The 288,358-nt window shown below is 29.1% G+C and overlaps 4 protein-coding genes and 2 long non-coding RNA genes across 9 annotated transcripts in view; 2 read left to right on the top strand and 4 right to left on the bottom strand.

The window, feature by feature from the left end:
• LOC139427136 (uncharacterized) overlaps positions 1–15,376 on the bottom strand; it is a 46,575-nt gene extending 31,199 nt beyond the window's left edge. The window contains exons 1-2 of the long non-coding RNA XR_011638293.2: positions 14,891–15,376; positions 6,400–6,551 (exon numbers count right to left, since the gene is read on the bottom strand). This is a non-coding gene — a long non-coding RNA (uncharacterized LOC139427136). The remainder of the gene's footprint in view (positions 1–6,399; positions 6,552–14,890) is intronic.
• A 3,282-nt stretch (positions 15,377–18,658) lies between these two features.
• On the bottom strand, positions 18,659–85,291 carry LOC147801259 (cyclic nucleotide-gated cation channel subunit A-like). The gene is made up of 5 exons (XM_087155445.1): positions 85,076–85,291; positions 56,204–56,390; positions 40,482–40,609; positions 26,613–26,815; positions 18,659–20,328 (listed from the first exon to the last, which is right to left on the bottom strand). Exons 2-5 carry the CDS (start codon positions 56,351–56,353, stop codon positions 18,875–18,877), a joined length of 1,935 nt encoding a protein of 644 aa, XP_087011571.1. The 5' UTR covers positions 56,354–56,390; positions 85,076–85,291; the 3' UTR covers positions 18,659–18,874.
• A 30,637-nt stretch (positions 85,292–115,928) lies between these two features.
• On the bottom strand, positions 115,929–255,368 carry LOC107451016 (histone lysine acetyltransferase CREBBP). Of its 4 annotated transcripts, none has more exons than XM_016066972.5 (27): positions 254,764–255,368; positions 216,300–217,120; positions 214,924–215,341; positions 203,173–203,328; positions 199,508–199,838; positions 193,981–194,098; positions 190,867–191,017; positions 184,246–184,673; positions 181,910–181,996; positions 181,039–181,792; positions 179,215–179,333; positions 176,783–176,830; positions 169,406–169,576; positions 167,651–167,808; positions 157,646–157,726; positions 157,066–157,122; positions 148,514–148,591; positions 147,940–148,007; positions 144,648–144,795; positions 139,246–139,392; positions 137,482–137,595; positions 133,193–133,358; positions 132,232–132,453; positions 128,513–128,662; positions 124,909–125,190; positions 122,214–122,540; positions 115,929–118,873 (listed from the first exon to the last, which is right to left on the bottom strand). In XM_016066972.5, exons 1-27 carry the CDS (start codon positions 254,837–254,839, stop codon positions 117,275–117,277), a joined length of 7,275 nt encoding a protein of 2,424 aa, XP_015922458.1. In that variant the 5' UTR covers positions 254,840–255,368; the 3' UTR covers positions 115,929–117,274. The 4 variants fall into 4 exon arrangements, with proteins under 4 accessions (XP_015922458.1, XP_015922459.1, XP_015922460.1 ...); XM_016066973.5 differs by having other exon boundaries at positions 128,513–128,653; XM_016066974.5 differs by lacking the exon at positions 176,783–176,830.
• LOC147801258 (uncharacterized) lies at positions 146,263–147,252 on the top strand. The gene has a single exon (XM_087155093.1). It carries the CDS (start codon positions 146,314–146,316, stop codon positions 147,250–147,252), a length of 939 nt encoding a protein of 312 aa, XP_087011219.1. The 5' UTR covers positions 146,263–146,313.
• Positions 255,369–255,537: 169 nt separating the features above from the next.
• LOC107451017 (uncharacterized) lies at positions 255,538–259,662 on the top strand. The gene is made up of 3 exons (XR_015430566.1): positions 255,538–255,676; positions 257,612–257,735; positions 259,523–259,662. It is a non-coding gene; the product is annotated as an uncharacterized LOC107451017 (long non-coding RNA).
• Positions 259,663–260,341: 679 nt separating this feature from the next.
• LOC107451035 (hyaluronidase-like enzyme CsHyal) lies at positions 260,342–286,794 on the bottom strand. Its single transcript, XM_071187501.2, has 5 exons — positions 286,395–286,794; positions 269,608–269,852; positions 269,365–269,514; positions 262,712–262,910; positions 260,342–261,666 (listed from the first exon to the last, which is right to left on the bottom strand). Exons 1-5 carry the CDS (start codon positions 286,665–286,667, stop codon positions 261,310–261,312), a joined length of 1,224 nt encoding a protein of 407 aa, XP_071043602.1. The 5' UTR covers positions 286,668–286,794; the 3' UTR covers positions 260,342–261,309.
• Between the last annotated feature and the right edge of the window lie 1,564 nt (positions 286,795–288,358).

The raw sequence follows: 288,358 nt of genomic DNA, 5'->3' as shown, positions 1-288,358 counted from the left end.
AAGAAAAGCCAATTCAGCCAACCTCACGATATCTCATGTTAATATTTAAATAATTTGGCCACTGGTTTAACACCAAAAAGCCGTGAGAAATTAATATAACCTTGTAATTGAAGCATTTTTGTGGTTAGAAAAATAAAGCATCTTAAGAAATAAAGAGTTAAAAATAGATTTTGATGTTCGATTTAGTCGAGAAAATGAATCAATGAGTTTTACGTTTGTGTTGAATTTAAAAGTTAACCGTTACATTGATTGTTAAGAAAAGGATGAAATGCATTATACTCTCGTTATCTCGAACTTCGATATCTCGAAAATCTTGTTATGTCAAAAATATATTTCTCCCCATGGAATCATATATCCACCTAATGTTCATTTGAATTCCTATGTCGAAATTTTTCTTCTCAACATCTTATGATGAATTTTTTTCGAAAAAGAAAATGAAAATTTTCGGAAAAAATCCTAATGGAAGTTTATTGTAAGCCAATTCTTTTCTATTTAATACATAATCACTTTTTATCTCACTTTTAAAAATAAAATTATGATTGTTTTATTTAGACTTATTGGCAACTTTCATTACATACATAATTATTAGTAGTAGTTATTCTTATGCTTCATAACACTACTTTTTTGAGTACTAATTTAGAATATATTTTTCTACTTCTTAGAACATATTTAGTTCTGAACTTGCTATCTCGAAGACTCGCTATCTCGAATTTCTTTTAGCATCCCTTCAACTTTGAGATATCGAGAGTATACTGTATTTATATTTGGTTCTTATAAATGTAATAAAAGTTAAATAATTGGGGTTTTATTTTATTTTAACCGTTGTTGAACAGCCCACCCAATTTTTTGGGTTTGCGACTAATATTCAACTCCGTAGCCTTGTAATTTATAACACAATCCAGAAGACAAGGGAACTCCTGGATCAAGTATTGGGAGAAATTCGCCTTCGTGGAGGACTTTTTGATTGAACTAATCCGCATTTGCGTTTCATGGAGAGGAAGACCATGGGAACCTCCCGTGAATAGCCTGACGGCAAGGGGACTCTAACCCATGATCCGTCTACCACAGAGGATATTTCACGTCAGCACTGTGGACAGTGCAAACCGGAAGCGGAATTCGTATCGACTGGGATTCAAACCCGGTTCTCATTGGAAGGCGAACGCTCTATCCCCTGAGGCATCGCGGCTCAAATAATTGGTTTAATTTAATTAAAATTAGATCAAGAATGATTAAACAAAGTAAATTTATGAAACTGAAGAAGTTTTTAAATCTAGAAAATATTTAATGCCTATTATGGCATCACTGTTATGAAGGTGTAATCACTCCAAGTTTCGTGACCAACGGCACGATTGTGGTAATGTGAGCAGCAATCCACATGCTGCTTTACTTACCACTATTTTTATTGTGTCCTATTACGTTTTCATGTCTGTTTATTGAATTAATCAATATTGATGGGATCTAGGTGGTTTTGATTTTATCGTCGAATTTCATCGACTTTCTATTACTTTTATAAAATTTAATTTAGGATTCTAATTCTTTTTATATAAATTTAAGATAAGCACAGACAGTGCTTAAAATCATACTTTTTTGTGAAGCAATGTAAGAAAATTTTTATTTTCTTTGGGGCTAATACTTGGAAAAAAAATATACTATTATGTATTGCACATACGATAGAAAGCATGTTTATGACTTGGAGTAATTTATAATAGACAGTTATGCTACTGATATAATCATACCCGCTCAAATAAATTAAAAGATAAGAAATATTTCTCCAAATTTAAAAAAAATTAAATTTTTTGGATTTTTATGAAGAAAAAAATTATATTGTCCCAAAAACAATAAATTTTGTACCACACTTGAATGAATTTAAACATGTTGTACTCAAACTAATCACCAAGTTTTAACTCTCCTACAGGTTTAATTAGAATTTAAGGAATAATTTTGAATTAAGAAAAATATATTTAAAGAGAAACCGAATAAATGATTTTTAAGAAAATACCCGAATTTTCAGACGATTCCAATTGGGAAAATGGATATTATTTTCTGTTTTCATCGAGTGGGTTTTTATTGTAATTTTAAAAGTTTTTGAGAATTATGTTACACTTGGCGTCAAATTGCTCAGAATAAAACAGATCATAACGTATGTTTTTATTCAAAGCAACTAAATTTTCGTTAGGAAAACTCTCCAGATTAATTAAAATCTTAGGCAATAGTATTGCAAAATCTATCACTCTTGAACGAGCAACTTCAGCACGAATGATGAAGAATATGATGAACTGCAAGGATTTCAGAAACTGTTATTGTTTTTATGAAATTTTCAAATTTACTATAAATACAAATATTATTTTTCCGATAATAAATTATTGTTATCCGGGACGCAAAGAATCGTGTTCAATATTCATAAACTATTTAGGACTTCTTTTAAATTGTGAATTTTCGTGAATTGTGAAAAATTTTATAGTTTGTATAGATGTTTAAAAGTTTATAGTTAGATAAACAAGATAAAAAATTATCCTTTTTTTGTTATTTCGGAACTAATATTAATAACAAAGAACAGTTCATTTAGGAAAAAAGTTAAATAAAACAAAACAATAAGAAAAATTTCGAAAAGGAGATGATTTTTATCGGGAGTAGTTCTTCAAATGATTCCAATATAGCTGTGGGTCTTATTAAACTCTCTACTGTGGTGATAGTTTTTCCGGTGAATAGGGTTTTTAAGCAGAAAACAGTTCTAAAGGAGCCGTTATATATATATGAGTAAAAACATATTTTTAAACAAACAACCGATGTAAATTTTAACGTACTTTAATAGTGATGAATGTCATGTTGGTGTTGACAAAAATCGATACTATGAAACATGTATTGTATATTGTAACAATTTTGATTTGGTACTTTCTAAAACGATTTCTACGATTATTGCATAATAACAACACAACTCAGTCCGAGAAAAGTTGGAGTAATTCAACTGGATACAATGTAAGGATAGTAAATACTTAAGTTGGAAAGATTCCGTGTACAGAGTGCAAAAATAGAATGAACAAAACACTCTTAATGACTTTTGACCCAATGATCGCATTTTCACATACTAGAACTCAATCTTAATGGTTTGAGGGGGTATATAAATCAAATATGTAAATTAGTTAATGAAGATGATATTTTAAGTTACGAAATCAGACACAAAAAAAATTTATCTCAGTAAACACACCTTCGTCGGATTATGATTTAGAAGTAATGTGGGTAGCCGCTATCTGGGAAATATGGTCCCAATAGTTTGGTCCAGAGTGCTGTCCAAAGTTTGGACATCTAATTGTTAATTTTATTTTTTGCGTATTTCGCCTTATCTCGAGAACTTCTTAAGCAAATGAAAAAATTTTTGCATGAAATTATAAAATTCGCATATTCAAGAATTATTCCAGGCAATTAATAATAATTAATTATTACTTGTTTTTCATTGGTGGTCGAAATTTCGAATTGTAAGGTTTAAAAATTTTTACATTTTAAATATTGAAATTTTGGATACCACTTCTGGAGAACGCACTAGGTCTGCCCATCGGGAAGACTGATTGTGCAGCTCATAGGAAATAAAAAAAAATATTGAAATTTTACATGGCTAAATACAAAATTTGAACGAAATTGATCAAATTGTTCCCGAGTAATCAAAATTAAATATTTACTGAAATTTTTTTAAATTTCGAAAAAAAATTTGATATTTAATTTCGATTTCTCGAAAACTATTCGATCAAATTCGTTCAAATTTTGTACTTTGTACATGAAATTACATTATTTTAAATTATGTCAAATTTTTTATATATTACAATCATTTTTGACCATTAATAAATAAAATAATAAATAATTATTAGTAATTATTAATTGCTTAGAATAATCTTTGGATAAATGAATTTTACAATTATGCTAAAAAAAATTTCTTTTCGCTTGAATAGTTCTCTATATAGGGCGACATACGCAAAAAGTAAAATTAACATTAAGGGGCCCAAAGTATTGGGACCATATATCTCAGATTGCGGCTACCTCCTATATTTTCAGCGTCAAAAATAATAATCCGTCGAAAAAAAGGCTTGTTAATTCGGAGAAAGTGCGCTTTTTTGTCTGATCTTGAGATTTAAAATATCATCTGCATTGAGGTCACCATCTCAAATCTTTGAGTGCCCAGTACGTGAAAATCTGATCAATCGATCAAAAAGGTTAAGATCAAAGGTTTTTCGTTTATTTTATGTTAGTTATTTATTTTTTTCGCTCTGATATTTCTTTTTTTAAAAAAAAAGAATTAGTGTTTCCGAATCAAGATAAAATATTCAAAAAATTTTAATTGAAGAATAAACGTTAACTAATTGAAACGTTAAAATATTTAAAAATTTCGATAAATTATTATAAATATTCGAATAATTCATTTTAAAGTTACAAATGAATCACTCAGAGTAAAAAATAAGAAAAAAAATTTAATCTTACATCTTTTCTGTTAGCATGATATGTATGTTTTGATGTTAAACAGCTAAAAAAAGATAGGATTTTTTTAAAACTTTCTACAATATTTTTTGACATATGTGACTATGACTCTCAGATTTCAACTATTTTCAAATGAATGACGCAGTGCAACTAATTATGAATGTCCTGGTCCGAGGGTTCTGAAATAATTAAAGGTTCTAAGTAATTAATAATTCTGGTCTGAAATAATTAAAGAAAATTAAAGAATTCTTTTAATTTTCTTTAATTATTTCCACACATATATGGATGTTTTTGAAAAATATAAGGTTTATATCTTAAAATGAAACCAGTTTAAAATGAATGTCACGTTGCCAAAAATTTATAAGTTTTCTTTTATATATTAGTGCAAATATACGCTAGAACTAGAAAATTTTTGACAAAATTAGACTTTTTGTTTCGTTTTTTCAAAAAACATTATGGATGCATCCGAAAAATATTGACAGCTGTAGATTAATATTAAGCCAGATTCAAATAAGTAGTGTCACAGTTAAAAAAATATTTAAAAAAAAAATCGCAAAATGTTCATTTTAATGTCAGCTATATGTGCTGTAAAGGTGATGTGTTTTGAAAATAAAATTTTTAAATGATTTTTTTTTACACCTATGATTGTTTTCGGAAAACATTACTCCTATAATTTAATAGTAAATCAGTTTAAAACAATAAATAGCGCAGCGTAAAACATTACAAAAAAATTCGCAAAATTTCCACTCTTATGTTAGGACATGTACAGTGCGCCAAAAAGACGGGCCACCCTTAATAATTTTTTATCTAATGATCGGATCTTCACGTTCTCAATCTTAATGGTTGGAGAGGCTGACCTTAAATATTAGAGCAGATGATATTTAAAGTTACGAATTGTACTTTAAAAATGTACTTTCTCTGAATAAAACATATCTTTTATTCTTCGGATTTGGATTTCTGACCTCCAAAACATTGCAATCTGGGAAATATGGTTCCTATGGTTTGGTCAGGACAGTGGTCCAAAGTTTTGACCCCTTTTTTGTAAATTATTCTTTTTGCGTATTTCATCATATCTCAAAAACTTTGTAATCTAGTTGAAAAAATTTTGCACACAATTAAAAAATTCATTTAGCCCAAGATAATTCCATGAAAAAATTATTTTTTAGTAAACATTTATTATTTTTTTATCATTTTATTCAATAATAGTCGAAAAAAGTTTTAATAGTAAGGTATAAAATTTTCTACATAATTTTAAAAAATATAATTTTACTTGACAAAATACAAAATTTGAGCAATATCGGTCGAATAGTTCCTGAGAAATTGAGTGTCCACACTTATATAAACCAGATATATGTGACCTGATTTCATCGTTCTTTTACCAAAACAAATTTTTTTCTTGGTTTTTGGTCTAATTAACTCTTGACATATATGATAATTTAAGGAATATATGAAGCCCGTGAATTAATTCGAAAGTAGTTTCAAATAAATGACGTCATACATTAAATTATAATATTTTTGCAAACTGCCCACACTTATGTTAGCCAGATATATAAGATTTTGAAATAAAAATCTTATGTAAGATTTGTTGTAAATTATTCTTATTTTGAATCTTATATAAAGTTGCAAAAAAAGATGCTTCAAAATTTACTTTTTATCTTTTTAAGACATGCGGAGGGTTTTCCAGGAAACAATTGAATTGGTGGTCTAGCATAATTTACAAAAGAATGACTCTTCCATGCAGGATTAAAAATTAACAACTAATCTGAATAACATAAAATATACACATGTGCTACGTGTAGGATTACTCAAGTAGCAACAATAAACAATAAAACTGACTACTCACACTTTTAGTCCAAAAACTCTGGAACAGGTCAATTGAGTCGACGAGCAGGATCACTCACGTAGCAACAATAAGCAATAAAACTGACTACTCACACTTCTAGTCCAAAAACTCTGGAACAGGTCAATTGAGTCGACGAGCAGGATCACTCACGTAGCAACAATAAGCAATAAAACTGACTACTCACACTTCTAGTCCAAAAGCTCCGGAACTGGTCAATTGCGAAGAATAATAGAAACAATCCACGCTGTAAATGAATACAAATGGTTTTGTCCGTAACGTAACAAAACCATTTGTATTCATTTACAGCGTGGATTGTTTCTATTATTCTTCGCAATTGACCAGTTCCGGAGCTTTTGGACTAGAAGTGTGAGTAGTCAGTTTTATTGCTTATTGTTGCTACGTGAGTGATCCTGCTCGTCAATCAAACTTTAGATGAAAAAGTAAATTTTTTAGAACCGAAATAATGAATTAGAGTTATTTACAGTAGGGAATCTGAATTTAGAGAAAACTTGTAAATTGTTTACAATATCGCAACATAAAATTAGAAAATTTGGAGAAAAAAATAAACGGATTTCCTTATAAATCACCTATTTAATAATAATAAAAATCGATTAAGTCACATTTTTAGATTAAAGTATCCGACTGGCTGAGACAAATTTTTTTTTCAAAATAGCCTTAATTAATATTTTTGGTAAGCAGAGAAACTAAAAGTGCAAATATAATGTAAACTTTAAAATTTATGAAATATGTTTTTCAAAATAAAAGCAAATTTGTGCATGAAAACTACAAATTTTTCATGCAATGCATAAATATCAAAATATTTGTTTTCTAGATCAATAATATGCTTACCTGCTTTTTGAACTGAAATCTTTAAAAAATTTCAAGTATACAATGAGATAGAACTAAATATATTGTTCAATATTACCGCTTTAAAGAACAATTCTAATCATTCTTTGTTAAGGTACGATAAAATAATAGCTTTTATTTCAAAAAATAGCTAGCTCTTAGTTCAATTTTAATCTAATCTTAGCTTTTATTTTAAAACATAAATAAAATTAAGCAAATTCCACGTACGATGTTTCAAAGAATTCTACAATAAACTCTTTTTTGTAAAGTGAGTTAGGCCGAAGAAATTTTCTTAAAAGCAACGTTTTTCTGAAAATGCATTTAAAGCATTTAATTGCCATGCTCTTTCGTCTGTCAGAGTATGAAGAAACAACCCCAACTTTGATTCCAAACTTCAGAAAACAAAAATTTGAAGAGATAATAATATTTAAGATGTAAATAATAAAAAAAATGCGCATTTTTTGTCGAAATTACTGATTTCCAATCAGTCAGATACCTTAAGAAAGTAATGTATTTTACAGATGTTAATTCGAATTTAAAAATTAATTTCTTGAGTATTTTATATCTCAAATAAACCAAACGTAGATCATATAGATCTTCAACATCAATTATTGTATTTAAGAATTTAACAAAATAATTTCACTATTTGCTTATTATATAGGCTAAACTTCATGACTAAAATTCATACCACATAATTACACAAATACAAAATCTTCTGATTCATTGCCCGGAATATCAAATATTTATTTTAAGAAAGAAACAGAAAAAAACAGTTACCCAATGTGAAAAATCATCTAATAATTACCCAATAATAAAAAAATAGCAATTTATTCAATCCAAAACGGATTGAACAAACCCGAACATGTGTTGTAATGTTCATCATATCTAAATCAAGTAGTTCATCCTCAACCGAGAGCAGTAGAAATTCGCAGTGAAATAGATATTAGGAAGCGCTAAATTTAATTTGAGAATTTAAGAAATTGAATTTTTTTTTTACAAAATGTTTAAAAAATCGATTAAAAAAATTGAAACATGTCTATTTTTATGTATTATCTGTTATGGGTTTCAAGATATCTCAATTTTAGTTTTTTTGGTGCGGCCATCTGTGAAGCAAAATGGATAAACCTGCGGATCAAATGCAGCTACTTTTCCTGGAGAATCCAAATCTGCAATAAAAAAATAGGGGTTCATATGCAACATATTTAGGATTCCAAAATTGCTCCAGCCCCACCCCTGAAGACGGGAGTGGAAGATAGAGTTTGGTATAGTTGGATAACTTTTCCAATTATGTTTGGTATTATTAGATTTTTATCTTTCTTTTTCTGATATATATTTCTCGAGGTATATGAAAGTTTCCAATTTTTTTACACCCTCTATGTTAGTGTTAATGCACGCTAGACTTAATGCGTGTTTAAAAAAATACGATCTTTTCAACAAAAAAAATTCTATAAATAATTTTAAACATGTAAGGGAGAGGGGGGCACTTGTGAACAGGGGACACATGTGAACATGGTATGTTTTACCAATATGATTTGAAATAAAAAATCTTGCAAAATTGTCAATAGATGACAGTTCAAATCCTACCTCTCTGACAAACTTTCAGAACAATGAGCCATTTTGTTGTTCTATTCTGGCAATTTCTTTGTATCAGCTGGTGTTGTATATACTTTTATCACTCGCTTCTTCAAGTGAAAACATAGTATAAATCAACTAATAAGATAAAATTAACTATTGCAGACCATTATATGAACATTCAGGTAAGTTTATGACAAGTATTATTATTTTTTTACTTGATTAAAAATTCTTTATTTTTGAAGTTAGGTTTAAGAAAGATGATGGGGCACTTGTGAACAAAACATCTGGGGCAGATGTGAACAGTTCACATGTGCCCCTACACACTATTAAGATTATTATCCTCATGATATTATAAGTTTAAAAAATATGTAGGCATTTGAAATTACTATTATTTAATTTTCCAGAAATAATTAATTAATTGTTAATTGTTTCCTTTAAAAATTTATGATTACTAATAGTCATTAGTAAATTAAAAATTTACTAATGGTCAGGCGGAAAATGTTGACAATGATCCTAACAGTAGTGCCATCAGTTCTTGTCCTACACCAGAATCAATCTGACCCTTTCCAAGAGCCCAAGTAAGTAACTTAAAGAAATGAAAACGCGAAAAGGAAAAATCACGCATATTAACTGATACACATGAGAAAGATAGAATTGCTAAAGCTAAAAATGAAAAGATAGAAAAAATGAAAAAAAAAGTATGAAAGAGTATCAGAAAAGAAAGAAAAAGGCCCATTACATATCCTGAGGAACATGAAGTTGCGAAAAACCCAATTGACGAAATTAACCCAATAAATTCACATAAACAAATAAACCCAATAAATTCACATAGTAAGCTACAACCCCTTTAGTATAATGTGTTTCTATATCTGTTATATTAAATATTTTTTTCTTTTAAGTATAATGATTGCTTTGTGTTTTTAATCTTGTTCATATATGCCCCAGGCATGTTCACATGTGCCCCCCTATAGGGGCACATATGAACAATTGAAGTCATTTTTCTAAAATATCATAAAGTAAAGAAATATTTCATTAAAAAATCTCAAAAAATTCCATTAGACAAGGAAAAGACTATTTAAACACATGGACTTCTTTACTGTGAGAAATTGATGATATTTTTTGAAAAATGAAGAAATAAAAAAAATTGTTCACATGTGCCCCTCTCTCCCCTATGTGTTTAAAATTATGTTTTAAATTTTTTTTGTTAAATATGACTTCTAGATTTTCAGATAAATTTAGCTTCAAATGAATAATGCAGTTTATTCAAAAATAATAATAATACTTTATGCCTTTTTAATGTTAACTATCTACTTTGGTCTCAGCGTACTTAAGACAAAATAACATTTTCTCTAAAATTTTAAACAATAGTTCGTGACATGATTGACATTTTAAGAAAATTTGAAATTTTATAAAAATCTTATAGAAATTGAGAATTATCGAAAATAATAAAAAAATCGCTAAAGTGAATTGCCCTTATGTTAACGATATTTATGATAATTATTATATTATTAGGTCTCAGTTTATTTTGATCAAAATAAGATCTCCTTTTACAAAATTTCTTTATTTCTGAGCATGCATGCTTTCGAAAAATTATCGAAAATAATTGCGCTTTTTCATAATGTGCTAGACTAATAACATTTTTTGAAACTTGTAACGTTATAATGGCTAACAATTTCTCTAATTTAAAATTATTTTAAAATACGTAAAAGAGCGAAAGAAAAAAATTTTAAACCTTACGCTTCTACTACAGAATAAATATATATATATTTACAACGTGTTTTTTCGCAGTATGCTAACTAATAACATTTTTTTTTAAATTTCAGTTCGATATTGGATAAAAAATTGAAAAGAAAAACTTCACACAATTTTGTGTATTTACCAAAGTGTAAATTTATAGTTCCGCTCTTTTCGTAATACGTTAGTCTAATAAAAATTTTACTTTTATAACGGTTAACAATTTCTGCAATTTAAAAGTAGTGAAGTATACATAAAAGAGCAAAAGAAATAAATTGAATTACCTTATTTACCACAGAGTAAAAACATATTTGCGCTTATTTTTCGTAATATACTAGTATAATAAAAACAATTTAGTTTGATAATTGTTTAAAAAAATGATGGAAAATAATGCATAATTTAGCTTATTTATCACTATATAAATATATAGAGAGAGTTATTTTTTTACACTAAGCTAATCTAACAATATTTTTCTTTTGAGGTTTTAGTTTGATAATTGTTAATTATTTTTTTTATTTAAAAATATTAAAGAATACCTAAAAACAAAAGAGATAAAGTACCTAACCTTGCCTATTTATCATAGTATAATTATTTATTTGCGCTTCGTTTTTCGTAATATACCAGTAAAATAATATTTTTTAAAGACTTAAATTTGATGAAGGTTAATGATTTCTAATTTCAAAACTATTTAAGAATACCACCAAAAGAAAAATAATTAAAATAAAATGAATAACACTACTTATTTATCACGATTTAATCTAATCGTAAAAACAAAGTAAAAAAGGTTACAAGAACAAGACGACAAATATCAAGGAAGTGCAGAAAAAAAAAATAAAGAAGAGCTTAAAAGAAATAAACCATCATGTCCAAGGAGTTAACGCGTCTGTTGCCACAAAACTGGGTACAGTAGCTGATAAAAGACCATTAGCAATATGTCATTGCCATTTTTTTCCTGCAACACATGCTCAATCAATAAGCAACAAAGTCAAAAGTTTATCTGCTATGCGTTTACTTATTCTACGTCCGAATTATTGCAGTATTTTTGAAGAAATTATTATTAAAGTAATGCATTGAATTGCGATTAATTAAAATATTATTAGACGATTAATTAAATTATGATGAATGCCTAGCTAATTTTTAGAGCATATAGCCTGTATTTTGTTTTCTTACATTTTTTTTTACATTACATTTACATCAGTAGAATACTAAATGGTGATTCAAGAGTAGAATACTAATAGTAGAATAATCAGTAGAATACTACTATAATTTTAGACTGTAACGTAATAGCCACCCTTGATGTAGATTCTTAGAATACTTTTTCTTGTAGTGAAAAAGTATACATAGATTAAGGATCGCAAATTAATATTACGAGTAACAAAAATGTTATCGACATTTAACGCAACACTACTAGAAAATGCGAGACTGAGCGCATTAAAGTTGACAAAGACTAGTAGTGATTAAAAACACAGTTTCATTAGGCAATTAAACTGTTTTTTTTTTCATCCTGCTTCCGCATTAGTCATTCAATAGATTTTTGACAGCGTTTTTGTTTTTCTCCTCTCAAATAATACTTCACGACCCCTAAAAACCTTATTGCTTTATTTTTGACAAGTATGCAAAAAATATATCTTAAGAGCATTGGTAATGAAACATCCTTTATTTTAATATTTTTTGCATGGTACATTCGAGTTAGCAAAGATTAATCTGAAATATGAGATTATTTACTTGAAACATGAATTAATTGTAGAAAACTTGAGTTCCTCAATTACATGTTTGACTTATATAATTCTTATAATATTCTTAATACAAAAGCTATGATATAATTCTTAATACAAAAACTTTCATAGATATTAAAGTTGATTAAGTGTTTAAAAGTTAAAATTTTATGTTTTTAAATATTTCGAATGTTTAGTTGACACTAGCGTCCCTTTAACGGAACTATTTTAAAATTGTGTCGAATGCTTACAGATTTTTGTACATAAATATATGACTTAATTTATTTTTTACTATTCATTTCTTATAAATTTAATTTATTAAATCGCAATACATATAATCCTTTGATAAATAAGAAGCCTTTTTAATTTCCATTATCGATTCGAAAGTAGTTTGTTCCAATATCAAGAAAGTTGCTTTGTTTATTTGTTTATTAATTAATTAAAATGAATTCACAAAATATTTCAGTAAATACAAGTGTAAGAACATTTTTATTTCAAAAAATCTTAATTAGTTCGAAATTTTGAGAGTTTATTAGGTTGATTCCATGATTTTGTCTCGCGCTTGACACATAGAATGGTAAAAACTGTACAAGTAATATTTTGTAAATCTGTATTTATGTTTGAAATATCTTAGTATCAAATTGTGCATATAAAATAATTTAACTTACTATCTCAAAAACCTGTGTAAAATTATTATTTCTTGTTATTCACTAACATTTTTCATAGACTTCCTTAAATTTATGAAATTTTCAAATAAACAAAATATTTCCATTCACGATATTAATGAACTTTAATATTTATTAGAGAAAGAAAAGAAAACAATATCTGTCATATAACTGGTGAAGAAATTGGGATGAAAAAACATCAAAACCAGTTTAATTGCCTGATAAAACTTGGAGGTGTTTCTAATAATCACCTCTCAGTTCCAGGATTCTAAAATGTAAATTAAGAGTGATCATTACTCAAACTCTATATAATTAAAACAAATTTAGTAATTTTTCTAAAAATGCTACAGTATATATATATATATATATATATATATATATATATATATATATATATATATATATATATATATATATATATATATATATATATATATATATATATATATATATATATATATATACAGGTGGTTATCAAAATAATGGAAACACTCTAGATTTTGAAGGAATCCTTTATTAATAAGGCCGTAAATGTTCTCTTTATGAAGGTATCTCCTAACTGTAATTGTTGACACTGGAGAATCCAGATGCTGATTGAGCTCTGCGGTCACTTTGGCTGCAGTTGTTTTCTTTTTAGACATTACAATCCGCTTCAATACCCGTCGGTCTCTTTCACTCAGCTTCTCCTTCCGTCCACTATTTTGCTTTGCTGAGCTTGTCTTTCCGCGCTGTGTGTATGCTGTCATGACTTTAGACACCGTACCTCCAGAAACGCCTAAAAGCTGGGATGTTTCGATCACTGTTGCTCCAACTAGTCGGGCTCCTACAATTTGGCCTCTCTGAAAATCTGTGAGGTCTGACATTTTACGCTTCTGACAAAAAGTCAAAACGTAGACAACTCTGCTAAAGCTCTCTCATACCACTTAATATATGTACTTTTTATATTAAAGAAAACTAGTAGCTGAGATTATATTTTACTGCTTATGAAGCGAATTCTTAAGTGTCCCTTTTACTCACAAGTGTTTCCATTATTTTGATAATCACCTGTATATATATATATATATATATATATATATATATATATATATATATATATATATATATATATATATATATATATATATATAATAAATAAACTCTAGATTCGTTCATATTTTCTTTGAAGAATGTCTTTGCTAAACATTGGTCTCAAACTATATTGATACCTTTGATATCTCATACATTTTCCAAAATTATGCCGTTTACATTTAAAAATTGATTATTCCTCTGTGTATTATTTTAACAATTTTATAAGTAAAAAATTTTTGAAACCTTTTCTTTTGTAAAATAAGAAGTAAGAATCTTTTTAAATAAAATAAGAAAAATCCGAATGCTTTTCGAAGAAGAAATCGAACTTTCAAATTTTGTACAAATTTAAGCGAAGTATAAAGGCAACTTTAAATCTTCTTCTCACGGAAAAAAGTATACACACCCAAATTTCTTTTATTTCAACAACTTTCGTCAAGACAACTTTAGTTTTCCCATACAGAAAGCAAGCATTTAACGGATCAGAGTCCGTTATAATCCGTGCATTATACGCGGGGAACTAATCCGTGGATTTAAACTTCCGTAGTTTTTCATTACTCATGTACTTTTATAGTTTAGGTCATTCACAAACTTTCTTAACGTGTTTTATCTTTGATAAAAGAAGCAGTTAAATTAATAGTTGTGTTCATTGCAAGTTGCTCAGAAATTGAAGAAAAAAAAACTCGTAAAAACCCATAGATTTGCTTCCAGAAGCAATCTCCATTTCTGTCAAGATTTAACAGACTTTAGAATGAAAAGTACGAATTTGTTTATTGTCTTTATGAAATTTTATATAATAGTAATTATTATTTTCAATTTATTACTAACTAAAAGAATAAAATGACTTAGGGGTGTTAAGTTCAATTTTAATGCACACCAATCGAAGACCTCAGTAGGAAATAACATTTTTGAAGGTAACAAAATTTAGTAGAGAAAGATGCTACTTTTAGTGTTTTTAACTTCACAAAATCAATTTATATTACCGTCTTTAAATTTCGCAGATCTCAGCAGATGAAGAAATTATGGCATATTTAGTGTTTCTTAAGAGTGTGTTTCGATTGAAAGTAGGTTCCAAGTTCAATTTGGCAACTATCAGTCAACGAGTAACCTTAGGAAACTTGTCTCTTGGCATAAAATTAAAACGCCAAAGCAGCCAACGTTGGAGAAAAATATACCAACATTTTTGAGCACCGGCCTTTTTTTCCAGACTATGACTGGATATTATAATTTTGGAGGTGATTAGGCCATGCTATTTTTCATAATTGTCAATAAAGTTTAAAGCTTTCAAGGTTTGAGGAGCCGGCAATAAATTACGAATGAAAAACTGTGTTTTTGATCACCCTATGATAGAAAATGCAGCAATAAACTTATAACTTGCGTCGATCGCTTGGGTTATTATCTGCAGTAATTTCATAAATTTAGTAAGCGTAGCTTAAATATTTTTGGAGATATGGGCATTTTTATAAAAACTCTTCCTTCTTTTTTTTCTTTTTTTTTTGGTCTTCGGTTTTTTTTTGCTATATCTTTAAAAGTATTTAATAAAATAAAACAAAATTTTAGAGCAATTTTTAATCAATAATATAATTATTTTAAAATTTCAAACAAACTCGCTGAAAATTGCGCAACACATGAGCATTTAAAGTAATTCGTTCAAACTGTGCTTGTGTGAAAAGCATTTAAACAATTTTTTTTCTTCATAATTTTGAAGAGAATCGTATTTGGTAACTATTGAAAAAGTGCAATTTTCTAAGTAGTTTTTGCAAATTTTATAAGAAAGCTCTGAATGCTAGAAGGTTCCCACAAATTTTACTTTGTACTATTTAACAAGGTTTATTAAAAATGACACCGGTACTAAAGAGGATCTTTCTCTATTAAAATATGTTTTATTTCACATGTTTTCTCTCCTTATACCATCACATTTTTTGTCCGGTCAACCACTGTAGGGTATTATCATTTGTTATAATAATTTAACATAATGACATAAATTTTGTTTCTTGATTCAAAAGGAAATTTTTGAAAACCTCTTATCATTTAGAGCTTCCTTTCAAAATTAACAAAAACTACTTAGATATTTGCTAGAAACCTTATAAATATTTAAGATATTCAAATCGGATTTTAATGCTTGCGCAATTTTAAGCGATTTTTACTTTCAAATTTTAAATTGATAAATTATAAGACAAAATTTTTTTTATATAAAAATGTCCATATCTGCAAAACATTTAAGCTAGACTTGCGAAATTTTATGCAATTTTTACATATATTAACCAAAGTAATTTATACAAGTCTTATCTACATCTTATTGCTGTATTTTCTGACATACGCTGTTCAAAAACACTTCTTTATTGTTTGAAATTTATTGTTGGTCCCTCAAACCTCTGAAAGCTTTAAATTTTATTGATAAGTACGAGAAATCATATGGTCTAAATACTTGTAAAGTTATAAAATAATCTTCAAGTATTTCATGACAAATTTTTTAAAAAAAATATAAAAACTGAAAGTGCCTTTTCAATTATTGTTGAGTAATGTACTACACTGTTAGTAATGCTGTACCAGTTAAATGAGTATAGAGGTTTCTAAGGTTAGAAGCAAGCGGACATCATTATTTTCCGTTGTTAACAAATGTACTTTAATTTCTATAGCACGTCCATTTGCTCAGCTCTTCAATAGTACAGCCTATATGAAGCCTCTTTCTCATGATGCTGCAAGAAAATGATAAATGGAAGTAAAAGTTTTTATTTCATAGTCTCCATGATTTTCTAATATTTTATTTATTACAAAAGAGCATGTCAAATATGTCAGCCGCAAAATTTATCAATCTTTCGGAACCATCAATTTAAAATTGCATTCTATTTTTCAACGAACATAGTTTCTCATTTCGTGAATTAAATTTTAAACCATATTACCATATGAAATCATATGATTTAAATACTTATAAGGTTATAAAATAACTTTCAAGTATTTCCTAAGAAATTTTTTTTTAAAAAATGTCAAAAACTGAAAGTGTCTCCTCAATTATTGTAGGGTGGTGAATTCTGTTTGTAATGCTGTGCCAGTTAAATGAGTATAAAGATTTCAAAAATTGGAAACTATAGCGGACATCATTATTTCCCATTGTTGCCAAATAGATTTTAATTTTTATAGAACATTCATACACTCAGCTCTTCAATTATACAGCCTATATCTTCAATTAGCGCCTCTTTCTTACGATGCTGTAAGAAATGGAAGTAAACGTTTTTATTTCATAGTCTCTGTGATTTTCAAATAATTTTATTGGACAAAAAAGCATGTCAAGTATGTCAGTTGCAAAAATTATCTATCTTTGAGAATTTAAAATTGCATTCTATTTTTTTTTTCAACGAACTTTATTTTTCATTCCATAGATTAAATTTTAAATCTCCCTCAATTGCATATGACACTAAATCCCCATTATTGTTTAACTGGGGGAAAAGTTCTATCAATTTGTTTTTGTTGCTTTCAGGTCCTTACATTGTTCATCGTCACCCATTTTCAGTTGTTCAATAAGCGTTTTTCAGACATACAAATTCAAATTAGAAAGCCCAGTATATATACAGAAAAATTGTAATATATCATTGGAAAAGACTTAGTAAGCCAATCTAATTCCCTTGGCTTTTTTTAAAAAAAAGATTTAAAAAAAGATAAGTGACAGTTAACGCTTAGCAAAAAATATACTCAGTAAATAAATATTGATCATTAATCATTTCAGCTCATATTAGAAATTAATCTAAGCCTTAAATGATCACAAAACGTTTTGTGCTTTCATTTGTTAATTAGTTGATAAAAATTAAAAAAAAAATATATGTTTAGTTAAAGCAAAATATGTATAGTACGCGTTCAGTATGCATATAGTATGCGTATGTTCTACATATGTATGCATGCGTATTGAAATATTTCAGAGAAAATCACAAATTTATGAAAAACCACGCTTGACAATCAATCCTACATAATTAGCTACAAAATCATTCTTGATTTTTTTCCGAAATCGAAAATTTCAAACTGTTTTTAAAAATATCAGAATGGAGAAGTCTGAAAATAAAAAATTTGCTTTTACGAAATGTATTTACCTTTTATGTTTACACTTTCCACCAAGTTCTTTTAAAAAAAAAGAAGAAAAAGACTTTAAACGCTTTATTCATTAAAAAATACACTCCATTAGTTATTTAAACTTCGATTAGCATGCTTTACTACACTTCATTGATTTAGGCGATCATAATAATCGCCAATAGCCCATTTACCCTCGATGTGGAATAATTTAATCATGATATTGAATTTCATTGAAAGAATACAACTTGACGCAAATTATGGCGATAAAATCAAATCATACTGAAAGGGTAACAATTGTTTCATAAAATCTATCCAACAATGAAGAATTATTTCGATTTCTCTGGAAATGTGCCTGTATTGTTATGAATAAAACTGAATTGTATACATTTTTTTTGCTAAATGCTTTCACATTTAAAAACTTAACGAGATATCTTAATCTAACTTAAAGTGCTATAACAATTTAAAGCACACAAAAGTATTATTAATTTTTCAAAATAAGAAGTCGAAAAATTTATTTCTAACATAGATTTTAAATTATTGCTGATTTCATGCGAAGATCCGTAATGCGAAATGTTATGACGAGATAGTGGGAAAGTTCATCAACCAATGAAAAATAGTGAACCGTTTGTCACTACATTGAGTATACAAGCCCTTTACTCTTTGCGATGTGCTTACATGTTTAAATTGAAGAGACTTTAAATAATATCTCTTTATTACATTTTAACATTTTTGGTCAAACAATTTTAATATAAAATATTTTAAGAACACATATGAACATAAGTATATATATAGATATATATATATTTATTTATTTATGTATATATAAGTATGAATGAATGTTATAATATTTATAGGCAATATAGATCTTGTGTATCAAAATTTAAACTATTTAATAAGATTGCTAGCTAGCTTTCAGGAAAATTCGGATTTTCTTTTTGATTAGAAGAAGGCAAAGAAAAAGCATTAAAACCTTGTGCTGATTGTTGTTCAATGTATGGTTTATTCGACATTTCTTCTAAACGATGTAATCTTTGTTTTAACTGTCTTTGTGTTCTAGAATACTCACTAAAAAACCTAGCAAATTTGGTTTGTAGGTTATCAAGAGAAGTATGCAATTTATTATACTTAACGTGAATATTTGTTTCTTCTAATTCACATGATCTAGCGTCCTTTTCGTCTAACAAACCATCTCTCATTAGAATAGCTTTTCCTCTCTCTATTAATAACTTTTGAGCTTCAGGATATTCCGCTAGCACAGTCCATAAATCTTCTTTGGAAAGAACAAATAAATCTGAGAACCCTACACTGCGAACATTTGCTGTTCTCCTATTTCCTGTTTTTACACCTGATATATTCAATATGCTAAGTTCTCCAAATACACTACCTTCACTTAAAGTTGCTAAGATTTTTTTCCCATCATCACCGACAACCTGAAGTTGTCCTCTTTTAACTATGTACATTTCTTTACCGACATCGCCTTTCCGACAAATATAGTCCCCTGGACTAAACACTTGCAACTTCAATTTCAGCACCAGCTGCACCAACAGTCCAGGTTCACAATCTTGAAAAACTTTAACTCTTTTTAAAGTGTCCATGTGAACATGAATCGCAATCTCAGCTTTCAGTTTGTCAGGTAATACCGATGTCACATCATCTTCATCTAAAGATTGTCTGTTAATCCATAAATAATCAAACCATTTGATCACTCTATTTTCCAGTTCCTTGCTGACCTTGCGAAATTCCAAATACTGTTTCACTCCGTCCATTCTTCTCTGAAATTCCGAACGAGTCACGTTCATATTACTTATCATACTACCAACGTTGCCAACAATTGTTGCAAAAATCAAGACACCAATCAAAAAATCTATCACAACAAAAATATATTCTTCGTCTCGAACAGGCGGTGGCATTTCTCCTATTGTAGTTAAAGTAAGTGTAGACCAATAGAAACAGTAAATATATTGATGCATTAAAGACGAAAACTTGGGTGTAGTCATATTGTAGACCCATGTATCACTCCCAAAACCTATAGAGTAACTTACAGCAAAATAGAGACATGCATTCCAATGAATAATGACTAATATATAAAACACGAGTTTGGCTATTCTAAATGCATAAGGAAAATTAGTTCTAGTTTCTGTTCGATCAAAAAATTCTAATAAACGATGGAAGCGAAGCAATCTGTTTAGACGGAAAATAACAATACACGGCACATGCAAATCACAAGTAGTGTCCATTATCAAATACGATAAATCAGTTGGCACTAAACTGAGGAGATCTAGTTTTACTTGATAGGAATGCAAATAATTTTTCAGAAGTTGTTTGGAGTCTCTAACTAGAAGACCTTGCTCCAAATATCCTGAAAAAAATGGAAAAAAATAAATTAGATAGAAATTATTTTTAAATGAGTCACTCATAAGATATTGCTATCATCTTGGTGAGCAGTGTTAAACCAGAATTGGCTTTTAACCGGAAGAAAATAGTTAATGGAATTAAATAAATAATCCCAAGAAACTGAATCGGTAAGATAATACTAGATTAAAAAACTTCATTCGCTTCAAAAATATTAACGGAGTGGAAATAACAATCGACATGTTTCAAGCACTCAAAAATAGGCGCCTATTTTCAAGACTTGCCAGAAGTGAATGAGAAGAAGCAAAAGTGATTTGAAATATAAAACGTAAACTTGCTAACAAAAAATGGAAAATAAAGGTGAGATCTGGAAAACTAGAAAAAACCTTAGTAGCCGAGAGTTTTTATTCTCTGCCGGCACCTAATTACACTTTTTGGAGGAAACTAAAAAAATAAGAATTGTAATTCTCGTCCGGCTATTGAGGTTTTTTCTCGTTTGGTTTCTAGTCTTTATTTTCCATTTTCGTAGGCAACTTTATATTTCATATCTCAAATCACTTTTGTTTTTCTCTTATTCATGTCTGGCAAGTTTTAAAAATGGGTGCTTATTTTTGTGCGCTTAAAACATGTCGACTGTTATTTCCAATCTATATATCTTTGAAGCGAATGAACTTTTGTAATCAAGTAACAATTAATAGAACGATTTTTCCCTTTGACGTAATTAGGTTTTGAGAGGTGGAGTAATTTCAGAATAGTATCCATTCTCTTCAGAGCTTGCGCAGAAAATATGGAGTGAAAAAAAATATATGGGAAAGTGTATGTGATAGTATGTGTATTGGTGTATGCAAAAGTGCGAAACCTCTCTATAATTATAGCAGTGTCAAAAATTAGTTATCAAAATAAAGGATTAATTTTGTACTGTATCTGAAGTTAGTGATATTATTTGAGCTTTTTTATTTTGTTTTAATTTTATTTAAAAACTAGTTATGACTGAAAATAAGTGGCAAGTAATAGAGAAACACTCGAGTCAATTTCATTTTTAATTGTTTGTTCTTATCTTTAACATTTTGATAAATATATTAACTTCTTTATTGTTATGTAAAACATTTTTTCGATTAATTAAGCAATGGAAATTTGTTATATAATAAATACTTGCGTTACTTATGAATTAATTGTTCGACGAAGGATTTAGAAATTTTAAACTATGGATTACGGTGACGGGATAGCCTGGTCGGTAGGGCACTGGGCCCATGTCCAAGAGTTCGTGGGTTCGATCGTAGCCGGCCGAAAACTCACCGTGTAGTAAATGGTGACTGGTGCACGTTAAATCTGTCGAGTCGCAAAGTCCTCCGCGTTCCCATAGCAAATCAATACCTCTGGGGGTTCTGATGCAGGAGTTTCCTCGTCTTCTGGATTGGTTCAAAATTACAAGGTTACGGAGACATTAGTAGTCGTAAACCCAAAATTGGGTCGGTTTTCTACGACAGATATGAAATTATATAAAATATAAAGTAAAACTATAGATTATAATGCGAAGATTGCATTATGCATTAACACTTTAAAGTATTAACAAGCAATTAGATCAATTATTTTTTTACGTTTGAGGTTAAAGAAATAAATCCTTTAATTAAAATCCACTTTTTCCAATGGCATAATCAGCAAAATTGATTTTAAGGCGACACTATACTGCGGGAGAAATCTTTCATGGCAAATTCTATTTCAACTATATTTACAATTTAAAATTTGAAGTATAGAAAAATTGAGTTCAGAAAGAGTAAATTTTGTAGCTTCAAATGCTGATTTTTTTTCAAAATATCAAATTTCAAACAAATTATGACAGAATTACTTCCCTTTCGATAATAACAGCTAATCCTGCAATAATTTGTTTGCAATAGGTAATTTTATAAGTTATTTGAAACTTCTTAGTTTACTCTTGTTTTATCTCAACTCTCTTTCTTCTGTATTCTAATGTTTAAATTATTAATGTAATTGAAAGAGAATTTGCGACAAAAGGTTTTTCCCGCTGTATAGCGTCCTCTTAAGTTCATGTTCTGGTCAATCTAGCTGGAAAAAAATAATTGGAATTTAATTCTTTTATGGTTTAATTAACATCACTTAATTTCTTCCAATTGCACCATTGGAGTATAAAGATCACGTTACAAAATTGAATTAGTACCTTATATAACCATGTAATATAGTAATGCGTTATAACAGCTATTAAAAATTTTAAATAGCTATTGTCTTATACGTTGAGCCTTACGCATGTACAATGTGCAAATTAAAGTTCAAATAAACTAACTTACAATTATATAAGAACAATGTTTAAGTTTGATAAATTGGACACTAGATACTCTGTGAAAATCAAATAACAGAGCCAGCTATAGGACAAATTTGAAAACAGCATTTCTATCTCGTAGAAAGTATGTGATCTTGGGACGACGACGGATTTACAAGCCATTAAACTGATGCACGGAATGCTGTAAAATAAGCAGTCTAAAGCATCCTAAAAATCCGATGCTTCAACTTCGCTACAACTTTCGAACCAGCCAACATAATAATATAATTCTTTTTCAAATTAAAGTATTTCAATCAATGCTAAATAGGTAAAATAATAAAAAATTTTAACGCGATCTAAAAGGATAAAAATGAAAAGAATTTAAGTCACTATTACACGCAATCAATATTTTTCGATGATCTTTTTTTTAAATCAAATTTATTGTTCCCCTAATTCTGATTACATTAATAATTCTTTTTTCTTGCTCTTTCGGTTGTTTAAGACGTGAAATGACTATGAAAAGTGTCATACGCCAACCCTCCCTACTCATTAGTTGACGAAGTTTTTCTTCACGACTTACTCTCGTCTTCCGGTTTGTCAAAGTGTAAACATTCTACGATGTCAATGTGTGAACAATGTAAAAATATGTCTTATTTTAATAAACTTATTCTACATACTTAAATATAAAATACCCTAACTGAATTATTGAAATATGAACTCGACTAGAGGCTCGCCCTGATTTTCACTTGCTTTCTATCAATTCTTTCAAAGAAAGTATTTCATTACTGTTATTTTTCTTTATCAAATCAAATGATCGATTGTCTTTCAATCTTGAAGCCATTGATATATATTTAATTTTAGCAACGCCAAAATTTTTTCAACTCTAGACAATTTAGCCTTTTATATTCTTATTAACGCCAAATTTTCTGGTACCTGATCTCAGTTCAGCTCCAAACCTACATTACGCCTGGAAATGTATTCTGCTTTGATTTGCATTCTTCGGCAACCACCACTCTTTTTATTACAATGGTTTTGCTTGCTCTCCTTTTTATTTTCAAATAAGGTTCATAAAACTTGCTGTTCAATATTCAACTTAGTTATTTTTAATTTAAGGGAACACCATTATGAATTTTTCCAATTTTTTTTATCCAATAAAAGTTAAATATATGTAAGGTTTCGAAATAATTTTTCGAATTTCGAATTGATTGGTGGAGTTAGAGAGACCAAAACAGGGTCGCATAAATTAGTTTCGCATATAGGACATATGTATGTATCTTAAATTCTGGCTCCATCGAAATCTCAATAAAGCTTAATCTTTTTTCTGTTTTCTTTTCTAATATAATGAATTATCGAATTCTGCACAATATAGAATAGGATGATTTTTTTAACTAACTTTCAAAAGTTCGAAATCTATTTTTTTAAAAGATGAATCGAAATTAGTAAATATAAAACATATTTTCTTTCTTAAAACTTCCTTTGAAAAAAATTTTCGATTCTTGTTTCGATGAAAAGGGAAAAAATGTTTGGAACTAAATATTGTAATTTTGTTAATTAAAAATTTTTTTTTAACTATTCTCTTGATGGCCAATAGATGGCGATTTTTTTTCAACAATTGTATATGGATGCTTAATTCTTTTTTTTTTCTTCAATATTGTTTTCAAATTTCCCCAAAAAAACCTCTAAGTATATTTGTAAGAAAAAAAACTGGAAGCATGCATCCAAGTAAATAGTTCAGATGGCATTATCTAAGTGATTAGTTTTAAACGTTAGTCTCAGATCAATTCAATCTACTGAAATTAATGCAGAATAATTTGTCTGACTCCTCATTCTTAGAAGATAAAAAAAAGAGAGAAAGAGAATAAATTACTACGTGCTAAGACTAGAAAGCGTAAGTAAATTGATCAAAGTTAATTAAAAGCAATTTGATGAAAGGTTAAACGTAAATAAAAAAAAGAAACACTGTACTTGTTAATTATATGTTAGCTATAGTTTCTTTTTCCTTAATTTTTTGCAGTACACTACACGCTGAATTATTTCTTCAATGCATTCATTTTAGAAGCAAATTAGGTTTACATTTTCTTACTTTAATAAAATTATTTTTTTCCTGTCACTATGCATCATTTGTGTCTTTCAGTTTCAACACCGGCCATCACCTTGACAATCAAATCAAATTTTGGAAATGTCTTTTTTTAAGTTTTTTAAGCTATAAATTAACTTTTCCATGAACTGTATACTAGAAACTATGGCATATTCTACTAAATCTAAATTGTACATGCATTAAAATATCATACTTTTCTGCAAAACTAGCCAAATCCTGCCAATAAAGAGAGACCAAACCGGCCAAATGTGTTTTTTGATCAAGATTTTAACACTAGATTGCCCAAGGAAGTCATTTTGACTGCTTTTTAATTTCAATTAGAAAAACAATGAAGTACATAATGACACAATTTCTTAGAATTTTGTGTCTTTTTGTACAACATATAATTTTTTATTGTTAATACTTACTAATAACTTGTTATATAACTGTAAAAAATATTAAAAATTAATTTTAAACAAATTTTGTTCCACATTAGTTATTCTTACACAATCCAGTCACTTTGACTGCCTTTGGGCAATATAGATATATACTAACTTTCAGTCTTTCAATAGTGTTAATTATTACTTGTTGTTAAGTGTTGAGTCTTCGCTTATGACTATATACACACTAAGTTTCTATATAGTTGAGTCTCACGTTTTGTTTTTTTTTTTTATTTGTACTCAGTTTTGCAATGAAGAAAAATGTGAGGTAAATAATAAGTCAAGAAAGAAGAAAAGTAATCTTACCTCATAGAAAACAAAAAAGCCCTTACTATGTAATTTGCTTACTATGTTTACTTTTGGTCTCGTGAAATCAAAATTTAATGCAATTACTGTCAAATATTATTTGATGATTTCATAATATTTACTCGTCACCATTTTTTAATAACATATTATCGTATTATGCTATATCAAATAACAAATTCAATCACCAATTATTTTAGCTCTAAATTTTTTTATCATCATTCAATATTAAAAGTTTCTGATTCTCAAGGCAGTTTTAAAGTGCATCGAGATTTCCAGAGATGTTTAGTCCCAGTCATATAACATAAAAGTAATTTCAAATATAGTTCACTTAAAAAACTTTTTTTAATATTTGTTTCATGTAATTTGATCCGGCCAAACATTTTTGTCTGTTTGCAATCTTAAAAACCAGTGTTTACATTAATTGCAAAAAAAAATTTTGAGTTTCCGTTTGTAGCAAAACCAGCCAAAGTGAATTACAATACCGATTGAATCTAAAATATAAAATTAAATAACTGTTCGGTCCTTTTACGTGCCTCTTTTTACTGCTTTTTTAAACACACTGTCTTAATGCTTCTTAAACCGAAGAATTTTCGGTTCCTACCTTATTTTGGCTCAGTGTAGCCCAAACTCAGATTTTCTAAAGAATTTGATGTTTTGGAGATGCCCGGTTTTGCAACTAAATGACACATTTAATGTTTTGTGCAATTGTTAAAATATAATTGTCTTAATATTTTTTTATTTTATTGTTTATTTTATTATTATAACAGTCGTTGAATAGCTGACTCGATTTTGAGTTTCTTTACGACTACCAATGTTCAACTCCGTAGCTTTGTAATTTTGAACCCAATCCAGAAGACAAGGGAGCTTCTGGATCAAGTATTGGGAGAAATTTGCCTTCGTGGAGGACTTTTTGACGGAACTAACGTATATTTACGTTAAGTGGAGAGGAAAACCACTTATATTTTCATTGGTCTATGCACGCGAAGTCGAGCACTTTACGGTAGAACAGTCTAACGAGGACCGATACCACACACCCTCTTTCCCAACTCAGGTTGATCAAAGTTGCCACACTCCCGCTTACTGACAGGAGTCAGTGATGCTTGACATCGGTATTCTACTGGGAGTGTCTTTACGATCAGCCCACTGCGTTAGAACATTATTTAGCAATTAAATTTTTAGTAGACAAAATATACCTGTTCTCGCATGGATAACCATATCGATAAAATAAATTCCATCACATAGATAATCAAGGAAATACCAAGTGACAGGAGACAACTTTTGTAGCTCCCAGAAAACACTGCGTCCAACTATCATGACTACATTATAAACCAACGCCATAGAAATCACAGATAACCATCTATAGTGAAAGTTCTCTGATGGATCCACTACAAAGGTCCTAGAGAAGAGACAAAATTTTCACAAATTTTATTCAATTTAAAACAAAAATTGACGAAGTTAGGGAAAACAAATTAGGTCATCAAATGAACAAAATTTTTACAAACTAACTAATTTATTCTTTGACTGGGTAACATGAAATTCTAGCAATAACTTACTTCATAATAACGTTCTACTTTTCAAATTTTTAAACATTTTTTCTGTCTGTTACATCATTCTGATGCAACTTATCGATGAGATGTCTTATCGCTTGATCAGAGGAAATGTCTGGCAGTTTTTTAAACGACTCATAATTTAACGACTATATTTTTTTAAACGACTTTGACAACTGAATAATTATTAACCAAAACAATGAAAGTAATTTGTCTAAAGCAACTCAGTAAACTTAAATTATGAAATAAAAATGGAAACCACAAAAACTTCCCACGGTTAGTCTCCAGCAAGGAGACTGTAACTTATGATCCATCTACCACTAAGGATATTTTATGACAGCCCTGTGGTCAGTGCGATCCGGGGGCGGAATTGGTATCGACCAGCTATCACTGGGATTCGAACCCGGTAAACCTCATTGGCAGGCGAGCACTCTATCCTCTGAGACGCCACCACTCAAAAGGCTTTCTTCAAAGGAAAATTAAAACTAGTTTAATTGTTAAACAAAAAGTAACGAAGTTTCAGATTCTTATTTTCCTCTGAATTTTCAAAGGCAATCACACTGAATTTGTTGTTTTTAACCAAGCCTTTCTTGTTAGTGATTCGATTAATATTTATTTCCTTGCGGAATACTAGTTATTTGAGTGCTTTTGTTACTTCATTTATGATAAAGATTCTAAAAACATACATTAATGAGAATAAAATAAAACACCATATTTAGTTATGTTTCACACTTTATTGCAAATTTTAAAATGAATGATATTAATGAAAATAAATAAATATAGACTATCGGCCATATTTTTAAATTCATTCAATACAGCACATTTTTATAGTGTATAAAAATAATATAATCTTATAAAATAAAATAAAAATTGAAATTGAGCTTAACAGAAGCATGCAAAATACGTAAAAATAGCAATATATTAAAAAATATATGTTTTCGTGAGGCTGAGAAATGAGTAACGTTTTATTGATATTTTGATCCTTCCCATCTATTGTCAGTTAAGAATTTAATCCTTTTATCAAAAGAATACCATTATATGCATGGGAGAAAAAGTAGAAGAGCAAATCTTTATGCACATATTAATTACTAGTTATGGCTAGTAGTTTAAAAGGTGATTTAGCATATGAATACCATATGGTTGTGATTAAAATAAGATTTAAGATTAATTTATTGCTTTCTTCGGCATAAAAGGAATAACTGATTTTTCGTCTCTTCTAGATAAAGAGCCGCTCAACTTGAGAAAATTTTATTATTATCAATATCAGTCATACGAAGATTTAGAATTTTCAATTTCAAATTTTTTATATAATCCGTTAGCAGCATTTTTTTATCGGCACTATTTTCTATATGATTAAAGTCCATATTTTTCGGGATGCGGTTACCCTTCATAATTTTGAAGTTCAAAAAAAATAGTTGCTAGGGTAGCAGTAAAATAGTTGCTAGGGTAGCAGAGGAAAGAAGGGACATCTTTTGCCGGAGGCAGCCTTAGAGAGGCGCTAAATTCATGAAAAATAGTTACAAATAAATTCCAAAACAAAATGTTTCCCTCTTTTAAATATTCCCAGTTTTCCTTACCAGTTACGAACCGCACATTGTCTCCCAATTTTTGTCCCATTTAAACTAAAACATAAATATGACAGATATTTTGTAACTAGAATTGCTTGTAGCTCTTTTTAAATTAATTCGTAACAAATTAGCAACATATTCAATGAAAAATGCTTTAGAGTAAACGCTTATCATAATCATTCAATCTATCAAAAACAATAAATGCGATCAAAAACATTTCTAAGTGTAACACACATTTGAATTTTAAACCAACTCGAATGAAAATGTATGACTTTATCGAGTTACGTTGTTTTGAGAATCATCAAAATCGAAAATTATTATTCAATTAAATTTAACAATCGAATGCGAAGTGTGATGGATTTTAGTTTTAAAATAATCTATAACTTAAAATGCTCCTTAAAAACTCGTTATATCTGACATATTGCAAAGGGGCAAAAAAACTAAGTTTGTGCCTGGGTGCTATGAACCCTGGCTACACCTCTGGTGGTGGAGAGAGCGCAAAATAAAAAATATATCACCCTGAATAACTTTTGATCTAATGATCAAAAATTAGATGCAAAAACATACTTTCGCTGCATAAACATGTCTTATTTTATTCGACGGATTCGGATTTCTTACACCTAAAATATAGGGAGCTGTGGTGGCTCGGGGGATGGAGCATTGCAGGAATCCCAGCTATGGCTGGTCAACACAAATCACACCCGGCTCAAACTGACCTCAGTGCTGACGTAAAATATCATCAATGGTACACGAATCTTAACTTAGAGTCCCACTGCAGTCAGGCTAACCGTGGGAGATTTTAGTGGTTTTCCTCTCCATGTACGGTAAATGCGGGCTAGTACTATAAAAAGGTCCTTCACGAAGGCGAATTTCTCTTAATACTTGATCCAGGAGTCCTCTTGTCTTCTGGATTGGGTTAAATATTACAAGGTTGCGGAGTTGAATACGGAGTTACGGTAGCCGTGAACTCAGAATTGGGTTGACTGTTCAAAAACGGTTATAAAATAATTTTTAAAAAGAATGCAGGGGGTAGCCGTAATCTGGGAAATATGATCCCAATATTCTGTTCAGGAGAGTGGTCCAAAGTTTGACCCACTTAGTGTTAATTTCATTTTTGGCGTATTTCGCCATATCTCGAGAAACTTTTAAGCGAATTGAAAACATTTTGCACACAATTATAATATTCATTTATCCAAAAATAATTCTATTCAAAAAATTACTTCTAATAAATATTTATTATTTTATTAAAAAAAATTGAAAAAATTTGAATTGTAAGGTATACTATTCTTTACATCATTTTAAAAATCATGATTTTGAATTGCAAAATACGAAATTGGAGTGAAATTTGTTAAACAGTTCCTGAGAAATCAAATTTTTTAAATACGACTTGTTTGAAATTTGATTTCTTTGGAACTATCCGAATAATTTCTCTCAAATTTTGTATTTTACTATGTAAAATTAAATAACCTTAAAATTCAAGCATTTTTCGACTAAAATTAAATAATAAGAAATAATAAATATTTACTAAAATTTATTATTTGCATGGAATTATCTTTGAATGAACGAATTTTATAATTTTGTGAAAGTTTTCAATCCGCTTAAAAATATCTCGAGATAGGGCAGAATACACAAAAAGTAAAATTAATATTAGAAAGTTCAAACTTTGGAGCGCTCTCCTGTCCAAACTATTGGGACCATATTTCCCAGATTGCGGCTATCCCCTATATTTTAGGGGTCAGAAATCCAAATTCGTCGAAAAAAAAGGTATGTTTATTCAGAGAAAGTATGTTTCTGTGTCTGATTTCGCAACTTAAAATGTCGTCTGAACTAGTTAATTAGCATATTTGAGGTTACCTCTTCGAATCATTAAGAATGAGTTCTAGAACGTGAAGATCCGGTCATTACCTCAAAAGTTATTAGGGGAGTCCGTTTTTATTTTGCGCATTGTACTCAAGTTAATTCTCACAATTATGCAATAATTTTCCATTATTCTACTTAAAAAAAAAGCTTGAAGGTATACGAAGTACCTCAGAAATCACCGTCTCAGTTAAAGTAATCTAAAAATTGAAAAACTTGCAAAAAAAATAGCCATTTATTATTAATAATCATATTTTATCCAGCATGTATAAAGATTACGACATTACGACATGCCTTTTTCAAAATCCGTGACATTATGGTACCTGAGTATTAAATAGCTTTATTACAAGAACCATCAATTTCTCGTGACGTACTGACCCAATACTTCAAAACTTTACAATAAAGTAACATTTTTCCTGCCACAAAATTCTTCGAGGAATTGCTATAAGTATTTAATTGGCAACCTTCCTTATAAATTCTAAATTCAAAGATTATAAATTTATTAATATTATATGCAAACTTCTGTAACTCAATAAATGTCCCTTCATTTAAAAGGTATAAATTAAATTAAAAAATCTATATTTTAAAATTGTTAAGATATTTTTAGGAAAAAATATTTTCTAGGACGGAATTGAACATTGTTTATAAAACGAGAGGGAGAGTAAAAAATTTTGGGAATATAGGATATAGATAGAGTTGTCTTCGTTGGATTTCACTGTCACAAATATTTGTTGAAACTTTACTTCAATTATTTCGAATTCTCATTTACAAAATATATTTTATGAATTAGATTTTAAAAATCGAAATTGAAAAGATTTAATATTTAATTTGAGATACTTGAAATCAATATTTTAAATATTTCAAAAAGCTGGTATGATTTCAGCACAAACTGAGTTATTGGACAGACTTAAATAATGCTTCTGAAACATGGCTCTTTCGGGTTTAAATGCATAAAAACTTAGGTTCTAATTTTATTTCAGAATTTTTTTCATTAGACGATATCAGTACGTGATAATTAAATTAAAAAATCTATATTTTAAAAACGGAAAGATATTTTTCAGAAAAAAATTTTGTCTAGGACGGAATTGAACGTTTTTTATAAAACGAGAGGGAATGCAAAAAAAATTTTGGAATATTAAATATAGATAGATTTGTCTTCATTGGATTTCGCTGTCACAAATATTTGACTCTTTGCTTCAATTATTTCTAATTCTCATTTGCAAAATATATTTTATGAATTAGATTTTAAAAATAAAAACTATAAATATTTAATATTCAGTTTGAGATATTTAAAATCAAGATTTTAATCATCTCAAAAAGTGGGTATGATTTGAGCTCAAATTAAGTAATTAGATATACTTACATAATATTTCAGAAATATAGCTCCTTTGGGTCTAAATGCAATAAAACTTAAGTTCTAATTTGACTTCAGAATTCTATTAACTAGACAATATCAGTACGTGATCTTTATTACACGCTCTTTATTTAGTTACGTGATTTAAATATTTTAAGGGTCAATTGAGGCAAATAGCAATAAAAGATTTTATCCCTTCAATAAATAAAATAGGGAAAAGTAAATTGGTCCATAAAGGGGAGTGAAAATAGATAGAAAGAAAGCATAACTATTAAGGCCCCAAAATTATTGCTCATTTTTTTCTTATTTTAGTTTAGGAAAATGTGTAAATATTTTTAAAAAAAGGCGCCAAATTACTCAATTTTTATCTTTACTTGCTTTAGAAAGTACTAGATTAAATATAGATAATATTTATAAATTTAATATCATATTCGTTTCTCCAAAAAAAGAGCTAAATGATCGCTACATTTCTAATTAAATAAGTGCAAATTTTTAAAATAAGATAGCACAAAATGGATATATTTCATTTCCTTAAACATTTTTCACGTGTAGAATATATAATATATTAAACTAATTTCGACAGATATTCTAACTTCATTTAATTATTTAAGAACTCAATTCGTTTAAGTAGAAAAATTTACTTATCTATAGCCTCATAAACTTCACAGAATGATTTTAACGTAACAAACCTAGAAGTTATTTGAAGAATGAATACTATTTTAGTTATATTTTTCTAAATTTATTTGAAAAATAAAATTTGGTAATTGAGTTTGAATTTTTGTTTGAAGTTTTTTTTTCTTATCTTGATATCTAAAATGTATATTATTATTCATTTTGGCTTTTTTGTAGATATATACAGGTTATTTTTATTTAAGAGTTGTACTTTGGACCATAAACTTTTATCGTATCAATAATATACATGTTGTTCCGTATCGAAACTGCTTGGTTGCCAGGCAAAACAGTGTAATAGTTGAGAGATGATAATTATAAATATCTTCATTTTTCATTAGGCAGTTAAACTGGTTTCGATTATTCGTATACTCTCCTTCTTCACTAATGACTTCACAGATTTCGGCAGTTAGTTACAGATTTCGGCACAGTCTGTTTCATCTTCATTTAAATAACCTTAACGAGTATACTTTTTATCTTCATTTTGAACAAGGATTCTAACTATATAAAACGGAATAACCCTTTACGCATATTAATTTTTAAAAAAATAATATAGAACATTAATGTGTAAATATTATATAAATATTATACTGAAATTAATATTTATGTATTATAATTTTAAAAAAAGTGCCCCAGAAGTTCATAACGATAAAATATTTCAAGAGAAGCACATAGAATCATTTTTGATGATGTTGTACTTATTTCGTCTTGCCGACTTCAGTGTCATCTGCAACTCAAAAATAAAAAATACTAGCGCAAATTTGTATAAATTTCCTCAGATACCCGAATGCGAAAAAAATTATACTAATAAAGGTTACTGTTTAAGATTTCGAAGTTCTTACTCATCCCTAGGAATGTGGTTGAGAATGGGTTCGACTGTAGTATAAATTGATAACTTTTTCTTAAAATATTAAACACAATTTTTTTCGAATGAAATGTGCATTATAAATGAGCAAAAATATATATCGACTTAAAATAGCTGGAAAATAATACTTAATTCGGATTTAAATATTTTTTGTTTATTAACTATTTTAAATATATATTTTTGATCAACAAACAATTATGATGACAATTATTACTAACATATGTATACTTAATTAACGAAAGGCATTATTTCATTCCGTTCTTTATCCAGTGTTTTACACACCATCAACTATATAAATGAATGAATTACATTTGCAAAACAGACTGTGTTGCGTGTTGTGCACCTCAACAAGAAGTACCGTTTTTATCTTGGAATTAATTTTTACTTTCAGATAATATTATAAATTTAGCATCAATCGCTAGGAAGTAGTTCTCAAAAGGTATAAGAGCATGTCACAGATCGGAATTTTAAACTCTTATAATAGCTAAGTTTAAATTTAATTCGGAGTAAAAATTTCAAAGTAAATATATTCTGGTTTTCGGAAAGCAATTTTGCTTTTTTTCCCAACATAGAAATTGAATATATTTTTCACAGCCAACTTCACATTAGCACTGGCAGTTCGCCAGTGCCAAAGTAGGTTTACAAAATTTCAATTCGGCAATGTAAGATGCACGAACATGCACCAAGCCAATTTAAGATGATAAAGACACATTAAAGACATTAATTTATGCAAACCGGTGAATACTAGCTCGTGAGATCACTGAGAGATTAAATTTATCGAATTCAGCCGTTTATAATCATTTGAAAAACCTAAACGTTTATTCGTAAAGCTCCACGTATGGTTTTATCATGTTCTAATTGAAATAAATTTGTGCCGCCGAGCTGACGTCTGCAATTTGCTTCTTAAACGTCAAGAAAATTATCTATTTATGGAGAGCATCATCACTGGGGACAAGAAATAGGCTCTCTACAACATTGTTTTGGTCTTCACAAACTTTTTCAGAAAACAAAACCTTTACTTTAAATAAGGTAGGCAAAAATCACCTGGATCAGTTTTCGCCAGCAAAGAGCAAAAGTTTTATCCACGTAGAATCATGCTACTTCTAGAAAGATGGCAAAACGTATTGGGTCAGAATGGATTATATATGGTTTAATAAAATATTTATTCACTATAACAAAATTGCTTTTCATTTTCATAATAAAAATGAAATTACTTCCGAACAACCAAACAATAACAATTCTCGTTAGTTACAGGAATTAGCGAAATAAGTTAATATATTGTTAATTTTTTTTTAAATAGAAAAGTACATTGCAAAGGGAGTGAATGTTAATAATTCAGAATAAGCTAATATTTATGATATTGTTCCCACCTTTGGAAAAATCCCATAAAAGAAAAGGCACTGTTTAAAATTAAAAGTCGAAAAAGTTTATATTTAAAACAGGATAACTTTAAATTTTTATTATATATTTTAAATCAATATGCCTATTTTCAGGCAACCACATTTGTGTTTTATAATTTGTAAAACATTTTACTATTAATAACATCAAATGTTATCTGTTCCGAAAGTACGCCACATTCAAAATTACTACCTTAAACTCATTAACTTCCACTTCAAGTGCTAGAAGACTTGTTATGCCCTGCGGTAAAAGTCAGCCATGATGAGGACTACAATTTTTGAAATATTTTTGCTCATCTTTTATTTAATTTTCACCTCAATAAACAAACTCATAATATTTACTTTACTCGTCTCTATCTTTCGAATCAGATGGCGTCATCTCTTAACGAAAATAGAGGCTATTTCGAACTGTATTTTAGAGTTAACTTTTATTTGACTTTTCTCAAAAGTTGAAGCATAATAGAATCGTTATTTCATTAGGACGTCAACTATTTTGTAGTATATTTTAGTAGATATATTGATAGTATTATATAGATATATAGATAGTATTTAGTATATTTTGTTGTATATTGTAGTAGAAGTATTTGGTACTGGATTTACTTCAGATTTACTTCAGATTTTCGAAAGACTAAGACCATGGAGGTAACATCGTTTCGAAATCTATTTTTATAAATGAACTTTAAAAATCTGAGTTTTTGATTTTTGAAGTATGTACAGGGTATAAAAAAATTTTTGAAATCGGTCAAATATCGCAAGAAATAAACATTGGATCGAAAAAGTGAAAATAGTGACATTCGACATTTTTAAAGCTATCCAACAATATCAAACTCGATTTTTTAACCAAATCTCCTGGGATGGGACAGGAAGAAACTGAAGTCCTAAATATGAGTATATCCTTTTTTTATTGCAGATTTGGATTCTCTAGGAAAAAATAACCCTATTTGAGATTATGCAATTTGCTTCACAAATGTCACTGTAACAGAGAAAAATTAAATTAAATAGGGCTGTTTAAACTTATGGCATCTCGAGACCACTCAGATTGAGGAATAAGATAAATAAAACTAAAAATGTTCCAGGGGCTGGTATAGCCTGGTAGGTAGGGGGCATCATCTGCCTGGACTCTCTAGATTTCACTAAGCAGGAACAACAGCACCAAAAATGTTTCGGTATTTTTTTTCTTTTTTTTTGCAAAAAAAATGAAAAATGAGCATTTTAAACGAGTCTACTTTTATTTTCTGTGCAACCCCATTTAATAGGGTTGCTTAAATTGGTGGTATCTCAAGCCTAATGAGATTTTAAAAAAGGATAAATAAAGCTAAAAATTTTATTTTTTTCGAAAAAAAGGGAGAGAAAAAATTATAATTTTTTTAAACGTGTTTTTTTTAACGTGCTGCGAAGCAAAATGCATAAAACTACGACTCAAATAGGGTTCATTTTTTCTGGAGAATCCAAATCTGTAATAATAATTAGGGATTCATATTTAGGATTTCAAAGCATTAAGTTTCTGGTTGGCTTTTATCCGTGAAATGGATGTTCCTGTTGCATTATTAGACAGTTATGTCACTGTCAAGGTCCTATTCCTTTTGACTAGAAATCTCAAATAATGGTCTTGGTCTTGAGCCGATGCTGTAGCATTTTAGCGGCCTTGACCAAACCAGCGGATCACTGTTCCTGTCTCTGTGATCTGTTCCTTCAGATCATTTCTCGAAACCCCGATGTCCCTACAACAGGTAATCTGCAAATAGTCAACCTCGAGTCTTCCAACTATCCGCCATCTTTTGGCATTGTCTAGTCTACACAAACGCGATCACAATGCCATTGTCTTACGACGTGACAGACCACTGCGCAGCAAAGGTGTCAGCGAAGAGCTAGGCTATCATCTGATACCTTATTTGCGTATAGGCGTTACTTATTTTGTTCTTTAAAATATTTATCAGTGTAGTAGAGATTTGGCCAAAAGCGTAAAATATCAAAATACTATTAAGAGTACCTTTGGCACCCTCTCTTGACTAAATCATTGGTGCAAGAGTCTCCACATTTTAGCCTAAACCAAGTCTGTGGTAACAACATAATAGTTTAGCAGTCGTATTTATTACAATATTATCTGGCTATAATTGGCAAATAAATTCTTTTTTTTAAAATTTAACGTATAATAATTATAAGTATTTAAAAACTTCATTACCAGTGCTTTTTTCAATTTCCTGGCTAGTCGGTTCAAATCTGCTAAAAAAATTTTAAAAATTGCAATAAAAATCACAGAAGCGTTTTGATTTGAGAAATTTCGAATCAAATTTCAAAATACATATCTACACATAAAAAACACTCCAATAAGTTTAAATTATTCATTGAAGAAAAATAAAAGAATGGTATATGTTAGAAGAGTATTTGCTCACGGCTATTTTTCACTTCACGCCCCAACCAAATTATATACATCTTCATTATTTGATGAGTTTTATTGTTAAAAATAAAGCCGACTATACAATTTTTTATCGTTTATCGATTTTTATCCTTTTCAATCGCTATTTACTTTGTCGCTATTCTTTTACTCATTAATTTTAGGTGTCAAAAAAGGCACTCCTTAGTAATAAAGTACTTCAATACTTTCTTACAACTAGGGATATTTTCTTTTGTTAAAAATAGCAATTTGTGTGACAAGTGAGAAAAAGTTATTAGTATTCAGCATTATTAATTAGTTGACGTTCTCCTAAGAGATTAATGCCAATAAACTAATCAAACAAAGTCTTACCTATAGGTATACAGATAAAACCATATATTTTCTTGCAACATTTCCCCATTTTTTTATTGTTACAAGATAAAATGCCACATTTATTTTACTTCTTTAATAATGCAAACAGATGCAATGGGTTTTTACTCATGAACTTTTATAGAAGCAATTACAAGTGATCATTTTCCTTGTCTTTACGTGACCTATTACGTCAAGTGGAGAGTAAGGTGTTTAACCCTGTGACGCACAATTTTTGTTAAACTTATTTTTAATACATTTTTCATTATTTTGTATTCATTTAGGTCAAAAAAAGTGAAAAATATTGCGTTTAGCATTTTTATATTTAAGAGTATGATCTACAGCATGAAACACCGGTGTCTTTGTTACATTAAAGGTAAAATCTTCCAAACATGGCACACTTCCAAGCAAAAAACTTTCAAATTTGCACTTATATGCAGTTGTTTATACCTAAGAGAAGCAGTTATACATCATTGAAATTTCTTAAATTTGCAAAATCAATTATTAATAAATGCTTCAATATGAATGAAAAAAAATCGCACTACTTTTTCAGACTTTAAATTTTATTACAAAAATAATTTCGAAAATCTAACAGATTTTTTTAGTAACTATTAGACTGCCTTTTACAGTTAAAAATAGCAAAATATATTTTTGCTTGTGATTAAAGAGTCAGAAAAATATAAAAAAAAATATCTCTCCTACCAGTGCAAAACTAACAAAATGTTTTATAAACATTATTTCACAATCAAAAAATTTATCTGTGAGAAAGTTTTTAAAAAAAATAATAATAATAATTCAGCTTGATTCATGAACGACCTTTCAGGTCTTTGTTAGAATTTATTAAAATAATATTATCTAAATTAATAATACCTACAAAGTAATCAAACAAGGTCTTACCTGTAAATATATAGTATAGACTATATATTTTCTTGTCATGTGCAAAATTTGTTTGTTACTAGACTAAAATGCATATATAATTCCTTTCTTGTTGTTTTCTCTAATGACGCTTAGATAAGTCAAGCTTTCCAGCCCTAACCTTGCAAATTAAGTCAGGAAAGTATTCCTTTCGCTTGACAAGAGAGTACAACTAGGGTGAAAGTACGTCTTAGCTCAGAACCCCTCAGACAGATGGCAGCACCATTCATTTTTCCAGATTTTTCAGGAAATTTTCTCCAGATCTCTATACCCATGGCACTTCTCAGTGACCGACCACCGGAATTTCAATTCCACGGAATTTACGAGTTCATATACCTCATGCGCTGGGTGGGTCTTTGCAAGGTCAAGATTCGAACCCCGGCCTTTCTGAACTGGGGCTGATTTTCAAACCACAACTCGTATTTCATTTCTTTGAAAATACGGATCTTGTAGATCCGTATTTTCAAATATACATCCAGTAAAGTTTTACCTTGTATCACACTCTCTGAAAAAATCAGTTAGCGTTGAACCATAAAATAATTACCTTGAACCAATGTACAATAAAACTTTGCTGCAACTTTTATAAGGTGTAAAATTGAATCGACAACCAAGAATTGAACTAAGATAAACCATGGTATCGTAACATTTGGAATTAATTTGCGCAGTTACACTCTTTCATGGTAGCAAGAAATTTGAACGATATTATTGCTTCAACATTGTAATTATTTTTAAAAGAAAATCAATCAAACATTCTATCTTGAATAAATGTTTAAGATAACTTTAAGTTTAGTTTTAAAAAAGGATTTTCTTTAATTAAAAATGGTAAAAAAAATTCAGATATCTAAATAATAATAGTTTGAACTAATAAATTTCAAAATTATTATTATTTTAATTAATTATAGACTTATAAAGACTTGCAAAAATTAAAACTTATAAAGATTAAAAAGACTTTTGATCCAAACTAAGCAATGACATCTGGTTAGATAATATCAAAGTTCAAAATGCGAATTGCGAAAGAGTTTTGAGTGATCTGCTAAAGATTTCAAAAACTGAAGCTTATATTTCTTAATTTTAGTATACCAGTGGAATTTCTGATTTTTTCTGTTTAACTTTAAAAAAATAATAGTAATACTTCGACATATAACGAACTCAAATGGTGACGCTAAAAATTTCATGATATCGAAAATTTAGTAATTTGAGTAATGGTATCAAAATTGAGTACAAATTTTTTTTAGAAAATTTAATGTTTTTAAAAATTTAATAAAATAATAACTATTATGGCATTTTAAAAGTTACATAACATTTACTTACTTAAAAAACAGTTACTTTTAATAGCGCTTCTTTTTACATTTAATTTTTGTTTAGCTGAAATTTTTGTTTCATCTTCCTCATCTAATATATCTCCAAAAGTTATAACCTCTTTAAATATTTCTAATTCTTCGCAATTACCACATCCGGCAATATTATTATCTTCAGTAACTGCATCGTCGTAAGTATCAATTTCTTTCAGATATATTAAATTATCAAGTTCTTTCGAATCTTATGAGCGGTTATTTACATCTGTGCCCTCATCTTCTTTATGGTTGAATTAGTCAGGCAAATTCTTTTTAATCTGTCAGGCAATTCAATCTCTTATTTATTATTGCTTTAAGCAATTATTCATAAGTTACTCAAAAGTATTGGAATATTAATATTTTGTATTAAAATATTAAAAGTATTAATATTTTGGTAATAAAAAATGTTTCGTGGAATTAAGAATTGCTGAGAAACATATTCGTTTAAAGGGAGCGTTTTTTTTAATTATCAATTTTAATTATCGATATTTCACGATATCGAAAAATTCATGTTATTGAGGTTCGCGATATCGAGGATCGACAGCTTAATCATGATTGTTTTTTAAAAAAATTAATTTGGCATAATAATAAAGTGTATATTACTAGTTATATTGACAATGTAATCCTGTTTTCGTATGTTAGCTCCTTTTTTTTTATCAAACACTTAATAAACTTTTCTAACTATCTGCTAGGTCTATCAATAATCTGTTGCTTTGTAGAATTACTATGTCCTCGTATGACATTAAAGAAAATTAGTCAACCTATAAATTTTTATAAAACATTGATATTGTATAGAAATTGAATCATACTTACTTTCCCCAACAGTGAGTTGTGTCAATCTCATCTGGGGGATTGGGCTTAGGTCCATTAGAAAACTTTTCCAAAAAAGAGTCAATCCTCTCCAAACTTTTTCTTTGGTGTTTCCTTAAGAATTTTATGTTCTGAAAATAGATAATTTGAGCCAGTACAACATTTGTGTATTTTTTTTAAAAAGTATATTAAATTGAATAGGAGAAAGAATACCATACTAAATACCTCAAAAATAACCGACGGATTGAAGAGTCAAAGTAAACGGTAGGAAATAGAACTATGCAGTTTGCAGTGTTCTCTTAGGATACAAGAATAGAATATAGAAAGAATACCATACTCTTACTTTCACTTTTTGCATATTTCAGCGTATCTTAAGGATTCTTTACGTAAATCGAAAAATTTTTGCAAACACTTATAATATTCGCTTATCCAACGATAATTCCATATATTTATTTTTATTATTTTATTCAATAATAGTCGAAAAAAATTGAACAGTAAGGTATACAAATTTTCACATTTTAAAAAATATAATTTTATCTGATAAAATATTAAATTTAAATGAAATCGGTCGAATAGTTCCAGAAAAATCGAATTTTAAAGAAGTTGTATATTTAAGGGACTTAAGGATTTTGGCCCATTCCGACTGAAGATCCTGAAAGAGTTTTGCTCTTTGAAGAATGCTTCCCTGCTTCCGTCAACTTTCCTTCCGACAAATTCCCAAAGAGGTTCTATTTGTTTCAGGTGATTGACTAAGCTGGTTTCAAAGTCTTAGCCTTCTCAACAGTAAACCAATTTGTCACACTTTTGGAAGTATTCTCACACGCACAGTCACTGTGAATAAGCATAAGACGTCGTCTGTATGCAGCTGAATTATATTCACGGGTTCCTGCGCAAAAGCCCCTCCTCTGAACAAATAATAGGATGATCTGATTGAAATTTGCAAAAAAACACGAACCATGGACAACTAAAGATCGGAAGAAGATTTTTTGATAGATATATAGATATCAATGAAGTAGTTTCTTTATAGAGTAGCTTTTTTACTTTTCTAATCACATTAAAATATTTATTTCAATAAAATTCCCCACTCTGCGAACATTATTAATTAATCAAGTAATTAATGTCAAAAATTCCATAACTGAAGTAGTAGCATTTCAAATAAAGATATATTTGAAAGAAAAAATATCAGAAATCAGTTTTTTCAATTATTATTATTATTCAATATTACGCAACTTTGATTTTTTTTTAGAACATATTTCTTTGAAATAAAGCAAACATCCTTTACTAATTGCAACGTAATATGAAAAAATAACAATCAGATAAGTATACTAGAATAATCAATTGGAAATTCGATTTCTGATTGATCAACAGATAAATCAGTTTTCAACTAATTAATTGGGAAATAGGTCTTTGACCCCCTTCCCCGAGCTTGCAACAAAATTGCCAATATCTCATCCCGATTTGGTTTTAAAGTAATTTTCAGGCCTGCTAACAAAATTAAATTTAAGTCGCTTAAAGATCCTTTTAGCATTGAAAATCGCTTGAGACATTTACCACATACCTCGCCAGTGCGACTTTGGCTGCATCGGACAAACCAAACACGCCTTAAAATTCAGACTTAAGGAACACGATAGATAAATTCAGCATCAAGAATGCGATAAATTTTCTATTGCTGCCCATTGTTGAAATATTGAGCATAAATTCAATTTTGATAAAGCCCAAATTATTTCCAGACCTAACTAGCTCATCTTGGTGCCCTGGAATCTTGTTTTATTCGTATGAATGCCGTTTCTCTCGCTAACAACACTATTTCCTCACCACCTCATCATAGAGCGAGGAAATCCATTTTGCCCTGATTTGCCTCTCTCAGCCACTGCAGATTTCCTAGTTTTGTTTTTTCACCTTTGTTTTTTTTTTTTTTTTTTTTTTTTTTTTTTTTTGTTATTGGCAGGTTAGCATTTTCTGTTTCGAATCTCTTTTGTTTTCCTCATTCACGTTTGGCAAATCTTGAGAATGAGCATTCATTTTTGAGCACTCGAAATACTTGACTTTCATAAGCATATTCGTATTTTTAAAAGCAAGTGAAGTTTTCATAATATCAAATCCTTGACTAATGAACAAGAAAATTGATCTTTGATTAATTGACTAGAACTATTTTTGATCTTATAAGAATATATTTAGTTGAAATAAAAAAGCCACTTTTATTTCTTTCAAATTGATAGAAAAAAAAAGATCAAGAGAGAAGGAAAGCTATGTTTTTACGAACATTGCTGTTTGACAGGGAAATCGATAAGATGTTCTAAAGAATAAATTGTCTGCTTTTCCTCCTCTTAACTTTTTAAACAAACTAGTCGAAAGAACATTCGACTATTTCCAAGAAAAGTGTCTAACAAAACTCAACTTTGACTAAGATTAGCTCGAACGGAGCAAAATTAAAATATCAAAATATTTCGAAGCATGTTAATAAAAATACAATAAACAATTCAAAAATATAACTCATACCTGTTTTTTTATGTGTCGAGTATTTTCTGTTATTTATTGAATATCAAATTGAATATTATTTGATATAATTATTTAAATGATTCAATACCGAAACGTTGTGCTAAAATAGTAAAAAAAAGATAAGCATTTTAATTTCAACTAACTCCATACTTTTTTTTTGCCTATTTTCCCAGTCTAAAATATCACCCAGTTTAAAAGTTCTCCCGGTAACCAAATTATTTATTAAAAAATGTAATCTAATTAATTAATTTTTAATTAATATAATTATCAAGTAAAGATGACAGGGAAATCTATAAGATGTTCTAAAGAATAAATCGTCTGCTCTACCTGCTCTTAGTTTCATAAAAAAACTAGTCAAAGAAACACTCGACTATTTCCAATGAGAGTGTCAAACAAAACTTAACTTTAATTGTGATTACGTGTTAATTGGGATTGGTATTACGCTCGAACGTGTCAGAAATAAAATTCCAAAAATATCGAAAGATGTTTATAAAATTGAAATTAACAACTCAAACACAAATTTGAAGACTTTTCTTATATCTGACTTTTCTGTATCTTATATCTTTTCAAGTATCTTTTTGTCAAGTATCTTTCTGACAAGTATCTTTCTGTCCAGTATCTTTCTGCCAAGTATCCTATATATTGAGTATCAAAATGAATATTATTATATTTAATCATTTAATTAATCATTCAATACAGGAACATTGTGTTAACGCAGTAAGAAAGGATTTTAATTTCACCCATCTCGACATTTTATTTTCTGCAAATTTTCTTAATCTAAACTATAACTGCATAAAAATGTTTCCCCAGTAACTAAATTACTAATTGATGTAATCTAATTAAATAACATAATTATCCAATTAAGAAATCAAGTATTACTATAGCATTTCATTTAATATAACTTTTAATCAAATTCGCTTAGAATATCATAAGTAACAATTCTATGAAACACTTTATTGATTCATAGCTAACGCTTTTTATAGGCAAATGAAAACAAAATTAACAGAATAATCTGCATTTCTTTTACTATTACATGGAAAAAAATGTGAAAACTTTAAATTTTTAAACCAAAGTTTTGCATTTCTTAATTATTAAGAATTTTGATTTCCAAAATTCTACCTAACGGTATTTTTATTTAATATGCTTGCAATCTAGCATATTAAATAAAAAATACTTTATTTAATGATATATCTTTTCCTTTAAAAAAGCACAGATTAACTTATATTTGCTTTTAAATTTACTCAGCAATATATTTATGCAAGATAGTAATCCAAACAGAAGGGGAGATACGGTGCACGACAAAGTTACTTTAAATTTTTCCCACAAAATATTATGTTTTTACCATTTGCGATAAAAAAAAATTTGCTACTTCTTTAAAAAATAATGCAAAATGTATGTGTTTAGTTAATTTTAAAGAAATGCTCGCTATTTCTGAAAATTTAGTTGTAAGTAGTCGAATTAAGTTGGAATTGGTAGACGAATCAGGGGTTAGAATCCCTTGCTGTCGGGCTGACCATGAGAGGTTCTCGTGGCTTTCCTCTCCATGCAACGCAAATGCGGGTTAGTTCCTTAAAAAAAATCTTCCATAAAGGCCAGTTTGTCACAATGCTTGATCCAGAAGTTTCCTTGTCTTCTGGGTTGGGTTCAAAATTACAAGGCTATGGAGTAGAACATTGATAGTCGTAACCTCGGAATTGTGTCTGTTGATCAACGTCGGTTATAAAACAAAATAAAAAAAAACTAATTCGAAATTCATTCATTTACTGTAGATGTTGAATTGAAAACTTTTTGAAGAATAAAAAAAGTAAGAGAACTAAATAAAAAATTTAAACTGAAATCAAACTATGCGAGGGTAGAGTACAATAAAAAAATTATCAAATCGGATGAAAATATGAATCTCGAAAGTATTTTTATGATGGCTATATTTTACAGTACAATAACGTATGAAATCTGAGAACTTTGATGTTTTTAGCATTTCTTTTTATTCAAAACTGAGTTAAAATGGAAAGCATGTGACACCAGGAATTGATTAATTGAAGGAGATGATGAAAAACAGGATAAAAATTTTATTATTATTTTAGATTCAAAATGAATTATTTCAGATGCGAAATGATGCGTCGCTCGAGAAGCAAAATGAAAAGAATATTGTTGTCCAAATGACATTTCAAGTAAAATCTTAAATTTTGCATCATATGAATAAATACAGGTGCCACAGGTACCATGAGAGATCCCCTACGATCTGATTTATCAAAAGCCAAATTAAAAGTGGTATTTAATTAACGATTTGTAGTATAGGAGAGATGCATTATAGGCGTATTATCGAAAAAGAACATTGCCGAAAGATAAGCCAATTCAGGCAACGTCAATACTTAATACTTAATCTTAATACTTAAATAATTTGGCTGCAGATTTGAGGCCAAAAAGTTCACTGGAAATTAACGTAAATCTAATAACGAATATGTTAATGATTAATGTGGTTGAAGAAAGAAATGCTGCAAATTGATTTTGATGCTCAGTTGTCGTGACATTGGAATAATAATTAATTATATACTTGCATTTAAATAAAAAATTAGCCATTACGTTTATTAAAAATAGAAATATTTGCACTCGCTATTTATAAAATTAAATTAAAATTAATGAACTGATTAAGGAATGATAACATGTATTAAATAACAGAAATTTAAAAGCAAGCAAATATATAATGCCTATAGTGGCATCGCATGAGTGTTCTGAAGTGACAACCTGAAAAGGTAGATATTTAGTTAACTGCTTATTTTTCGGAATTATATTTCCTCCCAACAAATTTCATTCATTTATTAATCAATTTGTTCAAAATTAAGAAGGAGTAGTAGTTAATTCTGACGATTTAATTGTTCAAAGAAAGACTTATAAGGACTGTATATCACGACTAATTAAATTGTTAAATAAATTAAGCAAATAACAATTACATGTTAACTGAAGAAAGAGCAGAATATTTAGGTCTGTGATTAGTTCTAAAATTTTGAGCAAAATCAACAGATAAAATTAAAACAATTCAAGTCGCCCCTGGACCTAAAAATTTTGACGATTTAAGAAATTTTCAGGATTGGTCACGCATTATTCTGAATTTTTCCGATTTACTGCATCCTTTAAGTAAATTGCTTAGGAAAGATATTCCCGCTAAATGGACTGTAAATTGTGAAGATGCATGGATAAAAATCAAAACATAAATAACTAATGATAAAATTCGTAATCTTGATTTTCCTGTAACTTAAGATACAGAACCTTTTGGGTTATGTTGAATTATTTCTCATTTTATGCCGGAAGGAACAGAAAGGCCGATCATATTTGCTTCAATATCACACACAGTTGCAGAATGATATTATAGTAAACTAGACAAGGAAGCAACTTCGGTTTATTGGTCTTGCAAAAGATTTTGTGACACAATTTTGGAAGGAAATCTGCACTAATAATCGATAATAAACTAATGAAGACCATATTACATCTTTAAAATAAACAACTTGTGCTTTCAGCATTTAAAATGTTGCGCTATGCGCATTTTCTTTCAAATTTTGATTATACAATTATTTATCGAAAAGCAACGGATCATTCAAACGTTGATTACTTATCCAAAAATCCGCCAACATTGAATAAAGATGAAACAGGAATAGTTGATGATCTTGTTAAAGAAATTTGAATTCAACCTATTTCTGATGAAACAAATACAGCAAGTCACATAAGCAAGGTAAGAATGTTTGATTCAGAATTTCTCAACTTAAAGAAGATGTTTTAAATGGGAAAATTCAATAACCTAAAATAAGTCAGCAAGATGGAATTATTCTTCGAGAACAGCGTGTAATTGTTCCTAGGAAACTTCAGCCGGTCATTCTTCAAAAACTTCATTCTACACATGTTGAAATAGTGAAACTGAAAGCTTAAGCAAGAAATTATTGCTAGTAGAAGAACATTGATTCTGATATTGAAACACTATAACTAGTAAAAATTTGCAAAGAATGCTGTGATGTCAAGAAAAATCATCAAAAAGCACCGATACCTATTTAGAACACTCCAACCAGTCATCGTTAATGTGGATACGCTGGACCATTCATGTAGCACAATATTCTTATACTAGTCGATGCAAAGTCTAAATGGTCAGAAGTATACCCAATGAAAAACAGTCCTGATATTATATCAAGTGGTAGTGTATACCTAAAATGTTTGTAAATTTATAAGAGAGGCTTTTAGTCACTTTTGGTTACCATAAATACTGGTCGTAACGCTTCAATCTTCGAATCAAAAGAATTCACTGAATTTTGCAAAGGAGATTATATTCAACCGAGGTTAATTCATACCTATCAACTTTAAATCATTTCGAGGATGATTTACCCCAGTTGTAGTAAAATGGAATTTAAATTACAATTTTAGACAGAAACATACGCTGTATTTTGAAAATGCTTATGAGGACTACCACGACAGTATATATATATATATATATATATATATATATATATATATATATATATATATATATATATATATATATATATATATATATTCTTATTTTTTTTAAAAAGGAGTGGTGGTCAAAAAGATTATAAATTAAGCTTATAAATTCAAGGAATATATAGAAAGCATGCACTTTACTACCACTTTAAATATAGAAATAAAATTTTACGCCAAATGTGTAAAAGCTGACATGTATGTTAATTACATTTGGACACGCTGTAAAAAATGTACCAACAGAGATTTGCCAATTACTTTTTTGATATTGAACCACTCCATCTGCTAATGAAAAAACACCTGCAAAACAAATATTTAAGAGAAACCATCGAACGAAACTGGATCTTATCAAACCTATACCAGAAAATAACTTCAAAAATACATCCGTTTCCAAGTTCGACGAAATCTTTAAAGAAGGAGACCGAGTTCAATCACGAAACAACATAAGCTCTAAAATATGGAAATATGGCATTGTTGTTGAACGTTATGGAAGAGTGTATTATCTGATTGAACTTGACAATGTATATGTAATGAAACAACACTTCAACCAGTTATAAAAATGTGAATTAGAAAAACAAACAATTACTCCTCAAATTGATAATAAACTTCGCAAAAGACTGTCAGTAACTTTCAAAGATAAAGTGTTGGATAATGATGCATCAAAGTATTCAAAGCAGGGCTCGAAAAAACTCAGAAATTTTACCAGTCCCCGAGGACGGCTTGTCCAACAATGCACCCGTCCTCCGTTGAAACTAACCCGTCGCTTTTAAATAAATAAAAATATAATTTTCTCCTATTTATTACAAACATTTATATAAATTTAACAATGAATTAGTCGTTACTAGGATTACATTATACAGTAATAAAAGAAATACTAGGTTACTAATAGTAACCTAGTATTTCTTTTATGAAATAATTTAAACGACAAGGGTCAAGTTATCTGGAATGTCAAGTTATCCGAGGTTACTGAGTTTTTTAAATGAATAAATATGACGTTTGCCAGTTCCACAATCAAGCCAATGATTTACAGAGGTTTCTGAACAGAAATCTGAAAGGGGTTTTCCATTTAGGTAGATGTTCATAATTGCTTTTAAAGTTTCTTGTTTAAGACCAGTAGGTATTGTGTTTTTTTTTTTGTAAGTTTATTGCTGCAAAGCCCCTTTCAACAGTATTCCCAGACAGAGAAAACATCAATATATGCGCAGTATGTTGCTGTATTGTGGGTCATTTTGCTGCCTTGTAACTTTCAAGACTCTTGTAAGATAACAAAAATTTAAAATGTATTACGAACATTAACGGGAAAATGGCCGTCCGCGAGGACGTCGGATTCGAGAAATTCGTTGTCCGCGGAGAATTTTTGACCGTCGAGGACAGGCGGACGGGCTGTTTTTCGAGCCCTGATTCAAAGAATGATGCATCCAGTCACACCTCCTGTTGCAGCAGCAACCTCAAGTCCATCATCTATAAGCCTTTCCACTCTATTCAAAAATCAGAGAAAAACTCATTCAAGCTCAACAGTCATTAAACAATGAACTTTTTCTCAACAACCTGGAACTAATATACAATTACGCCACTCAGCTAGAGTTAAAAAGCCAATTTCTTTAAAAGATTTTTAAAAGAAAACTCTAGTATTCTAATTATTTTTTTCCATTTCTAAATTCATAAATTTGCTTGTATATTCCGGATTCATCGAATTAGTACTTTGTTCTTGTTATGTATTTTTATTAAGAACATAAGTACAACTTTCTATTTAAGCGTCCAAGAATTGTAGTGTCTTTTAAAATATTCTTGTAATAATTTTTTATAACACCAAATGGCACGCTGTTTAAACTGCAGAGAGAGCAATCTTAATTGTGTCACGGTTTGTCGAATATAGCTCACCGATAAAAGAACATAAATTTCGAAGTGAAACAATTAAAAAGTAGATAGGTTAATAAATATTATAAGTAAAATAAGCAAAAACATGTACATAAAATCATTTAATCAATTATAAGATCTTATTTGATAAGCTAGTTTTATAATTATTTTATTTCAGTGTTATTTCTTTTCTATGATTAAATTCAACAAAAAAAAAACTACGAGAAAAAAGTTTTACTGTTATAATCGACAATTTAATTTTTTGCATGTTTTTTCTGATAAAAATCATTTCAAGTCCAAGAGATAAATTAAATTTTGAGAAATTCTCAACTCTACATTCCATTATTCCTTTCATTCTTAGAACTACTCAATGGAAAATAAAATTCAGCAAATCTAATTGCCAAAAGATATGCTCACCGCAAACGGTGATGGAATTATGAACGGTATTTGAAAATTCAAGGCATGTCAACATAAACCCACAACTATGAGCACAATGCTTCTGGGGTAAACAATGTTCCCGAATTCCGCAGTTAATAATGGTAGATAGATCGGAATGCATGAAGCTTGATTATCTTGGTCCTTTATTATTTCCATAATACGGGAGATGATATTTCGACTCCAAACCAACCATATCAAATCACTTATCCATTGGATCATATATCCTTTAATCATTTAAAGGCAGAGTTGTTCCTTAATCTATTTTTGTGATTGATTGGGGACGTGTTTTTGGACAAAACATTTCTAATGCGAATTCCTGAATTGGAATTGCCATCTGCGTTAATTAAATCGCTAACTTGTAGCTCTTCGCTGTAATAACATTCCAGATTCTTTACTTAAATATTTTATAACGTTATATTTAAAATTATTGTAGAAAAATAGAACAATCTCTTTAAATTGTTTAATATTTTGAATGAAATTTTAAGAATCATCAAATTTTTACATTAATCGAATAGCCAATTTCTGAGAGCTTTTCGAAAATAATTTTATTATTATTTTTTTAAATAAACTTCTAGTTATGGATACATTTTAAATAGATGAACTGGTCTTCAAATGCATCGTATCGTACAAAAAATGCAGAACTTTACAGATGCAGAAATCGACTTACAAATTTGGCAAACTGGCAAAGCAAGGCGTTTAGAAAGATAAAAATAAAAAATCATAATTATTAGATCACAATATACTCAATTAAAAAACCAACACAAAAACAAAAGCTTAAAAACGATCCGTATAAACGTTTTAATATTTTTATTTATTTATTAGGAAGGATTTGGAGACTTGGCCCCAAATTTGTTCAATTTTCATTCAATTTACTTAATTTGATAATTTTTGTATAACGAGCGTAATTTTTGTTCTATTTTTAGAAGCAAAAAAATTTTACTTCATACCCTATAAGACCATAAGGAATTAGCCTGGGAAGCGAAAAAAGAAGTTATTACCCGATATTATTTTCATTTTCAGAGATTTTTGTCGTACCTGTAAAACTACTAGTGCGAATAGAAAACTTTTTCATACAATTATAAAACTAATTTACTTAAGAGAATTTTATAAGTAAAATAACCTATATATAACAGGGAATTTATGAAGTAGAAAAATTTTACACAGTGTTAAATTGTACAATATTTTTTAGTCTTCACATGAGAAAATTTAATGTTTGAAATAAAAATTTTGTAAAATAGTTTTAGAAAACGAAAATTAAAAAAGCTTACTATATATAATAAAAAATATTTTATATTTTTAATCTTACTTTCTTTTCAAAACCTGCTTAACCAATTTATATCAAATTTGGGGTTCTTTTTTCTCATAAAAATGCATAGTTCAGCATGGTCCAATAATTTTTACATCAAATGAAATAAAAAAAACTTCGATCAATAATAAATTAAGTAACAATAGATTAATTAAAATAATTAAAGAATAATACAGTAATAATAATTATTTTTAAAATTTCTTAACTCACACACTTAGATCTGTGGTGGTTGGTTGTGTCCAGGAGATGAATAGACGGAGCTTACATTTTAATTAGTAGTTAATTTAATATTTAATTATAAAGTACAAAAGGAGAAATATAAAATAAGAGCAGTGCGTCTACAATGGCGGTTAAGCTTTTTCTTGGTGCCGAATGACAGAGACAGTTACTGATCGTAACTGTCGCGGTTACGATTAAGTTAAGTTCAGTCGCCGCACACTCCCCCGCCAGTATCAGGGTACTGATACGTAACGATCGGGGAAGGTAACTCTACGGCCTGATCTAGTCCGTTGTGCAGGTTTGTCCGGAGGATCTTTTGGTAGATTCGGTTCTTTTGAGGGAAAAGTTTGGATCGTGTTTGGTTCGGATTGAAATAGTCCAAATGCTGGTTGGAGACGGTCAATAGAAATTGTCTGTTCTTTTTCACGTATCATGATGGTGAAATGTTTTTCACTTTTTCGTATGATTTTAAATGGTCCGTCATACGGAGGTTGTAGAGGTTTTCGAACAGAGTCCCTACGTACGAATACGTGTGAACAATTTCTAAGTTCGGGATGTATGAAAATTCGACGATTTTCATGGTGTGACGTCGGTCGAGGTCTTAAGTCTTGAAATAGACGTCTTAATTTACAGACAAATTCTTATGGAGGATCATCCTTTGTAGTGGGAATCAAGAAATCACTTGGTAAGCGTAATGTCTCACCATAAACTAGTTCAGCTGGGGTTGCTTGGATGCTTTCCTTAACTGTGGATCGCAAACCGAGGAGAACCACTGGTAGAACATCTGTCCAATCTGTTGTTGCATGGCACTTCAAAGCGGCTTTGAGTGGCCGATGAAAATTTTCTATCAGGCCATTGCTTTGCGGGTGAAAACTTGTTGTTCGGCAACGCTCAATTCCATACAATCAATAACATATCAGCAGATATGTTATCTGCGCCCTTAATATAACGTATGTCGGTGCTGAACTGACTGATGAAATCAAGGTGACGGTGTTGACGTGGCGAATATTTGTCCCATTTCTGTCGGAAGGCATACGTTAAAGGTTTATGATCAGTGTATATTGTGAATAAACGTGCTTCAAGCATATGTCTAAAATGTTTAATTGACAAATATACCGCGAGCAATTCCCGATCATAAGCGCTGTAACGCGTTTCCCTAGGAGTAAGTTTTTTGGAGAAAAATCCGAGAGGTTGCAAATCGTTACCTATCAGTTGGTGTAATGCCCCACCAACGGCGAAATCTGAAGCATCGACGTGCAAGACGAGGTTAGCATCTGGGGAAGGGTGGGCAAGAAGCATTGAATTTCGAAGTAACGCCTTACAGTTATCGAAAGCTTCGGTAGCGGTTGAGGTCCAATCGATGATTTTGTTTCGAGCTGGGCTACCTTTTAACAGATCATGTAAAGGTTTTTGAATTGCTGCCGCGTTAGGTAGATGCCTACGATAAAAATTTAATAAGCCTAAAAATCGCTTAAGCTCTTTGATCGTATTTGGCTTTAGAAACCGGTCGATTACTTCGATGCGTTCAGTAAGAGGAGTGATACCTTTATCGTTTACTGAATGCCCTAGAAAAGAAATTTCAGGTACCCCAAGTATGCATTTTGATACATTTAATGTCAGACCGTAATTTCGGAGTCTTTTAAAAACTTCAGTAAGATGTTGAATATGCTCTTGTTCTGAATTGCTAAAGACTAAAATATCATCTAAGTACCAATAGCAGAAAGGTAGATCTCAAAATATTTCATCCATAAAACGTTGAAATGTTTGGGCAGCATTACAGAGTCCGAAATTTAGAAAAGGAAACTCGAATAAGCCGAAAGGGGTGGCTATCGCGGTTTTGGGAATATCAGCCTCATTAACTGGGATATGATAGTATGCTCTGACGATATCTAATTTAGAAAATATTGATTTTCCATGGAGAGCATGTGCGAAATCATGTAAATATGGAATGCCATATCTATCCGGGACGGTTTTTGAATTTAAGAGTCGATAATCTCCTACTGGTCTTATATTCGAATTTTTAATAACAACGTGTAACGGAGAAGACCAGGGACTTCTTGAAGGACGACAAATACCTTTTTCACACATTGTTGAAAATTCTCGCTTAACTGCTTCGAAAACTTGCGGATGTAAGCGACGTGGCTTACAATGTACAGGCGAACCTGTTGTTTCAATGTGATGAACGGTAGAATGTTTAATAGATTTTCTTTCTTGCGAGGAGTTAGTAATATCCGAGAATTCTTGTAATAAATTTTGAAAAGGCATATTATTAGATATAGTTTTAACTGAGCACTGAGAAGAATTAGCAAAATAGCCGCTCGACTTTAAAGAAGTGTTTGAATCAATGAGACGTTTATTCTTCAGATCAACAAGTAATGCATAATGCGTTAAAAAATCAGCGCCAATTATTGGCGAGGTGACGTCCGCGAGAATGAAATCCCAGCCGGAGGAACGACGGAGGTTAAATGATAATTTTAAATGTTTTGTTCCGTAAGTTTTAATGGGTGAATTATTCGCGGCATATAGCATTATGCTGCTTGGCGTATATTTATTTTTACTGTTAGAAATAGGCAGAACGCAACATGCGCTTCCCGAATCAATAAGAAAATTTAAATTTGTATTTTTATCATAAATGAATAATCTGTTGCCTAATTTATTAGCCACGGAATCTGCAGGCAAAATAGATGACGTGGCACTTATTCGTTTCCCGAATTAAAAGAACAAGGTTGTTTACATTTTAACGCATCTTTTCCAAAACGAAAATGATAAAAACAAAGAGAACGTTCCTCTGATTTATTTCTTGTTTTTGAGTTTGAACGGTCACGAGAATTTGATCAGCGCCGGTATTGCTGCATAGACATTTTCGCTACTTGTAAGCTGAGCTCTGATATTTGATTTTGAAGAGCAACAAATGAATTACTTTTTAGATCGGTTTCAGTTTCATTTTGTTTAATGGAATTTATTTGCTGGGTGGGGGAAGTTTCAAGTATTTTATCAGCTAGTAGAGCCAATTTGACCAACGTTTGATCAGTTAAAATTGATAAAATAGATTGCACATTGGGGGGTAAACGTTGTAGCCATATTGTTTTAAGAAAATCCTCAGTTACTGAATCGGTAGCAACTTCTCGCATTTGTCGTAGGAGAAGAGAGGGTTTTTGGTCATCTAATTGAAGTTCTGAAAGTAGTTTTCGAATGCGTTTATTTTCAGAATCCGAAAATTCGGTGATGAGACGTTCTTTTAAAGTATCATATTTATTAGTAGCAGGGGGTGAAAATAACAAGTCTGATACATGAGATAGCGTTTCTGCATCGATATGTGCAATAAGACTTGCGTATTTAGTTTCATCTTTGGTTATGTTAGATAAAGTAAATGCACTTTCAACTTGTAAAAACCAAAGTTTAATATTTGTACGCCAAAAGTTAATTAAGTAATTTAAGTGCAATCTTATCTACGTGAGTATTTTCAGCGTTATTTTTTTGCATATTAAAATGTAATAATATATATATGTAATGAAATTAAATTAATATACAGTATGCATTCCGACAGAAATTAAGAAACAAAAATTGAAAAGCCACAGTACCGTTTTTGTGAAACTTCCGATATCCAAAGCGAAATTAGTTATTCCATTTGAAACATAATCTCCTTAATATATGAACGTCCGGCTGTCACCACTGTGGTGGTTGGTTGTGTCCAGGAGATGAATAGACGGAGCTTACATTTTAATTAATAGTTAATTTAATATTTAATTATAAAGTACAAAAGGAGAAATATAAAATAAGAGCAGTGCGTCTACAATGGCGGTTAAGCTTTTTCTTGGTGCCGAATGACAGAGACAGTTACTGATCGTAACTGTCGCGGTTACGATTAAGTTAAGTTCAGTCGCCGCAGATCTATGACTTGGAAAAAAGTGCAAAAATTAAAAATAGAAATTATGACGCTCAAATTCTTATACAGTTTTAAAATAAGGAAAAAGGAAGCCGCAAAATTTAAAGACTATCCCCCCAATATTTTATAATCAATCGAAAATTTATTGTTCGATTGATTATAGAATATTGGGACTATAGTCTTCAAATCGAAAATTTTTTGAAAATTTATTTATTGTTTTTTTATTATTTTATAACGATCGAAAATTTATTGTTCTTTTAAAAATAGATAAAAAATTATAATTTTTTTTGACTGCTAAAACCGTTTATTACAACAAAACTAAAAATACTTGAATGTACATAGGAATATTTTTTCTCTTCTATGATATTCTTAACGGATCTAAAATATTTTCATATTGCTGATTTAAAATCTACAATTGGTTTCTCCCTCAAAGCAGCAGTTTTAATGAGATTTTAATCTATTTTTGTCGAAGTTTCCGAGTTTAAAAACGTTATGTACAACAGGGGGTCACGTAAATGCTGTGACAAACTTTCAGAAGAGTTAGGGCACATAATCTGGATTAAAATTGAATGGGAACCCCATGCCCGGAAATGTCATACGCAGACGATTTCGAACTGTTTCTTCGTCTGCTTCTGAATAGGTCATAAACGGGAAGTGCCTATAACTGCGTCTTTCTGGGCATGAGTTCCTATTCAATTTTAATTCTATTGATGTACCCTAACTTTTCAAGAAGTTTGTCATAACTCCCCTTTATTTGTGACGTTATCAAGTTTATCGACAAAAAAATAAGCTCAAAATTTCATTTTAAAAAACTCAGTAGCTTTGGGAGCAAAACTAATAATTTCAAATTTGCAATCCTCACATCCGAATTAGACATGATCAAGTATTTGTATAAATGCAACAAAAATTTGTCCCCTAGTGTACGTTTCAGAGCATATGCTAATATATTTCTTGAATTATAAATAATCGTAACCTTTATTTTTATTTTAAAACAGCAAACATATGGACATATTATAAACAGTATATCGATAATAAACTTACTCGGCAACTTCGAATAAATCTATAGAAAATTGATTCTTCGCTTTCTGTACTCGCATCTTCTATCATCTGTTCTATGGCGATTTGTGAAGAAAAAGTTGTTCGATTTCGAGCCATCGGAAGTCCATTTTCTAAGACTTCCAGCTCTTCCATTTCTTTTGAGGATGAGATATTTCAATTGGGTTATAATCTACATCAAAAAGAAATATTATATTCAATTGTTGAGAAAATAAATACGTTTAAATATTAAAAAAATAAGCATATTATACTGAGAGCGGAGAAAAACAAATCACAAAATACTACACTGTTAGAAATTTTTAACCATGTTGAACCATAAGATCAATCAAAATTGTTGCAACCATAAATTGTGCCAAGTTGCAGAGCAAATTAATTTTTGAATTTGACTACACGTCGCTGTTCTTCAACTTGAAGGGAAACATGACAAAATTGAACCCCTTATTATGGTTGCAGCAAACGTAATTGATATTATGGGTTCAATGTAACGAAATCATGGTTTCCACCATTCTCTTGTTAGATTTTGGGCAATCGGAAGATTTCCAGATCTCCCATTTCTTTTGAGTTATGAGATATTTCAATAGGATAGTAATCTACACCAAAATGAGATATAATATTGAGTTTTTGAGGAAGTTTAAACATAAAATATAAGAATATTATATTGAAAACGGAGAAGAACAAACCATAAAATATTACACTGTTAGAAATTTTTAATCATGTTGAAACATAAGATCAATTAAAATTGTTGCAACCTTAAATAGTGCCATGTTGTACCATACTATGCTGCTAATTAATCTCCCCTAAATTTGACTACACGATGCTATAGTTCAACTTGAAAGAAATCATGACAAAATTGAACCCCTTGTTATGGTTGCAGCAAACTTGATTGACATTATGGTTCAAGGTAACAAATTCATGGTTTCATCCATTCCATTGTTCGATTTCGGGCAATCGGAAGTTCTAAGACTTCCAGCTCTTTATGACGAATCGTAAGAGATAGGTAAAATGGGAAAATAAAACTGAAATTAAATATAATAAACTAAAGTATATTGACTAAGAATTTCTTTTAGAGCATTGAAATGTTAACATAATATAATTACATATGTTATTTTACTTAGTTTGTCATTAAATACAAAATTCGTAGCAGAATTATTTAGCTTGTTATTTTTAAACAAATATATTAGCATAACGAAAAAAAATCAATCAATAACAATACAAAAGCATTATTATTTGTAAACTCGGTACATTTTAGATTAAGAAATGTTAATTGGTGTAAATTACCAAACACAAAAGAGTTCAAAGTCTTTATTTCTCAAATTGGGTCACATTCGTTTATTTTCTTCATTGCAGCCTTCAACATATTGAATTCGGGGTGACTATGCAATAATTAGTTTACTGTTTGATTAAATCAAAATCCTTTGCTTCTTATTCTAAACTGGGTATAAGTCTAGTAATAACATGAATTTTATAAGATAAGAAATAACAATAATAAAAAAATTAGCCTAAAATGCTAGTTAACTTCTTTAGCATGTAAAAAAGACATGATCTGGACAAAAATTAGAATAAAAAAAAGTTCTTGAGTTCCTGATCAAATGGCGCTCCATTCGAATGATGACGTCATGAGGGTTGAAGAGAAGATTGATTCCGGAATTTCCTGTTCTTTTATCTCTTTCTTGATCTTCATTTGTTTTCTGACGAATCTTTTGTGATGGCTGACTGGAAATTATATGTGGCTGAAGAAACAATAAAATTCTGGTCTGGTCATTTTTAATGCAGGAATGCTATTTGCTATCTTTTTATATGTACCTTTCGGAATCGATCTTTTTTGTTTCGATTCAAAGCATAAGCGAAATGTATAACGGAATAACGTTACTCTTACAAACTTATAAGGTGTTTTTGAGTATTTTTTTTTTTTTTTTTTGAAGTGTTAAGGTTGATTTGAGATTTATTTGAAGTTGACTTCAAAAAGAATCTTAACCAATACCTCCCAATGTTTATCAAGGTTTATGAAATTGCTTTATTCAAACTTGCAGCTGTTTTAGGTTGATATAAACCTACCTTAAAGCAATCAGCTTAGTCAAGCTGTTTTTAAGATGTACAGGTTATTTTTTTATATTCTTCAAACAAATAAGTATAGGCCAGGATAGCCTGGTTGGTAGGACGTTGGGCACATGTTCGTGAGAGCATGAGTTCGTATCCCGCCGGCCAAAAAATCCCCGTGTATTAAATGCTAACTAGCAATAGTTAAATCTGTCAGTGTCACAAAGTCCCCCCACGTTTCCATAGAAAAATAATACATCTGGGAGATTTGTGATGACTCAGGGGAGAGAGCTTTCACCTTTCAATGAGGGGAAACGGGTACGAATCCAAGCGATCGCTGGTCGATACGAATTTCGCATCCTTCTAGCACCAACCACAGTGCTGGCTTAAAATGTCCTCAGTGGTAGACGGATCATGGGTTAGAGTCCCCTTGCCACCAGGCTAACCGTGGGAGGTGTCCGTGATTGTCCTTTCCATGAAACGCAAATGCAGGTTAGTTCCAGCAAAAAGTCCTCACACAGTCAACAACAACAAATAAGTATATTTGGGGTAAGAATCATTTAATCTGATTTCAACTAAAAGTATTGAGATGTTTAATGAGGAGGGGAAAAAAATTTCTTATTTATACTTGAACTTGTTTTGAGGTTGGTAGAAATCCAACCAGAGGCGTTTCAACTCACTCTTAAAATGGTTGTTTTTAAGGTGTAAAAATGCAGGCAATGATGCTTGCCTATAACCTCCAACCAAGGCCAGATTTTATTGCAAATATTTAGCATAAGACATTAGCTAACTCATTTTTAATAAAGGATCTGGACCAAGATTAGAATAAAAGAAAGTTCTCTAATTCCTGATCAAATGGCGCTCTTATCTTGATTATACTGATAGTACCAATCTGATAGGCATGTGACCTCAAAGTTCCATGGCTTATGGTCACTAAACAGTTGTATAAGGTGTCAAAAAATAAAACGGACCACCCTAAATAACTTTTAATCTAATGATCGGATCTTCCCTAGTTCGAGGGGTTGACCTCAAATATGCAATTAATTAGTGATGAAAATATTTTAAGTTAAGAAATAAGACTTAAAAACGTACTTTCTCTGAATAAACATACCTTTTTTTCGACAGATTTGGATTTCTGTCCACCAAAATATAGGGGGTAGCCGCAATCTGGGAAATATAGTCCCCAAAGTTTGGTCAGGAAAGCGATCCAAATTTTGGACCCTTTAATGTTAATTTTACATTTTGCGTATTAGCCGTATCCCGAGACTTTTAAACGAATTGAAAATTTTTTGAACACAATTATTAAACTTGGTTAGCTAAAGATAATTCCATGCGAAAAATGAATTTTAGTTAATATTTATTATTTTTTGAATACTATTTTACTCAGTAATAGTCGAAAAAATTTGAATAGTAAGGTCTACTACATTTTACATCATTTTAAAGTATGTAATTTTACAGGGAAAAATACAAAATTTGAGAGAAATCGGTTGAATAGTTCCTGAGATATCGAATTTTTAATGTACGACTTCCTTAAAATTTGATTTCTCAGGAACTATTCAATCAATTTCACTCAAATTTTGCATTTTGCCGTGTAAATTTGTATACTTTAAAATTATGTCGATTGCATACCTTACAATTCAAACATTTTTTGACTATGAGTGAATTAAATAATGAAAAGTAATAAAAATTTGCTAAAAGTTATTTTTTGCATGGAATTATCTTTGGATAAACAAGTTTTATAATTGTGTGCAAAAATTTTACAACTCGCTTAAAAGGCTTTTGAGAAATGGCTAAATACGCAAAAAGTAAAATTAACATTAAGGGGTCCAAGCTATGCTCTCCTGACCAAACTATTGAGACCATAATTCCTGGATAGCGGCTACTCCCTATAATGTGAGGGTTATAAATTCGAATCCATCGAGAAAATGATTTATTTATTCAAAGAAAGTACGTTTTTTAGTCTGATTTCGTAACTTAAAATTTCGTGTACACTAATTAATTAGCATGTTTGAAGTTACCCCATCGAACCATTAGGAGTGAGTCCTAGAACGTGAAAAACCGATCATTAGATCAAAATTTATTCAAGGTGGTCCATTTTTTCTTCTTTTTTTTCACACTGTACATAAAATAATAATAGACAATAAACTTATGATTAACTTTGATTGTCTGTAAATAATGCCTCGTCCCGTATAAGATCTTATTTTGTCTTGAATCTTGTAGTCATTATTCGCAATCTACAATTTCAAATTTTGCTTCTTTATACAACACATTTGAATTTTCAGATTCAAACCTGACCGGCTTCTGCACGAGAACTTTAACCCCATCATCGATTCTCTCAATGCGATGAGTTACTTAAGGGCCTTTAAAGGCAATCATGTCAGCACTTGTCTATCCACGGTATATGATAATTAGGTTCTAACTTCATAGAACTGAGATCCTAAAATTTCATTAAACGTTTATGGAAACTTAACGGTTTTGTATTATAATGCTACAGTGGACTCTGATTCATTTGAGATGGTAAGAAATAAATGAATATTGTTCCAAATAAATGAATATCTATCTCGGATAAGCGAATTGATGAAAAAGATGATGGATAATTGAAAAAAAGGAAAGAAAATGTAAGATTATTATTTATCGGAACTTATTTATATTCCACCAGTACTTTTTTTAAGGAGATGTTCCAAATATTTTCGTATCATAGCCACAGAAACAAACTTATTTTAAACATATTTTTTACTCACAGCTGTTTAAAGATAAAGATTTTTTCTGTTTTTAATTATTCCCCACACGCTGCAAAAAATCCCAGCTTTTTTACAGACTTTCTCAGTTTTGTAAAAAAACGGTTTTTGATATATTGATAGTTTAATTTATTTTAAAATATTTGAAGGTTTTTCACAAAACTGCTGTTTTTCAAGTAAACAGAAAAACATAGCATAGTTTGTTCGTTTAAATAAGAGTACTTATCTGCTTAAAAAACAGGCGTCCTTTTTCAATTATTAATATTTTTCTGATAAATTAAAGGTTTTATACGTGGCACACTAGTTTTTTTCTGTAAATTTAGCAGATTTTTTTTATATAGTAAAAGTGCATACATTTTTATATTTCCTAAAATTAAATTTAAATTACTTTTTTGTGCCTATTTGTCTTCCATAAGGAACTGAGTTCATTGTTTCGAACTTTTCGATTTTCTATTACTAACATAAATTATTTTTTTTTGACATCCGGTCTTGGCATTTTGATGCAGAAATATTTTTGAACAATAAATATTTAAAACCAAGTATTGTAAAGAACAATTTCTAAATGTCATAGAATGTTCAAACCGACATTTTATGTTGATAAATAAATTCAATTTACTTATATATATTGAAAATAAAAAGAGATGAAAGAGATAGAAATACAGTTCTATTTTATTTAAATTAAGATGTCTACGTATTTGTAGTAAGGAGAATAAAATTTATATGTTCCTAGTGTCTTTGTCTGTGCTATTATTCGGATTAATAGCGTTTTTGTATGCATATGTATACTTCTTTCCAATAAATTCATTGAATATTTATTAAAATCGCTCCTGAATCTAAGTTTATTCATATATTTATTTGAAACCTCTAACCAAGTCATTTTTAAACTATATTATTTTCCTTAATCCACGTATGAAGAGAAAAAAATGAATACAAAGGAAGATGTCACAAACAAATGCAAACGCACCATACAGAATTCCCGGTTAAAAATCGACAAAAAAGACATTTTGATAAACAAACTGGAAGAAAAAAATGCTAGGGATTTATATTTTTTATTTTTCTATTTTTTTATTTTTGACACATTTTATTTTAATTTCAAACGAAACTTAGAAAAATGTGTCAATTATAAATAAATTCAAAGCACATAAAAATACATATTTTCAAAAGTGTTATTTAATTGTATTTCTTATTTTTTGTTTTACTCCATTTATTATTTTTTAATCTCTTCCTTTACAAAAAATTATATTAATGAAAATATATTAGAATCAAATTTTAATTTTTATAAGTATTTTATCCTAAATTTAACAATTAACAGAATTTTAATTAGTTGTAAACCAACGTTTGTATTGTTAATCAAATACCAAATACAAGCTTTCTACAGCAAATATTATCCTTAAGGGTTGTTGACCGTTCTCATAGCAACTAAAATATTTCAGAGTTTAACTAATTGACTAAGTAATGTTGCTTGAAATGGTTATGTATAATTATAATAATCTAAAAATGCAGATAATGCTTTTAAGTTAAATCATTAAATTATTCCTTTTTTCGAAAAATAAAAGAAAATATACTTCAGTTTGATGTAAATAACTTAAAAATGTAAATTTGATGACAGATTTATATGCAAAGAATTTTAAATTTAACGTATTTTAGATACAAATATTCCTATTAAATTAACAAATTTGTTTTAATAGTATTAAATCTTTACATCGATGTATAATAAAACTTTTTTGATATTAATATCAGTTGATTACTTTTACTAGTCTCTTTCATTTCATGTTACGAAACTAATTTAACTATATGCGTAGCTTTTATTTCATGTTTTAGTATTTACATTTTCGATCGAATAAGTAAAATTACTCTACAGGAATAGTTTACCCCAGAATAACGTCATCATCATCGCCCAGCTACGATCAAGCATCCAGCCTCATTTTAGGGCTCTATCTTTTAACGACCATGATAGGAATACCTCGTAATTTTTAACCTGATCAGATGACGTGGACAGCACCTGAACTATTACCTCTCTCTCCAAGCTTCCACACCACAATCTAAGAGAGGACTTTCACTCACAACAGATTTAACATACACCTTGATGCGTATACACCCCAGTTACTTTGTCAGATATCAGGATCGAACTCACTACCCCCAGCTCCATGTGAGAGGTGTGAGGGGCGCCTTAACCAAATGCACCATCGACGTGCCTCCAGCATGTCATCATTTAAAGGTTTAAGAGACTGACGAAAATGACCGAAACCTAACCTAACTAATACACTTAACTAAAAACAGTATTTTCGAGCATGAAAAAAAGCGCACCAAGCAGAATCACGTTCAACTTTACTGAACGCGCTCTAACGACAACGAGAAGGAAAAAAGACTGCAGTGCCGCATCTTGCTCTCTGTCTAGTATTACAATTATTCGTGTTAAAATACCGTTACGACATCAAAAAATGCTGTTTCGAGAAAAACCGTTTTAAAGATTTTTGAGCACTCACAGTAGACGGTGAAGTGTTGTTTATTCAAAATATAAGTACTTAGATATTTTTCATGTTCCTAAACCTCTAGTTATGTCATTTAATACTAGATTACGGTATACCTAGGAAAACTAAAAGGGTCAGTTTGACTCTCTTCAGAATGCTTGTGCGTAGATCAGTTAAGTATCCACAATCTTAAAACATAATCCTAATTAATTTAATAAAAACGTATTATAGATTTGATCATCTAAATTCTATGGTATTTCATGTGATTTAGTCATCCAAAATATTTTATTAAACGGAACACTGGCTTTTTATCTACAGGTATTCATTAGTTTCTTTGATAATTGAGTTCGTTTTCTCTATAAATAATAAAAGATCGGTCAAAATTCTCTTTTAAAAAAAAATGAAACTGAGGTATCCCATACCAAAGGTACATACCGAGGGTACCTTATACCCATAACTACCTGGGGATATGGGATGCTAATCAAAATAAATAATTCTCAATCAATAACGCTAATCAAAATAATAAACTCTCGGAATAAACTTCTACATATACGTTTCTATAAGGCTGAAACATGAATGATTAAATAACCCCTTAATTTGGATCAAATTATGAAAAGTCAGAAATACTCAACACTTTCAGTTCGTTATTTTTTCAAATTATAGAGTAACAAAAAACAAGTGGGGCCACATTGGCCCCGTCTGTCTTTCTAGTGTTAAAGGAGTTAGACTTAGCACCTTTAAATTATAAAAATATTAACCTTTTTTTTCATTCCAGAATCAAACTTTCTATGAACTAATGATAACATTATCATTAAAATATCGGTGATTAACAGAAAGCATTAGACAACATTGGTTTTATCTAAATTTTTTTCAGTAATTTCAGTATTTTATTTAGTATTTATGAACGTGTACTTTAAATTATATAAAAAGTTTACGTTTGGCAGTCAACAGTAAACGCATTGCACTTTTTCTAAAAAGATATTTGTCTTAATGGACACTGGAATTTCAAAAATAAATTCCCAAAAGCCCGCAATTCCAAAATTTTTAATAAGTAAATAAAATGGTCCAGTTCCAACAACAAACAAATCTGTGACAAATTAACAGGATTTTGTGTTTCTCTAAAACCGCAGGGGGAAATGTTTCTAAATAAAGCGTGAAATTCGCACATCTCTTTCCTTTTGACTTTTAATGAGTTCCTATACATTACTGTCAAGCAGTTTCAGTGGCCCCAACGGACCCGAGAAGGTCGTTAAGTGGTCCGGATCCCTTCGGACCACCTGGTCTTTAAAGAATTTTAAACAAAAAGAGAAAAAAATATATTTTTCTCAAATCCTTAAGTGGCATAACCCCTTAAGAGCTTTAACAAATATGAAACTATGCCTGATACTTTTAAATAAGTAACAAAACTATTTCTTTGCAAAACCTCATATCATTCCATTTTTAAAAAATAATTGTAGATAGCTAATCACTATAAAATTATAGGATTTTGTCTGCCATTTATTTTCGTTATAAATTCTAAATTGAGGTGTCAAGTTGTGTTGACAAGAGAAGGAGTCACCAAAGCTTTTAGGAAACTCTTTCGGGAGTAATAATTTCAGTTGTTACTATGGAAACGGTATTTTCATTCTACTCACCTTCAAAATATCTCACGTTACCATAATTGCACTTCTTACCAATTTTATTTGAGATAATTTTAGGATCTTTAATGAGAAATGCTCCCACCGATTAAAATGAACTCTCATAATTTCATCTACATAATTCTGAAATGATAATGCAATTATTTAAATGTTGGAATGAAATTTAAACACTTTAAATATTTCAGAAAAGTTTTAGAATTTCAATTGAACCAGTACATTGTCTGAAATTTTGGAAACCACGATATCGTTCCATTTCTCAACAACTTTAGTATGGTGGAAACTTGGACTTGAATTTCATGACACCATGGTTTAACTTAAATGGAAATATAGTTCAATTCAAAACCGTATTAAAGTTTCAAACATTTGCTCGATTTTAAACATTTTAAAATTTTTCTGAAAGTGTACAGCTTTCGTAGAGTATTCATAAGTTTTTCTAGGAATGTAAATATTTTAAAGTATGGATATTAGGAAGTGTTTCTTACAGAAAAAAGATTTTAAAGTATACTCTGTTAGAATTTTCATTCCAAAATTACGGTAAAATAAGCAGCAGCAGTCAGTCCATCCAATTAGCCGTAAAATTTACGGTAAAGAAGATTCTTTACCTTTAGGGGCTTGAAAATGTTTACAACTAATTAGGTTAAAAATCATAAATACAAAACTGTACGGTTCTTCAACCTTTTACAAATAGCATCCCCGTAAAAAAAGAAATTTAACTGGACATTGGAGCTAGACTTTCCGCTAGGTTATGGGCATTGCAATTGAATTAACGTTGACTTTTTGTGTTCAACAGCTTTATGGTGCTGCATTCTATGCGTGAGTGTGAGTATCGTATTCTAACAGTCGATGGTCACAAATTGGAGAGTGCAAGACACTAGAAACTCCTCATGTGTTAAAAAGAATGGAGGAAATATTATGGTGTCAACGCTGAAACTCGAACCCCTGTTCTGTCGGACGTAAGATTCACAGATTAGCCCTATAGACTATAATATGTACCCAGCTGCTATGAACTAAATGTCTTCTAAAGGTGGGTGCAAAATTCTAGTTGATGGTGCAAAATTCTGGTTGTTTAACCATATGAGGTGAAAGCATTTAATAAACGGTTTTTCTCACAGTTAACAGTTTGAAAACTATCTGGTTATTTGACTGTTTTGTTTGAATATGGTAAAATAACAGTTACATAAATTGTTATTTAACCATTGTTTCCGAGAAATTTCTAACAGTGTTTAAAGATTTTAGAGTTTGATAATGATAAGTTTTTCTCAGAGTATAAAGATTTTAGAGACAGGATATTACTAATTTTTCTCAAAATGTTAAAAGTTTAGAGTAATGATATTCGAAGTTCTTATTCGAGTGTAAAATTTTTTTAAGTATGGAGAAGTTTATTTGATAATGAGTTACAGTGTGGTTGATATTAAATTTATATCGATTTAGGAAAAGCACTAGTGTGAATATCAGAAAACTTTATTCTTCTGAGTAAACGTATTGTTTGTACAATAAATTAAGAAATTTTTTACTTTATTAATTCTACGTGTATCCACATACTTTGAATTGTATACTTAAAAAAATTTTAAATAAATTCGGTGAAGCAAAAAATATTCTAGGGCTATGGCATGAGCTTTCTGCACGGAAGACTCAATACTAATTTGATTTTCATCGATTCACTTAATTTAATAAATGAAAGTATTTTTCTTAGATTGCAAAAATCCTCCAGAAAGTATTATCTTTATAATAATATTGATACATGGAGCAACAAAATCTTTCCAAAAGGCATATGAAGCAGGCAAAAATGATAATTTATAAACACAATAAAAACAATTCTACCAGCAACAAAAACTGGATGGTATTAACGGTTTACTCTCTGAAGACTTTATTTAACTAAAGTAGTGTGATTTACTTGATGTCCCATTAGATGTGATATCAAGTGTTAAATTTTTTCTATTAAACAGAACAAAAATCAATCGTGGTTTAGTTATGGATTCCATGAATCAACCATCAAATCCGGGAATCAACTGACAAGACCGTGAACATCAGGAATAAAAATGCCTTTAAAAGTTTGAAAATACCTTTTAAAGTTTGCTAAGAACTATTCTATCTATTTCCATATGAATGCATTTAGCCCTGTTATTTCTAATTTATTCGTAAACTTTTTGTTTGAATGAGCAAGCAATTCGATTAAGTAAAAATAATAATTGCTCTTTTTTTTAACACACTAAGGGTTTCCCTCTAAAGGATATATTATGATATGAATATTAAACTAGAGATAATGGGAAAGAAAAATTTTGTGACTTTTAATGAATAAAAAATAATTTTACTCAAATATCTTTTACGCTTTGTTAATACGCACGTTTTAAATGCCATTTCATAATATTTTAAGTTTTATTTTTTTTAAATTGAAATTAAAAAATATGAATCAAAAGGAATTTAAAAAATTAAAAAATTAAAAATTAAAAAAACAGTTCAATTTTTTTAATTATTTAAAAAAAAACATTTTAAGTAAAATTAAGAAAACAAATTTTTAAAAAGTTATATTGGCAATTTAAAAAAATTATAGAAACGAAAACTATTCCCAAAAACTGATTAGAACGCATACCATCACATTACACTTATTATACAGCATCAAATAAACCACATGATTCTACACAATCTAGTTATCAGATTTTCACTTACTAATATACAATATGGAAAACATGGCGCCAGTAGTTTATTGAGAGTAGTCAAAAGCTTGGACCTCTTAATGTTAATTAAAAAGAATTAAAAGGAATAAAAATAAATCAAAAAAGAATTTAAAAATTAAAAAATTTAAAATAAATAATTGAAAAAGCAGTTTTAAAAAAATACAAAAAGCTTTTAAAAAGCTATACTGGCAATCTGCAATCAATAACTGGTAATCTAAGAAACGAAGACTATTCCCAAAACTGAATCAAACACATATCATCACATTGTACTTATTATACAGCATCAAATAAACCACATTCATACTACATTATCTAGTTATCAGATTTTTACATACAATATGCAATATTGAAAATATGGCACCAGAAATTTATTGAGAGTGGTCAAAAGCTTGGACCTCTTAATGTTAATTACACTTTTAACGTGTTTCGCGATATCCCCGTATCTCTTTATGCAAGTAAAAACAATTTTGTTCACAAGTCAGCAAAAATCAATCATGAATCAATCAATCAATGTTCATTTATTCAGTGAAAATTTCATGTAAAATATATTTTTTAAGATTATTTACTAAGTTCTTTCATTTAATTCAATAATGATCAATAAAAAAAATTTTTTAATTGCATGGTTAAGAAAAACATCGAGTAAAATAATGTATAATATTTTTTACATCATTATAATTCATACTTTAAATTATTTTACATCATTATTATTTTATTTACATAATACGTATTTCGAAATACAAAATATAAAATCCCAATACTCTCTGAGTAATAAAATTTCAAATTACAAAATTAAAAAAATAATTATAAAAATTTATTTTTTACACGCAATTATCTTTCCCTTATTTCACTATTTTTGATTCTCATCAAGCGTTTCAGAGATATTACAATAATTTTAAAAAGGTGAACATAATATCAAGGATTTCAAACATTTGCCTACTCTTCTGACTAAACTAGTGGAAATATGCTTTCCAGATTTCGGCTATCCCCACCACCTGTATTTTAGGGACAAGAATCTTGAATCCGATGAAATAAATTTGTTCTAAATACTTATTTTTGTGCCTAATTTTGTGATTGAAAGTATCGTTTGCACAAATTAATAAACATATTGATGGTCAACTCTTTAATTAAGGTCAACACAACATTATACAAGATGTTCACCAATCACCAACCTTAATATATTTCTAGAATCCTTGTCAAAAATATGCATGTAAAATTCGCAAGGAAAAAGTAAAAACACTAACGAAATCTAACGAATCACTACTGTGGAAGGCAAGACTGGAAATATCAAAGCCTAACTACTGATTGCCAGAAGAACCAGATGCGATTAGTTCAAGCTCATCCAAGTTTCATCAGGAATCAATCTGGTTTTGATTGTTTTTGTTCTGTCTTACTCATAAGTGATTCGCCGGATTTCGATAGTTTATAATAAGAATTCACCACCCTTAATGCGACATTTTTGGCAAGTAGTCTAAAAAATATATAAAGTGGCACTACAAAACACCTTATATGCCTTCCTTCAAAAAAAATTTTGTTCTTCCATAAATTATTGGTTTAATTTATAAATTTTGAAAGTGACTTAATCTATTTAAAACCATCAAGAATGTATTATTTTTAAGCAATTCTTATTGTGCGATTTGATCTGGTAACTTATACAAACTTAAAAACTCAAAAGAAGTCATATAACCATAATACCAATTGCTGACATTTTAAATTAAAGGTAACGCAAACCCTTATAAAATTCAATCTTAAAATAGGTAGATATATAGATATAATCCAATTTCAAATTGAACGGTTCGTATAAAAGAAGTTTTTCTTTTCATTCTTTTTCAATTCTCTTCAGTTATTTTTCGAATCTTAAGATTAAATTTGAATGTGAGTCACTAAAAGACTTAAGGTTATAAACGGCTTTAAAAAATGTGAAAATACGAAGAGAAATGTTTTCAACTATCTCTTTTAGCCAGATCGACTATAAGGAGATTAAAACGATATTATGGGCAACTTCTTATCATTTTTGGCTTTTGAGACCAAATATGAGAAGAATAAATGGTGAAATTGTGTTTAAAAAGTAGCAATAAGCCTAGAATATATGTAAGAAGATTAGGTGTGGTTACGAAATACAAAAAATGTAATATGTTTTGTTATTTGAATAATAAGAGGTTGTTTTTAAATTATTAACCTTGCGTTTTTAAAACTTTACTTTGTATCAATGCTTTAAGTAGTATTCTTAACACTAGAAAGACTGAAACTTACCTATATTGCCCAAAAGTAGTCAAATGACTGAATGGTGAAAGAATAACTAATGTGTAAAGAAATTTGCTTAAAATTAATTTTAATATTTTTTATATTATTTACAGTTATATAACACGTTATTAGTAAATATTAACAATAAAAAAAATTATATGTTGTACAAGAAGTCACATAATTCTAAGAAATTGCGTCATTATATACATCATTGTCTTTCTAATTGAAATTACAAAGCAGTCAAAGTGACTTTCTTGGGCAATCTAGTGTTTACATAGCCCATGTGTTTCAAAAAAATTCTAAAATATTCTCAAAACGCATTTATATCAAAATAACTTTTTTTTTCATTATTTTCTAATGAATTTTGAAACTTATTCGGCTGTTACGCATAAAAATTTTAGCATAATTTTGTGTCATAGGATTTTTCTTTAAAATTCGAAACTGTTTTGTTAAGTAATAATGCACAATGAGCCTTAATGCCACAATGGTTAATAGTGTTTTTCGAAATTTTTCTTCGAAAGAAAATAGATAAAGCTTCAATTGAAACAAAACTATTATTTTAAACTATAAATACCATCTTACCGTCGAGAGTTATCTGATCTTTAGAACAAACAAAAAACTTAAATATTATATATGTAATAACACTTTTTTAAAATCATCAATTTTTCCCTTCGATAAAAAATAAAAAATCAATTAATAATTTTAAATTTTCGCAACTTTTTATGATAGAGATCTTTTCATACATAAAAAAAAATTAGACCACAAACATTTTTTTATACAACTCTAGATTCTCTTCAAATTGAGATTTATGCCATTTTCAGAATTACTATACACGGCACTAGCTCAGGATATGCCAAACTTGAACTAACAGTCATAAATAACTGTTGCAAATTCACCAGCAGTTATAAAAATAGCATATTATTCTCGAAAAAAAATTTTTTTAATGTGAAGACAGAGTCTTCGAAAAACAGCCTTAAAGCGTTAAACTGACGTAGCGTTTGAGCAAAGTTCTATATCCGATGGTGGTCTGAAGCCCATATCAAGATTTCAAATCGATGGGTACCAGCTTGTTTGGGTAGATAGAGGGCTTGCAATGCAGACCACGCTGATACCCTCCATCATCCAAAATTGCGATTCTTCCACTACATGACCCATGGCTATTGCTGGATAGCTCTGCTTTTCAGTGCACAAAAGAAATTTTTGAATTTTCTTTTTTATTTTAACGAAGAAGATTTTACTACAACACTCGATAGCTGTTTTATTGATTTAAAAATATTACTGGCTTCAGAAAGTTAGTACCATTTTGACTACCTAACACAAAGTTTGCAAACACGATCCCTTTAGCAGCAAGACATTTTTTGTTTAAAATTTAACTCTCAAAAATTTATTGCTTTGGCCCTAAATTGTTTCCTTTCCAACTAAAACAAAACTTTTGCATTAAAAAAAATTATTATTATTTCTTCATATTGACGTTTTGTGCGGTTTTTAGAATTAGAATAGAGGACACTATCTCAAGATAGACTTAATTTGAACTAACAGTCATAAATAATCATTGCAAGTTCGAAGAGGTAATGAAAATAACATCTAATTTGCGAAAAGGAATTATTTCATATGAAGGCAGAGCCTTCGAGAAACAACCTTATGGTGCTAAACTGACATGGCGTTGGAGCAAGATTCTATACCCGATGGTGGTCTGAAGCCTATCGAGATTTCATATCGATAAGTACTAGCTTGTCTGGGTAGCTGGTACGCGATGCGTACCACACTGGTATTGTCCATATTGCCATTGGTCAAGAATTGTCCACCTCATGAACCCTGACTGTTGCCGGATTACTCATTTTTACAGTGCACAACAGAACGAATTTTCATTTTTTTTATTTTAACGAAAGTGGTTTTACTACAATACTCAATACTATTTAAATAATTTCGCAAAGTAAGTACCATTTTTGTCATCTAACACTGACCTTGCAGGCACGATCCCATTAGAAGAAAGAAAAAGTGTATACTTATTTAAAAAGATACATTTAATCCAGAGTTAATTTTTTTTTTTAAATTAACTCACGAAAATTTATTACTCTGGCCCTAAATTGTTTCCTTTCCAACCAAAGCAAACTTTTTATAAAAATGTTTGGTCTCAAGAGTGCTTTTCAGAACTTTTCCAACGGGGAAAATAACAGGGGGGGGGGCGGAATATAGTTTGAGCTCCTCAAACTTGAAGAAAAACTTTAATTTTTAACTATATATGCTATATAGCTAAAAAGAATTGCGTGACCTTAAAAACGAACTAATAAGTTAATATTTAAGAAATAATTCACCTTATTTTTTAAAAAAAAGAAAAAAACGCCAGTTTTGCAAAATTTCTCAACCTGAATGAAGAACACTGAAATCAATGCATAATTCTCAATTTTAGAATATTATTGTGAGCCCAAACAATATAGCGTGGGAACAACTTCCCACAGATTTAGAAACCTTGATCACGAGCGTTTTTATTGTCAAGAAGTTGTGACCTTTCCTCAGACTGATATTTTTCCTCATATTCATAATTACCATGGAGAACGCTGGCAAGAGAAGGACAAATACTTAATCAACAGTCATGAAATTTTACTAATTATAAAAAGATATATTATTCACAAAAATTATCATATTTTCTGTATTGAGCAATGAATCAAAAAACATTTTTGAGTTAAAACGAAAATCATATTTTGTTTGTTGATATTAAAATTGTTTTCAAAGCATAGATTGTTTGGGCTGTGTGTACACTGAGAAAAATAATATGGACAAAACTACCAGAATATGATAAATTTAACGTGTTTTTGACTCTAAAGGAGAACTAAAAAGCTCGGTAATTTTCAATTAACTATAAAATATTGTTTTATAATATGCGATGAAATTTGATTGGTAATTTTATCATGATACCTTAGAACATGGCATAAAAACCATTTATTTGGTTAAATTTACTCTTCAGTTTTGCATTTTTTACTAAACGCATGGTAATAAAAACAATAATTTTAAAAGCCAGAATTTCCGATAAATCGCTACTATATAAATGAAAAAGTTACCAAATGAATGATTTTAACACCGTATATTTTGGTTTTATTAAACATATTTATGGCTTTTTACCAAAACTATCATTACCATTCAGTAGGGTAATTTTACCAGAATTTTCTTCCCCGTGTATAAAGAAAGCAGCGTTTTCCAAACTATTAAAATCAATTCTAGGTTTTCGTTAGATATACTTTTTGAAAATAAAAATATATCCTGTACTATAATTTAAAAGATCTTCTTATGTAATTTACAAGATCTATAAATCAAAAAATACTTCTAATTTAATGTAGTAACACACTTAACTGATTTAAAAATTTAAGCTATAAAGTTATATCATATTCTATTAGATCTTCCCAGATTTAGCAATAAAAGCAAACCTGAAGTCATGATTTCGCTTTTCCTAAAGTGATCTGAATATCTAATGCTAAAAAAATATTTAAATATAAACTCTTAAGCTCTTCATTTATTGCATAAATCTTTGGTAAGAAATTCAGTACTCAAATAAAATGTTTCCTGTTATGTTCGTAAGACCAAGTTTCGAATGATATATTTAAAGTAAAACTCGTAAACGAAGCCCATTTACAATAAATTGCATTATAAAACCTTATCTCAAGAACTGTATAGTTTTATGGCATATTAAAGGACTTCTTCCTTCTAAGTAAAATAACATAAAATACTCCTTGCAGACCCGTGAAACAAAATAATTTGATGCTTTCAACTCTTAACAGATCTACATTATAGGGAAACTTGTAATTTCCTTATAACCATACAATTTGGAACGAGTTTATTACGAGTATTTTTCTACTATTTTTCAAGTATTTAATTTAATTTTAAATGGAAGGACCAAAAGCAATATATGTCACAAACAATTTATACTGTGAAAAATTCACAGCAATATTGCAATGAACTTGAAAGAAACAAATCAGAATTTCTTTATATTCTTCTTTTTCATATAATAAAGAGTAAAGCATAGAGGTTCACTTTTAAACTTTTTTTAAAAATTAATCAACTTGCAAAATTGTATTATGAATGCATTTCAATTATTTAGACCCGCTTATGAATTTTTTTCATAGCATAAATTCTAACAGTTTTTTTAAATAAACATAAATTGCACTACAGGCCTAACTAATAGTGGGACAGTACCTGCAACGATAGAAGAAAATGGAATCACATTCAATTAAATAATTTTAGTAATTCTAAAAAAAAAATCTTTGAGTTTTAATTTTTAATGGTTATGTATATTAAGTACGGTAATATTTCTGTTTGTTCGTAAAATAAATAAATAGATAATGAAAGGAAAATAAAAATAGAAATGAAAATTTAATTGGTTTGAGGTATAAAATCGATCTAAACCAAAGGAGATCTTGGAAAATCACAGTTTAGAATAAAACGTTTCTAATGCTTTTATAAATGTGATAGAAAAAACATCTGATTCTGGACAAAATATTGCAAAAGAAATCAGATAGATGGGAAAATGTCTTACTCTAGACTAAATATTACATAAAGATCTACTTGCAAAGACATTTTTAACCGTATACTGCATTGGAATCTAACTATATAAAATTCAAAATGCCCTTTTTTTTTTACTTTTTGATCTATTATACAAGCGAATTCTTTCTTTTTTATTGAATATTTCGAAAAAAATATTTTTTCACGAAATAGATATAAATGCTCAAAACAATTTCACCTTGAGGTTTAACAATCTTATTGTTTCAGAGAAATTTTTCTTTTTTAACATCAATCGACATCTTGGATTTTAGGTATAAGATTTTATTTGCATTTTTTTTTTTTTGCACTTAATGAGATTTTGATGATAAATTGTCATTCGGCAGCATTATAACTATACAAAAAATTGAAAATAAAAGAATCGCTATATTAGACTACGAGAAATTTTAAGAACTTCCACACATTATTTTTCAATACTATAAAGCAAAAAAAAAATTTGTTTTGAGTACATTATTTGAAAATACATACTTTTTTGCTATCAGACTTTTTAAAATTTAACTTTGCGTTAATAAAAACCGATATTTCAGTTCCGATTTTTCAGACTTCTCAGTTCCCTCAGATTGGATGGCACTGGATGCAGCTGTCTGATGCCCCGCTCAATCTCATCCCACAAATTCTCAATTGGATTGAGATCTGGTGATTGTGTGGGCCAACGAAGCATGATAAAGTTATCGTCATGTTCTCGAACCATCTGACGGCAATATGTACTGAATAACAAGGAGCATTGCTCGCTGAAAGTATCCATCCCGAGCATGGTGCACCATTAACATAGCAGGATGTACTTGATCTACGATAACACTTAAAAACCCTAGGGCACTCAGACATTGTTCCGCAGGAATCAAAGGACCCATACAATGCCCAGCAAATGCCCCCCCAAACCATAACATTGCCTCCACTAGCTTGATTTGATAGATTTTTTAAATGCATTTATAAGAATTACAGCCAATTAGAGCAGCAGTTAGTTGCTGTATAGTTTAAATCTGTGATACCCAATGCAATGTGCTATACACATTCTTTCAATTATCTTTAATTTAAAATTTCAATAACAACTTTGTTCGTAAATTAAATAACTAATAATTCTTTAATAAAAAATAATTAGTGTGAATAAAAAATTGCTTTATATTTTTAAAAAAAATAATAATACTTACACTACCACTTGTTAATTCCAATACACCTTTCTTTTTTCTATATCTTTTATTGAAATAATGCAAATACGGTACTTAATTTAATTTGTGACGTTGCTTTTAAAACTGTTTAAATTTATATTTTGCTTCAAATTTTGATCGTAAAAGGGGATAAAACTATCTTTTCGCCACTTCCAAAAACAAAAATTGGGAAGCAAAGTTTTAAAGACTACATCACATTATGCAGAATACACATGATTTCATGTGATTATTTGAAAAAGAGCAAAAAATATATAAATATTACAAGTCAAATTTATTCAGTTCCATTCAATGTAACTGGAATAACATAGGATCCGAAATTTTGAACAACCTAACCATAAAATGAGCCAAAGATGTGGGCTGTAAGCGTTACTTTGATTAAGGAAAAAATTTTAAGACAAAATACTGTTTTGCATGATAATTTGTGTAATGAAAAATTTCTCTTTGCTTGAATAAATGATTATATTTATGTGATATATAAATGATATGATAACAACTTAGAAAGCTGAAAATGCAATAGGTGGAATTGATAAGTGGTAGTGCAAATTGCCAGTCACTTATTTAAAAATATCTATACTATGTATTATATGGATTATTGCATTTAGATATGATTATGCAAATCAATATAATGATTAACATCAGGATCAGAGCTTAGTTAAACGAAATAATGTAACAAATAGAAAAATGAAACACTCTAATTTGAAAAATAACACTAAAGTAGTGCATTTTGAATGTTTGACCAATGTGATTATTATAAAAGGGGCTAGTTTTTCTTGGTTAAATAATCGCATTATAAATGGAAACATATTTGTATATTATTTTGCAAGTATTGTACTATATTTAAACTGGGAAATAATGTATGTGTAAGACTCGTACCTGGCCAATATAACATAAGACTATATTACATTCAAATCATTTGTTTACATCTGATTCTATAAGTTCTTCTCATTTTCTACGATATTCTAAAAAATTTGAAAACATGAAAACATTCACTTGGTGGAAATGCAATCAAAAGCACCGGAAAAGCACTTTAGAGTAAAAATCAGTAAAAGTTTGATTTAACGAGTAGGGCATACTATGAAAAGTCCTTCATTAAGTCAAGTTTTCAAGTTAATTCTATAAAAAGCCCTCCATTACGCCAAGTTTTCAATTCACTGTCAAAATGTTAATATGAAAGATATAAAAATTTTATGAGCAAAAAATAATTTATCTTCCTCTTCACATTTTTCTACTGTTTAAGCGACCCTTATTTTAAAAAAAGGCAAAATGGTAACCATTTTTATTCATATTTGATGTACCACTTGCTGTAACTAATTTGCTTGAAAAATATCTAACTAGTTGATTAACTAAAAATGAGAAAAAGTAAATATGCCTCTTTCCCCTTTTAGATTTTTTTATTGCCCATCCTCAGTACTATCTTCTACTGTAAATTATCGTTATATAGCGAACTTTTGGGAATTCACTATTACAAAATTATGGGAGAATTTTGGAAAATTCAATTTTATACTATTTTTCTTATTCCAACTAATCATTATTGCCCAATTTTGGTATAGAATCATGGTCATTAAATTGAAGACACTTGTTGATTTGGTATAAAAAGTTATATTTAATAAGGAGTTAAAGTTTATAAATAGTCCTAAAATTATTTTCAACAGAATTTTCTAGAATATATAAATTATTAGGATATATTTTTTACCCAGTTTCACAAAATTTATCTTTAAACCAATGAAAACTCGTTTGCGATTTTCGTAATTTTTTTATGAAATATTATCTCAAATATTTTAAGTTCTTTTATAGTAGTAGAGGTAGTAATATTTAAAATTCTTTTCATAATAGAGATACTATTGCATACTATTGCGTTAAAACTTAATTTGACCAGAAAAACTAGAGCATAGCTTCGAGCAACGATGAAAACAATATTATTTTCTTGAAAAATGAATCATTATTTGTCTAAAACTTAAAACGAATTCAACTAAGTTTCTATTGAAGAGACGGATAATACTTAACAGAGATCATTAGTGAAAAATTTCAACTAATGAGAGAAAGTCAGAGTAAATAAAAAAGCAGTACAACCAGTTTCTAATACTTTGAAGTTGAAAATGAAAAAAAAAAGAAAATAGGAATAACAAACTGCTTGAGCATGCAGGCTGCTCGTAAACAATTAAAATGCGATTTCTGGGAGTTAAACGTATAAAAACTGCTGAAGCTCTCATAATTTGGTGTTCTGAGTGTCCAGGAAAATTATCAATTCAGTTAAGGTGTCATAAATTTGGAAAGGAGAAAAAATAATTATTTCATTTGCGTAGTTTTTACGTAAATACTGTCTTCATTGATATCTTTTTAAGAAGTTTTTTTTTTCTTCCTTTTCAAACTACTTTCTCTTTCTTAACTACTTTCCTTTTTTTAACTCTACTTTTCATGAAATATTACAATTGTTTTGAACATTTACGTGATTACGATAAGATTATTAATCTGTATTAAGATTATTAATCCGTATTGAGATAATCTGTGTTAAGATTTTTTTTTCCGAAGAGTCTCTGATTTTCGATGAAATAGCTTTGTTATTCACTCTTCCAAAGCAAAAAATAAATAATATAATTATATTTCTAAAAAAAAAGCATTGTTTTAAATGTTAACAGGAACATCTGGAGACTATTGTCATAGAAATTACATAAAAAGACCTCCACACTTTGTTTGCAATTTTTATTAAAAAATTTTGACTTGTTATTTATTTTAAATGATATTTGGCTTCTGAATTTTGTTAAATCTATATAAATTAACTTTCATAAAGAGACTAACAAATCACTGCGAAGAGAAGTATGGTCAAACCTACCAAAATATGATAAAATGTGCCGTATTTCTGGCTCTATTGGAGCACCAAAAGCCTTGGTAATTTTTACCGAGCACTTTGGTAATGATTTTAGTAAAATTAACCATAAAATATAGTTTTATAATATGTGATAAAGTTTGGAAAAATGTGTTATAATACCTTGGAACATGGCATAAAAACCATTTATTCGGTTTAATTTACTTTTCAATTTTGTATTTTTTACTAAATGTGTGGTAATAAGAACTACAATTTTGAAAACCAGAATTTCCGGTAGACCATCACCATATGAACGGAAAGATGACCAAATGGATAGTTTAAATACCGTATAAATTTTTTTTGGTTATATTTTGGTTACCGTATATTTTGGTAACCAAAAATAGGCCGTATATTTTGGAAACATGTGTTTTGTTTACCAGAAATGCCATTACCATACAGTACGGTAATTTTACGGACCTTTATTCAGTGATGAAACATTGTTTTGAAATCCAATTATTCAATTTGTATCAGTATGAATCATTAATTTATTTTTATTGTTATATCAAACTCTGCGGAAACTTTAATAAGCAATATAGTTTAGAGAAATTATTATTACTATAATTATTTTTATTTTCTTTTAATTTAAAAATAACTTTTCTGAACTATATTATATTTTGTTTCAAATCTAAATAAGTGAAAATGTAGTTCACTGGTAACTTACTTACTCAGAAGTTCATTTGAAAAATACAATTAACGAATTTCAAAATGACATTAATTGTATTTTCAGGAATGCATTGTCAATGTAGTGGTATTCCTGTTTTATAATCGATATGTTAACAAAAATTTCTTAAAAATCATGAGGTATTTAATTAATCAAAAACTGTAAACAAAATCGCAGAAAGTGAAAAAGAAAGAAAAATCTTATGTGCAATGGAAATATATCAATAATACACATGCTGTAAATTTTTTTATTGTATCAATTGAAAATTAAAAATGCAATAAAGCAATAAGAATCAATATTTTGAGAAAAATATCTCACAAAAGATTGAATAAAAAGATTGTTTTTTCTCCACGGGAATAACGGAGTGATGGAATATTTTAGATGGAAATAGATGGAACTTTTTTTTTTCTAATCTAAAAACCGTGAAATGCTACGATTGACACGAAAATTGTTTGAAATGCGATTTTTTTTCTTCATTTTATAACTTTTATTTTAACGCCAACTAGTGCTTTTCTAAAGAGTCACAATTTATACCGTATAATTGATATAAAATTTAAGAGAATAAATCAATAGTAAAATAATATGTTTAAGAGGATCCCAATGTTTAAAGACAGACGGTTCAGTGAATTTAATGCTTGCAAAGCAACAGTCAATAAATTAGTTACACGTTGATGGATTGAAATTGATTTAGTTTTGGGAATCTAAAGCAGACAAGAAATCAAACTGATCAAAGTGGCTATTCGTATAAATACCTACAAATAGCGTGGATGCTGAGAGATTGTTTTGAAATATAAAAATTTATTAAGAAATAAGAAACGAAATATCAAAATGAATAATTTAACAATTTAAGTACAATATTTTAGCACCAAAACTCTGTTCATTTAAAGAAAAAATAGTAATACTGCACAAAATTTAAAGAAATAGTTTCTTCTGCTCTTTTATGTTTTCATTTTACTATTTAGTTCATATCTATGTCTTTCGGTGTAAGAAAAATCATTTAAATTTAAGGAAAAAAACTGTTAGTTGATGTACCAGTACAAAACTGTTTATTTCGCAGAAAAATATTGTTATTTAAAAATGGACATCTGTCTTTTAAGCAGATAAGCATTGTTATTTTAAGAAACAAATTCCGTTATTTTAATAAAAAGAACTAAATAAAATAATTGTCTGTATATAGGCAAGTGAGAAGCACGAGCAGAATTTGTAAGACCACTCAACGTTGGGATTCGAAAATGGGATTCGAGGAGAATGTTCTGTTCTCTGATTTACCGAAGGTCTAATTGCCTTTATGTTAAAAGTCTTATTGAAATCCTATTTAAGTGTAAAAGCATTTAAAATTATTGTGACGTATAAAATTGTATGGCAACTTAATTTACCAAAAAGTTATGTCTGAAAAAGCGTAATAATCCGGTAGAGTATCATTTTAACAATTCGCAGTTGTTGTTGTTTTATACAATGTTCCAAACCATAAAATAATTGTTGAAAATTAAGAACAATTACAGAAAATAATCGTAAACTGATTTGAAAAAAGATTATGTTGTCGTACAGTAAGCAAAACTGAATGACAAAAACTCGAATTTAAATTGTCCTTATTCCGTTAAGGATAAGGGTGAAAAACAGAGAAAATCCGTTGTCAACAAAACAGCTTTAAACCGTCATATATGCAGAAAAAGTCCACACAAAAAAACGGGAATTTTTCTTTTTGTGGGAAACGGTTAAAAACAGAAAAATATGTACTTTTCTTTTAACAGTTTTTTTCTGTGGAGAAAAATGCTTTTTTATGCAGAATTTACAGTTAATTCTTACAGTTTATATTTTATATTTCCATTTCCTTTCTTTCCTTTTTTTTTGTGTGTGTTCCCTCAAAATTTTAAAAAATCATATGCGAATGTCGATCATTTTTTTTCCTCAGCACATTTTCAACCCTGCATATAACTTATAAAGCTTTCTTTATATTCATTGATTATTTCTGCCCTCTTCAAACTTTCGATAAAGATTTGTTTCTTTATCTACTTTGAATGTCGGCTGGATGCATTTTTGTATCATGCAGTTTTATTCCTAAACGTATCTATCATCATCATAACTAATGAATCATAATACATAATGTAAACTGAATTATAAACAATTAAATAAATAAACAACAATAATTATAATAACAGCAATAAAAATATGAGCGACGATAATTATATTAACAACAATAACTATTAAAATAACAATAATTAAAATAATAAGAACTAATTGTATTAACAACGCTTGGCTATTTTAACAACAATTAATTACATCAACAGCTATTAATTATATTAACAATAATTAATTGCTATATTGACATTTAAAATATTGAATAATCTTACAAGAATGTGGTATATCACATTCCATAACATTTTGTATTTTTGATTTAAAAATAACTACCTAAATTTTATTGCTCTTGCTGTATTCCATTCAATATACACTGTGAATGGAATAATTTTATTACAGTTTAAGTTATTCAAATCACCTTATTTGTTACAAAAATTATGGATATAAATAATAATGATGTGTTAATGTTACTGCATTGTAACAATTGTTATTTGCATACTTCCATCAATTTCTTAGAAATATATATATATATATATATATATATATATATATATATATATATATATATATATATATATATATATATATATATATATATATATATATTTCTTGCTTTATGATTCATATTTACATTACATACGTCTTAAATTCCAGTTTCAAAGAAAACGCCCTGGAAACACGTCTTTTTATGTCATTGTAGACGTATTCACATTTTCACATTACTAAGTTCAGAATTAAATAGAATTACTAAATTCAGAATCACAAAGTCATGAAGTCACAAAAAAACCACCCATCCGCTCTGTAGTTTGACTATTCTAGTTATTATACTAGTTATTGTTCTTGAACTTAGTAAACAAACGATTTCTTTTTGACTTACAAATTATTCATAAAAACAGATTGCCAGTAGAGAAAAATTTGATAGTTTATTTTAAGATATTTCTTATAAAAGATATAAGTAAATAATATACTTATGCTGCTTTAAGATTAGAATTCAACAATGATAATCTTTTTATGATTATGGAATTGCTATTAAATTATATGAAAATTTAATAATAATCTTCAATAAATAATTGATTTGTTTGTCAATTTCATGATTGTCAAAAAAAAACTTACATTTACTTAAGGTGTAGCAGAATTTCAAAATAAAAATATGCAGTAGAGATCTTATTAAAATATAAGAACAATTGTTATTTTATGAATGGTTTATGAAATTTTACATTTATTAACCAACAGAGTACTACAAAGTAAACTAGATAATTCACACGAAATATTGCAATAAACCATTATCAAAATATTAGGTAGATAAAAATCATTCTAAACTCTCGTCAACTAATCAAATGAAATCACTTCTGCATTCCCCGAAAAGTCAAAATCACTATCTTTACTATAGCATGAATCACTATCTTTAAATATAGCATGAAGCATTTGGTATAAAAAAAATTAAAACTTATAGGATTCTATTTTTAATTCGGTATTTAAAAATTCAGGAAGTATTTTTAAATTATTAATCCCTAAGTACAATTTACTGAAATAGGCATTTATCAACCAATAAAGTTAAACTAATAAATTACTCTTGAATGTGAAAAAAAAAATCGTTATAAATTATTAGACAACATAAAATCGTTATAAATATAATATTAGGTAATTAAAACTTGTGTTACACTCGTACATAGTCAACTGAAATCACTTCTATGCTCCCAAAACAAAAGTTAAAATCTCTAATGCAATTCACTGATATATGCATTTATCAACCAAAAACGTCAAATGAATAAATTACAATAAATGTGAAAAAAATCGTTATAAATTATTAGACAACATAAAATCGCTATAAGTATAATATTAGGCAATTGAAAGTTGTATTACACTCGTGCATAGTCAACTGAAATCACTTCTGTGCTCCCAAAACAAAAGTTAAAATCTCTAATGTAATTCACTGATATATGCATTTATCAACCAAAAACGTCAAACGAATAAATTACAATAAATGTGAAAAAAATCGTTATAAATTATTAGACAACATAAAATCGCTATAAGTATAATATTAGGTAATTAAAAGTTGTATTACACTCGTGCATAGTCAACTGAAATCACTTCTGTGCTCCCAAAACAAAAGTTAAAATCTCTAATGTAATTCACTGATATATGCATTTATCAACCAAAAACGTCAAACGAATAAATTACAATAAATGTGAAAAAAAATCGTTATAAATTATTAGACAACATAAAATCGCTATAAGTATAATATTAGGCAATTGAAAGTTGTATTACACTCGTGCATAGTCAACTGAAATCACTTCTGTGCTCCCAAAACAAAAGTTAAAATCTCTAATGTAATTCACTGATATATGCATTTATCAACCAAAAACGTCAAACGAATAAATTACAATAAATGTGAAAAAAATCGTTATAAATTATTAGACAACATAAAATCGCTATAAGTATAATATTAGGCAATTGAAAGTTGTATTACACTCGTGCATAGTCAACTGAAATCACTTCTGTGCTCCCAAAACAAAAGTTAAAATCATTAACGTAGTTCACAGAAATATACATTTATCAACCAACAAAGTCAAACGAATAAATTACACTAAATGTGAAAAAAATCCTTATAAAGTATTAGACAACATAAAATCGTTACAAATATAGTTTTAGGTAATTAAAAGTTTTACTAAACTTGTGCATAGTCAACTGAAATCACTTGTGCGTTCCCAAAACAAAAGTTAAAATCATTGATTCTTATCACTAATGATTAATTAGAGAATAGCATGATGTACTCATTATAAAGAATAATAAAAGTTTTTAGTATTCGAATTCTGATTAAAAATTATTAAAAATTCTCAGTTTAGTTATAGTAATTGTTTTTTATTAATTAAAAAAGAAACATCGTATTTCTTCAAAAACGTATTCTTTATTCGAATATCAAAGTCATTCCTAAATGTAATTAAAGAATTTGATTCTAAATACTTTCAATTATATTAGTTTATTATGCAAATTATTTATTAAGCATCAGCTGGTCAAAGTTTTGGCCAAAATAACTGCGAACTTTTCCGAAAGTGCACAAAAATAAATAATTTAAAGCATGAACAAATCATGTAATAAATTTTTAAGATTTAACTAGTGTAAAACAATATTTTAAATTCTTATTAAGTCCAAATAAACAGCCTAAAAAAGAAAATTCAGTATCGAAGAAAATTTGCCAGCAACTTAATTGTTGTAAAGGTTTGCGATGAATGCAGGACACATAAAAAAGTATACATACGTTGTTATTAGACTGTACATTACAGAGAATTATATAAATCACATCAACATATCACAGACAAAATAGTTATAATCTTTCTTGAAAGGGCTCTAAAAGAATTAATTTAAATTCTACACACATCAGGTATTTAATTTTTATATCAAACCAGAATGAAAGAAAATTGCTTATTCCGTCTATCAAATCCAAGTAAACAATCTTATGAAGTAAATTTTAAATAGAAAAATAGATTGCCCACAACTTTACTGTTGTAAATGTATGCGATAGCTGATGACACACAAAAAAACTTCGCTTCAATGAAACATCTAAATCTTTCTACACTATTGTTTGATGTTTAATATTTTATAGTTTATTGACTTAGTAACTCTAACCGAGATACCACAATTAATTTTATTGCGCAATATAAAAATTACTGCTAAGTGATAAGAGTAAACATTAATAAACTGTGAAATATTGAAGATTTATAAAAATAACATTATACTTACATTAAACGGGACTTGTTGTGACATCCGGCGCTTAGAGATTATACTAAATCCTGGAAAACTACGGGATATGACAATCCTTTGGTTCCTTAAAGATGCTTAGGATGAAATCACGCTGGAGAAGAATGATTTTCTGTTTTTAGACTATCCTGATCCTAAATGACGTAGAGGACAGGAGAAATTTCACCCTTGGATACCATTTTCCCAGAAAAGCGCCATCTGTCGAATTGTTTTGATAAAAGGATAATAAGAAGTTAAGAAGGAGAAGTGACAGTTTTTGTTAACAAAATTATAAATCTTTACTTAAGTTTATTTTTTTATTCACCATTAAAAAACAATGTACCTATAAAAATTGGCCTATAATACAATTTTGAACTAAGTTCAGAAATATTTCTCAAACAATCACTCAATCTTTGTAACATTTCATTGGAATATTTTTTGAGTATTTTTTTAAAGTTTGAATACTTTAAATCTTACAGAGGTTACTACCAATCATCGGAAAAAAAGAAATTTTATTTTTTCCCATGCAATAGTTCAGTGTAAAAAATTCCGGATCAAAATACGGTAAAATTACTGGCACTCAGGATGCCGGTACTTTTTACCGTAAATCCATTTTCACTTAAATATGCTACGAAACAAAAAATCTGATGTACCATAATTAATGCAGTGATAATTACTATAAAATCTTTGCCTCACTCTAACTAAATAAATATTATTGTAAAAATTACGGTACAATTATTTTAAGGTAAAAATGGATTTTATGATGAATTGGATTTTACGGATGATGCACCCAAAGTGCTCATACAGTGTACCTTAAGACATGGGATTGCATAAGGCGGATCGTACCTCCGTATTAAGTTGCGAAGAACAATATGAAAACTATTTCCTTTCTTATTAAGTAACTAGTTAATACTCTAGAATATTTTATATTTAATTTTATTCGCTAAAATGTGTTACATTGAGACTAGGTAAGTTTGAAATTCCAAACTTAAAAGTATTTTTAGAAAAAGGTCAACTCTTAAACTTCGGTTATAAAATAAAATATATGCTTTGCTCTGCAGATTATTTCTTCAATAAACGAATAAAATATTCTTTATGTCTATTTATTTTTGTCTTTGATCCTTTAACACTACATCGATATTACATTTCAGCAAAAATGAAAATAGATTAGATAAAGCTAATCCGACAGCAATATCGTCCGTCCGAGAGAATAAATATTCTTTATGCCCATTTAATATTATGTTTGGTCCTTAACACTATAGCACTATTACATTTCAGCAAAAATAAAAATTGAATAGATAAATATAAACCAAAAGCAATATCGTCCGTCCGAGAGACATTGTCACAAAAAAACAGTAATTTCAGTTCTTTTTCTCTATTCGTTATTTATAATCTGCAGGCAAAAATAAAATAATTGGATCTTGAAATCATGTGTTAAAAGAATATTTCATAGTCCATTTAAATATGCGGCAGTTCAATTAAGAATAATATGTAATAAATATTTAAATTAAGTCAGACTAGACAAAATCAAAATCGGGAGAAAATTGGTTACAGTACCTCAACTGTAAAAGATGGGCACGGGGAGCCTGTTGCAATAATGAAAAGCATTATCAACTAACTTAATTTACTAAAAGTTCCTAGGTCACTATATTCAAAAGTACTTATCTTCCTTGATTTTGAAATCACTAAACATTTCTCAAGGCAGAAAGGCTATTGCGTTGTTTTAATGCTTTAAATAAATGTTTCAGCAGGTAAAAACATTGTTTTTTTTTCTATTTTATTCAATCAAGTTCGGTAAGTCGGGTACTGGTATACATTTTTTAAGTACTAGCATACCTCAAAAAATATTTATTTTACCCTATAAAATACATTTTTTTTTGCATTAAACAATAATTTTGGAGCTAAAAGACTAGTTTATCATTCAAATTAAACTTAAGCAATTTTATTCATTTAACTTCTGGGGAAAAAAGAAAAAACTCCAGGATCCAGTTTTGTACAACTTTTCTCTATCATTCACAATACTCAACACTAGACCAAGAAAACAATGCTAATCACATAGTTTAAGTCTACAGGTATATGAAATATAAGGTATGAAATTTACTAAGTATATTGAAATTAACTAGGTATATGAAATATAAAAATTATTAAGATGTTAATTTCATGAAGTTTCATCATGTAATGTATTCCTAAACTTTAAGGCACCCCAACTCGAAGAGTGTCTCTTATGAAATTTACAGAAATATAAACAAATTAATACAAATTTATGTAGTTTGCTTTTTATTTGAACAATACATTCTTTTAAATATCTACAAATAATCAAAGGGCAAAATATAAATTTATAAACGTTTTAAAACTTAAATTTAAGGCCGGGATACCATAATTGGTAGGGCGTCGGGCTCATATCCATAAGGTCGTGGGTTCCATCCTCACCGGCCGAAGATCCGTGTTGCAAGTGGGGACTGGTGCGCGTTAAATCTGTCGGGTCACAAAGTTCTCCATGTTTCCATAAAAAATTATACCTCTGGGGGTACAGAATTAGAGATTGATCGTTCTCTGGTTCAGGTCAAAATTACGATCTGTGGATGAATGAATGGGTGTATTAATGGGTCCGCCCTATCAACGGGTTGTGAGGTGTGTGTGGCTAAAGTCGTATTCTTGGCCATAGATGACACCACTGAAATACAAGAAACGCACCCTCTGCCTTAAAATTCTCTTGGTCTCACCAAGCAGGCTTACTGATATTAGAAACAACAAACTTAAATATATCTTTCTAAAAAATTATGTTTCTCATATTCAAATTCTCTTCATACTTAGTATTTAAGCTTTAACAATTAATTCAAATTATGACAATCAAATTAAGACAATAAATTATGCGAATCAAATTATTACAATCAAATACGAGAACTTGTCTGAAATTAAGAAATGGATACAATTTAGAAAGGAATCATGTTTACAACATCACTAAAATGTATGACGAATATTTTAGAAACTCACTAAAATCCGCAAAGTAGCTTAGAGACTTTCGAGTCTCATCCCCAAGAAACAAAATATTTCACAGTTTAGGCAACGCTAAATATATGTACAGTGAGCTAAAACAAAATTCATAGCTTAAAATAATGTAAAAATTTGTAGATCTTACAATCCAAGATTGTTCGGCTATTAATAAATAAAATAATAAGAAAAGTAGCTTAAAAATTTTTTTTAATGAATTTTCTTTGAATGGACTAGTTTTATAATACAGTGCTAACAGGTTTCCTATTAACTTAAGTTCCAGAAATATAACGATGAACAAGAAACATGAAACTAACATAATGGGGCCCAAAACTTAACAGTTTTTCTTGAGTAGACTATTGAGACCATGCTTTCCAGATTGTGATTGCGCCCCACACTTTGCGAGACAAAAGTCAAAATCTGTGGGGGGAAAAGGAATGTCTTTCTCAGATACACTAAGACTTCGTAACCAAATTAATAGTTTACGTTAATCAATTGGTTTATTCGAAATTAACTCACCGAACAATTAAGATAGGATTTTAGTACAAATTTTTTTTTCCGGGGGTGGTGGTCTCACATACTCAGAATACGAATCAGCGTCAAAGCATGCGAATTATGAGGGATCTAAAAACTGGAGAAAAAAAATTAAAACAGGAAGATCGCAAAGTCTAGAACCTCATTAGAAAAGAGCAAAACTTCATCAAATCTCAGATTACAGTACAAAAAAAATTAAGGCCAACGGACATAAAACGATACCTGGATTACAATAATATCCTGTTAAATCCAGATCTTTTTGTGTGACACAACAATAGCAAGATGTTTTGGTGCAGATGAAACTGAGTTCACAGATTTAGATGAGTTTTTTTTTTTTTTTTTTTTTGAAATGTATATTAAGAAAGCCTTTTATTTATTTTTTAAAACCCTTCTCAAAAACTGAAGAAAAGAAATAAGCATATTAGGGGTTTCAAATTAGTATTTAAACGAAGAAGATGCAAAAAATGTCATCGAAACCTGTCATATCATTTTTAAAGAAGAAGTTCTGAAAACAACAGTTTAACAGCCAGCTGAAACTTGAAAATGATTCAAATTCTCGTCTTAAAAAATCATTTCCATTTCCAGAAAACTGGTTTTAATGTTTTCATTTCCACCATTCTGAATAATGATTCGTTAGATTCTGATAGCATTTTTTTTATCACTTGAATATTAATTCATGACCCCTAAGGAATATGTTTCGTTTACATAATTTTTAAAACAGGATATAAAAATATGTACTAAAGGTGGCCATTATGAAACACTCTATTATACACACTGCTAGTTCAATCGAAAAATTTCTACAATTCAAAATATTTTAATCTCAGATTGACCAGCCAAATTCGATCGAAAAATTTCGATTTTAAATACTAAGGGTGTTGGAACTATTTTGGGTTCAAGAGCAGTATATAAAAAAAATATTAATCATGAATATAGCCTAATACAACTAAACTTTAGTTGCAAATATTTAAGATCGTTTTTAGAAAGTTTTTAAAATTAAAGAGTCAAAATGCGTTTAATGTAGCATTTTAAAACGCAATTTGAATTTGTATATAAATATTTCAACATAGCTGTGATTCCGTTTCGAAATTACTTTAAAGTTTTTAAACTTCTCAATATAATAAAAAAGCACAGTTTTTACAAAAAAGTTAATTACCTGCATTTAGAATACTTAGTTGATATTTTAGTCTCTTTAGTTTTGACAAATGACCCGCTTTGAGCTCTTTAGAACTGCGTTAAATTTTTAATACTAAGGGGATAAAGAATTACACGAAATTCGGATAACAGTGGGAAACAAATTTCTTATTTCATTTACACAAATACTTGATCTTGCTTAATTCGGGTTAGGGGATTTCAAATCTAAAAGTAGTTTTGTTATTAATTCTGCAGTTTTTTTTAAATGACATTTTTAGCCTATTTATTGTCGAAATGTACAATTTTAAAAACATTATATAAAACAGGGGTCGCGTAAATGTTGCGACAAACTTCTGGGCTAGTAAGGGCACATCATTAGGATTAAAATTGCACAGGAATCTATGTCTGGATATGCCGTCGTACGTGTTCAGGGGAGCTTTCCTATTATGGCCTATTGAGAAGCACACGAAGAAACAGTTTATAATAGGGGAAGCGCCCTTAGCGGCGTATGATGATATTTCCTGTTAGGGGTTCTTATGCAATTTTAATCCTGATGATGTACCTTGAAGTTTGTCGCAACGTTTACACAATTCCCCTGTTATGTATAAAATTTTAAAACTTGTAGATTTCGACAATAAATAGGCTAAAAATGTCATTTAAAAAAACTGTAGCTAGGAGAGAGAAATGGATTGCAGATTTGAAATCAGCGGCATAAAAATATCTAAAGCAAAAAACTCTTTCAACAGAAAACAAAAGAAGAATGTGATGCCTAGTGGAGTCGAAATTTTAGAAAGGTTTACGAAAAAAGACATTTTGTTAAATTTGAAATTAATTCAAAATTTGTGAAACATTAACAAAATCAAACCAACTCATTAGAACTAATCAAATCAGAAACAGAATATTTAGGTGTGAGAGTTATGTTTTATTTTATTTTATTTCACTTATTGTTAAAACAATCAAGCGTAATTCTACGCCATTTAACACCCACCCATATAATTTCCCAAGATTAATAATTAATTTTTAAATTTATTTTTGCGAGAACATTTTTACACTACAAAACCAATAGAACTAAACAATGATATCAATTATAACAATCTTGCTTATTCATAAGTAATAATTGAGTGTAGACGTTATAGAAAGCAAATAGTCAAATAAATATTTAATTAAAGCATAAAATTATAAAAAAAATAAAATTTCAAGATCAAAACAATTTTTTTTAAATATTAAAAAACTTATATGAAAATAATGAAGAATTATGCTATACTTGATAACTGATAATACAATGAAATGATAATATAGTAAATTAGATAAAAAGCTTTCTAATCGTTTAAGGATTGCTAAGAAATATTAATTAAGAATATCTAAGAATTATTAATTAATGATATTAAATAAAGATTTTTAATTTATGATTTGACATAATGTCTAAAATATCTAGTAAAACACACATTAAGAGCTACTGCGTTTCAAAGTGGATTTATAGAAAAGAATTCTTATTAAACTAATTTTAAATAATATTTTGCGAAGAGTAAGGCTCAAAATTATTCTCAACTTAATAGTACAGAAAATATTTGTATCTCGACTCTATATTTCAGTTTATTTATAACTTACTAAATTTTCCGCTGCATTACTCCTCTTTCCGTTGAAATGAATATTAATTAGTTGGCTTCGCATTTAATGATGTAGTCTCTTAATGTTCAAGTAAATGAAAACTCGGAGTTCGTACTTTCTACTCTCTATAAGAAATATTTAAAAATTCGTTTTCGAATTTTGCACGGTTTCGGTAAGGAATATGTTAAAATTAACTTTCAAATTTTACTTAACTTGCAATCTATTGCAGCATAGAATACTTTATAATGAAAAAACTACTATCTTAAGATTAAAAAAAACTATTCTAAACTAATTTTTAACTAGAAAACGATTTTTTCGAAATCTTTTTCTAGTAATAAATGTTAAGGGTTTGTTTTGGAATAAAAATATGTGTATATTGGGTGAGTAAATCGCATTTCTTAAAAAAAAATTATCAGCTTTATTCTAAGAGAGAAGAGTAAAATATTCCCTCTTTCTCTCCATTTTTTTCTTTTCTTTTTAATAAACAAACGATTTCAGATTTTAAAAAAAAAGTGTTTTGAAAACAAATTTTTAATTGTAATACAAAATAATTTCTGACGCTGCGCTATTCCAATTGCATTTTTTTTTATGCAATTTTTTCCTCCGAATAAAAATTCACATTAAATATTCTTTGAGACGGGACTGAGAGAGAGAAAGTGATTGGTGGAATTCTGGCAGAGTGGTCGAATCAGATCCAGTAGGAATTTTCTTTAAGTTTCTGAAAATCATGCATTAAATATTATTAGTGTTTAAAGTTTTAATCTTTTCTGTTGTGCCCTGTATTTCTGACATAATTATTTAAAATATTAATGGAAAAAAGATTACTAAATCAAAAAAATTATGACGTCAAGTAGATATTATGACGATTCGAAATGACAGGATTGTTTGAAAAGATGGCAGTCAAACGATTGCTTATATTGTAACTGTTGGAAGAATTTGGAACATTAGCTCAGTGTCAGCACTCCCATTAGCAAATTTTCTGAGCAGCAAATTATTCTGCTTTAATGGAAAGATCGTGTAATATCTTCTGAATAAGAATGCTAATTTCTACTATTTTTTAACATTAGAGCCAAAATAGTTGTTGTTGTAGTTCATTTACGCCGCACTAAAGCTGCACAATGGGCTATTGGCGACGGTCTGGGAAAGATCCCTGAAGATGAGCCGAAGACATGCCATCACAATTTTGATCCTCTGCGGAGGGGATGGCACCCCCGGTTCGGTAGCCCGACAACCTGCATACAAAGTCGAGCACTTCATGGTAGAACAGTTTGACAAGGACCGATACCATATATTCTCGATCCTTTCGCAGGTTGATCAAAGTGGTAGCCTACCTGCTCACTGACAGTTACTAGTGATGATTGACTTCGGTGATTTACTGGGAATCTTGTCCTACAATCAGTCCACCATGGGACATAGTTCTACTGAAATATTACAAATTAATTTTCAAAAATCTAAAAAGTATTTTGGGTTGAGCTGGTATTAATACGAAAACCAATTTGTTGATTTTAACATGAATGAAAACAAACGATGTGGTTGAACTCAAGCGCTTGAAATAATGAAGTGATTTTTAAAAAAGGTGATACTTTTATATCAAACTATTTCTTCGTATAGTTTTTAGATAGGTACTATACAAATTTCCAGATTTGCCTCTAGATAACAGTGCATTATGCAGAAGCATCTTATTGCTTTCTTGGAATGTTTAGATGTTCTTAAACAACACTCTTTTGAACAATATGAGCTTTAAATAAAATATTCAAGCTAATTCCTATGTGATGACTCTGAAGCAATTTCCTTTACAAAGAGAGAAAAAAATGATAAATAAAGTTTATATATGGGTGGAGGATTCAAATTGTCTTGTTCTTTCACTCAATACTCCAGAGCGTAAAAGTAACGAATTGAAATTACGTCACGAACCTGAAGAAATAAAAAATAGTCCGGTACGGTACTTTTATTTATGTTGCATTAGAGCTGCACAACGGGCTTTTGGTGACGGTCTGGGAAGCATCCCTGAGGATGACTCGGAGGCTAAAAAAACATACGTCACATCCCGTTTCACAGGGAGGACAAATTCACACACCATCCATTCAACCGCAAATCGCAATTTTGATTTTAACCAGAACACGATCAATCTCCGATCCAGTAACCCCAGAAGTATTGATATGCTACGGAAACTTCAAAGACTTTGTGACCTGACGTATTTAGCATGCACCAGTCACCATTTTGTACATGTGGAGACCATCGGAGATCTAACTCAAAACCTCTTGGACATGGGCCCAACGCCCTACCTATCTCAACCCCTTTAAAAATAAATGCAGATTCGTAGAGAACGAGAATCCCTTTTGTTGCTACAGCGTATTCAAAGCTTAACCGTACGTTGAATCTGCATCCCAGTCCGTAGAAAGGTTAAAAATTCATGAATCTTATAATCGCCAATGTTAAGAATGTAACCTCATGAACCATGGTTTTTGGGTGTCATAAGCTTTTTGCTAAACCATGGATCATGGTTCAAAGTATTGCGATTTCGCCTCTGAACCCTGCAGCTGCATTATCTTATTTAGTTCTTCATCTGTTTTTTTTTCTTTTTCTGTTTTAATGAATTAGTTTTCAGATTTATTCTACTATAACACTTTAAATTGATTCATTGCACCATTTTTTGAAAATTTTGGTACACAGGTTCCAAGATTTACCAAACTAAGCTCTATAAATAAAGCTAAACAACGTGAATAAAGCAGAAATAATGATACGAAAATGGACGTGCTTGAGTTTTAACTCAATGAATAATAACAATGAAAATTCTGAAAATTCATTGGATCAGCTCTGTAAAGTTTCAGCCAAAGAAACTTAATGTTGCACAAGCAAGATGAATGGGCTACCAGTGTACCTAATCAAATCGAGATAACAAAAAGTTAATCATGACTTTAGATAAGCATAATATGTAACTTTATTAAAAATTAAGACATTGCCCAATACCTCCTAGCAGAGAGAAAGCCTCAAAAGAGTCAAAACAAAGCCTCAAAACAAACAAAAAAGAAATTTGATTCTTTATTGGTTCAAACGTAATGACATCTTTCGGTCCTCCACTGCGCAGTTTATGTTCGTTATATCGGACTACTATATTGATCCGCGCTTAGGCTTTGTCTCTTTTAAGAGGTACTGCGTTGTCTCAAGAATTTATATTAACCTTATATGTAGGCGGGGCTAATTTTCGCTAGCAAACGTAGCCGTCCGAGTGAACTTCCTGGATGGTTTGTTTGTTTATTTTGAAGAAGAATTGAATGCGTTACTAACAACAATATTGTCATCATTAACAAATTACACCTAAGAGCGAGCCACTGTGACATTTTTACAACTTTTTTTTCTTTTTGCCCAACTCGCTGTTGTTGTTGTTGTAGTTCATTTTCGTCGCACTAGAGCTGCACAATAGGCTATTGGCGACGGTCTGGGAAACATCCCTCAGGATGATCCTGATCCGAAGACATGCCATCACAATTTTGATCCTGTGCAGAGGGGATGGCCCCCGCTTCGGTAGCCCGACGACCTGCGCGCGAAATCGAGCACTTTACGGCAGAACAGTTTAACGAGGACCAATACCGCACACCCTCGGTCCCTACGCAGACTGATCCAAGTGGTCACCCACCCGCACACTGACCGCAGCCAGTGATGCTTGACTTCGGGGATCTACTGGGAACGATCAGTCCACTGCGGGACTTGCCCAACGTGCAACAGAGCCCTCTAGCTGTACTATATAAGGAAACGGTTAATTCATGCTGTGGCTTTGAAAAATTGACACTTTACAATTATAATTTAGTGTCTTTGTCACATTTTTGTTCATTTATGTTTGTTTCCTTCAATTATGCTCCATAATACGGTCTACTATAAACAGAAAAAAAAATCTGTATTCGTAATTTATTGAAAAAAAATTTAGGAAAAGCATTGTGTATTTTTATACATATTGCATTATTATACGAAATAACACTTGTTCATGTTTATTTTTTAATTTATTTAAGATGATTAATGTTACATGAACCTCATTTAAATATGCATTATATTCAACCTGGAAATGAATTTAAGAAAAAGTTAAATAAAGTTAAAAATTTAAATCAAATCGTAATTTACTTTAGGTACTAAGAAAAAATTTACGTACTTTGTCGCTATTAATTTTCGACTTCCTTTTATGAAAATCCAATCCTTTTCTCTTTTTTTCCTTTTTGTTTTGTTTTTAAAATAAAAACAAATAATTAAACGATTAAAAAGAATGTTTGTTGCTTAATATTTAAACTTCATACTTCTTGTTTGTCTCAATCAATTTTTTTTACAATTTTAAAGTCCGGCAAGTCTTAATTTACCAAAAAGTATTTCTTCACTTCCTTAAAAAAAATTTATTGAATCTTAATTGTAAATAATTAATATTTGTAGTTTTGAAGAATAAAATCGGCCAGAGGGTAGAAATGGTATCAAAAAGAAGGGGGGAACATACTACCAATGCAGTTGTAATCGATATTAAAATTGCGATAAAAACATTTCAATTTTTTAACTGAAGTAAAAACTTCAATTTGCAATTTGTGGTTAAAAAACGGTAAGAGAAACTTTAAATCTCAATGTTACAAAAAAGTTTATCATTAAATATTACATATTGCAAACTGCTAATAACAGTTTCCCTGATCAAATTCTTGCTAAAAATAATATTTTTAATTAATAGTTCATTCTAGGCATAAGAATTTCGTATTGAATATTTTAAAACAATAATGAAATATTGTTAAGGTTTTTTACACACGTATTATTTTACATTATCATTAAAATCTGTAGCACTAACTACAAATTCGAAATACAAGTTATAATAATATAAATGACGTCAACATTCAAATTATGACTTAGATTAACGTATTAGTCAGTAAAAAGAAATGTATTTGATTTGCTCTAACATAAGAAAATAACGAAATCTTCCCGCTCGGCTGAAATCCATCCGACTTAATCTTTTTTCCTACTATCTCTTATCTCAAGTTAAATGACCAATGTCCAGCCTTTTGATAACAATCGTTAAAATGTCAAACTAACTAATGGAGCTGAAGACGTAAGGTAATAAAAACTTAGACAAATCTGGTCTCTAACATTTCTTTTTTTCACTCTATTTACCCTAAGAAAAATCTAAATAACTTGAGTGAAATTTCAATTGCGAAATATTTAAAAAATGGGAAGTGCTAATTGTGTTAGCATTTAGCTCTTGATATTAATAAAAGCTATTAGTTATTGAATCAAAAATTTCTAAACTCTTAAAACTTTTTGATTCATTAGTGTTACTCGGATAACTGTAATATGATGAAACGCAACTTAAGTTTCAATCTCAAAACCCATTTTTGAACATAGAACAAAATATAATATAAAGTTTTTGTTACTAACATACAGTCGGTAAAAAAAGTATTGGCACATCAATATAGTTTCAAATATTTACGCAACGAAAAGTTCTAACTTTACCAATTAAACTATATTACACTCAATTTTCAAATGAAAACTAAATCACAAAATATAAAATTCCTGTCATTGTTAACAAAATATTTACATAGAAAAAACGCATTTTATTTTACAAAAAAAATATTGGCACACTCGAATTGCATTACTACCACTACAGATAAGAAGAATAAAACCTTATATTCACTTACTAAAACCGATTCATAATTTGTACTAAGACTAGATTATTAAGTTACGTTCAGTGTTATTTTGAATTTCTCTATTCATTAAGTATGAGTCCGAAGAAGTGTGAAATTCCAGGCTCCACTCGAGAAAAGATAATATGTCTCCGTGAATTAGGAAAAAGTTATCGGGATATTGGAAAAAAGTTAAAATTGAGCTTTTCAACAGTTCGTTCCATTATTAAAAAAGTGGAAGAAACAGGATCCACGAAAAATAAACCCCGATCTGGTCGCCCAGTCAAAGTAAATGACAGGGAAAGGAGGCATGTTGTTAAAATGGCCCTAAGAAATCCAACTCAAAGTGCTCGAAATTTAGCCAACGACTTTGCGTCAACTTCTGGCAAGTCAGTGACGCCACAAACTATTAGAAATGTTCTCCATATGAGTGGTCTTCGGGGTAGGAGGCCAAGGAAGAAACCTTTTATTAGCGAGGTTAATAGGAAAAAGAGACTTGAGTTTGCTCTGACCTATCGAAGTAAGCCAATGGAGTTTTGGAAGCAAGTTATTTTTTCTGATGAGAGTAAGTTTGAAATATTTCGGCCAAAAAGCATTTTAACTGTTTGGAGGAAAAAAGGTACTGCTCTTGATCAGAAAAATATCTTGTCAACAATTAAGCATGGTGGGGGAAATGTGATGGTTTGGGGCTGTATGGCGCATAATGGGGTTGGAAATTTGGAAGTTATTAATGGTAGGATGACAGCTTTATCGTATATAGAGGTTTTGCGCCCTAACTTGAAAAGCAGTGCTAGAAAATTAGGCCTCCAAGACACCTATATATTCCAGCAAGATAATGATCCTAAACATTCCGCGAATGTAACAAGGGAATGGTTGCTTTATAATGCACCAAGAAGGCTACGCACTCCCCCCCCCCAATCACCTGATCTAAACCCGATCGAACATCTTTGGCACCATCTAGATCAAGAAGTAAGGAATAACCACATTACGGGAAGAGATTCTTTAGAATCTACATTGATTCATTCCTGGAATAATATTTCCTCAGATATTACCAAAAAGTTAGTAGAATCTATGCCACGAAGATTAGAAGCAGTCATTAAGGTCAATGGATTGCATACAAGATATTAAAAAGCAAATCACCGATAATGAAAAATGTTTTTATTCATTTCACTAAGTGTGCTAATACTTTTTTTGCAAAAATATAATAATGTTTTTTTGTTTTAAATTCTGTTAAAGCAAGTGTGCTTTTTATTTTCACTTACTTTTGTTTTTACTATAATAAAGGTAAAGAAAATCCTAGTTTGGATTAGTTTGGTTATTTTATCTTGCAAGAATTTTAAATTAGCTTAGTGTGCTAATACTTTTTTTGTCAACTGTACCTAGCATAAATAAATAAAAAAAATCACTGTTGGTGAAGCATTTAATATGGAATCAATCCACAGAGACTTCAAAATTACTACTCGTTTGGTAACACTACCTATTTCACACGTACTAAGTTAAGAGCTCTTGATGCTCTAAGTGAAATAATGTTTTTGATATTAATAAAAACTATTAGTTTATGAATCAAAAATTTCTAAAAAACTATTAAAACTTTTTCATTCATTAGTGTTACTCGGATAACTGTAATTATGATGAAACGCAACTTAAGTTCCAATCTCAAAACCCATTTTTGAACATAGAACAAAATATAGTGTATAGTTTTTGCCACTCACACACTGTATATGTAAAAAAAGTATCGTTGATGGTGAAGCTTTAACGTGGAATCAATCTACAGACGCTTCAACATTCCTACTCATTTGGCAACACTTCCTACTTCACGCATACTAAGTGAAGTGCTCTAGATGCTGTAAATGAGATAATGCTCTTGATATTAATAAAAACCTTTAGCTATTGAATTAACTTTTGTTCTATTGATCAGATTTTCACTGATTATGTGCCCAGAAATATTAACAGTTCAAAAAGGTAACGTAAAATATGCTAATTAAAATTAATTATTAATTTCCTATTAATTAATATGAATTATTAATAATTATTTTTTATTATTAAAAATTAATTTTCATTATTAAAAATTAATTCTCATTATTAAAAATTAATTGCCATTATTAATAATTAATATTAATTATTAGATAATGAGTAATCATTAAAATTTGCACTAATTAATTAGTGCTAACAATAAATTAAGTTACGAAACCAAACACAAAAACGCACACTTAGTAAAGATACCTGTTTTTGCAACGGATTTGGGTTTTTGACTATCAGATTATGGGGGTAGTTAACACTTAATGATTATGAGGTTAATCTGAAAAATATGATCCTGTAAATTTTGGCAGGAGAGAGGCTCCTTAATGTTAATTTCGCCTTTTGTGTTTTTTGTTATATCTCAAAAACTTTTTAAGTGAATTGTAAAATTTTGGCTCACAATTATAAAATTTAATTAGCCAAAGATAATTCCATGTTGTTCTTTATTATTTATTTATTAGTGGTTGAGAAAATGTTTAATTGTAAGGCAGGCAAATTTTTACTTAATTTTAAATTTGGTAATTTTGAATGACAAAATATAAAATTTAAACATTATTGGTCTAATAATTTTTTATAAATGACTGTTTGAAAATCTGGCTTTAAAAAGAGGGGGGGAAAGTACTTTACATGAAATGATTTTTCCGATAGATTTTGATTCTTGGCCCTTAAAATATGGAGAAACAGTTACAATCTAAAAAGTAAGGAATCAATAATTTAATCAGGTTTGGATCATTTAACATTATTTTATTTTTTATTTTTTGAGTATTTTGCTATAAGGGAAAACGGAGTACAATGAAACGAACTATCTAAAAACCATCAAATTTATCGATATTTTATGTGCTAAACAACTATATATTTTATGTGTTACATAACTACATGTTTTATCTGTTACAAAACTATATGTTAAAAAGTATGTTGCACAATTATGTGTTCAGGTGAGAATTGAATACATTCGCAATTCTTCAATACTGACAAATAAAGATATTCAGATTTTAACCCTTAAAAGTAAATTTCATTTCTAAATTCTTTGTGTTGTCTCCATACCTCCAAACCCAAATTAAAGAAGAAGAAAAAATAATTAGAAGTTTGAAAATAATTTTTATGTAGTAACTTCAATGCGGAGAGTAGCATGATCATGTTTATTGTGCCTCTGATAGCATATTTATAAAACAGACAGCATTTAAACTGTAATCTAATGCAGCGCGTATTTTCACGTTGAATTTGACAGCTCTATTATTTTGAAAAGTTGTCGCACAAATCAAAGAATTAAAACTGGTGAGAGATGATATTTTTTTTTTCATTTCGTTTGTAAGCTTTTAATTCCAGACATAAAAGCATAACTCAAAATGAGTGTTTAAGAAAAATAGATACGAATTTTATAAAATGAACAAAAACCCCAAGTGCGTGTTTAAGAAAACTGACACGGCTCAAAAAGTGCATTTGAGAAAATTGACCTAGCTGAAAATGCGTATTTAAGAAAATGGACCTAGCTGAAAATGCTGATTTAAGAAAGGGGTAAAGCCTAAAATGCGTATTTAAGAAATTGAGCATGTCTGGGAATGCGCATTTAAAAAAATGAATGTAGAATTTTATTCCCTTTTTCAAATTTCTCTTATGAGTATTAAAGAATTAACTAGCGAATTCAAATAAATTCGTAATGTGATGTCGTCCATTTGCATAAATGTTTTAGCACATTTTTTTTTCTTAACTTACTTCGTCTTTTATTTAAAAAAAATACTTTTAAGGTCAACATTTCTTTTTACAGGGCTGCCACGGATCTAATAAAATTTTAATAATTAAAAAAATTATAACATTATCAGCACTATAAGAAATATGTTGAAAAAATAACAAACTGCCAGTCAGCAATACTAGATACTTAATAATCGATACTTTTAATTGTATACTTTTATAGTGTGAATTATTATATTTTCATGAATAGCTTATTTAAGGTAGTAGTAAACAAATTTGATTTAAAAAGTGGAAACAAGTATGGCTAATATTTTTTTTCAATGAAAATCAAACTGCGTTTGAAACTTATGGTCTTATAATTAAGTTCAATTGATATAAAAATATAGGATTGGAAAAAGTTTAATAGTTATTTTTAAACTACTAAAAATTTGTAAAAGTGACTATACGATTTAAAACTTTTAATATACCATAAAAAAGAAGAAAGCAAATTAATCAAGTCGACAATAAATCTCTAAAAGTAGTTTATTTATTTTTTGATTGTTATCATCAGTTAAATCAAAACTGTACTAAAATTATTAAGTTAATTTTCAAATTGATAAACGATCTCAGTATTTTTCGCAGGAACTGCTTAAGCTTTTTTTTTTTTTTTTTTTTTTTTTTTCATTATTTTGCAGATTGAAATTGCCTTTATAGAAACTCTGAAATTAATATAAATACGTCATAAAAATAACATTAGTATGCATGAGAAGCGTATTTTTTTAATGAAAAATGGTTTTAAAAAAATCGGTTTCACAGACAATTATTCTCTGGGCATAATCCATACCTTCTGTATGCAAATATTTGCATGTGCTATATAATACACTTGTGTTGACTTATTATATAGCAAAGGGTTTAGACAACATAATCAATTATATTTAGTATTCAGTAAGTTTGTTGGTTCCTTATAAGCATTACTGGGAAAGTAAATTAAGTTTGAAACTTATCGCAAGTACTAAGTAAACTAAATTTAAAAATTCCCACTTACAGAAGAGATAGTACAGTAAAACCTTTTTGTGTACTATAATAAGAAACATTAATTGTATGAAAAAAGTATGAAACACAAAATATAGTAATCAAAAGGAATTATAGTCTTAATAAAATATACAGCAGATAAAAGTTGCTATTTATCGTTAACATAATCAAAAATTATTTCGGAGAAACTAAACCTACTTATAAAATTAAATGCACGTAAATCGGTAACAAAAAAAAATCAAATTCTAATTATTTCGTACTTAATTTTACTAAGTACAAATCAGAAGGAACAAAAGGCAAATGAATTAAAATTACAAAAAATTAATTTAAAAGAAAAGGATTGTACATCCTGGTAATAAGTTTTTTTTTTTTTTTCAAAATAATATTTGTTTCTACAGTTTTTCTGTTTGTTTGCAGTAGCTAGAATTATTTGGTGATTTTTAGCTTGAATTTCTCTCTTCAACATTTTACCCACGAACAACAAAGAGACTTCATTTGTAACTGAAACCAGTACAATCAACAAAATTTAGCTAGCTTATTCCGTGTGTTATGAGTTTTATTTCACTTCAAGTATGAAAATTTTTATTTTGAGTCGCTCTGTGTTACATTATTAATTAAACATGAAATCTGTGTAAACTCTTGGTTTTGTGTAAAATATTCATACTGTTAAATATTTCACATTCCAAATCCATCGGGTTAATTTATATTTATTAATTTATAACCTAAATTAATAGGGTACACGTCAGAGAAGTCGTAAGTTCGACCCCCAACGGGAAAAGACTCTCCGTGTACAAAATGGTGACTGGTGCACGCTAAATCTGTCAAGGTCACAAAGTCCTTCAAGTTGCCATAACAAATCAATACTTCTGGGGGTACTGTATCAGAGATTGATTGAGCTCTGGTTCAGATCAAAATTACGATCTGCGGATGGACGGATAGTGTGTGAATGTGTCCACCCTGTAACACGGGATGGGACGTATGTATGTTGTCTCCGGATCATCCTCAGGGGAGTTTGCCAAACTGTCTCCAATAGCCCATAATGCATCTCCAGTGCGACTTAAATAAAAGTATCGTACCTATCCTACTATGTCAAACAATATGTAAATTCTCTTTTTTAAGCAAAAAGACAAAAGGAATGGCGAAATATATAGATCAACTTAAAAAAGCAAACGGAAGACATGCATACTTTAAAAAATAAAAAAAATTTCTTTCTAAATCACAATTCCTTCTTGATGTCTCACATCAAGACGAATTCTTTGAGAGAAACTTGAAACGCGAGATCGGCCATACAGAAAGAACTGTCTAGCATCGTGCCTAATCATAGTCATAATCATAATATTTCTCAAGGCATTTAGGCCCCGAAGGGGTTTTACTTTTTCACCTTGATGTGCGAAATCGTGCAGTAATTTTCTCCATGGGTTTTGAAAACCAGAAAGAAAAAGAAAATAAGGGTAATACAATCATGATATAGAAAAAAGTAAAAATAAGTTTGAACTATTTGCTGCAATTGTAGTGGGATAGGCGGAATCGCAGCACCGATAAGAAATCTGAATTATGAACAGTAGGTGGAACGACTGCAGCGCCAATTGCTTGCAGTTGCTTATAATTGAAATTTATAAATTAAATTTCTAAGTACCAATAAAAGATTAAAAATAGTGAAGGATTAATTGAATTTATCTGATAAAATCGCATCGCTAGTGAAAAAAGTGAGCTGGGGTTCTGATTTTGGAACCTTCAATTAGCATTTTTGCTTTAAAAATATTGTTGTAGTTTGTTGCAATGCATTTTTATAACATTGTGTGTCATGTGACATTAAAGTTTCAGTGAAGGTCTCTAATTTAAAATCTCTAATTATGTCTTTGTTTCTAATAAAATATGGGACTCCAAACATTTTTTTTCTTATTAATTTATTTTGGAAGACATTAAGTTTTTTAGCATTTACTTTACTGTAATTGCACCAGACAGGGGATGCATAAGTAATTATGGGTTTGATATATGTAAGATAAATGTATCGTTTGCTTTCAAGTGGCATTTTGGAGTAGGGACCTAGTAGACATTTTAATTTATTGTATATTCCAGTGGCTTTAGCTACTATTTTCTTAACATGATCATTCCAGTTTAGATTTTTATTTATTGTAATGCCCAGATAAGTGACCTCGCATCAACAATAGGAATATCATTTCCAAGGAAAGTTAATGTATTGTTAATAGTAAGTCGTCTAGGTCTTTTTACTAATAAGTAGGTTTGATTTTTGGTCATTAATTTTGACCTTCCAGATAGAACACCAGGTTTCAAAATCATATACTTTAGTTTATAGTTTATTAATAGCGTTTGTAACAGATCTAGACTAGACTGTATCATCTGCAAAATAAGCTGTAAGACTGTAATTGTCATCTCTATGGACAGGAACATTATATGTGTGAATTATTTGTAATATTGGGCCGAGAATACTTCCTTGGGGTACCCCGGCTCTTATTATTGTATTGAATGAGAGAATATCGTTTATTTTAATTGTAAATTATCCTTTTTTATTTTTAAGTAGTTGTTTATGAGAAAAATTTTGTCAGTTGGAACATTTAAGTTCATTAATTTATTTTTGAGACCATCATGCCAGACTCAGTCAAAGGCTTTAGTAACGTATTACATTAGGAGGGCCGAAATTTGTTTATTTGCAAGCCCCTGCCGAACGAATTTAATCCTCGTAAGTCATTTTGTTGTGTCGAGCTCCCCTCCGAAATCATTTTGTTCATTTGGGAGCATGTGCAGGCGGGATTTAAGTCTATTATGTATGACGCGTTCCAATTTTTTACTAAGTGTTGGTAATAAGCTAATAGGTCTGTGATTATGGACATAACTGGATCTTTAAGAGGTTTGAGAAAGAGTATAATGGTAGCTTCTTTCCATTGTTTGTCCCGTAGTGGACTGATCTTAAGGACACGGTTTCCAGTAAAACGCCGAAGTCAAGCATGACTGGCTGCGGTCAGTAAACTGTGGACTTCGCGCGCAGGTCGTTGGGCTACCAAAGCAAGGGAGTCATACCCTCTGCAGAGGATGAAAATTGCGATGGCATATATTCGAATCATCCTCGGGGATGTTTCACAGACCGTTGCCCATAGCTCATTGTGCAGCTCTAGTGCGACGTAAATGAAGTACCTACATCATTCCATTGTTTAGGAAAATCGCAATTTTTAAGACATGAATTTATTATTACTGTAATGTGATTAATATAATTATCAGGAAGCGCTCAGATCATTTTGTTGGTAATTTTATTTCCATCCGGTGCTTTCTTAAGTTTAAATTTTTAGTCATCATTTAAAGTCATCATTTACAGAGAATTGCTCTTCCATTGTGTCTGCAAAAGCTTCAGTCTTGTCTTTTGCAAGCACCTAGCCTTGGAGTGCCCAAAGCTTAAATACTTTCCTTGCAATCCATCATGGAGTTCATTGGAAAATGCGAGAAGATCACCAAAAATTAAGAAAATAATTAAAACAAATATATCTCATTAGGTTCTTAGACTTTTTTAGATTGCATATAATGATTATTAGCTGATTTGATTCATTTTGTTCATGAGACTCTTCTAAGGAAACTATTTACTGTTTCTGCTCTGTGATGAAATTTTTTTTTCTCTCCTTCTTCTATGTTTTTTATATAAATTTGTTAGTTAACTTTGAATTGCTTGTGTACATTTCCATATGCTTTGTCACTGTGTTTTGTGTGTTTTCATTTTGTCACTGAACGTTATGACTGAATTGTTGTTAAAACCTGATCAAAGCCGTGAAGTTAAACCAAGCTGTATTGTAGAAACGAAATGTAAAGAAAAATCCAGTTCTTAAGATCAAGGAATCATGCCCTGGAATCATGTTTTATTCATATGAATGCTGATTCCCTTGTTAACGGCATTAGTTCCTTACCACCTCTCCATAGCACGCGTAATTGCATTTTACCCAGATATGTCTTTCTTGGCCATTGTGTTTTTTCTCTCGTTCTGTTTTTCATCTTTTTTCTCTCTCGGCAACTGTGGTTTTTCCAGTTTTGTTCCTCACTTATATTTTCCAATTTTCGTAGGCAATTTTACGTATTATGTTTTTAATCACTTGTTTTTTCTCATTCATATCTGGCAAATCTTGAAAATTGTCCCTATTTTTGAGTGCTTGAAAAGTGTCGACTGTTATTTACAATTTGTATATTTTTGAAGCGAAGGAAGCTTTTAATCAAGTAATATCTTACCGCTTCAGTTTCTTGGGAGAGATCATTATTTAAAATCTTCTTTATACTTTGGCACAGCAGAAATTCAAAAATATCAAGTGATATAGTTGAAAAAAATTTTTTTATGGGACTGTGCAAACATTTGTTCTACAAAAAGAAACGACTGTATGACGTAGCAAAAGCTTTGGATTTGATTGGACCACTAAAATGACGTGTCTTCTGCTGACATGCTCTTAACAAATCAAATGCGAGATAAAGAATTTTTACGCTTGTTTCGCTGTAATATAAAATCGCCTGCAAGAACAATATTTATTATTCTTTCACGAATTTCTTTAAATGCGAACAGAAAGACGTTTAATTTTTACGATTTTTAGATATCATTTTAATTAAATCGTATTAGTTGTTAATTGATTATTGTATTTAATAAGAAAGCAAGCAAAAAGGAGACGTACAACGTCGTTTCAAGAGTTAGCGATGTTAATATACGTTCGCGATGGGAGTTTGGCATCCATTTAGCGTGCACTAAGATGCAAACAGGCTCTCCCCATAGGGATAATGTTTTTTTTTTTTTTTTTTTTTTTTTTCCTAAACTTGCATCAAAGTATAATTTTTCTTTCGGTTTAAAACATTTGCTATTCTCTCATACAGTTAGAATTTTTTTTTAAATCCAATTTAAGTTAAATTATAATTAGAGTGGCAAGTTTGTCACTGCGCAAATTTCCGTGTATTTTTTGCTTTTTTTTTTTAATTAACCAATTTTTAAAAAGTTCCAACTTGCGCAAAATTTTTTTAATATGAGAGATTTTTTTTCTATTTGTTTTAAGTTTATATTTACATTTAACTGCAATTACCACTTTTTTAGAACTTCAAAATTGATAGTGTATAACTAAGGAAACATTTAGGAGAATAGATCAATAGCAAAATGACAAGAAAATAGTTAAGAAATAGTCAGGATTCTATCAAGATAGCTCTTTCTACCCCTTGGATTATAAATTATGTAAAAAGGATACCATATCCCTTTAAATCCTTGAAGTGTAATAAGAAATAAAAAAGGACAAAAAAGTTCCTTTATTATTAACCTTCTCCTTAATCAAAACATTTACTGAAATAAAAGGATAATGAAATTTCGAAATCCTGTTGAAATGCTAGGCAAACGAATATTTGATGAATGAATAACTCTAATCCATTCATGGAATAACTTGACAACGTAAAATATGTTATAAAGAAATTCTATTCGTTTAAACAAGAAAAAAATCTTGCACGAAATTAAAGGAAATAATTTTTCAACTCTTTTATTATTTGTTGTTGTTGTTAATTTACGTCGCACTGAAGCTGCACAAAGGGCTATTGGCGACGGTCTGGGAACCATCCCGGAGGATGATCCGAAGACATGCCATCACAGTTTTGATCCTCTGCAGAGGGGACGGTACCCCCGCTTCGGTAGCCCGACGACCTGCGCGCGAAGTCGAGCACTTTACGGTAGCACACCCTCGGTCCCTACGCAGACTGATCCAAGTGGTCACCCACCCGCACATTGACCGCAGCCAGTGATGCTTGACTTCGGTAATCTGCTGGGAACCGTGTCTTAACAATCAGTCCACTGCGGGACCTTTTATTATCTGTACTACGTACAGAGGGCAAATTAAAAAAAAAAGAAAGGACCACCCTGAATTACTTTTGAGGGTATCTTCGCGCTCTAGGACTCAATCTTAAAGGTTTGAAGGGGGGACATCAAATATGCTAATTAATTAGTGCAGACGATATTTTAAATTACGAAATCAGACATAAAAACGTACTTTCTCTGAATAAACATACTTTTTTTCCCCCGACAGATTTAGATTTCTGACCACCAAAATATACAAGATAGCCACAATTTCATAAATATGGTCCCTAACGTTTGGTCAGGAAAGCGGTCCTAAGTTTGGACCCTTTAAAGGTAATTTTACTTTTTACATATTCCACAATATGTTGTTGTTGTTGTTAATTTACGTCGCACTAGAGCTGCACAATGGGCTATTGGCGACGGTCTGGGAAACATCCCGGAGGATGATCCGAAGACATGCCATCACAATTTTGATCCTCTGCGGAAGGGATGGCACCCCCGCTTCGGTAGCCCGACGACCTGCGCGCGAAGTCGAGCACTTTACGGTAGCACACCCTCGGTCCCTACGCAGACTGATCCAAGTGGTCACCCACCCGCACATTGACCGCAGCCAGTGATGCTTGACTTCGGTAATCTGCTGGGAACCGTGTCTTAACAATCAGTCCACTGCGGGACCTTTTATTATCTGTACTACGTACAGAGGGCAAATTAAAAAAAAAAGAAAGGACCACCCTGAATTACTTTTGAGGGTATCTTCGCGCTCTAGGACTCAATCTTAAAGGTTTGAAGGGGGGACATCAAATATGCTAATTAATTAGTGCAGACGATATTTTAAATTACGAAATCAGACATAAAAACGTACTTTCTCTGAATAAACATACTTTTTTTCCCCCGACAGATTTAGATTTCTGACCACCAAAATATACAAGATAGCCACAATTTCATAAATATGGTCCCTAACGTTTGGTCAGGAAAGCGGTCCTAAGTTTGGACCCTTTAAAGGTAATTTTACTTTTTACATATTCCACAATATCTCGAGAGCTTTTTAAGCAAATTGAAAAATTTGTTCACCTAAGATAATTCCATGCAAAATATAACTTTTAGTAAATATTTACTATTTTTTATTAATCGTCACTCGTCTACAAAATTTTGAATTGTAAAAATAATAAATATTTATTAAAAGTTTTTTTTTGATTAAACGAGTTTTATAATTGCGCGATATGATGAAATAGGAAGAAAGTAAAATTAACATTAACTGGGCCACACTTTTGATCTCCTAACCAAACAATGAGGACCCCCTATATTTTGAGGGTTCGACCATAATCCGTCGAAAAAAAGGTATGTTTATTTAGAGAAAGTTCGTTTTTGTGTCCAATTTCGCAACTTAAAATATCATCTGCACTAATTAATTAGCATATTTGAGTTGACCACCTTGAACCATTGAATCCAAGAACGTGAAGATCCTATCATTAAGATCAAAAGTTATTTAAGGTGGTCCGTTTATTTATTTATTTTGTTGTGCACTGAATTTTTTCAGTATTGTAAATTTTTTCGTATTTGTAGTCAAGCGAAATTTTTTAAAATGACGAGCTAATTTCGGTATTTATACCCACTGAAAAATTTCGACCCTAAATATGTTCTAATTACTCACGCTTAAAATGTTTTTTAATAATTTGCCTAAGAGATAGTTGATATTGTTCTGCAAGTAAGGTGTTAAAAACCATCCAAAAATTGAGATTACAGTAATTATTAAAAATTTAAAGAATGATTTGGCTTTATTATTAAAAAGAAAGCAAAACAACATAAGAGTATAATATAGTTTATTACAATTATTAACTTGTGAGTAGAGCTCAAGTGTCACTTGCATCAGGATATATACTCTGAGTACTGAATAATACCCAACTATTTACAAAACTTTATCCTGGCAGTGATAATTTCAGACGTGGAAATATAAGACAGCTATTAAATATAGCTCTCACTTTGTATGCAAATGCTCATCTGAACATAATTTAATCTGTTCCCTAAACTTTTATGTACAAGAATTTATTTCTTTGTAAAAACGAATATGATTTATATATACAATGTTAATGTAATTGTTTTATTAAACAAACAAAATACATAGTAAAAAGATCTTTTGTTTAAAACATTCCTAAGCATCATTCGAAACGTAGACAATATATACAAAACAATTTCGCGTAGTTAGCATAACAAACAACTATGTACAAATAAGACACAAATGAGAACATATAACAAATGGCTATATTCATTCCTCATCAGGACACTTTATAATGCAAGAACAATCCAACCACAATCGAATTAACAAAGTTTCAATTTACAATGAATAAACAAACGAAGGTGGGTTCCACGTATACTAAATCTGTACAAATCTTTGGGAAAACTCTATCATTCATAACACAGATTTGTACATCTAATTTCAAATGAGTATAGCAAATTCATTTCTGGTAACACAATTAATAAAATACAGTGATTTTATTTTTATTTACACGAAAAAATATGTCAATAAATAATTATGATTCTGATACACAGATATTGAGCAATGCAAGATTGAAAAAAAAAAACAAGATTGAATATACATATATATTCTTCTTTTAAAAAAAAGAAAAAAAAGAAGGAAGAAATCTTTTTTATGTTATTTTTAAGCTAGATTTAAACAAAAAAAATTAAACTAGTCCTTAAATAAATTAAATAATTTTGAATGCAAAAACATTTTCTTCTATTATACCTACATAGACAATAAGAGATAATTAGAGCTGACATTAAATAAAAAATATATATTGCAAATTGGTTTCGGGCTTAATAATATGCCCTGATTTATTTTATAAGCTCTTTAGTGGGAATCCTATCTCAGTTGCTCAGCCATTCTAAAAAGAATGACACATACCAATAGGTAAACTTAATTTTAATTTGAGAAGAAAATGTGTCGTTGGGCTTTAAAACAAAGCAAAATATATTAATCAATAGGAAAACTATCTAACTATTATTTGCCTGGTTAATAACCAAAATCAAGCAAGTATTCATATTTACAATTATTTAATAGATAAATTCTTAATAATAACATAATAATTGTAAGTATTATTAGTTATATTTATTGTAAGTATTATTATATAACACACGTCAGCTTAGGCATTTTTCAAAAACATTGCTTCAAATATTATTACATATTTTATCAGGAAATATAAAAAGAACAAATAAAATTTATAGACAAAAACTTTTTAAGCTATTCATAAATTCTAAAACAACTATTTTATTCCAGATTTAAGATTTGCATAGGATTATATATTATTTGCATTGGATTATTTGTAAATGAAAGAGTCACTTCCAATTAGAAATTATAAGAACTCTGACTAATATCACTTGAAATGATAATAATTGTAAATATTATTAGTTATATTTATTGCAAGTATTATTAGTTACTTTTATTGTAAGTATTATTATATAACACACATCAGCTAAAGCATTTTTCAAAAACATTTCTTCAAATATTATTACATATTTTATTAAGAATTATATAAAAAGAACAAATAAAATTTAAAGGAAAACTTTTTAAGCTATTCATAAATTTTAAGACACTTATTTTATTCCAATCTTAAGATTTGCATATGATTATATATTATTTGCATTGGATTATTTGTAAATGAAAGATTCACTTCCAATTATAAATTATAAGGACTCTGACTAATATCACTTGAAATGAATTATAGGTACAACCATGTGTTACAGACCGATACTATTCGATTTCAATTCACAGACAAAATGACATTGCAGCTAGATAGAACATTTGATACAGCAAAATCATAATATTTTGATTCCAAAGTTAATTGATTAAACAAATACATTAAAATTATAATTCAAATAAAAATGGATGCATGATTAAGAACAGTAAAAAATATTGAGATAAAAAAAATTACTTTAACGCTTACAAAACCACAATAGTCAGTAATACGGGCTCCTGAAATAAGTAAATTTGAGAAAATATTTTACAAAAAAAACAAAATGTAATTTTATTGCGAAAGTCTTAACAAAAAACTTACTGATTCACAGACAATTTTTCTCAGAGCATAATCTATGCTTGTTGCATGCAATAATTTTTATGTGCTACATAATGGACTCATGTTCACTTATTTCATTGCAAGAGTTTAGACAGTCAATTATATTTGGTATCACTTACTTTATTAATTCATTATAAGCATTTGTAGCTAAATAAATTAAGTCTGATAAACTTATTGCAGGTACTAAGTTTACTAAATAGGAAGAATCCCACCCTCAAAAGAGATGGTACAGTAAATCATTTTTATAAACTATAAAAGAAAGATTACTTGTATAAGAAATACTAAATATAAAATGTAGTAATTAAGTAGAATTATAGTCTTAATTAAATTTACAACAGATAAAAGTTGTCATATATCGTTAAAACGACTTAAAATTTGAAACAAACTAAACATATTTATAAAGTTAAATATGAGTATATTGGTAACCAAAAGAAAGTCAAATTTTAATTATTTTGTACTTGGTTTTATTAAAAATAAGAAGGGACAAAAAGCAAATATATTAAAATTAATTAAAATTTGGTTAACCAGAGAAAAAAAATGAAATGAAATATCAAAAGCAAATGCTGATTTGTCACATAAAAATCTTTCAAGTATAAAAACATTATTAATTAATTAATAGATTATTAAATATTAAAAATTACTTAAATTATTAAAAATTTCTCTTTTAAAACTATCTTCAACCATCACAAACTGAATAAACATAACAATTATTATTTTTTTTATAGATTAAATATTGTGGAAATGGTTATTTAAACTCCAGTTAATTATTTGTACAAATTATTGAGAAGTTTTTTTTATATACCTTTCGTACATCATTTCAAGTCCTTTTTCATATTGCATAGAAATAAAAAAACAAATATTGATTAATATAAATTTTGACTGACATTGAATAGGAACTACTCAAACATCAATTAAGTCATACAAGGTAATAAGCTTATGCAGTTTCAATTAAAAAACCTAGTTGAATGCCAACACATATGTTTGTTGCAGGCATGTTTTGCTTAAGAACACATTTAAATTATTTCAGAGATACATTTTGCTATATGTATCTAATACTGATTAACTTGCATTGCGTTTACTTATAAAAAAAAAAAAAATTTATGGGTTTTTCAAATTAACACATCATTTGCAGGATACAGCAAAACACAGTTTAAAAAGTGCTATATCTATATAATTTTGTGATCGTAGGAAAATTTAAATAACAAATGCAACAATATTTTGTTTTCCCTTTATTTTTGCATGAAATAACTCATTTATTATTACCACTAATATAAATAAATCAGAAAAAATGGACTCAATATTAACAATTATTTTGGAATAAAATTTTCAAATTATGTATATAGGGAAATATTACTTATTTAAAATGTAATAAATTAAGTACAACAAAATTTTTTTAAACCATGAAATTTTAAAATTGCTTTGTAATCATGAACATAAATGTGATTTTTATATAGAGCAGCTTTTATAGTATTAACAGTTAATACTTAAGTAATTTATCAGCATATAACACAAGAAAGACAAAAGGTATTAAAATTTTCCTTCTATAAATTTTTAAACTTTTGCAAGAGCCCAAATCGAGTAATGTTAAGGATACCACAATATTTAAATTCAGCACATTATTGCTGACAACCTTGCTTTTCACTTTTATTTGCAAATTTTACTTCGATTTAAAACCTATTTCTATAGACTTGTCAACAAGTTTCAAAAATCAACTTGACAGAAAATTTACTGAAATATAACTTGCAAAAAGAAAAGGGGGAGGGGGTAAGAACAGTAAAAATACGGTATTATCAATGTTTCATAATTAAATTAAAGCAATTATTTAAACTACCAAATATGACATGCAAAGTAAGCAATATGACGTGTATACAAAAAGTTATTTCCTTAAACTTAAAATAAAGGTATACCATATTTGGACACTTATTGATATTAAACATATTCCAAATAAATAACAAACTTTTAGTTAACAGAGACAAAAAAAAAATGTATTGAATGTAATGTAAATAATGTACGGTCTTGTAATATATGTAATGTTAATAAATATAATGTATTGTAATAAATGTATTGAAGTATAACTTGGAACAAATTTAAGAAAAATTAATTTTGATTTTTTTTAATATTAAATATCAATTATTTAAAAATAAACCAAATAAACACATAACATTTATAACAGTTTCTAAATAAATTTAACTCGTAGTTTAAATTATGGGTTTTGGCACAGCATAATAAAAAGTCTATTTTTCATAAATATTTTATATTTACATCATTCATTTCATAATTTTTAGATTTCACCAATCAATATAATAGCTGTGTAAACGCCTAATATTTCATTATTAATCTGACATTCCTAGCAAATACTGTTGGTGATGCTTGATAATGCAGGATAAGAATATATAGAGTTATTAAAAGCTATTTATAAATTATTCTAAAATCATAAGAGACATAGAAAACAATTGCGTGCGTCAAAAATTAATTGAATAGTTATTTTTAAGTCACAACTGAATAAACTTTTGATACATCAAAAAAAGTGTATATTGCAGATTGCAAATCTAGAAAATGGATATTAAAAATAATTGGGTATCAATCTTTTTATCAATGACTATCAAATATTTTGGTGTTAGGTACATTACATTCAAATATTAAATATTATTTGTATAATATCTTATCTTATACATGGTATGACTTAAAATATGCTTCATGTTAAATTAATTTCTAATCAAATTTAAAATTAATAATTTTGCAAAGATAGTAAATAATATGTTGCAAAATATGAGAATTCAGTAAAAGTAAACATTATTACCAATTAAAAATTTCTTTACCTTAAATTTTTAGCTTTCAGTTTTTGTCATAATTAGAAGATATATTTTAAGATACAAGTTATTTCAAAAATATTTTTTGTATATTTAAGACACTTAATATTATTACTACTTAATATTATTATAACAGAAGAAAGTTATAATCACTATCACTGATTGTCACTTTTTCTTATTCTAATATCCTTAAACTGCATAGCCACGTAGAAAAGAAAGGCATCTTTATGTTTGTGTATAACACTTTCTCAAGTATTTTGCAAGTTAAAAAGTATGAAATATTTTCCAGTTCTAAAGATATAAATATTTAATACAACCCTCAACTTATATTAATAGCTATGTCATAAAATGTAGCTTTTGTATCTGAAAAAGCTACATTTACAGTTCATGTTAAGAAACAGAATTCGTTCATGCTAAGTGAACTTTGGTAATATTTGGACTTCAGAAACTCAATGAGGTGGGTAGGAAGGAAAAAAAAAGTCAATTTTTAAAAACACACATCTTATTTAAATAATAATTTCCGATTCTGATTAAAATTCAAATTTTAAAGAAAATATGAATAAATGAGCCCAAAAGCACTTATTTACAAATAAATTAATTATGTAAATAAAAATTTATCATGCACCTCATTTTTATATAGCACTCTCTCAGTCATATCCATATTCACATATATTTATATGTATGTATATATATATATATTTATATTATGTACAATAATTGATAGTAATATATTTTCTTTCTTTTTTTTTACATAATTCATAAAAACAAATATACTTCTTAACTAGAAGATTATAAATTTTTATCTCAATATAAAAATAAATAACATAAATAAAATTTCCACATAAATTAAGAGCTACAATAATGTGCAAACACTTTAAACTTTTACAAAAGGATTAACTTCTGATCACGTTAGCTGCAAATAAATAAACTAAGTATTTAAAGGAGTATTTCTGAAATCACTTAATCATAGTATATATAAACAGCATTGATAGCTGCAAATGAATAAATGAGTATTTAAATCATAGAATTTAACAAGTATTTCAATCATAAAATTAAATGAGTATATAAATCTTATAGCAAAAGCATCTTATAGCATCTTAATTTTAGGAGTATGAATTATTACATTTTACAGAAAAAATCATGATAAAATCATTGCTTATAAAAAAATTCATACGCTACTAATAGTCAATAAATCAATGATGAGCTATGAGTTTATTATTTATTTTCATATCATTTATATTGCTGAGTGCCATTTAAAAAAAAGCAATTATGCTTAGACACAAGGGATTTCTTTCTTTATTGGTATTCAATAGCAATCTTAGTGCATAAACTCCATTTCGACTATATACCATGGCCTATGACACTGTTTTCATATTTAACTTGGCGCTCAACGTATAAATAAATTTCAGCTCTATGCTGAATATTAAAAACTGGAATCAATTTAAAAACAGATATTATTCATTATGAATTCTTGAAGAAAGAAATGATTTTTGTAATGTTATAATTTTAACTTTGCAAAGAATAAACATTCGAAGCATATAAAAATTACACAAAACATAGAAAGAATATATATTTTGCTGTATACATAGAAACAATAAATTTCAAGCATACTTCATAATCATATTGCAAAATTCTGGTACATACAATAACCCAATATAAATACCATTGCTAAAACATGCCTGAGTTCCCACAGGTAAAATTATAATCAAGATTCGGAAAATAATTTTGAAAAAATATTATTTTGTTAAAATTAAGGCTTTAATTTAAAAAGAACTAAAAAAATTTAAAATTAAAATATTTATTACATATTTAAAAAATAAAATGTCAATGATTTTTTAAAGAAAGCAGAGAATGTAGTAAACATTCACTAAAATAATTATAACGCATATTCATGAATCAGTAAGTGAATTAATTAATATCATTATTTTAAAGTTCTAATATCATTAAAAAATAGCTCATTAGTAAAAAGAAATGGTATAACTTAATCCAAATAAAAATATATTAAATTATAGACAAAAATATCAAATAAAAACATTTCATAAAACACAACTTTTTTTTTCAGAATTTTTAACTGAAAATAACAAGTGTAATAATGCTTATAGTATAATTGCTATAATGATTTCATGATCTGGCCAATTACTTACATATTGCTTTAGAAATATCCTTTTTAAAAAACATCAATCAGAGAATTATGCTGTAAGTGGAAACTCAGCTTATTTTGTTTAAATATCATTATATATCAAAAGTTGTTTAAAATAAGTCTAAAGTCTTTCCAATATTAATTCCATAAAAAGTATAATAAACAATGAAAATAAACTTGATTTTCTCTGGAATGTGCACAATAAAAATTAACATTTTTTCGTATGATAATTAATTCATTGCTAAATAATTTTAAACTATTTAAATATCACAATTCAGAAAGAAATAAAACTTATGATATATAATGAAATACTTATGGTACAGTATAAACAAAGATGCAATATTGGTAGAAATGATATGATATATATGTTCAGAACCAATTTTAAAACAAATGACTGTACAAATGCAATAAATATTTGAATAATTTATAAGAATCTTACGAGATCAGAGTAAGACAACAAATAAAACATTTGGCAAAACAAAAACAATTATCAAATACTTTCTTTCATTGCAACAGATGTTTCACTGACCACATTTACATTTATGCAAAATTAACACAATTGGTACAAAATTCACTAAAAACATTTGATAACGATTTATAGTAAAAAAACTATATTGCTATACAGAGTATTACTAACAATAATTCTCAGGAGTTTATTATAAAAGATTTGTATTCAAAGATTTGGGGCCAAAATGGTTTCATCTTTTAAATTGAGAAACAAAAGTGATGAAACCATAAATGTAAAAGGTTATAAATTTTCAACATATTTGTCGAGCTGTTCTTCCCTGGTCAGATGAGTTAAGTCCATGTTTTCCTGATTAACTGGGCTCTGAAGCTGTGTAGCTATACTAGGATGAGAAGACACTGGGTTTGTCAGATGTGTTAGCATCATATCATTATTAGTAGTCATTTGATCAGGACCTGACAGTCCTGATGTACCAACAGTTAGACTAGGATGTGGTGATTGAGTCTGAGAAGGGTAATGAGGAGATGGTACTAATTGCTGCCTAGGTGAAGGAATAGGCTGAGAGGTATTTGCTTGAGTTCGAGGTGATGCACTGGGCTGGGGGGACCGAACTGTTTGAGATAAATGTACAGAAGTTGGAGGAGGTGAGCGAACTTGTTGCATGAGCTGCTGTTGAGATGGAGATGGCACAGGACCTTGAGGGTGACCAAGAATACCTTGTTGTGGACTCATTGGTGGGTGTGTGGGAGAAGTCATTTGTTTTATTTGAGATTGCATTAAAATTTGTGGTGGCTGTTGCTGAAACTGAAATTGAGAATTGTCATTTTGATATCCTTGTTGATGACCAAAATTCATAGGGATGGGCATTCTTGAACGTTGAGCATACATCAGGGGTTGTTGTGGATGGGGAAACTGATTTGGCTGAGGCTGTCTTTGCATAGTTAATAAATGAGGCTGTGGTTTGTACCAGACATTAGGTTGTTGATGAGGGGGAGCTATCATACTTCCATCATTTAGTATCATTTGTTGCTGTTGCTGCTGCTGTTGTTGCTGCTGCTGTTGTTGCTGAGCTGTCCTCTGTTTGATAAATGCAGCCATTAATTGAGGGTTTGATTTTAAAATTGTTAACACCTGTTGCTGCTGTTGAGGAGAATTGGGAGATTTTAATGTTTGAAGTAATTGTTGTAAGGCTTGAGTAGGCCTCTGCATGGATACAGAAGGTCCTGGATTATTTAATACCTGAGGAGGTGGACCCATTGAAGCAACAGTATTTCCCATAGAACCAGGCATAGATCCTGGTCCCATTAACTGGTTTTGTGGTCTCATACCTATTTGTTGAGGAGGCTGGGGACTTGGGTGAGGCGACTGAGAATAAGATGGATTATCCCAGCATGCAACATTTCCCATGGCAAGCATACGATTCGGTACATTAGGTAGCATTTGATTCATAGGTTTTTGCATTTGAGTTTGAATTGGTTGTGCAGCTATAACTGGGTTTGGAGTAGGAGGATTAACAACAGGATTACCTTTACCAAAGCTAACTGAAGTTGTTACCATATGAGGAGCAGTTTGCCTGGCAGCTGCTGCCTGAACTTGTTGCACAGCTTGTAGAGCACCAACAGGAGGACCAGTTGATGGTTTCATGCCTATTCCAGGCTGAGGAGGATGTGGAGAGGTGTGGGAAGGTTGACCAGGAGAAGACTGACTTGCTGAATTTGAACTTCCAGGACTTGTTTGCGGCACAGCACCAGAAACTCCACGATTGGTCATAGTAGCAATACGCCTTTTCAAAATCTGGGCTTGTTGCAATCGCTGCTGTAACTGTTGCTGCCTTAGTTTGTGTTTTATATTCAAACAAAACGGAACTGGACATTTGGCTTCCTAAATAAAAAATATATTTTAAAATACCAAAATATAAAGATGAATGCAAAAATAAACAACCGTTTTCTATTCAAAAATACAAAATTTATTTAACACTGTGTCTTTTAGAGACCCATTTGAACATGCATTCAATGTAATTGATTTTGTATTGATGTACCAAACTAGTAATTTGCACCCCTTATTCATTTGTGCCCACCTAATCTTGGGATAGAAGAAAATGGGTAGTTTTGAATTACAAAAGGCATTGCATTTAACTTCTTCAATTCTTGAATGAGTTTTGATCAGTGACTTTCAAGTGAATTCTTCAAAGAACTTTTTTTTCTTCTAATTCTTGAAATCTTTTATTTCTTTTTATAACTTTTAAAATAACTTTTGATGAAATATAAAGGCAATATCAGCTGCAGTTCAAAATATATCAGGGAAAAAAGTAAACCTTTTTCTGTGCTGAAAAGAATATGTTAAAATACAATAATTTCCATGCACTCTGTGTGCGTGTGTTTATATGTGAGCAATTTTCCATATACAGTACAGAACCCGTTATCCGGAAATCAGAAAACCGGAAAACCAAAAAACCGGAATGAAATTCGATAAATTTTCCCGCCATTTTCAAAAAAAAATTTTTTTTTTCCTCATAAGATTTTAGGATTTTTTTTTCTATTTTGAAAGATGTTTACCTTACCATCATTTTGGAAATAATCATTAGTGTATTACTTCATCGTTTTTTCTTCTTTTTCAGATTATTTCCAAATTATTATTTTTTTTAGTTGAGTTTAACAATAAAAAAATACGGCTTTTTGTAGCGATTCAGAAAACCGGAAAAATCAGTTATCCGGAATAGCGATGGTCCCAATCGTTCCGGATAATCGGTTCCCTACTGTATATATATATATATATATATATATATATATATATATATATATATATATATATATATATATATACATTGTAACGTCCTATATCCGGACGCCCCTTTTCCGGAAGGGTCGATTTCCCGGGCACTTTTTAGCAATCAAAATAAACACACGTCTCTTCATCTTCCCCTCTTTTAAAAAAAAGAGAGATCTTTTGACACGTTTTTTTCCTTTTCCAGCTTCTAATGATTTATGCATTAAACCCATAAACCACCAGAAAGAGGAAGAGAAGATCTACCAAGACCGTCGAATGACCATTAGTGACGCTCTTCCTCTGGAATGCAGTAAAGGAGGGAGCCCTCCCCCTTCTTTTCTATGCACCTGGCTAGTAAAAGAGGAATTTCCTGAAACCTTTTTAGGAATGTGAGTGATTAGGAGTGTTAGGGAAAGCAGAAATACTGTGAAAAAGGGTAAACGCAGCAAACGTTAACGTGGAGGGGTAGTCACTTTCAGTCACACAAGAAAAAATAAAGAGAACCTAATCAGCATGCTGTGCCTTTATGCTTGATTGATAGCCAATGATCAGAGAGAAAATAAGAATTTGTCACTTCCCCACCCTCAACTTGAATAACAAATAAGGAGGAAATGAATTATTCTCCTCCACTTACCCACCTTAATGAATGACGGGAATTTCCCCTTCTTGTTTGAATCATTCTAGGCGAAGAGAGCAATTAATATTTTCATAACTGTCAAAGTTTTTTCGTTATCTATATTTTAAGCAATAATTCTTTTTTTCTAATATTTTGTTTTTGATTGATCAGATATAATTCTAATACTAAAACATTATTGCCAGAAAAATAATGTATATTTATTATTTGCTTCTTAGATTCAGATCGTTTATTAGATTGTTTTAAGCTTTGTTTACCTTGGGGGTCGATTATATGGAAAAATCTAACATTCGGACTTCCGGAAGTCTCACCAATTCCGGATACGCACCTTTCCACTGTGTATATATATATGGAAAATTGCTCACACTATTATTGAGTATCAAGCCTCAGTGGTTAAGGCACTGAATTGTCATTATGAAATACCTGAGTTCAATACCCAGAGGCATCTCCACCTACCCACCTTATTGAATGACGGGAATTTCCCCTTCTTGCTTGAATCGTTCTAGTTCAAAATGGTGGAGAGAGCAATTACTATTTTCATAACTGGGAATTTTTTCCGTTTTCTATATTTATTTTTAGAATAGCAATAATTATTTTTTTTCTAATATTTTGTTTATGATTGATTAGATATCATTCTAATACTAAAACATTATTCCCCGAAAAATAATGTTATTTATTTTCTGCTTCTTAGATTCAGATCATTTTAAGCTTTGTTTACCTTGGAGGTCAATTATATGGAAAAATAAAATATACGGACTTCGGAAAGTCCCGCCGATTCCGGATACGCGACTTTCCATTGTAATAGTATGCCCTATATATAAACTTAATAGAAATTATGGAAAAAGAATTACATTAAAAAAAATTTGTTCTTCTGGTGTTTTGTGGATTTTACATGTCTGACTATATCAGTTTTACCACCATGCGCGATGCTAGTCATTTTTACATACCTTGCAACGTACATCATGTATTCCAAGATTCGATCCAGAAATAAATGGTAATTCAAGAAAATAAGACTCCTTAAAGGCTTGTTTGTATTGTTTTCGTTCAGACATAATAAATTAACAAGATTAATCTAATGTGCAAATAAATATCACCAGAAACCAATTGCTGTTTTGCTTTTACACAAGCCATTTTCTTTTAATGTTTGCTTTCGTGCTGGCAAACAGGAAGTCACGTGATAACGGGAAGCGCTCCCGCAACTGAAGTTGAATTCCTTCTCTCATTGGTAAAAGAGAGGAGAAATTCATTACATCACACTGAACGATGTGACGTAAATGGAAGGAAAGGGAGGATTACCACAAGCTGGCTTCCTACGGCCATTACTATAGGAGCATCGACGTCTGTCTTTTAAAAAAAATACTAGCTATAGGGCGGACGGGTAAATTGCGGAAGATCTTATCTTCTGCGCATAAAACAACTGACATAAACTGCGCATAAAACAACTGACATAAAAAATAGCTTAAATAAGTAATAATGCAGGAAACTTCTGCAAAATGAGGAAGGGTTGGCAGCTATGATAATGCAACAAAAATTACAAACTAAAATGTTGTAAGAGAAATATAAAATTATATGTTGTTATTTTAATTTATTTTCACTGAATTAGTAAAGTTAATTACAAAGCATCAGTTTCCTCTCAGGAAAATACCTTTAATGAGTTTAATCTTTATAAGTAAATAAAGAACTAGAAGTCTTAAATATATTAGATATATATAATAAAAAAGGGTAAATTTTCAAAAAGAACACTGGAAATACTTCATTAAAAAAAACATTGTATAAAAGCTTAATATTTAAAAGAGTGTAACCTGGATCTTCTTAACTTACTTGACAGTGTTTGGCATGATAACAACAAAGAGCAATGAGTTGTTTACAAATAGGACAGCCTCCATTGGGCTTACGTTTACAGCTTTTAGCATGCTGTACAATTTTCTTCATTTTCTGGCAGCTAGGCAAACGACAGTTAGCATCTCTGCATTGACAAGCATGAACAAGGCACTGAATACAGCGTTGAATGGATAATATTCTGGATTCTTGAGGATTTGTTTGTTTCTGATCACAAGTTCCTGAATCATCATCCAAACCAAATCCAAGTTTCTCCATTTTATGATTGTGTCCATCTTTGTCAAAGCAATTTACACACAAATCAAAGTCCTAAAAACAAAGTTAAAATTTTTAATTAAATGGCTTATTGTACAGTGCACAAAAAAAAAAAAACTTTTGATCTGATGATCAGATTTTCACTGGGAGTCTATCTTAATTATTTTATAGGGTGACCTCAAATATGCTAATTAGTTAGTGCAGATGCTATTTTAAGTTAGTACACCACAGTATATACATAAGCTAGTAGTATTAAGTTAGTACAATTTAGGATGCGTTTATTAGATTTTAAAATTTATTTTCCTTTTTAGATATCATTGTTTCACATAAATTCTTTTTTTTTTCCTTATATTTAAAAACTTTATTATCCTTTGCAAAATAATGAAAAACCTCAAATTTAAATAATGTTATTTTTCACATCAATATCTATTATGAAGCATAATTTTTTATTAGAGCAAATAGGGTTAATGAAGAGTGTTAAAGGAATACATGAAGTTCTTAATATTTTAAGATTTAGTAATACATTAAAGTATTACTAAATACATTAAAGTTTTACCCAACAACAAAGTCTCCCAAAAGAAAGTTTTTCTCTTATAACAAAATTTTTCATTGGAATGTTAAATCACATTAAAAGTATTCTCCAAATATTTTAGACAACTCAGATGTAAAATTTTGAAGAAAATTTGCAACTTCTGGGTAACCAATTTTCTTTCATGTGCCTATTTCTGTCTTCTTAGGTAAACACTTGAATTGTTCATTATAGGAACAAATTATTACAAAAGAATTATTACAAATGAAGGGGAAAAAAATTCATTTCATCACTTTTTTATATGATGTATTAATTTATTTTTATTTAAGTCATAATCAGGACTCACGCTAAGAATCCGCCACCTCGCCAAATGTGATAAATCATAAATTTGGAGCATAAAATTGTGTTTAGGTGAATTATTTCTTCCACTGGAAAGGAAATATATATAAAATATTGTTAAGATTTGCGTTCGGCAAATAGTTTTGATATTTCGCTAATTTACTATCTAATAATTTGAAATTCTTAGCATGGGCCCTGCATATTTATACTTTTAAAATTTTTACATTGACCAAAAACTTAATATTTACATACAGATTTACTTGAATGCTTGCATGAATCTATAACTTTCATAGAAAAAAAAACATTTTTATAGTAAATTTTTCAACTGAAATCAAATTATTTCACAAGAGAGTGAATCTACTGCATTTAGATGCATTATAATATTTTTTAAAAACTTAGCTTTTTAAAAATTCAAATACATTTGCAAACATAATTGCACCTGTTTAAGAAAAAATATTTTCTAACTTTTCCTACGCATGAGGCCCTTTTTTTCATAAGTAGCACATTGCTCTTATAGTAGCAACATCCAGCTACCATCATACAAATGCAAAACAAATTCAAAGCAAAATTATTTTATTTTTGATGGAATGTTTAATTTGTTGGTAGAAAAGCTCAAAAAAAGTTAATTTTTAGAAAAAACTTATTTAGATCAGATATATCATTGAACAAAAATGGTTGATTAAGGGTATTGTGAGTGCTTTCTCTCTATCCTTAGTCTCTGCAGTTTTGGAAATGACAACACCTATAGCATAAACCGATTTCACCTCTCAATATTCATGTGTGGCAATCCCTTTTATTGATCTGTTTTAGTTACATCTGTCATGCACTGTTATGAACTGTTTAAAAAATGGGTCAGGCAGAATTCTTCGATTTTTAAGTATTAATATCTGGCTATCTATGTATTATGTACAGAGAGGATTTTGTACTGCACTATTAAAAGTAATTTGTCAAATTATGCAACTGAAAATTATTTTTTTACCCAGACTGAATGATTTCACAAAAAAGTTTTAATTTTGATTGTTTCAAAGCAAGCTTGACTGCAATCTCATTCTTTCCCACCTGCCTTTTACTTATATCATACCAAGATATGCATGCTAGAGTTTGACCTATGGTGTGTTTCATTCTTTTCAAAACTTACAAGTAAAACTTAGTTGAAATATTCTTGCATTGTAGAGACCATGCAGAGTGACAAAATTAGGGATATTTTTTTCAATTTAAATAATATACTAGCGACAAGGCCTTCAACAACTAACTGTTTGCAACATGTAGCTGTTTCTAGTGGTAAGGAACTAAAACAGAAAATGATAAAACAAGAATAATTTTAAATTTGGCTAGCACTTAAGGACATTGGTGATTGATTACATTGGTTTTTAAATTATGAAAGGTCTAAGTTCTTTTAAAATTTAATTTATTAAAACAAGAATAAAATATTAAAGAACAACTTTTGCTACCACAAGGAAAAATCTTCCTTAGAATATTTGAAAAATCTGTAGCAGTTAGAAGGTGTGCATGGCTATTTAAATTGAAAAGTAATAGTGATAATAAGATGCTTACATCACAAACAGTACAATGGTATCTAGTTTCAACATGTTTTTTACAGTTGTTACATGTGTAAACGAATCGATCCTGTCCTTGATTATGCAACTCATATAACATAGCTATTGTTGAAAATTTTGTTCTTCGTAAAGATGAAAATTCATAATGCTTTTCTCTTGCAAGCGTTAAGAAAGCATCTCGACCATCCATCATATCACATGCAATAAATGGATCAGGATCAACTATAGATGGTAAACTGGCAGCAGCTTGGACAGAGTGTAGTCTAATTACAAAGAACACCTATAATGAAAACAACATCAATTATGTTTATTTGTTTATTGTTTTTTTTAAATCAAATAATGAATGCATTCCCTTAAACCAGTAGAAAATGAATTTATTTAATTTTATAAAGGATCTGTAAGGATTGCAAATTATAAATGTAAACATGTGTTGAAAAATAATACAAATATAATGACATAGAATAACTTTTATTTATTGTCATTGCATATCACTTATAATTTGCAACCCTAAGAGCAAAATGGGAATTTTTGTCTTTTTTAAAGATAGTTTTGCTCCTTCAAATTGGTCATGAGTTGTTAAAGCACCCTGTATAAAAGTATGTGAATAATTTTAAGTATATTGACTGTGAATATTTCAGAAAAAATGCACAAAAGTTCCAAATGTCTTATTGCTATAAAGCGGTCAATACATATTCCTATTCTATTTTTTATTGGGTCATTTTTGTGCTCCAGGCCATTATCCACTTTGAAAAATCACATTAAGCATTAGTATTTTCGTAAGATTTAAAAATTGACATAATGAATATTATAGAACATAATTGAGTGCTCCTCCCAAAAAATAACGGTCCCATCCTGAATAACTTTTGATCTATGCTAATTAATTGGTGTAGACGATATGTTAAATTATGAAAGCAGGCACAAAATCGTAATTCCTCAGAATAAAAATACTTTTCTACCCATAAAATATAGAGGGTAGCTGCACCCTGGGAAATATGGCACTCATAGTTTGGTCAGGGGAATGATTCAAAGTTTGAAAATCTTAATATTAATTTTACTTTTTGCGCATTTCGCCATATCTCGAGAATTTAAGAGAAATTTTTAAAAAATTCACACAATTATAAAATTTGTTTATCCAAAAATAATTTCCATTCATAAAATAAACTTTAGTAAATATTTATTGTTTTATTTAATAACAGTTGAAAAAATTTTACATTGTAAGGTATTACATAATTTTAATAAATTTATTTTACATGGCTAAATACAAAATTTGAGCAAAATCAGTCAACTAGTTTTTGAGAAATTGAATCTCGAAAAAGCAGTATATATAAAATTCAATCGTTTAAGAACTATTCAACCAATTTTTCTCAAATTTTGGATATTGCCAAGTAAAATTAAATACTTTAAAATGATGTAAAAAATTCTAAGCCTTACAATTCAAATTTTTTTCGACTAATATATAAATAAAATAATAAAAGATAATAAATATCTACTAAAATTTATTTTTTGCATGAAATTATAGTTTGATAAATGAATTTTTATAATTGTGTAAAAAATATTTCAATTTGCTTAAAAAGTTCTCAAGATATGGCGAAATACTCAAAATTAACATTAAGGAGTTCAAATTTTGGATTGCTCTCCTAACCAAGCTATGGGGACCATATTTTTCAGATTGCAGTTGCTCCCTATATCTTGGAGATTAGAAATTCATTAAAAAAAGGTGTTTATTTAGAGAAAGTATGTTTTTATGTCTGATTTCTTAACTTAAAATATCACTTGCACTAATTAATTAGCATATTTGACATCACCCCCTTGAACCTTTAAGATTGAGTCCTAAAATGTGAAGATCCGATTATTAGAAAAACCAATTATTGAAAAAAAAATCAATGATTTGATCGATTGAATTCAGAACAAAAATTTAAGATAACAGCGATTGTGCAGCAATCGCAACGTAACAGTAGGTCTACTAAAAATAATTGACAAGAATACTAAAACCCAGACAGAAAAAAAATGGTATGAAATAATGCAGAACGAAATGATCGCTGCAAAAGTCTCACTGAAAATAATTTACAAGAAACCCGACAATTATTTCTGAAGAAATAAAATGCGTGACGATCACAAAATGACTTAAGTCCCATTGAAAATAATCTTCAAAAAACGCAAAATCCCAAAGACAAAAATGGACATAAAGAATTTATGCATTGCATTCTATATTACAACGCTGATCCTCGCCCGAAACTGGGAGTTCTGATTCAATTCGCTCTTCATCATTCAACATCACAAAACTAACATTATCTTAATAGCAAAATCTCTGCAGCTAGACGAAATCAAAATCGTCTTCGTTAGGATGGTAACAGCGTTAGCCTAGTCAAGGATCTTTGCATATTAAATCGTTAAACCGCGATTGCAATCTAATTCCGGCAGCTTAAATCAGATTTCTGATGCATCGCCTAAAACGAAAGTCACTACATCGGCCTACTGATATATGCGTTAAATCAATATTTCGCAATACATTGATTTATCGCCCAGTCCTAACTATGCTCCAATTTAAAAAACATTTTTTACAAATATAAAAGGTATACATATTAGAAAATAGGTACCTATATAAAAGTCGAATTACAATAAAATATGAATGTTAATAGAAGGAAAAAAGAATTAAAAATAACAAAACTGCCCCTCAGAGAGAACATATAACAAGTACTTTATTAAATCCAATGGAAATTTAAATTTTTGGCTCTTTGGACATAAATGATTGTATAAAGGCTTGCTTTCTTTTATTAACGTTCTGAAAAGTAATGTTCATTTTTGAGAAACAACTTCGCCAAGAGTAAAAAAAAGTCTCCTAATAGTCCCCTATTCCTGAAAATAGTTGCTTTTTTAGCCTTTTCAGGCAAAAAAAGTTGCCATAGTCGCCCATGGCCAAAAATAGTAGCAAATAGTTGCATTTTAGTAGTCTGTGACAACCCTGTACACATTATTCTGAGAGCTGATATTATTCAGAGTTCAAGCAGTGGCAATATATGATATATACTGCTACAATTGTATCATGTATAAGAAAAATGCTGTCTAAAGATAGCTATAGAACTACCCTTATAATCTTGATATCTTTTGATACTCATAGGTTTGATTACATATATTACATTATTTCATGATTCTCCCCAGAATCAGATTTTAAATCAATAAAAAAAAAGATAGCAAAAATTACAATTAGGAGTAAAATATTAACATATAGTAAAATTCATAAGTGGATATTAGAAATTTAAAGGTAGTTTAAAATATCCAATATTTATAATTATAAATTAAAAAGATTTCACTGTAAAGTAATTTTTTCAAAATGGATAAAGTTTAACATAATGACTAAGTATACTTACTAATAATAAGCACTTTTTCGAAATGTTCAAAAAGTCATTTAATACAGATATTGCGAATAGAGATTTTAAGACTTGTGTGAAGTGTAATAAAATCCACAGTCAAATTACATTTTATAATTCATCTCTCTAATGTATAAAAAAAAAGTTTAGATAATGCAAAAGCTATCATTTATTAATTATCAAATTATTATTTATTAATTATCAAATTAATAAATAATGAACAGCCAATGTTACCTCTTTATGCTTTTCCATTGTAGAATATATTTTTGCTGACAAATCATTTCCAGTATATGGAACAGTAGACTTCTTGTTATTTTTCCTTTGATTGTTTTTACTTTTATTGGATTTTTTGTTGCGATTACTCTTCTGTCCTTTCTGGTTACCCTAGGAAGGGATTTCGTTTTATAAACAATATAAAATGCAAAATTTTTATGAAATGAAATTTTTATTAAATAAAAGAAAAAATGAGAAATATATATATAAATTGGTAAGGACCTAAAAAGATTTATAAAACAAAATATTTCCTGGCAATCAGTAGGCTACAAACCACACCAAAGTTAAAGCTGTATTTTTATTTAATTGAATACTGATAGTGATCAATAGATCTGAAAACTCCACAAATTTAGCCTAAGACCCTGTGCTAAAAAGCTGAAGTAAGATTCACCTCTGAAATACTGCGCGATATTCTGTTTCCAGTAATTAAAGATGTGATACTACTTTTAACAATGCTTTTCATGTTGTGAAACGCCACTATGATTGTAACCCTACCAAGTTCAAGCCTTCTAAAGATTTTTTGGAAACTATTAATTTATTTATTGAGTTGTTTTGCTACCACGATTTCATCATTGCTTACATTTGTGCCGCTTGAAGGAGGGGGAAAACAACATGCGTTTTAAAATAAGCAAACAACAAACATATCAAAAGTAAAAAGAAACATAGCTGAGACACTGAAGTACCCATGTCTAATTTTCTAGGCAATTCCGTTTTTCTTTAATTGATAAAGAAGCATTTTTTTCTTTTTTCAACTGATGTGAAAACATTGTAGGTAAAATAAAAGCAAATCCAGAAAGATAACTTAATAAAACTTAATACAATTAGCAATAATTCAATAAAACTTAATAAAAATAACTCAATTTAAGCTTAATAGCATGTGTGTGGTTAAGACCATAATTAAAAAAAATAATAACTTACCAAAAACTAAATAAGTAAATTAAAAAACAAGCAGTTGAAACTCACAATTTCTTAAATCATACAGCAAGATTAGTAAAAACGAACATATAGGACGTGCGGAATTGCTTTAAGTACAAAATATTTGGCGAGAAGTATTAGTTCTGGAGTATTTTCCAAGTTCAATTACAGTTCCTATTAATGTATTAATAGGTATACTGCATGTTTTAGCGAAAGATAGAAATAAAAAGAGATGAATTTCAGAGATATGTAGTTTAATTCTTGGTTGGGGTTAATGGAACTTAAATTAGTAAAGTATATATTTATTTAGAAGAGGGTTCCTAAAGTCATTTTCATGCCAATGGTTAAAGAAAAAACAATTACTTTATTCTCTACCCCTTAAATATTACATAGTATGGGGAAGAATGAAATTTTTTAAGGAAATGCATGTTTTTAAACATAGTCAGATTTTCCATTTGGAGTCCCCCTTTATTGTAACTGGTGTCATGTTTACCCTTCCTTCTTCCTTTTCAACCGTAGTTCCTCTTTCCCTAGCAATCTAATAAAGAGGTAAAAAAATGCTCCTTTTTTTTTTAACCAGTTGCTATACTTGTTTGGACATTACGAGAGCAGGGGACGATTTAGTTGCAGTCTTTTAAACAAATCTCCCTCTCTTTCTGCATTTCAGAGCAGCAGCACACTACGAATGGTCTTGGTATTTCTCTTCCTCCCCTTCTGGCGATTTATGGGCTCAATGCGTAAATCACCAAAAGGTAGAAGTAGAGAACAAGAGTCAAATGACACCTGGTTCTCTTAAGCCTCCAGGTACAAAAAAGGGGGAAATAAAGAGATTTGTTTATTTTCAATATTAAAAAAATGCCAGAGAATGATCCTTTCCGGAAAGGGGCGTCCAGATAAGGGATTTTATACAGTTTTAAGTGAAAAATGTTTTAACTATCAGGTATCAATTTTTCATCATATGATAACTATAATGCAATTTGCGTGCAGTAAGATTTACCTTGGTACATTATACAATCTCTAACATTTCAATATTCGGTAAGAAATTTTTTAGTATAACAAATGTTGAGTTTTTCTGTCCTTAATGTAACGATTACAAGTGGTTTTGTTGTATCATATTTTGCAATTCTGTTTTATTCCCTATGTAATGCTGATAATCCAAAGCAAAAAATAAAGGGAAAATTTGCTTTAATCTTAAAATTTTTCTGACGCAGTAATGTATACTTATATTATACAGAGGGGAAAAATACAATACCCTCCTATGGGTTAGGCTGATGGTACAAGAACTTTAATTAGACTGGTAGGAAATTAAATACATGCTTTTTAGTAAAATTTAAAGTTATCATGCATACTTCTTTTTAATATAAAGAAAAATCAAATTAGACTGAAAATGTAATGTTTTTGAATTGTTTTTTTATCTTTCTTTTTCTAGTTATGTAAGAATAATAAGGTTCTTCTTTTTTTTTGAATAAAAACTACTTTAAAAATAAAACTTTTTTTTTTCAATTTTTGTTTTAAAAAATTGGCTAAGTTGTGCTTTTATTTGCTAGGAAATTACTCTTCATTGATGTCTAAATCAGTTAAAGCATTTGAATAACAAATTAGTCATTCATACGCAAACTCTAATGTTTTGTTTGCAACTAACTTGAGTAATACTTTGATGAAATGCTAAGCCTAAAAACCCAAATAATAAAAACAGACCATTGTATTTACTCATTTGCTAAAAGCAAGCTTAGTATGAGAGTAATAAACATATATCATATTTTTCTGCGGTTATCTTTGACTTTTATTCCTAACGATTTTATTAACTTCAAATAATTATCAATGTAATTTCTTATTTCAAATTTTGCATTTATTCAACTATCATATTTAGTTAAAATTGTTTTCGGCCCGCTTCCAAAGCAGACACTTCTCTTTAACAAAGACACCTCTCTTTATCTAAAAAGTATCCGATTTACCAAGCTGTTCCTAAGGTATTCACTTTACCAAGATTTTACTGAATTAAAATTTCGTATAAGAGTAAAATATGTCATGCCTAAACTAGTTATTTCAGCTTGCTTTATTATAAAGAAACTGATGGAATACATAGATTTCCAAATATACAACTATTAATAAGAACAATTTTAAGGTTACTATAAGGCAGAATACGGTTGTGTCAAACATAAATGAGTGTTACCTAGCACTGTATATCCCACCACGATTGGCCGGGTACCCAGTTTTTTACTGGGTGCCAGTAATAACCAGGTTATGAAAATCTGACCAGCAAAGTCGGGTACTGGGTAATTGGCCGGTACTCAGTACCCCCACACTCCTAATTCTTATTAGTTTTCTTGTAAAGTTTTAATGAATATATTTCTATAATAACTAAATATTTAAAATTTATTTTTCGCAATTCCATTTGTTCATTGATTGCATAGATTGTGATCGAGCCAATATTTTCCAAATAAAGAAATGACAAATGCAGCAAGTAAAAATTAAAAATAAAATATATTACAGAAATCTATTTTGCAATCATTAAGATTTTTGACTTACACTGTATCAAACATGTTATGTAATTGTGTCTAAATTTGAGAGGCGTAATCGGTTTCACAACCAGTGTCATTTAACCCCTCAAAAATGCATATTTTTGTCAAAAATTTGGTGGAGCCCTTAATCAGTATTTTAAAGTAAGAATTTAATGTATTTCTTTTCTAAATTCTAACTCTTAACTATATTTTAATTCTTGTCTGTGAATAAAAGACAGCTTAAAAACACAAAAAGATACCCACGTCCATGCTATCCTCGGCTTCACCATTTGCATCAGAAGCTGCAGCTCTTGCAGCTGCTTCAGCTGCAGCAGCTGCAGAGGCTTCTGCTTTTCTCTTCTCTTCTTCTTCCTGGTCGAGTTCTTTAATACTTTCTTCAAGAATATTTGGCCAAAAGTCTCCTTCAAAATATGGCAATTCAGCAGCACTTTTCATGTTGTCTTCAGTAGCTTGTTTCAGTATGTCCTATTGAAATCAAAAACATTAATATTAATCAGTATATATATACATAAACTAAACACAAAATCCTCTAACTGCATTACAAAATCATAATTAATTTTTAAACTTATTAAATCAAATAAACAAAAGAGAGACAAAAATTTAGAAGTGGTGAAGATCTGTAATTGTTTAATGTTCTGGATCAACATGAAAATAGTTAATTGGTGAACGAGACCCAAATTAAATTCAATGAGCGTGGGTGGTACTGATCTAGAAACAGAATAGTGCACGAACATCATGGGCTTTTTTGTGACATAAATCATGCCAAATTTCATTTTGCTATAAGCGAAAATATTTGGGAAATGCCTAGTCAATCCCTGAAATCAGTAAAACTTCAAGAGATTTCCTGTTTGATTTCAGAGGTCAGGAGTTAAAGCCTGAAATTGGACGTCTCTTGTGAAACCCGCTAATTGTTCATCAAATATTAAAACAATTAATGCTTTAACGAAACAAATAGTGTTTGAACGACAATGTTGTGAAAACCAGACTTTTTGTGTAATTCATGGCAACAATCAAAGAAAAAAATCGTTTTTTGGAAAAAAGAAAAATAGGTGCATTTTACAAACTCAACAAAAAATTAGCATTTTTAAGGACTTTTAAAAAATGAAAATGAAAAATAAGCACCTTTACCCACTTTTTAAAAACTCTACACACATTGACAGTTTTACTAATGTAAGATGAAATAATTGAAATTCGGAGAGAATACCTTGTAATCCATGACAATTCTATCCAGAATACCCTTATCAAGCATTTTTTTATACCATTCTTGTAACCGTTTAGGTTTTGGTATTTTTTGTTCAACTGGATGGCAATGGAAGATGTAATCATCCCCTTCACTAGGTGGACATGCCCATATGTGAGCCATTGTGTATCTAAAAGAAAGAAGAGACATACTTCACGATTTAAAAAGGTTATGCATGTAAACAAAAATAAAAAGCAACACCATCAAAAGACATTACTTCAATTTTGCCTAAGTAACTGAATTTAATAAAGCAGAAAGTTTTAATGAGACATCTGTTATGCTTCCTGAATACAGTAGAAAAAACACAATATTTATTGGAAGGTGTCAGATATCAAGTTTCTATAGTCTTTTAGATCACAAAAGAATGGTAAATATTAATCAAATGGCTAATATAATGCTGATGTTTATGCTAGATAATGTCTTTCTGAATGACAAGAAAAGGAAAATAAAAAATATTTCCCGAGGCAAATTTTACCAAAAATAATAAATTAAAATTCTAAGATGATCAAGACGAGTCAAATTACTGTCTCCAAATGTAAATGGATAAGTACTAAAGCAGAGTAAGATTGTATCTTTTCATGATTTTTGTAGAGCTAAATATCACTTAACTTTGACATATGATTGAATAACAAAATATGAGTCGTTTTAGCAACCATACACCAAGTGTTGATCTATCGAACAGTGTTTTCAGTTCTGCTAAAACTTGTACATGATTTTTTTGGGGTGTAAAAACTATACATCATTTGGATTTTACAACACTGTTTAATTATAAGTATATAATCAAAAAGTAAATCAATTTAAAAGTCACTCGGTAAAAAATTAGTAGTTTTTAGGATAAACCAATAGCAAAAATTTCAGAATGTTAAAACATTTTTAATCACTGAAATCTCTTTTCTCTAAAATAAGTAAATAGATTATCTCCTCCCAAATTTAGGCTGAAAATAGTTTTGATTTTCGGGATATGAGGTTCCGTACCCTACAAGAACTTCGAAAAAGAATTTTCATTTTCTGAACAATTATGTTACTATTTATACAGTATTATAAGCAATAGTTAATATTTACAAACATTGCTTTTAATATCTGTTTTCCATGATGCTTTTAATCTGTATAAGGGAGAGAGGGCTATGGAATTAATGTGAACTGCTGGAATATTTCAATATTTGAGAACTCAAAAAATCTCGGTTAACTTCGGGTGATTAGCAAAACTGCATTACATAACGTGCAGTTGCATAACGATGCATTTGATTGTTGAGTATCAATTTTCTAAAAAATGATATTTCTGGTGAAAAAATTAATTCTTAATTTGATTTTTAACTATCTCTTTAAACAAAATTTAATTTTCATAATTTTTAATGACAGGAATGATAAGAACAGATATGATTACAGATGTGCCAACCTAGCAAAATTTATATAATAACAAAGGGATAAAATTTTGCATCTGACTTGTTGCTACCACCATCAGTTGATACTGAAAATGGACATTTTTTATTATTTCTATAACAGATTCTTTTTCATATGAAGCCATTTTGTTTATAATGGCTGTTGTTTTTGTTCTACACGCAGCATATTTTTTTGAGATACTATCATTCAGAAACATTTGTCGGAACAATGGTAGAGCACGGTCAGCACAATTAATAGGCTGGCTGTGCTCTATCAAAAATGCAGTGAAGCATGCTTAAGCCCTTATAACAAAATCATTATCAATGCAGAAAGAAATTTTCTTGTTTCACTGCTTCTTTATCCTTTTGTCCATTTATATGCAACAAAATAACATTCTTGCTTCCGTGAGTGATTAATATATCACTTGCACAATCGGAACAAAAAACATACATACTTCCTTTTCTCGCAGCAATAATTGAAGGAAATTCATTGGTATATGATTGGTTAAAATTGGTTGCATATTTCCGTTTCGACTTCAACATCTTTAAAATATATTTTGAAAAATTATTAAAGAAAGAAAAAACAAATAATGGAAATCACGTTGTTTCAGTAAACAAACTAGTTTACAATAGTTTGTTGCCAACAGCTGAAAAAAAGAATGATCCATTAGCTGCCAACGGTTTAAAAAATATGCACTAAAAAATTATAAAAGCAGAAGGATACAGTAAGTATAGATTTCAACAATAGACAGTCAGAGTTTTCCGCCTCTGTCTTGACGCCACTTGGTATCGTCCTGTGATGTCATCTCATTCAATTGCCCATACAGAAAGAAAGGGAGATTCTTACGAGTCCTGTGTGTAAGGGGGTGGGTCAAATAGAAATGTGAAAAAAGAAGGGAAACTTTGAAGAAGGAAAAATAAATGAAGCATGTGCAGCTGCGCTTGAACCAGGTGGTAGTTCGATAAGAGGGAATGAAAAAATACAAGGTGTAATGGAACTCACGCTGAAAGAAAACCAAAACTTTCACACTCATGGAAAAAATCAGGTAATTTTAAGTTTGGCCATTGATTGAGGTAAAATTCGGGAGATTTTCGGATCAATTCCAGAGGGCAGGAGAAGAACACAAAATGCAGGAGACTCCCGCAAAAGGTGAGAGAGTTGGCACATCTGCGGTTATTAACTGTTTAAAATACCCCTTTTTTTATTAACCATTAATGAACTTCAATTATTGAGCAAAAAAGGTAAGCTGTGAAAAACTTTTGATTCAATTATCGGATCAGCACACTCTAGAAATCAATCTTAATTATTTGAGGTTCCAGTCATATTTTTAAAATTCGATTTCTCACGTAGTATATGATCGATTTCAGTCAAATTTTGTAATTTCCCTTGTAAAATTTCCTTCTTTAAAAATAGCACAAAAAAATAAGTCATACATTTAAAAAAATTCTGACCATTGTTAAATAAAATAATAAAAAAATAGCAGATATTTACTAAAAGCTATTTTTTGCATCGCTGAATAAACAAATTTATAACTTTTTGCAAACATTTTTTTTAATTTGATTAAAAGTTTGTGAGATATGGATCCAATGGCAATGACATGATGGTCTAATCATTCAATACAGACTTGACGATTCAATTATTTGATTATAAGTTACTCAGGATGATCTTTTGTCTAGCACACTGTATACACAGTTGTAAGGATACTATGGTCAAGACAATATTAAGCTTTCTGTGAGAATAATGTTAGTTAATTACTAATATGTCACTTATTAGGATACTTATTTGCTAAATTAGGTCAATTTTGTTAAGAACTTAATTTATGTACAATTTTTTCCACCTTTAATTTGGTAAATTCTTAGATAGTAGAAAATTTAAGAAAAACTAATGCATTTACAAATTCATAATTCTTAAAAATTCAAAATGGGATTATTATTATTTTTATCGCAGTTTTTAGAAAACATGCACTTCCAAAACTGCACAAAATAACTAAGCCATTCAGCGATTATTGAATTTTGATTTATCATATAATTTAATAAAATAAAAATCAAATTTGTCTTTGTGATAAAATTATTTTTCTACTCAACTAGTAGTAGTAGCCAGCACCAATTTTATAAAAAAAAAATTCTTTACTTTATTAGAACTTTACCTTTAGTTAAAATAAATATTGTAAAGATTATTTGCTTAATTTAGAACAAAATTAGTTCCATTTTTATCTTACTTGATTTTTATAAGTTGTCAATATAGACTTTGTGGCTTTTTCACATTAGTCTGTATGGACAAAACCAACTTTTTATTTAAAAAAATAGATTATTAAAAAAGTATACAGCCAACTTAGCTTATGTATCTGATAAAAATGAGGAAAAGTGCTCAAATTTAAATATAAAAATACTGGATACAATCATAATGATGAATAGTAAACCTCTTTAAATAAAGTTATAAAACTTGCCTACATTAGGTCCTGTCTCTTGTATAGAGAACAAAATTTAAAAAAAAGCAATAACCTAAAAAACTTGAAGATGGAGTTTTTATTAACAAATATATAAGGTCCAAAGCCAGTCATTAGTGCTAACTATTAATTTACGAAATCAGATACAAAACATACTTTACCTAAAAAATCATACTTTTTTTTATTTGTATTTGAATTCGATTTCTACGAATTTGATATTTATATGTATTCGAGTTACAAGTTTTTAATATAAAACTTTAAAAAATATATATATATATTTTGAATTTGAATTTTTGATTAAAGATATTTCTCACAAAAAATTATTCCCCATCTTCTAGGAAACTCAAATTATACATAGATATTTCATGCTTAAAAAAGTGAAAAATAAATTAATTTCAAACTAAAACAATGAAATAGTACCACTTACCCAAGCTGTTTCGCATAATCAAGGTAACCAAGAAGGATTTCATGATAAACAGCTGTTCGAAACTGTTTTGGACGAAAGAAATGAACACTATCGAGGTAAGCAATATATACACGCCTAAATTAAAAGAAAAAGATCACATCAATGTAAAGAAAGTTTGATACTTCCTAACTATGTTTTTGAAATTAACTAGGTGCCATAGCATTAAAAATGCTCATTTCGGTATATCACGCGAAACTTTTTAGTATTTAAAACAACTTAACAGTATGATTATTTTCTATTATTAAAATATAATAAACAAATATTAATTTTTTTTGCAATTTACAACGCATACATAACGTTCTTGAGATTTACGAATAACAGATCAAATTCATGTTGACTCATTACAACAATCAACATAGTGATTCAATTCGCAGATTTTCAAGTTGCATTCTTTCTCAATTTCATTATTATTTATTAAATGTCTTTTAGTTGATAAACTAAAGAAAATTTCAAGGTAAAGAACTTAGCATATATTGCAATTACTGAATTAAAGATCACACAAAATAATTTATGAAAAACAACTATTTTGACTAGGCATTTATACAATATATCAGTAATGGGCAACACATGGCACACATGCCATAGTTTCACACAGAGAAGTTATAACAATAAAATTTTAAGAGAAAGTATTTTGTGAAACTACCGTTTTTCCTAAAGTTGAATTTGTGAAGGTACCGCTAAACGGTAGTAAATTTGGCCTGGACAGACCCCTGTATGTATATATATATATATATATATATATATATATATATATATATATATATATATATATATATATATATATATATGAGTGTGTAACATAAAAAGCTTCAATTAATCTTTTCATGTTATTCTTTTTCTGTAAATCCTTTTCTTAATTTATTATTCAAAATGAAACGCTCTTTCTCACACTTTAAAATTCACATCCTGCCTTTTTATCTATTTTTAGTTCAAGTATGCATTAATTACCATTTTGACGATTATTCCTTTCACTAATTCGTGAGAAACTTTTTTCCTAGACCTATTTAACAGACCAATTATAATTACTAAGTTTTCCCTTAACATTAAACAAAACATTTTACAGATTTACTTTGCAAAATTTTCCCTAACTTTTATTGAGGAGCACAACGATTTTGTGTCACTTTGATAACTGTTCTCTGTCTAATAATTATTAAATAAATTTTGTGCCCACTTTCCCTGCCTAAGATCTGTTTTTATCTTTCCACTCGGCAATGACTGTATATATATGTGTATGCTTCGGCCAAAAAAAATAAAAAAATTTCTTCCAAAAATAGCACTCTTCCTCAAAAAGTTAGACATCCTTGCTTCATAAAATTAAATGAACAGTTATTAACTAACTAATATTATAAGAAAAATTAGATACAAGTACAGGAGTGCAGTTAATATGAAAGCCCATAGCTAAAGATGAAAATAATAACTTGGATATGAAATGACTTTAAAATAAGCAATCTATACTTTTTGACAAATTGAGATACATTTCACATACATTTATAATTAAATCTCATTCAAGTATGTTTGGTGTTCATAAGTTTTTGTAAGTTTAAATAATAAAGACTCATTTTTAAAATGACTGACTCAGTTATAAACTTAGTTTGCATACACATAAATATATCAACCCGTTTAAAAAATTGATATTACAATCCTAAACAAAATTATAAATATAAAATTTAAATATGTGACAAAATAAAAGGTAATAATCATCTAAAAATATTATGTTTATCCCACCTTGTGTTCGGAGGAGAACATTCAGAACCATATTCTTGTACATGCATGCCAAAAAAGCAGGTGTCCACACCATCAATTTCCTCAAACGCAAATAAAGCTTTTGCGCGATATGGAAATGTATCCGGCCATTCACCGCTATCAACATACCTATAAAAAATTAAAACAAAAACATTATTTCATGCCAATACTTATAAATTAAATTTAAAGAAAAAAAACATTTTATAAAAAAAAATCATACATATGACTATTAAGAGTTTAATACAAGACGTAACTCTTCACAGAAAATTGCCTTACATCTTGAACAAAAACTCATTTTAGCAATTTTCATGACAAGTTAATGAGTTAACTAACTTTTTTAACCATATTTATTTCTATATACTATTCCTATTTAATTTCTAAACAAACGACATGTTTCAATGACATGCTTGTACTGAACTCGCACCAAAAAAACTAAAAGTACAATGAAGAAAACTCAAGTGATATTGACTACAGTCCCAGTTTCGAAGGAATTGCAACGTGTGTCATCTATGATTAATCACATTGGCGAGAGTACCACGTGTCACTTACAAGGGAAGGGGAGGGCACCACGTACATCAGAGACAGCAGCCAAAATTTTCAGAAAATAGGAGGATTTAAAAAAATTGGAAAAAATAGGAGCACAAATAAAAATTCGCTTTAGAGTAGCTTAATACATTTTCATGAAAATAAAACTTAAATTGTAAAAAATATCTACGTCCCTACAAAACTAATATAAATTTTTGAAACAGTGATTAAAAATAAATTGCTGAAAAGATCAAAAATTCTCTAAAAGTGTAAAAGTAAGACAGATATTTTACTTTTTACTCTTTTCATTGAGCCTTTAACAATATAATTATGATGCAGAAGTAATAAATATAATATACAATTTGTATAAACAATATATTTATATAAAATTGGGCTAAAAGTATTTATTAAAAAACTGTTTTTGCCAAATTTTGCATTTTATAAATAAAATATTATCATATTAAAAACTATTGTTTTATAACATTTAAAAACACATTAATTTCAAATATAATTTTTTTTACGAAAAGAAGTTCTTTTGGAAAGGAAAATTTTTTTATGTTAAAAAAATTAAGATTTTATTCAATGTTCAATCAGTATTGAATTTTACAATTATTATTAATTTACAATACAACTACTTACAATTATTATTAACCCATTTGCAAAATTTTTTCTTTCTGGCTTTCTGTCAGATACTTTTAATAACCGATATACAAGTTACTAATTTAAAGTAATAAAAATATTGCTAACAAAAAAAAAAAACTTATTTGGATAAAATAAAATTGTACATAATATTTTTAATTGAATATATATATCTTTTATTCTAATGTTATGGGTGATATTTTCACAATTTGCAGGGGGAGGGGGACGCATGAATTATTTCCTTTTTTGTATTTTGTAAATAATCACGTAAGATAAAAAAAAAATTTTAAAAATTTGAAATCCATAGTAGTAACAACAGAGAAAAAGATTAAAGGCGAAGTTAGAAGAATCGGAATCTTCAAAAAGAAATTACTAAATGTTTTGAGATTCAAGTGTTGTAATAAATAATATCATATTAAAAATATCGGATTTTAAAAATTGTGCAGAAATCAATAGCAATAACTGCAAAAAAAATGTTAAAAATATGAGGATAAAATTTGAATATTCAAATGCACGATTCGAATTTCCCATATTGTCTAAAATATATTGGGATATTTAAAAACCTAGTGATAATCAATGTCAATTATTGCCGCAAACACAATTAAAACAGGATTTATGATGCTATCAGCATAACTTCAATACCTTAAAAAGTGATTATTTAAAGTGATTCAAATTTCAAGTGTAGAAATAATATAATCTGATTAATAACCTATTAGATCATATTATTTAGAAAAAGAAGAAAAAAACGATGAAATTGTCACACTAAAAATAAATAAGTGAGTTTTTGAGATTGTGATATATATAAGTGATTCGAGTTTTTTTTAAATTGTATAAAAAAAACATCAAGATTTGTTGTTTTTTTTAAAAGGAAAATTCCTATACAGCTGTGAATTCCTTACTGTTGAAAGAACAATATAAACATGCACAGATTAACGAGGATATCGGTGCAAACCAAGCATGTCAGAGAGAGATTTTAACCAAGCATGTCATAATATTAATATCTTTTTTAAAAAAACACAAGTATTAATTTTAAAAAAAAATTAGATTTAGAAAGAAAAAAAACAAATTAAGAGTGATTAAGATTAAGTGAAGACTGAAATGTGATTGAAAACGTTCATGTGCGTAATATATAAAAATATTGGAGAGTTTATTTCAACCAAATTTTCTTTTTTAAAAAAAAAAAAAGAAAAAAAGTACGTAAAAATGTAACCCATGGACTAATTATTTTGCTACGAATCTGAATTGGTAATAAAATCCCTTCCCTTCTCACATTTAAATTTTATTAAAATGTACAATATGGAGATCGTTATAAAAATAAAAAAAAAGAAAGAACATGATTTCTAGAGCAAACTATATTTTAAACTTTAGCAATTTAAGATTTTTTTTTTTATTCAATATTATCCAAAAACAGAAAGATCAGAAGCATTTTTTCCCCTTTGATGGGCGAGAAAAGCATCTTATGAAACTAGTTCTGCAGAGCAAAACGTATCTTTCGAAGAAAACAAAAACTTTTCTCTTCATTATTTTTTATTATTATTAACAAATGAAAATAGAAAAATCGTGAGCTTTTTTTCACTCTTTTGCGCGTGAAAGACGTTGTTTGAATACAATTTCAGGTGGAAAAACAAATCTTTCGAAAATTTCAGGAGGAAAGAAAAACGAAATTTTTTACTTCATTATTCTCAAATGTGAAGAGAAAATTCACAAAAATTTCTTTCAGATTGCAAATAAGGCATCTTATGAATATAATTATAAGGAGAAAAAAATCTTTCTAAAATTTCTGTAAAAACGAATTTTAAACTTTTTTACTTCAAAGGAAAAATCTTTCTGCTAAAACTCTGTAACGTTCTATGACAATTTCACCGTGAGTCTGGTACAGGATTATTAATACTATCTGGAGTTTAACTTGGGTTTTAACATTTTGCTAAAACATTAATCGAAATCAGAAGGAAAAGACATGCATCACAATCTTATTCCCCTCTATGCTGTGGGATTTTATTTCTCCTCCACTCCAGTTAAGCATGAATTGGGCAAGTAGACACAGAAGCTGAGGTACTTAAAAGAATTCATGTTCTACCATGTTCTGCCTCCTTCTCACACCCCATTCAAAATGAATGAATTGAGAAGCAGGTGCAGTTGCAAAATTTGACCATGAGTCGTTATTCCGTTTCCTTGGCGTCACTATATTCAAAGGGGCAGAAATATAGCAGAAAATGACAGATGATTTTTAAAAAAAAATAAGAAAAAGTAGGAAATAAAAGGAAATAACAGGAAGGAAAGGAGGGGTGCCAAAATAATAGAAGTAAGAAAAATAGAAGGATGGTGGTCCCTTCCGTATACAAGGACAGGTAAGGGTGGTATCCCTGCTCTGCTTTCTGAACCAGAAAAGAATATTTTCCCTCCCCTTCTCTTCCCTAAAACATTTTCTACAATAACTGAAAACAACCCAACCACTTTTCAAATAATTGCATTGAAACTAGATTTTGTCATTTTTGAAAGGTTAGAAACTTTGAATTAAAGAAGTTGGACTTAAATAACCAAGATTTTGTAGCATTAAGTGAATACACAAGTTTCAAGGGACTGACAAAAAACTTCAAATTATCTATGAAATCAAATTAAAGAAGTTTAAATTATCCAAAATCGACTGTACATAGAAATTGCAGTCATTTTAATTTTATTGATTTCAAATTTTTGTTACATAAGGTAATCAAATTTATTATTTTCTTAAATTTATTTCTTGCTTGTCCTTCTAAATGCACTAGGGTTTTCACTGCTGATTACCACTGTGCCAAATCAGAAGAAAATGCCTCATTTGGAAAAATAAAATTCGATCACATCTGCCGAAATGCAACAAGATACATGTCGAGAAGGGGAAAATATTTCAGCTCTCGCATTTGAACCAGAAAAAAAATCAGTTTTTAACTTGGCCCCAAAACTGCTCGACTTTACTTCATTTGTCTCAAAAATTGTTGGAATGGAAACTGTTCAAAGATTGATGAGTTTCTGGTGCAGAGATTTGAATTTGGATGAAACTTTAAATTTTCTCAAAAAGAATGGTTTGCATCAACTGCATTCCATAGGTGCATTTTACTGTGGTTATACCACTGCATTCGGTTGACTCTGAGAGGAGGGTTTAGCGTTATCAACACTACAAAAACAAAACTGAAAACATGTAAAAAATTTCAACAATGTAGTGTGTAACAAGCACACTAAGAATTTTTACAATTTTGAAAAGGCATATTTAATTTGTGCTTCAAAGATGAGCCAAAGAATACTTGAAAAATAAAATACTTTTCAATGATGCTTATAGGTATTTGTAATTTGATTTTTTTTTTTTTTTTTTTTTTTTTTTGAAGAACACATTTTGTCATTTGCATAACTGATAATTGAATACAGATCAGAAACTTAAGATAGGGGAGAGAATTAATTGTGTTAACATTCGTCTTTTACTTTTGTTTTTTTCTGGCAAATCAGCCAAATTGCTAGGGGTTAGTTAAAAGACACCGAGAACAATGAAAAGCACAAAGGATTTATCATTGAAAAGCATGAGAAATGCATATTCAAAACTTTCTAAGTTTTCTCCTTTTTACAGAAGTTTAAGTTATTGAATTAATTTTTTTATCACTGTGTTTGGTCTTAACTTTTGATTAGTGATATATTTTAATTAATGCTCAGACACCTCCTCTTTTTTTACTCACTGCTGAATTTTGTGAGAAATCCACATTTAAACTATTGGTCACAATTATCTATTATACTCATAGTCACTTATTAATGTGTTACTAACAAACAATATCTTTCTTTTATGAAATCTGCTTTTTCCTTCCCATTTACACACACATATGTTACATTAGATACATCCATACATTATTAATTCTACTCTTTAACAGAAAGAAAATTTTATATTCAAGAATTGTGCATTCAGGGACTGACTTTAACATCAAATGCTATTAAAAGCTTAGCAACATAACAATTTTCTTACTTGTAGGCTTTTTACTTTTATTTTTAATTTTTGCAAGTAACTTTGATTAAGTACATATTTCTGTAAAGTTGATTTTAAAAAATTTAATTGATACTTTATACAATTTAATTGAAATTCATAACAAGATGCATTGCAATATAACTGTAGAGCATTCAAGCATAATAAATTTTTAAAAATATTATCACAAAGGAAAATTTTAAGAATTCACTTAGCCTAGAGAATGGGGTATTGATTAACCAACCTTGCTCGCATACCAGGCTTCACATCAACATACTTCTCAGCACTGGCTACAACTCTTATAGTTACTTCACCTGCACCACAATCTTTTTTCTTTAAAAAACTATTTACACGATTTTCAATATATTGCCCCAATTTTGACTGCTGAAGTCCTAAAAGAAAATAAAAATATGAGCAATTATGTTAAAATAATTAGTTAACATGTTTGGATACACAATAGTTAAAACAAGTTATGTACATAAAGGATCAAATAAAACTCTAAGCGAGAATTTATAAACCACATTTTACATACTAAGAACAGCTGTATCGTAACAGCTGTTTCGCTGTTTCGACAGCTGTTACGAAACAGCTGTCTGCTTTTAATAATATTTTTGTGCTCTTTAACGTTGTCTACCTTAGTTCGTATTTTAGCACAAAGGTCGCCCACTTGTGTATTTATGATTGACTTCAACGGGTCTTACTGGGTAAGTCTTATTATTATTATTGTTTCCATTCTATTCTATGTCTTTCATATTTGTTATTGCTGTTTCCTATCAGTATTTTATACTTCATTGATCATTCAATTCAACAGATTTCATAGTCTAAGGACTAAGAAGTTTAGGTATCTTAATCACTTGCATTTTTTACTTGATTGTAAACGCCTAAATATTATTCCTCATTTCATTAAATTTAAGACTAACCTTCCTTATTCCAAGAAAGTTAATTGCATTCTTCACAAGACTAAGTTTGCTCTCCTTAGAGCCGTCATTAATGAAACTAGGAATAAACTATCCAAAATTGAACGCGAATTGTAGCATTTACACATCAGTGTGCCTAATCTAAATTCAAATTTTGACGCAATGGAAAAATCGTCTTGGAATAGGGCAACCAAAATCTCTTCAAAACATAGTTTAAACCTGAATAATAAGTTGAGTAAACTCATCAAAGTTAATGATAAAAAACCTGACGTTAGTTTGCCTGTTGTTAATCAAAATTCTGTAGTTAATCTCTCAAATACCACTCTTACTGATGTTCAAATTGATGCTTTAAAACTTAACAATAATTTTGCTATTTCAACTCGACCTTCATTACCTAAACTCATTGCTCCTATCGAAAGATCTTTTAAATTCAGTAAAATTAATGGTGCTCAAAAAGATTCAATCAGACACCTTATTGCCAATACCGTAGACTTCAACTCAAAAATATCTAATTCAAACCTTAGCCTTTCCTCTAAAGTAATTCTTAAAGATATAAAGTCCAATCCCAACTTAATCGTTACCAAAGCTGACAAAGGTGGTCAAATTGTTCTTCTAAACAAAACAGACTATTTGGAGAAATCTAAACAACTTATTCTTGAAGGTCCTTATAAAGAAATTCCCAAAGATCCGAGCACTAAAGAATTAAATGTTATAAAATCAACTATTAAATCCTCTATGTTAATTCCCAATAGACTTAAGGTTGTTTTGACTCCCTCTGTTTCTCATTGCGCTAGATTTTATACTTTACCTAAGGTACATAAAGTTGGCACTCCTTTTAGACCAATTGTCTCCAACATTGGTACCTCGTCTTACAAACTCGCAAAATTTTTAGTTTCTGTCTTCTCCCCTCTCCTTGGTAATAATTCTTTTACTACCAAAAATTTCCTTGAGTTTGTTAAAGAAGTTAAAAATCTAAAACCTAATGGTTATTTGATGGCCTCATTTGATGTAAAATCACTGTTCACTAATGTTCCTGTTGAGGGGGCTTTGGAATGCCTAGAACTTAGACTTTCAGAATATCATTTTTCCCAATATGAGGTCAATGAATATGTTAACCTTACCCGTGTTTGTTTACAACAAAATACTTTCGCGTTTGACAACAAATTTTACCGTATGACCAATGGTCTTGCCATGGGAAATCCTTTGAGCCCTATACTTAGTGACATCTATATGCATTATTTTGAGAGTAAACTATTCAAAATCTTAACTTTCCCCTTTTATAAAAGATACGTTGATGACAGTTTTGCTTTGTTAGAGGAAAATAATTGTAATTTAGACCAAATCCTTAATGTTATGAACAGCATTGATTCTTGCATTCAGTTCACCTTTGAATTAGAGTCTGATCAAAAACTTCCTTTCTTAGATGTGCTTGTGACTCGGAATGATAATTCATTCCATACTACTGTCTTTCGTAAACCTTTTGCTGTTTCTCTTCCCCCTCATTACAGATCCGCCCACCCTCCCAACCAAAAACTTGCCTCTTTTCGGTCTTTTGTCCACTGTGCTGTTAATATTTGTTCCAATATTGATCTTGATGCAGAATTAAACTACATCAAAGCCATTGCTCATGACAGAGGTTATTCCCCTAGCATTATTGATAATATTTATAAAAACGTAACTAAGCAATCGCCTACCGATAAACCTTCCAAAGAATTTTCTAACAATTTGGTAATTTTACCCTATTTTCCTAAAATAAGTCGGCAAGTTGCTAACATCCTAATGAAGTTTGATTTCAATATTATTTTCAGTCCCATTAATAAGATAAAATTTTCTAATCTCAAACAGCCCATTGACAGTCAAAATAACTGGGGTATATACCAAATTAATTGCCAATGCGGCCTTTCATATATTTTATTTTATTTTATTTTATGACCGCCGTTGAACAGTCGACCCAATTTTTGGGTTTACGACTACAAATGTTCAACGCCGTAGCCTTGTAATTTTGAACCAATCCAGAAGACAAGGAAACTTCTGTATCGGTACCCCCAGAGGTATTGATTTGTTCCTTTCATATATTGGCCAAACTAAGCGTGCCTTCGAGTGCCGTGTCAAGGAACATGAAGCTTATGTCAAAAAACAAGAATTTAAACGCTCATCTATTGCCCAACATTGTTGGGACTCTAATCATAATTTTAATTTTTCCTCTTCTAAAGTCATTCAAAATTGTTCCTCAATATATGATTCAGATTTTTATGAGTCTTATCATATTTTCAAAAATTCCAAACTGTTGGTCAATGACCTATCAAGTGTTCCTTATATTTCTCCTGTTTGGAAATCTATGATAAAACCTAACTAACCTCCCCCTTTTTGTTCCTTGCTTCCTATTCGCCGTCTTCCATTCACCCTTCCCTCCTATTGGCCGTTGGTCTAAACCCTCTTGTGACGTCATCTTTCTATATATATTTACTCTGTTCTCTTATTGTTTTCTGTTGCACTGATGAAGGTTGCCCTTTGAGCATCCGAAACAGCTGTCTGCTTTTAATAATATTTTTGTGCTCTTTAACGTTGTCTACCTTAGTTCGTAAAGAAAGTAGATATGCAACTATAGATGTAACTTACTTTTAGAAGTAAACTTATTTTCTTTTCTCTTTTTACCTTTACTCTTCAGGCAGTTATCACAGGTAAAGCTGAAAAGAGAATTATTACATAAAATTAAAAATTAAAGGTGTAAGAAAGTAACAATAACTAGGTAAGGTACCAAATTTAGTGTGAATATCTTTCTAACCTAATTATTGTCATTAATATGTCACACTTTTTAAATTCATTGGTAAAAACCTTAAGGATATTTAATATGTATGAAAGGTGGCACACATTAATCTAATTAATGAGTTTCTAAAACAATTTTAACTTATCTACCTAAAAAACACTTGAACATATTTTAAATATTAAAAATCACTCACATAAATTTTCTAATAGCAATAATTTTTTAAGAAAAACTCTAATTTAAGACCTAACAATCATACACATGGTTTTTATAATACATGGGTCTACTGTGCCTTACTTTCCCATAACTAATATCAGATTGAAATTTTAAAAAAACATGACATTATAAGAACATTAGATCTAAGATGAAATTAAATTAAAATTTAATTAGAGAATGTCTAATATGAAAAAGAACATTTATGAACCTTACCCTTCTGGCCAAATCACATCAAAATGTAGAACACAGATTTGATGCAATTTTCTTCCACAGTCATTACACTCAACAAACCTGTAAGTTGAAAAAAATTGTAGGAATATATTCAGAAGTATGAAAAAAAGGTTTAAAATATTATATGCATGTATTCAGAATGCACCGTAAATGCCTTTTGTAAAGTTAAAGTAGGCTGATAATGCACGATATTGCATAATATTATTTTTCATCTCTAGTTTTAATTTTTTCTTTCTATTTCTTTGGCATGTAATAAACAGGCTATATCTGTCAAAAATAAAGACTTCTCATAAATTCAAGAAGGTAAAAAAATTCAAAATGTGCCATTGTAGACTTTTCTTAATCAATCGATACGGTAAGTTATTTGTGTATTTAAACAACGTTGTTGCTTAGAAAAAATTTAGTTGCTAAATTATTACTTATGATCCTAATTGAACTACTAATTCAAGTAAAGTTTATACAGGGTTGTTGCACAAATAGATGAAGAAAATTCCCACTTTTCCAGGCTTTCCAGAAATATTTTTAAAACATCAGTTTAACATCGCAGTATGTACTGACAGTGCTGTGGTCAAAATATACAATGAACCACAAAAAATTTATATTATACATTATATTGTATATTTTATTTCAATTAAAAAATATAACCCCATAATTCAGTGAAAAAATGGTAGTAAAGACAAAAGAAATATATCATATAACAGACAGAAAAAAAAATTTTAAACAATATTTTGTCTCAACCAACACAAAAAATAATTTTTGTTTTAATTCTGCTATTTGGGAGTCAACAGCAGACACTTCTGATGAAAAATTCTTGATTAATTTTTGTTTAATTTTATATCCCTTGTCACATTTACACTTTGTGTAATGTAAAAATTTTTTCTTTTATTTATATTCAATCTTTTATTTATATCTAATCTTTTAATTTTCTTAAACCTTTATTTCCTTTTTTTATATATAGCAGTTTAAATTTATTTAAACTTTCTGTTTGACCTTCCTTGATGGTCAATGCAGTCATTGCACTTCCTGTGGGGAGAGATACCCCTCAATTCCTACCTTTCTTTTTTCTTTCTTTATTTTAAGGGGGCTAACTTAACCAAACTTCTTCCTTTGACTTTCAAACTCTCCTCCTCTATAAATTTAATTGGTTATCAATTTTCTGGTTCCATACCAGTTAACGAATTTTTTAAAGAAACTTTTACATTGCCTCTCTTGATGACACCTCTACTCCTTCTCCGAGATGCAGAATTCCGTCTGTATCGAGGGAATTAATTCTTCCTCCCACATCCTACTTTTTTTACTCAAAATATTAATGTAAAATCTTCAAAATCTTTATTAACTTCAGTAATTCAATGTTCTTTATATCAACCCTTTCGTATCTTTAAATTTTCTTTGAAAATCATTAATTTCTATAATTTAAATGATTTTTTTTTGTATTTATCCTATAACTCTTTAAATTTACCTTTGATTGCGAACCCTTATAAGATTTCGAATTTACTCTTTTGTCACCCATTTCTCTGCCAAAACCTTAGTATTTGCTAAAAATTATTTCCCTAGCTTCTTATTCAATTATCTGTTTTTGGTTGTGGGCGTGAGAGTTAGAAAATTAGTAAAAGATTCTGTTGTTCTTCTATGACTCCTTATTTAGTGCTTTTTTTCATCAAACTTTCCTGTATATGGTGAGTACTTCTTTTATTTGTAATGGGTATTTGTTTTATTTCTCTTTGGAAACATCACTAAATTCAGTTATGTGATATATTTTATTTTGGATATAGCATTTCATTATCTTATTTATCTTTAATCTTTGATTTTGATTAATTTTTAGTTTTCACCCTTATTCCAAATTTGGCAATATCAATTTATCCAATTTGTTCAAACCTCACACTTTGTGACCTTTTGAACCTATTTGGTTATTGTTATCCCACGATAACATTGTACTACCACTTTCCTTAACGATCACATTCCCCTTAATTTAAATACTTTTTATACTATTTTCGGCCTTAAATTGTTATTACAAAATTCAATTATTGCCTTCTTTTTATCATGACTATATCAAAATATATGCACACTTACATATTTCAACTCATCTATTTTATTGTAAAATAAATTTACTTTAATTCGCACCATAATATAATATATTGTTTAAAATGGCATCCCGGTTTAATTTAAATCTATAATCCCTACCTGCATGATGCCAAAGATTCAAAAATTAAAAAAGGATGAAATTTTAAAAGAAAAAAAAGGATGTATCTTGAGTCATGTAAATTGAAATAAAATGCTATTTTTCTGCATATATTTAAAAACACTGAAGAGATGAAATGATAATAAATAATCATACTATAAATAAATCAAATTATTTAAGATTAATTTGCTACTAATATTATGTGATGCAAATTAAATAAAATAAAAACTTAATTTATCTGAGCTTCTTCCAGATTTGATTTACAAAAATGCTTAAGTTCAATTATTAATAAATTTATTAGCATTTCTGCAATACACAGATATTCTGCATCACAGAAACTAGTTCATAAAAAAAATCTTTTTAAAAATACTAAATCATCTCACAAAAGAAACTAATAAATATATAAGCATTATGTGAATTCATAGTATTTAGAATCTTACTCATCCTCAACTAAATAAAATAATATTGCCAAAAATAAAATACGCAGAATATGACAACTGGATAGGATTGTTATCTTAGTGATAATATTTTTTTCCTTTTCTTTGGTTAAAAGCAAATGTTTTAAAAATGGAAGCAAATTATGAAAATGATGAAGCCTTATGAAAGCAAATAAAAGAATATCTTACCCTTTATTATGAATAAAAAATCAAAACACAAACCTTAAAAATTTATTAGAAATTTATGTCTTTACTAAATAAGAGCTTACAGTAAAAGTATTTCAAAACTTTTAATTAAAATTAATGTTAAAATTAATAGAAATTTAACTAAATCGAAAGTAAAATTCACCAAAAAGTAAGTTTTATAGTTTTCAATCTTGCAGACATGGTATATGTTAAAGAGTAAATTAAAAAACAACAGAAAACTAGAACAGTAAGTAGCCTAGCCTAGCCAGCCTAAAAAAAAGTAGGCTGGCCTGAGAAATTTGGTTGTATTTTTGCATTAAGTTTTAGTTTTATTGTTCAAATCCAGTACGATATATTACTTAATCACAACTTCAATCAAAATTGAATTTCAATATTTGCTGAATAGATGTTTTTTTGTTATGAAATTACTCAAAGAAAAAACTAACAGTTGAAAACAAATTTCAGAACAAAATCTAAAACATTTCTCATTACATTAAAAAAGATATAAACATTTTCAAAAGCAAAAGCTATAACAGAAGCAAAGAATTTTTGTAAGGGAAAGTAACTTTCAGTCAAGGTTTGTGATTTTTTTTGAAAAAATCAAAAGAATCAGATTTTTTTGATTTAAATCGGATTTTTTTGATTTAAATCGGATTTTTTTTATTTAAATCGGATTTTTTTGACTTAAATCAGATTTTTTTGATTTTTATTTAAATTCACTGTAAGAACTTTAATTTATGATTAAAAAAAATTATAAATGTTTAATCAAATTAACTTAATATTAAAACTATATTGTAACAATATTTTAGAAGCTCTAACTAAAATAATTTTTCATTATAATACATGGCTTTGAATGCATAGCAACCATTTTGAAACAAATGCATGATTAAAATTTAAAGACTAGATGAAATAGAGAATTTAAAGAATACTTCAGGGGTCTGTCTGGGTTTTTCTGAGAGGTACCTATTTTGTGAAAATTAAAAATTATATTATAGAATCAACACAAATATAGTAAAAATATGGATTTATCGTTTTTTACGAGACAAAAAAATAAAATTTTAAGAAAAAGTATTGTGTGATTATTCTATCATTTTTCCTAAAGTTGAATTCGTAAAGGTACCAGTAAACGGTATTAAATTTGGCTTAGACAGACCCCTGTACTTTAACTATTAAAACAAAGTTTCAGTTAGCAAACCATAACTTTAATTTAAAATAGTGATTTCTTTTTTTTTTCTCTTGATTTTTAAAATGGCAAAATAAATGAAGCAGATTGTGTTCATAAATGTAATCATTCATCAAAAAATAAATAAATATTTAATCTATATATTTTTACATTAAAATATTCATTTTTAATTCTATATCAAAATAGATAAGTTAAGCTTAAAAAAAAAGAAAGAAAATCTATGTACTCATTGGAATTTTTTTTCACAAAATTTCTTTATAGAAAAATCAGATAATGTCAAAGATACTGTAAACATATTATGAGAAAAAAATACCAGTTAATAATCCTACTGCATCAAATAGACTTTGAAAGGGAAGAATGACACTATATTAGGAAAAAAACATCTGAATTCATCAGCCTTTTTTTTTTTTTTTTTCTGTTTTTGGCGTATTAGGGTAATTTCTTTTTAATATAACCTCAAGCTTCAGAAATATACATTTTCCACCAATAAAATATGATGTAAATTTTAATTCACGCTTTTTCATTCAAAAGGTAGAATTTTATTAACATTATTTGGACTATTTTTTGAAAAAAATTCATGTTTATTAATTACTTTCTACAGCTATGCAAGTCTATATTAAGACAGCATTAAATGTTTACTTTAATCTGTACTTTTAATCTCAAGAATCAAAAGATTTTTAAAAATGTAATTTCAAATGTGTTGGAATTTAATACACACCAAGGAAGAGAAACATATATATGTACAGTCGGCAAAAAAAAAAAGATATCACCCTGAATAATTTTCGTTCTAATGATCGGATTTTCACGAACTAAGTGTTAATCTTAATGGTTCCTGGGGGTGACCTCAAATATGCTAATTAATTAATGCTAACTATTAATTAAGTTACGAAATCAGACACAAAAACGTACTTTCTCTGAATAAACATATATTTTTTCTTACATATTTGGATTCTTAACCTTCAAAATATAGGGGGTAGCCGCAATCTGGGAAATGTGGTCCCCATAGTTTGGTCAGGAGAGCGATTCAAAGTTCGTACCCCTTAATGTTAATTTCACTTTTTACGTTTTTAGTCATATTTTAAAAACTAATAAAGCAATTCGAAGAAAATTTCACCCAGTCATAAAACTCATTTACCCAAAGATAATTTCACGAAAAAAATAATTTTTAATAATTGTTAATTATTTTTTATTATTTAATTAAATTAAGGATGAAAAATTTTTGAATTACAAGGTATGAATTTTTTTATACCATATTAATCTACATATTTTTCAATTGAAAAATCTAAAGTTTCAACTGTTTTTATTTATTAGAAGCTGAGAAAAATTAAAATTAATTATTTTTAAAAAAATAATTTGGCGACAATGAAGAAATGATTAAATGGAGCGATTAATATTAAAATGTGATAAACTTGCGAGGAACTTGACTTCGCGCGCTTAGCATAAAATTTCATTCATATTTTTTTCGCTAATAATCGTTTGCTTATCTTTTCATTTTTATTTTTTTAAGCTATAAAATACGATGTTTCTTCTTTAGTCGTCTAAAATTCTATTTGCAATTTAGTAAAGAAATTTGAATAAAACATTTTATTGAATAAAATACATTTTATTCAGAGAATGTGGAGTTTTATAAAAGCATGCTTCTGATAGAATATGATTATACAACAGATTGTGCTTCTTTAATGTGATTTTTTTTTATTTTTATTTTCTCAATAACTGATAAAATTTCAATAATATACATACGAATGAATAAATTTGGAATAAAATATTCATCAATTTCTTGAATATATATTTTATAAATATTAATAAAAATATGCAGTCAACATTTTTAAGCATCTCTCACAACATCGCAAATTTCTCAAAATCTTATAGGGTAAACTAACCAGTGATGGAATACTTAAGCTTAGCTTGTCTTTAAAAAAAATCATAAAAATTTCAAAATTTGTAATTTTAGCTAAATGACGTATTTGTTATTAAATGCATGTCGACATATTTGTTATTAAATGCAAATTATGTAAAAAAAATTTAGATAACTTACATAATATTGTTTTAAGCTTTTGGTGGTTTAAATAATAAGTAGTAAGATAACCAACTGAAGGAACAGTTCTTAAATTGAATAAACACTAAATTTTCCAGTGAATGAACACTTAATTTTGAGAATGTTTGATGCTCGTTAGGAATCCTTAGGCCACACAGATATCTGTCGCCCTGTAGATGCCTGAATTGACTGATGTTAACACAGGCGGGCATTAGGAAAAAAAAAATCTTTTAAGTTTTCGTGCCCCCATTTCAGTATCTTAAGGGCCTTACGAGCTCTGTTTAAAAAGAGAGTATCATATCAGATATATATATATATATATATATATATATATATATATATATATATATATATATATATATATATATATATATATATATATATATATATATATATATATATATGTGTGTGTAACATAAAAAGCTTCAATTAATCTTTTTATGTTAGTTTCTTTGCTATAAAACTTCATCCTAATTAATTATTCTAAACGAAATACTTTCTCACACTTTTAAAAACCACATCCTGTTCTTAAATCTATTTTTGGCTCAAGTATGCATTTAATTAAGAGCAGGACATTTTTCCCTTTGCTCTTGTGTGGGAAACGTTCGATCTATTTCATAAACCAATAGCAACTACTAAGAGTTCCCTCTTTCCCTAAATTAAGACATATTACGGATTTTACTTTGCAAGATTTTCTCTAACATATAACCAAGGAGCGCAACTTTTCATGTGCACTTTCACTCATTCTCATGACTGCTCTTGTCTAATAATTAATAAATAAATTTTGTACCCTCCTTCCCGACCTATGACCTGTTTTAATCCTTCCACTCGGCAACGACGTTATATATATATATATATATATATATATATATATATATATATATATATATATATATATATATATATATATATATATATATCTGATATATATATAACAAAAATAATCATAGTAGCAGTATTTGGTGGTAAATGTAGCTTATCGTAATTGAAGAATATGCTGTGCGACATTTTATGGTGAATTTGCGAACGTAAGTTTCAGAATGTATCGAAACATGTGGATGCTATTTGCTAATCATCTTTATCCAAAGAAAACCATGTAACGTAAATATCTAGCAAAATGAAGCAATTTTTTAAACAATGAATCATACAATATGCAACATATTATTTCTATATCTTATTCTTAAACATAACATATTTCAATGTTTTTAAAATGCCACTAAACATTCAGCAATTCATTGAGTTATAGAAAAAAGAAATCGTAAATTACAGAAAACCTTGTGAATGTGCATTAGAATTACTATACAATCTACATTTTATTTTTCATGCACTTTTTTTTCCTTCAAACTTTCATGCCTAGAAGACTCGATTAAAGCTGTAAAAATCATTATCCCTAAAATTTTGTATATAGCTATTATAAGTTATGTTAATTTGATTTTAGTATGAAATCCTCGAATAAACATAGCAAAAATAGCATAATCTAAATAATATCAGACAAAAAGTTCATGTATTTAAATTCTGAAAACTTATAAATCGATTCAAATTTTCTTTTCAAAAGAGATTAAAATAATTTTTTTTTTATTTATTTATTTTTTTTTTTTTTGCTTTTTGGACATAAATGAACTTAAAAATTGTCTATTGCCTAGAAACTTCGAGGTGTTTTCTATTAACTATTAATTAAACCTCTCAGAGCAATCACAAAACATTATTTCAATTTTTTTACAGTCAGAAATTGGTTGCCTAGCAACCTAGTAAAATTAAGCGTTTCTCTTTTGAATCAGTCAAGGGTTATCTTAAAATATTTATTTGCGCAGGCGACTTTTTTTGGCGGTTTTCTGGACTATCGCCAAATATATAAACCTTTATTGCAACCCAATTTACGATCCAATTGTTTTAAAATTTTGTCTACCCTATGTAAAAAAAAATATATGTTTATTCAGAGAAAGTACGTTTTTGTGTCTGATTTCGTAACTTAATTAATAGTTAGCACTAATTAATTAGCATATTTGAGGTCACCCCCAGGAACCATTAAGATTGACACTTAGTTCGTGAAAATCGGATCATTAGAACGAAAGTTATTCAGGATGATATATATTTTTTTTTTTTGCGGACTGTACATATTAAGTGTAATTTTGTTAACTAAAATTAATTAATGCAGCAATTTATTTAAATTAAATTTTAATACTAAGAAAAAAGAAAATAATAAAAGTATCAAAAATTTAAAACACTGTTTTTTAACTTTTAAAATCAATATATATATCGATAAAAAAAATTAGTTGATTTAAATCAATGATTTTTTTAAAAAAATCATTTGATTTAAATCATGATTTAAATCGTGATTTAAATCAAGCTGATTTAAATCAAGCTGATTTAAATCAACGAACCCTGCTTTCAGTAGAAAACAAATTTCAGAACAAAATCTAAAACATTTCTCATTACATTAAAAAAGATATAAACATTTTCAAAAGCAAAAGCTATAACAGAAGCAAAGAATTTTTGTAAGGGAAAGTAACTTACGGTTCCTGTTCTAGATGGTCATTTTTCATTTCAATAAATTGATCTTTCTTTATGACCCTTGAAAGAGACAATTAAAAGATAAGAAAAATGAGCAACAACTTTGAAATACAACATAAAAATTAAATAAATGAAAGACTTTAAGAAATTGACTATTGCATGCCAGCATAATTACAGTACATATCTTTTATGTATGCACAAATTGCAATGGTATGTTTTTCAGCTCTGTAAAAATATGTTTGCCAATAATTGGCTTTTTAACCTACTTTTACTATTTTTTTAAAAAATCATTCTTGGCAAGTATGTAACAAACTTCCTTTTTTTCCTAAAAATATGTTAACTTCCTTAGGTTAACGTATTTCCTTAAGTTAACATATTTCCTGGGAAAAAATTAAGTTTAACATAATAGCTTTTTTATGTTAAGTAAGATAAACAATCAACTTTAAATTAAAGCATGTCATCCTTGGTTACACACAGTAAAGAATCTGACCAACATAAATTTAGATCATAAATTTATGAGAGAAGGAGTACTAAACACATACTGAAAAAAACAGATAAAAGATTATATTATCATAAAACTTACGTAGGTGGCTGAGTCGGGTCATCCCCTAACGTCACTGTATCACCGGGTATTTCAGAAAAACACTTTTGGCAGTAAGTATACCTTAGGTGAACAAAACATGATATATTAATATATAATAAATTATGATAAAATAAGAAGTCTCTATTATATTTTTAAAAAAATAACTAATGTTTGGTAACAAATTTTGTAAAATAATAATTACTATAGGTCAATCTAATATTCAAGAAAATCAATGACAGGATTGTCTGCAATATTTAAAAGTATAACTCACAATTTTTCAATATTTAATAATAATCAAATTTCACATTCTCACAGCATGAATTTGGATCTGACAGATCAACAAGCATGAATACTGATTAGTTTATGTTAATAATAATTTTGTTATCAAGATTTATAACACCAGATTGCGCTGACCGCAAACAATTTATTAATTTTTTTTCTACACTTCCTTTCTTCAGTTTACATCACTACTTACCACTGAACATGATGAAATAAAATTATCTTAATCATTATAATTTGTGTAATTATTTTTGAATACTGTTGGTGCATCAACGACCGAAAAATAGGCCATCTGCATGAAAGCAAGTAAGTTAACATTTGTTTTGTTTTGGTCTCCGTAAAGTCGGTAATATTTGATATTTGCATTTATTATTACAGTAACGTGTGAGCTAATTATTTTTATAATGGATGATTTAGAGAAATTAAAATCGAAACGAGGTGTAATCAGACAGTTGATTATGAATTTGATAAATAAGATTGACAAATTGTTATTAGAAACACTTCCTGATTATGATTCTTTGTATGATTCACTAAATCAGTTAGTTGAAAAAAAACGAAACTTTAAAGGCTATTGATTTGAAAATTGAAAAATATTTTGAAAAGAGCGATGAATTTGAGAGTGAAATTATACAAAGTCAAGAGTATCCAGATCGAGTAGTGGCTTATAAAGGCAAAATCAAAAGATATTTACTGAAATGCCAGACTACAGGACAGGAAGTGGTAACAATAATTTATAAGAAAATATAAGTTATGGAAATATCTCACACGTTGTTAACATTAAATTACCTAAATTGGAGATAAACAAATTTTTTGGTGATGCCTGTCAGTGGCACAGTTTCTGGAATAGCTATAACATAGCTATACATAGTAGTGAGAGTCTTAAAAAATTTATAAATTTAATTATCTTAAGATGTATTAAGGGGGAGTTGCTTTGAGTGCAATTTCTGGGTTTATGGGACCTAATTATGATTCTTCTATTAAGTTGCCAACCGAAAGATTTGGTAGGCAAGATTTAATTATTAGTAGTCACATGAATAAACTTTTATCAATTAATTCTGTAAGAAATTCATATGATATTAAAGCTCTACGTAAGTTCTATGACGAATGTGAAATCCGCATTCGCAGTTTGCAATCAATGAATGTAACAAAAGGTAGTTATAGTAATTTACTCTGTCCTGCTATTTTACAAAACCTACCAGAGGACTTAAATTTAGATTATAATAAAAATAGAAAATCGAGTGTGGATTTTGAAATTGATGAACTAATTTCATTCATTAGAAAAGAGGTAGAATGTAGAGAAGCCTCACATGTGTTATCTAATACTTCTAAAAAACTAAGTGTTCCTTTTCGAAACACAGCAACAGTTGGAGAGCTATAGTAAACATAATTATAATTGAGAAAGTTCTCATCTTCCTCGGCATTAGTTTCGGCATCTAACAACTTATTTTGTTTGCTTTGTAATTCCAAAAATCACAAATCGAAGGATTGGTCTCTGACCATCAAAGAAAAAAAAACAAATGCTAAAAGATCAATTTCACTGTTTCCGGTGCTTAAAGAAATACCACACATCCAAAAAATGTTGGAATAAATGTATTTGCACATTATGTAAGAAACCGCATAGCGAATTAATTTGTGATAAATCAGCAACAAATAATGAGTCGAAAGAGAAAAACGATACTTTGGCATCCGTTACCGCTTCACGTGTTTCGAAACGAAAACAAAATGAAATTATCTATTTACAGACTTCTTTAGCGTATTTGATTTATGGTAATGTAAAGAAGTTGGTTAGAATTTTATATGACTTTGGTAGCCATCGCAGTTTTTTGAAACGTGATATTTGTAATGAGTTGAACCTCAGGACCATTAAAACTAAACGGTTGTATGTTTTCGGTTTTGGAGAAAAAATTTCCAAGGGGTGTTCTTACAATTTAGTGAAAGTGGATCTTCAGAACAAAAACGATAAAAAATTAAATGTTTGCATCGAAGCATTTGTAGTAGAAAAAATAACGTGTGGGAAAATAGCCGCACGCCATGAGAGAATTAAACAATTAACAAGGAAAAATAATACTTTTCTTTCGGATACCGGAGAAATAGATGATATAGACAATTTGATCGACTTCGATTTTCTACACGACGTAATCTTTGATACGTCTTTGAGGTTGGGAAAAGGACACGTTGCAACCGATAGTTTATTTGGTTTTGTGGTTCAAGGGAAATTCATGAATAATTGCCAATTAAATAGGATTGTAAATAATTCTATTATATCTGATGTTGATTATTCTTTGTTTTGGAACCTTGAAGGACTAGGCATAAATACTATGAACGAAGAAAATTTTGATAATAAAAGTGAAATGTTAAAAGGTTTTAATTCTGATTTGCATTTTGAAAATAATAGGTTAGTGAACGACTTCTCTGGAGACCTAACACAAAACATTTGTTAAATGATAACTTTGATCTGGCGTCAGAGAGGTTTGACAAATTAAAAAAGAGATTTAAAAATGATAAATCCTTGTTTGAAAAGTATAAAAAAGTTATAAAAACTTACGAAAATGAAGGGATAATTGAGAAAGTTAAAAACACTGATCCCCGAACTTATAAACAATGTTATTTACCTCATAGGGCGGTTATAAGAAACGATAAACTAACTAGTAAATCAAGGATAGTATTTGACGGTTCCGCGCCAGGGTGGCCACTCAAATCAGATTTCAAATTTCCCTGATTTTTCCAGGTTTTCCAGATAAAAATCTTAAAATTTCCAGGTTTTAGTTTCTTTATTCTAATAAAGTGTAGGCAAGAAAAGTGTCTATATTGTAAAATATTTTATTCAAAATTTTATTTTTTTAACATATTTTGAAAAGAATAATTTATTTTTACAATTTGGCAAGATTTTTTATTCTTTTATTAATGTTTTGGTACAAAATTTTGAATCAAAAATCATATATTGACCAACAAGAGAGTAAAATTAAATATTAGTATATAGTTAGTTCTTAAAAAAAAAACTTTTTTTTAAATTAAAATATGTTATAAAAGGTTAAAATGAAATAGAAAAAATTAGCATTAATGCAACAATTGTAACAATTTGTCGATAAACATTGCTGTTAGAGATTGTAAAAAAAAATGCGTGATTGGTTGGTTTGCTGAGAAAAAATAATTCACAGATTTCTTTTAATGGGAATACAAAAGCTTTCAGAAAAAGAGTGCAATGTAAAATCTATTATTATTATTAAATTATAACCAACTAATTTCTGGAGAATTTTATGAAGTTAAAAATACAAAAACATTTTGTCAAAATGGAAAAAAATTACCACGAAATCATTGGAACAAACTTAAGCCATAAATGGATTCAGCCCAAGGACGGAATTTAAAAACAGAAGCTTATATCCTAATCCCTTCTTACACCTCCACCACAATCTTTCCTAAATTGCACAGTCCATAGCGGTCAAAGGTTTCCACATTCGTTTAGCAACAGTGGGAGAATTTTATGTGGCATTCTAGTTTAACAGAGCTGTAATGGAGCAAATTTTGATGCAAGCAAAGTATTACTAAGTTGATGATATTTAAACTGCTTGAAGATACATTTCCGTCTAAAAAAAGTGGGTATAATGGATGAAATAATTTAAATTAAGAAGATTAGTAAATAATTTAAATTAGTGAAATTAAAAAAAATTCCAGCTTTTCTTTAAAATTCGCTGATTTTCTCAGGTTTTTCCAAGTATAAAAAAAATTCCCTGATAGTTCCAAGTTTTCAAGGTTTTCCAGGTGGGTGGCCACCCTGCGTGCATAAAAAAAAATTTATTGTCCCTTAACGACTGTTTGTACATTGGGCCAAATTTATACCCTGATATATATGAACTTATGCTAGCATTTCGGGAAAGCAAAATTGCTTTTATAGGGGACGTTCAGCAAGCTTTCTTACAAATAGGAATTAATGCAGAAAATTGAGATGTCACTAGATTTCTTTGGTCAGATGACCCCGATAATGATTCGTCTACAGTAATTTATAGATTTTGCCGTGTACTATTTGGTATCAACTGTAGCCCTTTTCTCTTAGCGGCAACAATTAGAGAGCATATTAAAAAGTTTGCAAAATCAAAGCCTCTTGCCTATGAATTACTTAATGAAAGGGTATATGTTGATGACGTAATAGGGGGGAGTGACAGTACAGATACAGCATTTCAAATGAGTTTGGATTGTGTTGAAATATTTCGGGATGCAGGCAAGGTATTGAGAAAGTTTCAAACAAATGATAAAAAATTATGTGAATTATGGAAGAATGCAGGTATAGATGTTCTGAATGAAAAGGAATCGTTAGGTCAATCAGGCTTTCCATTTAAAGTTTTGGGAGTTTGTTGGGATCTTAAAAGAGATGTATTTTACTTTGAGTCCAAATATGTGTTAAAATTGATAGACACAGGGTGCAATGCTTCTAAAATCTCTAGTTCAAAGCATTTGGAAAAGCGGATTGGAGTGGGATCAAGAGCTACCCTTAGATATGGATAATCAGTGGCGCGAAATATGTAAACAATTCGGTGAACTTAATGATTTGAAAATACCGCATTATTATTTTTTCGAAGCAGGTAACAAAGAAATTAAGTTCACAGTTACATATCTTCTCTGACGCCAGATTAAAGGGTTATGATACAGTTGCATATATCACATCAGAAACTAGTGATGGGCATATTTCTACATGTTTTGTTTCAGCTAAAAGTAGAATTGCGCCCCTCAAAAATGATTACATTATCAAGACTTGAGCTTCTAGGTGCCCTCCTCTCTGCTAGATTATTTTGAACTATTACTAGAGCCATAAAAATTCCGTGTGACAGTTTCTTTTGGTGCGATTCCTCTATTGTGTGTTGTTGCACAAAAACTCCTGCCATTCGTTTCAAGCAATTTGTGTGAAATCAATTGGAAGAAATTCAAGAGATTACTCAACCTAAGGACTGGTTCCACTGCCCCGGAATTGACAATCCTGCCGATCTTATAAGTAGAGGTGCTTCCATGAGAATATTGAAGAATTCCGACATTTGGTGGAAGGGGCCATCTTGGTTGTCCCTTCCGGCCGAAATGTGGCCAGAATTGAAACTCTTCAAAGAAAATGATGAACAAATTGAGTATCGTAAAAAAGAAGTCACTGTTATGAAATGTGTAGATTGTGAAGAACTTGAGTTAATAAATATCGCTAACTTTAGCAACCTCGAAAAAGTTGTTAGAATCATGGCATGGGTAAAGCGATATTTGAACTGTTTAAAGAAAGTTAAGCCGAATATGGACACTTTGACTGCAGAAGAGCTCCGAAATGCTGAAGATATACTAGTAGAGCTTACTCGAGCAAAATTCCTTGAAGGTGAGATACGAACTCTCCAATCTAATTTGCCTATTCCAGCTTCTACTACTATTTTCAATATAGCTCCTTATCTTGATGAAAAAGGTATCCTGAGAATCACAGGAAGATTGGACAAAGGACATTATTCTTTTGATGAGAAAAAGCCTATAATCATACCAAGACAGTCTAAATTTGCAGAGTTGCTTGTCAAGCGAGAACACGAAAATGTATTTCATTCTGGAGTAGAGAGCACTCTAGTACAAATTCGGAGAAGATTTTGGGTGCCTAAAGGAAGACAATTGGTAAAAAAGGTTGCCTCGAAATGTTTGATTTATCGCAGATACACAGTCAAACCTTCTACCCAAATGACTGGACAGCTTTCAAAAGATCGAATTAGTGAAACTCCTGCTTTTACTGTATGCGGAATTGATTTTGCCGGACTAATCTACGTCAAGGGTGAAAATGGAATAAAGAAATCATATATAGCCTTGTTCACATGTGCAGTCACGAGAGCAATGCATCTTGAATTAGTCACAGACATGTCTACTTCGACTTTTCTGCTCGCATTCAGAAGATTTCTCTCTAGAAGTGGAAACCATCGTTAATCTTCGACCCTTGTCCTACGTCACTAACAAAATCAGAGAACCGGAAATTCTTACCCCATCATAGTTTTTAACCCCTAGTAAAGAAAAGACAGAATATCCAGCCCATTTCATAGAAACCATTCATAGAGAATCCACCAAAAAGATTCTTATAAAAAGAAATGAATGCCAAGCTACATTATTGGCTAATTTATGGAAGCATTGGAAGGAGCGCTATTTGTTTAATTTGAGATCTGCACACAACTTAACTTCTCCTAACTTAACAAAATGTTTGAAAGTGGGAGATGTGGTTATGATGGAGGGCACCACAAAATCAAAACTATTATGGGACATAGGTATTATAACAAAAGTATTTCAAGGAAGTGATGGATTTGTAAGATCTTGCCTTATTCGCAAATCCAACGGCGAATATAAACGCCCAGTACAATTTATTTATCCTTAAGAACTCAATGACTGAAATGAACAATGATAGACTTTAATAGTTTATGTTTTTGTTTTTTTACTTTTTTTCAAGTGAATATTTGCATTGCATTTCAAAACTATTCGCATTTAAATGTTATTTTTTTAATTGTGTTATTTTTATGTTTAAAACGTTAGTGAACTCAGAGAAGTTCAAGTGGAGAGTGTTAATAATAATTTTGTTATCAAGATTTATAACACCAGATGGCGATAAGCACAAACAATTTATTATTTTTTTTTCTACACTTCCTTTCTTCAGTTTACATCACTACTTACCACTGAACACGATGGAATAAAATTACCCTAATCATTTTGTGTAATTATTGTTGAATTTGAGTTAGTTTAGAAGCAAAGGACTAAAAAAATCATAATACATACAAAAAAATAAGATTTTAAATTTTAAAGCTTTATTTTAACAAAAGCTTTAAAATGTTAATTACCCTGTTTTTCTAAAGCTAGCTATAGCAAGAAAGGTGCAGTAAAACAGTCATAGATCAAAACAACAATGACAATTTTCTAAAAATCATAGGAAATCACATCTGATTTTTATTTTAGCTTTAAATAGTTATTAGCAAAATTTGGCATACACAAGATAATCACAACATTTTAGTAAGAAACAAAACAATTTTTTCATTTATTACTGCAGCAGCTTCTTAATGCATTGCCCCATTAAACTTTAAACCAATATTTTATTTAATCTTTTTTTCCTCAGAACAATAATCATAGAAATTTCATGCATTTATTGTCAATTTTATTTTTGAATAAAAAGATTGATTATAAACAATAGAATAGACAATGAAAGACAATAGAAAGACAATGATTATAAACAATAGAATCATGGTCAGTTTAACTTCAATCTACTTATCCAGATTGATTTATTTGGCATATTTTCTTTTTTTTCCGTAGTACACACTTTTCTAATAACAACAATATTAAAAGTATTATAATTATTTCAAATATTTTGCTTATTTATTTATTAAATTGAAATAAGATGTAAAATATATGAAGATTTTTTTTTTTTAAAAAAAAGTAAAATATTAAAATGCACAAAAAATAAACCAAAAATGTAAGGTAAGATAACAAAAGAAGTAAAAAAAAATATAAAGCGGTTAGCATAATATTTCCCTATATCATTATTAATTTTTTCTCTAATTTAGTAAATACAGTAGAGAACCAATTATCCGGGATGCTCGGGACCATCGCTATCCCGGATGTCTGAATTTCCCGGTTTTCTGGATCGACCAAAAAGTGTCGTTAATCCATGTTTTATGGAACCCGAATTACAAGGAAAAAGTGTAATGCATAAAGTAAGAGTAAAAAGAAAGGTACTCCTAACTTTAAAAAGAATAAAAAAATGGTAGAAAAATAACATTTAAAAGAATTAAAAAATTTGCAAGTTTAGACAAGAAAAACAAGTTTAAAAAATACAAAATTCTCATATTTATTTTTTAAATATAATTACAATTCCTAAATTAACTAATCTAAACAAAACCAATGGTTAAATAACGCAATATATTTCATACCTAATTATACGGGAGAAACGATAAAATAAAAGGAAAACTTATTAATCGAAATAAAAACACTTGAAAATTATCGAACCGAAACGATAGTTAAGAAAGGTACTAGCATAAATATTAAAACCCGAAACAAGGCAAGATCAACGGAATTTTAAAAAAAAACCTCATGATAAAATGTATGAATAAAAAGAATTAATTTATTGAGTGCGAAATTTATCGTGAAAAGAAAAAAAATCAAACGTTGTGGAATCAGAAAAACAAAACTGCAATCTGCTTCATAAAATAATCCTATATTTAAATTAATAAACAATTCTCCTTTTATTTTATTTTTTGCTGATAAAAACACGATATTTAATTACAGCAGATGTGATTCCACATCAATAAAAGCTTGCAAATGATACCGCACTTCCAAAGAATGACAATTTATTCAGAAGAAAAAGATTTTATTTTTATTAATCGATGCCGAATAGATAAATATATTTTTCTCTTTCATCTTCTGTTCACTGATATGCATGCAATGCATTTTCCCCACCCCCCTCATAAATCAAACAGAAAACGAAATCAGCTTGCCACACCCTTGAGCTTGATTGACGGCCTTTAGAAGGAGAAAATAAAACATTCCTCCCTTCCCTGCCTTCAAGGTCACGGAGGAAATGACGTTTCTCTGGGTAAACGGGGGAAAAATTCTCCCCTTCCTTACATTTTCCTCTACTCAACTTCAAGGATGAGTTCAATTTCCGCTTTTTTTCATTATCGTTCTAGTTTAAAATGGCGGGAAAACTGATCAAAATTTTTCCCGGTTTTCTGGTTTCCCGGTTATCTGGATACCGGATAAATGGTTCTCTACTGTACAATTTTCTACATTCATTGGTGACTCATTTTTAGAAACTCATTTTACAACAGTTACAATAAAAAAATATCTCTTCTTTAAGCCTGATCTTAGTAAAAAATAGATTTTTATTTACATTATTTTTTTAGAGCTCTATTTTCAAAAGAATTTAAAATTTTGTGGTCATAGGATATATTTCTTAACTTGTATCAAAATGAGAAGCTCACTATAAAGAAAAAAGTATTTCAGATTTTAGTGTAGATAAGTGGCAAATTTACAATTATCTTCATTCTTAAATCGAAATCCAAACATTACAATAAAAATTTTGATTTCTTAAACGAAATAAAAAAAAATAAAAAAATGAATGAATAAAACAGTTAATTCTTGCAAAAATTAGCAGATCACAAAAATTCCTTCTAAAAAGTTTATTGTATAAAATTTGCACTCAGTGTTGCGTCACGCTGCAAACTGTCCTCTTCCTGCTGTTTCCCAAATTTTCAAGGTTACAGTAAGCATAAAAAAATTCTATAAATGTACTCTTAAATTGAAATTAAATGCCTGAACTCAGCGAAATAGGTCAAGTCTGTTGACAAAAACTGGAGTACCTATAAATTCTTCGAAATGGCATTAAAATATCAGACGAGTCTCCAGAGATGCAGCAAAGGGAGTTTGTTCCAGAATCTTGAAACAGTAGAAATTGTTTTATTTAGAGAATCGATAATGTTCAATAAATCGGTTATAATTTTAGTTGGTTATAACTTGAAGGGGAAAAAAGGAAAAGTGGATATATTCTTTCCTCTTTTTTTTTTAAATTTTAAAAATTTAAGAATTATAATATCTGTTATACTAGTCATAATAATGCAGTGTTGTATATTATTATAATCAATTTTATTTACCATTTGTATAAGTAAAAATAATCAGAAGAGAGTCATACAGAAAAATATTTTGTATTATAGAAAGAGAAACATAAAAGTACATATAAAAAGAGAAACATACCTATTCTGATAGCTCCAGTATTTGGCATCTCTAGGAATAGTACATAATTGTTTGCCATAACAGCATAAAACTTGAGGTTGAAAAACATACTTTCTGCCACAACAATAGCCTAATGATTGCATCACAGGATCAATTTCTAACTCAAATACTTCAGCAAGCTGAAATAAAAAGCAAAAGGAATTAATACAAGAATTCATTGAAAAATTATACAGAACTATTTATGTATTCTCACAAAAAGAAGTACATACAGCGGTCTCTTGTTAATGTGGCTCCACATATAAATTGTATCTCCAATTAATAGGGTAAACTTTCCCTCAGCCATTCCTTAAACTAATTTGTGGATTATCTAAATTTGCTTTAAACTATCCAATGAAATATATTTTTTGGAAACCAAATCATTTTGTTTTTATACAGCCAGCTTAATATGACACATGATAAACAAGTCTTTGAAACTGTGTTCCAAATTGAAAAGTACAAGCATGAATCTATCTAAGCAAAAATCAAATATAACACTGGCATGGAACACCTTCAAGGTAATAATGTTCCATTGACTCACTGATGTTAGTAGTTAAACTATACTTTTGTTTACGTTGGCACCTTTTGTTTATACCTTTTCTGGTATTCCTACAGTAGTTGGACAAGGGGCAGCTGCCATGAAGCATACCTGAAGTAAGAATTTAAATTTGTTCCCTTTCAATAAGTTTTAATAGTTTTTTTTATTAATTTATTTATTTCAAACTGCAAAATGTGTTGCTAGATAAATACTGCTGAGATTTTAGTTCTTATTCTCTCTCCTGATGATTCAATGAGAGAAGATCAGAAATTTGACATTTCTGCTCGAATCTTGTGGGCAAGGCTAAGAATAAAAAGAGGCAAGGACTACCATGTTGAACTGAGGCTCGCTCATGTATTTTAAACAATGGTGCCCTGCCGAAGTTAATTCAAATGACTACTTAAAGTCGAGTATTCAGCTCCTACTACCTGACAGAGTTTTGGCCTGTGTAAAGAATTATATAGAAAATCTTTTAAATAGTTAATGTTGTATAAACAATATTTTATTTTCAAAAAAGAGAACAAATATAGGGAAACAATTAATGATTAAAACATTTTATGTTGCTTTCCAACTGCAGGGTTGCCACTCAACTCTGGAAAAAAAAATTCTCTGTACATATTAGGCACAATATATTAAGAGAAAACAACAATTACTGGGCTCTTGTGTGAGCTATTGTTGGGCTAACTATATTTAATAGTTTTAATTACTGGAAAAACAGCTGAACATACTTAAATAATGCTATCGTAATTGAAATAGTTTAGTATAACTGAAATATAATGGTTAAATATCCCATAGATAACGCTTTGAGTGGTCAGCATTTTTCAAAAGAGAAAAATAAGAAACAAAATTCCCTGTATTTTCCCAGTTTGCAAAAAAAAAAATCAAAATTCCCTGCATTTTCCCTGTTATTTTAGGTAATTTTCAATTCTCTGTATTTTCCAGGTTTTCCCTGTGGAGAGGCAAGCGCTGAATTGGCTTACTTGATGAATTACCGAAGATAGTTATAAATAAAAGTTAAGAGAACTTAGGATTTAATTTATTTTTAAATTCAGTAGTTTCAATGATAATGCATTTCATTTTTTAAAATAACTCATAAGACAGTAGATTATGTCTAAACATAAATAACATAAATATTAAAAAACATATTAGATGTTTATGTGATACGAAAGTTAATGAAATAAACATTTTTGTCATAAACTCACTTTTGAGCAATGTCTGTAAACTTTGGAAGTCTTACGGTTGTACAACCAAGCATTATCAAACATAAGCCAAACATCTTCAACATACTGCCAAGGATCTTGATATTGTCCAGTGTCTAATTTTCTTTTTATGGTAGATAAATCCATTGGCCTTTTAATAATGTCAAAATAATCCTGCAAATACCATGATAATAATGAAGTCAATGGAAGAGTGAAACTTAAGTTTCGTATAGTAATACAATAATAAAAATTGCATTGGTAATGACACTTAATGGAAAATTCTGTGTGTACGGATGTGCATATATATAGCAAAATAAAATCAGTTCTATTGCAACTTTTGATTTTCACGATCTCTTTAATAGCAATCCTCTTTCTAAACTAAAAAATATTCTTTTGAGTAATTACTATGATTATAAAAATATCCTGAATTGCTTTTTAGATTATTGGGACATTTTGATTAGTTTTTGTTTTTTTAATCTTTACAATAACATATTTTTTGTTCAAACTGATGGAATACTGCAAAGATCTAATTATTCATCATTCATAGCTAACTTATTTTTACACTATTATGAAAAAAAATATACTCCTAATTTTAAATTTGTTTTTAGATTTATTGATGATTTAATTATCTTTAATTTTCAAAATTATGCAATTTTGTTAAATAATATTTAACTTGAGGAATTAACCTAGCCTTGTAATCATAACAATAATATTAATTTTAATTTTTGGATTTAAGTATTAAAAAAGAAAATATCTGTATTGTTGAAAATATCAATCAAATGAATATAATTTAAAAGAATTTGTAGTATTGTTTGCTTATAGAAAAAAATAGACAAACTCATCCATAAATTTAATAAAAAAGCAAGGGATATTAAATTAATGTTATTAAATTCTATATAAAATTGTTGACTTAATTGTATGTTTTGCATAATTGTATAACTAAATTTATATTTTTACAAGTGCAAATCCAATTCGGGCAAATCCATGGAGAACATTTAATAAAGAATTTTTTTTAATTTTTTTAAATAAGCATTTTTTTTTCATTTAATGTTAACATTTCATCTAAATTCAACCTTATTAATATTAAAATTCAACCTTATCAATTATAAACTTTGAATTATCCAGTATATTATTACCTTACGCACATCCAGATTCAGGCCAATCCAAGGTAACTAACAAATCAAATGCGCTTCTGTACTTCAGTAAAAACGCGCCATTAGTTGATTCCCTTCATCCTCTATTTACCCTTCTACTTTCATATTTTGTAATCTGGCAAACTTGTTACGAATACATTTTAAATCATTTTTGAGAAATGCCTGTAAGTGTAAGTACATTTGAATTCGCTACTCGCTTTATATATTACATTTCGCGTTTTATTCTTTATTTTCTTGAGTTTTTATTATCTATTTTTGCTTGATAGTTTTGTTTTTATTGTTTCTTTTTTCTATTTTGCATTTTTTGTTAATGGATCCTATTTTCATTCAAATTTTTTTTTTCTGGTGCTCTTCACACTATTGTATTGATATGTTTTGCTTTGACTATAAAAGTACAATATTAGAAAGCACTATTTATTTGGCTATAATCATGTGAGCTGATGACTAGATTATATTTTTTCCTAAATTCATTTTATTTTCAATTTTTTTTTAAATTTTAAAATTTTTTAAATTTTTGAATATTCAAAAAAAAACTTTTTAAATAATTTTTTTCTTTTCCTTTGGGAAATCTTTACATCTTTCTCTTTGTTTTCTCTTATACTTTTAACTTTATATATATATACACAGTGAAACCTCTTGGAAGCGACCACTCTCCATTCCACAGTAAAATGGTCCTTGATGGAGGTTGCTTGTTCTCAGAGGTTACCTCCATTGACTTCAACATTGCTATCGAAAATACATGATTTTTCACAAACAATTTAAATTTTAGTCAGTGTCATTTTCCTGGTGCGGAAATGCCAGTCCTAATGGCGTCATGAAAAGAAGGTACTATGAATACCAATTATGGATGATAAAGCTATTTTAAATAAATAAACAATTATATTTTTTGCTAAAGTCTGCATTTAATTTTATATCAGAAAACTTAGTTAACTTTAAAAGATGAGAAGAGGTGTATTTGTTTGAGATGCTTGGTTTTTCTAAATTAACTATTTTTTTTCTCTAATTTAACTTTCAATTCTATGACTAAAACATTGGTAGCATTGTCCTTAGTGCATTCTGACTCCAACATGAAGGTGTAACACGAAGTTGGATGTATCATTAAAAAAAGCTCTCTAAGAGCCTCATACAAATATTATGAATGCATTATAATATACTTATTTGTTTTGTTTTGATACTTTTTTGCTTCCTTATTTAACCTTTCCCGCATTTAGTGCAGATATTTGCGCAGTCACTGGGAGAGGTTTAAATTGTCTCTCCTAAAGGTTGTCTTCAAAACAAAGACTATGGAAAAAATTACATTTCTCCCAAAAGTAGTCATAAATAGAGATGCTCCTTTCTAGAGGCTTCACTGTATATGTGTGTATGTATATGTATGTATACACACAAAAATATAAATATATAGATGTTAGATATAACCACCCTTAAGGTCCAAATGAAAAGGGATGTTATAACAAAAGGTCGCTATGTCCTGACTACATTAAAATTGGTGCAAATATTTATTTATATTTCATCATAAAGACTAGACTAAATAAGTAAAAAAAATTATACACTTTAAACAGAATTATAAAACTGACTATTATGCAGTATCTTTTAATATTCCACATAAACTTTAACCAGTTATTCAGTGCTTTTTCTAGATTTTGAAACTTTGATTTACAAGAACGGTGTCATAAAATTAGAACTCTCAGTTCTTCTGCTTAGAATCACATTACGAATTTTAATTATTGTAAGCATGTTTTTGGGATCTTGAATAATTTAGCAATTTGGATTTTGCCATTATTTTTTTATCTACTTGCTTTAAAATTTTTTATTTCTGCTCCAAGCATATAGCGTTAAATTGGTTTAAAGCAGCCACTTTCACTAAATAACATACATCCAGAAATCCACATGATTTAACATAAAAATAAGCCACTTCTTAAAGAAGTGTGAATACAATTTTCAAACAGTATGATGGATGAACATATTGAACTTCATTTTTTAAAACAATTTTAAAAGGTAATGTTTATGCAGGAATCTGATTTCTCAATGACTGTGCAATGCTTTTTACTCTCAATAATGGTACCTAATCGATATCTTATAATTCTTTTGACCATTGATTACTCCCAAGAACTTCCTGGGTAAAGAAAATGTGGTCCTGTTACTCTTTCTTCATTCAAAGAGAATTTAAGATGTTACATGATTATTGAGTAGTAACATCAAAAGAAATAGTGGTTTAATAGTTTTCATTCAACTTTTGTTATCGATTGACTCATTGTCAATGAAAAAATGTTAGTTCTGAAAGCACAAAAATGAACACCTGTTTTTGGAATGATTTTCTTATAACTAAAAAAATAAAGAAAACTGTGGTAGCTATGTCGGAATGTAGGTAAATTTGGTTCAGTTCAGTTTGTCAAATGGTTTATATATATATATATATATATATATATATATACTAAAAAATATTTACCAGAATTAATTTTTTTAGTTAGCATCACTAATTTTCAAATTAATTTTTATAAATTTAAATAAAAAATGTAAAAACTAGAAAGAAATTAATTTTAATAATATTATGACTGTAAAACATAAAAAATTTATGTAACGTATGATAAACACATGAGATGATATACACATATTCAATAAAGATTGCAACCGACCACGCAAAAAAATTCTTGAAAACATGTAATTGTTTAAATCCAAACAAATAGTATGAAAGACAATTTATCAACTTATATATTAAATATTGTAAACGTGTTTTTTGAGATCTTGAATAATTTAGCAATTCGGATTTTGACGTTATTTTTTTTATCCACTTCCTTTAAAAAATTTCATTTCTGCTCTAAGTATATAGTGTTAAATTGGTTTAAAGCAGCCATTTTCACTAAATAACATACATCTAAGAGAACGGTATTTTATAAGTGAATTTAAAAAAAGGAAAGAACCACTAAGGAAAATTCCAAATTGGAAAGAGTTTTAAAGCAGAATCTCTTCTGTAACACTTTTAACTAAGGTTTTTATTTTTACAAAATGGAATTTTTTAAAAGACCTATATGAGTGATTTAAAAGATTTTGGAGAAAATAGCAACTTTAAAAGGTAATTAAAAGGACTATATAAAATGCCTTTTAAAATTTTTTTTATTTGAATGCAATTTTAAAGTTTTATGCAACTTTATACTTTAATTTTCATTTATTTACCTATCATCATTTTAACTTTTATTTCGGTACAGAGCAACAAAGAATATCTTCTTATAAACACCATATTAATTATTATTCTCTATTCTTTTTGTAAATAATATAATACCAAAATTGATTTTAAAAACAAATTATTGCATCATAAAAACAATCTTAAGTATTTTACTAAAGGTCACTTTTTCCTGATTTGCAGAAGTCAACTACATTGTGGTGACCCATAACTATTTTCCCTTTTCTTTATGCGTCAATCACAATTTTCACGAAGTGAAACTTTTAATTTGAAACTGAAACCCAAAATTGGGAACTGAAACTAAAATCTGTCTATCAAAATTTTAATCCAATAATATAATTTCTCAAATTAAATCTAGCCAATCATTGCACATTAAAGGTGTGGCTAATTCATTTCTCTGGTGAGATCCGAATCGAACATAGCATCTTTCTCTGCTAAAACTCATTGCAAAAGGACGTGTAGTCCTATCTCTCTATAATCTTATTATTTTGCCGTAGAGTATATGTTTGTGATGTGGTTAATAAAATCTTAATGTTTAACCTGTAAACCTTCTGATACTTTAAGTATACCTACACACCACAATCCCATAACATATAATAACTAGTACCATGTTACTTTAAAGTACTGTGGTTAACTACAGAATTGTTTATCTTTTTCCCCTTCAGTTTCAAAATTCAAACAGTGCTCATACATGAATTAAGTTATGCCAAGGCAAAAATTAATAAATAAGAATATTTTTTAAAGATAATAAAATTGGGTGCAGAATGAAAAACATATTTTAACTTCTACTTCCCTCTTACATTAAGAGAAGATTTTAATTCAGAAAAACCAGTTATAACCCTCACATTTTACTAAGATTAACTCCTTGAAGAGTGGTGTAGGTCATCATATACCCAATAAACAAAATATTCTGAATAAAGGATCTTTTAAAAAGAATTGAAAAAAATTCATTTATTCAAAGCAATATAAAACAAAACGGAAATGCAGCTTTTCCTTGATTAAGTTCTCTTTTTTAAGGGTTTATGACAAATAATGCGAAGGATAAAAAAATACTTACATTAATTATAAAAAGAGCTACAGAAATATGTAGGATTTTTTAAACATATAAATTTCTAAAGGAACACCTTTTTTTAATTTAATATTCCCCCAAATATATCTCAGAATACCAGTCAGAAGACTGCGTATTTAATATGCAATAACTCTACAAACGTTTGTAAAGAATGTAGTTCTAAATATACTTTTTAAGTTTGGTGAAGATTGGTATGTGTTATGAGTTCAACTAACTTAGAAATTGAACTTAGGGAAAAATGCTTATTTAAAATTTTCACAGGACATACAGTGGATTGAAAAAGGTTGTGCAAAAATTAATAATTCAAGTACATTATTATTCAATATACTTTCTTTACTTATGACACCTTGGTTATATCATTTTAAGGTATTAAGGCATAATTTAAACAAAAAACATATATTTTAAATCCAAGGCTGGTCTAACTCCTTACTTTAATAAATTAAACAAACTAAGAACAGCGTCTATTATTTTACTTAGGTCTGAGTAACCTAATAAATGTTAAACTATTTACACTTAAGATGAAATATGATAAGAAATGCACTAAAATAATTTTCATAAGGTAAGTAAATATTCGAATCAAGAAAAAAATATCTATTAACATTGGAAATAATTACTTGTGGTTTGAAAACCAAGGAAATATTTATTCTTAAAAACAAATTCAGTTTCTCTGAAAATGGACTAGCATTGAACAAGTTGCATTGAGCAAGCCATATTATGATTTTATTGAATAAAAAGGATGCATTGTTGTTGTATTGCATGTTTTTCAATGCACAAAATAAATGCTAAAAATTTTCAGAAAATATTACAAATGAAAAAATGGGATATTCTTAATTTTTCTTAAGAAATTCTTCGTCCTTAACATGTTTTTTCAATTTTTTTTTCAATTATCATTCTGATTTTTTTAATGAAAATTCAAATTAAAAATGCTATTTTAGATTTATATACCTTAATTCCTTGAACTTCTAAAGCTAGTCTAATTATCAACACACCTATCATAGAATTAAATAACTATAAAATAAACTAATAAGTTATTTATCCATTTTCATGGATGGAATTTTATCTAAAAAATGCATTAGAATAATATTTATAAGGCTTTAAACAAATTATTTTAAATTTTAAAAAGAAATATTCCAAAAATGCTTCTAGAATTGACAGATTTTAAACTTATTAACAAAAAACTCAGAGTCATATGCTTATTTACTCAAACAACAAAATATGTTAAAAAATGAAATTACAATTTTTTCATTGAATAAATTAGCACAAATTAAATTTTAATAATATATAACAAATATACATAAGCTGTAATAATTATTATAATAAATTACTGAAAGTTTCATGCAGATATTTAAAAAAGGAGTTTTCAATAGATTCAATTGATAAATAAGAGAAAATAAAAGGTTACAGTAAGATACAACAGAAAACTGAAGAACTTGACAACAACACATAATGTACTGTCAATCAAGTTAGAGAAATAACAAACATGCCACAATCAGATTCAATACATTTAAAAGCCATTCGGAATAAATAGAAGTTATGAACATCAAATAGAAGAAGATTGGAATAATTTCTTTTAAAATAAATCAGCTTAAGTAACGAGTAATAAGAAACATTTAAAATATTAAATAGAATATTTTGTACTTTAAGTCAGCCATGCAAAAAAATAAATAAATAAATAAAAATTAAGAACATAAACGTAGGAGAGATCACTTAAAAAAAAGTTACAATGGAAGTTAAACAAAATATTTTTGGAAACTGTAGAAATTAAGAATGATGGAAAAGTAAACAACACTATAAAATATAATGGAAATAGAAAAACATAAAATTTAACCTTTAACTTACACAGTAAATAAATCTGGTTCAAACTAAAGAAGGTGTATAAGAAGTACAAATACATTTTAGGGGGGAAAGACATAATTAAACCTTGTAATTAAATAAAACTAATACTCCCATGAAATGATGAATAAAGGCTGTTTCCGTACCATTGAATCCTGTCTTTTGACATATGAAGGACAGTCTTTTCCTTTTGTCTATTGGAGGAGGAAAGACTATAATTTGGATATAGATTTATAAAACATGGATGTTTTATGTTTTTAGCAATGCAAATTTATTGCAAATATAGCTATACCTTCCTTTCAAAGCTTTATCCATGTTTACTATATCTTATCCAACAAGAAAGAAAGTCACAATTACAATTTGCTTTCTAATGTCAAAATTCAAAAACTTTAAATATTAGTACAAATTAACAAAGTGAATAATAAAATACAATTCACCATAAATAATTTTTGACAGACCAGAAAAATATAAAACATAAAATAAAACTGTCAAAAAACTAATAATCCAATTAAATCATATCTAGATAAGAATTTTTTTGACCCAAGACTTGCAATATTATGGATCAAGCATCAAAAAATAATGAATTAAGGATGGTAGACAGTGAATGGAAGGATATTGCTACTATGCATTCATTAAAAACCAATAGTGATAGTCATTTCAAACATTAAGCTATATGCAAGTAATAAGGGCTGTAAAGGGAAAATAAAGTCAGTTTGGATAGCTTATATAGATTATAATAACACAAGCATCTGATAAATTGAGCATATTTATGAGAAAAAGTCTTTAAAAATGAAAAATGTAAAAATTATTCATTTATTATAAGTCCTAAAATATATTAAAATACACCAAGACCTCATAATTGCACGCTATTTTAAAGATACTTTTAAACTTTAGTTGCTTTCATTTATTCAATTTATCATATATTGCTTATTGCTGCGTCTAAAGTAAGTTGCACTACAAATTAGCAAGAATATAAAATAAAATGTTGATAAATGTTTCTTTAACTTATTATTTTACCCTACGGAAACTTTTTGACAGAAAACATAACTATTAAAAAAAAACATTTCACTGTCAGTAGTCAAATTTTACTATGTGATTAGTAACTAAAAAAGATTTAACTGATTTCAGCACTGCACCCTCTTTAATAGAATGAACTATAATTATTCTCTCTTTTTACACATATGGCGGTTCTTTGTATATTAAACCTAAATTAGGGACTGTCAATAAGAAAACCACAAGGAGGTGCAGACACTTACACCCATTCCAAAGAGATGAAAAAATGTCTGTAACAAACACTAAGGGTTCAAAAAAGGGTGACTGGACCAAGTTTACTTGCAACACTATCAGTCCATTATAAGGATAAATAGACCTCCAGTCATGGTGATTTCATGCTAAAATATATTATGGAAAATTCTCTGTTTTTAACACTCTTTTAGTTAATAATTTATCAGATCGCTCTTATGTTTCTAATTTCAAAACTCATAAATATACACATAACATATTAAATATGTTCATTAGGATTCAAAGCTCGTCATTCAATTTTAAAATTATGAGATCTATTATATAAAAACAAATTATAAATTACCTGCACAAAAACAAAATAATTTTAATAAAAAGTTTTACAAAAGTATAATATATATTCATTCAAATTAATAAAAAAATTACTTAGAGTAGAACAGTACCAAATACTAAGCATATCCAAGTACAAAACTTAGTTAAATAAAAAGAGATGTAACTTAAATCTGTACATCTTGGTCAGTAAAACAAAGTAAATAATTTTTATTAAATTCAAAAAGAAAAAATCCATCTTAACTAGTTTTCTTTCCTTCATTGTGATAGCTAAAAGAAAATGCATGAATTCAGAAGTTATGTATACTAACACTATCTGCACTTTAAAGATGCTTTTCATTATTGTTATTTATAAATTTTATTTTCACTTAACTTATACTTCGTACCTAAATTAAACAAAAATCTAATTTCAAAATCCACTTCAAAAAATTCAAAAGTTAAAATTACACTTTTCAACAGAAAACATTTTTTCAAAAATTAATCAACAGCCAAATCTTATACTTGGGTATGACTAGCATTGCAGTACTGTCATATTTCTATTAAGTATAAGCTTTCCAAACATTGAAATCAATTTTTAAAGAAATACATGTTAGCAAAGTAAAAAAATATCCTAAGTGAAAAATAATCATGCGCATCAAAATTCAGCAGAGAAAATTTTTAAAAAAATTTATTAAATTAGACATTTTTTTTCAATTTGTTATTAAGAAAATAAAAAGAAATTTGAAAAGTATAAACTGAAGGTTCATTTAAATATAATTATAAACCAAAAATATGATAAGAAAATCATAACAAAAATTGTATCAATCTGAATGTAAGCCAAATAAAGGAAGTTCTAATATTAACTAAGAGGCATGACTAAAAGAAATGTTTGTGTTTAACTAGTGCATGATAAAATAAAATAAAAAATACTGATTGTGACATGTTTTTTCTTCTTTTTTTTACTATTATTTTTCAAAGCCAGGGAATGGAATGTTAATTTTGAAAAATATAAAACAAAAAACATAGTTACTGGAATCTGCAGCAGTTGAGGGTCAACTGGTTGACGAAAAGGCAAAGACTCAGGATCTTGCTTGTACAGTTTTTCTAAAGTAGGCATTAGCGCTTGACGTAATTCATCTGGCTTAAAAACTAAGAAAAATTATTTTATTTTAATGTGATCTGCATGTTCAAAGTTTACGTTTACAAAATATATAGTGTTCAACATTACTTAAGACTTCAAAGTGCACAGGTAATATATTAAATAAATCATACTCCCATACAGTTTATTTCAAATTAATTAAGCTATCATACTAATTGATTTAAATTAATAAAGTAATCACACAGTTTATTTTAAATTTCAAGATTCCTAAATTACTTATATTTGCAGAAAAAATTCAAGGATACCACTTTTTACTCATTTAAATTTGCTGCTTATGCATATGTTGGTTGCTTTGTAAAAATATACTACCACAAAACATTGATTGTTAAAAGATTTAGCAATAGCTAAAACTTGTTTCACCTAATAATTTTATTCAGTCTAATTCGCAGCTCTTAACTGAGACGACCTGAAAAAATAAGATAAGCGTCATTTTCGCTCTTCGTATTTGATTATATGTTTTGTTTTTTCCTTGTTTCCAGTGTCCTACCAGTGCTCTTTTATTTTCCATTTATTTTAACTTTTTACATTATACATTAATAAAAAAATTTTTACTTAAATATACTAATTTTAAAAAAATATTATATCAATTAATATTTATACAGTATACCCTCGATATATCAAAGTTGATATTCCTTTCAACTAAAAATATTTCGAGGTAGCGAGTTTTCGAGATAAGACATTCAGAGCAAAATTTTCTCTAAAGAGTAGAAAAATATATTCTAAAATAATTCTCGTAAAAGTTAAGAGTCATGAAACATAAGAATAACTACTAATAAATATGTATGTAATGATAGTTGACTCTAAGTTGAAATACAGCAATGATAATTTTATTTTTAAAAGCAAGACAAAAAAAAATTATGCATTAAACAAGAAAGAATTGATTAAGCAATAAACTTACAATGTGATTTTTCTGAAAAAATTTATATTCTGTTTCGAAAAAATATTCAACATGAAACGTTTTGAGAAGAAAATCTTCAACATAGGAATTAAAATTAATATTAGCTGGAAATTTTATGCCAAGAGGAAAAACATTTTTTTTCGACATAGCAAGGTTTTCAAGATATAGAAGTTCGAGATATCGAGAGTATACTGTAGTTTATTTTACTATGTTATTACATTCTAAAAAAAGGGTCAATTTTTTTTTGCATATATTTCATGAACAATAAAAACAATGTTCACTGAATATTTTGAAAGTTCATCATTTCTGTGCAAAAGTTATATGTTTGCAGAATGCATCAACTTCATTTTGTGATAAAAAAAACACCTTACTACAAAATTTGTCATTTATTTCTAAAACTTCCACACAAAAAATCACATTTGCACTTCTATATGTAAAGTTGTAAATAAGTAAATGATAGATACAAATTTCTTTCTTAACTACATAAAATGGAGAGTTAATTCCGTAAATTTCAATTATTTGAATCCCTTTTTTCTGAATGCAATGGCTAACCAAACTGGGTCCTGAAGTGTCCTTTCTTCTGAATACAATGGTTAACTTTTTTTTTTACAGCCAGCACTTATTTTTTCATTTTTTATATTAAATCTCGCACCAAAAGTTTGGATACTTTTCCCCCAAATTAATTGTGTATGTATTGTAAATTCTTTTGATCATATGAAATGGGCTGGGTCCCAATTACTTTTAATAATTGAGGTTCTACTATTATTTACATTTTTTAACTTATAGTGATAACTTACTTTTTTTATTTGTTTTTACTTTAGGAGTAAGTTGAGAAGAATCAGACGATGAATCAGGTTTTAAATCTATACCATTTTCACTCACAGTTGGTGCAGGGGTAGGGCTTTGCACTTCTTCTTTAACAACAGCTTTCATTTCTTTACCTGAAGAACTATTAGAAAAAGAAGGTTCTTCTTCCTTAATTTCACATTTTATATCAAGTTTACCAGAAGGTTTAGTATCCATGTTGACATTTGATTCACTGCATGCACTTTTGACATCACTATCCATTTCCATTTTTTCACTATTTTCGGTAGATTTTTGGGAGGCAAAAGCAAAGACTTTGCCTCCAGTTTGCCCAGAGTCTTGATCTGACGTAGTAGAAACAGGAGTAGTTGAGCTTTGAGTATCTAATTGACTAACTGATAAAACATTTTCTTGAGATACAGGTACTATAGGTTTAACATCTTCACTACTATCATCTACTGTGACAACAGATGTCTGAGAAAGTTGAGATGTATGTGTTTGTGGAGAGGGTGTTGGTGGTTGAGTATTAGGAACTGAAGGAGCTCTAACTGGTTGAGATAGAGGAGGTTGAACAGACTGTGGCTGAGGGGTAGCTGTCTGAGGAATTTGATTACCAGGTGCCTGAGATGGCATTGGAGAGGAAAGTTCAGTTTGAGGTTTCTGTATTGCTACATTAAGTTGTATCTGGGTTGGTTGTTTTTGGGAAGATTGTGTGTGGTTTTGAGACTGCTGATTCAATAAATGAACCTAAAATGATACATTTTAACATTGAATAGAACATTTAAAAACTAATCACACATATGAAGATCAAAAGAACTTAAAATGATTCGCTGAAGAGTGACATCACTAAATTTAAGCAAATACCTGTGAATTTAAGTTAGGTGCCATGACAAGTTGTCCTTGAGTATTATGGCCAATCAATCTAGGATTCGGTGGTTGAGATTGAGGTAACTATAGTCAAAAGAAAATTAATTTAAATTATATTGAAAAATTAACGAAAGTTGATAAAAATATGTAACTGAAGCACTTATTAGAATGCTAGAACAACTATATATTTCACAGAGTAGGAAATATTAATATAGAATGTTAAATAAAACCAGCATTTTGTTTTGTAACATACTAAATGCTTATAGTTGGAAAATGTTTATAAAGATAAAAATTTTTTTTAACAAAAGCTAGACTTGAACGAAACTGAAATATAAAACAGGATGAACAAAAGAGGCTATTCAAACTTAATATATTAATTTAAAAACATATCTTTTATAGAAATTATGATCTTTAAAAATTATGCAGATAAAACACACATTTTCAAAAACTTAAAATATTACAAGTTAAATTCTCGTTAATAACATGGTTTCGGATTAACCGGCTTGCATACTATCAAGCCTTGTAAAAAATTTAGGAGTAAAAGAACCGCTATTTGTACAACTCCTTGTGGTAGGTGGAAAAGGCAAATGAGGAATGCTAAAGTAGTCGTCTGTAAATATTGCCTTTTCTCAGAAAATAGATTTTCACATTTTTAGTTTATTAATAAATGTCAAGTACTTTTGCACTAGGCAATTGTCTTAATGTTTAACATATAACTGATAAAAACTATTAAAAAGTGGAACAGATTTTTTTTAAAAAAAAAAAAGAACAAAATAAGTGATGCCTATACACAAATAAGGTATAATAATAGCTAAAAGCTCTTCGTGGACACATCTTACATGATGTGTCCATGACTATGATGTTGTAAGGCAGAGGTGCAGTGATCGCGTTTGTTGAAGGTTGTAGCATAAGGTTTTGAAACATCCTAGGTTAGTCCAATCCTTTGGTATGCTGCCCTGGTCAAAGCCACAAAAGGGCAATAATGCCACCTCAAAACCATTATTTGAGACTTCTAGTCAAAAGGGATAGGTTAGCGACAGCGAAACAACTGTCTAGCAACCTGTATTAATGAAACAGGAACATTCATTTCACGGATAACAGTCGCCCAGAGATTCAACACTGTGGAATCGTATTTTAATGGGCTATTTTGTTATAGGGCTTACCTTTTTGTCACGTTCGACTACACAGTCGGTAGCCTTATGTCTATTACTAACATAAAAACTTCAGCATTAAGTATAAACAACTACTAAATTACATAATAAACTTGCTATCTAGAGCTCTGCAACAAATTTTCCAGATAAAACCTCTGTCTTAAAAGCATTTGCTATAAAAAGCATATCATTAATTTGTTGATCAGGGAATTTCTAAACACCAATTAATAAATTGATAAGTCTTAAAAAATGTCTTCCTCAAATTTGAAATGAAAATAAAGAAATAATTTTCTTCACTTTTCTCTTTCACTTTTAGCTATTGAGATTTAACCAACTGTTAATAATCCTAAGAATTACAACAGCAAAAAAAAAAGAAAGAAAGAAAAATTTAAGTTATCTCTGCAATAAGTGCCATATTTTACTATTACCTTAGTTTATAAACTTAAGTCCTAAAAACTTGTTTTAGGAATTATCAACGGTGGTCATTCAATAACCACTATGAAATCTAGGAAACTCAGATATCTGACATTGTAAAAGTCCTAAAGAATAATTGATACCAGAGATCACAATAAGGTATGCAAAGGAATTAGTGAATAAATTAGATACAAAAAGAGAAGGTGAGTGATCAAATTGTGCCTTTCTTTGTTACAGAAGATTGTAGGCACTGAGTAGGGTTAGTATTAAAGTTGAGTGGCTGGCCTAATTTTGAAGCTTTAATCCTTTTTCCAAACAAGCTGGGCTTTTGACTATCAGCCAGTAAGAGAATAGCGTAGTGACACACAGCTAAATGATTTTAGATCAAGACCATTTTAACAACAAGAAACACTTTTTTTCCTTCTCACATAACAAATTAATGAAAACAATATATATATACTCGGTTAATTTGTTACTTTTATAAAATTTAGACTTCTTTAAAACATTATAAACAGTTAAAAGTTATTAAATAAACAATATTTTTTTCAAATATAGGACAGTAATAATTAAACGATGTTTAAAACCTTATTGCTAATGTTTTAAGACTGAAATTTTCAAAGCCTTGAAAAACATTTTTGTGGCACATATAATTGTAGATTTTTTATGCCTTATAGTATGGGTGTATCTGGGAATGAATTTGGAGTCACACACTCACTCATTCAAACATGCACAATACAACACTCATTATGAATGAAAAATCATACTAACATTAATTTGTCTTGTCTTGAAAATATCAGATATCGGAGAATGATTTTGCTGTACATTAGAACTAAATTGTGAAATAGATATACTACTAAGAGTAGATATTGAAGAGGGTTCAGATGTAGAAGTAGCTATTGTAGTGGTAGGTTGATTTAAGCTATTGAAATGAGTCTGTAATGGTTGCTGTAAGTTAGAAACCGGTAAAGGATTTTGACGAGTTTGAGATTGGTTAAATTGACCCTGATTTAATGTCATATTGATATGGGTGTTTAAAGAGTTAGACATTTGAGTGTTAGATGGAGAAAATGGTTCAGAGCTTTTTGCAACTGTATTAGTAGGAACAGTTATATTTGGTGGTGGCATTCTCTGTTGACTACTAGGTAATGTACTGCTTGAAAGATGTGGCTTTGATAGCGCACCTGCAGCTGGAAGTTCTGGAAGAAAATATAAACAAAATGAGAACTATTAAAAACATATTACATTATAATGTAAGAAATCTGTATAGAAATTGACTTTTCAGAATGAAATCAAATGAATTTAAAAAATAATCTAACAAAGAAATAGAAATTCTTTATGCCATTAATAACTTAACAGTTTATCCTTGACATTAATAAATTAACCTCAATTAGTAGTTAATTAATAAAAAACAATCATTAGTTTTAAAATTAATTTAAAGATGAGTAGCTTTCTAAAAAAGAAGCTTTAGAACATATATTCTCAAATTTTTAACACAGGGCTACTCCTTTTTATAGTAATTTATTGCTTTAAAGTAAATAAACATGCGTTGAAAAATAATAATAAAAATAATAATAAACATAATGATGATAAAAATATAAAACTTATATATTTGGTTAAAAAAGATTTTTATATAGGCAGGGTTGCCACAGTAAAAAATGAACAAAAATAGTTGCTTTTAGTTGCCTTAAGCATGAAAATAGTTGCCTAAAACTATGAAAATAGTTGCCTGAACAGGAACAAAAATTTATCAAAAATAGTAGCCAAATAACTAAAATTATAGCTTAATTGTCAAATACTATTATTAGGACTGGGTGATGTCAGAAATTTTAAATCGTGATACATCGTCAGTTAGACATCCCGATATAGTGATGTATCGCAATTTAGCATTTGTTCAAAAATTACCTATGGGAAATATTTAAATTAATCAAAAGGAATAAATATAGTACAAAAGAAAATATTAATTCTAAACATATTTTACTACGACATCAATATCATTGCTTAATTTTTTCAATTAAATTAATAAAGAAGTCAAAGTAAATGCAAACCCAAATTTCATTTTTCTTAAATTAAAAATGATTTAAGATTCATTGGTTTAAAAATAATAATACTGTAACAATAAAAAGTTGAAATAATAAAAAGTAGTATTAACTAATGGTCAAATTGTGTACTTAATAAATGCAAATATATTTTTACTTATTTATTATTATTTTCATTTTTGAAAATAAAATCAACTAAAGATTTATTTGTTTAAAAATGATACTGACTATCAAGCAAATTATAAAACAAACAAGTATTGAAAGAATTTTAATAAAAATTTTAAAAAAATACTTCAAGTACTAATGTTAAATTATTAAAAACTTCAAAACATTACTAAACTTTTTATTTAATTAAAAAAAAATTGTTTTAACTAATAGCCAAGTTTTTTTAAAACTTTGCTTTCATTTTCTCAAAAATAAATACAATTTAAATAAAGGTAAGCTTTGTTTTAATTTTTTTATAATTAAAAACGACTGAGCATTTATTGGTTCAAAAACAATCAAATTATTATACTTAACTACATTTAATAAATTTAAAAAAACAAACTTTTTACAACAAAGTTAAATACAAAATACCCCTATGAAATTGTATCGCTTAAAATAATAAACAATTAAAAAAATCAAAGATTTGATGTATTGAGTTCAGAACGAAAATTTAAGATAACAGCGATTGTGCAGCAATCGCAAAGTAACAGTAGGTCTAATAAAAATAATTGACAAGAATTGTTAAATCCAGACAAAAAAAAAATTGGATGAAATAATGCAGAACGAAACGATCGTTGCAAAAGTCTCACTGAAAATAATTTACAAGAAACCCGACAATTATTTCCGACGAAATAAAATGCACAACGATCGCAAAATTACTCAAGTCCCATTGAATAGAATAATCCTCAAAAAACGCAAAATCCCAAAGATAAAAATGGACATAAAGAAACTATACATTGCGTTCCAAATTACAACGCTGATCCTCGCACGAAACCGGGAGTTCTGATTCAATTCGATCTTCGTCATTCAACATCACAAAACTAACATCATCTTAATAGCAAAACACTATCTACATCCCTGCAGCTAGACAAAATCAAAATCGTCTTCGTTAGTGCGGTAGCAGGGGTAGCCTAGTCAAGCATCTTTGCATATTAAATCACTAAACCGCGATTGTAATCTAATTCCGGCGGCTTAAACCAGATTTCTGATGTATCGACTAAAACGAAAGTCACTACATCGGCCTACTGATATATGCGTTAAATCAATATTTCGCAATACATCGATTTATCGCCCAGTTCTAACTATGCTCCAATTAAAAAAAAGTTTTGTACAAATATAAAAGGTATACATATTAGAAAATAGGTACCTAAATAAAAGTCTAATTACAATAAAATATGAATGTTAATAGAAGGAAAAAACAATTAAAAATAACAAAACTGCCCCTCAGAGAGAGCATATAACAAGTACTTTATTAAATCCAATGGAAATTTAAATTTATGGCTCTTTGGAAATAAATGATTGTATAAAAGTTTGCTTTCTTCAGGGTTGCCACAGCAAAAAAGGAGCAAAAATAGTTGCTTTTAGTAGCCTCAAGCAGGAAAATAGTTGCCTAAAACTATGAAAATAGTTGCCTGAACAGGAACAAAAATTTTTCAAAAATAGTAGCCAAATAACTAAAATTATAGCTTGATTGTCAAATACTATGATTAGGAATGGGTGATGTCAGAAATTTGAAATCGTGATAAATCGTCCGTTAGACATTGCGATATAGCATATGTTCAAAAATTACCTATGGCAAATCCTTAAATCAATCAAAAATAAATAAAAAAGAATAAATCTATTACAAAAGAAAATATTAATTCTAAACATATTCCACTATGACATCAATATCATTGATTAATTTTTTCAATTAAAATAATAAAGAAGTCAAAGAAAAGCAAACTCAAGTTTTATTTCATTTTCCTTAAATTAAAAATGATTTAAGATTTATTGGTTTAAAAATAATAATAATACTGCAACAAAATATTTTACATACATGCATTAAAAATTAGAAGAAAACGAAAGTAGAAAACAAACAAAAAAAAACTTTCACTTTCAAAAAAAAAAAAAATTTTTAATTATTTGTTGAAAAAAAAATCATGCTTTTGAAAGATCATTAGACACTCTTTTATTTAAAATAATAAAAAGTAGCATTAAGTAATGATTAAATTCTGCACTTAATAAATGTAAAAATATTTTTACTTATTTATTATTATTTTCTTTTCTGAAAATAAAATCGACTAAAGATTTATTTGTTTAAAAATGATATTGACTATCTAACAAATTATGAAATAAACAAGTATTGAAAGAATATTAATAAAAATTTTTAAAAAAAAATATTTTAAGTACTAATGTTAAATTCTTAAAAAGCGTCAAAACATTACTAAACTCTTTATTTAACGAAAAAAAAATATTTTTTTAACCAATAGCCAAATTTTTTTAAAACTTTGTTTTCAGTTTCTCAAAAGTAAAAGCAAATTAAATGAAGTTAAGCTTTGTTTTAGTTTTTTTATAATTAAAAACGACTGAAAACTTATTGGTTTAAAAATAATCAAATTATTATACTTACCTAGATTAAATAAATTTAAAAAAAATAACTTTTATACAACAAAGTAAAATACAAAATACCCCTATTAAATTGTATCACTTAAAATGAAAAACAATAATTGGAAAAAAAAAACAATGAAGAATCTTTTTTTTATTTAGTTATAATTTTTTTTCATTGATCAATTGAGTTTAGAACGAAAATTTAAGATAACCGGGATTGTGCAGCAATCGCAAAGTAACAGTAGGTCTACTAAAAATAATTGACAAGAATCGTTAAATCCAGATAGAAAAAAAAAAAAAAAAACTGGCATGAAATAATGCAGAACGAAACGATCACTAAGTAGCAAAAGTCTCACTGAAAATAATTTACAAGAAACCTGACAATTATTCCCGACGAAATAAAATTCACAACAATCGTAAAATGACTAAAGTCCCATTGAAAATAATCTTCAAAAAACGCAAAATCCCAAAGACAAAAATGGACATAAAGAAACTATGCATTGCTTTCTATATTACAACGTTGATCCTCGCACAAAACCGGGAGTTCTGATTCAATTCAACATCACAAAACTAATGACGTCTTTATAGCTAAACGCTTTCTACATCTCTGCAGCTAGACTAAATCAAAATTGTCTTCGTCAGTGCTGTAACAGCATTAGCGTAGTCAAGGATCCGTGCATATTAAATCGTTAAAACCATGATTGCAGTCTTATACCAGTGGCTTAAATCAGATTTCTGACGCATCGCCTAAAACGAAAGTTACTATATTGGCCTACCGATATACGCGTTAAATCGATACTTCGCGATACATCGATTTATCGCCCAGTCCTAACTATGCTGCAATTAAAAAAAAGTTTCATACAAATATAAAAAGGTTAAAGGTTAGAAAATAGGTAACTAAATAAAAGTCGAATTACAATAAAATATTAATGTTAATAGAAGGAAAAAACAATTAATTAGAACTAAACAGCCCCTCAGAGAGTAAAAATAACAAGTACTTTACTAAATCTAATGGAAATTTAAATTTTTGGCTTTTTGGACATAAATGATTGTATAAAGGCTTGCTTTCTTTTATTAACGTTCTGAAAAGTAATGTTCATTTTTGAGAAAAAACTTCGCCAAGAGTAAAAAAAAGTCTCCTAATAGTCCCCTATTCCTGAAAATAGTTGCTTTTTTAGCCTTTTCAGGCAAAAAAAGTTGCCATAGTCGCCCATGGCCAAAAATAGTAGCAAATAGTTGCATTTTAGTAGTCTGTGACAACCCTGTACACATTATTCTGAGAGCTGATATTATTCAGAGTTCAAGCAGTGGCAATATATGATATATACTGCTTATTTTTTATATTACTATATTACTTTTATATTACTTTTTTATATTACTATAGTTTATTTTTTGTTCATTTGTTTCATGCTCTTTTTCTCTTTGTCGTAATTGCAGACTACCTTCAATCATGCCTTGTGCAAGTCTAATTCCTTGCATATCTTTAGCCTAAGGGCTTCTTTAAGTCTTTCATTCGCTTCTTCTGACAACCTGTCAGCGGTTTCTTTCAGTGGAGGTGAAATAACAAGGGAGAGGTTAGCGTGATGACGCCACTGAGTACTACGCACATGCTAGGCGGCACTACGTACGTGTTAGAAAGGGGTCTGAAAAGTAACATTCATTTTTGCAAAAAAACTTCGCTAAGATTAAAAAAGTCTCCCAAAAGTCTCCCAATTTTAGTAGTCTGTGGCAACCCTGTTTCTTTTATTAACGTTTTGAAAAGTAACGTTCATTTTTGCAAGAAAAAAAACTTCGCCAAGAGTAAAAAAAAAAGTCTTCTAATAGTCGCCTATTCCTGAAAATAGTTGCTTTTTTAACCTTTCCAGGCAAAAAAATTCGCCATAGTCACCTAAGGCGGAAAATAGTAATAAATAGTTGCATTTTAGTAGCCTGTGGCAACCCTGTATAGGTATACCTAAACTTGGATGTCTTTATTTTTTCTGCTTAATAGAGCACTGTATCCTAGCCAATAAAGCATTTATTTGCTGATATACAAATGTCCTCATTGTTAAAAAGATAACAAGATAAATGTGCATAACCTGAATACTAGCGTACAATTATTATTTAGAGGAATGGAAACAATAAGATAATTAAAATTCTCTTTCATTTTGAGCTAAGTTTATTAGTATTCAAAATCCCACGTTTTGAGTGCATGATACAAAATAAAATATAAAAATTAAAAGTACAATTCTTTTCAAAAAAAATATTAATTTCTTCGCCAAAAATCCCTAAATCTTATAACACTTTTATATATTTTTTAACATTGAGTTTTGTCTTTGTACATATATGTTCACTTATAGTGTTATCCCTAAAAGACAGGGTAAACGCAATTTGAAAGTTGCACACATTGGAAAATATTCATAGAAAACAAAATATAGTATACTTCTATTTTAACAGCAAACCAGTATTTATAGTTTGACGAGAATAGATATAATGCTAATGTCCAGTATAGAAATATCAATTTAGCAGTGAACAAGAACATATAAATTTTATTGACTACAAAAACTTTAAAATAAATTTTCATCTCATAGAAAATTGGAGATGGAAATATTGTAGCTCAAAGGATGTTAATTAGGATATTGAGTATACGTTGTGTATTTAATAACAATGATAGGAAATTTAAAAAAAAACTCATCATATAAAGAAGGCATTGCATTCTAATATCTATAACTAAAAAAAGATTCATTAACATGGCCATCTAAAACAATAAAATGTTATGTAACATTGTAATTAGTTTACGCACTTGGACTTGGTGTCCCTGAGTTATTCAGTATAGGTCCAATACTGGATCCCACTTGCTGCTGCATTTGTGCCTCCTTTCTTTTCTGACGTATTTCGTCAAGCTCTTTTTGTATTTTATATATCTTTTCTGCAAGCAACTGGTAATATTCTTCCTGTTATAAAAAAGTACTTTTTTATAAAATAAAAATAATTACACAGTAATACTTTTTTATCACACAGAGTGAACAGACGCATTATAAGAGTAAAATAATTAACAACAGATTATTGCTTTCAAATACCTATCATGAAATTAAAAACAATTATAATGTAAAAGTTTTAAAAAAAATTAGAAAAATTTTAAAATTTCAAAAGTAATTCAATTCACAATGCAGGGATGAGAGTAGTCAGAAAGTAAAAAAGAGGAAATCCAAGAATGAATGAATATATATATATATATATATATATATAGATAGATAGATAGATAGATAAAAATTGTATGAATATGAATCACATCTATTATTTTAAAATCACATGAGTAAGTATTGCAAAATTTGATTTAAATTTGAGAGGATATGAATCCCGATATGTGGTTTTTAAATCACGTGAATATGAAACTCTATATAGAATTTTAAAAATGCGAAAAAACAAATCATGATGCGTAATTTTTAAATCGCGTAAATATGAATCATGATGCATAATTTTTAAATCGCGCGAATACGAATCCCAACGTCTAATTCTTAAATTACGTATAAATACGAAAATAGATGTTTGATATTACAACCGCATAAACCAGTGTTTCCCAAACTTATGAGTTTTGTGTACCCTTTCTAAATTTTTCGTAACGCTGTGTACCACTAATAAAAAAATTTATGCATTTCTTACTATAAAAAAATTGAACTAAAGTTAAAAATCACAAATGGCTGTTGATACTAGTAATTATTTACTGTTAATTCTGCAAAAAATAGCCAGAAAATAAAAATAGAAAAATATGTAATCGTTAATTTTCATGGCCAACTTTATTTTCATGGCCAACTTTATTTTTAAATAAAAAATTTTGAAATTTTCGTTTGTTGCAAGATATTTCGCATCAGAACGCGTACCCCCGCTAAACTGTTCCCGTACCCTTGGGGGTACGCGTACCACACTTTGGGAAACACTGGCATAAATGAATCCCGACAATGGATTTTAAACTCGCATGAATACAAATACCTACATAGGGTTTTAAAAACGGTTTAATACAAATCGCGATATTGGATTTTTAAATCTAGTAAATAAGAATCGTAATGTACGATATTTAAATCGCATGAATAAGAATCGCAACAAGCAAGTTTTAAATCAGGTAAATACGAAAATCGATGCTTGATAATAAAATCGCGATTTTAAAAAACCTTAAATACAATCGCATATTTAAATCTTGTAAATAAGAATAGCAATATACAATTTTTAAATCACGTAAATAAGAAATGGAATGCACAACTTTGAAATCAGATAAATACCAAAATCGATTTTTTTATACTAAAATTGCGTGAATAAGAATCAAGATATTAGCAGATTCTGGGCTTGGGAATTCTAAAAGGCTTGTTTGTATTGTTTTTGTTTAGCCATAATAAATAAAAATTTACAGGATTAATTGAATGAGCAAATAAATATTTTCACCGCAAATCCACCGCTATTTTATTTTATTATTTCATTTGCTTTCGCGCCAGCAAACAGGAAGCAGCGAGACATCTGAATTACGACAATAGGAGCTATCTGGCAGATGGGTAAAAATACAGAAAATCTTATATTTTGTGAGTAAAAAAAGTTAAAATAGCTAAAATAAGAAAAAATTCGGAAGGGTTAACAGCTACGGTGTAGTGTGAATTTTATGTTTATCTTTGAAAATCGCAAATAAATATAATTATTTTATTTCAACAACAGCATTTTCAGAAAAACCGGAATATTTATAAAAATAATAAAAGTTTTAAAGAATCGGAGTGTTTGATAAAAAGGCTGAAATTTGAGAGACAAAAGTGAAAATACGCTAAAAAGCGGAAAAATCTCATCCCTGACAATGTAAAGCACTGATAAATGTAATGCTCATGATTGACCTCACACCCAGTAACTAAATTTCCTAAAGTTAAAGAATTCAAAAATGTTGCGAGACAGATTAAATATATCAGATAGCTGGACAAAAAAAAAAATTTAAATCCAACAATAGAACAGAATGATAAAAATATTTTATCTTACAGGATTTTATAGGATTAAATGGACAGATTTCATAATTCACCACAAAACAAATTATTACATCCATAAATGCTACAACTTTATACGAGAGTATAAAATTATTAGGAGACATGAACAATTTCATGTGATACTTAGATTTGGAGATTAAACAACTTTCTAGGAGCAAATATTCTGCATCAATTTCATTATTACTTACATAAAAAAAACATTGTTTAAAGAAATATTCTGCATCAATTTCATTATTACTTACATAAAAAAAACATTGTTTAAAGAAAATTCTTTTATAATCTAAATTTTACATTGTTTACATTTAAAAAAAAGTTTCTGCTTTAAAATCAGATCATTAAACAAGAGTAATAAGTGAAGATTCAAATCATTCCAATGCCAAACATGAACATGACATGAACAAATTTCAAACAAGGAAAGATTTTTTTTAAAAAAACTAATTAATTTCTCAAAATAATTTACTATTACCCTTTAAATGTTGAGCCCCTGGACAAATTTGTATATAAATTTTCCAGCTACACATAACTTACTTGTGGAATAACATGGGAAAACTGTCTATTCAATAACATTGTCACAGAAAAAGGCCGGGAAAGTTAATACTAAAATTTTAACTCGAACACTGTAACACAATTTCTCATGTAATTACTAAGCAAATAAAGTCATTTAGGATTCATATAACAATCACACTAATTTTTTTAAAAATAAACTCAGAACTAAGGCACAGTGAGAATTCATCAATGAAGAGTAGTGCAAGTCAGAAAGAGTTGAAAACTTGAAAAATATAAATCAGATTTTAAACTAAAAGAGTCAATATAATTTTATTACTAAAAGCCAGAGAGTATAAAATAGAGACTATTTTAGAAATGAAGAAAAAAATTAGCGAGACAAAATCAGAAATACATACTCTACTATTAGCAGCTTCATACATGTCTCCTTCAACTTTTCTGGCATATGCTATAAGATTAATCATTCTCTTGTCTTGTAATGCAGATATATCAGTTGTGGGAAAAATGTCTTGTACTCTGCAATAAACCATGAAACAATTAGATAGCATCATACACTTTAACAATTTAACCAAAAAGATTATTAAAAATTATTTACACAGTTTGATCAAAACATATATAAATAACTCACTAAGTAGTAGAGATGGATCTGTATCAGTGTATATGATATTTTGTAATTAGCTAAATAGCAGCACAATTTTGTACCTGAACCACTTAGTAGACAAAGTAGACAAAAGAGGAAATGAATCAAAATAGCAGTTCCACTCATATCAGTTAGAATGTACCAACTCTAGGAAAAAATAATTACTTCAAACTTAGTTCCTGCCTGCTAGATTCATATCAATCAGTCATCTCTTATAATTCTCAAGTTTTAAGTGTGAGAGGTTAATTTTCAAACTGATGCATGGGAGTTGATGCCTGAAGATTGACACAGATTTCCTTTTGTTTCTTCACAGAGAATCATGAGTTTCTTCGATAAAACAATTTTTTTTTTTTCAAATTGTATTTTAATATTTTTTTCAACTTGCAAATAAAAGGATTTCAACAAATGTAAAACTAGTTACAGTACAGAACGCGTTATCCGGAAATCAGAAAACCGGAAAACCAAAAAACCGGAATGAAATTCGATACATTTTCCAGCCATTTTTAAAAAAAAAAAAATTTTTTTTCCTCATAAGATTTTAGGATTTTTCTTTCTTTCTTGAAAGATATTTACCTTACCATCATTTTGGAAATAACCATTAGTGTCGTAATATATAACTTCATCGTTTTTTCTTCTTTTTAAGATTATTTCCAAAAAAAAATTTTTTTAGTTGGGTTTAACAATAAAAAAACGGCTTTTGTAGCGATTCAGAAAACCGGAAAAATCAGTTATCCGGAATATCGATGGTCCCGATCGTTCCGGATAATCGGTTCCCTACTGTATTATGTTTCATAACTAGCATCATATTGTTCATCATACGAGAAGGCTTGGACACTTAAAGACAACCCAATCCAGCAAAAATTGGCATTTAAGAAACTCTTAAGTGTCAGAAAAAGACGACAGCTACCAGTTATGTGTCTTGATAATGTTAAAAAAAGACTTTAACATGCTGAGTGTTAAAAAATTGAAATCTGTGGCAAAGGAAAAGCTATAAATTAAAAACTCTCCCTCAATAAAGTATGATTCAGATCAATGTGTATCTGATAATAAAAGTATCAGTTACTTACAGTAACCGATTCTCAGCTTCATTAATATCAATTTGTAACGGATACAAAAAAAAATTGGTATTTACTCATTTCTACTCAGTCGGTCATGTGTGATATTTATATAAACTAGGTATTGAAACATTATTAGGAATTTTTTTAAAAAAATTGCTAGTCATACATTTTTGCTAAATTTATAAATGCACTTAACTTCTTTTCTCATATATAACTTAAAGTCAGAATCTTCTATTATTTTTTTTATACCTTTTCTGCTTATTTTTCTTTCTTTTTTTACAAATAAAATGAGGTTTTATTGGATAGAATCTGGTATTTGACAAAAAATTATAAATAAATAGTCAAACAAGTTTTTAAGAGAAGACTTCAATCTTGAAAAAAGGCTAAGCATATCTAAGATATGTTTCAAAAAAGAAAATATATGACCACTGTAGAAAGACAAGAGAAACAATTAAATAACATAATAAAATTAAGATGAATGTAGTTTATGGTACAAGAGACAGAAGCAGCAATAATGCACTGAACTACAAGTTAATGAAACTATGATACAAAAAGGAAAAATAAAAATAGGAAATTCACCAGGATGTCAGATTTACTTGGGAAAGAAAATGCATGATGGAAACAAATTTAAGAGTAAGTGCAAAAATGGAAATTAAATAAATTTAAGCACTTAAAAATTTTATGGGAGGCAGAAGAATAAGTAAATCTTTGAAGAGTATAGTATACAAAAAAGCTGATAATATTTAGGATATGAAAATCTTGTGTATGTGCCAGTAGCCACAGAAAATTTTACTTTGCTGTACTACTACAATGCACCAACAGCCTTTTTATTGTATCTTCAAAACAAAAATCTAAAATTGGTTTACTAATTTTTATTCCACAATAAAAGAAATTTAAATTTTGGCTACTAATTCACAGTAAACAAATTAATGAGTTGCATATGCAGAAACTTAATACTCTGAGGAATTTTGGAAATTTAAAATAATGTAGATGTGAGTCTGGATTTTGCATTTAAAGTCTTCAATTTTTTTATCTTCTTCATGATTACATTTTCCATAAAAGCAATATATTGTTAGAAAGCAATAGTTTTTCAATTTTAATCATTTGAATTTTTAAAAAAATTTTAAAAAGTTAAATATTATTTTATAATCATAAAAATCATAAATATAAAAATATTTTTACATCAATAAATAACATTTTAGAAATTAATGATGAATAAAAGAAGAAAAGATAATATTTTATTTATTCTATTCTATAAAAGAAGACATGACTGAATTAATGTTTTTAAAATTAACTCTTCCTGTTTAATAGTTTCATTATATTCGAACTCTCTAAGAGAGAGTCCAATAAAAGTAAAAATAAATTTTCCTAATGCTTTAATTGTTGATGGTTGAATCCATATCTGTTAAAGACACACAATCAGTTAAGTAAATATCTATAAAAAAAAAGTTTCACAAAAGGGTCCTCCCTCAATTTAGTAGCAATAGTTGGAAATCAAAACAGATATTGTATAGCATTAACACATTGTTCTATATATTATTATTTCATATTTTTTACATTCTTCTCCTCATCCTTTTTATCGTGTTTTTGGGGAATTATTTTCACTATTACAATATACATAATCACAATGAAAATTATAACTTACTTTCAGAATTATGAAATTTATGTTCAAAACCATAAAATCCATATGATTTACTTTTTTAATGCCATAATTTTGGGCAGATAAGTCATATTTTTGATTTGAAACATTAAGTTTTGGTATATGCAACATATCTGATAACATGGCCTAGCTGGTGTTTTTTAGTTCCATTTTGTTGAATTGATTCTCCAAAATTTCATTATCACTCTTCCCTTTATCTTATGCAGTAATCAATTTTTATAATTTAGGATCAATAATAATTTAAAGAATTAACAGTGTAGGTGAAAAACAGTTTGCAAGAATGTAGCAATAGCACAACAGATACTCTCCCCTTCAACCAAAGAAGCCATTGGCTAATTCCCATCCCACAACCACCCCGGGAATAACACAGATCTCAGCTGATACTGTAACAGGTGTGATGAAAAAAATATGCAAGTCATTTTCAAAAATGAATTAATGGGATGAAATGATTGAAAGATCTATCTTGAAGGTCAAGTTTACCCCCACTTTTTACTGAGGGTCAACTTTTTGATTTTTACTCTGGGAAATGTATGATTTAGGAATTTAGAGATTATCAAGTAAAAAGATGCAGCATGATAAGCTACTGGATAAAAGAAGAAAGCTGGTTTTAGATTTTAGGAAGTTAGATTCTTTCCTGTTTTTATTTATACAGTACAGAACCCGTTATCCGGAAATCAGTAAACCGGAAAACCAAAAAACCGGATCGAAATTCAACAAATTTTCCCGCCTTTTTTTTATAAAAAAATTTTTTTTCATCATAAGATTTTAGGATTTTTCTTTCTTTTTTGAAAGATGTTTACCTTACCATCATTTTGAAAATAATCATTAGTATATTACTTCGTCTTTTCAAGATTATTTCCAAATAATATTTTTTTAGTTGGGTTTAACAATAAAAAAAACGGCTTTTTGTAGCGATTCAGAAAACCGGAAAAATCAGTTATCCGGAATAGGGATGGTCCCGATCGTTCCAGATAATCGGTTCCCTACGGTACTTTTCTTTGCCGATTTAAAAAGAGATCGATTTTATTTATTCTTTACTTGACATTTATTTTAACAATTTTTAGACGTTTAATCATTTGCTTTTATTACCGGAATATTATAAAATTTATGTTTGCACAAAATGAGATTTGTTTATTTTATATACAGTACAGAACCTGTTATCCGGAAATCAGAAAACCGGAAAACCAAAAAACCGGAACGAAATTTGAAAAAAAAAAAGAAATAATAATTTTTTTTCCTCATAAGATATTAGGATTTTTCGTTCTTTTTTGAAAGCTGTTTACCTTACCATCATTTTGGAAATAATCATTAGTGTATTACTTCATCGTTTTTTCTTCTTCTTAAGATTATTTCAAATTTTTTTATTTTTTAGTTGGGTTTAACTACAAAAAAAACGGCTTGTCGTAGAGATTCAGAAAACCGGAATAATCAGTTATCCGGAATATTGATGGTCGCGATCGTTCCGGATAATCGGTTCCCTACTGTATTTATTTCTTAAAAATTATTTTAAAAAGCTTTTGGCTGTTTATCATTTAATAGGTTAAAATTTTAGAAATTTAAAATTAGTAATAATAATCAGGGTGCGTTTGTGATTGTTCTGTGAAGTATATTTATGCACAAAATAAGATTTATTTTATTTTATTTATTGTTACAAATACATTTTGAATTATTGTAAGGATTTTTAGCAGTTTAATTATTTGATTTAATAATATTTAAGTATTTCAAATCAAATGCCATTATGCAACCTGATGAGATCATAATTGTTTTATATGGTACAATTTTGCACTTCCCTCAATTTAAAATATTTTAATAACTTATTTTAATTATTTTTAGGTTCTCATTCACTTGGTTTACATAAAATTGGAGTATTTTAAACTGGTATCTAGTAACTTAATGCATTTGTAATCATTTGAATTTAGCACAATTATTAACAGTACAATTATGCACATATTTGAAAAATTATGATGAAAATTATCGTAATGCATAATTTCTGATTTAAAGTAAGATCGCATATATTAATTTATTGTGTAGTTAATAATTATTTTAATGAACTTTAAACATTTAATCATTTATTTTGTATATAATTTGTTATTGGTAACAGACATGTTAACTCTGCGATCGCTCATGCAGTAAAATCTGATGGAACGGCCTTTTTAATACATTTTATCCTAATGAAAAACTATTTGAAAAATTGACTTTTGCTAAATAATTATCATAGTCTTAAGGAGATTAAAATAAACTCAATTATTAAAACATAATACATTTCAAATATACATAAAACTACAGATGTTTATTAAAACTGAAGGTATCAATATCTCATCAATATCTCATACCCCATATATTTCTAAGTTATTGTATTTGTTTATCCTACCAAATTTGACTTCATGTGCTATCGTTCTTAATATTTAAATATAAGTATTATCTTACTAATTCTTTCAATTAAAATAAAACTAGCTTACAGGATAAGCATCAACATATACAAGCTAACAGAAACTGACAAATTTTCGGCAGTTTGTTCACAATTTTGTATTAAAAAAAGATCTATAAGCATTTATCATAGTACTTACATTTTCTGAACTAAATGAAGCCTTAAATCTTGCGTAACAGACTGATGCCAATCCTTAACTGTAGATGGATTATCTGGTATAACTGATGGAACCACCGTAGATCCTTGGTTTGAAGAATTTATTATTGCAACTCCTGCTGTCTTAGCTTTAGACTGCAGACTATCAGTGACAAGAAAATTTTGTGCAGAAGGACTGGTTATAGTACTAGAACCACTACTTTGTAAAAGAGGTCTCAATTGCACTTGAGATTGCTGTTGTGCTTGTTGTGTTGATTGTGGAGCTTGCATGCGATTCAAGGTTTGAGGAGAGCACTGCTGAGATTGATCAGCCACTAAAAATTTCAAGTATTTTTTAGCAAATAAATTTACAAAAAGATTTAATTCCCTTAATGAATATAGCGTAGACCCATAGTAATTAATTTTAAAAAAACCTATCTGAAGCAATATGAGAAAAACCAAATTGTCAAGAAGGTTTCACACATATACTTTTGAAGGAAAGCTAGCAACTTTAAAAATATTGTAAAGTAAAACACTGATAATAGATACAAAGCATTAAAAACTAGGTTTATAAATACAACTGCTGTATAAATTGAGTACATTTCTTATCAACCAACTATCCCGTAACTAAAATACTTTTTAGCCTATTATGATACAACCTATTCAATTTTAATTGATTTTGTCAATTTACTTGTTTAAAAAGTTTTTAGAAATTATAGGAGTAAAAACTTTTTACAAACTATAAAAATAAAATTAAATATGAACAACAATTGTTAGTACCAGAATATGTCATCAATAAGACAGAAAAACTACAAAGCATTTTTAAAAAAAGAAATTCTATTAAGACGATTAACACAAATCATTACAAAACGATAATCAGAAAAAATTATAGTCAAGATCACTCATTAGAGAAAAATTCTTAATGCAGTAATTATGCATAATAAACATAAAATAATAAAATTTCAAAAAAAGTACAAGAAATCCCATGTGTGGTTGCATGCAATTTACAAAAACTATATTGTAGAGAAGCATGCTACCTGCCAATCGTTTTTAGTATACTTAATTACTATAAGAAAAAAATCTTAAAATAATTACATAATTTTTGTCAAAGGCATTGTAAAATAAAATAAACAAGTCATTCTAAAGGAATTTAGAAAACAAATGCTTTAAAAATATTATTAGTCAACACATTTTTGGCAATTTAAAAAAACTATAATGATTATAAAATTATGCTACAAAGTTTGAGTAGTTAATCAAGAAATTTTTAAATCATAAATTTTATAAAGTTTCATTAATTTTTTTTAAGTGTATAGTTGGCTACATAATTAAAATTAAAAAAAAAAAAGACTGTTTTGATAAAGGTTTATAGCAGGCTAAAAATGCTATAACAAATAAATGAAATAGAGCTTACAATATTTGAGTTCTGAAAAATGGCCCAGTAGAAACCAGACAACAGAAAACTCCTCCAAATATAAGAATATTAAAAAGATTACTATAAACTTATTTTTAAAAAAATTATAAAATAAAAAAACAGATAGTAACACATGAATACATTAAAAAACCATCTACAACTTATTATTTTAACTATATATAACACTCTAATAAAGTTTTTTTTAAAAAAACTGAAAGAAATACAGTACCATAAGTCTGATATATTGAATTTGATACAAATAAACACAAATGATAAATAATTGGACTCAAGAGAAAAATCTCAAATATATAAGTAAAATTAAAGAACTAGCAAAGCTATTGCAGTTCAGTATAAAAGGAGCTTCAACTTTAAAACAGTGGTAATGGTATCAAACTTCTAAAATAGCTGCCAACATTAAATAATGTGTCCAAATTAGGGATGTAATGAATATTCGGCCTTTTTGCCCAATATTCGGTTGACTGCATGTTCAGCCTAATATTAGGAAAAGTACTTTTCAAATAATTTTTTTAGGAGGAATTTGAGCAGATTTAATAAAGAATAATCTAAAATCATATTTTTTAATATACATTATTTGAAATAGTTTTTATATATATTTGTTAAATTCTAAATCTTGATAAGGTGTTTGCGGAATTTTATTTCAGCTATAGGGCTTTCATGCTAATCATGGTTTAGGGTTTGGGTACAATAAACCTCTGGTCAATGTGCCCTGCTCTTTGGAGATGCCCAATCTCTAATTCTAAGTCTAAATCTTGTTAATTTATGTTCTCAAAGAGAAATGAAAAAGCAAAACTTGAAGAATTGAAAGTAGATTACTTAGCTTTAACTTAGTTTAGAATCATGAGTTTTTACTGCTGATTATTATTATTATTATTATTGTATTCAAGCAAGCCAATTTCATTATTTTCTCCAAAAAAAATTTTCCCTTGAGAATTGAGAACTTTTTTTGTTTATTTCGTTTTTGTTGCTTTTCTGTTTTAATTATAGAGCAGCATTTTAACACTGCAATTCTTATAGATTTAATTCTCTTATTGTCACTTCTTTTTCGATACGGTAAAACAGATAACAGGTAAAAGTGTCATTCTCAATGTTAGTTACATTTCAGAACTAAAGAAAAAGCAATTTTGTTTTGTTTCACTTTTGTTACTTTTTATCTGCGTTTTTATTATGACACAGCATTTTTAAATGTGCTTCTAATAATCGTTTTTCTTTTATGGTCCTTTTTTTCTAAAAATATACAATGTGAAAAATTAAATTTAGATTTTTAACATTTAAATTTTTTGTTTAAACATTAAAAAGATTTTTATTGGTTTCTATCTGGCTTCTTCTTTTTTAAAAACATTTGTTTTTATTATGTGGCAATAAAGAGGGTTTCTATCAGACTTGATTCTTCACTTTTCTTTGAAAAAACTGTAATTGGAAAAACTGAGTTGTTTAGCTTAAAAATTTTCTTTCAAAAATCTAGATCTTTATTTTTTCTGTTTTGCTTTTGTATATAATATTTTTAATGGGGTTACTGCATTTTGAAAAGCATTTCTGATAGGGCCTTTTAAGGTTTTATGAATAATTTTTTCCAAAAAATATTTTTAACGCTAAAGTTTTGTTTTAAGAATCAACAGGATATTTTTTTGTTTCCCTTTTCCTTTTTCTCAAATTTGCTACTTTAAGTAGCAGTTACTCAGTTTTTTTATTTATCTTAAATATTTTTAGTTATCTTAATATCTAATAATTATCTTTAATATCTTAAAAATTTTTATTATAATTTTTTCCTTTAACTCTTACTAATAACACAGCTACGTTTTGATTATTTTTCAATAATGTGAAACTTATATACATACAAAACTATTTATACTTATTTATATATATAATCATTAATGATATTTTTTAATAATTTTTTTAAAAATGTTGCTATTTGGACAAATAACTATTTGTTATATCCCTAGTGCAAATGCCATATTGGTAGCGTTCAGCAGATAAGGCATAAATATAACAAGCACTATTTCTAGTAAATCTTTGAAAATAAATCAACAATGGAAAATATTTGAACCATTTAACACGTATACTTCTTTTTCATTCATCGGCAAACATAAAAACATGGAGGGTTCAAGAGATTCTAAGAAAAGGTTCAAAATCAAAAGGGAATACTGAAAGCCCTATAAACTCCTGAAAAATTCAAGAAGTTGGCAGCTATATGCCACTGATTTTTTTTTTTTTTTATCATTATCTTCAGCTTATGTTACCATGAGATATGGAAACTGCTTGATTCCTCTGTATCACAGGATTAACATTTGTACTACCACTGCCAGCATTAAATGGAAGTCCAAGAGCAGCATAAGCTCGCTGCATATCAGCTGGAGCAGGTCCTTGACTTGACTGACTTGTTTGAACTGCAGCAGCTTTAACATATTTGAAAAAGAAAAATAATGAATCATTAAAATCATTTATAACTTTAAACTTAAATCAACTAAATAAAAGAGAATATAATTATTTCAAATATTTAAAATGTCTTATATAAATTTTATGAACATTTTTTCCATTATAAAACCATTCAATGACAATAAAACCTTTCTATTCCACATGACCCTACTTTAAGACTTTAAAATGTAGAATTAAGAACAAAATACCATGACTGATTCTGCATATTTAGAATCCAAGTATTATGAAACACGGTAAAAGCTTTGTAAGGGAACAATAAATTTAAATTAGTACATGGCGCCTATTTAGAGTAACAAATTAGCTTAGATATTTTTATCTTCAATCTCAGAACATAACAACAAAAATCTTAAGAAAGGCAATATCAACTGAAATAAAGAAAAAAAAATGAGACAAATACAGATTTATGATTGATGTTGTGCTTCAAACTTTACTAATCTGTATAAAGACATATTCTTAAGCAGCATAAAAAGGTTTTACTTTTCAGAAAAAGATTGAAAAGTTGAGATTGAAGAGTCACAATGAAACTGCATAAAAATTACCAATATTGAGAAGTGGATTACATACGCTGAGTGGAAGTAACAAAAAAATTAATCAGTCAAGAAAGCTTTAAAGAATATTTTTTTTAATTTCATTTATTTACTTGTTTTTAAAGAAACTGGTTTAAAGGATTTTTTTTTTTTTTTGGCGAGAGCAGGAAAGGGATTAAAGTTCGATGTGTAATAGTTCTTTTCAAAAGTAATATTTCCAATGACATGATTAACTAGAGCTACTTAATGTTCTCATTTTGTTGTTTCTTCGGATATGAAAGATTCATAGAAATAATATTAATATAACATTAAGAACACATAGCACTTCTGGTAGATTAATAAAATTAGGAATTTCACTATGTAGGTGCTTTCACAGGGTGACCACTCTAATCTGATTTCAAATTTCCTTGATTTTTTCAGGTAAAAATCTTATAAATTCTAGGTCAGCATGTTTTTTATTAATTTTTTTTTTTATTCTTTATTGAGAGTAGGATGGGTACAAGAAAAGTGCTAATATTATAAACTATTTTATTTAAAATGTAATTTTTTTAATAAGTCATCCTGAAAAAATAATTAGAAAATTTATTTTAAAGCAAGATTTTGTTTTTATTTTCTAAATTTTTAATGTTTTAGTACAACTTGAATTTTTAAAAAATTTAAGATAAATGTGGAGAAAATAATATGCTTAATTTCTAGAATATATTGTTTATATTGAATAAAATTGATTTAATGTGTTACTTTAAGTAGTTTTTGTACATAATGTACCTAAATGGCAAATACAGAGAGACCAAAAAATTTCTTGGATAAGAACTGTTTAATATATTTTCATTAAGCAAAAGAAAATAATTCCAGGCGATAATAATCAATAAATTTTTAAACTTATTTACATTTCAATATAGAGCCATTTTATACTCTATATTATCCAATTATTTCCCTTTTTTTTTTAAATTCATTGATCATATTTTCTTTAAACCAATATCTAAAGTCAAGTGTTTAAATAATGTTTGTTTTGAATTAGCATAATTATTTTAAGAGATAGTCAGTATTCACAAATGAATGCCACAAGTGCAAAATTATCAAATGTCTTGTTGCATATTCATTAGAAAACAACTAGATAAAATTCTTTTCTTTTTTTTTTCTTATTTGAAAGTAAAATATTTAAAGAATTCCAATCTAACCACAGGGTGTTTTAAGTAGTTTAGATTAGTTAATTGTTTTATTCTTAAAACTGGGCAATTCCATGGTGTTGGACGTAAAAAAATAAACATAAATTTCTTAGAAAAATTCTCTCATAAAACAAAAGTTTATAATTATAAAATTTGAGTATCAAATATTTAGTACAGCATAAACAATCAGAAAAGAATTTGTTGTATAAAATATTATTATGATAAGTTCAAATTAAAAGGATAAAATTGTTGGCATCAATGTTGGTAAATTGCATGAAAGCAAAAAATTATTACTTATTTACAAATTATCTTAACTCGATGAATTTGTTAATGATTTACATGTAAACTTGACCTAATTTTGAAGCTTCCATTTGAATAAAGAATTCTATGCAGTTATTAACCTGTAAATGCGATATAGAATTAATTTGAAATTTTTTACTTCGGTCATGGACATTAACTTTTCAAGTTGTATATAAATTTAGGTTAGTGATAACCATTATAATGACTCAAAATTACTTTAATTTTAATCTTAATATTATAAACATTGTTTTCGATTTAATAGCTTTGTTAAATTTTTATTGTCTTCTATTTCCTATTGGAATAGATAGATCAATGTGTTTTATAACATTTTCCATCTTGTAAAAGTTAGTTGAAAAATCACTACTTTTAATTTAAACTGTGTAATAATTATGAATCTGGTGTTCTGTATCCCCACAGTGTTCTACTCCCGCTCATTGAAAGATTACAAAAAGAATTATTTTATCACTGATCTGGAATGTCTCGCTATTGTGGACACAATAAATAAATTTTATCATTACTTGTTTGGGAAAAATTTTACAATGCATACAGGACCATGCAGCCTACCTTCGGCTTAAAAATCTTAAAGGGAGATTATTTCACTGGTCACCTTAGCATATATGATTATACTGTAAAAAATACAAAAGATAGCCCAATTGAAGAGGATATGCTTTAAAGGGAAGCACCAGATCCAAAATTAAATGTACACAATGTTGGAAGTCAAGTAAAACATCTTTTGCAATTAACTGAAATTATTAAGGCTAAAAAGAGTTACAATTTAACTTGAAAATTTGTCGAAATTAATAATTTATTATGTCTACGTTAAAAAGGATTTACTAAACTTGGGGTAGCATTTTTATTACAATTGAAATTAATTAAAATTGCTCATGAAAAATTTGGACATTCAAAAAACAATTAATTTACTAACTACTGTTTATTATAGGCAAAATTGTACTTCTCATATAACTAAATTTACTAAGCAATGTCACACATGTCAAATAAATAAAAAGCTCAGACAAAAAAGATTTTGGCTTTTACAAGCAATGCCTCTGGTTGATAAACCGTTTGACTTACTTACAATTGATAGTGTTGGTGGTTTAAACCATTATAATTTATCTGAAAAGTATTTGACCTTAATTATTGACCATCTGATTCGATGTAGGTGGGCTTCCGCATCAAAATCAATTACAACAGAAACTTACAAAACTTTTCTTCATCATACTTTTCCCCAAAAAAATAAAAAAAAAGTGATAGAAATGCAGCTTTTACATTTTCTCATTTTAAAAAATTTCCTTAACATCACAACATTCAACAGTTTTTAACTACAGCTCATAGGTCTGAAACTAATGGAAAAGTAGAGAGATTAGGACAAACTATAATCACATGTTTAAAGTGTAAAATTAAAGAGAATTCTTCCAAAATACTGTGGCCACCATTATTAAAATAAGTTATTCAGGAATATAATTTAACTCCACACTCATTTACGAAATTTCCTCCGTCATATTTATTAAATGGCATAGTTCCATTTGAAAATCCTTTAAAAGAGAATTATTATCCTCCAATCAAAGAAGCTAGAAAAATAGAAATTGAAAACACAACACGATACAAGAAAAATAACAGTTCATTAACGTTTTTTAGACTTGTAGATATAAACTTTTCACCGGGTGACACAGTCATGTATGAAGAGTTTAAATATCCTAACAGTAGAAAACTCTCTCCAACTTTTAGTGGTATTTATAGCATCAAAAGATGTCTAATGTGAATTATGAAATAGATAAACAGAATAGTCATACTATGAAAAAACAGAAATTATGCATGTTTCCAAACTAAGAAAATATTATGGACCAGAAAATTTAAAGCTTAACCATGAATAAAATTTTCTAAATTTTTTTTTAAAAGAAATATTAAAGAGATTAACAAATATAGGATTTTTTTTGCATTGTATAAATTTAATAACATGAAAATGTCATATATATGGTTCTTATGAACATGTTACGCCTTCTTCGACGGAAGATCCAACCCCTCAAAATTTCTACAACGGTTGTGTTTACCTGTATTCAAAATAAATATGGGGCAAAGTTAATACAGTATAACAATAAACAAATCATATTTTTCATTGCTGTATATTTTGAGACAGGATCTTCCGTATCAATATTGCTGATACACAAGATTGTTTTCCTCCTCTTGAGGACTACAGCGTTGTATCCAGTAACAAGCCCTTAACTATACTATAATCTTAAATTCTAGATTAAGACGCAAGCGTCCTTTTTTATTTCTCTTTATTCACTTTGAAAAGATATGTGGATAATGAATTTCTGCATACGTGTTTTTAAGTTTATTATTTTTAATGCTTTCTTTATTAACTTTTAAAAAAAAGTCTTCACTTTTAGCATTTTGTGATGTTACTACACAGAACTTTGCAGGAAAATACAGAATAATATTAGAGACTCTTCTTTTTTTATAATGTGTGCATTAACTTTGATAAATTGCTTATAAAAGATATTTTAAAGTAATCATTACATATTGTTATAGGAAATAGGTATGCATGTTTTTGTGTACGCAACTTTTACTTTGCATTTGTTACTGTTGTTTTGCTTAAATGTTTTCTATTTGATAATTTGTTGTGCGTTTTGTTAGTTTTCATTAAAAATTCTGATGAAAGGTGTAGCAAGTAATTAACCATTAAAAAAAATTTCCTAAGTTCTAAATTTAATATGAAAAAAATAAAATTTTGGGGATGTAATATAGAATGCCTCATACAAGTCTTTCTACATTAAATCATAAGCTTAAAATAGATTTCCCTTACTAGTTTTAAGATGTAGAAATCATTCTCTCACAAAGAGTCATAAAAAGTACAGATGCCAATTAAAATATTATTTTCTGAAGTTAATGGCTAATAATTCTTAGCAAAATAAGTATTAAGAAAATCTTAAAAATTCCCTATCATCAGAATGTGGTCATCTTTGGAACATATTAGAATCTCTAAATTTTCCCATTTGAATGACATTTGATTAAGTTTAGGATATTCTTGCAACCAATTTCCTTTCAGAATCCCTGTTTAAATATCATGAGCCATCAAAAATACATGCTTTTTTATATTTTCATGGCTAGATAAATCTGTGCCAAATCCCAACATCATTACCATGGAAACCCACCTTTGTAATCCATGCCAAAATCCAACGTCAGCTGTTAAATAAACTTAATATAAATTAATAAGATGCCTATTTATTTGAATTAGCCAAAGTCTCTTGAATTATCAAGCCTTTGAAGGAATATTATTACATTGTAATTCCAATAATAACTGCCTTTTGCATATATTAAAATAAAATAAAAAGAATAGAATTTCCTTATTAAAAAAGAATAAAGATATTTTTCAAGTTGGATTAAAGATATTCTTCATATATTCTTATAACAGAATTTACATTTCAGGCTCTTAATTACCTTTCTTGAAAACTAGCAATTAAAAGTTTACAGAGATATCAGAATCTCTAAAATTTATTTTAGAGATGAATTTATTTAGAATCTCTAAAATTTATTTTAAATGATAAAAAAGGTATTGTTTACAATACCTTTTTTATCATTTAAGAGAGCTTTCTTCTTTTCTTCAAAAGTTTAAAATATTTTTGTGACTTTTAATTTTTAAATTTCAAAACCAAATAAAATATATATTTTATTGGGACTCGAAAAATCTCAAAATTTAGTCAACAAATTTAAAGGGACATTCTAAAAAAGCATACAGTTAGTCAGTTGTAAGAAAGTACAGTAATGTTATATACCAATTCAATAATATGAAAAAGTAAAGCATTGTAAATAGTTTCCTGAACTTTCTATATTTTTTGAAACTGATGTTCTTAAGTTCACTAAAATGTCAAGTAGTATCTTCTTCCACTATGCACGTACTTGAAACAAATGCAATAATATTTAAATTCCCGACACAATAAAATGAAACATTTAGCTATCTTGTTTTCTACCTGGTAGCAAGAAACATGCACAATTTATACAGCAATCCCTTTTCCCCCAAACACTTTAAGTTATTTTACTGTTTAATTATTTAATGAATAGTTGTATGTAAAAATTATAAAGTTTACCAAAAAACCAGAAAATACAATAACTTACACTTTTGATTGCATATAAAATCAATACCAGACAAAATTAATACATTCAAATAATTGCTTACTAAATTTAATAGAAAGTAAAATAAATCACAATCTAGCAAAAGGAAACAGCTATACTGAAACCTGGGCAAATTAACTTCCTAATGAGAAAAAGAGCCCCATAAGATTTTTGCTTGGGCCAATTAAAAAAAAACTGTTCGACTTAGTTATTTATTAAAAATCAGCAGTTTTTGTTTCAGACAACTAAAAGGCTTAATATGAAACAATAATTAGTCTCAACTTTGACTGTTAATGAATTTTCTTAAGTTAAAAAATAACATAGCATACCATATTGGAATAACCAAAATTAAGATAATCTGTTTGTTTAATTTTTAAAATTCAGAAGTCCCATAAACAATAAAATTAAGTGGGTATTCAATGACAAAGATCATAAAGACAGAAACATTTTGAACCTATCCACACAACAAAAAAAAAATTTTTTTTTTTTTAAGTAAACTAGTCAATAAAGTTATTTCTCTCTACACCTTTTAGTAGATTATTGTTTTAACATAAATTTATGCTCTGACTCTCACCCAAACAACATTCCCATTCATTTTTTTTCTTTTTTTAAAAAAAATTTATACAGGGTATCTGCTACATTTTAGTTTTCAAATTCATGACTTTTCATGACTTAACAAAGTTACTATTTTCTCTGACAAAAACAGAATAATAAATTTAAAAAGCACTATAATAACATAAATTAAAATGATAGGTATAACCAAAACTGTTATTTTCTGCATCTTCATATTTATTGATTTCAAATTTAAAAACAGAGTAAAGAAAGAGTTGAAGCAGTAAAATAGCTGAAAAAATAATAGCTGAGCAAATAATCTTCTTCTTTTTTCTGCAGAATTATATTCTGAAGATACTTTTGTTGTTCATCAGAAAGGAAAGAAATACTCCTGATTTTTCTGTTCATTTCAGAATTAAAAAAATTTGCCAATGACTGGCTTGCTTCGACTAGAATTTTAAATTGCTAAAATAAAAATAAATAAATAATAATAATTCTGAAATCACAGAAGTTTAAAAGATACTTCGTTCTAGAAATGATGTTTTTTCTTTCATTCTTTGAAAGAACACCATAACTTTTACATGATAAGAACATGATAAAAACTTTTGACTCTGAGTATATATTATAATAATCTCTGAGTATATATTATATGAATAAAAAATGACTCTGAGTATGGATTTTGTTACAAATTCAGATATTCGGAAGACCATGAAATTGGGGGGGGGGAATCCATTTTTAAAATAAAATTTTTTGGCGACCTAAATCTATGACTTCCATGATTTTTTTTAAAAAATAGTTCAAATCATGACATTTCATGGCAAATTCTGTTCAATACTGAAATTCATGACTTTCCAGGTGCGCGGATACCCTGTTTATATATTTGATTAAAGCTTCAATTTGGAAATTGATTTTAACAATAATGTAACAAGTGGAGCATTAAAATAAATTTTAAAAATTATAAAGATAGTACCTTTTTAGGAGCAATTTTTAAGCTTAAATTAGTATCAAAGACAAAAATAAAAAAATTAATAAATATGTAAAAAGATTAGTCAATTTATTTTCCCTTTTCAGTGTAGTATATCATTATATCTTCATGTAGCTTATCACTGTTTCACAATAAACGTTTCAATTGCACCTTTTGTAACTGAGATAAAAAGTTAAACAATGAACAATTTATTAATTTTAATTGCTTGGAACTAAATTTATTTTCAATTGTTTGGAAGCTATTACATTGTATTAATTAAATGCTAATAAAAATCAAGCTGCATAACAATAAAATACACATTTGAAGCTTTAAAATTATATAAAATATATTATGTTTGCTAAAGTTTGAAATTTTGGCATTTTGGTTTATTTTTCTTGGAATATTATAAGTTCACATACTTAGACTATTTTAAAATCAGAAAAATATAAATAAGTCAGGGAAGTATTTTTTAGGTCACATAACTATAACATAATTATTAACACTATCACCAGCAAAGAAATGTGTGCTTAAGTAGTGATAAACATTCAATACCTTTCACATTAAAAAAAAAAAGTAAAAAACTTTGAACGGATAACTCTTGTGTTTTTAGAAAATTTTATTTTTATTTTTAATCTTTTTAAAAAATATATATATTTAAAGACATAAATGTCCCAAACCAGAAAACTGACCATTTTAATAAGAAATGTTTAGTTTAGACATTGTTTTCCATAATGATTCCAATTTTTTTATGGTTCTGAAGATTTCGGTTTAATTTCTTCATAATTTCATAGTAAATATGTTCAATTTTTTTTTTATATATTTCATTTTTCTAATTTTATTTGTATTTTGTTCATTGATTGCCTGAATTGTGAACATATCATTTTATTCAGAAAAACAAATAGATAACAAATAGGGATATTAAAAGTTATTTAAAATAAAATGAGTTCCAGAAATCTATTTTTAAAATAATGATTAATTTTTTCGAGGTTGATTTTGTAATTTTAATGATTGCTATCTGTATTTCACAAATTGGTACCGTTTTAACTGCCACCCCCAACAAAAAATGCACATTTTCGGCCAAAATTTGGAAAAAGGCATTTAATCAAAGTTTTATGGTTATACTCTTTCTTCATGAAATCCTTTATAGCTCCTAAATCTAAACTTATTGTTCAATTCACTAGCTTTTGACTCTGAATAGAAAACAAAGAGGAAACAATACTTTAATTGTTTAGATAGCAATATGAATTACATAAACAGCAGAACAACCACTAAAGTTAGCATTAAAAAACAGTTCATTTAGTAGCCCTGACAAACTTGATTCACAACTCCTGCGGTTTTATTCAATTTTCCTTAATTATAAAATATTATGACATTTAAATTTCAAATTAAAGTAACCACCTTTTGACACATATGATTCTAGACTATTCTATCATAAATCAATGCTTTTTAGACTATTTTTATATGGTTTTTCAAATTCCGATAATTTTATACGAATTTGATAATTAGATTTGGCACAACTTGCTAGTTTATCCACAATATATTTTTTACATTGTCTCTTTTTAATAAAATTAGTCATCAGTTTTATGAAAATAAACACTTGTTAGCTGTTTTTTTTTCCTTTGTAAAAATAGTAGCCAGTTGCCTTCCCTCTATTTTAACTCCTAAACCTAAATTAAACAATATTTAAATCTTGTGCAATTCTGAAAATTATCTCTGAATATTCAAATCAAACTTAAAAACATTTCACAAAACAAGAAAAAAAAAATAACCATAGTTATTATTTACTCAGAACTACCAACTATTCAGTCATAAACATAGTTCAAAAAATGCATAGTGCACCAAAAAATGCATAAGTCATTTTTTTAACCATAAATAAGAAGTTAATTTTTATTTTAAATTATAGCCCATATCAAGTGACCAGTACAAAATGATGACTCTTTTTTAGATGTGTGATGTAAAAATTGATTTTAGCATTATGCAGAGGTTTAAGTTTTATTTTATTATTTATGAATTTATCATGAACAATCGGTGGTGGATAGTGACCCTAGTGGTTTGTGCCAAAATAGACAAAAAAATGTGACTGGGTGAGGGGAAAATTTTATTTAAGGTATAAATGCAATTTTGAGGTGGTGTTGCAATTTTGAGCTGCAAACACCACCTCAAAATTGCAACCATTGGATCAAAGGATAATTAGGAGTTTTAAAGTGAACTACAGAAAGCAGTTGATAAGCAAACTTGCAGATACCATCGATGAAAAAAGTTCTCTTCCAAAGATAAATGTGTTGGATGCTATCAGACTGACTGATTATGCCTGGAGAAATGTGTCACTGGAAACTATTCGAAATTGTTTTAAAAAGACTGGTTTTAGGAATAACTGTGAAGAGGATGAAGAAGAGGTCGAAGGCATCAATGAAGAAAAAGAAACAGGTGACAATGAAAATGCAGTGCCACATTCGCAAGAATGGAATACGATAAAATCGGGAATTAATGTTGATATTAGTTTTGAGGATTTTTTACAAGTGGACAACTGTCTGGCTACCTGCGGAACATTTACAGATGCGGAAATCATTGATAATGTAAAAGTATAAGATGAAGAAGAAGCTGAAGATCATATTGATGAATTAAAAGTGAGTGCAAAAGAGGCAGAAAAAGTTGAAGAAATCTTACAGAATTTTTTTGAATCCCAGGAAAATGTTGGCTATGAGGGATTTGCTGCTCTTTCTAACATTAGAAGAATTATTCAAGCAAAGAAGGTTAGACGTCAAAAATCTTTGAAAGATTATTTTCAGTGTTAAAGGAAAGTTAAAAAAATGTTATCTGAATAGATGTATATGGTATAATTAATTAAAATAAATGCCTTCATTTTCTAATAAAAACAATTAAAGCACTTTTAATAGAATTTCTCAATTAAATTTCATTTTTTAAGTACCTCTATAACTCGAAACCTCTTTATCTTGAATTTTTCGCCTTTCCCGTGAGATTCGAGATAAACAGGTCCGACTGTATTTTGAATTTTAGGTATTACTTTTTGATCCGCTCCATTTGCATTGATTCTATCATAAAACCATCGCGTTTATTTATAGTTTTTATTTAACTCTTTCTAGGTAGTTTTTTCCATTTCCAATATTTTTAATATGATGCAAGAACAGATTTTTAAGTGCAAATTTGGTGACAAAGTTGCACTTTTCAATTAATGAATACGAGTAGTTTTGGAGCAGCTTGGTGCAATTTCTGGAAAAACTGCATCTTGGAGTAGGTATTTCGTTTTGGAGCAGTTTGGCACAATTTGCAAAGCTGCTCCAACCCTACAGATTAGAAAACCATAAAATGTCTTTAATAAAAAATTTTAATTTGCATTTGCATTGCTCAATAAATATTTATTTAGTTATTTATTTTACTTTTGTTCCATGAACATCACAGTTAATTTATTTTTAAATAAGCCTTTGTATTGATTTTTTAAAAAAACATTACTTTTTCACCATTTTTATACAGTTTGTAAGGGTTACTATTGTGAAAAATTTCTAGTAAATCTAAGCAACACACATAAAGAAAGCTGATATATCAAATTTTTACATATAAATACTAGTAGGCATAAGGGTAGTTACCCTTATACAGATTTCACTTAACATCTAAAAATTATGAAAATTGTTTGCTTTATTAGGTTTATTATCTCTTATAATCTTTACTCCTTATATGGCTTGCAACTAAAAAATTAATTTTCAAGTTCAACTCTGAAACATTTTCATCCCACCATATACAAGCAGGTACTATTTAATGTCAATTGGCCAATTAAAACTTGAAAAATCTCTGGCGACTAACTTATGAATCGATTCATTTTATTATATTAGCCGCACCAAATATATAATTTTTTAGCAATTAAAATGTGATTTCTTCCAACAGATACAATTATAAAAATTAAAAATAAATGATGCTCACCTGCTTGTTGTTGTCTGCGATCTGATGCTTGTTTTAAAGGCAAACACACAGGGCAATCACTTCGTGTACAATTTTTCCAGTGAGATATTATTTGCCTAGATGATGAGCAGTGAGGAACCCCACATGATTTACCTGCTTGACAAGTTGTCATGTGACTTAATACATGTTTCATAGTCCGACAATGAGGTAATGAGCACTGTCGTACGTCTCCATTGGACTGACTTTCACGCCTCTGGCATTTGTGAGCATGAAGAAGAAGCACAAGTTGTTGCTGTATAAGTTTTCTTTTCTCTGGGTCAGCTGTAGGGGTTGGGCCCCCTACAGTTGATGGAGTAACAGTTACAGTACTTGTCGAATTTTGCTGAACAGTACTTGGAGTCATAGGAAGATTTGATATAGGTATTTGAGAAACAGAATGCTGAAACAATAAAAGTACATAAATTTCTATTTAATTTTTGCATAAATAACTATGCTGTTAGTATAAAAAATAGAATTTTTGCTTTGAAGTTAGAAAATATGCAAAACATATTCCCCTCCATTTTGCTGGAAATTTATTTCACTGTAAATTTAGTGTACTGTAAAATTAAGCGGTCAATAAATAAATTACAATCCATTAATTAAAAAGTGTATGATTTCAATACAATACTGTAAAATTACAATACTGTAAATACAATACTGTAAGATTTTCGATAGTCAGCAAAGAACGTTTCATACCTTTCTTGAGCTCTGCATGAAATTTTAGATTTATTGGTTAATTTATTAAAATAGATAAAAAAAATTATACGTACTTATTTTTCAACACTTTCTAATTCAATTTTTAACGCTATTGATGTAAAAACTACGTAGTTCGGTTATATATATAAATTATCAAATACAAAGACTACCACTAATAAAAACATTGGATTATAAATTCAGTCACTTTCGGATAAAATCTGCCACACATGAACAAAAGAAAAAAAGCTACTGGTGTATAAAATTTTCTTGAGCAAATTAATGAGTCAGAGTTAAGGAATGAAATAGGAAGGGGGAGTGCAAAAGAATCCAAATGAAAACATCTGAATGAAGGAAAGTTATTGAATGCTCATCAACATTCATATCACTGAACATCGGACATGCAAAAGTTCAAAGGCGCTTATTTATTTATTTTTAGTACATATACTACATCTAAATTTTCATTGCTACCATTAAAAAAGTATTGTTCAAATCTTGTTTCAGAATTAGCCTAACTGCAAAATAAAAAGAATTGCAAAATAAATTGACTAATTAGTTGAAGTACATTACACATTTTTTCATAAAAAAAAGTCTATGGAAACCTGATATGAATTAATTTTATCAGCTGAACGATTAAATTTCAATTAGCAAAAAATTATAGATACCTTTATATTAGCACCTTGGTTAGGATGTCCTAAAATGGTTTGATGAGGCAGATGAGGTGCAATCACAGTACTATGAGTCGCAGCAGATGACACAGACAGACTGACGGATAGATTTAAATTCATGTTTGCAATGGGAATGTGACTACCATTAATGAGTGAAGATGTTTGTTGGTTTACTGGTTGTTGTACAACAGTTATTGGAGAATGAATTTGTGCATTATTGCCACTATTATTACTAGCAACAGATGTAGGAAGTGACATAAGGTTACCTTGTGTACTTAAGGAGCTTCCTTTACTTTGCATTAATAACAAATTGTTATTCATGCCTAAAGTTCCAGTTGAATTACTTAAACTATTGGTCAAACTATTGGAAATATTCGTAATAACAGCTGTGCCATCTGTAGCATTAATATATGAAGATGATACAAGCGAACCTGTTTTATTTATAGTAGCATTAGGAGTATTTAAATTAGTAGAATGAGGACTTTTAACAGCTGTCATAGTTGCTAAATTCGGACTTGTGATTTGCTGTGATGTAGATATACCACTATGGGATGGAGGTGTAGATACGGTGCTATGAGAAACATTTGGCTTAGACTGTAACAGTTGAGACAGCTGTTGATGCCTTTGTGAATTAACACTTGCAACAACAGAACTTTCAACAGAGACACTTTCTCCAGAGCCATTCAAAAGATTTTGCGGAGCTGACGATTGAGATGTAGGAGCTTGTGTTGGAAGATCAGACGTTTCAAGCCCAGTAGGCACCATTAATTCTTCAGGCAACTCATTTTCCAAATCCCACAGTTTAACATATGAAAGGTCTAGGGAAAAAAATTTTAAAACATGAACACAGATAAACAACCATTGAACAACACATGAAACACAGATAAACAACCATTTATAAAAAATAATCCAATGCTCTAAGCTGACCTTGGATAGGACACATGAAATTCACAGTACAACAAAAGGTTAAGTATCAAAACATATAAATTCTGAAAATAGGTAAAACTCAAAACTATCCAAATGTAATTATTATGATATTATGCACATAGAACATTAAAAAATGAAAAAATAACTATCTTGGAGTGTAAGCTTGGAGTACCTAGACGTAAGCTTGGAGGGACTATCTTACCAAGCAGCCGATGCAACTTTACTCAGTGACTAAGATTGAACTGGGTGCAATTGAGAAAATGTAGCAGGTAGTTTTTTTCCTATGTCAAGGAGCCAGCGGCATCAACCATTTTCCTTCAAGCAGCAGTTTGGGCTGCATTGACGAATGCTGTTACTCATTTATATGTGAATTAGAGATGCAAAGTAAATGAAGATTGTAACAGTGTAGGTTTGAAGGGGTAGTCTTGGGACACAGCTCATATAACCCTACTCAGTTGTTGAAATTGAATTTAAAAAATTGGGTGGAGAATAAAAAGGTGTAGGATTAGAGTGGCTATCACCCTACACAGTAGATACAACTTTAATAGCTGTGGAGGTAAAGCTTGGTGTAATAGACAAGGTTAGTGAGGACAGCAATCATGAGGCCCCTCCTCCAGTGGGTTTTAAATAAACTTAGGAACACAAACATGTTGTTTCCAACTGAAACCAAAGTAACATGTTTGCTATCAATTTTTAGTTGAAAATACTTTATTAAACTAAATTAAGAGACAGGTTGGAATAAAAACTAATCAGCTTGATATAATAGCCACATTGATTTTCAATTTAAGACCAGTTAAATTGTTAAAAATAAAAGATTGGTTATTTGTTTCAATTTTTTATTTGTCAGGTATCAAAACTTTGAAAGATCATAGCAGTTTTTACAGAATTACAATAACTGTATATATATAAGAATATTCATTAGAAACATATATATGTGTGTGTGTGTTTAAAATAACACTTCGTGGCCCAGACAAAAAATGCAGACAACAGGGAGTTTTCAGCATACTTTGTTTTATTATTATACTTTTGGAGAAGATCAGCAAAACTTGGAATCCACAAAAATGAGTGTTGTGCTTTTTATGATAGCTGTCATCCGGAAAAATTTTTAATAGTTCTCATCACTTAGGTTAATCCCTTCTTACTTAAGGGTAAAACTTTTTATGATAATTATTTCTAAGAAATGTAAACATTACCTACTTTTAACAGGAAATAAATCTCTATGAGAAAGCTTTTTGTTTAGAATAATGTATGAAGGAAAAGATTTCAGACAAAGAACTAATAAAAAAAAAGACTTGTTAGAGATTTTTATATTACATACACATCCAGTCCTTGTCAAAAGTAGGAGCAGATACCTGTTTTTCCAAAAACTTCGAAACAAAAGATACTGATCAATCTAAAACTTTCAAACTTGTTTTCAAAGTAAACAACATTTTTAATGCAAGGAAACAAAATATAAGCTTCAATTCTGCGAAATAAGTATACTGCATGAAATAGGCCAAAAATCGTTGAGAGGATACAAAAAAAATTATGTGTGAAGTGGGGCATGTAATTGTCCATTGCAGGAGGGGTAAGGAAAATAAAGCACCAATACATTCAAGTAGACAAAATTAAATTGAACTTTGAAAAGAAAAAATTAATAAATGAGAGAAAAGAAACAAACTCTGGGATGACAAACAAAATGTGTGATGATCAATTTAAAAGAATTATGGTGATTTAAGCTCAGACTAGTATTGCTGAAGAATATTTAGTCAGAGCACTGGCACTGGAAAATATCAAGTCAGAGTGTTGGCACTGAAGAATTAAATGAGAGATTCATATCATTTTAAGTAGGGATCTGATTTTTGGACAGAAATGGTAAAAGGACTCAGAAATGGTAAAATAAGGAATTTATCATAGCAATTTTTCGTCATTTATTTTTGTAAAATTAGATTAGGGAAAAAAAACTATTTTACTTATTTTACTTTAAATGTACATTTTTAAGATATTTTCAAATTCAGATTTTCAAACTAATCATTAGTTCAAATGAATTAAAAGTATAAAAAATAATTTTTCATGTACACTTTTAAAAAATCAGAACAATAAAATAGAATATCAATGATGTATACATTAGAAATTAATATAAAAATGTTATTATCAAGTCAGAAGACCAGACCACTGACAATATATAAATACACGAATGTTTTATTTAAGCCAAAAGTTAATTTAAAAGTCAATATATGATCAACATTAAAAAACGTCCATGGCAAAAACAGGCCTCGTAGTGGTTCAAATAGAGAATCAGGAGTAATTAATACAAAAAAAATACTAGAAAAAAATCAAGACAATTTAAGGACAGAATATTCTTTAAAAAAATAGAGTAAGAAGAAAAATTAACTTAGTTGCTCAGTTTTATAAATTATTACTATCTGAAAAAATATAATTTATAGTTTGCTTAAGGACACATTTTTTCTCAATTATATAAAACTGAAAAACTAAAATTTCATTCCAATTATTTAATAACATTTTTTTTTCAGAACGACCTTATTCTATAAAAAAAAATTTATTAGTTCCAATCATATTTTAACAATTAGAGTGCTGAAAAACTCACATTATTTTGTGGTCACCAAACTTAATTTTTTTTTTTTAACTTGCTAAGAATCAATGCTTAAATAATTTAACTTAATATAGTCTCGACATCTGCATATGCAAGAATAAATTTGCAGAAAAGATTAACAAAAAAAAAACATCTAACCTTTTATTATTTAAGATAAGGGGTGCACAACCTTTTTGAGTGAAGGGCCACTTGTATAGCAGGTTGACTAACGAAAGTGCCAAAAAAGAAGTCAAAAAATGAAAAAACTAATACTTTTTCAAAAATAATTTCCATTTTTATCTTATCGAAAACAGATTTATTAAAATAGGTAAATAAACATTAAAACAAGAAAAGAAATGTTTTTTTTTAATCATATCACGCAATGCAAAAATTATTCATTTTTAAAAATAAATTATTATTAAAAAGACTGCAATGCTCACAGAATGAAAGTAGAAAAAAATTTTGTATATATTAAGTAATATAAATTAAAAATGTACTTTATTATTTCTTTTTAATGATTATAAAATTTTTTTTACATAGTAAACGTTTTCCTTTGGGGGGGGGGGAAAGATCATTCAAGCAATAAAAAATTTAATTCAAAATTACAAATAGCGAGCAGTTTAAAAATTCGCGTTTTCCACCACTTGGTGATTTCCTCAACTTGTAACAGCATTGCATTTAAATTAGAGATGTAACGAGTATTTGGCCTTTTAGTCAAAAATTCAGTTGGTCAAGTGATCAACCAAATATTCAGCAGAGTATTTTTTTCTAAGTCTTTTGAATTTGTATAGATATGACAAAGAGTAATATAAAATTGTATTCTTAACTACAGCGCAACCTCGAAAATCCGGACTGTTGGGGGGTTTGGAAGGTCCGGATTTCCGAAATTTCCGGATTTTAGATACCTTACTTAAATTGATAGAATTATCGAACTTTCGAAGTTGCCAGGCCGATTTCGCGATTAAACGCGCGTGTGTAGACCTTCGACGTCAATTTTAACATAAATATACTCTTCAAATAATAAATAAAAGACATTAAAAATCAAACTTTCGTCATTTTCCCCCCGTAATCGATCGTTTAGATAACATAATATTAGCAATTAAAACTAAAAATATAGGCTTAAAACGCGAGCTGAATTTCAACTTATCGCTGAAACAGATGCTTCTAGACTAGACTGTACCAGCTGATACTAATCCTTTTTTTGTTGGGGGATGAAAGAACTTGTCCTCGCCTCCTAAGCTTCCAGGTTAAGAAAGAACCAGTCAGTTTTCTTTCTTCACAAGGAGGAAAAACAAGGAGGAAAAACAAAGTGGTAGAAGAATTCCTTCTCCTGAGGGGATTCCCCTTCAGGAGGAGGGGATTCCCCTTTATATTCTTTGTTAACTATACAGAGCTGATAGGATTGACTGGAATTTCCTTATCAGCTATGAGCTTTCATTCACTCCCCACCCCTACCTCTTCATCTACTGCTTCATTGTTGGAGAAGAGTTGTGGGATTTCCCTTCAGGAGGAGGGGATTCCCTTTTATATTCTTTGTTATATATACAGAGCTGATAAGAATGACTGGAAATTCCTTATCAGCTATGAGCTTTCATTCACTCCCCACCCCTACATCTTCATTGTTGGAGAAGAGTTGTGGGATTCCCCTTCAGGAGGAGGGGATTCCCCTTTATATTCTGTGTTATCTATACAGAGCTGATAAGAATGACTGGAATTTCCTTATCAGCTATGAGCTTTCATTCACGCCCCACCCCTACCTCTTCATCTACTGCTTCATTGTTGGAGAAGAGTTGTGGTTTTGCACTCTTGCATTAAAATTTTTATTTTAAGCTATTTTTTTAAACTTTTTCTTTTGAAAATTTTTTCTGACGAACTGGACGTATGAGTCCGGATTTTAGAGATTTCCGGATTTTCGAGGTCATACTATTATAGCATTGTTTATTATAAGAAATAGTTTTTACACAAATTTGTTACATTTTAAAATCCATGTTTCTGCACATGGCTGGCAAATTTATCTTCTAGAAGACAAATAGAAAAACGAAGTTTGAAGAATTGAAACTAAATTACTTTATACTGACTTCTTTGCATTTCTGCTTTGACTATTTTGCACTTCTGCTTTTTTTTTAAAAAAAAGAATTATATTCAAACAAGTCAATTTCTTAAGTTTTTCGATACTTTTAGTTCTAAGATTTGAGTAAGATTTTTTTTGTTGTTTTTATTACAACTCATCATTTTAACGAAACCCCATACTATTGATTAATTGTCACTTTTTTCTTTGTACCTTAATATAGATAACCAGTAACATAGAAAAGTGAGAATTACAGTGTTTAAGTTTTGTTTTAGGAACTCAGAACAATTCTACTTATTTTTAATTAACTCTTCTTTATATAGCCATTTTTATTATGACACAGCATTTTTCATAATGAGCGTTACTAATAAGCTTCATTTTGTAGCAATTCTTTTCTTCTAAAAATATGGCAATGTGAAAAATTTTAAATTCAATTCGCGATCGCAACACTCGAATACGCCATCTGGGGAGAGACCGGTTTCATGCTTTTAGCCCTTCTCCCTTCCCTCTCCTCCTCTTTTCAGTTGTATAGGAAAGTACTACGATAATTTCCCTTTTCTTAATATTTTTCCTTTTTATGTAATAAAAATATTTTTTTAAATTTCCATGATACTTTTCTTTAGAACTAAGTTTAATGTAGTTTTCAGTTCCATACAGTTTTTTAAGTTAAAAGATTTTAATCTATGTGAAAATCAAGAGAGAAACTAACGTACTTCCTTCTTCTATGACTTTCCACAGGCTAATGGGGAAAGCATGTGAAGTGTTGCCATAGGAAAAGAGTTCTGCTCTACGCCACCTGCAGCCCATTTCGATCGCCAATATGCGTTTTTGTTTTTGTTTAGTTTTTCTTTTCTTAAAAAAAAAAAAAAAAAAACTTCTCTTTTAACAGATGTTTTTATTATTGCGCAGCAATTCTTTAGAACATTTCTGTTAGACTATTTTCTTGACCTGTTCTGGTTAATTGGAAAACTGAGATGTTCAGCATTAAAATTTTTCCTTCGAAAATTAAGATCAATTTTTATTTTCTGTTTCGCTTTTGTATGGATGGGTGCTTGTGTAAAGCTTAGGGTGGTGGCGCTAGTGGTTAAATTGCTCTCGCAAGACTTCCGGGTTACTGCTTCCGAGATATTTTTATTCCGCAGGTTGAAAAAACGCGCCATCATATTATTGCATCATATATTTTACAGTATTACACATGTACCGAGTTCTTTCTTTCAGCCTTTAAACTTCAACATTATCATATTAATTTATAATCATTAGAATATTTCCTAATTAGGCTAACTTAAAAAGATATTTTTGGCGACATTTTATTCAAATGTAGCCAAATAAGGGATAAAATACAATACATGGCAAACCTTAAGAATTATTCACAACGAGATAATAACTTTCCAAAATTTATTTTGGCCTTACAACCTCTGAGAATCAATACATTTCTGAAAGCTCTTATGAATGGTACAATTATGTTTAGATTTGAACCCAAATTACAATAACAAAACTGCATAGAATATTAGGCTTGTTCACACATCGTATCGTAATCATAACATAAGCGGAGGGATACACCGGAAATTTTCTAAATTTTTTCCGGTTTAAGGACGCTTGTTATTGTTTACATTAGGCCACCCATCCATATAATCTTTAGTTCTTATGGATGGTGTTTTCGAGACACTAGGGGGCGCTGCAAGCTGTATACCGCTTATACTTCCGGGTAGTTTCCGGTGTATTTCAAAGCCATTTGGCTCACAACGTGATCATTGTGTTTTAAGATTCTTGCAAACGTGGTATTTGATTACTTATTACTTAGTTTACAATGAATTCTAAAACGCGAAGTGTTTCCTGTTGTGTCGTATAATAGTAGTGTTAAGTAGTAGTAATATGTGGTTTGATCAATAATAAATATGTAAACCTAACATATGAAAAAAAAATCGTTACAAAACACTTCTTACCTTGTCAATAATATATGCCAACTTTCAAATTTAAACCTGAATTATGTTTTAGCTTAATCTTGCTCCTCGAACAATATGCTAACATTAACGTAAGACGGTGCACAGCTTGCAACACAAACAAACAGTAATAAACAAATGGAAAAAGGCCAAATCAAGACCGCCAAAAAAGCGAGTTATTCAAAATCTAGCAACCATGTCACCTTTTTTAACAATATATTTCTAAATAACTAAAACAAATTTTCACTTCAAACTCACCAGAATTACAAAATAACATTAATATCTTACGAAATACGGCAAATTTGAGCTCAGAAATTATCTAATTTATTTTATTGAAAACAAAATTACGTGTTTGTACATTAAGTTTCTGGAGGCGGTACTACTCGGTGCTGTCTCTCCTATTGTGCTATCTGTCCTCTTCTATTTGACGAAGGTTTATAAGCCTATTTTGAGCACACAAGCCTGAAAATTTATGTAATTGCAGTAACCAATGCGTAATATCACCTCGCAGAATAACATGTAGTAAGCAGCTGCAACCACTCTAACCGGAACTAGAGCAGGCATACAGCTCGAGATCGTTATTGTTTACATTTGCACTGAAAACACCATCCATAAAGCATTTTCCAAAAGGTTTCTGATAGGCCTTAATTTTTAGCGTTGTTTTATGAAAACGTTTTTCCAGAAAATATTATTCTTCGCATTGAACTTTTCGTTTCAGAGTTGCTATGCTCTGCTGAAAAATTTTATTTGGCCCCGAATACACGGTGTTCGGCCAATTTTTTTTTGCTTTTTGCGAAACATTCGGTACTAGACCAAATCACAATTCATTACCACATTCGAACAATTCACATTCGTCGCTCTACCGAATACCGTTCGTAACCGAAACACCGTATCAAAGTGTTTATTTAAATGCGCGAATAGAGATTCGCGTGTCTCAATAACATTGTAGTTAATAATAATCACGTGGAAAAATATAAAAATTGAAAAAAAAATTATTTAAATTAATGCTGAACTCAGCACGAATAAAGCGTGTCAAATGAGCAATTTAAAATTCCTAATAAAATTATCGAAATTATTTGTTGTTGTTAATTTACGTCGCACTAGAGCTGCACAATGGGCTATTGGAGACGGTCTGGGACACATCCCGGAGGATGATCCGAAGACATGCCATCACAATTTTGATCCTCTGCGGAGGGGATGGCACCCCCGCTTTGGTAGCCCGATGACCTGCGCGCGAAGTCGAGCACTTTACGGTAGCACAGTTTAACGAGGACCAATACCGCACACCCTCGGTCCCTGCGCAGACTGATCCAAGTGGTCACCCACCCGCACACTGACCGTAGCCAGTGATGCTTGACTTCGGTGATCTGCTGGGAACCGTGTCTTAACGATCAGTCCACTAAGGGACCTTTATTCTTACGAATTGAATTCTTAAGAATTAAATTTACTGTCACAAATATAATTGCTAGATCGGATGATGAAAAAAAAAAGTCGTATAAGCAAATACACATTTAATGTTAAATGTTGTTGTTTTTCCTTAGTACTGTATTCTCTTTCAGGCACTACTCTTCTACTAGCATTAAAGCTCAAAACAATTTAATAACTAACGACAAATTGCAAAAACGTAAGTTTTTTTTGAGAAGCAAGGTAAAATGAAATGAAATGGCTTTTGACTTCACTGATAACAATAAAGGTTGATGATAGATTATGATCAACAAAAGTAAAGGTGCATTCTTTCAAAGTAAACAGTAAAATTTCCAAAAACAGCACAGGTATTTTTATTTTTGGAATTAAGACACTTTAGCTGGTGACTGCCTACATATGTTTGAAAAATAGACATTTCGGGTTAAGATTGTGAGATAAAAACAAAATGTTTGTTTTTCACTTTTCTATATTGACACCAAAAATTCAAAAATATTTCTTTTATTTATCTCTTTTTTGTTAAGTAATATTGCTCACTTAAATATGAAAAAAAAAATGTTGCCATAGTGGGAGTTTAGTAATTTTTTAACTTGTTACGAACATACAGTGTGCATTTAATATTAGCATTTTGCACAGGATCTCCTTATATGCTGTACTTGTTATACTGAGCATAGGAGTCATAATAATGCTCTATAACAGGAAAAAGTCAAGAAAAAAGGACAAATCAGGGCAAAATATTTCGTATTAGGAATATCAAGAAACTTTCGTTCCTTGTAAATTTTTTTAGAACTTCAGTTTTTAAAATGATCATATATTTTTCTAAAATGGTTAGTACAATATTATTTTAACAATAAATGATCATATATTTTTCTGAAATGGTTAGTACAATATTATTTTAACAATGTTTGAAATTTTTGTTTCGAAACTGCCTTAACCCTTTCGCGATGGGAAGCACCAACACGCGCTTATTTATCGCTGAGGCCGGCAGTCTCCCTCGTGACTGTCAGTCCCGCAGTGGACTAATCGTTAAGACACGGTTCCCAGCAGATCACTGAAGTCAAGCATCACAAGCTACGGTCAGTCTGCGTAGGGACCGAGGGTGTGCGGTATTGGTCCTCGTTAAGCTGCTCTACCGTTACCGTTAAGTGCTCGACTTCGCGTGCAGGTCGTCGGGCTACCCGAAGCGGGGGTGCCATCCCCTCTGCAGAGGATCAAATTTGTGATGGCATGTCTTCGGATCTTCCTCAGAGATGTTTCCCAGACCGTCGCCAATAGCCCATTGTGCAGCTCTAGTGCGACGTAAATGAACTACAACAACAACCCTCGCGAGTTTCTCTCCAGGGCCAGAAGGTTTCTTGCTGTTAAGCCTAAATCCATGAAATTACCGAAATATCAACGTGTTTAATAATATTCTGTAGAGTATTTAAATGACATATGCTTTTTTTAGAGATACTTTATTTACTTATTTCTTCTTTAAATATATATTTTACACATTTAATTCTCATTATGTACTTACCATTTAATAACTTTTAACACTATATATCTGAGAACTAAATATATGACTTAAAATTCTTCTTTCGTATGAAAAATTTGAAAACAGTAACTTTGAACTGAGAACTGGTCCGTAAATCGAAAAAAAAAAACCCCTGATTACTGTAAACAAATATTTTGTGCGAATTTAAAGAGCCGTCATAAAACATTTCTTTCTCCTCCAATCCTTCCGCCTAAAAACCACGTGCATGTGAGTCATACTACTCTCATTTTGACTAGAAGGTCAAGTCTACATGTATCTGAAACCATATGGACATACAATGCCATCTTCTGGTAGAAATTTTATTTTTTTATTCCAGGTCACTGGCACAAATGAGTGACGGCCGGGGGTGAACGAGAAGACGCTCTGGCACATCGGTGTGTCGGCCGGGAAGCAAGTGCGTTTCTTGCTGGCACGTATATGTGACAGTCGGCGCGAAAGGGATAATGAATGTTTTAAGATGTTTTTAGAAATAGCAGAAACAATAAGAAATTTTTGTGAAGATGGGGAATTTTTTTTTTATCGATGGTAAAAACCATGGGAAAAATTGGTTTTTGTCGAGACTATAAAAAACCATGGTAATTACCATGATAACTCTGAAAGTGAGCCTTTCTGAGCCACTACTTCAGTAAAATTTTTGAAATATTCTATCACAAGATAAAGCTACAGGCCCAGAGCTGAAATGTATAGTTTTAAAACAGTGACATTTAACACAATGGTTTAAAATACACTGGTGTGCAAAACTTAAGCAACAAGTGCGTTTTTTGTCATAACTCTACAAGAAATCATCCGATTGACATGAAATTTGAATATAATGTACATTATTTTGTACTTAAGCGATGGTAAAAGAATGATGGAGCAGAAATTAATATAAAGCTTAAAGTAGGGTATGGAACGAAAAAAGGCTTTATTTGACATAGAGTGGCGTTACACATGATTGCCTGAAGAAGCGTAAGTACAACTGGCAGATGTTCCCTAGAATGGGATATGCCCTCCCCTTACTGTAATTGTTGCTTGGCATCGTCTCTCCATGCTAATCACAAGATTATCCAGGAGTTCTTGGGTAAAATGTCTCCGTTCCTCCTTTAACGCATCTTTCAGCTGATGGGTGTTACCAGGAGGTTACTGTCGTGTCGCAAGACGTCTCCCTAATGCATCCCACACATGCTCTATGGGATTTAGATCTGGAGAGGAAGCTGGCCAATCCATTCGTGTGATATCTTCACTTTCCAGTAGCTCTTGAACATTAGCAGTATGGTGTGGCCGGGCATTGTCATCCATAAAAATGAAGTCTGGTCCAATGGCCCCTCGGAACAGACGAACATGGGGTAGGATTACCTCATTGCAGTAGCGGTCTCCAGTTACAGAACCTCGGTCGAAGATCTGAAGCTCAGTTTGCCCGTTCAACATAATGCCACCCCAGACGACAACTCCAGGACCACCGTAACTATCTCTTTCCGCGATGTTATTGGGATGAAATCGAGCTCCAACCTCTCTCCAGATCAACTGACGTTGAGAATCGCTTGTAGCACTAAAACGACTCTCATCTGTGAAGAGAACGCGACTCCATTGATGAGGTGTCCAGGTTTCGTGTTCTCTGCACCACTCTAAACGGTGCCGCCGATGGCTAACTTTTAAAGGTATGCAGCGTTCAGGACGTCTAGCAAATAAGCCACCTTTGTAGAGGCGTCTGGCCACTGTAAATCTTGATACTTGTCGTCCTGTGGCTGTGCACAGTTGCTTAGATATGGAGCTCGCTGACTGAAAACGGTTTCTTTTCGCCTGGAGGACAATGTAACGGTCATCTCTTGGTGTTGTTTTCCTTGGACGGCCACCACCAACCTTCCGAACAGCTGTACCAGTAGTTTTAAAGGAATTCCAAGCACGAGAAACAACACTTTTGTTGATCCCGAACTCTTCGGCGACACTGGTCACACTACGCCCCTCTTCAGGCTTCCCAATCATTCTTCCTCGAATAAAGTCGTCTAAATGATTTCTTTAAGACATGTTTCACAAAACAAATCACTTGCTCTTGCAGCGAATCTCTTTAACTACGGTGCTCTTCATCCTTTTATCACAGCTTTAACCTGCGCGCGCCGACCCACAAGGTTTACGTACACTTACATCACCTACGACGTTTTATTTCTAAAATTTGCATACAAATACTCTTTCTACTGAATTTCATGGCTATCTTATACTTTGTTGGGGAGCTGTGGCCGAAAAACCACTTGTTGCTTAAGTTTTGCACACCAGTGTTCTCACTGTTTTTATTCCTCTTAAAATCAAAATTTTTTTCTCTAAGTATGTGAAGCAGTATTTAACATCCTGTATGATTGGAACTGTTTAATAAGTCTTTGAGTATTAAGAACTATTAACTATTACAGAACTTTTAGCTATATGTGACATTTATTTTACTTTTACTTTGTTGATATATCATTAATTAATGTAAATTAGAGAATTTCTTATAAAATTAATACTTTGTGATATCATTGAGACTAAAATATTTTGGTCAAATATAAAAAGTGACTCATTCCTATCTTGAAATATTTTTTATTCTTTAAAATATTATAAAATTCCATAAAATAAAAATTTCAAAAATGTATTTAAAATTTTTGCTCAACTTTTTGCATGTAGTCAAGATTATTTGCTTAAAAATGATAAAAATAATTTTGGAAAAATATTTAGAAATGTGTGAAATTATAATAATAACTGTAGTAAAAACAAGAAAAAAAAGTTGGAAAACCAACTATTTTTTTGTCATTTCTTAAAAAATCCTTAAATATGCATTTTATTGAGGTTTTTAAAAATAAAAAAATTAATCTAAAATAAAAACACCCGGATTTTTTTTTTGGGGGGGGGGGGGCAGGTGGGTGGTAGCTGATATATATAGGTGCAAAAATAACCTCTGGAATAATTTTGAATGGCCAAATTTAAGTATTTTTCCATAGCCTTGAAAAATATTAGCTACCACTCATTTATTTTTTCCAGGTCATGGAAACCCTGATAATGCAGTCACTATTCAGACTATTTATTTCTTTTACTCTGACACAAAAATTTTTCCAATCCAGGCGTTTTTTAACCCAGTATAACGCTACAATTGAATCATTCCAAAAGATGGTTTTAATCAGGCTTGGAAAAAAAAATTTTTTTTTTTGTTAAAATACCAGAGAACCCTTTTTTTCGGTTAAAGCTAGGTTTTTTTTTTTAAACAATAGGTAGAAAAATATTTCACGCCTTCAATTGAAATTAACCAAACCCTTTCCAAGTATTTTATAATATTTGACTATTATATAATAATAAACTATTCTCATTTAACCATTATACACCGAAGAGCCATTACATTATGACCACCCTGCTAATAACATGTAGGACCACCTTTAGCCCTCAATACTGCTAGCACCTGCCGTGGCATTGATTCCACAAGGTGCTGATAGGTAGTCTGAGGTATCTGGTACCATTCCCTCACATTGCGAGGGGGCAGCGTGGCAGCACGAAATTGGTTTTCCAAGTTGGACCACAAATGCTCTATTAGATTAAGGTCAGGTGAATTTGGGGGCCAAGACATGACTTGAAAGTCACTGGAATGTTCCTCGACGATTCGACCCTTATGACATGGTGCATTATCCTGTTGGTAAACACCATCCCCCGCAGGAAAAACTGTTGCCATGAATGGGTGAACCTGGTCTGCAACTATGTTCAAGTAGCTTACAGACGTCAGGGATTGTTCTATGAGGATTATGGGTCCTAATGTGCCCCATGAAAACATTGTTCCTGAGCGAGAAAATATGAAAACCAGGGTGAGCCCATTGTTATAGATGGAGGGTGGTCATAATGTAATGGCTCTTCGGTGCATGCATATATATATATATATATATATATATCATTAATTAGCTGTATGGAATTAATAATATTAGTATTAAGTTTTATGAAATATATATTTCTTGCTTTTTTTTCCTATTGAATCACTAAAATTTTTATTACAATTTTGTTTATTCTATTAAGTTTAGAAAAAAGGAGCTGATGTTAATTATTTTCTAAACAATTTTATATGAATAAAAAAATGAAATTCTCTTTTATTACTAATACAATGTGATATACACAAAAAAGTGGTCATCCTGAATACAAACATCTTTTAATTGTTAAGGGGTACAGGGGTGATTATACTCTGGGGTACCGCATCATTCTTTCAGGTCTGGAAACTAGAAGCAGGGCTTCTGATCTTTGCCCGAATAATGCAGTATTCCACGTATCTCAAGACTATTGGTTCGCAGACTTCCGCGAAACAAAAACTTATAATCCGACAACATTTTGAAGCTTTTGCTAAATCCCGTTAACGAGATGTTTACATACTTTCTTTCGCCAATTACGTGAAGAATTACGTCTTATGTGATTATTTCACTAATTTGACACTTCTATTAGTTTGACGGATTTTTTTAATATTTGAACTGCGCTGAAATCTGCTAATATAGCGACTCTTATTCAGCAAATTTTAATAGCAAACAGTGATTTTCGTACTTAACTGATTTAAAAGCTATGTATATTGATTCGTATCATGCGATTTAAAAATATTACTACAGCAATAAAGAAAACGAAGGAAATAAAAATATGACCACCGAAACCGACGACTTCAGGGGGTACCGGCCTCGGAAGCCATAAAACAAAACCTTTTCTATTGAGAGAGGGGCAAAATTAAATGCCAAAAGTAACTCTCTCAGTACCCCGAAGGTTTTGTATAAGTCCAGGAAAAAATACATGAAATACATAAAACCAATTCAGAAAGAAATTCAAACAAAAACTTGAGAAAATAAAAACTCACATTAAACCGGTCAAACAGCGATTTCACAAGCAAACTAAACACTTAAAACAAAAAAATATAACGACCTCTATTAAAATGAGCAGATTGAAATAAAGAGAGTTTTCAGGAGGCTGTGAATTATTTTTTGAATAATTTGAGTAATAATGATTTTCCTTTTAACTTTTGTAATGTTAATTTTTTGATTAAGAAAATGATTGAAGAATACAAGTTTATTTTTTTTTAACAGGGGGCGATTCAAATCTTAGCTGAGCAGCCCTAGCTAAGCATTATATTAATTTGTTACGTAATCTTCTTTTTTTCAATCTGCGCATTTTAATAAAGGACGTTGATTTCTTTTGTTTTAAATGTTTCCTTTGCGTTTAGTTTGCTTGTGAAATCGCTGTTTGACCGGTTTAATGTGAGTTTTTATTTTCTCAAGTTTTTGCTTGAATTTCTTTCTGAATTAGTTTTATGTATTTCATGTATTTTTTCCTGGACTTACACAAAATCTTCGGAGTACTGGAGAGTTACTTTGGGCATTTAATTTTGCCTCTCTCTCAATAGAAAATGTTTTATGGCTTCCGAGGCCGGTACCCCCAGAAGACGTCGGCTTCGGTGATCATATTCTTATTTTTACTTCCTTCGTTTTCTTTATTGCTATATTTATTCTTTCTTTTGAAAATTCTGCTGCTTTTAAGCGCGCTTCTTTCAATGAATGTTTTGTCAATTTAGAATTAAATATTTTGTATTCATTTACTATTAAAAATATTACATCGCAATTCCTATTCAAGTGTTTTAAAAATCTAATACAGCAATTTGTACTTACGCGTTTTTAAAACACAATATCGCGATTCAAATTTATGTAAGCTTGAAAATCCAATGACGTGCTTCGTATTCAAGTGTTTGTAACATCAAAGTTCGATTTTCGCATTTCTGCTTGATTTAAAAACCATGTATTGCGATTCATATTCACGCTATTTAAAAATTATACACAGTGATTCATATTAATGTGATTTAAAAATTCAATATCGCAGTTTGCATTTTCTAAAAATTGTGATTCATATTCACATTTATTTTAAAATCCAATAGCGCAATTTTTGTAAGAACATTTTTGTGTTGTGTGATAAGATTTTTGTGTTTTTTTGAATTAGCTACTCTAAAGGTGTGATTTTTGCATTTGTAGGTAATCTATCTATAAAGGTTAATTCAAAAATTATGTTAAATATGAAACATGCAAAGTATATTCATACAAAAAAGTTCAAGTAAATAGTATTTGTAACATAAAAGTACATTCATTCTCTTTTACCAATTGAATTACCCCCTGCTAATGAACATTATTAAGCAGGGGGCACTGTAATGACAACCAGATAATGATCCAAGTAATGTAGTAATCATCTAAAAAGAAAAGATAATCACACCATCAAAAAATGGAATGCCAGTCTCAGTCTGTCACCAATTGAACTTCAGTTTGGTGCAATTATTCAGAATATAGGGGATTATCAATATCCGCTATATCTGGATCGCTAAAAAATTATTTAATGCAGCCCAACTATTTTTATATATATATTTTAATATTGAATTTCTAATAATTTTTTTTATTTTTGCTCTTTTAATACCCCATTTTAAAATTTGTATTTTCATGTCATACTTTTTACCCTAATGTTCATACAGTAAATTATAGTATAGTGAATTATTTTTTTTTTTATAATTTCTGTAAAACTTCCTGTTCGCTGATATGCATGAGCAAAGTATTTCCTCATCAGAATTGAGGCAAGAAACGAAAAATGTTTTTTAATCTAATCTTGTTTTTTTACTTTTGCTTACTAGATGTTGATTTCTTCTTTGGAAATTTCTCCATTCTACCCCTCAATCAATGTAGGTGAGATTGATTTGAGGTAAATTTTCTTCTCTACTTTACACAGTTTGCATTTTCCCATCGATTATGTCATTGCATTTGTCATTGTCAGAACGAAGTTTAACTTTAAACCTGGTCTAAACCGCGAAGTTAAACCAAGCTGCATTGCAGAAACGAAGTTTAAGGAAAAACGCGGTTCTTAAGATCTAGTTCAGCCTTGTCTAACAAGGGAAACTAGGGAAGTGTGACTCGCCAATTTTGAAATAAACTAGTGGGATGTAGGGTAAACTAACCAGTGAAGGAACACTTAAGCTTCGCTTGCCTCTTAAAAAATCATATTAATTTCAAAATTCGTAATTTTAGTTAAATGACAGTGTCAACATATTTGTTACTAATTGCAAATTATGTAAAAAAATTGTAGAGAACTTACATAATATTGTTTTAAAGTTTTGGAGGTTCAAATAACAAGTAGTAAGAAGACCCAGTGAAGGAACAGCTCTTACCAGTGAAGGAACACAAAATTGCCCAGTGAAGGAACACTTAATTTTGGTTATAATTTAATGCTCTTTATGAATTCATTAGCCATACAAATATATAAAAACAAGACTATCTATGAAATTATAACATACAAGTACTTCTAAAATGCTAACTTTATTCTGTAATCATGAACTAGAAATTAAACTGATGTTAAATACAAAATAAATTTTAAAAAATCATTTTTCTTATAATTTGACAGTCAAATCTAAATCATTGTGTCATCCGATGCTGTTTATTATCATTATTATTTTATCACCTTTTTGTTTACTCTTTTTCCTTTTATTTCTTGAAGCTTTTTTTCCTTTGTAAGTATTTTTTCTTTCTTTTTCTTCTCCATATTCTCTTGTTTTAACATTTTTTTAGATCTGTCAGCCTCTTGAAATTTTTGCCATTTCTCTGAAGTTAGCGCAAAAGGTAATTTATTAATTTTTCTTCTTATTTGACCTTTCTTTTTATCATCAATATTTGGCCAATGTAAATGGTTCTTCCAAACTTCTTTTGATTTTTCAGCAACATTTCTACAATGCCTTTCTCGAAAATAGACGGGGGAAAGGTGTCTTGAAGTTTGAGGAAAATACATCTCTTGTTGACTTGTATTTAGAGGATCTTTAGAAGTACTGATTTTACTTATAGAATAATTTCTTTTTTCAACTAAGAGAGGATCAGCATGAGGACTCATTTCAAATTCGATATCTAAGATGCATTCAATATCAATACTAGCTTCAGTTCCTAAGTTTGACTTAACCAAGTGGTATTCTTTTAATACGTACTTCTTCCATATTGAAAAAAGTACAGGCTCTTGGACATTTTCGATATTAGACTCTTCAGTCAATGCTGCGTTAAAAATTTGCAACAAATCTTGAGGGATTTCCCTCTCAAGCTTCTGAAGAAATTGAGTATCGTTTCTGTTTAGCTCTTTTTTGTGTTGAGGAGCTTGCTTCTAAAATCTAACATAGTAAAGTAGTTTTTATAAATTATACAATCACGTTGCTATCCTATAATGATAATTTATTATCAGTTCTTGGTGCAAAAGCCAGCGAAAAAATGTTCTATTCAAATTTTTATGATTACATTTAATTAGCTTTCGATTTGTAAACATAGTTTATTAAGTTGCCTAACATTTGCTGCAACTACACACCCCATTAATAAATATAAATTATAATTTTTTCGTAAATTAAGCGATTAAATTAGCATTGTGAACTGAAATTATTTCAGAAATTATTCATACAATTTTTAACGAAATTTCGGTTGTCCTCTATATAGCAGAAGTTCTTATCCTAGAGTCATGTAAAATCATATCACGTTCATTCACGGGAAGTATTACCAGTGAAGGAACATGCCTGTTTCTTCACTGGTTAGAAGTTGTTTTTTGTCTTTGAAACAGAATTTTAATGTATAATATGACTAAAAGTACAAGAAAATTAAAAAATTTATTTTATTTTCATTAACTGGGAAAAGAACCTAATAAAGAAACACTTGTTCCTTCACTGGTTTTCCATCGTTTGGTGGTCTAGTGAAGGAACATGCCTGTTCCTTCACTGGTTAGAAGTTATTTTTTCTCTTTTAAACAGAATTTTGATGTATAATGTGACTAAAAGTACAAGAAAATTCAAAAATTTATTTTATTTTCATTAATTGGGAAAAAACCCAGTAAAGGAACAGTTGTTCCTTCACTGGTTTTTCATCGTTTGGTGATCCAGTGAATAAACACCCCCTTATCTCAGTACTTGATTATGGTATGGTGCTTTAAAAAAATAAAACGTAACTTCAATAACTATATTTTGAATTCTCTTTTTCACAGTGAGAAAAATAAGACTATTACATGCAATTAATTCCACTTCAAACATATAAATACGAACTCTCGCCTTATAATTTTTTCAAAGAAACAAAGTGTTGCAGAGATAATAACAAATTCAAAAATTTATCCAGAGAAGTCTATTTGACCAGGTAATCCAAAACATTGCTAGATGACTTCCTATTATTTGGCAGTAAGCTATTGTTACCAATCAATCTAACAAAAAACTTTCAAATTCTTATTTTTAATCAATATATATGAAATGTTCCTTCACTGGGTAGTGTTCCTTCACTGGTTGGTTTACCCTATGCCTTATGATAAATTATTTTAGGGGACAACATTTGTTTCGGCCCATAGAAGGTCCTGTGAGAGATAAAAAATAATTCAATATATAGAAAAATCGGTATTTTATTACTTCAATGCAGACTATTAGTTATTGTAATTATCTCATACTCCAATTAATTTTATGGTACTTCCACGTACTATGTATGTAATGCATATTTATTGTCAAAATTGATTTCGAGAATTTTATATATCTGTAGTTTTTCAGAAAAACCTGTTAGGTTAATTTTTAAAAAAAAATTGACATCAAATTTTTTAAAATTTTTTTTCCAAAATATTTACCAAATTAATTGGAGTATGTAATTGCAAATCAATTAATTAATTAATAATTAATTTGTAATTAGCAATTAATTAATAATTGATTAACAAATTTATTTGGAGTATGAGACAATTACAATAACTAATAGTCTGCATTGAAGTAATAAAATACCGATTTTTCTACATATTGAATCATTTTTTATCTCTCACAGGACCTTCTATGGGCCGAAACGAATGTTGCCCCCTAAAATAATTCCTCATAAGGCATACATCCCACTCGTTTATTTCAAAATTGGCGAGTCCAGGGCTCGAAAAAACTCAGAAATTTTACCCGTCCCCGAGGACGGCATGTCCAACATTGTACCCGTCCTCCTTTGAAACTAACCCGTAGCTTCTAAATAAATAAAAATGTAATTTTCTCTTATTTATTACAAACATTTATATAAATTGCACAATGAATTAGTAGTTACTAGGATTACATTATACAGTAATAAAAGAAATACTAGGTTACTAATAGTGACATAGTATTTCTTTTGTGAAATAATTTATTTCTTTTATGAAATAATTTAAATGACAAAGGTCAAGTTAACCGGAATGTCAATTTATCCGAGGGTGCTGCGTTTTTTTAAATGAATAAAATATGACGTTTGCCAGTTCCACAATCAAGTCTATGATTTATAGAGGTTTCTGCACTGAAATCTGAAAGAGGTTTTCCATTTAGGTAGATGCTCATAATTGCGCTTAACGCTTCTTGTTTAAGACCAGTACGTAATGTGTTTTTTAGTAAGTTTATTGCTGAAAAGCCCTTTCAACCTCTGCAGTATGTTGCTGTATTTCTAGATTAGAGGGTCATTTTAGAACTGAGGCGGTAGACTCTTATAAGATAACAAAAATTGAAAATGTATCACGAACATTAACGGGAAAATGGCCGTCCGCGCGGACGTCGGATTCGAGAAATTCGTTGTCCGCGGGGAATTTTTGACCGCCGAGGACGGGCTGTTTTTCGAGCCCTGGGCGAGTCACACTTCCCTAGTTTCCCTTGTAAGTTAAACCTAGTCTGAGGTAGGTTTAAACCAGGCAGACGAGTTTTAAACCTCGATCGTCTACTTACAATCGGAGAACGACTATCTCGCTTTCGTAGATGTTTAGTTCTGTATTGTTTTAAAATATAAATACGTGCATATTATTGAGAAATCATAGTATAATTTTGTGTGAATATCGTATATTTTTTTCTGTCTCATTTAAAGTGTTTATAAAATCTTATGAAAGAATGCATCTTTTGGATCTCCAAGATTTGTTCTGAATTGACAGTATACCAATCAGTAATTTTTGTTTTCTTGAAAATAAATATTGAGGTAATTAAATATCTCACTTGCTGAATGGGGCTTTTATTCCGATTCTTGATTGTGTATATTATATTCAGCCACTCAGGGGATAGACCTTTTCGGAATAATAAAATGCGAGGGATACGAAAGTAAATTTAAGTATTAAATGAAGTTTAAAAAAAATTTTGAAATTAAAAATCATGAATGTTTGAAGAGACCAACTACTGATCTTAAAATAGTGCTATTGTTAATAAAAAGTATTTGATTCTTTACATGTTGACAATATTTATTACTACCGTCATGTGGGGCTACTTTGTGCAGGATTTCGCAGTTTTTGAACTTTGACATGTAAAAAACTATGTTAATTCAAACTTTAGTAAAATTTATCAATATTATACTCATAACTGGACTCCGACGAGTGAATTTGATCAATATTGGCATTATTTGTATGTAATATTAACAAATAATAAGTCAAAACACCTTGCACAAAATAGCCCCCAAGTGGGGCTACTTTGGGCAGCGATAGGAATTCAGTTTAATAATCAGGTTTTTAGTAAAATATTGATATAAAATTGTTAAAAAAGTTAATTGTTGACATTTTTAATAACAAATACATCAAGATATGTAAAGATATTAGTTTGATAATAATTTTCAGCGTTAATATACCATTTTTTATAAAGAATTTTTTCTTAAAAAGAATGTTTATTTCAAAACATTTGAGTTTAAACAAAAGGAAACCATATACATTTTTGAACATTGAAATGGATGAAATTTAAAAAATAATAATTATTACATATTCATTAACATTTATAATATTGATAAATTTGAACATAACATGCTTGAATGAACATGACAGAACTTGCTCTTCAGTTTCTGTGAAAATCACCTGATGTCCTATGAAATATATTTTTATGTGTTAAATCGTTTGATTAATTCATTAGAAAAATCTTTGTAGAAGAAAAATAATAGTTTACCAGCACTTTTCACGTGATTCCTGTGAATTTTATTAGAGATAGTATTTCTGTGGATTTTTTACTTCCGAGAAGCTTCTGCAATCGACTTACCACCAGCAACTGCTTGCAAACATTGTTGCAGCTTTTCTAAAGTGTAATCACGATAATTTCTCGTTCCGGGTATTTTTTTTATAACGTCTGACAATTCTTCTGTCGTTAACGTCTTTGCATTTCACAGCTAAAGTTTCCACGCACACTTTTCGACGTCCGACGTTCTCGGAAAGTTGTTGACATTGAATAAACAAAACACACTCCGAGATTGTTTTAAAATTCGAAAAAATGTTTGTAGTAATAGAGGAGACTTCTGTCTTCAAATTCCACACATTTTTATTGTGAAAGAAACATAATACTGAATAGCAGCACTTGAAAAGTGCCAAATTCGAATTTGCACAAAGTAGCCCCACATGACGGTATTTACTTTATTTGATAGTTTCAAACATTGATTATATTATTTATATTTGTTTAAAGAGGGAAGTTTCATTTATTTATAAAATTTCTTACCTCTTAACATATGTTTTTTAGTAGCAGTCAACAGAATTTTAAAGCGCAAACATTAAATTATCTTTTTTGATTTGTTTGCTCCATTTTTCTTAAGTATTAAAAAAAAAACATCACTTATTCTAAATCAGAGAATAACAACTTCATGCCATGAATAAAGGTTACTGTGCATGTTATAATTCTCATTTTTATAAATTTTAAGTACATAAATGCTAGTTACCCGGGGTGAAAGTTGGAAAAAAAACTGTTCTTAAAACTTAATTTAGAAAAAAAAATTTCACAGCCACTTTTCACCTTATTTTGTTAATGGTGGGTTTTAGTGGTAATTGGTCAAAGCATTTATTTCAACAAAATTATAAGAAAAATATAAGCGAAAATTAATTTGTTAAAGACAGGGTTGGGTTTTTGACGTCAAAAAGTGGTTTTTGACATGACAAGGGTATAATACTGGTTTAAACCGTCAAAAACCCGTCAAAAATGTCAAAAACTAAAGTTTGCCAAAAAAATATATAAACTTTAAAACTACCAACAGTTGCCATGCATTATATTGAAATTTAATTATACTATAGGTAATCAGCAGGTTTTAAAATATTTTTTAATTAAAATTAAGGTAAAATAACAGATTTAAAATCTCAGAAATTTATATTCAAATGCATGTGCAGAAAAATTTTGCACAAAATTTTTTTAAATATTTATATTCTGAAAAAAAAAATTTTTTTTTGATACTTAAGAAAATTAAAAGTTTATTACTATGCATTTTTGACATATAAGGAACATATAACTAATATTTATAAGGAACTTACAAGTTATGTTGTATAAATACAAACTTGATACAAGTGTATGAAAAAAAATTTTAATGTTATACCGAATATCCTTATTATCCAGTATGTTAATTTGAATTTAAAAGTAGTTATATTGTGAATAATGATAAATATAATTCATATTGTTTATTATATTTATTTATAATTATTACACTTATCATTTTAAAACAATTTTTACCTCTTAATTTTTTCCCCCACTTGTATTAAGAATACAAATAATGCATATCTTGAAAGCAAGAAGTAATTATTCAACAGCTGAATATTTAGATATTCAACAAAACTATGTATATAGTATTCAGCAAAATGAAATTCACAAGTATTTGGATAAACTAAATTTTCAGCATAGTAAATGAATAGGCTGAATATACTGTAAATCAACACTAACTACTCTGTGTATTTAACAGAAAGCACTTAAATTTGTATTGTCTTATGTTAAAAAGATTATTAAGAAGATTTAAAAGAATATTAAAAAGATTTTTCTTTAAAAGATGTCTAATGTACAAAACTGCTAATGTTTATCTTTAAAAATGTCTAATTTTTAGTATAATCTATACTATACACTAAATTTGGTTATAAATAAATTTCTTAATAATATCACTGCAGATTTTCAATAACACATGAAAATGAATACATAATATTACATAAGATGTGAGCTTTCAAAAGTACAAGATTTTGGTTACTATTCAAAATATAAGTGTTTCTTCAAAATTTTAAATTTATTTTTTCTAGAACATATTTAGAAACACTATCCTTTATAAAAAATATATAAATTTTATGTATTAATTAAATTTCACATATGAATATAGGTTTTTGACATTTTCGACATTTTTGACAATGAGGTTTTTGACGTGACGGTTTAAACCATGGTTTAAACTGTCAAAAACTGTCACATGTCAAAAACCTGCCAACCCTGGTTAAAGACTATATTTATGTTTTTGTAACACTAAGTGCACAGATATTTACTTGAATAGACTAACTTAATACAATGTTCTTTAATTTCTATTTACATGTCTCTAGCACCACAGCTTAAATAGACTAGATGAAAAAGAATTTTTCATTACCGCAATATGAGATAGCAATAATTTTTTGTTTATGCCATACCAAAATTTTTCTTTGGACTGCTTTTTGAGCTTTGTTAAATCACATTTCCATTTTTTAATTTAATTGACTGAAAGTCATTTCAGATGTTGAAAACTGGTTCGTCTTGGCACTATGAACTAAGTCTGACAAATAAGTTGCATTAAAATTTTTTCCTGTGTACATTGTCAATAACCAAGAGATAAACTTTTAATGCTATGGAAACGAGTGGTTCTTGCCCTGTAAGAGTGGCAGAAAGCAGTTGTCTATTAAGGAAAAATAGACTATTAAATGAACTAACACAATTCAGGTATATTTCCGCAACATGATCTATCAGGCCAATTAAAATTACTAAAGTGCCAAATGAATTTTAAAATTGCAATTTTTCTATACTTTTGCAACTGAGCATGTGAACACCACAACATGATTCTTTGAAGACAGCTTGTTTTAACTAAGTATAATTTTATTGATTCCCTAATAAATGAAGACATGCTCATGTTTTTAATATTCTACATTTCTGAGATTTATTTAATCAAAAAATATGAGAAACTAACTTTGTGTATGTAGTCTATGATAAAAGACAACAGACATGTGACATTGGTTGGCTTAATAACTTCATTCCATGGAATTAAAAATTAAAAGCCATACTATTATTATTCATGTTGGTTTATGTAACAGTAAAAATATTATTCGTACAAAAAAAAATTTTTGAACAAAAAATGCTTATGTTTTATTGTTTTATTAAAAACTATAATGCAATTTTAAAAATAAAAAAATCTGGGCCATATAAAAAGTATGTATATAGTATATAACATCTTATGTGTTATATATTACAAGTTAAAAAAATCAAGTTCGTAAGCCTGAGAAAAAGTTTAAGAAGTTATTAAGCATGTGAGTAATAAAAAGTGCTGTTTGAAAAAAAAAAAAAAAAGCTTTTTAAATTCACAAAAGCTTACTTAAGTCAATTTTAAATAAATACAAATGATTTTCCTCTTTTATTAATAGTTTCCAATTATGCTTTTAAGTAAATTTTCTAGAATGTGCATGCCCTTGAATCGCAAGAATAAAATCTTATACAATAGAATTTTTCCATAACACAAATTTAACACTCTTGAGCTTATTTCTTCATCTCTATTAGTCCCGCATTGGACTGACCGTAAAGACACAGTTACCAGTAGAATACTAAAGTCAAGCACCACTGGCTGCAGTCAGTAAGTGGGTGAGTAACCACTTTGATCAGCCAGCGTAGGGACTGAGGGTGTGCTGTATCAGTCCTCATAAAACTGTTTTACTGTGAAGTGCTAGACTTCGTATGCAGGACATCAGGCTACCGAATCAGGAGAGCCATCCCCTCTACAGAGGACAAAAATTATTTATAAAGATATGTGATCAACAAATATACTAAAATGAGGTTCTAAGAATGTGTGTTTGGCTTATAAAAATTTAACTTTATATATTTAGTGCAAAAACTTAATTATTAGTACATTTTATTTAAGAAATTTTATTTTGAGACCAATTTTATTAACAAGTTTTTATGTCCGGTATACCAATGTTGATCAGGTCTATATTACTTACCTTCACTTAATTGATTAATTGGTAACTGTTAAGTTCTAACAAAAATCATAGTAAAATCAGTCATAGCAATAAAAAGTTCCATGCATGATAGAAAAATTATTTTTCACTAATTTTCATTTATATAGAATGAAAAAAAATAAGATTATATTATTAAATGTATTTTTGTTTAACACAAAAATACATCATAGGTAGAGAAATAAAGTAATAAAAACAAGCATACATGTTATTATACATCAGTTTTATTTAAAAAGAACTTTTTTATTCAGATTTTTATTTGCCATGCAAAGTTTTTATTTAAAAATCCATTATTTCTTAAAATTTTCTTTCTAAAATAAGTCAGATAAGCATTATTTCGTTTACAATGGAATATAGGCTGGTGTTCATTGCTCAATATTTAAAATATAATGTTCTGCAAAATAACTTTTTTTGCAAACACCCAACATTTAATAAAACCGAATCCTATTTCATAAAAAAATATTTCTTAATTAATTATGCAATGATTCCTACATAACTAACTTTATTTTCAGACCTAAATCGTATCTACGAAATGTAAACAAAACATTCCAAGACTTTTCCAAATAGTGACAGATGCGATTCCTTCCACCTGATTGGGTGAATTTATCAACCAGGCAAAATTTTGGTGCAAATACATCCGATAAGCTTGGTCTTGCTCCAGTCTCCTTAAACCTCGGCAAAACCACGTTTGAGCAATGAAGCCTAGTTTTTTGTTTAGACCGGGTTTACGTACACCGAGGAACTGTGGTTTAAACTACCTAGTTTAGATTGCGTTCTGACAATTCAGCCTAATAGAGTTTCTACCAGGTTTTTGTTTTTTCTACCGTCTTAAGATTTTTTTTTTTTTGGCATTCAGTTGCTGAGCTTGGTGTTACGTGTATTATCGATTTAAAGTGACATCAGGGGATTTTAACTATCATTAATTCTCAGTTAACTTTATTTAATCATGAATTAGCTGGAATGTGTGTAATCAATTAAGTATTCAGCTTGCTTTGAAAATGATTTAAACATTTTATAAAAATTTAAATTTAAGTACTTTTTCAAAAAATCACTGATTTTTTTTAACTAATTTCTTAAGATTTTAGGTGGTTCTTCGTTTGATTGACGTCAGCCAATTGGAGAATCACTAATACTTTCTGTTACACAAGAGAAAATAAAGAATATGTCTCTTCCCCAACCCTTCCCAACCCACAGTGAGCCAGAAGACCATGATCTTTGGCCAAAAGTCAAAAATTAAGTTTCAACTAAAATAAGTTTAGGCAGCTTTAATATCGCCCAAATTAAGTATTCATAATCATTCCAAACATTATAATTTACTTTTTGAACCGACGAGAGTATAATGTAGTGAAAAATAAGTTTAAAAAAAATTTTTAAATTTATATTTCAGAAATATATATAGGAATTTCACCTTTCTGTTACATTTTTATCAGAGTAATTAGTCTGAAATTATAGTATACAATTTTTCAATTTGTTGGATTGGTTAATACACTTGACAAACTTACTGTTTATATCTTATCATTTGTCATCTTACAATGTTTGAGTCACTTTCGAAACTTATCTCCAAAAAGTTCCACAAGGTAATTAGCTAAACTTTTTTTTGTCGTCTTCTTTGATATTTCTTCTTTCGAAAAAACCTGCCCATTTTGCAAAAGGTGGACTAAATATACCGAAAAACAAAAATTACGTTTTTTTTCATGTTTTCGCGTTATTTTGTAATATTACTTCGGAAATATAATTTGCTTTTCATTTTTAATATAAAATTACAAAAATTATTATATTTTCCTTACTATATTTAATTATTTAAACGTACTATATACACATAAAAAAAGTTTGTTTTTTTTTTGCTCGCCATATTTCAGTTGCCATCTTGTTTTTTATTTTTTTATTGGTATTTTTAGTGTATTTCAAAATTTCAACTATGAATTCAATTTACCTGTACATGAAAACCCTAAATAAAAAAACCCCAAATTTTGAAATTTTTTTTATCGAAATACTAATTTTGGCCACGAAACCTTGGAAGCTGGCCCACTGCGTGACCTAAAGATCTTTAGGATTAATAAAGAGATTGGAGCTTTCTTTCCCTGCACAAGGAGAAAAAAACCTTCCCAATCTTTCCATGTACGCATCTTCTGATGCCCTACACATTCTAACTTAAAATGGCGGGAAAGTTCGCAAAGTTTTTTCCATTTTTCTGAATATGAGATGAAAACCATGCTGCATTAATTTCTGGATACCATGCTGTATTAATCTCTGGCTGGTCTCAAGACTATGAAATGCATAGCTCCTTAAAACCTAGGACATTCAAATACCCTTATCACCACTGTATATTCTTAAATGATACAATTAATTTCTTATAAAAAAAAAATATATCAAAATTATTATTATTTTTTTTGAAATTTACATAATTCTGCTTATTTAAACTTTCCGGCTATTCAGTTATTTTCTGTATATAAATACAGCTGTAATAAAGTTATGGTATACAATGATATATTAAAATAATGTAATTTGTAAAGGTGATTTTAATTTATGATTATTGGCTCACATTGAAAGCTAATAGATATATCAATTTTCTAAGTTTTTAATAGTCAGAAGATTTGCCTCACCTGGTTATGCGAATAATTAGTTTTACAATTACAATTTAGGTGATAACATACATCATATCATGTGTCCAATGGTCTATTACTTGTTGATATACATATACACTACTCTACAATAATGGAAGAGACACTTTGAGTTTTTGACATTTTTTTAAACTTCTCAAAATGCGCTTAAAGGATTATTTTATGACTTAAGAGAAGTTTAGATCCAGCACAATTCAAACTTTATCTCCTTTATTTATGTAAAGATAGCAGAATTGGGTTTTTACCAGGACATGGCAAAAACTAGGTTTTTGCCATAAACTGGTAAAAAACATGGAGAAAAGAGGAAAACCTGGTAAATACTATTAACTGATGTTTATTTATTTACAGATATATTAGTTTATCATTTATAACTGATTGGAATATACAGGGTGTTTATAAAGTCCCGGACCCATTTTGATGTTTAATAACTCATAAAATAATAAAGACAGATTAAAATTAATAACATAAATGGTTAGATAGACTGAAAAAGTTTCATGACCCTTGTCAATGAACTTCCACGTGTGCCCCCTTCGTCGCACGGAGAATATCAAGTCGATAGTCAATTTTACGCCAGGTAGCGGCAAGCTTTCATGTTTCTGCCATTGTTAATCGCCATAATGTGCGCATATGGGAATCTGAAAACCCCCATGAATACCGTGAGACACAAAGGGATTCCCCAAAGGTTAATGTGTGGTGTGGACTAATGTACGACCGAGTCATTGGGCCTTTCTTTTTTACAGAAAAGACGGTCTAATCAGTCGTATATTTAGACATGTTGGAAAACTTCGTATTTCCACAACTAGAAGGGCTTCAGCCACATGTCTTCTTGCAACAAGATGGAGCACCACCTCATTGGGGTATCATCGTTCGTAGTTCTTTGAATGACCTTTTTTCAGGAAGATGAATTGGGCGAGGAGGCCCAATTCATTGGCCACCCAGATCACTTGATATAACGCCGCTGGACTTTTTTCTTTGGGGATTTATAAAGGACGATGTTTACAGGAGGATTGTGTCGAACATTGATGACCTAAAAGCCAGAATTACAACCGCAATAGTCTCTGTGGATGCAGACATCCTTGCCGCTACCTGGCGTGAAATTGACTATAGACTTTATATCCTCCGTGCGACGAAGAGAGCACACGTGGAAGTTCATTGACAAGGGTCATGAAACTTTTTGAGTCTATCTAACCATTTATGTTATTAATTTTAATCTACCTTTATTATTTTATGAGTTATTAAACATCAAAATGGGTCCGGGACTTTATAAACACCCTGTATATTATTTCCATAGCAAATATTAATAATTATAATATAACATACATGTATATATACACTATTCTAGAATAACGAAAGAGACACTTTTGCGTTTTTGACATTTTTTTTTAAATTTCTCAAGAAACACTTAGAATTTATTATATAACTTAAGAGATGTTTAGTTCATGCGACTTTTAATTCATGAGAGACTGACAATAAATTGCAAAAGAAAACAAATATTTTTGAATACGCTACACAAGAAAATCAAACAATAAACTTGTATTGATTACTTTAGTCCTTATTTTTAATAGCTGTTTAAAGTTTCATAAACTTAAGAGTAAATATTTATGGAGATATGAACATTTATATAAACTTTTTTTTAACCCTTACATTTTTTAAATATAACTTAATAAGTTATTCAATGGAATCAAACAATATTTTGGAACAATTTCAAATTAATTACAAACTTATTTATTTAAAGTTCTTTTAAAAAACTTTTGTGGTTTTTTTAAAAAAATGCACAAGGCATAAGCATTTAAGGTAGTTTTTTTATGCTGCGCATCCACGGAAAAATTTTTCAAAAAAAGAATTTCTTAATTTTGTAGCAAATCCTATTTGGCAAGATGAAAAAAGTTTGAATTAAATATCTTAAAAATTTTCAAATAATTTTTTAGTAGTTTTTGTACTTTTTGAAAGGAAGGTCAAAACAATTAGGGGTTTCCCAGAAATTTCAATTTGTACTATTAAACAAGATTTTTATTAAAAATGAGATTGTGGAGAGTTGAATCCAAATAATGAGATTCTGGGAAAAATGAGATCAGTCTTTTTTCACCCATTTACATGAGCCAGCCAGGTTTCATTACAGCCATTTGTTTAGTAACAGCCTTTCTACTTAATATTCTTCAAGCATGAGAATGGGGAAAAAACAATTAGTCTGAAAATATATACCAACTCAAATCATGAAAAAAGAAAGAAATAGAAGCATGTGAAAATATTTTGCACAAAAAGAAAACATTTTAACTATTTACATATTTAGTTTTTCTAAAAATGTGTATAGACTGAGAGTCCAAAAGACCATTAAGTTTTACATACAAATCATGATCAAAGAGAATAAAATTTAGAATTCTAATTTCTTCTAAAGCTTAGAAAGTCGAGAGAATCTTGAGCCTAATTCTATAATCCGTATATGACTTATTTTAACTCCTCGTAACCAGAAATGAAAGAATTTCTTTCCAATGGTTCAGGAATTTATAATATAAATGAACACGGGAATGCCGTTAGAAAATTTGCCACCATCATGTAACATTTTTTAGTACAGCTAAAAAAGAAAGAAAATAAATAGCTAAACCTCCCTTATTCTAACAAGCAGGTCAATCAGGCCAAGAGTGATATGAAAACTTTTCTCTGCTTCGTGCAGTTTTAACGCAATTACGAGAGAAGATTTAACTTTTAAATATGCTGGTATCAGGAATAAGTTTTTTCCACTATTTTCAATCTAATACAAAATCCACCTTTTCAAAGAAAGTGAGTATTTTTCGAATTCCCAAAGAAAATATGTTTTAAGCTTTTTTTTACAAAAAGATGTCTTTATGCTTTTTGTTTCCTTCTACAGTTTCATACGTAAACAAGACTAAAAATTCAATTCACGTATGATATAAAACCACACATTGTTATTCATACGAGTTTTAAGATTCTGTTTTGTATTTTCAAGATTTCATATCAAATATCACATTTGGCATTTACGCGATTTAAAAGCTACTTATGATTAGTTTTCAAGTAACTTGAAAATTAAACATCGGAATTCGTATTCAAATTCAAACATCGAGATTTGTATTCAAGAGATTTTAACATCGAACATCAAGATTCATATTCTCAAAAAATTTTTAAATCAAACAAAAAAATTTGGTTTCCAAGCAATATCTGTACTCATAAAAACACTTCCCATTTACAAGGAAAGACAGGAAAAAAAATTAAACTTACTTTAGATCAAGAAATATTTGATTATAACTCTTATATGCAAAACAATTATGGAATAAGCAATTATTTGATATTTTAAAACTATCATAGCCACAGAATTTGACATAGTAGCAAGAAATTAACAAATCAGTAGAGGGGTAGGATGAAAAGAATATTATTTGGATTATGTCAATATAAAAAGAATTGCAGACTCAGCGAGGATCTGGTAGAAGTTTATAAAAAAACAGTAAAAATATGGGGTATATTTCCGTATCAGTACCTACCCATGCCAACTACAATCGCCAAGCATTTTAAACTAAAAAAGATTAATAAAGGAATATAGAGGTTTGCCCAGGAGTAGCTATAAGCTATACTTTTGAACTTCATAACCTTACGTACTGTTTTTCTTTTTTTTTTCATTAGTTACCCGAGAGTCACTACCCAGAAGCCATCAGAGCTTTGTTATTAATTAGGCAAAGTTACCGATCTAGAAATCTTCCCAACTAAAGGAACAAACAGTTAAGGTCAGATATTATGATTTAGCTTTTGATCAACTTACTAACAAGCTTATCCAAATGAAAATGAAAGAGCAGGGTTCCCACTCTATGATGAGATTGAAATTCAAGGACTTTCAAGAACTTTTTAAGGACCTCAACAAACTTTTCAAGGACCTTAATCTAAGACCAATTTTAAAAATTATTCTCTTCCATTTTACTAGAAGAAACAATGCTTATTGTGGCAATAATTAATTTCAAATATAATACCTAAATGCTTTGCCTATATATAGAGAAGGGAGTATATGTATTATGGACTACCATTTATATTTTTCTTAAAACAACCCTACTGGTTTTAAAGATTAACTCACAAAATCATTTGCAGCACAATCTATAATTTATGCAAATGAGGTGTTAATGGTGAAGAGGGGATTTCTTTAAACCTGGGTATTTCCATGTGATGGCTGCACGAGAGAGACAGAGCTAAATCTTAGGTATTCCATATTCTATGACTATTCCATACCCCCCCCCCTCTTCTCTATTAAACATCATTTCTGAAATTATAAAATTAATTCATCCATAATTTACACAACCTTCTCTAAATATTATGCAGCAACAATTCTTTCTGAAAATAAAAATTAGAAGGAACATATTCATGAACCATATATAGCTTATTTATTTTATAAAGTAACGAAAGGAAGCAATACAATGGAAATATTTGTTGTTGTCTCTTAAGAGATAAGAAGCAAACAAAATAATACAATATGACTTTATTAACAAAAATTCTTAATTAATGAAAATATTTCATTTTAATCTGAGATAAAGTAATAAACATTGCACTTGAATTTGACATAATATGTATTGCACTTTAATGCATCTAAAATAGTTGGTTGTGAAACTAACTTTACCTAATAATATTCTGATTCTCACGCAAAAAAAGTATTTAGCTATGAAACATTTTTTTAGTCATAAAAACTTACATAATTACCCCATAAAAAGTAGAGAAATTAAATTGAAACTTAAAGCGTCCAACCTTTTTGAATGACCTATGATTGCAATGCAAACAAAAATTAATCATATTTGTTTAATGCTTTTGTTACTTCAGTTAGTTTGCTATCAATTTCTTTTAGCTCTTGATTTTTTTCATTAATAGCTTTTTTAATAGAATTTGATCTGATGAATAAATCAATGTTTTTCTTTCTCTCAGTTTCTTCAGTTAGGTTTTCATAAGTGTTCTCCATTTGGGTAACATCAGTTTCTAAGTAAGCCCTCTTAGATCGCAAAAAATCCATCTCTTCTACAATAGCCTTTCTTTTCTTCTATTTTTCTTCATTTTTCTCATTGTTGCGCTTTTCCTCTAGACTACTTAAATACCTTTGACGAGCCATAGACACTGATCTTCTCATATCTTCAGTAATGGGTACATTGAGAATGTTTCCGTAACATCTTATAGTAACATCGTTAATAGTTTTTTTAATAGAATTTGATCCAGGGTTTAAGCTGAGTCAAAAAATTCATTAGCAAAAAAGCTAAAATCTGAAAAAAAGTTTTAGCAAAATGCTAAAATGCCATTAGGCTTATAAAATTACTTTATATCAAACAAGTACTGTAAGTTATCTGACAAAGAATAGCTTAATGTACAAGAATATCAAAAAGAATACCTATAACAAAAAAAAAACACATTTATTATTTATCAAAACATTTTGGTTTATAATTAACAATCTTCCTTTCTTTCATGTTTGCCCATTTTACAAATGCTTCTTGAAAGTTAAATGCACTTTTAGGGCCCTCAATATTAATCATTAACAAATTGTTTACATGGTTGATTAACAACCTGTTTTAATCAAATTAAGGCAGCTAAAGCCCTTTCACAGTCAACAGTGCGCATTGGTATTGTTGCACAATATTCTGTAACAGAAGTTATTAATGGGTACTGTTCAGACACATCATTGGTATATAAAAATAAAAGTAATTCATTAAATGACATGTTTTTACATCGTTGCATTAAGATGTGTTTAAATAATCCCCATTCACAAAGTAATTCAGTTTCTGTAAACTGAAAATCTTTTCTGGGAGATTCCGAAAACAAATTGAAAATGCAACGGATTTTCTTTACACCATAATGCTGTAATTCTTCCGAACTATGGGGCATCCTGCTAGGTATAAATATATTGAACATTTCGATTTTATCCAAATCTCCCAATCTATCAGTAATATTTTCAATGATACAGTTTAAAAAATTGTGCATCAAATTGCGGAATCTTTCCCTCTGTTTCAGTCCATCTAAAATTATACGGCCCTGAAGCTCAAATTTTTCACTTTCCTTCTTAGGCACATCATCTAAAAAACTCATATAATGAGTGCCGGTGCCATTTTTTATTTCTTCTAAACTTGAAATACAAGCCTTCACACTTGATTGAACATATTCAAAATTTAAATTAGATTTTTGAAATATGAGGCTTAATTTATTAATGTTGAACATGATATCATTCATGATGGCAGTGGTTGCTAAAAACAAAAAAGTAGTTATATTTTTTAACAACCCTTGAGCAACAGGACGTTTGTCTTCCATTAAAACACTAACAAGAGCTTGCCAGTTGCAATCCAGAGCTGTAACTGAATTCCCCAAAGACAACCACCGAGTTGTTGATAACTTTATGAATTTCCTTGATTTTTGTTCAAGGATATCTTGAACATTCTTCAATCGCCTGGTATTTGCAGGGGAGCATTCAAAATAAGAGTGAATTCTTTTTATTATGTCCTGAAACTTTACCAGGTAAGCATTCTCAGACGCTGCTTGGCTCACGGCTAATGCTAGCCTATGTGCCACACAATGTACTGAAATTAAATGCGGATTTTGGTTTTTGAACAGAGCAGCAACCACCGCTCCAACACCAGTCATAACGCTAGCGTCATGGTTCTTCTTGCGAAAGATATTTAGATTTTTTCTCCTTCTTGTTTGATCAAGTTTTTTCATGAATGTTAGCGTCATGGTTTTTCGCGGAAACTTTTTTTTAAAATGGAATTTAGTAAAATCCTTTAGCAAAAATGCGAAAATGCTTTGTTGAATTTTAGCATTTTTGAGGGGTCTTTTCGCATTTTGCGAAAAAAGCTACCGTAGCGGAAACCCTGATTTGATCTGATGAATAAATCAATGTTTATCTTTCTCTCAGCTTCTTCAGTTAGGTTTTCATATGTCTTCTCCATTTGGGTAACATCAGTTTCTAAGTAAGCCCTCTTAGATCGCAAAAAATCCACCTCTTCTACAATAGCCTTTCTTTTCTTCTGTTTTTCTAATTGTTGCGCTTTTCCTCTAGACTAGTTAAATACCTTTGACGAGCCATAGACACTGATCTTCTCATATCTTCAGTAATAGGTACATTGAGAATGTTTCCGTAACATCTTATAGCATCTTTAATGATTCTTTGAGAAACATATGATTCTTGTATCATATTCTCAACTTCAATTTTTTTATTGAAGGAGAAACCTCTTTCAATGGATGCTTGTCCATGTGAAAGAGTAAAAGTCACTTTCATAGTATTCCATAATTAATCATAAGCCTTCTTGTTCTGACTGATAAAACTATGGAAAAAGGTGTCTACCCTATCATTCTCTGTAGAAAAATTTTGAAAAGAAAACTTATTGCAAGTCACAAAGGTTTCAATAAAATGCTTGAATTGAAAAATTATTTCATCACATTCTTCATCCACAACAACTTTTTTTTCATTCAAGTTCATCAAAAAAATTTTTAAGACTTTTGACAAGTCTCAGGCTGAAGTGCCATTTTTCTTGGATTGAAATAAGATACATTCCTTACTAAGCAATAATTAATTGGACATTTACTCAACAGCTTCTCCAGAAGTTTTGTCACAAAACTTCTGGATTCCATGCGGACATTAAACGCATCTTTTGAGAGCAAACTGTTTCTTTTTAAAAGCTGCTTAACACAAATGTCCCCAACAAATCCTAAGGTTATCTCATTCACTAAATTGAAATTTACTTCATCGGAAAAATTAAACTTGCACAGCTCTGCAGCATTTGAAAAATTTTTCACGGTTTATTTTTTATAAACGTTAAAAAAGTCAACTGACTGCTTGTTTGTATTAAATGTATCTTCGGAGAAAAATTGTAAAAGAAGTGCATCTGGTCACTATGGTAGGTCTTCAGAAAAGGTTTCATAATTTTTGCTACGGCCAAAAAAACATTAAATTTCACAACAATAAACTTAACCTGTGTAGCTTCCCTATTGGTCAGATAACTTTTGCTACATTCCTTTGCGAATACGCTTTACAATAAAGTTTTGAAATGACGCCAATGTAAGGACAAGTGTGGATGGTAAAAGGGCAATTTATTGAACACTACAAGGTAGACATTGTTATGAAATTTGAGAGTATTACAGTTTCAATTAGAAAAAAGAACGATCTAAGCATATGCGACAGACGATGAAGAGGAGTCCCGTCCCGGATGCGGTGATTGGCTGCTATGCTCCGCGCGCTTGGCCAGACACCAAAACGCTAGGCCCGGCTAGAAACGGTGGCGCCAAAAAACCTTGAGAGAGATCTCGGGAACAAAACAGAAAGAACGAGAAAGTCCCCGTGGGTGTTTTATAAAAAGGGCCACTGGCAGTACTGGATGAATTCAAGAACCTATCAAGTTTTGCAAGGACCTAAATTTAGAGAAAAAAAAATTCAAGGACTGTCAAGGGCCGTGGGAACCTTGATGAGGTATCTATGTTCAATAATTTTAACCTATTATTGATGTTTTCATTTAGAACTTTGACTTATATATATTTCCATGACGTGATCCGTCATACCAATTTCCCCTTCTATGAATTTTTTTTTATAGAGCTGCAGCAATGAAGTTGCTATGATATTTCTGTATCGAGATCTGCCAAGCAAACTACAATCGCAAATTAATATTAACCAAGCACAATTTTAAAAAAAACAACATGTAAATGATTGCTTGGGGTGCCTGCCTTCTATTTGGTCCCTTTCTGTTGTGTTTTTGTTTGGTTTCTCGAGGGTCGCTGCCTGGAAGTTGCCAAGACTCGGCGATTATTCTGCCACTGTTCACAATATGAAAATCTTCCCGCTACGACTTTACACATTATTCTACCGCAGATTGTGACACATGTATTTTCTTAAAATGTGAAAGTTCTAAATCCATTTGGCATCTAGGCGATTGTAGTTGGAGCATTGGACCGATATACAGAAATATCCCCCATTCTATTATAACTAATAAATCGTTTTTATAATTAAAACAGCATATATTCTCAAAAATATCAATAGACAACAACTGATTGAAACACACAACAAATATATTAGGATAGCCACAATTTAATATCAAAACAAGTTTATTAAAATTTTAATTGAGCCCAGGAAACTTAACTATCTGTAGAGAATATTGCTTCTGGAAAATAAAACTTAATTCCTCAAGTTCATGTTAAAATAATTCCATATTAGTTCAATTCTAAAAGTAAAATCAATGATAAAAAGTAAACAATGGTACCAAAACATCCCAATGTAAACATCAGTAAATCATAATATCACTCGGTACAAACAAATAATTGTAGAAGCTTTTTAGAGAAGAAATAAAATTAAAACAAACTTCATTTCTGGTTAGTAAAAATGTAAACAAAGCGTTAAAGGAAGGTTTAAGCTTATAAAATAATATAATAAAACATGCTTATAGAGAAATATACACTTGTAGAAAAATAATACATCTGAAACATACTATATACACACAAAGATTAAAGAACAACAAAACTTACCTGGTGTGTCAGAAATAGCGTTTTCACTCAGTTTTGGTCGCTTATTCGGCGGTCCATCAACTAAGTGGTCAGCCATGATGAGTAAGCCTAACTTGAAGCTAATTGCTTCAAGTTTCGGACCAATTCCCGAATGGCCAAATTTGTCAGATTTCACAAAATTTAAGACATATTAGAGTGCAGTTAATACTTAACCGCACTGGAGGCCCCGACGAGTGCCATGTTGTTCGATGTACATTTCCATGGTAAAGGCACTCAAGGCTAATAATCATTGTGTTGAAATCGCTAAGTTACATACCGCTTTTTATATCTATAGATGAAATTGCTCAGTATCCTTATGATTTTATCTTAATTCCATATTCACAAACAAACTCGAACGAAAGCATAACATAATGTTTACAATCACGAATGACTTTTGACGATCAGCTTTACAACCTCCTCAGTAGTCACACATGATAAACACAAACCAGCAGCACGTACTGCGAAGTAACCAACGTACGGTTATCCCGTATGCTAACGCATATGTTGACAATACAGACCAAACAATCCTCGGGTAGTACAAAATGGCGGCAATAACTAGAAACTTTTCTGCGCTGACAGAAAAGAACGATTATCTCCGAACAGACAGTTTACAAATTAACTTAGATCTTATTGGTCAGCTAAAGTCACATGCTTAATTATCTCTATTTTGATTGGTTCCTTTATTTATAAGTTTTTGTGTACAATTCTCCGAAATGCACCGAATATTACCGATTTCGGTCTATCTCGACTGTGAGTCGAGCTTTATTATTGTTTTGATTTGATTCACACAAACACACGCTGCTAGAGTAGGCATTACTTATGTTCAGCTAATTTTAGTTTCCTAGCGTCACATTGTTCTTTTTACAAATTATATATAGTATTTTTGATAAAATAGGTAAAATATACGTATTTATGAATAAAAAACAACAGTTTGTATTTTTATTCTAATGATTATTTTACAATTTTGGAATCACTTACATTATTTGTTAATATGTAATCTTCTTTAATTGTTCCAGTTAATATAATTTTTCGATTGTATTAAACAATTACTTAAAGATATATCCTGCTCCCATTGCTTAAAAGTTTTATTACCACCGACTCAAGAGAAATAAGAATTTGCATGCTATTCCTAAGGATACCTACTGCTTTTCTGACATAACAGACAACATTTTCACGGCCTAAGATTCATTTCATATGATCTTAAGTAGCAACTCAAATAAAAAATTACTTACTGATTATTCTAATTCTGAACAAAACGAATGTAAAAAAAAAAAATTTGTTTTTTTTTGGATAATATGTCTTGTTTTTTTTTTTTTTTAATACTAATACCTTCAATCATTGATGATTTGCTTAGTTAAAAACACCCAGTTTGTTTTAAATCTGGGTAGTTTTGTTTAAAGTTTTCTCATAAGAGTTTCTGTACTATATCATCCCTTCCTAAAACACTAAATTTACATTCTAGCCTGGAAAAGGAAATATTTTCATTCCTTTGAAGAAAAAAAAAAAAACAATTACTGCAGGATATATCTGTATCGTGATCTGGCACACCAATTTTTCTGTTGGTCCCCTTCTGTGATGTTTTTTGCTAGCTGCTGCTTGGTAGTCGCCAACACTTGGTGATAATCCTATCCCTGATCACAATATGGAAATCTTCCTATTAACAAGGGAAATTCTATGCATTTTAAAAGGATTGTGTGATTGGAAGAAAATAATGATTTTGCTTGGAAAAAATAGTTTGTTTACACAAAGAAATTTTTATGTTTTGCAGTTATGTGTTAAGCAAAACTATTGGTAGATTTTGTAGGAGCCTTGGGCAAAACGTCTTGCAGGACTTTTTTAAATTTTGAAGGACCCTTAGTGATCATTAGGTTTTCGCTTAAATTATTGAAATAAATTACATGATTTATTTCGAAGTTTTTTTTTATTTCATTCTTAGGATCGAACAACATTAACATTTATTTAGATTTTATTTTATTGTCAAATTCATACTGTCACTTGAGTTTTATTGATAATTTATTAAGCGCAGGAACCATAAGGAGGAAATATAAAACTTTGTGTTTAAGAGTCCTACTTAATCAACAAAAAATGATTAAATGCATTTTATTTTTCATATTTTTTTGATTTTTATGAATAGTTTTCTTGTACTGGGTCTTTAGAAATAATTTTGATCATTTTTATTTCCGAAGTAATTTTGAAAAACTTATCTAAATTTTTACAATTAACCAAAAAAATTTATGTGGGACCTCTCTACAGTTCTGTAATGTGGGCCTTGGGCAGATGCTCTGTTTGCCACATTCTTAGAACAGCTTTTAAATCTGCTGTTAATTAAAGATAAATTTATATATTCATATAATAATTTTTTTAAATGTATTCTCGATTATAAAAATACCAGTTTATTGCTTAAATGCCATTGCAACTCTAATTCAGAGTAACACCAATCTTTAAAATTGGATTTAACAAAGTTTTTTTAGTTTATTTTATTTTAAATTTGCTGGAATATTAACAGACTATGGTGATATAATCGAAAGTCATGAGAATCTCGCTCATCGAACTTTTTTGTTTTTATTAACTTTCAAGTGAGATAATATTATTTTCAGTACTTGCACTAATTAATTTTTCTGATGAATTCACTCATTTAGATATAATGATGATATGTTTGATGATTATTTTCTAATTTGTATTAAGAGTAAATATGCTTTTGTAATTCAGGATTTACAAGCTTGTCAACTGTGAAGAATAAAAACACCCATTACAAAATAAGTTTATTAAATAGTTTCTTTTCTTTTGAAATTTCATATGTCACATAATAGTTTCAATTACTCTAAACCAGGGATGCTCAACCTATGGTAAAAGTGGCCCTCAAAGCCTTTCAACTTGGGGCCCCTGAGCTGTCTGAAATATTAAAAACATGAAAGGAGAGAAGAAAAAAAAATTTTCAGCCATGCTTTGTAACAGTAAGTTACTGATCTAGTTTACAGTCTTTTTCAAAGTTCCTGAATATGACCATTTTGTTATGAAAGTTCTATTTATGCAATGGATTTAAAGTTGCTGTTAAAAAGTAATTACTTATGAATTTGTACAAATTAACTGAAAGACATAAAGAAAACTTCAAATTTCCAGCAACAGTCATCTCATCACATCTGATACTGTGTTAAAAAAAAATTTTCTTCTGAATAATACTAAATTTTAGGATAAATATAAATTTAAGTTACCATTTTGGTTGTATGTCTATTAATGTATATGCCATAATTAGAAAAATAAAAAACTATACACATGTTACTCATTCATGTTACTTAAATTTTTTAAGAAGTAAATTTTAAAATATAAGATTGAATTTCAAAGCAAAGTTCACGTTTGTAAATTATTGCCCATTTATAGCATAGTTTACATTATAAACAGATATATTCTAGAGTTATAAATTGAATATATAACTAAACAACATTATGACACACTATTTCCAATTTTTTTCGCTCTCTACAGGCTAATTAGACTAAAGTTCCTAACAAAACGGAATTTAATAATAAAATTTTTAGGGGTTTTTTTAGTGCTTTTTTCAGTATGTTTGAAATTTATGTTGTATTATGTTAATCTTACCTTAGTAGCAAGATTAAGAGGTTCTTCACAACTTAAAGTTCATCTAAATGTTTATCACCAGGCAAAGCTTGTTTTTTAATGACTGTTCTATTTTAACTTGCAAAATCTCTTTCACAAGCAGCTATAGTTATTGGCAATGTTAAAGCGATATGTTTTTTGAATTCAAGTTACTCGAAAGGGGTATCAGTTTTAATTTTTACACTTTGCTGATTGATTTTGGCACTTGCACCAATAGCTCTCAAAGAACTAACTAACTAACTGATTAATTTGTAAAGTATTTAAGAGCCAGAGAGAAAACTTATCAATTTTAACAAAAATTCTACAAGCAGTATTTTCCTTCACGGTAAAATTTTCGAGGAGTTAAACTTAACTTTGATGCATAAAATGGGCATATTGGCAAACTGTGATACCACATAAAATAATAAATTTCCTTATATAAGGTGTTCCATAATTTTATATCTTGTTGTGACCTCATCTTCAAAAAAAGAACTTTGGAAAAAATTTTAGAATCCTTGTCAACAGTGAAGTCTTAATAATTTACACATTAAATGTTACAAATTAATATTCAAGGAAGAAAAGAAAATTACCAAACTCTGAAAGCATTGTCAAGGTTAATTAGGACAGGTTTTTGATTCTATTAAATGATTTTTTTTCACTCTAAATCTGATTATGATTTCTGACTGATTTTGATAAATTTTTTTTATAACAATAATTATAACAGGTAATTATTTTCAACTAACTTGAATGCCAATAACTGATTGAAACATGGAAACCTATTAATTCTAATATAGATTTTCTGAAATAAAATTATTAAGGTAGGGTGTTATTAAACTAGTGGTCACAACTGTAAGGGGTGATAGAACTTGCCCAAATAAACAACTTTCACCATCTTGTGTAGGTGTATTGGTGGTTAAAGCATAACAGATTGAAATACTATAATAATAAAGTAATTTAAAATGATTTTTGTTTATTGTCCTTGTATATTAGGTTTAGTTTGCATTCGCCTCTACCAGAACCATTTGCTACTGCTTGTTCCTATATGGTTTTTTATTCTCTTTGTATGCCTGCTTTGTCCTTTCTCATTGGCCAAATTTTTTTGAATCACCCTATGTAATTTGAAGTTTACTTACTGTTGTGTGGTTTCTAGCTATCCAAGTGCATCCTGTATCACCAAAAGTTAGCTAATCTGAAATATATTATTGGAAGCTTGTTGTGCTACTTACTACAACTGTTATTCACTGAAAAAAAAAAAGTTAAGCTTTAATACTCCTTAAATTTACTCTGTATGTTACATGAACTATTTTGATTTTTTTTTCCAAATCTTTTAGTTGTGTCTTTTTGGCAAGTTTGATTTGCAATGCCTCAAGATTTTACATGTTTTCACAGGCTTACAAAAATTATCAGCAGACGTATTTTCATTCTATGTATCACTATTTTATAAAGTATTACAATTTTTTCTTTGCATATGCTGCTGGTTTAACTATATTTTTTTTTAAATCAAAATAAAAAATTCCAGTTAAAACTTTTTGTTTATTTATTTAAAAACAAACTAATTTAGTAAATTTATCCTGCTTTTCTTCAAATATGTTTTTATTTTCTTCTTAGTTAAAATTTTGTACCAGAATTTAATCATTGTTGGGTTATCAGCAAACAGAATTATTGATTTTAAATTTGTCTTGGTGTAAAAGCTTTGCTGCCTTAATACTTTTTTTTATTAAATAAGGCCAGAAATGTAAATGTTTTAAATGCCACCTTCATGCTTTTTGGTGTCACATACATGTTATTCCTATGTGTGGTGACTAAGTATTCCAACTTTATGTCTATGAAAATTAATTATCGTATTTATAAACACAGCAGGATCAAATATATCCTTAAGTGTCAGCTTACTTTTAATTTCAGTTACTTTGTTAATGCAGTTGGCTGTTGTTATGATGTGTCAAGTGGAAGTGAACAAAGACAAAATACATTTACATCATAAATATTTATTAAAATGTAATGCAAATAGCTTCAATAACATAGTGATGTTCTGACTAAAAGATGGAGAGTATGTCTGGCATACACTAGCTTCCTGGGGATTTTTCATTATGATATAAAGCTCCTACAACTGGTCATTTTTTGCCCATTTGCAAATTTTGGCTAGTTAAATCCAAAAATGTTTTTTAATGCAATTTTATTCATAATCAGATGAATTATTTTCAATATCAACAAAAAATTTTAAATAATATTTATACACTTTATTAGTTATAAGGAGAACCCATTTCCTCTAAAGTAGCTGAGTTAATATTCAAATTTTAAGCAAAGCTGCTTTTTGCCTCGTTTTTGAGGTAGGAATTAAAACATTGCTCTGAAAGTAGAAATTAAAAAAGAAAAAGTCTTTTCAACAATAATCCTTTTAAAAAAATTCATCTAAATTTTTATGAGCTCCAAATTTTTGACCCACTCTAATTACATCTAATTTATAATACTATATCTAATGGATTAGATTCATGTCTACTCTCTTGTTTTTGTGTTTACACTTTGTGGCCGTATTTTGTTGATATTCAATAGATCTGGTGTCTGAGAACAGACCGAAAAAGGTTTATAACATGAAGTTAAAAGGACAAAAGTTGCTAAATGAAGCGTATTGTAAATGTGCAAATCGTGCTATGAAATTAAGTCAAATCGGTGCCCAAAATAATAACTTGTTGAGAGCTTATAAAACACTAAAGTTTAACTCTGCACACACGCACAAATTAATATTGGTTTAAATAAAAAAAGGAGCTATTTCATTTTTACAACAATAAACGGTTTTTTTTAAGCTTAAAAATTGCGCTTATGCACCAGTGAAGGTTCATCTATTCAGTTGAATCCCTTTATACAAAAATTTTAGCTTTTTATAATAATTCATAATGGTGTTAAAGCCATTATTTTTCCCCAGAAAAATTTGTTCTCCAATTATTGATTAGGTAATTTATTTAATTGATGTCCACAAAAGGTGCCGGTATAAAGTATTTTGCATTTACACACTATCTCATTTTTGTAGAAACTAGGATACTCTTTTAAAAATTCTTTCCATGCTGTCACAGTTTTATCATTTGGCCAAGTACAGTGACCATTTCCATGGCATACCGTTCTTGAACATAACTCTGCGTTTCTTGATATTTTTTTGACAGCTGGTCCAAGAACTTGAGTGATGTATTCATTTACTTCGTTACAATGAGTTCTTGAACTAACTGCCGAGGAAGATCCCCATATTATGAAACCATCAGCTCCTATTGCTGCTGCCTGAGCTGCCATTCTTTCAAAATCACCCTGTGTAAATAATTAAATTTTCCTATATTTCAACATAGAATAAGAGCCTATAGTTTATACAATACAAAAGTATTTTTATGAGTTATGTACTGGGTAATTCTTTAGTAACTGTTAATGTAAGTTTAGTAAATGTTAGTTACAATATTATTACAATTAGAGAATTAATTGATCAATGTTGCAATGTATTAGTTAAAACTATGAATAATAACTAAGCATTTTTATTATATCTTGAACAATTTTATAAGGAAAGAAAGTAAATTATGCAAAAACATCTTAAAGTTTTATGATTCTGCAATATGAATAAATATGTTATTGTAATTTATTTACGTCGCACTAGAGCTGCACAATGGGCTATGAGCGACGGTATGGGAAGCATCGCTGAAGATGATCCGAAGGCATGCCATCACAATTTTGATCATCTACAGAGGGGATGGCACCCCCGCTATGGTAGCCTGACGACTTGTGTGCGAAGTCGAGCACTTCGCGGTAGAACAGTTTTAGCGAGGACCAATACCGTACACCCTCGGTCCTGATAAAAGTGATCACCCACCCACACACTGACCGCAGCTAGTGATGCTTGACTTCGGTGATCTGCGGGGAACCGTGTCTTAACGATCAGTCCATTGCGGGACGAATAAATATTTAAAAAAGAGAAGAAAAAAAAACTATTTCAACTTAAGATTTACTTCTTTCACCAAAAGTTAAGCAAAAAAGATATCTGTTTTTAATTTTCTTGATGTGTTGCTGAAATGATTATCTTAATTTTAAAAAAGTGTTTTGTTACTGTGCATTCTTTTAATTACCAAATCAGTTTATGTTATAGTAATTCTAAAAATATGATGTTTTGTAGATTTTTGCATATTGTATTTCTTGCGGTCTTTTATATAAAAAAATCTAATATTATTTTTTGATGTTTTAAAAGCAGACATCTAGATTTACTGTCAAGCTAACAATGAAGAAGTTCATTTTAATTCTGCGCTACTAATTTACCTCATTCTTTTTAATATAGATTATTTAGTTTCAAGCATATTTGAAAGCAAAATACCTGCGGAACTAGTATTTTTTTTAAGTGAAAATTGATGTAAGGCAAAATTTTTGCTTCAGCTGGTGCAACTCTTATTGCTTCTTTAAGTTTTTCGTGATCTTTGTAACTTCTTTGTTCCATTGTGTAATGATCCAAATGATTATCATATAAGTATATTGAAGGAAATATGCCCGTGCTGGAGTTCCATAGCCATGATAATCTAAAAAATATATCATATGTTATTCGATAGTACAGTAGAAAAAATACTCATAATAACTCAGATCAATTTATCCAAATATTACGTGATAATAATACCTTCTATAGCTTAATAGTTATGTGCCGAGACCTTAAGTATGCTAATTAATCCAAAGTATTGTGGTTGAGACACTGAGTTTTATTTTATAACAGGCCTTGAACAGTCGACCCAATTCTGACTCGACTGCTATCAATGTTCAACTTCGTGTCTTATAATTTTGAACCAAACCCAGAAGACTAGGAAACTTCTGGGACAAACTGATCTTCGTGGAGGACTTTTTGATGGAACTAACCCGTATTTGCGTTACATGGAGAGAGAAACCTCTCACGATTAGCCCAACGACAAGGGGATTTTGCGTCAGTAGTGTAGTCAATACGAGCCTGGAGTAAAATTAATATCAACCAGCCACAGCTGGAATTCCAACCTGGTTCCACCTCATTGTTAAACGAACGCTCTATCCCCAGAGCCACTGCGGCTAGGTGACTTGAATCCCATCTTGCTTCAAATTGATTATAACTAGCTAATTTGAGAAGTAAAAACAGGCAGTGCGCGATGCAGATCATCATGATTTTGAAGTCGCAATTTCGGAGCCTTATCCTTCATGCCAGACAAGCTGGCAAGTATTTTACTTTTTATTAGTGCTAATTATTATTTCAAGTGTAAAATCTGGTAATAAAATCTTCTCGATGAATTCGGATTTTTGAACTCTCACAATGTGAGCATAGCCATAATTTCACAGATGTGGCTCCAATAGTTTAGTCAGACGATAATTTTTCAAAGATTTGTGACCCTTGATGTTATTTGAATTTGTCTTAGTTATATATCTCAAAAACTGATTACGTGAATCAAAATTATAAACCATGTGTATCTCTGGTATGCAAAAAAAAAAAAAATTCTTTTTGGTCGTATATAGTTTTAAATAAGATGATTTTAAACCACTTTCAGTAATGTTTACTGATTATTTAAAAAAAATTAACTTTTGAAATTTTTTTTTTTTTTTTAAATTACTCTTTATACATTTTTCTGGAGAAACCTAATAGAATCATTAATTGAAAGTTTCATAGTAAATTTCAATGTTTTAAAACGCATTACAGAAATTATATTCAGAATAATAATTATGACCCACGTGTATTAATTTTTGATAAAAATTAAATTTTAACTAGCTTGAATGAACAATGAAATCGAAAAAAATGTAAATAGCCATAACGCAATTTATTAACATAGGAATATAACAAATCTCATATCGTTAAATAAACATTTAAAAAAACAAACAAGTTATTTAAAAAATTTATTATTTTTGTGCAGATCAGTGTGAGTAAAACTCGAAATTACACGAAATCGGTTCAGTATAGTTTCTGAGCAATAAAAGTCGTATATTTAAAGTTTCATTTCTCTAGAATTATTAAGCCTTTATAATTTTCGATCTTACTCTTCAAAACTATCTGTAAGAGGTGTACCAGATACTCGGCAATTACCTGGTATACCCTATTCAAAATAATTGTTTTGGACTTTATTTGATAAAAAAAATTTAAAAAATGCATGTAATTATAATATTTTTGAATAAAAAAGTTTTATATTTGTTTGCAAATTTTTTCTGATTCAAATAAATAGTTTCGGAGATACGGAGAAACACGCTAATAATATATATTTGATTTGGGATTTTGAACTATTGAGATCTCGTATTTTTCAGCTGCGTTTACTCTATTAATTTCGAGAATCGAAAAACTGAATCCGAAGGGGGGGGGGAGGGATGTCTATGCTAAGAAAACTTCTGTTATGCCTGATCTTGTTATTTAAAATATCGTCAGCACTATTTAATTAGCATATTTAAGCTCCATATTTCGGATGTGCCAGTTACCCGGGTTCTCGGACCCATTTTTATTCTCAAGACTGGTTACCATGAACCTGGTCAAATTTATCGGATATACAGTGCCGGGTAACACATTGAAAATTTTAGTGAATCAAATTAAAAAAAAAAAAGTATCCGCTGCATCGAAACAGTCCTCCCAAATTTCTCTTAGAAACGTTAAAGATTTAGTTTAAAATAGTAATCGAGTAATAAATCAAAATTTTATTGGATACCCGGAACAGGCCGGGTAAGAAATAAAATATTTGCGCTGAGTACTTGGAACTGGCCGGGTAAAAGATTCAAGTTTACTGGGACCGAGCACATCTCTAGTCTATAATCATTATGATTGCATCATGCTAGTACATGAAAATCCTATCATTGGACCAATAGTTATAAAAATGGCGAATCTATTTGTTAATTTTACTTTGCTTGTAACAATATCCTATTATAATATTCTTCTTTTAATATCCCTTCATATAGGAACCTCCCGAGCTTCAAAGATGCTTCACTTTTTACCGTATTTCTTTTCATGTTGACGAACTCCAGATGTTCAATACTTATAAATTTCAAAGGTATCAGAAAAAAGCTCCTATCCAGCTAATAAAGCGCGAAACAAAAACCTTTAGGTCAGGGAATAGCTGACAGAATGTAAATTTAACTGTAGATTACTTGAATATTGTGAATGTAACTGAATCTTAAATTTTACACTACAGAAAAACTTTTTTTTTTCCAGTTTGCTGCTCTATTTTTAAATTTTAAAAGAATCTTTCCTGTCGTGATAGCTTATTTTCCTTAGTTTTCAAAAAAAAAAAAAAAAAATTAACTTAAAAGAGGAGAGAAGGAACCCTCCCGCCCCCCCCCCCCCGATATTGAATTTTTCCCACCTCCATTGACACTTGAAACACATAAAAATGCTTACGCATAAAAAAATTGCCACTTAAAAATATTACTAATGAATAAATAATGGAACTGTAACTACTTCTATAATTCCATTTATTTCAATAATAGTTTCTTTTTTTGGTGATTATTTTAAGATTCTAAATGTTTTCTTTTTAAGTTTAAGTTGAAAATCGATTTAATACAACAAAGTAGACGTATCTTAATTCTTTATAATTGTTTATTAAAAATATTACTGACATTTTATGAAAGTTGGGTAATTATTTTGAACTAGTACTCTTGAAAAAGAAACTTTGCATTCTGTTTAGTGCCTTTACTAATTTGTGTTGTGTAGTTATGTGCTTTATGTTATTAAACGTATGGGTGTCTGAATTTAGTCTGCAAAATTAATTAATAGATAGTTCCCGTATTCCCACCTGTTATGTGGTTAGACATAATGTGTATTAATTAATGACTGACTACTATTCTTATGTTATCGGTTATAAAATATGAAATAGAAGATAACAGCGGCTAATATTTGGAGACAAACTGAAGAATTAATTTTTTTTTTTTAAATTATAATGGTGACTGTTAAATTTTTATTTCTTTTTATTCAAATAGTCATGTTTTGGTAAGTTAATAAAAAAAGATAGATTTTCAAAATAGTACTTTCAGCTTGTTTTACAACATAATTATTTAAATAATTTCAAGTTGTATTATTTTAATTACGAGATTATACCATTTTACCAAGCGTCAGCCTTGTAGCAGAAACCCTACAGCACGGCAGCGGGCTCTGCAGATTATTTTTCAAAAATAAAAACTGCTAGCGCGATAATGTGTAACAAAGTTTTCGTAAAGGTTTTAACTTTTCACAGAGAAGTTTTTGCAGAGGACCGCTGCAGAAATACTTGCCTAATCTTAGCAGAAAAATATTACGGAATGATATACATATTTTAGGAGCACGGTATATTGTTAGTCTAACTAAAACAACGGTAACCAAAAGGTGTTCCACGGAACCCTAAGGTTCCGTGGAAAATTCACAAGGATTCACTACGTTAATTAGGATTTTTGTTATTTTAACCAATTGATTTTTGAAACCTTTAATAGGCCAAACCAATATATTTAATGTTTCGGTTATTTTTATGAAATTATTCAATGACAAAATTTAAAACAAAAAGTTCCATAATTATTTCTCATCTTATTCATGTAGAGGTATTTCTCATCGAACGTTGAAATTCAAAATAAAATAATCGAATTCAAAAATTAAGAATTCTTTTTTCCAAAAACCATATTAACAGTTTAAAATAAATCTTTTTCAATTTCGAAAACCCTAATTCAGCTTATTTTATCCAAAGCTGCTGCAGATCTAAGAATCCAATTGTCTAATTTATGACTGATATTGATGAAACAATTGATAAATTTCGTTTTTCCCTGTATCCCCTCTGCAGAGGATTTGCGGTGGCATGTCTTCGGATCATCCTTAGGGATGTTTCCCACACCGTCGCCATTAACCCATTGCGCAGGTCTACCTACCCTATAAATGTTTCCAAATTGTTCCTTTTTTTCTCTATCATATTCACATTTGCTAATGAGCTTTATTTTTTAAAAGTCGGGATTCCGCCGAAACAAAACAAAAAAAAACTCTCCTGTTTAGTTCCGTAACCGAAAAAAACTGGGAACCGCTGAACTAAAGATCTCTTCCCGTCACTGAGTTTTTAGATGTCTGCTGCTATTGAAGCAAGAAAGACAATATTAGTGAGAATTTAATTTATCTAGTGGTGTATTTATACTGATAGCATTTATTTAATTTAATCTGCATGATTTTTCTTCAGTTTAGTTATTTAGTCATGGATTTTTTCCATCGTCCTTTTTAACCACCATTTCACAGTTTTCAAATTAAATTTCTTGTGATTAATTTGTATGTAACTTAATTTTGAGAATTTAAATTTTGCTGTGTAGTGCACAGAAAAAATTAATAAATAAACGGACCACCCTGAATAACTTTTTATCTAATGATCGGATCTTCACGTTCCAGGACTCATTTTGCATGGTTCGAGGGAGTGGCCTCAAATATGCTAATTAATTCATGCAAAAAATATTTTAAGTTACGAAATTAGACACAAAAACGTACTTTCCCTATATAAACATACTTTTCTTTCTTCAACGGATTCGGATTTCGGACCCCCCCCCCCAAAAAAAAAAAAATACAGGTGGTAGTCTCTATAGTTTGGTCTCTTTAATATTAATTTTACTTTTTGTGTATTTCGCCATATCTCTAGAAATTTAAAAGCTAATTGAAAACTTTTTACACACAATTATAAAATTCCTTTATCAAAAGATATTACTACGGTAAAAATGTTTATTATTTTATTTAATATTAGTCGAAAAAATTTTGAATTCTAAGGTATAAAATTTTTTACATCATTTTAAAGAACATAATTTTACAGAGAAAAATACGAAATTTGAATGAAAATGGTTTAATAGTTCCTGAGAAATCAAATTTTTAAAATACAACTTTTTTGAAATTTGATTTCACAGGTACTATTCGACCGATTACACTCAATTTTTGCATTTTGTCATGTAAAATTAAATTAATTATATATTATTCTTTAAAACGATGTAAAAAATTATATACCTTACAACTCAAAATTTTTTCGACTAATATTAAATAAAATAATAAAACGTGGTAAATATTTACTAAAAATGATTTTTTACACGGTATTATCTCTGAATAAATTAATTTTTTAATTCAAAATTTTAATTTTTTTTTCAAAAATTTTTCAATCCACTTATGAAGTTCTCGAGATATAGCGAAAACTACGCAAAAAGTACAATTTAACATTATGGGGTCTGAACTTGTTTTACAAAACATCTGAAAAAGCTTTTTGAAATTCTTTATTTTTTACAAAACTGATTGCATTACTCGATTAAATGTTCATCTCAAAATTTGATTTTTTCCTTTTTCTCAAAATTTTTTTCTTTTCGGTAATTTGGCAACATTCTGTAAGAACTACCGAAAATTGAACCACATTTATTAAAAATTGAGCGGAACAAATTAGAATTTTCCGTTAGTACTATATTTGTTATACTTTTGCCATAATTTTCTAATAAATATTTCGTATAATTTTTTAGATATTTATAGATGTAGTGTTAAAAAAGATGACATGGTAGCTAGATTTAGAAAGAACTCGCTTTATTTGGCAGTCCCGATTTGATTTCTTTTTTACTGTTCTTGTTGCAAGCCGTGCACCATCATACGTTAGTGTTAGCATATTGCTCCAGCAGTGAGATTAAGTTCATTTTACAAATTAACATTTAGGAGTTAAGTTCGAAGTTGGTTTATTGTTGTCAAGTTTAAAAAGTGTTTTATAACGATTCTTGCGTCTTGAACTGTCAGGTCTTCAAATGACGATTCTTATAACGGTTCTTTTTTTAAACACAAATAATAAATCAGGTAACAAATACACGTATACAAGAAAAACTGATCAAGATAGTCTCAAAACACAATAATCACGTTGTGAGTCCAATGGTTTCAAAATACACCAGAAACAGTAATCCTTAGTATAGGCAATTTAGAGCTTGCAGTGCACCCTTGTGTAGAAAACACCATCCATAGATTTTGAGTTTAAAGTAATTTTATATCTAAAATTTCTTTGTAAAAATCTTAAATATTCTAAATGAAAATTCACTTACTTGTCATTTTCAATTTTCACTTTTTCGGAGCACTCAAAATCTGCAGGCTTCTTTCCCACATAATTGTAACAGTCAGGAAATAAATAATAGCCCCAATTTGCAGATGGTCTCAATTTCTTTGAAAGTTCAAGTGTTTCTAGCATGTAAGATCTAAGGTATATGATATTAAACATATAAGGATTATTAACGCTAAATCTATATTAAATAAAGTATTGTTACTAACAAATTAAATTCTGTTATCACCTAGCACCATTTCCCCATTGGTGTTTTGCTAATTCTTCTATTTCTTTATCATTCAAAGTTGAACTTTGTTTTCTTGCAAACTCCCTTGACTTTTCTCTGTAAATATCTAAGGGTATCCAATTGAAATTCCACGAAGGTCTCCAAGCTTCCCAGTCAATGACACCAATTCCATTAAAACTTTCATTTTTAATGGTATTTTGTAAATCTTCAGCAGCTCTCTGCAAATGCTTTGAAATATTTGCTGCCTGAAAATTAATAAATGTAATATTGTTTTTAAAAAGGCCAAGGAGCAATAATTCCTGTTTGTTGTCAGTGAATTCTTAAAATTTACACGTTTGTTTTAATAGTTTTAGGTACTTTAAAAAAAAGGAAAAATCAAAACCCTTTTTAAATCGAAAAAGCAGGGTACTAGACAAAGTATCCATTAGATGATAAATGAGCACCTAAACTATGTATACACACAATATAAGAAAAGACAACTAATGCATTTATATATAATGCGCATAATGTTTGACAGTCAAAGTGTCAAGTGAAATGCTCAGTACTCAGTGTAGTTTTCTTTTTCTATACAATATTTCTTATGCTGTAAAAATAAGATTATACAAAATATCGGGTTGAGTATAAAGGTTTCCATCAAAGGCAGATACCTCCGCGCTAACAGTAGCCATTCCAGTGGTAGTTAACCTTTCTCCAAACTGGTTTTTGCATTCTAAAATTAAAAGTTTGAACTACACAACTGTGTAATTTGTTCGTCAAAACTTTATTATCTTGTGCACCAAAAAAAGTGTTTAATATGGAGATATCACATCGACAGATCAGAACGATTATGTACTATGAGTTCCAAAATAAACTCAGTGCAACTGAATGCCACAAAAAAATGTTTGAAAGTTTAGGTTTCAATACTGTTTCTTATGATACAGTTGGTTGGTATATAAGTTTGGTTTCGAAAGTTTAAAGCTGGGAATTTTGACATTGAAGATGAACTACGTTCTAGCCTCCCTATTGAGGTTGATAGTGACGAGTTAAAGCAAATCATTGATCAAGGCAGAAATGTTTCAACACGAACTATTGCATTAGAGATTGACGTTTACCTAAAAAAAACAATAGTTAGTGCTCTCAAACACATAAATCTAACGTTTAAGTTTAACCGCTGGGTGCCTCACAAATTGACTGCTGAAGACAAGAGAAAAGCGGCCTCTGTTTGGCTTTGCTCAGAGATCAACGAAAAGAGAACATTCCGGACAAAATTGTGACCCGTGAGGAAAAATGGGTGTACTACAAGAATACAAGCCGAAAAGGAGGGTGGTCAGCACCCGGGGAATCAGTTGGTTCGGTTGCAAGACAAACGCTAACTAGAAGGTGTTTCTCTGTATCTGGTGGGATTGTCGAATTATCTATGAAAAGTACCTGAAAAGCGGGCAGGCTATCAACTGAACAATATACAGCAATATGCTAATCAAAGTTCAGACGGAAGGTAGTTCTCTTTCTTCAAGATAGCGCCCGGCCACACGCAAATGCGATGACCGGCTGGACGCTCTACACGCTGGAATGGGATTTGATGCAACATCCACCATACAGCCAGACAAGGTGACTTCGAATTACTATCTGTTTTTACATCTGCAGCTGCATCTTGATGGCACAATCTTCCATTCAATTGACGAGGTCATAAATGAGGTCGATCGCTTTCTGGACACAGTTATTCGCAGAAGAGATTAAAAAGTTGTCCAAATGCTGGCAGACCATTGTTGATTTGAATTACTATCCTCATTAGCTTTGCTGATTTTGTATGTATTTATCATTTTACGCGATTATTTTTTTCTGGCGGAAAACTTTTTACTCAACCCGATATGAAGTTTTACATCGTTAAAAGATAATATTGTATGTATAAAAATTTTATAAGAGATTCTTGAACACATTTTAAGATAAACTTTATGTAAAATGAACATAATTTCGGAAAAATTAATATATAATTGTGATGCCAGAATTGGCATACACATATTTATTTTCTATCTTTTAAAATATCCTTAATTACTTAAACTTATTTTATTAATGGAAGAATTATTTTTAAAATAAATCAAAAACTTAATCTTTTTAAACGAACATAAAATATTTATTTCTTCTCTTCCAGATCAATGTAACGGATACTTTCTTTTTATTTCATTATTATGCAGACATATAAATTTACTGTCGCCTCTAATCGAAAACAAAAATCTATTTATAACTTTTTATTTTAATTTTCCAACGGCTAAATGTTTCGGTTGCATGGTTATAAGAATTCACATAAATTTGTTGGCGACTCGTGATCGCCAAGGTGTTCTTTTTAACCCATGTGGACATGCTAGTTGGCTTTGTTTTTGGCTATGATATATTATGATAAATCGCCAAATTTTGGATCTCCTACCCATACTCTTTCTCTGTCCGTTGAGAATAAATATATTCACTTTTAATTTCAAAATTGGAAGGCTGGGAGCCCTTTGGGCCTCCCAGTCTTAATTTTCTAACGGTCAGAAATGTTGTTCTGGCTTTATGATCTCTCAATAGAGAGTATTCCTATTTCATCCCTTTAAGGGATTTCTTATTTTTTGAAGAAATGGCCATTTCATAATTTACAAAATTATGCTTAATAAAATCTAAATTTACAAGCAACGATTTGTACATCATTTCCTGGAAACGTTATTGTTTTTATTCATTCAATATTGGCCAAAATGAACATTCATCCATTCCACTATCAACGATACGGTTAATGAAGGAAGCAGCAAGCTTTCATCATTACAAAAGTGGTGCCTAATGACGGGGAAACGTATCCTGTAAGAATATTTACGTCCATCATGTATCATTCCTATTTGCATCCTGTTTGAAACTACAGCCGATGTCAAAATCTTCAAGATCCTGATAAAAATTTCCGAATGTCATCAGCAGCATACCAGTGCGTTTGAAAAACGAGTCTTCTGTGCTTCTCATAATATTCTTCCAAAAGATTGAAATCAATTTCTACGGTGTTCCTTACCTGTTTAAGAGTGTTCGGGTCTGTTTCAAAAGAATTCCAGCAAATGTGTCTGTTTCAAAAGAATTTCAAGAAAGTGTTTCTCACTTTGAAAAGATGAAAGTCAACTGTGTGTGTGTCTCTCAACAGTGAATTTTTTTTCTCTCTCTCTCTTTCATCAAAATCGGAGAGAAATTTTTTTTACACATACTGCAGTGCTTTTTTTTTTGCAGTAAAATTTTTTTAAATTAACACAATTAGATTATTGCATTTAGTGCTTTTCAATTTCTAACTGATTATTTTACAGATTCAGTACTTAATATTTTCAATGCATAACATTTTTTTAAAGCAATTATTTCTTATTCTCATTAAGTATTTTTGGAATTAATTTTCATTTAATATGAATATCTTATATTCTATTTATTTTAATGATTACAATTTATTATTGCTGTTATATTTTCATTTTTAAAAATGATTATTATTTTTCTTAACTTGATATTTTAATTGGTATAACTATTTTTCATTTTTATATATCTATATATAATTTTAAGTTATCTGATTATTAAATATGTCTAAACGTAAAAACAATATAAACTTTCATATTCAACCCTTTGCTGGTGATCCAACCACATCAAAGTTTTTCTTTCTTCAATTAGAAGATTATGTTAAGATAAATTCTTTAGATGAAGAACAAGCTATTGCAACTTTTAGATCTTTAATCTCAGGCAATGCTTTAAAATTTTATATTGAAGAACCTTCATTGGTTAAAATGAAAACACTGAATGAAATAAAACATAAATTTTTGGATTTTTTTAGACAAGATGATAATTCATCTATTTTTGCTTTGAATAATATTTTGTTGAAACCTCAGGAAACAATAAGATCCTTAGCTCATAGGATAAACATAACTTTCCATAAAGTGTATCCTAACTTAAATGATTCAGATGCAATTGATACTTTAAAGTACACGCATCTAATGGGAGCTCTTCCTCATGATATTAAGGTCACAATTTTGAAAGAAAATATTAAAAGTTATGAGAATGCTGTCGAAAGAGCACAACAACTTCAGAATATAGACTCAGCTATTAACAACCAATTTAAAGGTAATGATGAGATCTTAAATCTAAATTCGGAGATTTCAAATTTAAAAGAGCAGATAAACAATATTGTTTCAAATAATAATGATAATAAAAATAAATCTGATGGAAATAAGAGACAATTTGAAAACAAAAATAGAAATTTTAAATCGAAAACTTATTCGAATATTAGTAATTATCGTAAAGCCCCTTATCATAATAACCAACATACCTTTCGGCAGAATTTTTGTGTTTTCTGTGGCAAGCATGGTCACATTATGAAATTTTGTAGAGAATTTTTGAATATTTCTCAATCGGATGTGCAGATTAATCAACATAATAGAAATTTTCAAACTCGAAGGAACTTTAGAAGCAATAGATTTTACCCTAATAGAAGTTACCAAAATAATGGAGATCACTCGTATAATAATCCTAACTATAATAATGACAATAGACAACAAACTTATCCAAATCCTAATGCCACCACTTTTAACCCCAATTTAAACTAAATTTTAGCTCAAATAAGGCTGATGCATTTGAGCTATCACCTAATATTGTGTCATCAGCTAATATTAAGTCAAGCATTAATGAAAAGAAAGATAATTTTACCCAAACAGTTAATAAAATAAAAATGCAAAATGAATGTTTTACTCAAACTAATGAATTTAATGAAATTATTGCAAATGTACACAATGAAATACCTAAACTACCCCTCATTAATGTACAACTTAAAGATTATTCTGCCCCATTTCTGATTGATTCAGGCTCTTCTCTTTCAATAATTTCTAATGAAACATTTAATAAACTTAAACATAACATTAAATATAAATATATTTCTCGTTCAGTTTCAATTAGTACTATAAACTCTAAGGTTTCATTTTTAGGTTGTATTCAAATCTCATTTAAAATTAACAACAAACTATACAAACATACACTTTTTGTTACACATTTAGATAATTCAGTTTTTGAAGGGATATTGGGATATGATTTTATGCTAATGCATAACATTCAATTGTCACCTAAGGGCAATTTTATAACAATTAATGGCGAAAAAGTACCATTAATAGGACAAAAACAAACTACGGATAATGTAGACATTGATTTTGATGGAGATATTGTGTCGGATATTTGTGGAGAAATTCATAATGTAAATAAACAAAATGTAAACAAACAAAATTTGGATACTAAACAAAATGGACAAGCTGTACTAAATCATAAAATTTTGTTGAATCCTGAAGAATATATTTATGCTAAAGTAATAGTTAAGAATCCTTTGAATACTAATGTAATTTTTGAACCAAGAATAGACTATAAAAATATTGAAATATATTCTTCAATACATAATTTAGAACAAGTTAAAAATTTTCATGGATTCTATAACAAAAAGAATAAGTACTATGTTTGTAATATTTTTCTTAAAAATAAATCTGAAGAGACTTTACATTTAAATAAAGGACAAGCTATCGGTCAAATGTATCCTATAGATACTATCCAAGATTATGACTATTCAAAATTAAATTTAAATGATTCTATTGCCAATAATCAGGAACTAGACCAAACTAAAAGACAGGAATTTTTAAATTTAATCGTACCAACAAAAGATATTGTGGACTTAAGAAAAAGGGAATTGAAAGAAGATGATTTCCAGCTAGGTCATCTTGATGAAGCAAAACAAAAGCAATTAAAACATTTATTGTTAGAAAATTATCAAGTCTTTTCAAAATCTTTAAAGACACTCGGGCACACAGATAAAGTAATACCTGAAATTTCTTTTATTCATGATTATCCTATTCGCACTTTGCCATTTCCTGTGCCTCAAGCTCTTCAACAAGAGACACTTAAGCAATTGCATGAAATGGTCGAAGCAGGATTGATCGAAAGAAGTGCAACACAGTGGTCTTGCCCAATGCTTTTGGTTAAGAAAAAGAATACTAATGACCCCAAACAAAAACAAAAATTTAGATTAGCTTTAGACCTACGATTAATTAACAGCATTGTTAAACATTCGGCTTACCCACTTCCTAAGATTCAAAATATCATTCTAAATTTATCTAATTATAAATTCTTTTCATCATATGATCTTCCTAGTGCTTTTTGGCAATTGAACCTCCCTGAAGAATACCAAGATAAGCTAGCATTTACAACCCCTTGGGGAACTTTTAAAAATAAAAGATTAGTTTTTGGCTTAAAAACAGCTTCTGCAACTTTTCAAGCCCTTATGGATTCAATAATTGAGGAAACTCGACTAGAGGGAATTTTCGCGTATCAAGATGATATAGTAATTGCAAGTAATTCTTTTGAGGAAACGGTAGAAAAACTAAAGGTTCTCATTTCTGTTTTAACTAAATATAATATAACTCTATCACCAAGTAAATGTAAATTTCACCTTCAAGAAATTGATTATTTAGGATTTAAAATATCAGAACAGAAAGTTTTACCAATTGAATCAAACATCATTAAAATTACATCTTTTCCTATTCCAAAAACTAAAAGACAACTTAAGAAATTCATTGGTGTTTGTGGATATTATAGAAATTTAATTCCATGTTATGCTAAGCAGATTCAACCGCTAATTGATTTGACCTCCCCTAAAGTTAAGTTTAAATGGACTCAAGAACATCAAAATGTTTTTAATTCTCTGCAAGAGATATTTTTCAATAAACCATTTATTAGACTCCCACAATGGGATAAAGATTTTATTTTAAATACAGATGGTTCAAATTTTGCTATTTCTGGTGTACTTTTACAGGAATTTGATGGTAAACTGTCTCCTGTGTCATATTTTTCCAAAACACTTAAAAATGCAGAAAGAAAGTACCCTGCTATCAAAATAGAATTAATGGCTATAGTAAAATCAGTTTTGGCTTTTAAACATTATCTGTATAATAGACATTTTATTATTTTATCTGATAGTAAACCCCTTAAACATTATAAGAAAACTTCTTCTCCCATGGACTTAACTACAAGATGGTTAATTCAGTTAAGCGAATATTCTTTTACTTTTAAGCACATTTCTGGAGTCAAAAATGTTTTGGCAGATTATTTTAGTAGATTAGAACAAGAACCTCCCCAACAGGACATATGTAGTAATCCTCAATTACTTCAAGTGAATGATGAAATATTTCCATTTATTGAAAACTCTAATGATGATGAACAAAATTATATAAATAATACCAATGTAAACAAAGACCCCCTTTTGGAAATTTCTAATCAAACATTTTTAATTGAACAAAAATTAGATAAAAATATCAAGAAAATTTATAGCAATATTGAAAACAAACAATTCACTAAATCGAATCAACATTACTTTATTGATTCTGACACTAAATTATTAATGTATGTACATATGGAAAATGATAGAGAATTTCCTGTCATTGTTGTTCCTAAATCCTTAATATCTAAGGTTCTTGCAATAATTCATCTTCCACATTTTGGAATTAAGAAAACTTACCAATTTTTAAAATGTAGATATTTTTGGTATGGTATGTATTCAGATACAGAAAATTTTGTTAAATCTTGCCCCAAATGTATGGAAAATAAACATCATAGAATACCTCACGCTCCTTTACAAAATAATTTTATTCCCAAAAGACCATCTGAATTTGTTTCTTTAGACATAGTAGGACCTTTTTCTAATCAACAATATATTTTAACTCTTATTGATCATTTCAGCAAACATTTAGAACTTTTTACATTAACAAAAATTACTACCGAAGCTGTCACTGATTGTCTTTTTGCATATATTTGCACTTATGGCAGACCTGATATGATCTTAACAGATTTAGGTACTCAATTTACATCAGAAATATTTGAATACTTTTCAAAGTCATTAGGAATTAAAATGAATCACACTACCTGTGCACATCCTGCCGCTAATTCTGTTAGTGAACGAATCAATACCAGCATAAAATCAACAATAAATTCTTTAATGAAAGATGGCATAAATTTTAAAAATGCAGCAAGAATTCATAAAAACTTGTATAATGGTGCTAAGCATAGCACAACTGGATTTTCACCTAATGTAATACATTTCGGTCGAAATTTGTCATTGATTTTTGATACTTATAATCCCGATATTCAAGTACAACAAATAGATAAAGGTCATTATTTGGATAAAATTCTTTCGGATTTAAATAAAATGTATGATAAAACTTATGAAAATATTGCAGACGCCCAATGTAAACAAAACAAAAGTAATAATGAAAAATCAAAACTCAGATGCTTAATACCTAATGATATTGTGTATATTAAATCAAGGGATAAATATAACAAAAAGTTTTCTGGTCCTTACAAGGTTATTAAAAAGCATACTGATGTAACATATTCAATTCAAATGTTAGATAATCATCATGGTAGGATTTTTAAAATACATATTGATAGATTATTATTAATGAATAAAAGAAAGGAACATTTAAATGATAACGATAATGTCTCTAGGAATAATGATAATTATAAATCTCATTACAATTTAAGGAATAGAATTGTTTAGAAATTTTTTTTTGGTTTTGTGAATGAAAGATATATGATTTTTCGAGTCTTTCCTGCTGTAAAGGCAGTAACATTTTATTTACAAATATAAAGTAAAGCATTTTTTTTTCCATTCATATAAATATCTTTTTATTTCAAGTGTATTTTCAATTTATATATTTACTATTTTTGCATTTCAAGTATATATTTTTTTATTTGGTTTTCATATGTGAAAATGAAAACAGACTTAAACAAGTTGCAATCACAGTAAAGCTTTGGTGTAAAGATAATTTTGTGCAGTTAAAATATGAAGAACTGTATGATTGATTAAATGTTCAAGCAATATAAATATTTACATGAAAGATATTGTTTACTCTAAGAACTCATCAAATTTTTATATTTCAATCTTTAACCCTTATGCACAATGGATGCTAACACAAAGCATTCTAGGATTAGTTGGTAAACAATGAATATTTTATAAGATATGGAATTCATAAATAATACTTGTATTTATATATTTAATTGAATTTCAACCACATGCTCACATTTAACAAGTACTATAGTGCAGTAAAAATAAATTTTGATATCTATATTGATTAAACTCTATCTCATTGTTGCTGTTGTTTTGCATGGAGGCATCTGTGCGGAATGATTTATGGTGATTTTCTTTACTTAGGCGCCAGGTAATTAAATTCATTAAGTGACGTAGAGATAAGATTTTTTTATTACAATGTAAATAAACATGAATAATTAATTCAATGGTAATATTTTTTTTAAATTTAGAACAACCGTAAAGATTACATGGATTCTAAGTTGTAATAATGTAACAACAAGAATTTTTATAAACAATATTGGACATGTTACTCAGTCCTAAATTTTTTTTAAACGTGAATTGAAATAAGATAATATATTTATACTTTCCTGTGCATAAGAAAAGGGTTATTTAATACAAGTAATACACACCAAAATACTACTTTTTGATTTAAATACTTTTACTGTGAAAAGCTAATGCAACTTTTAGTGAATGTTTTTAAATGAGCTATTTAATAATTGTTTAAAATAAAGATAAGTATTCTTTCTGCTGAGTATAAATATTTAGATGAACATAATAAAATGTTCAGATTTTTTTTCATGCTGAAATATATAAGTTTGAAATAATGGAGGCAAACAAAACTGAAGTAAATTATTTTTCTCAAGAAAAGGACTTGTACAAAAATGAAGAAATAATAATATTGTAAGTTTGCTCTTCTCTCTGAGTTGAGAGAAATTAAAAATATCCTGGCCAGGTCATGACAATGCTAAGCAGGTGTAGCATTTTAAATACTCAGCAAAAATTTTTCATGTATAGCTCAGAACATTTACATATGATATTTAGTAACTTGAGTGTTAAAAGTATATCTTAGAACTACAACTGTATGTTCTAAAATTTTTTTTTGAATAATAATTTTACTTTGATATTTAATTATACATAAGTGTATATTTCATATTTTGTTCCTTGAATATATTATGTTTCAATGCATAAAATTTTTTTGTTACATGGGGGGAGATCCAATTTAAAAAAAAAAAAAAAAAAAAATATATGTATATATATTTTTTTTCTGTGTCCAGCGGGGATATATGTGATGCCAGAATTGGCATACACATATTTATTTTCTATCTTTTAAAATATCCTTAATTACTTAAACTTATTTTATTAATGGAAGAATTATTTTTAAAATAAATCAAAAACTTAATCTTTTTAAACGAACATAAAATATTTATTTCTTCTCTTCCAGATCAATGTAACGGATACTTTCTTTTTATTTCATTATTATGCAGACATATAAATTTACTGTCGCCTCTAATCGAAAACAAAAATCTATTTATAACTTTTTATTTTAATTTTCCAACGGCTAAATGTTTCGGTTGCATGGTTATAAGAATTCACATAAATTTGTTGGCGACTCGTGATCGCCAAGGTGTTCTTTTTAACCCATGTGGACATGCTAGTTGGCTTTGTTTTTGGCTATGATATATTATGATAAATCGCCAAATTTTGGATCTCCTACCCATACTCTTTCTCTGTCCGTTGAGAATAAATATATTCACTTTTAATTTCAAAATTGGAAGGCTGGGAGCCCTTTGGGCCTCCCAGTCTTAATTTTCTAACGGTCAGAAATGTTGTTCTGGCTTTATGATCTCTCAATAGAGAGTATTCCTATTTCATCCCTTTAAGGGATTTCTTATTTTTTGAAGAAATGGCCATTTCATAATTTACAAAATTATGCTTAATAAAATCTAAATTTACAAGCAACGATTTGTACATCATTTCCTGGAAACGTTATTGTTTTTATTCATTCAATATTGGCCAAAATGAACATTCATCCATTCCACTATCAACGATACGGTTAATGAAGGAAGCAGCAAGCTTTCATCATTACAATAATTATTCATATTAATTATTTAAGTCACCAGCAAAATATTGCACAGTTGAACCACAACAACGAACACTACTGTCAAAAAGTGGGAACCGTCGTGATTAACAACATTGTCCCATGGAAGTATCAAACCTATAACATTCCGACACTTTAATGAGCTGAGCTAAGGGCCTGTGCTTTTAGCTGATTGATTTTAATAATGCTGATAAAAAAATACTGACGAACCGTTAAAGAAAAGTAGAAAAAAGGAGTATTATTTTTATATTGTTATTTTTCAAGAGTGATGTTTCACAACCGATATTTCACATTTTGTATTTTATCTTTTGTATTCACACTGCTTAATAACTTGATATAACTTTTCTTTTCTTAACATTTTCAAACTACCATTGAGGTCAAGAAGTTTATCAAAAATTAGTTTATTCACGGATGAAATTCTTTCGCGAACGAATTGTCGAAGGAATTATTGACAGAGGGGGGAGTAAAATATTCTTTAAATCATTGTCATTTAATTTTCCCAATTAAGCGGATATAGTTGTAATATATTCTACTTGTCAATATCTTTTAAAACATGTAAAATAGGAGATCGTTGTCAAATTAGAGTTCTAAGAAATATAATGCTTGGTATTTTAGAATTCCAATAGATTTTTTTCTGACTAATTTGTATCAATACAATTTTGCACTCAGCATTTTTTTAAAAAAATGATAAAGTACCTTCGTCTTTTTAAATTGTTGAAAAATATGTCTTTGTTTTAACTTGATTTACTTTAAAAACAATTTCAGCTCCATCAAAATCGGTTTTTGTCAATTTAAACAAAAATAAATAATTATAATGAATAAATTTTAAAAAATCTAAGCTCCTATAAATGTACGTTATTAAATTACCTATCTAAAAATTGCAAAACTCGTAACTTTATTGCTTTAATTGTTTGAGAAAAGTTCTATAAGGTATGAAACGCTATTTTTCCGTTCCAATTAAGCGAAGCTTTTATTTCCCATTATTTTTTTATGGTAGAATGATACGCTATCATCAAAAGAACGAAAATTCAAACTACAAAGTACGTTTTTGTATTTTATTCAGTAGCTTAAAAGATCGTCTTCACTAATTAATTAGGAAATTTGAGGTCACTCCTTTGAACCATTAAAAATGAGTCCTAGAACGTAAAGATCCGATCATTAGATCAAAAATTATTCAGAGAGGTCCGTTTTTTTTTTCCACACTATATTTGATAAATATATTGCTTATTGATAATGTAATTCCTACTTTGCTACTTAAAGTAATGCTTAAATATGCACGAGACTGTTTTAACTCAGAGGATCCAGATTTGAATACTCGCTATAGCTTGCTAATTATTTCGTTTTCTATGCCCAAACCACAGTGACCAATGTGCTGACGCAAAATTACTTTAGTGATCTTCCTCTAATGCAGGGTTTCTTAACCTGTGGTTCATGAACCCCTAAGGGGTCCATGAGTCATATTTTGGGGGTCCGCTAACTACTCCTAATTTTTAAAACGTTTGGAAGCCTACCCATTGCTTGTAAAGAGATCTATGGCAGCTATAATTCCGTTTGCTACGGTGTATCTTTGCGAAGCGGGATTTTCCGCACTCGTGACAATAAAAACAAAACATCGAAATCGATTGAATGTTGAACATGATATGCGCGTTGCTTTGTCGAAAACTATCCCCCAATTCAATTTGTTAATTAAGGAAAAGCAGCAGCAACCTTCACATTAAAAATTTTAATTATAAAAATTTTGTATACTATTAAAATAATAAAATTAAATGTTTTCTAACAATGGATGGTTTTTGCAATTATTTTTTTCTCAGGGGGGCGGTCCGTGACTTCTTAAAAAATTTTAAAAGGGGTCCATTATACCAAAAAGGTTAAGAAACACTGCTCTAATGCATCTGTGAGTTAAATTCACACACAAAACAAAAATAAAAAATCTGCGACATACTTGACACATTTTTTTTATGTCATTTAAAATAATAAGCATACCAAGGCCTCAAACACATTACATGGATAAGCTGTTTATCGACAGAGTTACAATAAAAAATTACGGAAAAAATTGAGCAAGGATTGTGTACATAACTGTAGAAAGGTTGTCCAAACATTCTCATTCGCTATCTAATTTATAACAGGTATTTGCATATTTATAAAATGTTCGTGTACATAACAAAACAGTACGTGAAAATACATAAGTGTATAGTAATTTTTTTTTAAAAATACGAAAGATTATTTAATAATGTTATGTTGAGCACTATTCTTGTATTTAAAATGCTGTTTCAATACTAAATATTCATAGGTAATGAGAAAAATTCATTTATTTTATTATTTTTTTTAAAAAAAAGAGAAAAACTACGTAGTGGTTTGCAAATGGTACAATTTTTAAAAATTTTTATTCGATTTGAATAAAATCCATTAGAAATTATCAGGAAACAAATATTAACGAACAAAATTGTACAGTAAACAAAAAAAAAAAAAAAAACTCACCCTTAATTTTTTTTGTTTAAAGGATCGAGTTTTTACGTACAAAAATTTGAAAAATCAGTCTCAACACGCTATTTAATTAATGCAAACTATTTATTAATTTACGAAATCAGACAAAAATTAGACTTTCTGTGAATACACATATCTTGTTTTTTTTTTTCGACTGATTTCACACAATTATGAAACTCGTTTATTCATTGAAAATTCCACCGGAAATTTTTTTTAAAAATGATTATTATTTTATTTAATAATCATCGAATTTTTTTAATTTCAAGACATGACTATTTGTAGATTATTTTAAACTATGTAATATTAAAAATAAATACCAACTTTAAGCAAAATTTATAAAATGCTTCTTTAGAAATTTAAAGTCAAAAACAAGATTTTTTAAAAAAATTTCATTACTCGGAAACTATTTGGCCGATATCGATCAAATTTTGTCATTTAAAATCACGTAGCTTAAAATACAGTGATATTTTGCATACCTTACAATTCAAAATATTTTCGAACATTTATAAATTAAATAATTTTTAAAAATAAATTCTTGCATGTAATTATCATTGGATAAACAGGTTTTAGAGTTATGTATAAAATTATTTTGATTCAGTTAAATAATTTCGAAGTATCGATAAAAGAGGGCCCAAAGTTTCTAACGATAATCCTGACTAAACTTTCGTAACTTTATTTCCCCAATTGCTGTTATCCACTATATTTTGATTCCCAAGAATCTATGTCTGTCAAAATAAAGAAATATTAACTCAGAGAAAACACGTTTTGCGTTAGATTTCAGTACTTAATAAATATTTAACTACTATATTTAATTAGCATTAGCTCACTATAACATCTATTTTTTCCGTTCTAAATAATTTGAAAAATAGATATTCTAAAAATAACTCACCGAGTTGTGACCTTGTTTTAAAAGTTTGATATTCAAAATATAATGTCTTATTAAACAAATACTATACTTGTTAATATTTTAGTATATAAGCAAATAAATTGCTTAATCAAAAAGGATTGATATTTCAAAAAGAAAATGTTTTTTTCTTGGAAAAATATAATGTTATTTCTTATATTTTGCATGAGTTTCATCATCAAAAGGATTTACGATATATTTAAAATATTGGTTCTTGGAAAAGTTATGATATTACTTTTCATGAAAACTTATGATACTATATTACATGAAAACTTATGATACTATACTCATCCATTAAATTTGGTGTGTCAATAAGTTGCTTCATCAAAAATGATCTTTTATACTTAAACATCTTTATACGTATTTAACATTTAATCTGTAAAGATATTTTAACTTCCGTGAAAGGTAAAATGTTATTCAAAATAATTGCCACTGACTGACAGCGTAAATAAAAATTTAAATAAAGAACGAGAAGTTTCCATATTATGTAAGTGATAAATTGGATTATTTTGGAATTATAAAGTAAACGAAAACGGAAGTTAATTTATTAAATATTAAGAATAAATTTAATATTTGGGTTTTAAAAGGCTTACACAGAATTTTCTACAAATTGTAAACATTTCTACTGCCGTTACTCTGGAATTTCATTAAAGAAAAGAAAAAAAGTATAGACAGAATTTTTGCAATTAAAAATAAAATAGTTTAACATTAAAAGTAATTTTGAAGTAATAATTGTTTTACCACAATGGTTTAAATTTCTTTATTTTTTTCACTTGATAAATGCATTTATTTAACATTAGAAATGTATATTCTTTTTCCAAAAATACTTTTGCTGTCATAAGATTTCCAACCCTTATTATTATCATATTGAATACATACTATAATTATAAGGAGAAAAAAAAATTAATCCCTTGCAACAGAATAGCGTATATCGTCTCTGAATTTTCATCTCATACGTAACATTTTCATGTCTTCACTCATAATTAAAGTCTAAGTTAAAAGAAAGAAAATACTAATATATATGGGTTCAAATGTGCACTATACATAAGTTTCATTTTAGAATTCATTATATATTCATATGGGAATTAAAAAGTAGAACATGCTTTCTGTTTTTTTTTTTTTCTTTTTTTTTGTTCTTCAAATAATGATAAATAAATGCATAGCTACTAATATTTGCACTGCTTGAGAAACGTTTTTTTCAATGTTAATTAAGTAACAATTGAATTGATGAACAGTATGTAGAAATTTTTTAAGTTTCGCCGATTTTTTTCGCTCGATTTTTTAAGTTTTTGATGTACTTAAACATCACGTGTGATTTTGGGATGTAAACTGTATTTGAGAGCAAACATTTTTTTTTTTAAATTTTTAGCATTAGAAAATGTAGTTTTTTTTTTTTTTTTTTATCCTGTATCATAATACAGTTAAGTATTTATAAAAACTAGATTAATATTATTTTAATAGAGACAAATTTTATATCAGATGTGTATGTCACTTATTTTCTTATGAATATTTTAAAATGTTATGTTTTTCAGCATTTGTTAAATAATAATATATTTTTCGGTATACTAAAATGAAAATAAAAATCTTTGGTATAAAAAAATTTACAAGAAAGAAATGTCAGGGAAATAAGCTGTGTATAGGTTTAAAAAAATCAAGTGTTAATATAAGCAGGAAAAAAAAACAGAACCATTCTGAAAATTTAGAAAAGTGTTTTTTTTTTCTACATAATACTTTCTGTCTAAAGTAAATATAGTGAAAAAATTTAAATGTGTAGTTTAATCGAATCACATCATGTGTAGATACAAGAGCATTCAAAAGTTTTGGATAAATATATTTTCGTATGAGCGTACCAAAAGATGTAAACTACTGCTGATTCACAAATTTCAAAATATTCATAAAAATAAATACCTTAACATTTGAAATAAAATTTCCCATTTATTGAAAAACAATAATATGTACTTTTTATAAATGTATTTATTAGTGAAAATGACAAATTTTCTTGTAGTAAAATATAATTTATGCATATTTACTTGCGAAAATAACACATTTTCTTTTACAGCAAAATACATATATTTACTAATGAAAATAGCATATTTTCTTTCAGCAAAATACCAACATATATATAAAAGTGAAAATAAGTTATTTTCTTACTGTAAAATTAATAATTTTTTTGCTCTTTAGCACGTCATGAAATAATGGTGGTTAACATCAATCAAATTTATTAATCAAATCATAAAATTTGCTATCAATTTAAATATTAAAATTAAATCTTCCCGGAAAACCGGAAGAGTTAGCAGCGATGCAAATGACATTTTAATGCTTGATTTTTTAAATAAAATAAGGCCGGAAAGAGAGAAGGTTTAATCAGAAAATTTAAATTTTTTAAGCATTACTTATTTTTTTAATTGATTATGATCAATATATATTTAAATTTGCTTTACCTGTGGTAGACCTCCATTTACCCAAGTTCCATTTTTTAAAATTGACGGATAAAAGCCTAATTGAGACTCATAAAATATTGTGATTTGTTCTCCTTGAAATTTATCTCCATTATTCACAAGAATTCCATAAGTTTTTAAATTTCTAGTAAAATCATGGCCATAATTTCTTAAACATTGCTGCGTAGGAACATTCCAGTATACTTCAAATGATGTCACAGACTGTAATAATGTAAAATACAGAAAATTGCATAGTGCTCGTTTTAAGGTATTCATTTTATTACTTCGAAAATTAAAAACTCTATCGAGATCGATTAACAGATGCAGTTTTTCTTCTTAATATTTCTCTGCGAACAAAAAAGGAATAAATTGTAGACTTTGAAATTATGGTTTATCAGTAGATATTTCATAATATTCTTTTCAATAATAAAAATGAGCAGCTGTAACTGACTGTCTTTTTGGCATATTTCACAGCTGTGAATGGTATTACTTTCTCATATATGCACTCTTACCGGCAGAGCTTTTTAACTGATTTCATCTTATTTAAATTTACCAAAATCAGAGAAAAATATTATATATTTTTTAAAATAAATATATTGTATTGTATAAAGTGTGTATTTTATTCTTCTTTCTAAAAATAGTGATTGATTATCTTGCAAACAACAATAATTTGAATAGTTTATCACCAGGGAAACTTAAAAAGGCAACCGAAATCTATTTTTCTATGTTACAATGAAATTTTTATGTGAATTCAGTTTTTTTGGGTCTACTAGAAACAAATTTAAATACATTGAAATCAAAATGTATTTAAATTTGTTCAAATTATTGCATATGTTAAAAATGCTTTATTTTATGTATGTGAAGTTTTTTAGTTCGATTTTAAGCAGTATGACATGTTAGAAGGGCCCAAAACATTTCTTTGCCTGGGGGGCCCTGCATGCTATTAAGACGATCCTGACTAGTACCATAGGTATACATTTCTGTGAATAGATACTATTGAATAGTACTGTGGTGATATTTATTAACATCTTGTTTTAACTGTAACTGTGCTTGATTTTCAATTGTTTTACTATTTATGTTTATAAGTACGTAGTCCTCAGCGGCTAGCCTAATTTTGCTAATTAAAGCTTTATTAAGTTATTATGTCTGCCTAAATTGATTATCACAACAATTTAATTAGCAAAATTATATTCTGATAAATGTGAGTACTGGTATTCATCGTCATGGAAAACTTTCTGAAACCGGAACGTTTCGACTTCGACCCCACGTGTGCTAACGCTGAAAATAAGTGGCTACATTGGAAGAAAACTTTCGAAAACTTTTTGTCAAAGGTGCCTAATCTTGCTGAAGATAATAAACTCCCACTCCTAATTAATTATGTATCAGCAAATGTTTTCCAGTCAATAAGTGAAGCCACCAGCTACTCGGCCGCTATCTCTGTTTTGGATGCTCTCTACGTAGTAAAGAGGAATGAAATTTTCGCTCGTCATTGCTTGGCCTCATAAAACCAACTATCTAATGAAACTGTTAACGAATTTCTTCAAGTTTTAAAGCAACTAAGTAAAAACTGTAACTTCACACAAGTCTCGGCTGAAACTTATAAAAATGAGTATATACGTGATGCTTTCATTAGAGGGTTGCGGAATACCCGCATTAGAGAGCGTCTGCTCGAAAATACAACAATCACTTTAGACAATGCAGTCAACCAAGCCCGTGCTCTTGAACTGGCTGAAGCTCATTCTGCTTCATATCTCACTAACTCACAACCTATGCCTTCTGCTGCACTAGACTGTACTGATGATGCTTTTGAAAAAGAAACCCTTGCAGCAATTCCTCGTGGATCATGTTTTTTCTGTGGTAATAGTGATAATCATATACGAAGTAACTGTCCGGCTAGAAACAGTGTTTGTCATTCGTGTGGAAAAAAAGGTCACTATCAACGTGTGTGTAGAGCGAAAACTCGGCAT

This window comes from Parasteatoda tepidariorum, chromosome 11 (assembly GCF_982258835.1).
Source record: "Parasteatoda tepidariorum strain Cologne lab strain chromosome 11, Ptep-v5.0, whole genome shotgun sequence".
Lineage (NCBI taxonomy): Eukaryota > Metazoa > Arthropoda > Arachnida > Araneae > Theridiidae > Parasteatoda > Parasteatoda tepidariorum.
The sequence above is the reverse complement of the archived record's forward strand: the minus strand, read 5'-3'. Positions and strand labels throughout refer to the sequence as shown.

What these genes read in the sequence shown, in the direction of transcription:
- LOC107451035 (XM_071187501.2), bottom strand. Translation starts at nt 286,667, where the DNA reads ATGAATACCTTAAAACGAGCACTATGCAATTTTCTGTATTTTACATTA. An exon ending in TAAATGGAGGTCTACCACAG is followed by an intron (nt 269,853 to 286,394) that starts GTAAAGCAAATT and finishes ATTAATTTTCAG; the next exon opens with GCAGCAAATATTTCAAAGCA. An exon ending in GTGAAAATTGAAAATGACAA is followed by an intron (nt 262,911 to 269,364) that starts GTAAGTGAATTT and finishes TATATTTTTTAG; the next exon opens with ATTATCATGGCTATGGAACT.
- LOC107451016 (XM_016066972.5), bottom strand. Translation starts at nt 254,839, where the DNA reads ATGGCTGACCACTTAGTTGATGGACCGCCGAATAAGCGACCAAAACTG. An exon ending in CTTCATTTAGTTCAGAAAAT is followed by an intron (nt 194,099 to 199,507) that starts GTAAGTACTATG and finishes GGTTTATTGCAG; the next exon opens with AGTACAAGACATTTTTCCCA. An exon ending in AGTAAAAACAAATAAAAAAA is followed by an intron (nt 179,334 to 181,038) that starts GTAAGTTATCAC and finishes AATTTTTCTTAG; the next exon opens with TTTTTAAGCCAGATGAATTA.
- LOC147801258 (XM_087155093.1), top strand. Translation starts at nt 146,314, where the DNA reads ATGGCCTCATTTGATGTAAAATCACTGTTCACTAATGTTCCTGTTGAG.
- LOC147801259 (XM_087155445.1), bottom strand. Translation starts at nt 56,353, where the DNA reads ATGGAAGAGCTGGAAGTCTTAGAAAATGGACTTCCGATGGCTCGAAAT. An exon ending in ACAACTCACTGTTGGGGAAA is followed by an intron (nt 26,816 to 40,481) that starts GTAAGTATGATT and finishes TCTCTTCTCTAG; the next exon opens with GACCTTTGTAGTGGATCCAT. An exon ending in GGTTATCCATGCGAGAACAG is followed by an intron (nt 20,329 to 26,612) that starts GTATATTTTGTC and finishes CATTTTTTTCAG; the next exon opens with GATATTTGGAGCAAGGTCTT.